Source organism: Rhinoderma darwinii, chromosome 5 (genome assembly GCF_050947455.1).
Source record: "Rhinoderma darwinii isolate aRhiDar2 chromosome 5, aRhiDar2.hap1, whole genome shotgun sequence".
Classification (NCBI taxonomy): domain Eukaryota; kingdom Metazoa; phylum Chordata; class Amphibia; order Anura; family Rhinodermatidae; genus Rhinoderma; species Rhinoderma darwinii.
In genome coordinates, this window is record NC_134691.1 from 101,769,622 (window position 1) to 102,057,979 (window position 288,358).

The window sequence follows — 288,358 nt, forward strand, 5'->3', positions numbered from 1 at the left end:
ATGTATACACAAAGAAATGGTAAAGCATGCATTAATATACAGTATTGAAAGTCATATCAATGGATTCAAAATACTTAATACAGGGATCATATTTCCTGGAGATCCACAAAGCCATCGCCGCTCTGTAAGGATATGGTCTCACATAGAGGCTGCTGGACGGCCGGGACCCTGTTGAGGTATGGCTGAGAACCACGCCGATATGCTATTTTGCAAGTAAGCTGCTATTTACATGCAAAATCGTGCTGATCTCTCCCTAGCGCCAGCAATATCCACACCTGCCTGAACTGTGACAGAATATCCTGACACTCTTTAAGCAATGAACATTTTTCAAAGTTATCAAAATAATGTTTATTTTGCAATATATATATTTTAGTTTCACATAAGATTCTATAATATCTATATATATATATATATATATATATATATATATATATATAATCTTCCATCACCAGTTCATCGCTAAACTTCCCACTGGTGTTTATGGTACCTCAGAAGTTCGCATCATATATTGCTTGGTTTTCTTTACAAAAAAGCAATCCAGTAGAATTGCTTAAACGAAGTGCTACAGGGTTGAAAAGGTGCAAGTTGCATGAAAAGTCAGAACACACGAATCTACATTTCATACGGCTGAAAAGACTCCTCTCATGGTAGTGCGCCGTGATCAATAGATATCTGGTAGGTTTGTGTAATTTCTGTCCCAGTACTGTCCACAGTAAAGCCAGTCCTGTCCATTGTTGTGTGGATTAGGGCCTTGATAAAACCACCTGCAAAATGAATTCATTTTATGTAAAAGACCAAATACATTTACATGTATAATCTGCATTTTAAGCACTGTATATATCATCATAGCACATAAGCTACGTCTCTATGCGTGTATTGACCATTAAGTAATTCACTCTTCAGTATCAGGAAAGAAGCAGAATACATATTGAACAGAAAATGACACACAAGCCTCAGTGATTAAATATATCACAGTTTTTTCAACATTTCCCTTACCGGTCATTATTTTTGTTAGACTTACATTGAAGCGGCTCTTTATGCAACAGTCACTTTAAAGAAGTTGTCAGGGTTGAACAGCTATATTCACTCCCAACATCCTTTCTACAATAGGCCGTAATCATGACCACAGATGTTGGTGTGAGCTTTGGTCTACCGCTTCCCTATAGTGATAATATATCGCTCGTCCCCATACATTGTGATCAAGTCGGCAGCGCGTCTCTTGGTTTCACAAGAAGATGTGCTGCCGACAACGATAATATTTTTCAAATGATACGATCAGCTGACGAACGAGCGTTTGCTCGTTCATCTGCTGATCGCTGCCCTGTTACACAAGGAAATTATTGGCAACGAGCGTTCTATGAACGAGCGTTTGCCCGATAATTGGCCCGTGTAAAAGGGCCTTAAGGATATTTTCACATCTGCGCCATGACTCCTATTTAAAACAAAAGCTATAACGCTCTGCTAGACAGAACATGCCTGACGACCCCCTTTGACTTAAAAAAGGGTCAGTTGGGGATTCCATTATGCAGCACTATTCTAGTTATCAAAAGTGACAGAAACCTCGACAGAACCCCTGATGGATGGAGCGAATACAAATCTGAATAGAGCCAAAGACTTTGTGGATGGCCGTATTTGATGTCAACACAAGTCTAAGTGAGTGGAGCAGGTGGGCACAGCTGGTGACATCACCCACCAGCACCTATACACTCACTCCATTCTGATGTGGTTGGCCAGAAAAGGGGCCCTGGGAAAATAAGGGTTAGGTGAGTATTATATTTAATTTTACGCCTTCCTCATGTCTTCCATCCTATGGGGACCTATCATGACTGTGCCTGCTTTCAGATTTTCAAATCATCAGAGATATATCCATGTTTCTTGTAAACACCTTCAAAGTTTAGTCTCAGTCTAATTCAAGGATATTGAAGTCTTGGCTCTGGAGTGACCAGTATATAGTTCTGAGAACACCAGCAGCTTTTTTTGCTGTGTGTATCTGAATTATTTTTTCCCAAGGACACTTCCAGGGGTATTATATTATATATTAAATGTGTTTGTACGCATCAGCATTCACAATGTCTTTCGATAAAACAAAAATCACCAAGTCCAGATCTGGTTATACACCCCCAAACTTGTACAGTTCCTCCTCCTTCCTTGACTGAGGTTTGCAGACTTGGTTCGGAGACTCATTGCTTGAGTGTAGTATATTCTGCCTTCTGTTACTTACGAATATATCTCACATTTAGACTCCCCATCTTGTCAGATGTCCAGCTTTGATATTTAGGTACACATTTTCTTTGCTGGTCTACCTGGTTTTGCATTGTACTTCGGCCTTTATATACGTAATTTTCTGACAAATATTTTTCTTGTCCCGCCCCCTTAAACTGAAAATGAATAACTGGTCTATTTTGACTGAAAAATAAGAATAGATTACACCGGACTAATAATAGAAACAAAATAGCCAGAGGAGGCATTGGTTAGATCTAAAGAGCTTAGACATGGGACTTTTATGATAAACCCTCTATCATGTTGGATAAAACTTTGCTTTAACCCAGTACTTGGTTTCCTGCGCATGTTCTTGACTGAATGGTCACCCTTTAATAAATAAACACGATTTCTTCTACCAACCTTGTTTTCCAGTCTTCATCTGACTTCGAGCGATTCTTTCGAGCAGCTCTTTGTTTTTCTTCTAGTCTCTTCTTTTCCTCGCTTGCCGTGTCTTACAAGATGAAAATAAACATTTAAAAAGTGACTCCATTCATTTACGCGTGCATCTTATTATTCATCTATTGCTGAGCAAGGTCTTCAAAAGATCCATACAACTTATATCAAACAAACCGCTTTGCATTTTTATGAGGACTTTTTCCAGGAAAATTAATGAGAGATGATCAGTGTCTGCCTCTTTTTCTACCATCACCGGATAGTAATAAGGTCTTATTAGGCAGCGCTCCGACATGGCAGGATTGCGGTGCGGCTCCAGCACCACAAATCTATGGCAATGTACATTACATGTGAATGGGGTTTTCAAAAGCAAATTCTTCACCATTTAAATATGGTAAAATCGACAGCACAATCTGTGGCAAGATCTGCATGAAAACATGCAGATTTTGCCGCGGAGTCACCGCATATATGCGGCACAATCCACGGCGGATTGCTTCCGCTACGTTTGGAAAAAGGCAAATGCATAACAAAAAGCAAAAAATTACGAAAATATTTTTCTAGCTGCTGCTTGGTATCTAATTTATATCCTTTGTAATAGGATACTGTATATAAGAAAAGGACTGATTAATCTGTAATCTTAAAACCTCTCTAATAGAAAAACGGTCCTGGTTGCCCATAGCAATCAATCATCGTGTAGCGATCATTTTTCCACAGCAGTTTAAGAAATGACAGATGCAATGTGGTTACAATGGGCAACATGGCCTGTTTTTCTTTTACACCATTTTGATAAAAATATATTTTCGGTTTGCCTCCGTTTGAAATCGGAGGTACATTAAGGCCACTACGGGGTGCCATATTACTGCTCTTTTCTACACGGCCATATTATTGCTCCGTGTTGCAGAGGCCTAAATCTGTATATATTTTGCACGTAGCATTATAATTCATGGTTCTATAGGAAAGCGCTTTCTGCTTTTCCTGGAACTTTCAGTGTTAAGAACTGACCGTGGGGAAAGCAGTTTGGTTATGTCTGCCTTTTAGGCCAATGAACTTAGCTTGTGTTAGAAAATGTACAATATTCTACCCAGGTACCATTGCTCGGCTACAACAATGACATTTTTAAATAGCATCTACTGATCGAAGACAGATCCAATATAATCAGTAAAAAGTTAAATTAAAATGAACATGTAATTGTGGATAAAGTGTAACTAAACATTTGACAAACTTCTGACATGTTAGAGACACGGCAGAAGTTTTGATCGGTGGGGGTCCGAGTAGGGAGACCCCCACCAATCGCTAAAACGAAGCGGCAGACGCGCTCGCGTGAGTGATCATAGGACATGTCAGATGTTTGTCAAATGTTTAGTTACCCTTTAAGGTTATTGTGACCAAGTTGTTACAGTAAATGTAAAATTACCAATATCTCCATTTTCCATTGCCCTGATATCAGGACGCAGTCTGCAATCTGTCTTAGGCATTATCTTTTCCATTCCTTTATCCAATTCATTTAAGGCCAGAGCAAAGTTGGTGAAGTTATACATCTATAACAAGTCAAGGCAGATATTTCAGTCAACAATAAGAATATAATAATGTATTTTGTCGAATGAGCATTGTGTTAATATAGGGAGGATATTTCTGTAACTAAATCGTAATTCAATATGTCTCATTCTGATGGTGATTTGCATCAATACACCTGACAGAGATCAGAAGGGGAAATGCGGCCATCAGAATCGGTCAGTGGTGCAGCCTAAGGCCTCTGGGCCTGTCATTTCAAACAATCATGTTTATAGTCTATATTCAGTCAAAGGAGCTGTGACAACGTACGGCAGTCATGACACCTCCTCTATTCTCTCCCATGACAAAATACAACAGTATTATACCCACTGCCCCCAAGAGAGACATCACACCGAATTATTGTGATTTCCCTGCTCTTCTCATTACCTGAATCACTCCTACTCATATTGGGAGGTATTTGGGTAATAAAAAAAATATTAGGATATTGCTTTTGGTATGAATGTTACTGTATCTTTTAAAAGAAAGTCTGCCAGGGTGATTGGATAAAGTATTACTATATATCAAAAGTTGTCTGAGAATAATAATAATATTTAAAAAAAAACAAAAAACGTGTTCCATGGGTTGTGCCTGGTATTGCAGCTCAGCCCCCTTAATGGGGCTAACGTGCAATACCAGATAGAACCCATGGACAGGAGTATCTCTATTCCTGTATTGAAACATTTCTTTACCTACATTTCTCATTCTGGACAACCCCATTAAAAAAGGATTTTTTTTTTAATTATTGTGATTTGTCAATTCAAGAATGGGTCATAAAGTTGTATTGTATATGTCTGAATATGGGTGAGATGAGGCCAACCTGTGCAGAATTGGATGGTCGAGGGGCTATTCGCCACAGCAGCGTACTCCCTGGAATAAGTTGTACACTCTCGGCATCTGGTAATGGCATATCATCAGGCTCCTCAGTACTTCCAGACTGTTAGAAATAGATCACAGTACACGTGCATTAATGTTAAAAGATAAGAATATACGGATGTGTCCATACTTAACTTTTGTTGAATTGCGTTAAGTTATAGAATTTGTCATGATACCAATTCATTACAATCTTGCGCCATCATTAAAAAAAAAAGTATACTTATTTTTTCTAACATGGGAGTCTAGTTGGCGAATTACATTTGTCGGAGGCATCCGTTGAAATGATACTTTTTTTTTTTACATGTTTGTTTAACATCTTGTGCCACACATCTCGGGATATGTTGGGTTTAGAGATAAGTTAAGAGGCATCTGTATTAGTGTGGCATGAATCTCATAACAGTCAATTGTATGGCCCGAATTGTATAGAATCATTTTGGCTTTTGAATCAAGTAGTCTGATAACTCAACTAAAAAGGAGTGTTACATGTGTGGATTGACATGCAAGTTAGAAGTACATATTATTTAAGGAGAATAATTTATACAAAACCCACTTATTTGCAGTTTATTGGAAGACAAATAACTTTTATTACTTAAATTGAACTGGTAATAAACTTGAGAATGGATTATATCCCAGAGCTGCATTTAGGACTCTACTGGTTGTTATTGGAAACAGGGTTGTCCAACAACAAGCTTTTTGACTAACAGTTTAGCTCCTATAATGCAGTAGGAAAGTTCATTTTTAGATAACATAACTATAAAGGCAGAGGTGGAATCCGGCCTGTTCGCCCCAGTTCTCCCGAACCAGTTAAAATTACAGCCGGTTTGGAGACCCTGGGAGATGTGGGACCCAGAACTGGTTCATTGTACTATACAGTATCCACATCCTGCGCACGCAGATACAATTGATTAGTGTAGTGCTGGCGAGGCATGTAACTATCAGTGTGGGACCATGAGAATTTTATCTTCGTATATAGGTGCGGACATGTTGGAAAAGTAAAGAGCCGAAGATATCTGCCAAACTCTACAGAAATGGGTAGTGGCCGGGAAAATTCGTCATGAGGTCGGGACCGGATTTAGAAGAGAAAAGAAACTACTAGAATCTGAGAAGAGGTCACCTGTGGGTCACCAAATGTAAATAGGTGTATTCTCCCTCTTACTCCATTGTAGAAGTACTGTAGTGGTGGTATGATCTGCAGCGAGACGATGGGTGTATCATTCTTTTTTGTGAAACAAACTTCTAGCATATCCTTACCATTGTTCAGGTCATACTGGGAGCTGTTGTTTTATGCTGTACACACTTATATGCAGGGCTAAACTGAATTTGTTAAAAAACAAAAAAAACTTTAAATCCACCCCTGTATATACAGTCCTGACCAAAACTGTTGAGCCGGACACAAATTTTGTTATTAACAAAGTTTGCTGCTTCAATGTTTTTAGATCTTTTAGTCAGATGTTTATATGGTATACTGAAGTACAATTATAAGCAATTCATACGTTTTTAAACTTTTGACAAATACATCAAGTTTATGAAAAGACTCAATAATTACAGTGTTGACCCTTCTGTTTCAAGACTTAATGAAATTCGCCCTGGAATACTGGATTATTAGCTTCTGGGACAAATCCTGACTGAGGTCAACCCATTCTTGCCTAATTAGCGCTTGTAGTTGATCACAATTTCTGTATTTTTGTTTGTCCATACGCTTTTTGGGGATTGACCACAGGTTCTCAGTGGGATTGAGATCTAGGGAGTTTCGTGGCCATGGACCTAAAATTTCAATGTTTTGTTCACCGAGCCACTTCGTTATCACTTTTGCCTTGTGATATGGTGCTTCATCATGCTGGAAAAGCATTGTTCATGACCAAATTGCTCCTGGATCATTGGGAGAAGTTGCTTTTGGTGGATGTTTAGATACCATTCTTTGTTCGCGGAAGTGTTCTTAGGCAAAATTGTCAGTGAGCCCACTCCCCTGAATGAAAAGCAACCCCACGCATGAATGGTCTCAGGATACTTTACTGTTGGCATGACACAGGACTCATGGTAGTGCTTACCTTTTCTTCTCCAGACAATCATTCTTCAGATGTCTCAATCAGTCTGAAGGGAGCTTCATCAGAGAAAATAACTTTACCCCAGTCCTCTGCAGTCCAATCCCTGTACTTCCTGCAGAATGTCAGTCTGTCCTTGATGTTTTTCTTGGCGAGAAGTGGCTTCTTTGCTGCCCTTCTTGACCCCAGGCCAGCATCCAAAAGCCTTCGCCTCAATGTGTGTGCAGATGTACTGACACTTGCCTGTTGCCATTCCTGAGCAAGATCTGCATTGGTGTTGAATCAATCCCGTAAGTGAATCCTTAGGAGATGGTCCTCGCACTTGCTGGACTTTTTTGGACGCCCGGAAGCATTCTTCACAGCCATTGAACCGCTCTTCTTGAAGTTCTTGATGATCCGATAAATGGTTGATTTAGGGGCAATCTTACAAGCAGCAATGTCCTTGCCTGTAAAGCCCTTTTGATGCAAAACAATGATGACTGCACGTGCTTCCTTGGAGGTAGCCATGGTTAACAGAAGAATACAATGATTTCAAGCACCATACCCCTTTTAAAGTAGCCTGCTCTTATAATTCAATCAGCATGAGAGTGTGATATCAGCTGCAGTGTCCTCGTTAACACTTTCGCCTGAGCTGATGAGAAGATCACAAATTATATTAGCAGGTCATTTTGTGGCAGCGCTGAAATACAGTGGAAATGGGGTTTTTGTGATTAAGTAAATTTTCATGGCAAGGAATGACTTTGCATTAACTCTAGATTGTCTAGATTGTTATGAAGAGTGATGAGATGAATTGCAAATTGGCATTATAAAAACTGAAGCAGCAAACGTTGTGAAAACAAAAATTTGTGTCAGTCTCAAAACTTTTGGCTTGGTGTAAAGACTACACGAACCATCATGTAAATCACCAGACATTGAGCCAGAAGAATGGGAGAAATCAGATCTGAAGCCAGCAGAAATGTGAATGCAGTTTTTGGCTAAAAAGAACGGTCTAACTCAGGATCAGTGCAAGACATGTTATGCAACGTATTTATAATGTTAATCAACTTTTTATGTAGAGTACATATATATATATATATATATACACACATACATACATACACACACACACACACTTCTCAAAGAATTAGAATATCAACAAAAAGTTAATTTATTTCAGTAATTCAATTCAAATAGAGTGAAACTCACATTATATAGATTCATTACACACAGAGTGATCTCTTTCCAGCATTTTTTTTTCTGTGAATGTTGATTATGGATAACAGTTAATGAAAACCCCAAATTTAAGTCTCTCACAAGATTGAATAAAATTTGAAGATGGTAGACGCATGGTGTCACACTCTAATTAGCTAATCAACACAAAGCACCTGCACAGGTTTCCTAAGCCTTCAAAAGGACTGGTCTGTTGCTCAGTGGTCCAAAGTCCTGTTTTCAGATGAAAGTAAATTTGGCATTACATTGGGAAATCAAGTTCCCAGAGTCTGGAGGAAGAATGGAGAGGCTCAATCAAAGTTGCTTGCGGTCCAGAATGAAGTTCAAATGTCAGTGATGGTTTGGGGGGCCATGTCATCTGCTGATATTGGTCCGCTGTGTTATATCAAGTCCAGAGTCAGCGGAGCGTCTACTGGGAAATTTTCGAGCACTCCATGCTTCTGCTGACCAGCTTTATGGAGATATGATTTCATTGTCCAGCAGGACTTGGCACCTGCCAACACTGCCAAAAGTACCAATACCTGGTGTAATAACCACAGTATCACTGTGCTTGATGGGCCAGCAAACACGCCCGACCTAAACCCCATAGAGAATCTATGGGGCATTGTCAAGAGGAAGATGAGCGACACCAGACCTAACAATGCAGACGAGCTGAAGGCCGCTATCAAAGCAACCTGGGCTTCCATAACACCTCAGTAGTGCCACAGGCTGATCGCCTCCATGCCACGCCACATTGATGCAGTAATTCATGCAAAAGGAGCCCCGACCAAGTATTGAGGGCATATATTGTACATACTTTATAGTAGACCAACATTTCAGTATTAAAAATAATTTTTTTAATTGGGCTTATTTAATATTCTAATTTTCTGAGAGACTAAATTTTGGGTTTTCATTAACTGTTCGCCATAATCATCAACATTAAAAGAAAAATATGCTTGAAATAGATCACTCTGTGTGTAATGAATCTATAATATATGAGTTTCACTTTTTGAATTGAATTACTGAAATAAATTAACTTTTTGATGATATTCTAATTCACATATATATCTTGCTAACCAATTTGTATTGCTCCAATGTATTTATTTAATTGATCCAAATTAAGCAACTTAACCTTTTAAATACCCTATTTTGTGTCTACAGCTTTTATGCAGACCTATGTGTCTCTGCAGGATCAGACAACACACAAGATTTTTTTGTAGTCGGTTACCATAGTCACACTCTTTTTCCACCAGCTCCTTACTTTTTGTTAACATATATTTAATAGATTATCACTATATAGGTGTCAGATAGAAGGGAGTATGACTGGAGGACCAGACTACACAGAGTTTGCTTCTCATCTATAAACATGGAGACACATAGCTCTGCAGAGGTGCTGTATGCACATAATCGTAGGACATTAGAAAAATGTTTGTAAAAAACACCAAGATTTGCTTAGTTGCTTATTTTACATACATTGGAGTATCAAAAGATTGGTTGCAAAAGGTGGACATGACTTTTAAAAGGTATTGTCTCATGGAGAGAGCCTTTGTCCATAGGCTTTAGCTCGGGACACTCCTCTATGAGCCAGAGTGGAGAGATGCTATGTAAGAGTGTCTCTCACAGACTTAAAAAGGCTATGTAAACCTTTAAAAAAAAAAAGAAAAAAAAGTTTTTACTATAAAATTGTATTTCGGTGTTTAGTACAACTTTGTAATATGTTTTTATTAAAAATGTTAAGATACAGCTTCTATGTATCCAGGATACATAGAAGCTATATCTTGCGCTGAAACCTGAATCCGTCAGGTCAGCGGGACTGACTACTTCAGTGACAGCGGGTCGTGCATGATCCACCGGTTATCGATCACATCTAAGTTCATAACTTAGTCTTGAAGCAGTCAGTCCTGCTTACCCAACGGATTCAGATTTCAGTGAAAGATACATGTATCAGCGTTGTATCTGAAAAAGTAAAAAAAAAATTTCATAAAAAAACCCAACAAAAAACGAATTACAAAGTTGCAATCAACCCTAAAATAGTAAATAGTCTGTACGCAAAAGAACACCTTAGTGGCGCCTTGGGAGTATTAGATATATCCTAGATATATCAGGGAGAAAGATATCAGGACAATACCAGGTATTGTTAGAATACTTGAACAGGTTCTTGATGGTATGGGGGGAAATAGAGGGAATAGGGAGAGGGTGTGGAAAGTCAAGAAAGGATATGGACAAGTAACCTCGGGCTGCTCTCTAGATTAAACTAGATGAGGCTAGAAGGGTTGAATGGGACGGAATACCTGAGGTGGAATTGGATGGTTGGCTATGTGACGGAAATAACTGTAAAATTTTACGTGTATGGGCGCTCGATTGTGTGCTATTATATGATTGATAATGATGTCGATAAATTTTGGCATATGTTCATTTGTTTTTCAATGTTCAATGTTGTATTGATTTGTTATGATGTAAAATTGGAAAAAGGCAAATAAAAAAGAAAGTTAAAAAAAATAAAAATAAATAGTAAAATAGTCTTAGCCCTTATTCACACGACACTGTTTCCCGGCCGGGTGACGGACGTTCATAAATCGGCCGTCACCCGGCTGCATTAGGAACAATAGACCCCTAATGGGGCAGTTCACACGACCGATTTTTTGACGGCCCGGGAAACCTGGCCGTCAAAAAATGGGACATGCCCTATTTTCGGCCGTTTACCCGGCCGCCCGGCTCCCATAGAAGTCTATGGGGCCGGGTAATACACGGCCATCACCGGAATGTGTCCCGAGTGATGGCCATGCATTCCGTCGCTCGCTCCCTCCTCACATAGCAGAGTGCATGTGAGGAGGAGGAGTTGATGCCATTCGGCTGGAGATACACTGTGTGGCAGGGCCGGGGTGTACAGCAGGTGGAAGGGAGCACTGCGCGGGCTCCCTTCCCCTGCTTGTTTTAAAAGCGCTCTGGCCCGGCGACACCTTCGATGGCGCCGCTAGCAGCTGCTGCGGCTGCTACTATTACTGTAGCGACACCACTATAGCAGAGCTATGTGCTAGCCCCACTATAGGTCCCTGTCCTGGACAGAGCGCTTGATGTCTCTGTCCATATCTGGGCAGTGACATCAGGGGAAACTCCTGAAGCGGAATCCCCGAACACATGGGGATTCTCCTTCAGGAGTTGCCCCGGATGTCACTGTCCAGATTTGCCCGGCCCAGAATGGATGCAAAACTAATGCACACCGGCCGGGAAAAATGGCCGATTTTATCGGCCGACACTCGGGCGGGACCCTGTCGTGTGAATAAGGCATTAGGGCCTGTTCACATCAACGTTACGGGGTTCCGTCGGGTGAACCACGCAATGGAAAGTGAAACCACGACTCCGCTATTGATTCCGTTGGAAAACCGGAAACCATTAGCGATGTTTCCATCACCATTGGTGACTGAAAAGGAAGCTGTGCTTTCACTTTCCATTGCGGATTTCACCCGACGGAAACCCGGAACGGAAAGCAAACGGTGATGTGAACAGGCCCTTAGTAAAATGAAAGAAAAAAAAAAAAAAATATATATATATATATATATATATATATATATATATATATATATATATATATATATATATATATATATATATAAAAAAAAAAAAAAAAAAAAGTCTTCAAAAGGTTTCCATAGCTAAAGGAGTTGTCCAGGAATAGAAAAATATGGCAGCTTGCTTCTAGAAACACTGCCGCACTTGTCCATGAATTGTGTCTTGTATTGCAGCTTGGAAAAAATGGGACATAAAGATCATCAAAACCACAAAAAAGGCCATACTCACTAGGTAGGTGGGTGGGTGCACTTAGTCCGCCACTCCCCTCAAGACTAGTGGGAGGGGCTATCACTATTTAATGCACACTCCTTCTGCAGCATTCTTTGACCCGTCTGCGTCCTGATGGGAACGGGTTTTCACCCACCCACCTACCTAGTGAGTATGGCCTTTTTTGTGGTTTTGTATTGCAGCTTGGCTCCAACAGGGCTGAGCTGCAATGCCACTGATTTTGGAAGAAGGCAGCCATATTTCCTAATCACAGACAAACCCTTTAAACCATCTATATATTACATGGACTGCCATTCATCTGAATGGAGGCCATGTAATACTACATTTACCCTGCAGGAGTCGCAAGGTTAATGTCTGGCCTGCCCCAGCTACCCCTGGCAAAAAAGGGGTGTTCTGTAAATAGGGCTGTTTATGAGCAGGGAATCCCTTTAAAGCATAATGTAGTGACAGACACGCTGATTTCAACGTCTGTCACTTATGTGCTAATGTGAACCCTTTTATGAGCCCACGCAGCGCCGTCAGAGAAGAGTCTCGTGTATTCATGAGCTGCCACTAGCTCCACCCACTCTCTGGTGAGTGACAGATGTCTCCCTAGTTACTGTTCATAGGAAGACATCTGTCAATCAGTGGAGGCAGCAGCAGACTAATGAATATGCCAGACTCCTCTCTGGGGCTCTGCCTGAGCTCCGAATATCTCAGAGTAGAATTTACATTCGCACATAAGCCACAGACCACTGAAATCAGCGTGTCTGCCACGGAGCACAGCATAGCGTGGATTACAGGTCCTCTTTTATCATTATCCTTTTATAGCATTTACCGGTTTGGAACTTTTCTTATCGTCTCCATTTTTCTTGTCATTCTTTTTAAAGGATTCAAACGAAGCAGGATCGGTACTGTACAGACACTCCGTCCACTTTCCATATAGAGTGGAAAGCTTCTTTTTGCTGCATATGAAATGAAATAAGAAACGCTTAATAGAAACACACAAATAAATTAAGCAGAATTGCCTGTCTAATAAGCCGAAGGAGAAATCCCTTTACTTCTTATGTTACTCAGCAACAATTTACCCTCTTACAGGATTCACACCGCAATATGTATTTAGACTTAATATCTATTGAGGACACCCATGGTTTGTTAGTTTAGAAAACTATCTTTCTGCAATAAATCTGAAACTTAATGGAACATGCTTAGAAACGTAGTCTATCAATACAAATATCAGGGTCACATCGCTGTACAAGTATATAACTTGCCAGATCCTAGAATTCATTCCGAAGGTCAAGCAATTAAAGTTGAACTGCATGGACAATTCTGTTCACATACATATAGTAACTTTCATGGGTTGGTAGTATAGATCAATATGTTGTCTTTGGTGATCTTCCTATGGCACGGACCATTTTATCAGATATTAGTTGTCTCAGTATTGGCCCACTGTATATTCTGTGTTGTATCAAATAATACATGTATAAAAACAACAACATATTTTCACATAAAGTAAACAATAGTAAAATGTGGGATCTCATGAAACACCAGCTCTGTAAACCTAGATTTCCCTGTGCTTGATCATAAAATCCTAATGCAATAAAATCTTGTAATTGTTGACATGAAAAACCTCCACTTACCTCTTGTCTTGAATGTATCCTTCCACTTTGTGTAATTCCTTTCCAAACAGACCACAAGGCTTGAAGTTTAAAATGCATTTATCACCAGTCCTATAAATGGATGTAAATTATTATCTGGTCTACACAAGTGTTGCCAAGTCCAGAAAAATGAAAATGTTGTCACACACTTACTTGTGATTAGTGATTTCCATATTGCCATACTGCTCAATCCATAGCTTGCCAACAATTATATTATGTACACAACAAGTAGGATTTGTCCACGTATACGCCTCATTGTGCCTAAGAAACAGAAACATGACTTACAGATATCCGCCTATTATCAAGTAATTTGTATTAACCCCTTCCCGCAAAATCAGATGGGAGCTGGCTGAGGACCTGAGCCAGCGCCATCACTGCCGGATTACGGCTGTATGTTACAGCTGGCACCCTGTGGTATCGGCCAGGAGCAGAGCTAGCATCCGATCCGGCCGATTAACCCATCACATGCTGCGTTCAATAGAGATCGCAGCATGTGAGGAGTTTTTAGCCACCGGAACCCCAGCAACGTGATCGCTGGGTTGCTGGTGGCTGCAAAGTCTATCGGAGGCCTAATACTTACCTCCCAGTCTGCCAGCAACGAAAGCCTCCTATGCTCCGCTCGGCGGCGGGGCCTAAAAGGCTTCTGGTACCATCGCAAGATGGCGCCGGCTCAGTATCCGGCTCAGAAGCTGAGCTGGCGTCATCAGCAGTGGGTGTCCGCTGTATGTTACAGCGGACACCCTGATGCATCGGCAGGACCCGGAGCTAGCTCCGATTCCTGTCATTAACCCATTCAATGCAGCGATCCAATGCGATCGCTGTATCTTAGCGGTATGTAGCAAATCGGCAGCCTGCCATGCGATGGCAAGGCTGGCGACTGCTACTATGGCAACAGGAGGCCTAACAATGGCTTCCTGTCTGCTATGATGGAAGCAGATTAGGCCCCGTCCAGAGGCGGAGCCTAATCTGCTTGCTGTCCGTGAACAACTGACAATTCTAATACATTGCACTACATAGGTAGTGCAATGTGTTAGATCAAACAAACAGTTGGAGCTTCAAGTCCCCTAGTGGGACTAAAGAATAGTGTGTAAAAAATAAAATAAAAAAAAGTGTAAGAAAAAGGAAAAATAAAAAGTTGTAAAAAATACAATAAAAGTTTCAAGTAATAACATAAAAACACAATCGCCCTTTTTCCCTTATCAAGTCATTTATTACTGAAAAAAATAAAAAAGCTATACATATTTGGTAACGCTGCAACCGTAATGACCTGAACTATAAAAATATTATGTTATTTATCCCGTTATTTATGCCGTAAAAAAAAACTAAAAAATACTGCCATAATTGCTGTTTTTTTGGTCACTTTTTCTTCCAAAAATTTTAAAAAAAGTGATCAAAAAGTCGCATGTACCCAAAAATAGTACCTATAAAGACTATAACTCATCTCGCAAAAAACAAGCCCTCATACAGCTCCGTCGACTTAAATATTAAAAAAGTTATGGTTCTCACAACTTGGCGACAGAAAAAATAAATTCTCTTTACAAAAGTAATTTTATTGGGCAAAAAGTTGTAAAACATAAAGTTCTATAAATTAGGCATCGCCGGAATCGGACTGACCCGCAGAATAAAGTTAACATGTAATTTATGATGCGTGGTGAACGCTATATAAAAAGAATTTAAAAAAACAGCAATTCTGGCATATTTTTTTGTCACCTGGCCTCCCAAAGAAAAAAAAAAGGATAACTAGTGATCAAAAAGTCACATGTACCCAAAAATTGTGCCAAAAAAAAAACTACAGCTTGTCTCACAAAAATACAGCCCTCATGTCAATACGTCTATGAAAAAAAAAAAAAATAAGTTAAGGCTCCAATAAGTCAGGAAAGAAAAAAAAATATGCCGTTGTGTAGGTCCGAGGGGAACATTTCTTCTGTTTCAAGTGGTGAATTATCAAGGCCCCTAAAATTAGGGAACCAGGAAGGGGAGAGCCCAAACATCTTCTGGAAGCGAGGGTGCCCGTATTATACCAGGACAAAACTTTCCCAGCAAAAATTCCCCAAACTGCAAAGGTACGGAGTGTGGACCAAAACGGGGATAAGGAAGGACATTTATCAGTGCGGCACCGGCCTGTGCAAAAAGGATTGTGTCACAGCGTAACACACATCTATGGATTATTTTATTCTTTTTTTTTTACCCCATTATTATACCTCCCGACTATGCCCCTGATGTACTCTGCCCAGCTTACATGTGCCCCCAAATTATAAACGGAAACACCAGCAATATTCAAACAAATCTACTAACAAGCAAAAGCCACGCTCCAAAAGACAAATGGCGCTACCTCCGCTCTGAGCCCTACTCTGTGCCCAAACAGCAGTTTATGACCACATATGGGGTATTGCCGTACTCGGGAGAAATTGCTTTACAAGTCTTTGGGTTCTTTTTTTCCTTTATTTGTTGAGAAAATCAAATATTTTGAGCTAAAGCTACGTCTTATTGAAGAAAAAGGATTGTTTTTTATTTTCACTGCCCAATTCTAATAAAATCTATGAAACACCCGTGGGGTCAAATTGCTCACTACACCCCTAGATTAATTCTTCAAGGGGCGTAGTTTCGTGAACGGAGTCAATTTTGGGTAGTTTCCACTGTACTGGTACCTTAGGGGCTTTGCAAAAGTGACATGGTGTCAAGAAACCAATACAGCAAAATCTGTGCTCCAAAAGCCAAATGGCGCTCCTTCCCTTCTGATCCTTGCCATGTGCCCAAACAGCAGTTTATGACCACAAATGGGGTATTGCCGTACTCGAGAGAAGTTGCTTTACAAATGTTAGGGTTCTTTTTTTTATTTATTTGTTGAGAAAATGAAAAATTTTGAGCTAAAGCTACGTCTTATTGGAAAAAAAAATTATTTTTTTTTTTTTTATCTTCACTGCACAATTCTAATAGAATCTATGAACCCCCTGTGGGGTCAAAATGCTCACTACACCCCTAGATTGATTCTTCAAGGGGTGTAGTTTCCTAAATGGAGTAACTTTTTGGGCGTCTTCACTGTTTTGGTCCCTCAGGGGCTTTGCAAATGCAACATGGCCTCCGAAAAGCAATCCTGCTAAATTTGAGCTCCAAAAGCCAAATGGCGCTCTTTCCTTTCTGAGCCCTGCCGTGTGTCCAAACACCCGTTTATGACCACATGTGGGGTATTGTTTTACTCGGGAGAAATTGCTTTACAAATGTGGTGCTTTTTCTCCTTTAGTCCTTGTGGAAAACAGAAAAAATTTGCTAAACCTACATTTTCTTTAAAAGAATGTCGATTTTAATTTTCACGGCCTACTTCCAATTATATCTGCAAAAAACCTGCGGGGTCAAAATGCTCACTAAAACCCTAGATAACTTCCTCAAGGGGTGTAGTTTCCAAAATGGGGTCACTTTTGGGGGATTTCCACTGTTTTGGCACCGCAAGAGCCTTTCAAACCTGACATGGTGCCTAAAATATTTTCTAATAAAAAAGGGGGCCCCAAAATCCTCTAGGTGCTCCTTTGCTCCTGAGGCCTGTGCTGCAGTCTATAAGCACACTAGGACAACATGTGGGATATTTCTAAAAGCTGCAGAATCTGGGCAATAGATATTGAGTTGCATTTCTCTAGTAAAACTTACTGTGTTACAATTTTTTTTTATTCAAAATCAATTTCTGAAAAAAAAAAAAAAGAAGTTTGAAAATTTCACCTCTACTTTGCTTTAATTCCTGTGAAACGTCTAAAGGGTTAAGAAACTTTCTAAATGCGGTTTTGAATATTTTGAGGGTTGAAGTTTTTAAAATGGGATGACTTATCGGGGGTTTCTAATATATAAGGCCCTAAAAGCCACTTCACAACTGAACTGGCCCCTGTACAAATAGCCTTTTGAAATTTTCTTGAAAACTTGAGAAATTGCTGCTAAAGTTCGAACGCTTGTAATATCCTAGAAAAATAAAAGGATGTTCAAAAACCGATGCCAATCTGAAGTAGACATATTTTGCTAAATTTTGGTGTTTTTCACAATTAAATACTGAATGTATCGAGCAAATTTTGCCAGTAACATAAAGTCCAATGTGTCACGAGAAAACAATCTCAGAATCGCTTGGATAGGTAAAAGCATTCTGAAGTGATTACCACATAAAGAAACATGTCAGATTTGAGGAATTAGGCTCTGTCCTGAAGGTCAAAAGTGGCCAAAGAGGGAAGGGGTTAAGTGCCCACAAGATCATCCTCATCAGTCATATAATATAAACCTCACCCCTTACAGAGGTTATCCCACGATTACATATAACATTTCTATGTTAGATTATGTAAAACATAAAACAGTATGTCCATTGGACTAATTTATTAAAAATGCTGTGTGTAGATATTGCGGTTACATACAGTTAGGTCCAGAATTATTTGGACAGTGACACAATCTTCATGATTTGGGCTCTGCTGCCACCACATTGGATTTGAAATGAAACAACTGAGATGCAAGTGAAGTGTAGACTTTCAGGTTTAATTCAATAGGTTGAACAAAAATATCCTGTGAAAAGTTTAGAAATTGCAGCCATTTTTCTACACAGCCTCAAAAGTAATTGGACAAATTAACATCATCATAAATAAAATGCTTTTTTTTAATACTTTGTAGAGAATCCTTTGCAGGCAATGACTGCCTGAAGTCTGGAACCTATGGACATCACCAAACGCTGGGTTTCCTCCTTTGTGATGCTTTGCCCGGCCTTTACTGCAGCGGTCTTCAGTTGTTGCTTGTTTGTGGGTCTTTCTGCCTTAAGTTTTGTCTTAAGCAAGTGAAATGCATGCTCGATCTGGTTGAGATCTGGTGATTGACTTGGCCATTGCAGAATATTCCACTTGAAAAAAAACTCCTGGGTTGCTTTCGCAGTATGTTTTGGCTCATTGTCCATCTGTACTGTGAAGCGACGTCCAAATCAACCTTTCTGTATTTGGTTGAATCTGAGCAGAAAGTATATCCCTGAACACTTCAGAATTCATCCGGCAGCTTCTGTCTTCAGTCACATCATCAATAAACACTAGCGACCCAGTGCCTTTGGCAGCCATGCATGCCCACGCCATCACACTGCCTCCACCATGTTTTACAGAGGATGTGGTGTGCTTTGGACCATGAGCCGTTCCAAGCCTTCTCCATACTTTCTTCCTCCTATCATTCTGGTACAGGTTGATCTTCGTTTGATCTGTCCATAGAATGCTGTTCCAGAAGTGGGCTGGCTTCTTTAGATGATGATGATTGGCAAAGTCTATTCTGGCCTTTCTATTTTTGAGGCTGATTAATGGTTTGCACCTTGTGGTGAACCTTCTGTATTTGCGCTCATGAAGTCTTCTCTTTATGGTAGACTTAGATACAGATACACCTACTTACGGAAGAGTGTTCTTCACTTGGGTAGAGGTTGTGAAGGGGTTTTTCTTCACCATGGAAAGGATTCTGTGATCATCCACCACTGTTGTCTTACGTGGACGTCCAGGCCTTTTGGAGTTCACAAGATCACCAGTGCGCTCTTTTTTTTGTACCAAACTGTTGATTTGGCCACTCCTAACATTTGTGCTATGTCTTTGATGGATTTCTTCATTTTTTTCAGCCCAACGATGGTCTGTTTCACTTGCATTGAGAGCTTATTTGATCTCATGTTGTGGGTTCACAGCAACCGCTTCCAAATGCAAATGCCACACCTGGAATCAACTCCAGACCTTTTACCTGCTTAATTGATGATGGATTAATGAGGGAATAGCCCATGCAGCCCATTAAATAGATTTTGAGATAATTGTCCAATTACCTTTGGTCCCTTGAAAAAGAGGCAGCTACATATTAAAGAGCTGTAATTTCTAAACCCTTCCTCAAATTAGGATGTGAATACCCTCAAATTAAAGCTGAGAGTCTGCACTTTATCCTGTTAGTGACCGCCAATACGCCTTTTCACGGCGGCCACGAATGGGCTTTATTCTGATGCATAAGCCTTTCCAAGGCGCTGCATCAGAATAAATAAACAGAGCAGGGAGCTATTAAATCTCCCTGCTCTCAGCTACCGGAGGTAGGTGGGGGCATCCCTGCTCGAACGTGTGAGATTGATATCAGTATCGATCTCACCCGTTTAACCCCTCAGATGCGGCGCTCAACAGCGAGCGCCGCATCAGAGTGGTTTTGGAGACAGGGAGGGAGCTCCCTCTCATCCTACTGACACCCAGCGATAAGATCGCCGACTGTCGGTGTCTCCGAAGGCAGTCGGGGCCTAATAAAGGCCCCCAGGTCTGCCTTTAGTGAATGCCTGCTAGGTCATGCCGGAGGCATGGCCTAGCAGATGCCTATCCGTTTTAAACGGACAGGCAGTAATATACTGCAATACAAAAGTATTGCAGTGTATTATAAAAGCGATCGGTGAATCGCATATTAAAGTCCCCTAGTGGGACTAGTAAAAAAGGAAAAAAAAAAGTTTAATAAAGTTGGTTTTAAAAAAAAATAAAATGGAAAACCCACTTTTTCCCATTACAAAATAATTTACTATAAAAAAAAAAAAAAACACAAAATAAAGTAAGAAAAGTTACACATATTTGGTATCGCCACATCGGTAACGACCCCGACTATAAAGCTATTTCATTATTTAACCCACACGGTGTACGCCGTAAATATAAAAAACAATGGAAAAATTGCTGTTTTCTGTGAATCCTGACTTTAAAAAAATGTGATAAAAAGTGAACAAAAAGTCGCATCTACTCCAAAATGGTACCAATAAAAACTACAAGTCTTCACGCAAAAAAAAAAAGCCCTCATACAACATCGACGGAACATTAAAAAAAGTTACGGCTCTTCAAATATGGAGACACAAAAACAAATAATTTTGAAAAGAAAGCGTTTTCACTGCGTAAAAGTAGTAAAACATACAAAATCTATACAAATTTGGTATCGTTGCAATTGTAACAACCCGCTGAATGAAGTTATTGTGTTAATTATAGCGGCGTAGATTTAGGATGCAAAAAAGAGTGGCGACATTTCTGGGGTTTTTTCTATCCCCCCCCCCCAAAAAGTTAATAATACTTAATCAATAAATAATATGTACCTCAAAATGGTGCTATTAAAAATACAACTTGTCCCACAAAAAACAAGACCTTATAGACCTATGTCGACGCAAAAATAAAAAAGTTATAGCTCTTGGAATGCGACGATGGAAAAAACGTAAAAAATACCTTGGTCATTAAGGTTTAAAATAGGCTGGTCATTAAGAGGTTAAGCCCATGTTGATTATATAACTGTATATTCAATATGTTTTGGTAAACCGCCAAAATGCCCAAACTTTTGTCTCTGTCCAAATAGTTCTGGACCTAACTGTACATGTTCTGCACCCCCTGGTGTTCTTTTGATCCCAGGGTGTCCAGTGCTGGTGGGAAGAAGCTGTTTCTAGCGCTCTGATTCTTATATATTCCAATAGCAGGAATCACTACGCCACCTGTATATAAAGGGGATCCAGGCGCCATAACTGAGAATGTGTGAGCACTGGACACATTAGGTGAACGTTCTGAGAGGGAATGAACACCAGGGGGCCCCCATAACAAGTATAACAGTAATATCTAGGCAGAAGCAATCTTTTTTTTTTTTTAAATAGTTCCAATTAAATTATTTCTATGTTTTGCCTGATGCCGGATCTAACAGAGAATGTAATATTTAATCATTGGACAACCACTATTTTGGCCTTCAGGATGCAGCCATCTTTTTTTTGTTTTTACGTCACCGCCTTCTAACAGCCACAGCTTTTTTATTTTACCATTAACGTAGCCATATGATGTATTTTTTTAGCTTTGTTTTTTATTTAAAAAAATTATGTTTTGGGGAGAGGGGCATAGTAGGGCATATGGATAGTGAGACAACCTCTTTAAAAAGACATACCCAATGAACTCAAGGTGGGTAAATGTCCATTTAACACAGTGAACTCCATTCAAAATCATCACTGTATTTTTGGGGTGATGTTGATGAACAGATTATTTTTCTATAGATTTGACTTTTATACTCACTTAGGAAGTTCCAGTGTAATTATTCCTTTAGGTTCTGCTTCAACACTCTTCCCCCAGAATTTTAGTTTTGGATATATTGATCCGTGAAATACAAAGTCTTTAGAAATGCCTTCTGCGTGGAAAGCGCTAACCGGTGGGTGGTGGCTGACCTGTTCAGAAATGAGTCTAAATCCAAGATCATCACTAAAATACAAAAATACAGACATTCTGTAGCCTATGCATGCAATATACACAAAAAGTTCCAAAACGTTAATTTCACGTTTAACATGTTCATCTGCCATTATTACAATATTTTCTATTCGACTTAAAATGGATTTGGATAAATTGGATATTTGTTGAACCAGATCTGAATCCCCTAAGCCATCAAAACATCTGGTTACACATTAAATGGGGTCATCAATAACGTAGTTTAGTTGCTCAAAATCACAGTAAGGCCTAGTGCACACGACCGTGGTGATTTTGCGGTCCACAAAAACACGGATTTGTTGTATTTGCGGTCCATTTGTCCGCCAAAAATTTTCTATAGTACATCCATATAGGGTTGCACAATGCATCGAAGCTTTGATACGGTTTCGATACCGTGCACCAAACGGTTCAATACCGTTAATGCATGTATTTCGCTACTAACCTGTGTGGGCGCACAGCTTAGTATAGTAACACATGAATCCGTGAGAGCGGGGCTGCGGTTGTGTCATACAGCCATTGCCCCGCTCCCAAGTCAAAGTATATACACAAGTGTGCGCGCGAGCTGTTAGAATGATGCGACCAATGTTGCAATAATAATTGCCGGCACTGAAGACAGAACATGGCGGGCGCAATACAAAACACCCCTATGTTCTGTCTTTGGTGCCTGCGCAGCTGCTCATTAGCGCAGCGCCGGCCGCATCACCTCATGCTGACTGCGCGCGCACACTTATTGTCAGGAGCGGGGCAATGGCTGTATTACACACCCGCTGCCCTGCTCTAATGGCGGAGATTAGAGAAACCTCTCCGCCGCTATTCCCTTGAATGCTGCGATCAAAGCTGACTGCAGCATTCAAGGGGTAAATGAGAAGGGGATATGCCCTTTGGATCTCATCACAGGGAATCCCTGTGACGCGATCGAGGGACATACCATATATGGACATACAGCCCAGGGTCCATTGATGGACCCCAGGGCTGTCTGACCATATTTCCTGTTGTTAGGGCATACTTAGGTGTGTCCTAACAACTGCCTGTGTACTATCAGTACACAGGCTCTTGTAGTGAAATATGGTATATGGATATATGCCAGTACATTAAAGTTTAAAAATAAAAAAAATTATGTAAAGTTAAATTTAAAAAAAACACACACATTTTTTACAATAAACATTAAAATAAGACTCAATACATACAATGCACGTATTCGGTGTCGTCGCTGCCGTAATAACAAATTTATAGCGCCATTTATGAGGTTTACGCGGTTATAAAATAAAAACTGCTTTCTTTCACTTAATGTGAGGCACAAGGTATTATCAATTTTGAACCTCCATGTGCCACACTTCAATTGTAATTAACCCCATCATGTACCTCACACATTAACCCAATGTTGTCCATTATGACTGAGGAACATGATGGGGTTAAAGACTATTAATGTGAGGCACATGCAGGTTCAAAATTCATCACACCACGTGCCTCACATCAGAAAACGTAACTTTTTTTAAAAATTATTGTTGGCAAAGTATCGTTTCGGTATGGAGTATACTACATGAAGTATTGATCTCGAAGTCAAAATTCTGGCATCGTGACAACCCTACATCAGTATTCACAAATCTGCAACAACAAAAAAAAAAATGGAAGGCTGGCATTGATGTCACCAGTTTGTCACAACCCCCTATGTAGGTCACCTGATCCACAAATACAGACAGTAAAATTACATGTCCTGAGTTTTTGCTGCCCGGGCCCACAGCCCCCAAACGGATCTGTGTGCATCACGGCCTTGTGAATGGGGCCATATAAATGAATAGGTCTGTGTGCTAAATTACAGATAGCGCACGGACAAAAAAAAACACACCGGATGGTGACCACTATTGGCTCCAGGTAATGGCAATAAGCCGGTACTTAGGACAGACACTAAACCGTTCATCATTACAATTGAGAGAATCTGAAAATTCGTGTTTTTTTCACAGGTGAATTTTCTATTACAACATAGTACTTCCAGCATTTAAGATAATGGAGGCTGAAATGTTAAAATCCAGATTTCAACAAACTATCTTATATGGTGAGAATAAAGCTCATAATAGGAAAACCACAGTTTCGCTGAACTCACATTAAAAGTAAAAATAAACAATCCAGTGGCGACAGGAAGAATGAGAAGGGTCCATGTATCATCAGCGCTATTCATGAGTGCGCAGCTAGTTATACTCTACTGATGTCATATTTAACAGACCGGATCCAGTCTACAGCTCCAGCTACTTACAGTTTCATTACAAGTTCTTGTTGCCTCCCTGATGTAATACACGGTCAGTGCAACAGTATATACACAAGAAATCCAGTATCAGTAATTCTATGGAGTGGATTCTGACATATTATTGTTTAATCAGTAGCCAAGTACAGTCAATGATCCATTCTCTTACCGAACTAATTCATATGTTTCTCCAAGAAGAGGGTTGAATGGTTTTCCCGTACGTTCCCACTGTGATGCAACTGCTGAGACAGCGAAGGCAGCAACACACTAAGAAAGGTGTAAAATCATGATAAATTGGGTTACTGATTTGCATTAAGGAAAGTAAAAACATGGATTATGGGTGATACATTTAACAGTTTGGTTTAAAGGGGTTTTCCCCACTATAGAAAGCGATGTCTGTGATGAGCATATCACCAGAATACGTCATTCCTTCTTAAAACAAGCCTAATTCTAACCGATCCTCAAAATGCTGCTGATCGGTGGGACACCTAAGGGTATGTGCACATACACTAATTACGTCCGTAATATACGGACGTATTTCGGCCGCAAGTTCCGGACCGAACACAGTGCAGGGAGCCGGGCTCCTAGCATCATAGTTATGTACGATGCTAGGAGTCCCTGCCTCTCCGTGGAACTACTGTCCCGTACTGAAAACATGATTACAGTACGGGACAGTTGTCCTGCAGCGAGGCAGGGACTCCTAGCATCGTACATAACTATGATGCTAGGAGCCCAGCTCCCTGCACTGTGTTCGGTCCGGGACTTCCGGCCGAAATACGTCCGTCCATTACGGACGTTAATGTGCTCGTGGGAACCCAGCCTAACAATCAAAGTGTTATGGCATGTCATAGCAATATGCCATAACAATACAACACAGGCATACCTCTTTAAAGAGGTTGTCCGGTTTATGAAAAGTAATGATATTTTTCACATAACTGAAAAGTTATAAGATTTTTCAAAAAACGTCCTGTATGAATTACTGAAAGTTTAAGATCTCCGCTTGTTGTTATTCAGTAGGAAGGACTCGATTGTAATACGCTCATGAGCCCTATAGCTGGGTTTACACTTTAGTAGATGGCTCCCACAAGACTAACATCCGAATTGGTCTGAGTTAGGGCCTGTTCACATCACCGTTGGCTTTCCGTTCCGGTGTTCCGTCGGAGGTTTACGTCGTGTGAACCCCGCAACGGAAAGTGAAAGTGAAACCTCAGCTTCCATTTCAGTCACCATTGATATTAATGGTGACGGAAACCTCGCTAATGGTTTCCGGCAAGTTTCCGGTTTTCTGACGGAATCAATAGCGCAGTCGACTCCGCTATTGATTCCGTCGGAAAACCGAAAACCTGCCGGAATTTATATCAATGGTGACTGAAACGGAAGCTGTGGTTTCACTTTCCGTTGCGGGGTTCACCCGATGGAAACCTCAGACAGAACCCCGGAACGGAAAGCAAACGGTGATGTGAACAGGCCCTTAGCGGTTTCTACAAATAGATATTTTGCTTTGATGCAATTTGCGTAGAAAAATAACTCTGCTATTCCCCCGAAATAGATTTTCTAATCCAATCACTGTTTGCCAGATAAAATTATGCAGACGACGATGGTTTCATGGGGAGGTTGTGTTTGTTTTTGTTTTTTTTAGCAGTTCCGATCATTTCCCAATCTAATGGATCCAATTATTTTGCCCATTTACAAATCTCTTCAGCGTGCCATATGAGGTCATCCCAGCCTGAAGCTTTATGGAAGAATGTCACGAGATGCTCTCAGCATTTATCATTCCAACAAGCAGGAGGGGATGATCTTCCACATTGGATAGCAGTACTATTCTAGTTCTATGACCATTTTCTACACAGGTTTAAAAAAAATGAATAAATATAGAGACAAAGATTATCCTGAAAAATCACCTGCATTCGTTCCATGGGGTCTGAACATTGATTTGCTTTATTAATGAGGTATGTGTGCTCCATATACTCGGACAGGCGTTGTAGAAAGCTCAGCGGTTCATTGAATATGACAGGCATTGTGATCTTGGATAATTCCTGTAATATGCAGAACAAACACAATTGCATTACTGTTAAAAGCATTATCGATTTATGAGGACTTCCATTTTACTTATGCACAAATAATATATATTTAGGTATAGTACTGAAGCGTCACACTTTTCTTCAAAGTCTGCCTTCAGAAACAACTGTATAAACTGCAGTTTTTTTACTATAACATAAAAGACATTTTCTTATGAACGCCAGAAGCACACAAGAATAAAAGTAAATATAACATTTATCCTGAGGTCATCACTGCCCGGACTCTCCCGCGGCCACCAGCAATGAGTTGTAAAGGGCATATGTTCTCTTATCGCCAATTCAGCTCTTCAAAGACATAGGATGTGAATAGCCAATAGAGAGGAGGTGCAGTGATGACATCATGATAAATGTAGATTTATGTTCTCCTTGAGTGCGCTGCCAGACTTCTATTACGTTTTAGTAAAATATTATTTCAAATAGATTAATGTAGTGTCCTAACACTTCTTTAAGGTCATCATTTTTAGTACTAGACATGAGTCGCTTATGTGAAAATTCATAAAGAACACACCTAATCGTAACAAAACAGAAAGTGACCTGTCCTCGTCACCATCACTTACCAGCAGGAAAAAGGAGTTCTATTACAGTAAAAATGTTATAATCCAGCATAAAAGGTGCTGAATTATCAGATATTCTGGGTTGTCGGAGTCAGAGAAACGTATATAAAACACTAACTTGTAAGGATAGAGAACTTTCGGGAAGAAGTTTAAAAACAAAAACGCTAAAATAATATGCTACAATACAATTCAGTTTTTTTTTTGTTTAGATGGATTTCCTATTTTGTTTTCTCTGCAGTCTTCGGAACTTCCATGTTTCTATTAGAGTTCTGTGCTGCATTCTGTAAATCAGTAGTGAGCCTATGGAAATACAGTAGAAAGGATGTTTAATGGGAACAGCCAGATCTCGAATGCTTCCTCTGTGTCAATTGCCATTTCGCCTACTATGCAACTTCACCCTTTAATGCTCTGGAGGTTATGGTATAGATATAATCACCGTGCAGATACCATCCAATTGTAGGTTAAAATGGTCTATATGCTTCTTTTCATCGAACGCACATAGCGCAGCCTCTGGAAAAACGAGACGCTGACAGATTGGATATAATACTAAGCACTTTTTGACTATGTATTTCACGTTTAATTGCGGCTTGTTCTTTATTCACAATAGTTATCTTAACAGTTACCAATTAGGGTATGTTCACACGTTAACCAAATACGGAGCTGTTTTTAGGGCTGTTTTTCAATGGAGTCAATGAAAAACAGCTCCAAAAACAGCTGAAGTAGTGACATGCACTTTTTTTTCGCGGCCGTTTTCTTACGTGGATGTTTTGAAGAACGGGCACATATAAAACGCCCCGTCAAATCAGAACGCCGTTTTTCCCTTTGAATTCAATGGGCAGATGTTTGGAGGCGTTCTGCTTCCGATTTTTCAGCTGTTTTTCTGGACGTTTATGGCCCGAAAAACGGCTTAAAACAGGTGGTGTGAACATACCCTTAGGCTGGATTCACACGAGCATGTTCGGTCCATAAAGGACGGAACGTATTTCGGCCGCATGTCCCAGACCGAACACAGTGCAGGGAACCAGGCTCCTAGCATCATCGTTATGTACGACGCTAGGAGTCCCTGCCTCTCCGTGGAACTACTGTCCCGTACTGAAAACATGATTACAGTATGGGACAGTTGTCCCGCAGCGAGGCAGGGACTCCTAGCATCGTACATAACTATGATGCTAGTAGCCCGGCCCCCTGCAGTGTGTTCGGTCCGGGACTTGCGGCCGAAATACGTTCCGTCCTTTACGGACCGAACATGCTCGTGTGAATCCAGCCTTAGACTGCAAGCTCCTGAAAACAGACAAACCCATCATTCTTCACTGTATTGGGCATCACAGAATATGTTGATGCATTACAGATACAAGAACTATAAAAGGTAATACTACTTACAAGAAAAAACAAAAGAACACAAAAGTGGGAAAACTAATAACGTTCTAACGCCAGACTTCTGGCGTAGAAATGTTGCAAATGTCCCAAAATTGCAACTTTTGTGCTGTTTCCTCCACTCTTGCCATTCTTTAATTCAAATGAATTTTATTAAAAAGTTTCACAGACAAAAGAAAACAAAAAGGAGCATCAAAATCAACCTGGTCTCATAATAGCAAAAACATTGGAGGACATTTACAAGCCAAGAAATACTCAGGATATTAGAAAGTATAAAAATGTGGCATAGGAAATTTCCATTACATTAAGTCCAATACATGGTGAATTATGAACAAACTAACGTGTCATGTCATTAGATGAAGCACGTTCATGACAGTGTACAATAAATACACAAGTACAGAGTATACAAACAGCAACACAGTAACAGAAACAGTAGAATTACTGTGAACAAGCCTAACAGGGCTTTAGTGAATAAGGTCTTGGGCAAAATGTGGAACTTGTCAAAGCTAACCAATATTTATTAAAAGACGTAAAATAGAGAAATTCCCGACTCTTGCCATTCTTTAATTAAAGTGGGCAGAGCTTAGTGGAAGGGGTCGAGGCCACCCTGGCCTGACGCATTTACTATAATTTACGCAAGAAACTAGTCTCAATTATATGGCTTCCATAGATTTTATTCAGTGTAGTACGGACAGCCTAAGATGCGTCAAATTTATTAACAGGCATCTTAATAAATTGGTTGTATCTTACTCTTTAGTTTTTTTGTTTTTTTTAAGAAGACTGGCGCAATCTCCCCAAAAATGTGGAAAACTACTAAGTATTAAGCATTTCTGTACAATAATATTCTATTGTATTTGTCATTCCAATGACTTTTGAAATGTCTCTGTGGAGATTAAGAAACAAAAAAGCCAGAAACACGTCTGTGCCTCATGGCGGAAGAGAAATGTGGATTTTAATGGCTTTAATTGAACAGATGGTAGAGTAGTATGTGCTTACCATTCCAATGCACTTTCTTAAAATACTCCAAATACTGAAATCATTTCTGGAAAACATTGGGGATGGCAATGTCGTTCTGCCAAAAGAAACAGTTTGTTCAGCCATGGGAAAGATTACAGTTCACAAGTATAAATCATCATTTTATTAACTATATAAGTAGCTCTGGACTATAATACAGTAGTATGTAGCTCATAATCAGTATTACATTGCACACTTAACAAACTTTGCATGAATCAATAGTATAGATGTATATAAGAAACTTTATAATACATGTTATTAGTGAAAAATGCCTTTCTTTCTCAACCTATCAGCCCCCCCCCCCCCCCAACTGTGCTCTCACAATAAACTTACAGCTTTTACCATCTCCAAGACGATTTATCAGCTCACTGAAGGATCAGGTTAGAGCTGCCCAAAGAAGTCAATGGAGAGGGGAGGGGAGGAGGGAGTAGAGAAAGGGCTCAGACAAGCGTGATTCTCGTACATGTACTGTGCGTTGAAACAACGCACAGCACACAAACACATTGATTTCAATGCGGCAATTCACGCATACAGTGTTTTTCACGCAACAAGTAATCATTGCGTGAAACTCACTGCATGTCCTATGTCAATGTTGAAGTCAATGGGTGCGTGAATACCAAGGACAACACACGGACGCACATCCGAGTTTCACGCATCAATTACATTTAAAGAAAAATGCTTGCAGGTACGTGAAAAACACATGCCACAGGCAAAGCACAGTGTGCAGTATATAGCTCAGTGGGTGGATCTTCATGAACACACATATGACCGCTTATTCTGAAAAGACACCTAATGGGACAGGTACACTTTATTATATGTATATCTTAAATTAATTCATTTCTAGATAAAAATCAATGTACAAAGTTATATTGTTCTTTACTATTAACAGATGATATGTAAATACACACGGTAGCTGCAGCAAAAGGGCAAGTGTGAAACTTACTACTGGCCACTTGACAATCTCCAGGCTGTACTGCTGACTGTTTTAGCTCTCTAAAGACAGGGATCCAGTGTATGGCAACACAAAGCTCTTGTCTCTTGGGACTTGTATATGAATGTAGAGGTTATGTCATTTGTAAGCACTGTATGTTTCTAGGCAATATATGTTTAAACGATCAACACATTTTCCCCCATTTTCATTTACATTTTCCAATTATGATTATAACTAGATCATTAGTTTGCTCCATTACGGTCACATTAAACACATAATTCCATAGTGCAGCGCACCTTCATAGTCCATCTAAAGGAGGGGTCTCAAACAAGCGGCACGCATGCGGCCCCTGAGGTTGTCACCTGCGACCCACGGGGCACCGAAGCTCCCTCGGTAGAGGAGAGAGCATGCCGAAGGAGGAGCGTGCTGGCGCTCCTTCATGAAGATCGTGCAACCCCCCTGTTGATGGCGCCTCACACACCCCTCTCACTGTAGTTAACTCCCTCTAAGATTGGAATCCACAGCTAGAGCGTCGGCAACGCTCTGGCTGGGGAATCCACTCCTAGAGGAAGTCCCAATGGAGCTTATTTATAGGGGGTGTGTGTGGGGCATATCTACGGGGGGGAGCACTGTGGCATTGTCTACGGGGGGCACTGTGGCATTGTCTACGGGGGGGGCTGCCCAATCTTGCCATTATTGTGTCTGCCAAACGCTGCCAACTGAGTAGCCAGACTGCATTTAGCGACACTAAAACTGGATTGTTAAATAAGCACGTGGAGTAAACTCGCAGATTTGCGGGAACTTTAAACATAGCGGTATTATTATAGTATTTCAAATAATGAATTGATCAACAATAATTTTGTACTGCATCAAATTAGAAAAGTATTGCGGCCCATCAACTTCACATTTTTTCTATGTGCGGCCCACTTACCCGGCCGAATTTGGGACCCATGGTCTAAAGTATACTAGTCTGTAGAGTATTTTTAACCCCTTAGTGACCAGCCCATTTTAGGCCTTAATGACCAAGCTATTTTATTCGTTTTTCTATAGTCGCATTCAAAGAGCTATAACGTTTTTATTTTTTCGTCTACATAGCTGTATGAGGACTTGTTTTTTGCGGGATTAGTTGTGCTTTTTAATGGCACCATTTTTGGGTACATATAATTTTTATATTAACTTTTATTAACCTTTTTGTGGGGGATTATAAAAAAAACTGAAATTCCGCCATTGTTCTATGCGTTTTTAAATTGACGCCGTTCACTGTGCGACGTAATTAACATGTGACCTTTATTCTATGGGTCGGTACGATTACGGCGATACCACATATGTAGAGGTTTTTTTTATGTTTTACGACTTTTGCACAATAAAAACACTTTTGAACTAAAATTATTTGTTTTTGCATCGTCGCTTTCCAAGAGCCGTAATTTTTTTATTTTTCCATCAATGTAGTGATTTTTTGGGCTTGTTTTCTGCGGAACAAGACGTAGTTTTGAATGGTACTGTTTTGGGGTACATGGGACTTATTGATTCATTTTTATTATGACTTTTTTGGGGGGCAATGGAAAAAAATTGCAATTTCGCCATAGTTTTTGGCGTTTTTTTTATGGTGTTCACTTTGCGGTTTAAATTACATATTAACTTTATTAATGGAGTCATTACGGTCGCGGCGATACCACATATGTGTACTTTTTTTTTTTTTTACACTTTTACTAAATAAAACCACTTTTTATGGAAAAAAATGGATTTATTTTTTTACTGTACTTTTTATTAATAATCTTTATTTCACTTTGATGACTTATTTTATTAGTCCCACTAGGGGACTTTACTGTGCGATGTTCCGATCGCTGCTATAATGCTCTGGTATACTTCGTATACCAGAGCATTATTGCCTGTCAGTGTAAATCTGACAGGCAATCTGTTAGGACGTGCCTCCGGCGCGTCCTAACAGGCATATGTCCAGGGCAGACCTCGGGGCTTTTATCAGTCCCCCGGCTGCCATGACACCCCATCGGAGACCCGCGATTGCATTCGCGGGCCGCCGATGGGTGACAGAGGGAGCGCACTCCCTCTGTAAACAAAGTTAAATGCCGCGGTCGCTATTGACGGCGGCATTTAACGGGTTAAACGGCCGCGATCTAAGTAAACTTCGATCGCGGGCGTTGGAGCAGGAGCTCAGCTGTCATCAGACAGCAGAGCCCCGGCTCCTGCCTGCACGGGAGACCCGTGCAGGACTTAGACTAGGCTGACGTGAAAAGGCGTCAGCCTAGCCTAAAGCCCAGTAGTGAATCACGTGAAAAGGCGTATTAGTGGTCACTAAGGGGTTAATCTTTCATTTGTACATTTGATTATAGGACGATTTATTGTTGCAGGCCACTGAGCGAATGCCACCAATTTTAATAGACAAGAATAGTTCTCTTTCATGCTACTCTGTTAATTCTGGTTTTAAAACAGTAGCTTTAATGGGATGCACTCCTTAGTTATTTTTTTTTCTGACTGCTGTTTTCCGCTGCAGTAAATACGACTGAAAATCCACGCGATTTGGAGCAAACATTTGAGCGGATTTCCCTGCAGTTTCTACAACAGTTACAGAATTTTTCTGCAGCTTATCCAACCCTTGTGAACAAACCCTAACTGTTAAAATGGTTTAGCTTTCAGCCAAAGCTAAAGAAACCATATAACAGCCAAAAGGTAGGAATAATAAATGTACACAATATTCCCAAAAAGGAAACTATAATAACTTGGTAGAGATGCATAAAGTTTCTTCACCGAACAGTTATAGACATGACCACACTACTAATTCCCGCGCATAGAGCGCTAAATTGTACACATCATATTACTCGGCCATTCTAGTCTAATGCCTCAAGCACAGGACATAGGTTGTATGCATTGACAATATAGATTACCACTGATAACCAGTATGTATATTCTTCTAAATAATTACATACATGACCATTAATTAGTAAAGGATTTCTTACTAATAATTTACCTTATATAGGAAAGAAAAGTTGTCAGGGGTAAAGACGCAGAGTCATGTTACCTTCAGATATGTGCGGACAACCAGCTTAGCATCAGGCTGCAATTTTGTAAAACTTCACAACATGATATACAGTGGAAATATTTTCCAAAATGAGTGCAAAGCGGACGCAGTTGCCTATAGCAACCATTAAGGTCGCGGATTTCGCTCTCCAAAGGGCATTTGAAAAATGAGGGTTGGAAGAGGAGTGGTTGTTCTGGACAACTGTGCCACTATTTCATTGCACAAGTTTCTGCTTTACAATGACCTTCAAGATTTTGTTCTTTGAAACATGCAGTAATACCAAACAAAAGATTCTGCGAATTAGACCTCAAAGCAGATATAAAAGGGTGGACATTAAAAAGCACCTATTGTACGGACCAGTGGCGTCACCGGGCGGATCCCCGGGCGACTGCCACATTTAATTGCATCTGCGTCCTCATTCACTGAGCTACAGGCCATGTTAGGCCTGCAACCTATAAGACGCTGAATCGCTCCGTACTACGCAAGTGTCCCGTCTCGGAATCTTATAGGCTGCAGGCCTAACATGGCTAAGGAGACTGTGTAGCTCTGTTCGTCGTGGGAACGGGGCAGGTGAGTACAAGTGTTTTTATTTCTTTGGGGGGCACTATCTACGAGGGGGCTGTGTGGCACTATCTACAAGTGACATGGCCTACAGGGGGCACTGTGCGGCAACTATCTACAAAGAGCACTATGTCTGACACTTATCTACAAGGGGAACTGTGCGGCACTCTCTATAAGGGGCATTGTGGCAGATAAGCCTCGTATTTCTGCCGCAGAACCACAGGTCAGAATGGCCTATGGCAAATCCGACCCATATGAATATAGCCTTACTGGTGGTGTTAAGCTTGGAACTTCACCTGACGGCAGACCCAGGTAAATGGCCTTTCACTAAAAATAGTTGAGTACCCCTGCTGTATACACTCATGACTATTCACATCTGGAGCCCCCATCACAGATTCCGTCACTTTTTTTTTTTTTTTTTTTAAATCAAACAAGTTTTTATTGAATAAACATCATACATTATACATCTCATGTAAATCAGAGAAGAACACATTTTCAGTTTTGTTACAGAATATCCAATACATTTAAAGTGAACCCCCGTCCCTTCCCCTCCAACTTAACTCTCCCCCCCCCCCCCCGCAGTACCTCCTTCTTTCCCTGGCTCTTCCAACCATTCTACTCAATGCATCATGCTGGCAAAGCAAAAATAAACCAACAAACAAAGGAAATATATTAAATCCCCTGGCCAAATGATCTTAAGAAGTCTCCTACTGCCCTGCCGTTCCATAGCTGTGTACCCATTTACCCCATTGTTTATCATATTTGTACATTGCCCCACGTTTCAAATATATCCGATGTTCCAAAGATACCATGTGATTAACATATCCAACCAGTTCAGACACCTCCGGGGGATCCGCTTGCAGCCAATATTTTGCTATAATTTTCCTTGCATGGTACAAAACCTTTTTAATAGACAGTAATTCAGTCCCATCTCCTCCCTCCTCCCCCATACAACCCAAGAGGAAGATCCTAGGGTCCAACGGGAAATCCCTCCCATATACCCTCGTTACCATACCTCTAACCTCCCTCCAGTATTCATTTAGCATTGGACAGCTCCAAAACATATGCTTTAAGTCCGCCCCGTCGAACGAACATCTGGGACACTCCTTCGTTGGTCTGAGCCTCATTTGCCATAACCTTAGGCGTCCTATACACCCTATGTAAGAGAAAAAGTTGCGACCTCCTGTGTGTTACACTAATGGAGAGTACTTTGGACGATTCAAGTATCTCCTCCCACTCGTCATCTGTTAAAATCCCCACGTCTTCTTCCCATTTACGTCTGATCTCCGCCAGCGGATCTCCAAGGAATTTGGAAAGAAACGTACCATATAGCACAGAGATAATCCCTTTTGTGTCCTTTGCCCCTAATACCTGTTCCACCACCCCCATAGTGGAGCAGCTCAAGTCCACCGATCTACTTTGGGCTTGTGCTGCATGACGTAATTAAAGGTATTGGTAGAACATCCGATGTGGGAATCCAAACTCCTCCTGCAATTCTGAGAACAGTTTGAGACTTCCTCCCTCATATAGCTGGTATAAATATCTGAGCCCTGTTTGTTCCCACTCCTGAAAACCGTCCAAGATATTGAATTCCCATAGGTATGGGTTGTCCCATATAGGCATGTAGTTGGAACACCCTGTAACGCCCAATAGTGTCTTATACTCCCACCATACCCTATGTATCAATAGCAAAGTCGGTTTCCCTCACGCCTCCCTCCGCAATTTATGAGACTCCGTGGCCTCCAGCATATCCGTGCGCTGACTCAAATAAAACAGCAGTTTCCCACTAGAGTCCCACTCTTCCAGCCTTTAAAGTGTTGCAGTTGACCCTCCAGATAATATATCCACGCATTTGGGATAGCTAAACCTCCCTGGTCCGTTGGCAATTGTAATTTTTCCAATTTGATCCTGGGGATCCCCCTTTTCCACACTAGGTCCTTAAACAGATTATGTATTCTTCTGAACCAGTACTTGGGCAACCACACTGGGGCATTATGCACAACATAAAGAACCTGAGGCATCATAATCATTTTAATCAGGTTTGCTCGACCTAACGCTGAAAGTGGCAGCCCAAGCCATATTTTGGTCTTATCTTTTAGTTTGTCCAATAATGGCTTCACATTTAGAGCGACAAAATCCTGCACCCTCGCCGAGACCTTAATCCCCAAATATTTAAACTCCGTGACACAAGGTACATTTATTCCCCCCACCTCCAATGGCGTATCTAGTGTCATAAGTGGCAACAGTGCCGACTTGTTCCAATTAATTTGCAGCGCCGAAAATCTACCAAACCTTTCCAATACAGTCATTATCACCGGCAGTGACCGGTCTACCTCTCCCAAGAACAACAAGATATCATCCGCATATAGTGCTATGTGCTCCTCCAAGTCCCCACAGCGAAACCCTTCTATACCCGGATGTTGCCTCACTACATTTGCCAGGGGTTCGATCGCCAGAACGAACAGTAACGGGGAAAGTGGGCAGCCCTGACGCGTCCCCCTCCCCAGCCCAAAAGAATCCGACATCATTCCATTGGCTCTGATTCTAGCTACCGGTTCCCTATACAGCAATTTTACCCATGTAATAAAATTCCTCCCAAAACCAAACCGCTCCAGAACAGCCCATAAGTACCCCCACTCCACACTATCAAACGCCTTAGCTGCGTCTAAAGACAGCACTGCCCTACACCGTGCGTCTCCAGCATCTGTCTGCAAGTTCAGGAATAATCTTCGTAGATTAACCGCTGTAGATCGTGATGGCATGAATCCCGACTGATCCGGGCCCACTACTGTAGTCACTACTCTTGTCAGCCTGTTAGCTAGGACCTTTGCCAAAATGTTAATGTCAGAGGGCAACAGGGATATTGATCGATACGAGTCAAGTTGTGTCCGGTCTTTCCCGTCTTTGGGAATAGCTACTATTGCGGCAGACGTCCCCTCGCAAAACTATCCTTGAACACCTCCAGTAACTCTGGCAGAAGCTCCCCCCATATGTTTTGTACAATTCGGTAGGTATGCCATCCATCCCTGGAGCCTTTTCATTCGCCATAGAACTCACCGCTTCCTGCAGTTCCTCCAAAGTAATTGACTCCTCCAGTAACTCCCTCTCCTCCTCCCCCAGAGTAACCCACGTCATACCTGCTAGATAGTCTGTCAGAAGATCCTCCGAGTAATCTACCCTGGAGCGATACAGCTCATTATAATATGATTTCAATACACCCAATATATCTCCTGTTTCCCCTACCAGTGCCCCTTCTGTATCCTGCAATTGGTGGATAAACGCCCCTTCCCGCGGAGGCCTAGCGATATTAGCCAACAATCTGCCCGTCATTTCTCCCTCCTCATAGTATTTTTGCTGCATAAACAATCTTTTATTAGCCGCTTGTTCCAGCTGATGTTCCCCAAGTAGTTTTTGGGCTACCTTCCACTGAGCCAGCGTTTCTGCCGTGTTATTGGCGATATGTCTTTCCTCGGTTAATGTCACCCTACCCGTCAGATGTTCACCCACTTGCCGCGATTTATTCTTTATGATCGTGATCTCCCTGATATAAACCCCCCTTATATTCGCCTTCATAGCATACCATAGGATATCCGTAGGAACCGTACCTTTATTAAACTCAAAATATTCCCGCAGGCTCGTAGTTATTTTCTCCTCCCCCACCAATTGTATCCAGAACGGATTCAGCCTCCAGTGCATTTTTAACCCCCCCACCTGCGGACTGGTTCGTACCTTCAGTAACATCGGGGAGTGATCAGACAGCGACCGTGGCAAATACTCCACCCCCTCCACACACCTAATCCCCAACCCGTTACTAAACATCAAATCTATTCGGGATAATGATCCATATGTAGATGACACACAAGAATATTGCGTAGTAGAGGGCCACTTCGCTCGCCATATATCCGTAAACCCAACCTCTGCCATATACTTCCCAAAACGCGTCAGATCAACATCTCCTACCCCCCCCCCCTTTTGGAAACTTATCGCGCACTTTGTCCATTATGTTGTTGAAGTCCCCCATTAGTATGATCGGAACCACAGGCCAACCAGCCAGCCGCTCCAACACCTCTCGTATTGGAACCACAGAGTACGGGGGAGGCACATACAGCACCACAATTATACATTCCTAGTTACATAATTTACAATGTACCCCTACATACCTGCCCTCCCCATCCCTAAAGGAAGCCAAACAGCAGATTCCGTCACTTTTAATAAAAATAGTGCAGCATACAGCAATTTATTTTTTTCCAGGAAAACGACAGATACCATGATAGAACCCGACAGGCCCTATTGTAAGTCAATGAGGACAGTGATGTGATATATCCGTCACAGCTTCAATTCCAGATTTTTCTGCTCTTCTGACAGAACAAAACAATGGAATTCAAAACTCATTATTCAAAAGTGCATTCCAGTAACAGTGATGTAGTTACAACCAAATAAAACTATATACATTACAGCCTCATTTATTTTTTGGGGGGTAAAAGAATATCATCAAGCCTTTTATTGCATTTAGTAAAATGCTAAAACGATTACAGACACCCAACAACTAAATATACATGGGCAATTCATAAAAAATATAAACAGGAGCTCAGGAACCAATCAAAAACAATCTCAAGAGATGAAGTAGTGAAGTGGCCATAATACTCTAAAAATAAAGAACACACTTTTCCACATAGACCGCTACTGCTTGTCTAATAGAGAACATATAGTGCTCTCACATTTAGGGTATGTTCACACGCTGAGCCAAAAACGTCTGAAAATACGGAGCTGTTTTCAAGGGAAAACAGCACCTGATTTTCAGACGTTTTTTGAGCAACTCACGTTTTTCGCGCCGTTTTTTCGGCCGCTTTTGGAGCTGTTTTCAATAGAGTCCATGAGAAAACGGCTCCAAAAACGTCCCAAGAAGTGTCCTGCACTTCTTTTGGCGAGGCTGTAATTTTACGCGTCGTCTTTTGACAGCTGTCAAACGACGACGCGTTAATTACAGGTCGTCTGCACAGTACGTCGGCAAACCCATTCAAATGAATGGGCAGATGTTTGCTGACGTATTGGAGCCGTATTTTCAGACGTAAAACAAGGCATAATACGCCTCGTTTACGTCTGAAAATAGGTCGTGTGAACCCAGCCTTACACTACCTATTACTAACTACAAGCCATAAAATTTCAGGTGATAATGTTGACCACCTCTCTTTTTCATGGAAATAAATGATAATTATGTAGATGACACACACCCCCTAAACATCACAGACTAGCAGCATAAACGTTTTATTACGCTGCGGTCATGTAATACTATATAGACTATTACATAAAAAAATATCTCCACCCAAAACTACTTCTGTAGCGGTCACCGGCTTTCAAGGTCCATTGACCACAGATCCAGAACATCGGATGGCTGAAGAGAACTCAAGGGAGGGGAGCTTAGTTATCAACATTTCTATGCCAGTTTTCTAGCATAGGAAGGGGGCACGGCCACAGAAGCCCGACAAAATTTATTATAATTTACGCCACAAAACCGGTGTAAATTGCAGTGGAAATCTACACAAACTCCTAGCTGTCGTATATGTCACGCTATGAGGCATAGCAGAGTAGACGCCCGTGCTGGGCCGCTACCTTGTCCCTCCAAGATTAGACTACCCCCCCTAACAACTACTTTCCCAACTAGGCTCAGAAAAACTCAAAATATCAGAGGAAATTTTTAACATTTCAGCTCTGGGGCCTGCAGAATTAGAAATGCAGCTCTGCCGTATAATACCAGTTGTAACACATTGAGATAAGCAATGTATTTACAAAATTATTTAGATTAACTATATGTAAATTGTTCGGTATTGGTTCAGAGTGCACTAGACTTATAGGAGGTGCACGAATAGGGTCCCAACCCAATCGTATGTAGAGAAGTATTCGGCACACAGACAAATGTGGTTCATAAATTCTTATTATATTGTATTCAAATGCCATGGGCGGAGTGCGTGCAACGTTTCGGTCCAAAAAGACCGTCAGGCACTAGAGGTGTACAAAATATTACACGTAAGTATATAGGCATCATTTCTGCACAATATGTGTATCATATCTCATAACACAAATGAAGTAGCAATTTATCGAGACAAGAGATTAAAAAATAAATAATAAAGTATAAAAATAAGACAAGAACAGAATTCATATGCAAAACACATACAGGGTTCATACTTTGTCAATACCTATGCATATATGGCATTACAATTGATGCAAAAAACGTAAACAATCAAAAGCATGAGCATGTGTATGCCAAACGGAAGACATCACATCCGGGGCACTATATCCAAGGCCAAAGGTGTAATTAAAGCTAGACTATCTCTCAGAGACCATGTTTAAATCATATAATGACTTGATGAACAAGAGTAATCCTCTACAGCTACCACGTGTATATTCAAGGAGATGCATCTGGGTAAACTTAGAATAACTAATAGTGTTATGTCGGTAATCAAAATATGCCAAGATTCTGTGACTGGAAACAACACTGTAGAGCACACAATGACACGTATATAATGCAAGATATCCAATGATCCTGTAGACGCTCCCTCTATCTGGTTCCCATACTCAGGAAAAATGAATATCGTAGCGTAGAAAATGATACAAACATAATGCAACACATAATGCAAAGCAGTTGCGTTGTTGGTATACTGACTGTATCCTTATATCATGGAGAGCATAGAATCTATACAGTAAAACATGTAAACTTATATGTGGTGCTCTGTATGGCTCGTAGAGACACTGCCCCATCCGTACTACTTAATGGGGTGCTGCATATGTGTCCTCAATATAAAACACTAGTTACCCCTATTTCATAATGACTGTCCTGGAGTGGGCAGCGTGCATGTTGTATCCAAGTTAGTATGTGATACATAGTGGCGGCAGGAGAGAGGCTGCAACGGGTGTAGGGATTTCAATAAAATTGGATATAGTGGATATAGGATGTGATGTCTTCCGTTTGGCATACACATGCTCGTGCTTTTGATTGTTTACGTTTTTTGCATCAAATGTAATGCCATATATGCATAGGTATTGACAAAGTATGAACCCTGTATGTGTTTTGCATATGAATTCTGTTCTTGTCTTATTTTTATACTTTATTTATTTTTTAATCTCTTGTCTCGATAAATTGCTACTTCATTTCGGTTATGAGATATGATACACATATTGTGAAGAAATGATGCCTAGATACTTACGTGTAATATTTTGTACACCTCTAGTGCCCGACGAAGGTCTTTTTGGACCGAAACGTTGCACGCACTCCGCCCATGGCATTTGAATACAATATAATAAAACTAAAGAATTTATGAACCACATTTGTCTGTGTGCCGAATACTTCTCTACCTACGATTGGGTTGGGACCCTATTCGTGCACCTCCTATAAAAGTCTAGTGCACTCTGAACCAATACCGACCAGTTTCCCATTCAGATTTGCACAGACGAGAAAATGACTACTTCCATCTTCTCCTACAATCAAGAATAGACGGAAGACATCCTATCCCGGGTTACAATCTCCAGGGACTTTCTACAAACACCACCGGCAGAGGTCCGCACTCGTGATCTAGAAAGAACCTCCAGACGCCTGATAAATCAGGAATTACATAGCGCGATGCTAGCTGAGTATGTAAGAGTACAACGAATACCGAGGGGCCTTAGAGTGCCCATAAGACCGACCATGTTTAATGAAGACCATGAAAACTGCACGCAGTTCGAACAGATATTGAACAAGTGTTCACTGGATCTGATGACTGACTATATCACACCTACAGAAGAGTGTTACAGAGTTGAAGAAACAAACCACGATGGCTGAGCAACAGATGAGGAGTACCATGTCTGTGGCGGATTACAATGCCTTTGATAAGCTGAAAACGACTCAATGCACACAGAATTGAGATAAAACAACAGAAGAGGAAGAAATTCCAGAGGGACCTGGATGACTATAACAATCAAAGGGTCTACAAATGGCACGAGGGATATACAGGTGGCAGACCAGCACGTAGAGGAGCGTACAACTCCTCAGGGTCTTCCTACTCGGGATCAGGAGGCGAAGGGAACGACTATCAACAAAGAAGACCATATGGGGGTCGTTTTTTAGGCCAGCGACGGGGCAGACACCCAAGAAGAGGACGAGGTGAGGCGGAAAAACAGCCAAGAAGACATCAACCAGGCGATGGAGACGAGATCGCAGGTATGACTCCAACATCACAGTCACTGGTAGTTAACATTTCTTCCAAGACTCTAAGTCCAGCACAGTTACTTCTCCTCCAAAAAGGCCTGTCCTTCTGCCCCTCGTACAGATACGATTTGTTCCAGCTCGATATGGCCCTCAATCGTTTCTTCAGATCCCTACGCCTCCGGGTCTACTTCTCCAATATGGGGACAACAATCAACTCCATTGAGAGTCCTTCTGTGACCTCCCGAGACTTTGGACTAAGAAACAAGAGTTTCTTCAACCCTCCAAAGAACTCACCGGCATTGGAGACATTCATTAATCTGGTCCACAGAGATGTGGACAGGTTTAACCATGACTTCAGATTGGGCCAATATAAATGCCAGGCCAATCTAAGTAATCTGGACAGACAAGCTTTGTCTTCCCTCACTGGGGATAAAGACTTGATTATTAAACCGGCAGATAAGGGGGGAGCAATAGTGGTTATGGATAGGTCCACTTACTTTAGGGAAATACACAGGCAATTGCGTGACACCTCGGTCTACTTACCTATAAACCAGGACCCCACCAATAGGATCGCAACAAAGATCCAAGATGTCCTTAGAAAACATATGACCCTAGCTACAATTGACCAGGACACGGTGTCCTACCTGACCAATAGATATCCAGTCACACCCGTGTTCTACACACTGCCCAAGATACATAAGGGCCTTGATAACCCTCCGGGCCGTCCTATAGTGGCCATCCACAGATTCAATTTTAACTCCACTGTCCAAATTCATGGAGAAATTACTCACCCCCTTAGTCAAAGATACGAGATCTTTCCTACTAGACACATCTAACTTTTTAGAAACCATCCGCACTCTAGATGAGCTACCTCAAAACGTGATTCTAGTGACCCTGGATGTATGTAGCCTCTACACTTCCATCAAACACGAAAAAGGGCTTGTAGCAGTAGAGGAAATACTCACCAAAGCAGGTAAAGATGGAAGAATTGTAGACCTTAGTCTTGATCTTCTTACTATTATTTTAACCGACAACTACTTCCTCTTTGAAGATACATATTATATCCAACAGAGGGGCACGGCGATGGGGTCCAATGTGGCACCACCATATGCCAACTGCTTCGTGGCCCATTTTGAGGAGAATTATGTCTATCCCACAACTACATACAAGGAACATGTATTGCTTTGGAACAGATATATCGATGATATATTTTTTGTGTGGAAAGGTACAAAGGAGTCACTTATAGAATTTGTGGAGTATCTTAACAGCATCTCGCCAGAACTTAAATTCACACTAAATCATCATGCATCTAGGATCAGTTTCCTGGACACCATGGTTATCAAGGATAATAGGGGCCACCTCAGCACAGATCTTTTCACAAAGGAAACAGATAGGAATGGGCTCCTACACTATGACAGCTGTCACCCAATAGCGACCAAAAAATCTCTGCCGAGATCCCAGTATAAAAGAGTAACGAGGATAGTGGATGACACCGAAAACAGAACCATAAGAACAACCAATATGACAAAAAAATTCAGGGAGAGAGGCTATCCTATTCGTACACTATTGGAGGCTGTAAAGGATCTGCCAGGCACAGCTTCGGGGTTAACTCCCATAATTAATCAGTCAGCACCTCAATCTACATCCCTGAGACGGACTCCAGCTTCCACCACTCAGGCTGGCAGGCTTAGGAGTGGGAGAGCCTATCGCAACCTGGCCAGACTCAGCTAGCTCCCGCCCTCGGTCTATTTAAGCCTGCTCTTCCTGTCCCTCGGTGCTTGCGATTCTTTTCGTGTGGTTTCCTGGCCCAGCTACAGCTCCTTCTATTTTGATCCTGCTCCATACAGACCCTGGCTTACTGACTACTCTTCTGCTCTTCGTTTGGTACCTCGCACACTCCTGGCTTGACTCGGCTCGTTCACCACTCTGGTTGCTCACGGTGTTGCCGTGGGCAACTGCCCCTTTCCCTTGCTTGTATTCCCTTGTATGTTTGTCGTGCACTTACTGAGCGCAGGGACCGCCGCCCAGTTGTACCCCGTCGCCTAGGGCGGGTCGTTGCAAGTAGGCAGGGACAGAGTGGCGGGTAGACTAGGGCTCACTTGTCCGTTTCCCTACCCCCCGTCATTACATAAGTGTGCGAGGTACCAAATGAAGAGCAGAAGAGTAGTCAGTAAGCCAGGGTCTGTATGGAGCAGGATCAAAATAGAAGGAGCTGTAGCTGGGCCAGGAAACCACACGAAAAGAATCACAAGCACCGAGGGACAGGAAGGGCAGGCTTAAATAGACCGAGGGCGGGAGCTAGCTGAGTCTGGCCAGGTTGCGATAGGCTCTCCCACTCCTAAGCCTGCCAGCCTGAGTGGTGGAAGCTGGAGTCAGTCTCAGGGATGTAGATTCAGGTGCTGACTGATAAATTATGGGAGTTAACCCCGAAGCTGTGCCTGGGAGATCCTTTACAGAGGCACAACAAAACACAGACAATATTAGGAGTAATACCAAACCTAAATGTATACCATTCGTACACACGTACCACCCTTGTGCATATAGGGTCCATCATATAATTAGAAAGCACTGGCCCCTCCTTAAAGAAGCATACCCTAAGATCACAGAATTCAAATCCCCTTTTCTCCCTTGCTCAAAAAGACTGCGTAACCTTAGGGACAAATTGGTCAAAGCGGATGTTGGCTCAGCCAGAAGACCCTCAAGGCAAACCTTCCTGAACACCCCCAAACAAGGGACTTGTCCATGCCGATCCTGCATGCAATGATCCAATGTGATTAAGGGTAACACGTTACAACACCCTCAGACTGGCGAACGTATACCGGTGAATGAGTATTTCACTTGTAATACTAATTATGTCATCTATATGATAAAATGCCCATGTGGATTAGCATATGTTGGCGAAACGACACAGCGCATACTGGAAAGAATCGGACAACATAAGAGCAACATACGCTGCAATAAAACCTTACTACCGATCCCAGCGCACTTCTTATCAAGATCACACAACATTTCGCAATTACAATTCCAGGTGATAGAGCATATACCAGCACCCAGGAGAGGCGGTGATAGAATTAGGACACTAAAACGTAGGGAGGCCTACTGGATCCATAGATTACAGATGCTGGAAACCCGAGGTTTAAATAGGGAATATGAAGTCAGCAGCTTCTTATAAAACAATTGAACGACAGCGCTCATCGACAGGATACATCCACGCCAACAGGGTTCTAGGTAAGGATACTTGTTTATTGAAATCCCTTCACCCCTTGCAGCCTCTCTCCTGCCGCCACTATGTATCACATACTAACTTGGATACAACATGCACGCTGCCCACTCCAGGACAGTCATTATGAAATAGGGGTAACTAGTGTTTATATTGAGGACACATATGCAGCACCGCATTAAGTAGTACGGATGGGGCAGTGTCTCTACGAGCCATACAGAGCACCACATATAAGTTTACATGTTTTACTGTATAGATTCTATGCTCTCCAAGATATAAGGATACGGTCAGTATACCAACAACGCAACTGCTTTGCATTATGTTTGTATCATTTTCTACGCTAAGATATTCATTTTTCCTGAGTATGGGAACCAGATAGAGGGAGCGTCTACAGGATCATTGGATATCTTGCATTATATACGTGTCATTGTGTGCTCTACAGTGTTGTTTCCAGTCACAGAATCTTGGCATATTTTGATTACCGACATAACACTATTAGTTATTCTAAGTTTACCCAGATGCATCTCCTTGAATATACACGTGGTAGCTGTAGAGGATTACTCTTGTTCATCAAGTCATTATACGATTTAAACATGGTCTCTGAGAGATAGTCTAGCTTTAATTACACCTTTGGCCTTGGATATAGTGCCCCGGATGTGATGTCTTCCGTTTGGCATACACATGCTCATGCTTTTGATTGTTTACGTTTTTTGCATCAAATGTAATGCCATATATGCATAGGTATTGACAAAGTATGAACCCTGTATGTGTTTTGCATATGAATTCTGTTCTTGTCTTATTTTTATACTTTATTATTTATTTTTTAATCTCGTCTCGATAAATTGCTACTTCATTTGTGTTATGAGATATGATACACATATTGTGCAGAAATGATGCCTAGATACTTACGTGTAATATTTTGTACACCTCTAGTGCCTGACGAAGGTCTTTTTTGACCGAAACGTTGCACGCACTCCGCCCATGGCATTTGAATACAATATAATAAAACTAAAGAATTTATGAACCACATTTGTGTGCCGAATACTTCTCTATATATGTAAATTGTGTTAAAATAAATGGATAAAAATCTTGATGTTTAACCCCTTCATGACAGCCGATTTTTCAAATCTGACATGTCACTTTATGTGGTAATAACTTCAGAATGCTTTTACCTATCCAAGAGATTCTGAGATTGTTTTGTTTTCTCGTGACATATTATACTTTGTTAGTGAAAAAAATGTGGACGATAAAGTCCATATTTATTTGTAAAAAAACACCAAGATTTAGAGAAAATGTTAAAAAATTAGCATTTTTCGAAATTTAAATGTATCTGCTTGTAAAACAGATAGGAATACCACACAAAATAGTTACTAGTTTACATTTCCCATATGTCTACTTTATGTTTGCATCGTTTTTTGAACATTCTTTTATTTTTCTAGGACGTTACAAGGCTTAGAACTTTAGCAGCAATTTCTCATATTTTCAAGAAAATTTCAAAAGGCTATTTTTTTCAGGGACCAGTTCAGATCTGAAGTGGCTTTGGGGGCCTTATATATTAGAAAATCCCCATAAATCACCCCATTTTGAAAACTGCACCCCTCAAAGTATTCAAAACAGCATTCAGAAAGTGAAAATTCATTTGTAATACATTTTTTTTCTGTACCACAGAAAGTATTACCCGAGAAATGCAACTCAATATTTATTGCCCAGGTTCTGCAGTTTTTAGAAATATCCCACATGTGGCCCTAGTGCCCTAATAGACTGAAATACCGGCCTCAGAAGCAAAGTAGCACCCAGTGGATTTTGGGCCCTCTTTTTTTTTTTAATATATTTTAGGCACCATGTCAGGTTTGAAGAGGTCTTGTGGTACCAAAACAGTGGAAACCTCTCAAAAGTGACCCCATTTTGGAAACTTCACCCCTCAAGGAATTTATCTAGGTGTGTAGTTTTGAAACTCACAGTTTTTTTGCTAAATTTATTTGAGTTAGTATGTGAAGATGAAAATCTACTTTTTTTCTGAAAAATTTTAGAAATGTTACATTTTTACAAGGAATAAAAGGAGAAAAAAAAAAACACCCCAACATTTGTAAAGCAATTTCTCGACTACACACCACATGTGGTCATAAATGTTCTCATTAGAAAGTAATTAACCCTTTCCAGACTGACCCATTTTTTTCTTTTTCTTTTTTCCCTCCCCGCTTTCCAAGAGCCATAGCTTTTTTATTTTTCCGTCAATTATTTTTTGTGGGACGAGCTGTCGTTTTTATTGGTACAATTTTTTGGTACATACAACTTTAGCACTTTTTATTAAATTTTTTGGTAGAGCCAAGGTGACCAAAAAACAGCGATTTTGCAGTTTTAAATTCTTTATTTTTCACGGCGTTCACCGTGCGAGTTAAATAATGGTATATTGTAATAGTTTGGACTTTTACAGACAAAGCGATACCAATTTTGTGTATTTTTATTTTTTTACATTAACTTTAGAGAAAAAATATGAAAAAGGGTTTTTATTTTGGACATATATATATTATTTTTTTCACTAATAAGTATTTACTTTGGTTTTTACACATTTTATTAGTCCCCCTAGGGGACTTGCACCAGCAAGCAGTAGATAGCTGGTACAATACACTGCAATACTAATGTATTGCAGTGTATTGTCATTTTTACAGGCTCCTGTAACAGCGCAATAGCTGTTCTTGTCCGTTAGTCCCGGGTGTCAGCTGTAATACACAGCTGACACCCGCAGCATATGGCAAGGGCTCAGCGCGTGAGCCCGCTCCATACATCATCCCCCGCACCATGACATGCTATTAAGTCGTGGTGCGCGAAGGGGTTAATGCGCAGCGGATGATGCAGATTGAAAATTTTAATTTTCCACTGATATGCCATTTTAGTGCACAATATGTTGTGCCCAGTTTGTGCCACTGAAGACAAAATACCTCATAAAATATTAACCGGGTTCTCCCGGGTATGGCGATGCCTATCGGTGGATGTAAACTGCTGTTTGGGCATTTGGAGCGTACATTTTGCTTGGTAGTAGTTCTGTTTCGCATTTTGCTGGTATTTCAGTTTATAATGTGGGAGCATATGTAATCTGTGTAGAGTACATAAGGGCATAATAAGAGGGTAAATAAATAATAATCCGCAGATATGTGGCCAGTGTCACAGTGATAAATGGTGCCCAATCTTATCCGCTTTTGGAACACTCTACACATTTTCCATCGCCATATTCTGAGAGCCAGAACTTCTTTATTTTTTCTCCAACGTTGCTGTGTGAGGGCTTATCTGTTGCGCGACAATCTGTAGTTTTCATTGGTACATGCAATTTTTTTTTTATCACTTTTTATTCAATTTTTGGCACCATCAATTCTGACAATGTTTTTTATCCTTTTTTTTTTTTATGCCGTTCAGCCTGGGCTATAAATGAACATTCTACTTTATTCTGCGGGTCGGTACGATTATGGCGATACCATATGTATATGGTTTTTTTATGTTTTGCAGCGTTTGCGCAGTAAAATTACTTATTTATAAAATAAATGATTTTTTGTGTCCCCATATTCTGAGAGCCATAACTTTATTTTTCAGTCAAAAAAAGCAATGTAAGGGCTTGTTTTTTGCGGGACGGGTTGTAGTTTTTATTGGTATTATTTTGGGGTACATCCGACTTTTTGATCACTTTTTATTGTATATTTTGGGAGGGGTGGTGACCAAAAAATAGTGATTCTACCGTTGTTTTTTTAATCATTTTGTTTGCGGTATTCACTGTGCGGGAAAAATAATATTATATTTTTATAGTTTGGGTCATTACGAATGCGGTGATACCAAACATGTGTACTATTTTTAACGGGTTAATTTTTTCCTATAATAAAAGACAAACAAAAAATGATATTTTTTCCTGTATGTAACTTATAACTTTTATTTTTACACTTTAAAACATTTTTATCATCTTTTTTTGCGGATCGCTGCTAGAACACATTAAGCTACCTACATAGTGTAATGCATTCCAACTGTCATTGTGACGTGACAATCACTCTAACAGGAAGCCCAGGAGGACCACATTCCGGCTGGTCCTCATAGGCTACCGTACATGGCAGCCCGAAGGCCATTGTCTGGCCTCCGGTTGCTGTGACAAGGATTGCCAGCCCCCACAAATGCATGTGGGGGCTGCCAATCTGCTCTAAACCTCTCAAATGCAGCGATCGCAATCGACCGCCGCATTTGAGGGGTTAATTGCCGAAATCAGCGGCGATGGGCCGCTGATCGGCAACACGGAGAGCAGGGCAGACACCCTGCATAGTTAACCCCCGCTGCGAAGTGGCGCAGCGGTTAACTGTTAAAGTTCGGGCGTAACTGCATGCCCAGGTGCGCGAAGTTACTGCTCACCTGCATTTACGCCAAGGTGCGGGAAGGGGTTAAAGAGGGCTGGACGGTAGGGGAACCCATCATTTGGATTAGAAAAATAGCGCAATAGAGCACAATAATTTGAAGAGAAAAGGTCTCATACAGTGCAGAATATATTTAGTATATTATAAAAGTCTGCAAGGAATAAACTTTAATATCGGTCAATAACAGCTTTCAAATAGCCATAACCAGCACGATGCCTGTCAATACTGCGTGTTTTAACAGCGTGCAGATATAGGAAGTATTTGGCATCCTTTACAAAGGTCATGACATATTCAGAGTATGCCTTGTGCTTCCTGTAATACTCTATACTCCTGCATTGATGATCCTCAGTAACAGAGTAAAGGCCCTATTACACCGGCCAATTTTGGCCTGTGTAACGAGCGCCGATCAAGGAGACCGCTCATTGATTGGCACTTGTTTGCTCCTTTCACACGAAGGATGGGGACGAGCGGTCGTTACTCCGATCGCTCTTCCCCATACATTACCATCATGTCGTTAGAACGTCTCCTGTTTACACAGGGAGATGTGCAGCCGACAAGGATAATATTTCAGTTTTTTAAAGACGATACGATCAGCAGATGAACGAGCGTTTGCGCGTTAATTTGCTGATCGCGGCCCTGTTTACACTGGGCATTTATCAGCAACGAGCGTTCTGTGAACACTTGTCTGCCCGATAATTGCCCAGTGTAAAAGGGCCTCAACAAAAGGGAATCTCAGCTGACAGTAAAAATAAGGTTTAGGGTTTTTTTCTGCAAGCAAAGTACATGAAACACTCCTATTTTAACTTGCTAAAATCAACACCAATTGTGACAAAAATTAGGGCCTGCTCACACCTGTGTTGGTGCTTCCATTGTTCTTTTCCGTCAGAGGTGCAGAATGACGAATACACTGGAAGCGCCGTTCCCATTACATGATGGACAACATTGGAGAACGACAGAACCCATCGACTTTATTGGTTTCGCAATGGTGTCTGTGGTTTTACCGGAAACAAAGCAGCATTCTGAGCAGCTGTTTCTTTTGGCCAGATCTGTGACAGAGGCCCCTAATGTGGCCTTCCAACGCAGATGTGAACAGGCCCTTACTATCAAAGTAAATGGTTTAAGAACGTCTTGTCAGGACGGGATTTTACTAAAGACACAGGAGGCCTATACCTATAGATGAACCTTTTAGGGATGCGTCCTGCCCCAAGATAGAGCATGGATAATTGTTTCATTTATAGGTTCCTATAGATGTGTCTACAAATATGCCACATGTAAACAAACACCCCCTCTACTCCACACAGTTATTCATTTTGATACTATATGGAGCCCGTGGGGAGTTGGAAGGGTTCCTCGAGACATTATGCAAAATTAACAAAGCACAGTTCCCATTCAGTCCCAAAGAGCTGATCTCATGGACTGAAACTGAATAGTGCTTGGTCAGTTCTCAAGGACCACAAAAAAAGCAGAACCCCTCTCAGGCTGCGTCTAATATAATACATAATAATGTGTTAATAGGTAAAGCGATTTTTTTTTTGGGTATATTAATTCAGTACTACTTAAAGGGAGTCTGTCACCAGAAATTGGCCTCTTAAAGCAGCAGCACAATAAGAAGGGGCATAACTAGGAAAGACTGGGCCCCATAGCAAACTTTTAACTGGGCTCCCCCGCCACACATAGCCCCCCTTTATAAATAGTGCCCCCTTATAGATACAGCCCCCTGTAGACAGGGCTATACAGCCCCACCTGTAGACCGTGTCACACCTCACTTGTAGATAGCGCCACAGCCCCCCTCCCTTGTATATAGTGGCACACAGCCCCCTCTCTTTTTTATAGTGCCACACAGCTCCCTTTGTATATAGTGCCACAGAGTGCCCCTCCCTTTTATATAGTGCCACCCTGCTTCCCCCTTGTATATAGTGCTACACAGCAATCCCCCCCCCATGTATATTGCCACACGGCCCCCCAAAAGAATTGTACTCCCCTTGCCCCGTTCACACGGTGGACGGAGCGCTGCGCATCCTCCGTACACTTGCTCAGGCCAGTGTGATGCAGTGACGTTATCATACAGGGAGTCTCCCCAGCGCCTTATAGGCTGCAGACCTAACGTGGCCTGCAGCCTATAGCGATAAGGACCTTCTCCAGTGCTAGTAATGCCACTGGGCATAAAGGGGCCCATGCCGCCCGGACCATAAATGATAGGGGCCGGGCGGTACGGGCCCTGTAGTGGCATCGCTACCGCTGTAGTAGCTATAACGGCTGCTAGCGGTGCCACAGAGCATGGGGGGGGGCAGTGTCGGCGAGCACGCAGGCCCCGTAGCGGCTGCTACTCCACTAACCATGAGATAGTGTCGCCTCACCTGAATATAACAGGGTTTTCCTTTTACAGATGCGTGGCTTTGTTGCAGAAATAGAAGTTTATTCTTTATATGCAAATTAGCTGTTTGGAGCAACGGGGGAATCACCGTTGCGCCAAACATGTCTAGAACGGGTCCCTTTCTAACCCCTGTTCTAAAAGAGGAGGGGACTGGGACAACCTGATTTTACGTAAAGAAGTACAATGGATCCATAGATTGGAATGTCTACAACCATTAGGTCTAAATGAGCAGACTAACTATACATGTTTTATCTAATATGCGATACCATTCCCCTGTAGGTGGTTTACTTATAGTGGGTTGCCTTCAGGGTGGGTGAGTCTTTATTTGCATCATGTACTATTTTGGAGATAGTCAATTTGGTCAGTCGACATATGAAGAGATTTTCTTGTCAGTTTTTCCAAATATGAGGGACTCAGTAATCTTGTCCACCTTACAAGTGTTTACTCTGGAGCTGCTTTTTGAGGTAGTCCACTTGCGGTGTTTAACTGTCCCGCAAGATATACTTATAATTCATTATCATATAGCGCTTACCTTCCTCGTGCTTGGCAGTCCGGGCGACTCGTCCTTGGCTTCTACTGCGCCTGCGCGTTCGGTTTGATGCGGCTGATGATGACCCCTGGCTGTCAGCTGACGGCGGGGGGTCACATGGGCAGGTGTCACGAATTGAGAGGGTGTTCTGATTGGTCAGTTCATGTGTTGCCGCCAACACGAGGGGCGGAGTTTAGGCGTTTATAGTAACCTAGCGCCTGTAATGAAGTATGCCGTTGACATCGATACGTGCATCTTCCCGTGACGTACAGCAGAATACCTGCTGTTGAATAATACTATCGCTGGTGATGAGGCCAGAGTTACCAAGATACGGACCCCTGAGGATGAGTATCTGAAACGCGTAGGGTCGTTATTGTTCATGGAATGTCTGCATTAGGGACAGTCATATTGTGTTACACCCAGCACTAGGAGATCCGATTTTTTCGGGCACTTGTGCTTTATTTTGGGATTGTACTACTGTTGTACCCTGGATATATGCTGATTCCAGACAAATATCGTTACAAACACTGAGGTATATGTATCATTAGGACTCAGTGTTCTTTGTTTAATTCTTTTTTATTTTCACGGTGGGGCTTATGTCACAGTGGTGTGTTACCCCTGTTTTTAATACAAGTTACTAATAAAAGGTATATTTTACTCAGTTTTCACCTCAGTGAACCTTATAATTTAATTTTTTCATATTGTGGGAGCACAATTAGATTTCTATCAAACTATACAGTGAATTTTCTAACCCCTGTTCTACCTTCTGCTACAGTCTCTGGGCTCTGGCCACTGACTGACAAGGTGGCCAGATTTTTTGTAAATATCGGAGCGTGTTTCTCTACATTGTTTTTGTGGCTTAAGAGTTCCAGAAACAGCATTGCTTGCTGTGCTACACTATTTCTGTAACTTCCATTCACTTCTATGGGAGTCATGGATACAGCATAGCAAAAATATTGGCTGTTTCATGAAAACTTGGCCACCTTGTCAGCAGACTGTAGGACTGGGCTTGGGGGACCCAGTTCTAAAGATGGGGGCAAGTTGCAGAGGTAGGACCAGCATCTATCCGACATTTATGGCATATCTTGTGGATATGCCATAAATGTCCGAGATAGGACTACCCCTTTAACTTCCTTATTTCCCGGTTTAAAAATCCATTCATGGAGAGGTAGATTCACAGAATTAATCCAGTCAGAAAGAGAGGGAGGAGTGAAAGCCATCCAAAAAGGGCAGTCAGTAGGAGATGGAAACGTCTCCGGATCTATTAAAAGACGACAAAACTTAGGGTGATCTGGGACAGTAAAATGCATCGCATCATGCAGTAATTTACGTATTTTCTCTGATTATCCCCCGGAGAACGGACAGAATTACCTCACCTGAAAAAGAGACAGATGGTTCTTTAAACTTTGGGCATATGTCTGGAAAGCAGGGTTTAAATCTATCAAGTCTAGTGGAAATCTAAGTCTAGTGGTAGGTCAGATAAGCACAATAAAAAAAAAAAGATATATACCTGGGACATCCTATTACTATAATTTGGAGACACTTGATTTGGAGAACCTGGTGAAAATAGTTTGTAGGATGCAACTTCGCATTAAGTTGTTGAAAGGATTAAAAACCTACCCCCAACTTAGATGTCGCCCATACGCTAGGCAAGTGTAGTAACTCAGGGAGAGATTATGCCATATAGGCGTAATGGAGTCAAACCCCGTATTATAAACATATCCTACTCTCAAACAAATTATACAGATCTAGTTTGTGGTTAGGTCAATGATATTTGAGGTCACCAGAGTCCACGTTTACCACAAAACAGTATTGTTGCTGGGCGACAATACAGGTCAGAGCATGGGTATATCAAGAGCTGCAAAGTTCTATTCTTTTTCAGATGTAAAGCACCATGTCACATAAGACAGTTTCCCCCAGCCTCACATGATCTATGGAGGTACTGGGTCTCTATATGCGGTCTCTTATTGCCCAAAAGAATAACACAATAATCCCCTGTATTTTCTTAACCCCTTAAGGACGCCTAGTTTGGGCCTTAAGGCTCAGAGCCCATTTTTCAAATCTGACATATTTCACTTTATGTGGTAATAACGTCGGAATGCTTAAACCTATCCAAGCGATTTTGAGATTGTTTTCTCGTGACACTTTGGGCTTCATGTTCGTGGTAAAATTTGGTCGATATATTCAGTCTTTATTTGTGAAAAATTGCAAAATTTAGAGAAAATTTACAAAAAATAGAATTTTTCAGAATTTAAATGCATCTGCTTGAAAAACAGACGGTTATACCACCCAACATAGTTACTAGTTCACATTTCCCATATGTCTACTTTAGATTGGCATCGTTTTTTGAACATTATTTTATTTTTCTTGGACGTTACAAGGCTTAGAACATAAACAGCAATTTCTCATATTCTTAAGAAAATTTCAAAAGCCTTTTTTTGAAGGTGCCAGTTCAGTTCTGAAGTGGATTTGAGGGGCCTATGTATTAGAAACCCTGATAAAACACCCCATTTTAAAAACTAGACCCCTCAAAGTATTCAAAACAGCATTTAGAAAGTTTTTTAACCCTTCAGGCATTTCACAGGAATTAAAGCAAAGTGGAAATGAAATTTGCAAATTTCATTTTTTCTGCTGAATTTCATCTTTATTAAAAAAAAATCTGTAACAGAGAAGGTTTTACCAGAGAAATACTACTAAATATGTATTGTCCAGATTCTGCAGTTTTTAGAAATGTCCCACATGTGGCCCTAGTGCGCTCGTGGACTAAAACACAAGCCCTAGAAGCAAAGAAGCACCCAGTACATTTTGAGTCCTCTTTTTTATTAGAATATATTTTAGGCAGCATGCCAGGTTTGAAGAGGTGTTGAGGTATCAAAACAATGGAAACCCACCAGAAGTGACCCCATTTTGGAAATTACACCCCTCAAGGAATTCATTTATGGTTTTTGTTATCATTTTGACCTCACAGTTTTTTCACAGCACCTATTTGAATTGGGCTGTGAAATGAAAAAATGATATTTTTTCCAAGAAGATGTCATTTTTGATCAAAATTTCTTATTTTCACAGGGAACAACATACCCCATTTTGTTGCCCAATTTGTCCTTAGTGCGGCAATACCCCATTTGTGGTGATAAACTGACGTTTGGGCCCATTGGAGGGCTCAGAAGGAAAGGAGCGCTATGTGTTTGTTGGAGTCCAGCTTTTGCTGGATTGGTTTTCGGGTGCCATGTCGCATTTGCAGAGCCCCAGAGGTATCAAAGCAATGGAAACCCACCAGAAGTGACCCCATTTTGGAAACTACACCCCTCAAGGAATTCATTTATGGTTTTTGTTATCATTTTGACCGCACAGTTTTTTCACAGCACCTATTTGAATTGGGCTGTGAAATGAAAAAAATTATATTTTTTCCAAGAAGATGTCATTTTTGATCAAAATTTCTTATTTTCACAAGGAACAACATACCCCATTTTGTTGTCCAATTTGTCCTTAGTGCGGCAATACCTCATTTGTGGTGATAAACTGCCGTTTGGGCCCGTGGGAGGGCTCAGAAGGAAAGGACCACCATTTGGCCTACTGGAGCTTTTCTGGTGCTAAGTCATGTATGCAGAAGCCCCTGAGGTACCAGTACAGTTGAAACCCCCGAGAAGTGACCCCATTTTAAAAACTACACCCCTTAAGACATTCATCTAGAGGTGTAGTGAGTATTTTGACCCCACAGGTACTGTGTAAAAGATAATGCGCAGCAGATGGTGCAGTGTGAGATTTGCAATTTTATATATATATATATATATATATATATGCCATTTCAGTGTCCAATATATTGTGCCCAGCATGCGCCACCGGAGATATACACCCCTTAAATTGTAATGTGGGTTCTCCTGGGTACGGCAATACCCTACATGTGGCTGTTATCAGCTGCCTGGGCATACGGCAGGGCTCAGAAGGGAAAGATGAGGGGGGTAAGCTGTGCGGAGTGCATCAGGGTAAATGAAAAATCAAGGGATGTATGATACATTTTAAAAAACAATCTTTTATACAGAGCCCTGGTTTTTCGGGACACGTGTCACATTCGTATATTGTGTTCTTCCTTATCCCCCTCTTATAGCAGACTCTGCACCTCTTTTGACTCTTTCCCTTTCCACCGGTTTGGGGAACTTCTCCTGGAAAGTGTTGCCCTGGTACGATGCGTGTGGCCCCGCTTCCAGAAGTACTGGGTGCCCCCCTCTTCCTGGTCCCTAAAGATTAGATCTTGAAATTCCAGGAAAGTTCCCCTCTGGCCTGCACATCGACATAGCACGTACGCATTGTACAATGCCATCTGTATGATGTGCCCGGCCAGCTTCTTATACCACACCGCATGGCGCTGTAGGGCTTCAGAACTTGATCTGACAAGTCCATCCCTCCCATGTACCTATTGTAGTCCAGGATGCAGTCTGGTTTGGGGGTGGCCTTTCCTTCATATATCTTAAACCACTCTCGCACAGCTTATACATCTTCACGCCATACCTTGCCCTCTTACCCGGCAGGTACTGGCGGAATTGAACCCTCCCTTTAAAATGTACCAGGGACTCATCAATAGAAATACACTTCTCGGGGGTGTATGCTTGGGAAAACCGGGCACTGGAACGGTCTAATAGGGGTCTCAGTTTATACAAACGGTCAAAACTGGGGCCATCTCGGGGTGGGCACGGCTCATTATCAGTATAATGTAAGAAGCGAAGTATTGCCTCATTTATTTATTTTTTTAGGTTCCAGTTCAGTTCTGAAGTTGCTTTGAGGGGCCCATATATTAGACACCCCCATCAAACACCCCATTTTAGAAACTAGACCCCTCAAAGTATTCACAACAGCATTTAGAAAGTTTATGAACCCTTTAGGTGTTTCACAGAAATTTAGAGCAAAGTAGAGGTGAAATTTACTTTTTTTTTTTTTGTCAGAAAATCCTCTTTATACTATTTTTTTTTATAACACAAAAGGATTTATCAGAGAAACGCAACTTAATACGTATTGCCCAGATTCTGCAGTTTTGAGAAATATCCCACATGTGGCCCTAGTGCGGTAATGGACTGAAGCACCGGCCTCCGAAGCAAAGGAGCACCTAGTGGATTTTGAGCCCTCTTTTTTATTAGGCACCATGTCCGGTTTGAAGAGTTCTTGTGGTGCCAAAACATTGGGAACCCCCCAAAAGTGACCCCAATTTGGAAACTAGACCCCTTGAGGAACCCATTGTAGTTTTCTTGGGGTGCATGCGGCTTTTTGATCAGTTTTTATTCTATTTTTAGGTGGCGTGGTGACTAAAAAACAGCAATTCTACTATTGTTTTTTTATTCTATTTTTTTTACAGCGTTCACCGTGCGCTATAAATGACATATTCACTTTATTCTGCGGGGCGATACGATTACGGCGATACCAGATGTTTATAGTTTTTTTTTATGTCTTATGGCGTTTGCACAATAAAATACGTTTTGTAAACAATCATTCACTTTTTGTGTTACCTTATTCTAAGAGCCAGAACGTTTTTATTTTTCAATCAATAAAGCCGTGCGAGGACTTATTTTTTGCGTAACGAACTGTAGTTTCGATCAGTACCATTTTTCGGTACATGCGACTTTTTGATCTCTTTTTATTCAATTTTTTGGGAGGTGAAGTGACCAAACAATTGTTATTGTGGTACGGTTTATTATTATTTTTTTTTACGGCGTTCACCGTGCGGGATAAATAACAAAATAATTTTGTAGTTCAGGCCGTTACGGATGCGGCGATACCAATTATGTATAGTTTGTTTGTTTATATATTTTTATTAATAATAAAAGACTGATAAGGGAAAAAGTGGGACTTTTACTTTTATTACTTTTAAAACTTTTATTTTCTTATTTTTACACAACTTTTTTTAACTTTTTTTTTACTTTATTACTTTGTCCCACTAGGGGACTTGAGGGCAGGAGGACCTGATCGCTATTCTAATACACTGCACTACATGCGTAGTTCAGTGTATTAGAACTGTCAGCTACTCACTGACAGCAAGCATAGTGGGTCCTGACGTTGTCAGGACCCACTAGGCTTCCGTCTATGGCATAACCGGACGCCATTGTTTGGTGTCCGGTTGCCATAGTCACCATCGCCGGCCGCTATCGTGTAGCAGGCCGGCGATGGCGGATTAACCCCTTAGAAGCCGCGATCGCTATTGAACGCGGCTTCTGAGGGGTTAATCGGCGGGGGAGCTCCGCGATCGGTCCCGGCACATTGAGCAGTGATAGTCTGCTGTCGGAAACAGCAGCTATCACAGCTCATGAACGCGCCCCGCGCGAACCGCGCCGTGTTTACTCCATGACATACCATTATGTCATGGAGCGCGAACGATACACTTACCATGACATAATAGTATGTCCTGGAGCGTTAAGGGGTTAAGAAAGCGGACCGGAAAACAGGTCAGAGATTGCAAATGTAGTGTTTTTATGTAACAAAACAATCTTCACCAGACTGACCCCCGCCGCAGGAGTGAAAAGAGCAACTTGGACCAATCTAGCGTCTTGGACCGGGCTAGGGTAAATCAGTAGAAATATATTGAACGGATAATAATCATGAACATCCCTCATGGTAGGTGATTTCAGTGGACACTCAAGGTTTGAGGGGCAGAAAATAAGGAGGTTGCATATAAGTCCAATGAAAGACTGAGATTTGGACCAGTTTATATACAGCCCAGAGTCAGTAATAAACTGAAGGACAAATGTCATGGAGTTGCCGGTGTGTGCCAAATACAATAATGTGTAATCCACGTACAGGCTGACTAGTTCAACTAGGGACTAAACCCAGCAATCTATAAGAACACCTAAGGAGCGACGCAGGGGGCTCAACAGCTATGAAACATAAGAGGAGAGAGGGAGCACCCCAGACAACTACGCCTTTCCAAAGGGAAGGTCTGGAAAAGGAATGTGTTCATCCTGACTGAGGCCTCTGGTTTATAATAAAAAAAGACATACAAAGTAAAAGCAAAACAGAATCTCCTTATAGTTTAGTGCCTTCCATTTCCACATAATCGACTAATTTTCTATATGTGCGAAAAAAGTTTTCATAGTTGTATCTTGGCTAACTCATCAGTTCATTTGGTTTCAAATAGCATGTACATGGTGAGGACACTGAAACAGAAGTGTTAAGACTGAGAACTCAGAGAAGTTTCAGACGTTTTTTTTTTAGCATTCTCCTCCGATATCCTCTTGCTTCTTTAAATTTAAAAAAGAACCTGTCACCAAGTTTCCCCTCTATGAAATAAACATAGTGGGGCCTACAGGATTACATCTTCACATTTTATACATTTTGACTATAATGGACATCCGAGTCCCAAAAGCTGTCCTGTTAATGTAAATTACTGTATGCTTGAAGCAGAAAGGAAGTTGTTTATGTCACGTGACTTGCTTAAAGAGGCTGTCACCAGATTTTGCAGCCCCTATCTGCTATTGCAGCAGATAGGCGCTGCAATGTAGATTACAGTAACGTTTTTATTTTTAAAAAACGAGCATTTTTGGCCAAGTTATGACCATTTTTGTAGTTATGCAAATGAGGCTTGCAAAAGTCCAAGTGGGTGTGTTTAAAAGTAAAAGTCCAACTGGGCGTGTATTATGTGCGTACATCGGGGCGTGTTTACTACTTTTACTAGCTGGGCGCCCTGACGAGAAGTATCATCCACTTCTCTTCAGAACGCCCAGCTTCTGGCAGTGCAGATCTGTGACGTCACTCACAGGTCCTGCATCGTGTCGGACACATCGGCACCAGAGGCTTCAGTTGATTCTGCAGCAGCATCGGCGTTAGCAGGTAAGTCGATGTAGCTACTTACCTGCAAACGCTGATGCTGCTGCAGAATCATCTGTAGCCTCTGGTGCCGATGTGTCCCCGCTCGTCTGACACGATGCAGGACCTGTGAGTGACGACACAGCGTGATCTCTCGAGAACACGCTGTGTCTGCACTGCCAGAAGCTGGGCGTTGTGAAGAGAAGTGGATGATACTTCTCATCAGAACGGCCAGCTAGTAAAAGTATTAAAAACGCCCCGATGTACGCACATAATACACGCCCACTTGGACTTTTACTTTTAAACACACCCACTTGGACTTTTGCAAGCCTCATTTGCATAACTACAAAAATGGTCATAACTTGGCCAAAAATGCTCGTTTTTTAAAAATAAAAACGTTACTGTAATCTACATTGCAGCGCCTATCTGCTGCAATAGCAGATAGGGGCTGCAAAATCTGGTGACAGAGCCTCTTTAAGAAAAAAGTAGATACCTTAAATAAAGCAAATTTATAAAATACGAAGAAGCTGAATTGCCTGCTTTGAAACTAAGCCAGATCACACTGTCTAAAATAGTACCACTCACCAGCAATCCCAACTCAATGTGTTAATCCCGACAATCAATGTGTCCAAGTTTTTTTAAGCTAAATTTATAGCAAACTTAAAAATAAAACACGTTTCAAGAATAAAGACAGGCTTTTTCACACTATACAATAACAGTATGTACTGCACACTAATGAATGGCATAACTAATGCACATAAAAGGCATAACTAATACATGATGTGGATTTGTTATGCCCTCCGTCTTCCATTATGGACAATAGTTAATATCCTAGAAGCTAGCAGTTCTGGTGTTTTCACATGGAAGAATAGCCCGGCATGCTGCACTATTCTTCAATGTTAAAATCACATAAGCTATTGGATGAACTGTACAGAATTGCCATTAATACAGGTAACTAACTGACCCATTTAAATAAAATTATAAACTCTTTAGTTAGAACTACCTTCAATTTCACTAAAACAAAGAGTGTAGTCATGTTAAAAGAAAAATATTCAAGGAAGCGTGTACTGCAAAAGATAATGCGACATGGAAATGAAACATTTGGCTATTGTAAATGGGGAACACAGATTTCCTTAGGTGAAAACAGAGACACAAATCCGACATCATACAAACTGGATTTACAGTATATTTGTATATAAAATATTATAGTCTAAGAAAAATTCCTGGTCCCTTTTCAGTTCTATAATCTTTACAGCATGTCTTTACGTAGGACACCAACGTTTTTTTTTTTAAAGTAGTTTTACGATTACTCGGACTATATAGATAGTCCCACTTGATTATTAGAACAAGGGGCCATAGTGCTTGGTAATGTGCTATGGAGATCAATGGTTCCTCACCGTGAATGAATGACTGAAATGAAAGCTTGAAAGTTTGACAAGTGTTCTGTCAAGGATTCAGTGCTAAAGCCATCTCATCACAGCCCCAATCGCTGTTGGAACTGGTGGAGACCCAAAGTCACAGTCCCACCACCAATGCCATATTTCACATTGCAATGACATGTGAGATAACGAAATCTATAATTCTTCTTTAAATCTTCTCTTCAATGTTTGCATCTTCCGTCCCATCTATTCAATGACATGAGCAGACATGTGACTGCCTCCTACACGGTCAGCAAACTTAACATTCCAGGGACGTGATATATTCCGATTTCCCTCTTCCACTTCAGAACTCGCAGTATAACAAACAAGCAGATGAATACACAAATGTGCTCAGATCCTGATCAAGTCTTCTTATTTGGAAGAAAACATACCCGAAACATATTGGTCTCATTACACAAGACTGCAGCTGTCTTTCTGCATATGCAGGTATTTAGGTCTGCCAGGTGCATTCTCCATCTGCTCACTACTCTACATCATGTCCGCTTATGCTGCGTGGCATAATATTTTTAACAATCAGCTTCCTACGGAAAAGTGTGTGCACCTTAGAAATTTCCATTTCACTGAAACTGGCTGACGCAGTAGTTGTTTCTTCTGAGTGGAGGATCAGAGGATTATACTGGGTTGAGGAGGAAAGATACATCCAAATGCTGCAAACTCATAGGGGTCCGATATTAAGTGGTAGATCAGCGGTGTGGCACGGAGGTACATCACTGCCACTTCACAAAAATCACACCAAAACCTGTGTCTTGCCACAATCTACGGCAGGGAATCCCAACAAACATCTTTGAAGTTGAAATAGGAGGAAGGGTTCCCCGGGAGTGGAAAAGTTGTTTAAGGATTCCTTCATGTTAATAAGGTAAGAAACGACTGATCTAAGGAGCAGTATGTGTTTTCAAAAAGAAGACATTCTGGAAACGTGACTAGAACTGCCTCTATGTAAAATAATAGAAAATCAGTGGAGGCCTAACACCACAAAAAAGTGAATTTATCTGTAATGACGGGGGTAGGGAAACGGACAAGTGAGCCCTAATCTACCCGCCACTCTGTCCCTGCCTACTTGCAACGACCCGCCCTAGGCGTCGGGGTACAACTGGGCAGCGGTCCCTACGCTCAGTAAGTGCACGAGACAAACTGACAAGGTAACACAAAGCAAAGGGAAAGGGGCAGTTGCCCACGGCAACACCGTGAGCAACAAGAGTGGTGAACGAGCCGATTCAAACCAGGAGTGCACGAGGTACCAAACGCAGAGCAGGAGAGTAGTCAGTAAGCCGGGGTCAGTATGGAGCAGGATCAAATAGTTAGAAGCTGTAGCTGGGCCAGGAAACCACACGAGAAGAATCACAAGCAAAGGAGGAACAGGAAAGGCAGGTATAAATAGACAGAGGGCGGGAGCTAGCTCCGTCTGGCCAGGCTGTGATAAGCTCTCCCACTCCTAAGCCTGCCATCCTGAGTGGTGGAAGATGGAGTCAGTCTCAGAGACATAGACTCAGGTGCAGACTGATTACCTATGGGCGTATACACAGAAGTTGTGCCTGGCAGATCCTTTACATTGTCACGACCAGATGGTTACCCTTTATTTTATGGTAAGCTTTAGATTTGGCATCTCATTCTCTTAGGGCCAGTTCACACTGAGTTTTTTTAAAACTTTTTTTTTTTTTTTCTAAAACGGGAAACCGCGTTTGAAAACACGCCAAAAAACGGTCGAAAACGCCTTCCAATTGACTTCAATGGGAGGTGGAGGCTGTTTTTTCCCGCGAGCAGAAAAACCGGCTCGTGGGAAAAAGAAGGGACATGCCCTATCTTCGGGCACTTATGCCTCTGAACTCACATTGACATCAATGGGAGGCAGAGAAAGCGTATTTCGCTGAGTTTTATGCCCACGGCGCTCAACGGCCGCAGGCGAAAAACGCAGCGAAATTTTCCTCCTGCAAAAAACTCAGTGTGAACCCAGCCTATGTTCACACGGAGTATTTTGCAGGAGGAATATCTGCCTCAAAATTCAGTTTGGAAGTTTGAGGCAGATTTTCCTCTCCCTACACGCCGATTTTCGCGCCGTTTTTCGCCCGCGGCCATTGAGCGCCGCGGGCATAAAACACCGCGAAATACGCTTTCTCTGCCTACCATTGAAGTCAATGGGAGGTCAGAGGCGTAATCAATGGGAGGCATTTTAGGGCCGTTTTTGCGACGCGGTTTCCGCGTCAAAAAACTCGGCAAAATACTCTGTGTGAACTTAGAAGTAAACACTAAGTAACTTTGTGTAAATTAATGAATAGTCTAAACACAACAAACCACAGATCATGTACTAAACTTTTCAATAACATGTTGAGATAGGGGTGCGAGGGGTGAATATATAAACATGCTAGTTATATTTACACGCCAACTTGTTGCAGAGTCCATCAAAGTCATTGGAGAAGTGCGGTGTACATGTCATCCTGGCAGATCAGAGAACATAGACAATGCTTCAAAGTATCGTCTTACAGATAATGGTACAAAAATGAATGGTAACAATAATTACACTATACAGAATGTGTACCACAGCATCCATGGATGCCAACATCCAGACAAAATATAGTTCGAGAAATCCTATGCAAAAAACAAATGTGGCTCTTGTCATCGTGATGCCATTAATACCATCTAGAATACAACCGAAAGATCAAATGACTGGAAACTAAAATGCAATTGGAGATACATTAATAAATAATGTTTAATTACAAGAGGAAAAGAACAATGAGAAACAAAGCTCACACTCCACCAGGCCCCAGCTTAATAGGATTTGTTATAGACAGGCATCTCTAATGTAAGTTAAAATACAAGACCAAAAAAAAATATCTGCCTCTATTATATGTATATAGTATTTCTTGCTAAAGAGCTTTCTACTGTTTTTCAAAAAATTAATATTTCAACGATACAATAAAAATCATTATCAGCGGCATAACTTGATGGTCCTGGGCCTCAATGCTGGGCCTGTTACAGGGCCCCCTATGTACCATTTATAACACGGATATCTACTTATGTGGAAGAGTGGCCTTTGGGCCACTCAGGCACCAGGTGCGGCTACCTCTGCACCCCCTATAGATACGCCTCTGATAATAACAAAAATAAATATATTTTCTTTTAACCCCTTCCCAACATTTGAAGGTATCCATACGCCAACATCGGGTAGGGGAAGTATGGAACGGGCTCACGGAGTGAACCCGCTCCACACGATGCCGATGTCGGCTGTATGTTACAGCCAACACTTCAGAGTAACGAGCGGGATCCCGCTCATTTAACTCGTTAAATGCTGCAGTGATTAGCGACCGCGGCATTTAAATTGTTAGAAAGAGGTGGTGGCGATGGTTGCTATGGCTGCCTGGAGGCCTAATGAAGGCCTCCAGGTCCGCCATCTTTGTGCTCCTATTAAGCGCTGCCTCCGGCAGGGCTTAATGAATGCCTGTCAGAATCACGATATACTGCAATACACCAGTATTGCAGTATATAGTGCAAGCGATCTAACGATCGCTGGTTGAACTAATGGGAAAAAAAAAAGTTACAACTAGTAAAAAAAGTGTTTTTTTTATGTCAAAAAAAAATATTAAAAAAGTTAAAAAAAAAAAACAAAAAACAACCTTTGCCCATTTTTCCCCTAGAGCATAGTAAAAAAATAAACAGAATTGGTATTGCCACGTCCGTAAAAGTCAAAAGTATTACAATATATCTCATTTAACCCGCACGGTAAACGCCGTAAAAAAAAATTATTGTCAACGCCAGAATCTCCATTTTTTTGGTCACCTCATCTCCCACATAAAATTAAATAAAAAGTGATCAAAATGTCGCATGTACCCAAAAATGGTATTATTAAAAACTACAGCTTATACCTGCAAAAAATAAGCCCTCATACCACTTAATCGACGGGAAAAAAAAAAAAAAAAAAAAAAAAAAGTTATAGCTCTCAGAATTTGGGGACACTAAATACATTTTATTTTGTACACTTCGGTTTTTACTTGTAAAAGTAGTAAAATATAGAAAAAACTATATATATTTAATATCACCATAATCGTATTGATCCACAGTATAAAGCTAACATGTTGTTTTAATTACACCGTGAATTCCGTAAAAACGAAGCGCAAAAAACAATGGAGGAATCGCTGTTTTTTTTAATTTTATACCCCACAAATAATTTTTTTCCCCGTTTCCTAGTACATTATATGGCACAATAAATGGTGCTACAAAAATATACAACTCGTCCCGCAAAAATCAAGCCCTCATAGTACTATAATCGACGGGGAAAAAAAAAAAAAAAAAGTTATGGCTTTTGGAAGGTAGGAAGGAAAAAACAAAAATGAAAATCTGAAAAAGGGCTGCAACGGGAAGGAGTTAAAGCAGATTATTCATGTAAGGAACACTAAACATAGAAATTTCACAAAATATTCCCCATTTATTCCTTCCATAATATCCTCCTCTTCTTAAAACCTATTTGGTTTCATATTGCAATTAAAACGGAGAAACATGTAAAGAATTCTTCGGTTTGTGTCCCAGGGGATGAGCCATCTCTCCACCTTCCTACTATCCTGTGCCTGGCTGGAAGACAACTGGCTGCAGCAGGAACACCCTCCACTGCCCTGTCTGCAGCAGGATACACAAATATTTAAACCACCCATGTCTAAGAACAACCCCTTCTTTTAAGAGTTCCTTCCTAATGTCCAATTACTTTAGAATAGTCCATTTAACAACTTCCTCTAAGTGCTGACTATTAGTGAATGTGATTGGTCAAACCCCTTTGGAACAGGCCAGCAAATGTGCAACAAAATCAACATGTGAAACATGCCTTTTCTATTGCCATGGGTGAAATCCAGACGAATCCACAGAAAAACAGAGTAAGCAGATCAGAAAAGCCATAAATTCTGCACAATTTTTTTTCAACAGCATGTGAATGAGGTTTTGTAAAATCAAACTTATTTGTTTTATACTGTACTTTCCTGCACTTTAAAATCACAGCAAAACCCACCACGTGATCCACCAGAGTAACGGATGGCATATCGGTAAGACAGGACATCACTATCTGATTGGCGTGGACTCGACTGCTGTGACCCTCCACAATTACTAGAATGAAGTGGCTACAGCTCCTTCTACTTCTTTCCTGCATCGCGCCACTCCTAGCCAGGTTCTGTACAAAGAATTGCAACACAGCCCCATTCAAGTGAATAAAGCGGCGTGAACTTTCCGGCACAGCACCAGGTTACCCATGACGCTGTGCACAAAAATGGTGCACTTTAAACCCCTTTGTTCTAGTGATTGTTGGGGCCCCATAAGTTGGCTTGTTGCCTTATGCCATCACTTTAAAGGGGTTGTTGTCTCAGCAAGATAACCCAATCCATATGCCCTATTAGGAAATATGAGCATCAGAGGGGATCCCCATCTCAGGACCCCCTCGATGTTAATGAACAGAGAGCCACTCTGGCAAACCTGGCACGACCACGCATTACGGGCATTCATTTGAATGGCTGGCATGTAATGCTACATTTCTCCTCCAGCACCTGCTGCAGGGTAAAACGTGTACTGGCCATGGTTTCTCCGGGTGATAACAGCTGATCGCCAGGGTGTAAAGAAGCCGGCTACTTTTTAATGAGACAACCCTTTAAAGGAACACAATTATTTTCTGATATTAAATTGTTTTACTACACTGTAATGTATACAAATTTATTATCTTTCTGTGCATATGCAATTTTTCTTGTCATTTTACGGTCAGGAGAGTGTTCATTTGGTCCAACAGACTGAAAAATAAATGACAAGCTAAGTTGTTTACAAGATGGTTCTTGTTTGAGAAAAAAAATTGCAGCCATACCCTCTATTCCTAGAGGGTCATTATGGTCTTGCTGAATAGTTTTTCATGAATGAACCCTTCATTTTTCTTCATTAGCAGTTTCGCGGTGTACTCCGAGAGCAGCTTTAAAGATCAACTATATTAACTCTTGCAGCTCACATTCCAGAGACAGCGTTCCAACATGTTATTGCAATATCTACTAGTGTTAGCCATGAAAATTATTTCTCAAAACTTTGTCAATGCAGGTTTTAGTCATTGGGAGTTCTTCATTTGACCCTCATTTCTACCCCCATCATTGCACGTCAGGCTTTGCACATTGGACAAACACCTTAAGAATCCATAAAAAGTAACTGAAAAAAAATATATATATATTACTCAGCCCCCAGGAGTACTCTACCTGTGCTTTTTGATGCCATTAGATGTGTCCTCTCCTCCTCCGAGCTTCTTGTCATCTGACATGTTGGCTTGATTCTCGAAGTTAAATTCCAAACTTTCTTCTGCTGAAGTATTTCCAACGGTCTCAAATCCGCTCAAGGAATGATCAGACTCTGAATCTAATAGAAGGAAGGTTGTGTTATTGAAATATACACTGCAAACTCTGGGCCTTGCGGCAACAACTGAAAACTTCTCACATTCGCTGAGCAATGAAACCCGAGGAGGTTACTTTGTTTTTTCCTGACAGGCTCTATCCAGTAACAGATGCATCTCACATCAGCTCTTTACATGTTATATAGGGAAACAAAGGAGCAGGCAACATCCCAATACTATACAGTGCTGTATTTCAGCATCGCTCAGTGGAATAGATATGGGTGACTGTATGCTGGGCTGGTTACTAAGCCATTTTAGATGAATGTATTTAGGCTGTCAGCAGACTAAAGTTTCCTTATTTACATATAGAAGTAAATAAAAGTATCAGTACACATCTCTTAACCTCTTAGTGACCAGCTTATTTTAGGTCTTAATGACCAGGCAATTTTTTTTTGTTTTTCCATCGTCGCATTCAAAGAGCTATAACTTTATTTTTTGGATTACGGTGATACCAAGTTTATACATGTTTTGTTCTTTTTTAGGTTTTACTACTTTTATACAGTAAAAACACTTTTTTTTTTATTTTATTTTTTTCTTAAAAAAGTATTTATTTTTGTGCCGCCATAATTATAAGAACCATGACATTTTTTTTTTTTTTTTTTCAGCCGATGTAGCTGTATGAGGGTTTATTTTTTGTGGGACGGTTTGTGGATTTTATTGATAACATTTTGGGGCAAATACGCTTTTTATCACTTTTTTCGAAGGCAGGATGAACAGAAAACAAAAATTCTGGCATTGTTTTTTATTTTATTTTTACAGGGTTCCCCATGCGGGTTAAATAAAGTAATGGTTTCATAGTTCAGGTAGTTACTGACACAGCAATACCAATTATGGTGTAGCTTTTAAAAATTTTGTTTTTTCATAATAAATCATTTTGTGAAGGGAAGTGGGTTTTTCATTTTTCATTTATTTATTATTAACTTAATGAAACTATTTTTTACTTCTTTTTTTTGTCCCACTAGGTGAATTTATTTGATCGCTTTTATAATACACTGAAATACTTCTGTATTGCAGCATAGCCTGCCGTGTAGAAAGCATTCTGTTAGGCACTGCCTTTAGATCCCACCCACTGTGGCTGGCATGGGACACCTGTGTCAGGCTTATGTTACAGCGACGCTTTTCACGGTGCTGTGGCATAAGTACCCTTATTGACCGCTGTGAAAAGGCGTAATCTGTCACCAGATTGTAAGTGCCCTATCTCCTACATAATCAGATCGTCAGTGTAATGTAGAGAACAGTGGTTTTTATTTTGAAAAATTATCATTTTTGAGCAAGTTATGAACAATTTTAGATTTATGCTAATTAGTTTCTTAACCCCTTAAGGACGCAGCCTAGTTTGGGCCTTAAGGCTCAGAGCCCATTTTTCAAATCTGACATATTTCACTTTATGTGGTAATAACGTCGGAATGCTTAAACCTATCTAAGCGATTCTGAGATTGTTTTCTCGTGACACATTGGGCTTCATGTTCGTGGTAAAATTTGCTCGATATATTCAGTCTTTATTTGTGAAAAATTGCAAAATTTAGAGAAAATTTACAAAAAATAGCATTTTTCAGAATTTAAATGCATCTGCTTGAAAAACAGACGGTTATACCACCCAAAATAGTTACTAGTTCACATTTCCCATATGTCTACTTTAGATTGGCATCGTTTTTTGAACATTATTTTATTTTTCTTGGACGTTACAAGACTTAGAACATAAACAGCAATTTCTCATATTCTTAAGAAAATTTCAAAAGCCTTTTTTTGAAGGTACCAGTTCAGTTCTGAAGTGGATTTGAGGGGCCTATGTATTAGAAACCCCCATAAAACACCCCATTTTAAAAACTAGACCCCTCAAAGGATTCAAAACAGCATATAGAAAGTTTTTTAACCCTTCAGGCATTGCACAGGAATTAAAGCAAAGTGGAAATGAAATTTGCAAATTTCATTTTTTCTGCTGAATTTCAATTTTATTAAATTTTTTTCTGTAACAGAGAAGGTTTTACCAGAGAAATACTACTAAATATGTATTGTCCAGATTCTGCAGTTTTTAGAAATGTCCCACATGTGGCTCTACTGCGCTCGTGGACTAAAACACAAGCCCTAGAAGCAAAGAAGCACCTAGTGCATTTTGAGGCCTCTTTTTTATTAGAATATATTTTAGGCAGCATGCCAGGTTTGAAGAGGTGTTGAGGTATCAAAACAATGGAAATCCACCAGAAGTGACCCCATTTTGGAAATTACACCCCTCAAGGAATTCATTTATGGTTTTTGTCATCATTTTGACCGCACAGTTTTTTCACAGCACCTATTTGAATTGGGCTGTGAAATGAAAAAAAATGATATTTTTTCCAATAAGATGTCATTTTTGATCAAAATTTCTTATTTTCACAGGGAACAACATACCCCATTTTGTTGCCCAATTTGTCCTTAGTGCGGCAATACCCCATTTGTGGTGATAAACTGCCGTTTGGGCCCATGGGAGGGCTCAGAAGGAAAGGACCACCATTTGGCCTACTGGAGCTTTTCTGGTGCTAAGTCATGTATGCAGAAGCCCCTGAGGTACCAGTAGAGTTGAAACCCCCGAGAAGTGACCCCATTTTAAAAACTACACCCCTTAAGACATTCATCTAGAGGTGTAGTGAGCATTTTGACCCCACAGGTACTGTGTAAAAGATAATGCGCAGCAGATGGTGCAGAGTGAGATTTGCAATTTTATATATATATATATATATATATATATGGCATGTCAGTGTCCGATATATTGTGCCCAGCATGCGCCACCGGAGATATACACCCCTTAAATTGTAATGTGGGTTCTCCTGGGTACGGCAATACCCTACATGTGGCTGTTATCAGCTGCCTGGGCACACGGCAGGGCTTAGAAGGGAAGGACCACCATTTGGCCTACTGGAGCTTTTCTGGTGCTAAGTCATGTATGCAGAAGCCCCTGAGGTACCAATACAGTTGAAACCCCCGAGAAGTGACCCCATTTTAAAAACTACACCCCTTAAGACATTCATCTAGAGGTGTAGTGAGCATTTTGACCCCACAGGTACTGTGTAAAAGATAATGCGCAGCAGATGGTGCAGTGTGAGATTTGCAATTTTATATATATATATGCCATTTCAGTGTCCAATATATTGTGCCCAGCATGCGCCACCGGAGATATACACCCCTTAAATTGTAATGTGGGATCTTCTGGGTTCGGCAATACCCTACATGTGGCTGTTATCAGCTGCCTGGGCACACGGCAGGGCTCAGAAGGGAAAGATGAGGGGGGTAAGCTGTGCGGAGTGCATCAGGGTAAATTAAAAATCAAGGGATGTATGATACATTTTAAAACAATCTTTTATACAGAGCCCTGGTTTTTCGGGACACGTGTCACATTGGTATATTGTGTTCTTCCTTATCCCCCTCTTATAGCAGACTCTGCACCTCTTTTGACTCTTTCCCTTTCCACCGGTTTGGGGAACTTCTCCTGGAAAGTGTTGCCCTGGTACGATGCGTGTGGCCTCGCTTCCAGAAGTACTGGGTGCCCCCCCTTCCTGGTCCCTAAAGATTAGATCTTGAAATTCCAGGAAAGTTCCCCTCTGGCCTGCACATCGACGTAGCACGCACGCATTGTACAAAGCCATCTGTATGATGTGCCCGGCCAGCTTCTTATACCACACCGCATGGCGCTGTAGGGCTTCAGGACTTGATTTGACAAGTCCATCCCTCCCATGTACCTATTGTAGTCCAGGATGCAGTCTGGTTTGGGGGTGGCCTTTCCTTCATATATCCTAAACCTGTAGGTATACCCGGATGCACTCTCGCACAGCTTATACATCTTCATGCCATACCTTGCCCTCTTACCCGGCAGGTACTGGCGGAATTGAACCCTCCCTTTAAAATGTACCAGGGACTCATCAATAGAAATACACTTCTCGGGTGTGTATGTTTGGGAAAACCGGGCACTGAAACGGTCTAATAGGGGTCTCCGTTTATACAAACGGTCAAAACTGGGGCCATCTCGGGGTGGGCACGGCTCATTATCAGTATAATGTAAGAAGCAAAGTATTGCCTCATTTATTTATTTTTTTAGGTTCCAGTTCAGTTCTGAAGTTGCTTTGAGGGGCACATATATTAGAAACCCCTATCAAACACCCCATTTTAGAAACTAGACCCCTCAAAGTATTCACAACAGCATTTAGAAAGTTTATGAACCCTTTAGGTGTTTCACAAAAATTTAGAGCAAAGTAGAGGTGAAATTTACTTTTTTTTTTGTCAGAAAATCCTCTTTATACCATTTTTTTTATAACACAAAAGGATTTATCAGTGAAACGCAACTTAATACGTATTGCCCAGATTCTGCAGTTTTGAGAAATATCCCACATGTGGCCCTAGTGTGGTAATGGACTGAAGCACCGGCCTCTGAAGCAAAGGAGCACCTAGTGGATTTTGAGGCCTCTTTTTTATTAGGCACCATGTCCGGTTTGAAGAGGTTTTGTGGTGCCAAAACATTGGAAACCCCCCAAAAGTGACCCCAATTTGGAAACTAGACCCCTTGAGGAATTCATTGTAGTTTTCTTGGGGTGCATGCGGCTTTTTGATCAGTTTTTATTCTATTTTTAGGTGGCGTGGTGACTAAAAAACAGCAATTCTACTATTGTTTTTTTATTCTATTTTTTTTACAGCGTTCACCGTGCGCTATAAATGACATATTCACTTTATTCTGCGGGGCGATACGATTACGGCGATACCAGATGTTTATAGTTTTTTTTTATGTCTTATGGCGTTTGCACAATAAAATACATTTTGTAAAAAATCATTCACTTTTTGTGTTACCTTATTCTAAGAGCCAGAACGTTTTTATTTTTCAATCAATAAAGCCGTGCGAGGACTTATTTTTTGCGTAACGAACTGTAGTTTCGATCAGTACCATTTTTCGGTACATGCGACTTTTTGATCTCTTTTTATTCAATTTTTTGGGAGGTGAAGTGACCAAACAATTGTGATTGTGGTTCGGTTTATTATTATTTTATTTTACGGCGTTCACCGTGCGGGATAAATAACAAAATAATTTTGTAGTTCAGGCCGTTACGGACGCGGCGATACCAATTATGTATAGTTTATTTGTTTATATATTTTTATTAATAATAAATGACTGATAAGGGAAAAAGGGGGATTTTTACTTTTAATACTTTTAAAACTTTTATTTTCTTATTTTTACACAATTTTTTTTAACTTTTTTTTTACTTTATTACTTTGTCCCACTAGGGGACATGAGGGCAGGAGGCCCTGATCGCTATTCTAATACACTGCACTACATGCGTAGTGCAGTGTATTAGAACTGTCAGCTACTCACTGACAGCAAGCATAGTGGGTCCTGACGTTGTCAGGACCCACTAGGCTTCCGTCTATGGCATAGCCGGACGCCATTGTTTGGTGTCCGGTTGCCATAGTGACCATCGCCGGCCGCTATCGTGTAGCAGGCCGGCGATGGCGGATTAACCCCTAAGAAGCCGCGATCGCTATTGAACGCGGCTTCTGAGGGGTTAATCGGCGGGGGAGCTCCGCGATCGGTCCCGGCACATTGAGCAGTGATAGTCTGCTGTCGGAAACAGCAGCTATCACAGCTCATGAATGCGCCCCGCGCGAACGGCGCCGTGTTTACTCCATGACATACTATTATGTCATGGAGCGCGAACGATGCACTTACCATGACATAATAGTATGTCCTGGAGCGTTAAGGGGTTAATGACCAACTGGGCGTGTTTTAACTTTTTACCAACTGGGCGTTGTACAGAGGAGTGTATGACGCTGACCAATCAGCGTCATACATTTCTCATCGTTCCAGCCCAGCTTCTTTCACCTTCACACACAGTGATATCTCGAGATCATTCACAGCGAGATCACGCTGTACTGTGGGTTAAGTCCCACAGAAACTTTACCGAAGTGTCGGGAGTGTGAATAGACATCGCTTCCTGGCTGGAGGCGATGTCTATTCCCTCTCAAGATACTTCGGTAAAGTTAATGTGTAAGTAAGTGACAGCACAGCGTGATCTCGCTGTGCAGTGAAACAAGCTGGGCATGAAAGAAGAGACGTGTATGACGCGGATTGGTCAGCGTCATACACTCCTCTGTACAACGCTCACGTGGTAAAAAGATGCCCAGTTGTCTATTAACAAATTAGTATAATTCTAAAATTGCTCATAACTTGCTTAAAAATGATCATTTTTCAAAATAAAAACCACTGCTGTTATCTACATTACAGTGCCAATCATATTATGTAGGAGATAAAGCATTTATAATCTGGTGACAGAGCCTCTTTAAGGGGTTAATCATTGTTAATCAGGTGTTTCATTCAGTTCCATTGCCACAATAAAATCCAGCACCTAAGCCATGCAGTCTGTCTTTACAAATATTCGTGAAAGAATTGGTCATTCTAAAGAACTCACTGAATTCCATCATGGTACTGTAATAGGATGCCACCGATGTAACAAGTCAGTTTGTGACATTTTCTCCCTCCTAGATATTCCACCATCAAGTGTGAGTGGTATTATAGCAAAGTGGAAGCGTTTAGGAACCACAGCAACACAGCCACGAAGTGTCAGACCACGTAAAGTTACAGATCGGGGTCCCCTAGTGATGAGGCGCATCGTGCATAAAAGCAGGCAACGCTCTGCAGACTCCAAACCTCCTCTGGGGTTATCATCCACACAAAAACTGTGCCCTGGGATCTTCATGACATGTGTTTTCATGGCTGAGCAGATGGATGCAGCCTTACAGCACCAAGCACAATGCCAAGCGTCAGAGGAAGTGGTGTAAGGCACGCCGCCACTGTATTCTGGAACAGTAGAAACGTGTTCGGTGGAGTGATGAATCACAGGTCTCTATCTGGCAGTCCGATAGACAAATCTGGGGATTTTTAAAAAGATGTCAAGGATGTTCAGGGTCATGACCTTCCTAAAAAAGTCCATCTCAGGTCATCTCTTATAAGGTGGGTAGGACCTCCAGCCCTAAAACTTAATGTAATACTTTTACTATTCAGGACGTAAGTATAAAACTCATTTGAGCTTATAACAGGCAAGGAGGATCTTATGGTCATCTAGTGCAGGAGATTTTTATTGTACATGCTGTATTTAATGGCATATTTCGTTTCAAAGGGGAGTAAAGACACATACTTTGTACAGCAATGAAGACATTTGTAGAATGTGGCAGGGCCCCTAAAAGTCTGGGTAAGCAATGGCTAAATGACAGTTATTTACTAATGGAAGGTCAGCCCTGTAAATTACAGTGAAAAGAACCCACAAAAAGTGTATTGGAAAAAAAAAAAAAAAGTTTACTAAGCAAATGCAACATGAAACATTCTTCAAAATATTGTAGAGCTGTAATTCAATCTAAACAAATTGGACCTTTCATACTGAAATTATTCTTATAGTATAAAAAACAGAAATCCTCCTATATACCAGAATTATAGAGGTGTATGTGTACATGATATAAAGCATCAATATAGGTCAATAGAGTATACTTTTACATGTCTGTAAACAATATTTATATAGACATCACATTCTGATGTTAGAACCCGAAGATTATTCAGAGATGAGCGGCACTTCGTCATAGATCGCTTTTGTAGAAAGTTAATTTTCCTGTATCAACTACTGAGGTTCTTCAGCAGCTGCAGCATGTATTATACAGCTCTGTGCACCAGCTGCTGCAAAACATCATAATACACACCTCAGCTGCTGTGGAACTTCTTTTTGAAAAGGATAATGGAGTTTTATGTCAATTAAGGGTGGACAGGAAGAGGTGTTCTTTAAAGAGGCTCTGTCACCACATTATAAGTGCCATATCTCCTACATAATGAGATCGGCGCTATAATGTAGGTGACAGCAGTGCTTTTTATTAAAAAAAACTATCTGTTTTCACCACTTTATTAGCGATTTTAGATTTTAGATTTATGCTGAGTTGCTTAACCCCTTCCCACGATTGGGCGTAACTGTACGTCCAAATTCCAAGTGATTTCCCGCACTCGGGCGTACAGTTACGCCCGGCAGATTAAGCGAGCACAGGAGCTGTGCGCGCTTTATCTTCAGCGACTGTCAGCTGTTATACACAGCTGACATGCCGCTGCAATGGCTGTTACCGCCGATCGCATCCATTTAACCCCTTCAATGCGGCTGTCAATGACGTCCGCCGCATTGAAGTGGTTTACAGAGGGAGGGAGCTCCCTCTGTACCCCCCCCGGGCCTCCCCGCGATGGATCACGGGTGGCGATTGTTGCTATGGCAACCAGGAAGCCGTTACTAGGCTTCCTGGTTGCCAAGGTACGGTAGCCTATTAGGTCCTGCACGAGGCAGGACCTAATCGGCTAACTGTCAAATGAAAAATGACAGTTACGATGCACTACACTACATAAGTAGTGCAGTGCATCGTATCGGGGATCAGAAGACCAGATCTTCAAGTCCCCAGGTCAGTGTAAAAGAAAAAGTGAAAAATGTAAAAAAAAATGTGAAAGAAAAATAAATAAATAAATAAATAAATAATAAAAACAACACTTGCCCTGTTTCCCTGATCAACTCCTTTATTATTAGAAAAAACATGAAAATATGAAAAAAAACTATACGTAATAGGTATCGCCGCGTTCAGGACGGCCTGATCTATAAAAATATCACATTATTTTTACCGCACGGTGAACACCGTAAAAATTTTTTATAAAAAACAATGACAGTATTTTTTTTTTTTGGTCATCTTGTCCCAAATTTTTTTTAATAAAACGTTTTTAATCAAAAAGTTGCAAGTAACGCAAAATGGTACCAATAGAAACTACAGTTCGCTACGCATAAATCAAGCCGTCCCGCAGCGATATCAACTAAAAAATAAAAAAGTTACGGCTCTCAGAAAATGGCGACACTAAAACATGATTTTTTTAGAACAGTATTTTTACTGTGGGAACGCAGTGAAACTTAAAAAAAACGATATAAATTTGGTGTCGCTGTAATCGTATCGCCCCGCAGAATAAAGTTAACATGTTGTTTATACTGCACGGTGAACACTGTAAAAAAAAAAAAAAAAAGAAACGTGCTGGAATGGCTGCTTCTTGGTTTCCTCATCTCCCAAAAAATGGAATAAATAGTGATAAAAAAATCTCATGTACCCCAAAATGGAACCAATAAAAATTACAGCTCGTTCCACAAAAAACACGCCCTCACGGAAAAATAACACGTTATGACTCTCAAAACGCAATGATGCAAAATGATTCTAAATGACGGCCCAGACTCATTTTTAGGTCCAGTAGAATTTCACTAAACACCTCACATCATCATTTGCTGGACCCCCCCAGGTGGACCCCATGGACGCAGCGGTGATGAGGAAACTTTAGGGCCTTGTGCGGCTTATAGGGCTGGTGAAGAAGTCAAAGATTACTACTGGAGCGCAGATATTTTGTATAATACCCAATAAACGAGGCCTGTGCATAAAGGATTGGTTCAAAGCGACCACACCAATCCATGGATTATTCATTCACCCCATTATTACATCATCCTATTATGACCTGATGCACTCCGCCCAGCTTATATATACCCTGATGTACCCGCACATATTACATATACCCTGATGTACTCCTCACATATTACATATACCCTGATGTACTCCTCACATATTACATATACCCTGATGTACTCCGCCCAGCTTACATATACCCTGATGTACTCCGCCCAGCTTACATATACCCTGATGTACTCCACAGTTTACATATATCCTGATGTACTCCTCACAGATTACATATACCCTGATGTACTCCTCACAGATTACATATACCCTGATGTACTCCTCACAGATTACATATACCCTGATGTACTCCTCACAGATTACATATACCCTGATGTTCTCGGCACAGATTACACATATCCTGATGTACTCCGCCCAGCTCACATATGCCCCCACATTATAAGATAAAATACCACTAAAACACCAGGCAAAAATCTGCGCTTCAAAAGCCAAATGGTGGTCCGACTGAGCCTGGCCGTGTACACAAACGGCAATTTATGACCACATATGGGGTATTACTGTATTGTGGAGAACCCGCTTAACAATTTATGGGATGTGTGTCTACGGTGGTACAAGCTGGGCACAACACATTGGGCACTGAAATGGCATATCTGTGGAAAACAGCAATTTTCAATCTGCAACATCTATTGTTTACTCATTTTTGCAAAACACTTGTGCGGTCAAAATGCTCACTACACCCCTAGATAAATTCTTTGAGGGATCTAGTTTCCAAAACGGGGTAATTTATCGGGGGTACCACTGTACTGGTACTATAGCTCAATGCAACATGGTGTCAAAAACGAATCTTGTAATATCTCCACTCCAAATACTAAATGGCGCTCCTTCCCTTTAGAGCCTTGCTGTGTGTCCAAATAGCAGTTTATGACCACGTGTGGGGTATTTCCGTACTCTGAAGAAGTTGCTTTACAAATGTTATGGTGCTTTTTCTCCTTTATTTGATGAGAAAATGAAAGATTTTGAACCAATGCTGCGTCTTATTGGAAAATAATGTAATTTTTCATTTTCACTGCCCATTTCTAATAAAATATATGAGACACCTGTGGGGTCAAAATGCTCACTACACCCCTAGATGAATTCCACAATGGGTGTAGTTTGCCAAATGGAGTCACTTTTTTTGCACTGTACTGGTACCTTAGGAGCTTTACAAATGCGACATGGTGCCGAGAAATCAAACCAGCAAAATCTGTACTCCAAAAGCTAAATGGCGTGCCTTCCCTTCTGAGTCCTGCTGCTTGCCCAAACAGCAGTTTATGACCACATGTTGGGTATTTCCGTACTCTGGAGAAGTTGCTTTACAAATGTTACGGTGCTTTTTCTACTTTATTTGTTGAAAAAAATAAAAAAATTTGAGGTAAAGCTACATCTTATTGGAAAATAATGTGATTTTTCATTTTCACTGCCCAATTCTAATGAAATCTATGAAACACCTGTGGGGTCAAAATGCTCACTACACCCCTAGATGAATTCCTCAATGGGTGTAGTTTGCCAAATGGAGTCACTTTTGGGTAGTTTCCACTGTACTGCTACCTAAGGGGCTTTGCAAAAGCGACATGGCGCAGAAAAACCAATCCAGCAAAATCTGCTCTCCAAAAGCCAAATGGCGCTCCTTCCCTTCTGAGCCGTGATGTGTATTCATACAGTACTTTATTACCACATATGGGGTATTTCCGTACTCTGGAGAAGTTGCTTTACAAATGTTAGTGATTTTTCTCCTTTATTTGATGAGAAAATGAAAATTTTTTACCTAAAGCTACATCTTAGTGGAAAAAAAATGCAATTTTTCATGTTTACTGCCCAATTCTAATGAAATCTATGAAACACCTGGGGGGTCAAAATGCTCACTACACCCCTAGTTGAATTCCTTTAGGGGTGTAGTTTCCCAAATGGAGTCACTTTTGGGGGTTTCCACTGTACTGGTACCTTAGGAGCTTTACAAATGCGACATGGTGCAAAGAAATCAAACCAGCAAAATCTGTACTCCAAAAGCTAAATGGCGTGCCTTCCCTTCTGAGTCCTGCTGCTTGCACAAACAGCAGTTTATGACCACATGTTTGGTATTTCCGTACTCTGGAGCAGTTGCTTTATAAATGTTGGGGTGCTTTTCATCATTTATTTGTTGAAAAAAAATTTTTTTGGAGGTAAAGCTACATCTTATTGGAAAATAAATGTAATTTTTAATTTTCACTGCCCAATTCTAATGAAACTTATGAAACACCTGTGGGGTCAAAATGCTCACTGCACCCCTAGATTAATTCCTCAAGGGGTGTAGTTTCCTAAATGGAGTGACTTTTGGGGGGTTTCCGCTGTACTGGTACCTTAGGAGCTTTACAAATGCGACATGGTGCAGAAAAACCAATCCAGCAAAATCAGCGCTCCAAAAGCTAAATGGCGTGCCTTCCCTTCCGAGTCCTGCCGCTTGCCCAAACAGCAGTTTATGACCATATGTTTGGTATATCTGTACTCTGGAGAAGTTGCCTTACAAATGTTGGGGTGGTTTTCCTCATTTATTTGTTGAAAAAAAATGAAACATTTTGCGTTAAAGCTACATCTTATTGGAAAATAATGTAATTTTTCATTTTCACTGCCCAATTCTAATGAAATCTATGAAACACCCCTAGATTAATTCCTCAAGCGGTGTAGTTTCCAAAATGGGGTATTTTTTGGGGTGTTTCCGTTATTTTTGCACCACAAGGGCTCTTCTAACCTGACATGGTGCCTGAAATATAATTTGAGAAAAGGAAGGCCCAAAAATCCTCTAGGTGCTCCTTTGTTCTGGGGCTTTTGTTTCAGGCCCGTAGCACACTAGGGCCACATGTGGGATATTTCTAAAAACTTCAGAATCAGGGCAATAAATATTCAGTTGTGATTCTCTGGTAAAAACCTTCAGTATTACAGGAAAAATTGATTAAAATGGAATTTCTGCAAAAAAAAAATGAAATTTGCAAATTTCCCTCCACTTTGTTTTAATTCCTGTGAAATGCATAAAGGGTTAAGAAACTTTCTAAATGCGGTTTTGAATACTTTAAGGGGTGCAGTTTTTAAAATGGGGTGATTTGTGGGGTTCCTAATATATAAGGCCCTCAAAGCCACTTCAGAACTGAACTAATCCCTAAAAAAATAGGCTTGAAATTTTCTTGAAAATTTGAGAAATTGCTGCTAAACTTATAAGCCTTGTAACGTCCTAGAAAAATAAAAGTATGTTCAAAAAATGATGCTAATCTAAAGTACACATATGGAAAATGTTAGCTAGTAACGATTTTGTGTGGTATAACTATCTGTCTTTCAAGCAGATACATTTGAATTTAGAAAATGCTAATTTTTTGCAAATTTTCTCTACATTTTGGTGTTTTTCACACAAAAATATTGAATATATCGACCAAATTTTTTCACTAACTTAAAGTACAATATGTCACGAGAAAACAATCTCAGAATCGCTTGGATAGGTAAAAGCATTCCCAAGTTACCACCACATATAGTAACACACGTCAAATTTAAAAAATGAGGCTGTGTCATTTGGTCCAAAAGTGGCTGGGTCCTGAAGGGGTTAATGCCCAAGTGGGCGTATTTTTACTTTAGACCAAGTGGGCGTTGTACAGAGAGGAGTGTATGACGCTGACCAATCAGCATCATGCACTCCTCTCCATTCATTTAGGCAGCGCATAGGGATTATTTTAGATCGCTATGTGCTGTCTTATACGAACACATTAACGATACTGAAGTGTTTCGACAGTGAATAGACATTCCACGGGATGTCTATTCACAATCTCTGCACTTCGTTACTCTGTCTGTGGTAGTTACAGCAGAGGAAGCATGATCTCGTGAGATTACGCTATAGATGACAGGTTACAACGAGATTACGCTTCCTCTGCTGTAACTACCACAGACAGAGTAACAAAGTGCAGAGATTGTGAATAGACATCCCGTAGAATGTCTATTCACTGTCTAAACACTTCAGTATCATTAATGTGTCAGTATAAGACAGCACATAAGGATCTAGCAGGATCCCTATGCGCTGAGTAAATGAATGGAGAGGAGTGCATGACGCTGATTGGTCAGCATCATACACTCCTCTGTACAACGCCCACTTGGTCTAAAGTAAAAATACGCCCACTTGGGCATTAAGCAACTCATTAGCATAAATCTAAAATCGCTAATAAAATGGTAAAAATAGATCATTTTTCTAAATAAAAAGCACTGCTGTCACCTAGATTATAGCACCCATCTCCTTATGTAGGAGATAGGGCACTTATAATGTGGTGACAGAGCCCCTTTAAGGAATAATATAATGAATAGCATAAATTCTGAAGACTACTAGAGGTTTCTTGATCTGTATAAAAGCATTCACCTAGCAGTCTCGTGCTTTTATATGGTCATAGAACACCTCTGTCACTTTGTGTATTCTTTGTGCCCAATACAAGCTTCTGGATAGCAGAAAATTATGTTCCGGAATTTTGCTCGAAAAGGTATGGACGTAACGTATTATCAGCAAAGCTCACAGCACAGCAAATAACAGGGAAACTTAAAACCTGATTTTCTAAGATAAACTGTTAAACATACAATCATGCTCAGTATTTCCAAAGAAATGTGAATTTGTAAAAGTAATTTTTCTATACTTGTGCATATAAAGGTTTATGGTTTCCTTTATAAAATGGTTTTGATAATGCTATTGACATTTTGATCCTTGTATAGCTTATCGGACACTAAAACGCGTTTTAAACATTTCCTGCTGCTAGAAAAGAATATAAAATCATATATAATTATAAATGCAACATGGCTTAATTATTATAGTCAAATAAAAAAGGGATTCCAAAGTATACCTGAGAAAGCATCATAGAATTCATCCTCGCTGAGAATACTGTGGTGCGGAGGTGTTCCTTTAACCAGAGACTGCTCTAGTTCGTGGTGTTCAGTAGCCAATGTCTGTAATGCCTCTGATAAGATCTTACTTTTCTCTTGCTCGTGTTCTAGTTTCAGATTTCTCGCCTATATTGGAGAAAGAACATTCCTGTGTTAATTCATTACCTGCAAGGTAAATGAAGGTGACAGATGAAGAAAAAGGAAAAAAAAAAAAAAAAAGGTAAAGAAGAAAAGCAATTGGGTACATAAAAAAATTCTGAATTAGAATAGTACTATCCTGCCGTACAACTGTCCAGGTTTATACTTTATGAAGAGGTGCAGTGGTTACTGTAAAAGAACACCTCTGGGAGAAATCTAAATTGGAATTAACATTTGTTTATGTGCAATCACGCTTATAGTTTTAGCATAAACTAGAGAAAAGGGAGTAACACCACCAACGAACAATAAAAAAGGAACATGTGGTACATGTAACACAAGCAGATTGTCACGGGTTTCGTTGTGGGTTTTCTTTGAAATCCGCAATATAAAAAAGTCAGCAGTGTGTGGACTCCGCCTAAGGGCCCTTTTCTACGGCCCAATTATCGGGCAAACGAGCGGTCGCAACGCTCGTTCCCGATCATTGCCTTATGTAAACAGGGCAACGACCAGCCGATGAACGAGCGAACGGTAAAACATTATCATGGTCTACACAAGGAGATGTGCTGCAAACAGGAAGACGTGCTGCCGACCTGATAATGCATGGGGATGAGAGATCGCAGTAACGAGCGCTCGTCCCCATACTAGCTCCTTGCAAAAGGAGCAAACAAGTGCCGATCAACCAGCTGACTCGTTGATTGGCATGCATTTACACAACCCACGTCGGGCCGTGTAAGAGGAGCCGAAGGCTACATCCAAGCGTATCGAAAGACATCTGCCGCAAATCCGCAGCCTTGTCTTACATGCAGGTTTTGCGGCATATTGTGTGGTGGATTGACCGTGGATTTCGCCCTATGCATTGCGGCTTTTCCGCACATGAATAAGAATATGCTGCAGAATATGAAAATCCGCAGCATGCTTTCATATTTGTGCAGATTTTTTTCCCACTACATGTAGATGGGTTTTTGAAAATTCCAATCCACTTGTAATGTAGTGTATTTGCTGCAGATTTTCAGTGTGCACACCGCAAATCCACATCTACGGATGTAGCCAAGTTTATCTAGACTAATAACTTGCTGCAGCGTGATATCACACAACAAAAGCCATTGAAAAAGCTCAAGTTAAAGTTTCTTGACACGGTGTATTTAATGTGTTAAAATTCAAGATAAAGATGGCTAGATCTGTACATGTGGAGCCAGCCTCAACGGTCAAAGGCCAACAAATATGATATCCAACCTCTATTGCCAGGCAGCTTACAGTTTGTATGTTCATTTTCCATCAGCTCTTTTTGGATTTTGAAAATGCATTAAAAATATGTGTGTGTGCACATCCATAGCAAGAGCTTTCTCAGTTGCTGAACTAGCAACCCTTGCCTAATAAAACACTGAGCAACCATGGTGCTGTGACGGTATATCAATAAACCTCAATAAAACCAATTTCAACTGGGAAAAAAAATTAATACGTTAAAGGAATTTATTGCAGTAATAAAAGTAAAATCGGTTGTCTAAGTAAAGTGATGATCGTCTTCTGTATATTTATGGAAATAGCAGGTTTTATACTGTGGAACTCCTGGAGATTGGCTGATTTCCTTTGATCAAACCGCTAGAAGCCCCCGAGAGAAGCTATTTTGGGGTAGTACTGTGTAAATGTTGGTTTTCCGTGCCGCACCCTCCATAGCAGAGAATTACTTGACACAGGTTTGGACCCTTTCCCAACTGCATCAATATTCCCCAAGAGTTCATAGGGATAGCGTGGTCTATAGTATAAAACCCCAAAGTAGAGTAATACTAGAATCTGTTCCAGTTACAAGCAGGAAAATGCGGAAATACAGTAACAAAAGACATGGTGAACGGGGCACTTACCATGTACATTATAATATAGAAGTAAACATTTTTTCCAGTCATCTGCTACTCTAATGAAATCTTAAATGAATTGCCCACCATAATCACGAAGTTCAGAGGGTTACAAGTTTAGACAATGACAAAGCTTGATTAAAAAAAAACATTAAAAAAACAACAAAGTCTTTTTTTTATACATTACCTATTTATTTCCCAAAGAAATTCAGGCTTTTCCGATTCCTTAAAATAAGGTATCAAAAAGAAGGACATGTAGCATTCATGCTCTATTATATACTATGTTGAAATTTGTTTTAGGAGAGGTAGCCTCCCCTGTAAGGGGCAGGAAGTCAATAGTTTTCCATAGACCTCTAGGGATGTATGCAAAGTATTTTGTCCATAGAGACCAGCTATATAGATGAGCAGTAGATAATCAATCAATCTGCCCCCTCAACCCCATACGCATAAGATCATTACTCGATCTTACCAAAATCACCAAGTTCACATGGTCGGATTATAGGGGGTAGGAAACCAGGGCAAGTGTTGTGGGGCCTTCACCACCCTACTTCAAAATAACATCAACATCTGAAGGTAATTAATCAAAACAGTTTACTAACAATATAAGGCTATTTTCACATCTGCGCCTGAGACATTCAGCGCTATTTTTCCTTTCAAATGATGGACACCCAATCGAAACCTGTTGGAGTTCCTTTTACCTCAATGGGACCCATCAGGCAACTGAGATAGACATCGTACGACGGATTCGGCAGATAGTTGTGGCTTCCATTTAATTTAACCCCTTAGCGCACCAGGACGCACCGGTACGTCCTGCATTGAAGTGCTTTAAGCCACAGGGACGTACCGGTGCGTCCTGGCTAAAAACTGTCACCCTGTCAAAGGACAAGGTGACAGAACTGTACCGTCAACTGTTTATGACAGTTGATCGGCACAGTAAGACGGCAGGGGACCATTCACAGCGGTCTCCTGCCGGCAATCGCTGTGATTGGTCAGTCAAAGCAGACTGACCAATCACAGCTCTATGACGTGTGTATGTGAGGACGCTGGCTCAGAAGCTGAGCCAGCGTTATCACCGCCGGGAATCAGCTGTCCGACGCCCCTCTGCAACGGCCAGGACCGGAGCTAGGCTCCGATCCGGCCGATTAACCCCTTCGATGCATCGATAAACGTGATCGATGCATCGAAGTGGCTTGTAGCCTGTCAGCAACCACGATGGTTGCCACGGGCACAGGTGTCAGCTGTTTGTCACAGCTGACATCGTGCCCTAACGGCCAGGACCGGAGAAAGGCTCAGATCCGGCCGATTAACCCCTTAGATGCAGCTATCGTTGCATCTAAGTGATTAGATCGTACCCTATGGTTGCTAATAACAACCATCAGCACCCGCGAGTGTTCCGATGGTTGCTATGGCAACCATAGCCTAACAATCGCTTCCTAGTACGGAAGCCTATTAGGCCCCGCCGGGAGGCGAAGCCTAATAGGCTTGCTGTCAGTGAATAGCTGACAGCTCTAATACACTGCACTATGTAGGTAGTGCAGTGTATTAGAATAGCGATCAGGACTTCATGCCTTCAAGTTCCCTAGTGGGACACAAAAAAAAAAGTTAAAACAAGTTAATAAAAATGTTGTAAAAAAGTAAAAAAAAATACGTTTCATGTTAATAAACACTATAACAGCTTTTTTTCCTAAAACAAAAAACATAAAAAAAGTACACATGTGGTATCCCCGCATCCGTAACGACCCAAACTATAAAAATATCACGCTATTTTACCCGTACGGTGAACACCGTAAAAAAATTAAATAAAAAACTATTCCAGAATCGCTGTTTGTTAGTCACTACCCCTTGCAAAACAGAATAAAAAAAAGGGATCTAAAAGTTGCATGTACCACAAAATTATACCATTAAAAACCGCAGCCCGTCCCGCAAAAAACAAGCCCTCCCGCAGCTTTTTTGACGGAAAAATAAAAAAGTTATGGCTCTCAGAATATGGTGACACCAAAAATAAATTATTTGAAACAAAAGTTATTTTATCGTGCAGACGCTGCAAAACATAAGAAAAACTATATACATCTGGTATCGCCGTAATCGTACCGACCCGCAGAATAACGTAAAATTGTCATTCATAGCGCATGGCGAACGCCGAAAAAAAGAAATAAAAAACATCAGAATTGTAGGTTTTTGGTCACCTTGCTTGCCAAAAAAATGAAATACTAAGTGATCCAAAAAAATCACATGTACCCCAAAATGGTACCAATGAAATCTACAGATTGTCCCGCAACAAATAAGCCCTCACCCAGCTCCGGTGGAGAAAAAATAAAGACGTTTTGGCTCTCAGAATATGGCGATGCAAAATGTGCAAAGTGTCCAAAAGCGGATAAGATCGGGCGCCATTTATCAGTGCGACACCAGCCATACATCTGTGGATAATTATTTACCCCATTATTATACTCTCTTATTATACCCCTGATGTTCTCCGCACAGCTTACATGTGCCCCCACATCATAACTGAAATACCAGCAAAACCCCAAACAAAACAACTAGCGAGCAAAATCCACGCTCCAAAAGCCAAATGGCGCGCCCTGCAGCGTGCCCAAGCAGCAGTGTACGTCCACATATATGGCATCGCCATACCCGGGAGAACCCGCTTAACAGTTTGAGGTATTTGTCTTCAGTGGTACGAACTGGGCACAAAATATTGTGCACTAAAATGGCACATACCTGTGGAAATTTTCACTTTGCACCATACACTGAGCATTCATTTCTAATAGAAAAAAAAAAACCTGTGTGGTCAAAATGCCTTGAGGGGTGCAGTTTCCAAAATGGGGGTCACTACTTGGGGGTTTGTTTTACTATTTGACCTCAGAGCCCTGCCGTTGTGGGCGAATGCTGCGAAAATCACCAAAATAGGTCTCACATGCGCCTTTCACTCCTAAGCCCTGTCATATGACCAGGCAAATAATAAATGCCTTGAGGGGTGTAGTTTACAAAATGGGGTCACTTCTCAGGGTTTTACACTCTACTCTGGTACCTAAGAACGCTCTGCAAATGCGACATGGCGCCCCTACACCAGTCCAGCAAAATCTGTGCTCTAAAAGCCACATGGCACTCCTTCCATTTTGAGCTCTGCCATGTGCCCAAACAGCAGTTTATTACCACATATGGGGTAATGCTGTGCTCAGAAGAGTTTACTTTACAAATATTGGGGTGTTTTTTCTCTGTTGTAAAAATGAAAAAATCTGAGCTAAAACGACATTTTATTAGAAAAAAATTTAGATTTTCAATTTCACGGCATAATTCCCATAAATTCAGCAAAAAACGTGTAGGGTCAAAATGCACACTATACCCCTAGAAAAATTCCTTGAGGGGTGTAGTTTCCAAAATGGGGTCACTTTTGGGGAGTTTCCACTGTTATGGTCCCTCCAGGGCTTTGCAAACACGACATGGCACCGAAAACCATTCCAGCAAAATCTGCGCTCCAAAATCCAAATGGCCCTCGTTCCCTTCTGAGCCCTGCCGTGGGTCCAAACAGCAGTTTATTACCACATATGGGGTATTGCCGTAATCGGGAGACATTGCTTTACAAATGTTGGGGTGCTTTTTCTCCTTTATTCCTTGTAAAAACGAAAACATCGCTGGGCGTTCTGAAGAGAAGTGGATGATACGTCTCATCAGAACGCCCAGCTAGTAAAAGAAGTAAACACGCCCAGATGTACGCACATAATACACGCCCAGTTGTACTTTTACTTTTCAACACGCCCAGTTGTACTTTTGCAAGCCTCATTTGCATAAATACGAAAATGGTCATAACTTGGCCAAAAATGCTCGTTTTTTAAAAATAAAAACGTTACTGTAATGTACATTGCAGCGCCGATCTGCTGCAATAGCAGATAGGGGTTGCAAAATCTGGTGACAGAGCCTCTTTAAATACGCTCGTGTAAATAAGGCCTAAGTTTGAGGGATAGAATAGCGTAGTCTACTGCTCCATTCCATGTGGTTTTGATTTTTTGCGGTATACCGGACAGACGGATGCCAAAAAGGACACTCTTTTGGCCTCTGTCTGACAATATGAGCCCTATAGACACGTTTAACAAATATGTTGGAGCCCTATAGACACGTTTAACAAATATGTTGGGAGCTGTCCCAACTTGCATGCTAAGGCCCCATGCACACGACCGTAAAAACGCCCGTAATTACGGGCCCATAGACTTCTATTACCACGGGTACCTTCCCGTTTGCGTACGGGAAGGTGCCCGGTTCGTTGAAAAATATAGAACATGTCCTATTTCAGGCCGTAATTACGGCACGGGCAAGCCCATACAAGTCTATGGGGCTCCTGTAAGTACGTGTGGCTACGTGTGTGCACCCGTAATTACGGGAGCGTTGCTAGGCGACATCAAGGGATTTACATTTTTGAATAAAGAGAGGCAGAGAAAATGGCGTCTGAGCGATCATTGGACAATTTCTAGCCCCCCTTTTTTTACGGGTCCGTAAATACGGGTGGAATACGGATGACAACGGACCCGTATTTACAGGCACGGGTTCGTAAATACGGGTTAAAAAACGTGTGAAATGGACCCGTATTTACGGGATCGCAAAAATATGGTCGTGTGCATGGGGTCTAAACAAACAAGATACGTGAAGTGAACAAGGACTGAGAGGGTGCTACACACACCAGTACCACCTTGGCCCAATTAGGCCCTTGGCCCTTCTGCATTGTAATTGACTGTAACAGGTCAGTGATATCATATACCAGTGTATGATTAGATTAAAATATACCACCATTATCAGGATGATGGTGAAGGGAAAACCTGGAGGCCCTCATGCAATGTTTTACTGCGTGGTCTCCATCAAAATGGTCTTGGAAAGACTTGAACGCTCCTGCTTGCCTGGCTATACCTGCAAGCTATCTGCAATGATAGCACACTGTAAAGTTGCTGATGTTCTTGTTTACAGCTCTTGCAGGCACTGTAAAGGCAGGGGCACAAGCTTCATTATTAACCCCTCCAGACATTTGACGTATACTCACGACATAGCCGGGTAGGGGGAAGTATAGAGCGGGCTCATGGGCTGATACAGCTTATACTTCATGGTAAAGGTCCTCTTACACGACCCGACGAGGGCCGTGTAAACGAGCGCCGATCAACGAGACAGCTCGTTGATAGGCTATCATTTCGCTCCTTTCACAAGGAGCGATTATCAGTTATGTATGGGTACAAGCGCTCGTTACTATGATCACTCGTCCCCATACATTTCGATCATGTCGGCAGCGCATCGTCCTGTTTACACAGGGAGATGTGCTGCCGACAACGATAATATTTTAGGCTGCGTAAATGATACAATCAGCCGATGAACAAGCGTTTGTTTACACAGGGCAACGATCGAGAACAAGCGTTTTGTGAACTCTTGTTTGCCCGATAATTGGCCGGTGTAGGAGGTCCCTAACGAGTGGGACGGTGCCCAAATGCGATCTTGCTCATTTAACCCTTTAGATGCCACGGTAAATAGCGACCGCGGCATTTAATGTGTTAGATAGAGGGGGTATGACCCCCTCTGACAACCCATCGGCAATGGTTGTTATGGCTGCCGATGGTTGTTATGGCAGAATGGGGGTCTAATGAAAGCCCCCAGGTCTGCCATCTTTGTGCTGTTCTTGAAGACTGTCAGAAAAACAATATATCTTGCAATACATTAATATTGCAGTATATAGTGCTAGTGATCGCTGGTTCAAGTCCCCTGAGGTCTGTTAAATACATTAATTTAATTTTTATGTACAACATATTAAAAGTTTAAAAAAAAAAAAAAAAAAACTCCCTTTCCCCCTAAAGCATTGTAGAAAAAAATAAACATAATTGGTAACGCTGTGTCCGTAAAAGTCTGAACTATTACAATATATGATTATTTAACATGCACGTGGAACGCCGTAATTGGTCACCGCATCTCCCACAAAAAATGGAATAAAAAAAAAAAAAAAGAAGTGATGAAAAACTTGCATGTATCCCAAAATGGTACCATTAAAAACTAAGGCTCGTCACCAAAAAATACCCTTACGACACTCAATACATGGAAAAATCAAAACGTTATGGCTCTCAGAATTTGGCAAAATTTTATTTTTTACAGTTACTTTTTTTCTTGTATATATATATATATATATATATAAAAACACACTATATAAAATTTGGTAATTGCCGTAATCATATTGACCCGCAAAATAAAGTTAACATGTAGTTTTAATTGCACGTTGAACATGTTAAAAACTAAGCGCAAGAAACAATGGAGAAAAATCGCTCTTTTATTCATTTTCCACCCCACAATGAATTTTACTACATTATATGGTACAATATATGGTGCCATGAAAAACTACAAAATCGTCCCACAAAAATTAAACCCTCGTAGGGCTGTATCGATGGAAATTATTTTTAAAAAGTTATGGCTTTAGGAAGGCGGGCAGGGAAAAAATTAAATCGGAAAAATGGCTGCGGTGGAAAGGGGTTAAATTGACTCATGAAGAAAACTCCTTACCATTTGCTCTATTAGGGGTCTCCTGTTCAGAACCTCCTCTACTAGCCAGAGGTGAGAGCTTATAACAAAGAGCATCTCTCACTATGGCAGAATTGGCCCAGCCATGTATTACATGTAAAATAATTCACTTGAATGGCCGGAATGTAATACTACGTTTCCCCTCTAGTGGCCGCTAAAGCGGAAATGTAGTTGCTCGGTAAAAGTTTTCCTGAGCAGCATTACATAATAATGGGACAGAAAATATTAGACCCGGTAATCACATTGCTGTGCAGACTCTCACAGGGGATAGTGTTAATCTTGCCAGCTGCATGAAATGCCTGGGGCTCCATTCAGCAATTACTAGTGCATACCTCAATAGTCCCACTCATGACCTCCACCCACCAGTAATGGAGGAGGTTCTACTTGACAACAAAAGTCTCAGTATACGAAGGCAAATAAACCACACAACAGTGTTGGTTAAACAGCTTAATACAAAAGCAAGTTTGTATCGATATTTATGGGACTAAACAAGTAGCGTTAAGAGAATTAAATATTTTCACCTCTAGTGGTGAACGCTACCGTGCAGTATTTAAGATGTTGATAATGACAAGATTCCCTTCAGTATTCCAGATGCCTTTACAGTAATCCACATTGTGTGCTGCACAAAAAGATCCAAAACAAGTGAAAAGGACATAAAAGCTCTAACCCAAAAATATCAGCGGCTGTTATTTTACCAGATGAAAAGAGTTCGTAACAGAATCAGAGCTCAATTCTTACACAATATTTCATTCAGTGTGATGGTGATCCCTAATCAAAATCCTGTACGTCTGAATTGACACGTTACATATGGCCTTAACTTTTAAATGTTACAGTAAAAAATTGTTCCTGTCATTTTCATGAAGAAAGAAAAACAAACACCCAAAATCATTTCTACCCACAATTCGTGAATAAACCGAATATAAAATGTAATGTTAAAATGTTTAAAGTTGCATATTTACATTACGATTACTATGTTAATTTTGACTACACGGCATACAATAAGTATATCCTTCAAACACAGTGTTCGTAATCTTAAAGGGGTTTTCCAGCCATTACTAATTGATGGCTTATCCTCAGGATAGGCCATCAATAGCTGATGGGTCAGGGTCCAACTCCCGGGACCCCCCCCCCAATCAGCTGTTTTAAAGGGGGTGCAGTGCTCGTACGAGCGCTGCTTCACCTTCATTTCTTCTTGCTCACTGTGAAAATTCGACCCCCGTTTAGTGGCGATTCCCAGGTATTGTAGCCTTTTCTCCCATTATCGGCTGGAAAGCCACTTTAAGCAATATATTTGATATGAGAAATAGCAGATCTAAATTTGTATTATATACATCTGAGCTAGTCGACTTGGTAGAGCAGAGTTTGTCACTTTAGGGTAAATTCACACTTGCGTTGTATAATCCGTTACCCTGATCCGTTTTTAGATCAGAATAAAGATAAAAAAACGAATCAGTTAAAAATCCCATTGAAATCAATAGGATTTTTAATTGCATCCGATTGTGTCTGTTACATTATGTTAGTCATACGTTGTTTTTTTTAACGGAGATAAAAGTGCAGAGTACAGGACTTTTACTCCGTTCAAAAAAAAAAAAAAAAAAGTTTCACAAATGGGTTATTGATCGTCATTGGCGTCAATGTAAAAAAAGGATTGTAATCCATTTGCATACGTTATTTTGATTTCAATGGGATTTTTAACGGATCCGTTTTTGTCCTTATACTGATCTAAAAACGGTTCAGAGTAGCGGATTATACAACGCAAATGTGAATTTAGCCTAACACATCCCATGATAAAGACATTACATTAGCGGCAAAAAAACAAAAAACGACCTAGTTATTTTAAGTATTGAGAACACTGCATGCAGGTAAAATGACACATTCAGCTCTGCTACATGCATACATACATACATACATACATACTGTAGACATTTCATTTGTGAAAACCCTCATCAGAATACATCACTAGTATAAAAGAAACTACTTTTCAGAATGTTTTTCTGTTGTGCTGTGGAAGCCCCTCCGTCCAAATTCACAGGTTTGTGCATCAGCGAGAAGACAGATCATCTCCCGGTATATCACACATCTTGGGAGAAGCTTCTGTTAACTCTTGCTCGCCCCAATTCCTTCACTTCCATGGATTCTGCCCTTTTGTGCATATTTTCATAATAATACTTTATGAATACATTCAATTGGTGGATCCTGATAAATCCTCAGCCCTGCAAGGTCAGAAGTGCATATTTGTCACGTGTGACTGCTTACAGTGGGCTAATCCATGGAGATCATCCCTAAAACCCTTTCCTCCGGTACACACAGGACTAGAATACACTTGCTGGGGAGTTATACCGTAAAGGACCTTATTATAAGATTCTACGCTCCAAGACAACCGCCAATCTATCTTCAGAGCAAAGATAAATAATATCACTATTCAAAGGTCATTCAAGGCTTTAGAATATATATATATATATATATATATATATATATATATATACACACACACACACATATATATATATATATATATATATATATGTGTGTGTGCCAAAACTATAAGAATATAATAGTTATAATATAATAGAGCGTCCACACTAGGATAACACTCAGCGACACAGTATGTGCATACTATACAACACAAGATATTATTATTGATGCACGCACCTTACCTTGGAGGTACTTTCCTCCTGGATTCCGCCTCCTGTACAGTATCCCCAGCAGAATCCTATGCACCGTTGTGTGTTGGCCAGTAATTTACATCCCTAATCCTCATCTCAGCAAAAAAGTCCCCAGCACAGAAGACAAGCAGCTGCGGGAGAAGGTAGCACAATGTCCTTTCCGGCCAGCAAATCTTTACATGCCAGCAAATCCGCTATTGGTCACACTGCACAACTTCTATTGGCTCCGTCCGTCCTCTGTAATTGGCCATTGTGTTTATTCCCTCAGTAAACTCCCAGGCTAACACTGCTGTACAGTCTGGTGTACTGGAGTATGCTTCCCTATGGGGATAGCCAATCCAAACATTTAACACTTTATAAACCATCGAGCTGCAATTTTAAAAAGCCTAAAACACTTAAGGTTTTTTTTTTTTTTAGCAAATATTTTAAACCAAAACATATACAGAGAGCCTTCTGCAGAATGACGAGTGCCACCGTAAACTATCCCACAATTAGATTTTCCACATGAGGAACCCCCCTAATAATATATAAGGGAACTGCTGTTACAAAGCCCCAATATAATACAAGTCAATGGGTTTTTCTATTGACATCTCTAATAAAAACAAAAAAAAGTAAAATAGAAAAAGAGAAATAGTAAAAGAGAAAATCTAATAATAATAAAAAAAAAACAAAAAAAAAACAAAACATAAAATCAGCATATTCTGAAGTTAAAGTGGATCAGGGTTGTAAGGGCAGCACATTAGAGCTACAGGTCCGAATCCGATCAGCCAAAACAGCACAAATAAAAAAAGAAGAATGTTGTGCTTTTTTGCTAAGGGCCGGTTCACATCAGCGTTCGCTTTCCATTGAGGGGTTCCGTCATGGGACCTCGCAACGGAAAGTCAAACGGAAACCACAGCTTCCGTTTGCATCATCATTGATATCAATGGTGACGGAAACACTGCTAATGGTTTCCATTTGTCACCGTTCCGGCAGGTTTCCGTTTTAATGACGGAATCAATAGCGCAGTCGACTAGGTCTAGGTTATCTACGTAATAAATGTATACAGTTTGTATTGCAAAATCTGGTGACAGATCCTCTTTGCAGCTGTGAGCTAAATCCATCATTAGCTGGCAGTTTGCAACAATGTATCAGTCAGGAGTGCAGGCTGTAGAGAGCACGGTCTAGACTGGATACATATTGTAACCACTTTTTAGCTGAAAGCAGGACTAGCCATGTACAGGTTTGCAGCCTGCAAACGTCAACCGTGTTTTCATTCATTTACAACAAGTATCTTGAAAATGGTGAGGAATTGAAACAAAAACGTGTACTAGAAAGTTGTAGAACTTCTTTATATAAGCGCAGAAAAGCAGGGGAAACGGTCACAAGGCCAAATCACCTAAGCTATGGACAGGTTAATTACGCCGTCCATGGGGGAGCAGGGGGCCCTAAAATGAAATCGCATGGGTAAGTGACGGGGGTATTTTCAGTTACCGGTTTTAGAACATATCAACTTAGTGTTTAAGAAATTAGAAAGCGGCCTAGCCATTCAGGCTTTATTTACATAAAACTGGAAAGCCTAGTCAACTACTACATAAGAGGGGAGTCACTGCAAGATGCCACAACTTTGTAGTACAATGTGGCTCCAGTAAGGACAGCCTGCTGTGAGCACTACGATTTGGACCAATTCAGCAACAGTAATTGTGCTATTTGGTCTGGCTGAAGTCGAAAACATAATACTCTATTATGTTGCTAAATAAGAGCTTGCTGCAAACCAGAAAAAGAACTGTGCGACGGATGACCGGTTTCCTGAGCTGCATCTCCCCATCAACTAGGGAGCACCTCACCAAAGAGTGCCCCACCTCACAGTTTGAGAAGCACGAATATAAATAAAATTACATTACAAAGTGCATTTCTGCAGCCTCATACCTGAAAAATCTGGTTTACTGTATTGTACCATCATTGTAACACCAAAAGAGAGACGTAAATTTGAAATAGGATTATTATAAAGCATACAGACCTGATCATGCCTGGTGAAGAGAAGGAGACAGTCCGTTAAAGCGCCGCAAGTTTCTTGGGATGCATCAGATACTTTTTTTATTTGTTGCTGGATAACTGGAACAATATCTGAAAAACACAATAAATAAGATGGAAAAAGCAAAAAGAAAATTTTATTACACAAAAATGAAATGTTCATCTAGGAAACTCACTGGTCCCTTCAAGTCAACGAGTGCATGTGGAAGCCCTAATATTTCATCTTTTGAATTATCTTTTGTAAAAGATGAACGGATTATTTGTATTTTTTTTTACTTTTCTTCTGTATGTATATTTATATAGTAGTACTAGATCACAGCCTTGATAGTCTGCAATACTATACATAACATTTAGGATTCCAGGTACATCCATGACGTACTATAGTATTTGCATTTTATGAAGCAGAGTAAATATCAGCATGCTTCTCAAACATCACTTATGGAATTTATTAACTCTAACGGGTTGGCAAGAAATGGATAAACTCACAAAGCCATGTTTTACTATACCACTCTGTTAAAACCGCTCCAAGAAGCCAAGTACTTTTGTAAGTTAATCAAATAAAAGGTTTATCTTTAGAGGATTAGGATAGATTTCTCTGCTTAAAGATTGAGGTCATCAATTCACAACCTAGTAAAGCTACTTTTCAGCCAAGCTGTACAGGGTTGCAATAGACGTTGTCAGGCTGCACAAAACCTACAATAATACGCGAATAGTGTTAGGGTCCTCTTAAACGAGCACCGATCCACAAGACAGCTCTTTGATCCGCGCTAGTTTGCTCTTTTCACAAGTTAGAACGCATAGGGATTAGCAATCGTTACTACGATCGCTCGTCCCCATACATTTCTATAATGTCGGCAGTACATCTCCCGGTTTACACAATATAAATAAAAATACTTTAGGCTGCATAAACTATGCAAATCAGCCAACAAACGAGTGGTTGTTCGTTCATTGGCTGATCGTTGCCCTGTTTACACAGGGCAATAATCAGGAATGGGTGTTCTGGAAACGCTGGTTTGCCCGATAACTGGCCAGTGTAAAAGGGCCTTAAATATAGGAAATTTCTAAAGTGGTCTGCAAACTGAAAAATTGCACATTTCAACATGTTAATGCTTTTGTTGGCAGTATTTTAAGAAATTCTTCCCAAAAGGTAACAAGAGACCAATATTTGGCCATGTTGTTTTCAGTCAATTGTTGAAGATAGTCATAAATGTATGTGTAAAGAATAACATGAAGAATTTCCAGGAAACACCTTTTCTAAAAGTCATTAGTTGAACCGCCTAATATTACACTAGATGCTGGCACACACACCACAACAACGCTTGCTCACCACTTTTCTATCCATTTGGAAAAAAAATTGGCGAGACCCCTTTGGACCAGTTGCCCCCTCATCTTAGGTAATATTGCAATGATTGTGAAGAGGGGGAGCAATGTATAGATTTGTAAAACCCATAAGAAGGGGAGATGCATCCAATCCAAGTAGGATCCCCTATCCTTCGTGGGCCTAATAGCAGCCAAAGTAACTGCCACTATGGTACTACTGGTATCTAATATGGTAAATCGTAAGGTGAAACTCAACACAGCCTCTCTAAAGAAGTGCCAGTGTTTACATGCTAGCGTATACAGTGTAATGGCTATGCTTTGTGAACCCTATACAGCAGGGGTCTCAAGCACGCGGCCGCATGCGGCCCCTGTGGCGGTCATCTGCGGCCCGCGAGACACAGAGCCGCTAGTATCGGCTCTGCTCCGAGACTCTGGAATTCCCTGACATCGCTGTCCACATATGAACAGCGATGTCTGGTGCTTCCCCAGAGCCGGAGTCCCGGGCAGAGCGCTAGTACAGGCTCCGCTCCGGGACTCTGTGGAATTCCCTGACATCGCTGCCCATATATGGACAGTGTGTCAGGGTCTTCCCCAGAGCGGAGTCCCGGGCAGAACGCTAGTATCGGCTCTGCTCCGGGACTCTGTGGAATTCAATGACATCGCTGTCCATGTTTGGACACACGATGTCTGGGGCTTCCCCAGAGCCGGAGTCCCGTGCAGAGCGCTAGTATAGGCTCTGCTCTGGGGAAGCCTCTGACATCGCTGTCCATACATCGACAATGATGTCAGGGGCTTCCCCAGAGCAGGAGTCCCAGTGATGTCAGGAGCACAGCTGGAGTCCCAGGAAGAGCCTACTAACGCTCTGCCCGGGACTCCAGCTCTGGGGTTGCCCCTGACATTTCTGTCCATATATGGACAGTGATGTCAGGAGCAGAGCTGGAATCCCAGGCTGCACTCACAACTCTACTATAATATCATGTACTTTACTCCAGTCACATCCAGAGCTGCACTCACAACTCTACTGTAACATCATGTACTATACTCCAGAGACATCCACAGCTACACTCACAACTCTACTGCAAGATCAGTAGATGCAGATGCAAATATCTTGTCTTATACTCCAAACAAATCCAGAGCTACAGTCACAACTCTACTATTATGTAATGTGCTATACTCCAGCCACATCCAGAGCTGCAGTCATAACTCTACTGTAACATGTCCTATACTCCAGTCACATCCAGTGCTGCAGTCCCAACTGTACTGTAACATCAGGTCCCATACTCCAAACAAATGCAGAGCTGCAGTAACAAATCTACTGTAGTTCGAATGCTAGAAGCGGCTCTGCTCTGGGACTCCAGCTCTGGGCAAGACCCTGACATCATTGTGGTAGCATCTGCGGAGGGTACTGTGGCCTTATCTAGGGGTGTGTTGCATTATCTACAGAGGGCACTGCGGCAGCATCCACCGAGGGCACTGCGGCAGCATCCACCGAGGGCACTGCGGCAGCATCCACCGAGGGCACTGCGGCAGCATCCACCGAGGGCACTGCGGCAGCATCCACCGAGGGCACTGCGGCAGCATCCACCGAGGGCACTGCGGCAGCATCCACCGAGGGCACTGCGGCAGCATCCACCGAGGGCACTGCGGCAGCATCCACCGAGGGCACTGCGGCAGCATCCACCGAGGGCACTGCGGCAGCATCCACCGAGGGCACTGCGGCAGCATCCACCGAGGGCACTGCGGCAGCATCCACCGAGGGCACTGCGGCAGCATCCACCGAGGGCACTGCGGCAGCATCCACCGAGGGCACTGCGGCAGCATCCACCGAGGGCACTGCGGCAGCATCCACCGAGGGCACTGCGGCAGCATCCACCGAGGGCACTGCGGCAGCATCCACCGAGGGCACTGCGGCAGCATCCACCGAGGGCACTGCGGCAGCATCTAAAAAGGGGCTGCCCAATCTTGACGTGTGTCTGCCAAACACTGCCAACTGAGCCGCCGGACTGCATTTAGCGACACTTAAACTGGAAAGCTGGATTGTTGAAATAAGCGCGTGGAGAAATCTCAAATTTTAAACCTAGCGCTATTATTATAGTAATGTAGTATTGTAGTATTATTATTATTATAATAATAATAGTGTTATTGTAGTTCAAATAACTGATTAATAATAATTTTGTATTGTATCCAATTTGAAAGTAATGCGGCCCGTCAACTTCCCATTTTTTCTATATGCGGCCCACTTACCCGGCCGAGTTTGAGACCCCTGCTATACAGTATGTAAGAAAATAAGCAGTACGTGACAAAATACAAGCGCACAGGTTCGTACAGATTAAGAACAGATAATGTAAAATCCAACTTAAAAGGGGAAATCCAGTCAAGAATTAAATTCAGTCTGTGACCTCCACCCATCTCTAAAAAAAATAAAAGGGCATTAGAAATTCCTGACACAAGATTCTAATCAGAGAATCATGGGTGTTGTGTCACTGAACACGGAGTGCCGCTGAATAGATTTCACTACTCCATAATGTAGGAAATCAGTGGACATCTAAACTCACTATCACTCCACTATTGTAATCTTCAAGCTTGGCTCAATGATGTGACAGTCTCCTTTGGGTGGATTTTGCAAAGAATCATGCATAGTACTTTGTAGTAGTAACATACACAAGATTTTCATTTGGGTTTTGGAAGTCACTTGTGGGAATATGTATTTGAATACATTGTTGTTTATAAAAGTTTATTGAGACACTAATGTGCCCTACTAATTATTCATAAAATGTCCATTTATATTCATTGCTGCACAAAGACTTTACCCTTACCTTCGGAGTCCTCCAAAGTCATCATAGCACTTAGAAATGTGGAGATTTCTTTATCCAGTCTCTGATGACTGAGCTGGGCATTCTGCAGATATAAGGCCATAGGAGAATTACTCAACTAATTTGAATTTACATTTAGCAGAACACGCTTGATAACAGATAAAAACACCATATATTAATTTGCAGAACAAGCACTCTATTTTAATGCTAATGAAATAATAAGTAAACAGCATCTGTGTCACATTAATATTCTCTTGATTTTAGTATTAATAAATACATGTCTACAATTAAAAAGGATTAAAACCATAAAGTACTGGTGTGTTATCATTGGCGGCAGTAAGCAAAGATATGGGGAGCGGTTTCATCGGCTGATCGGATCGCTTATGCAGCACAAAAGATTATCGTTGTTAGAGGCACATCTCCCTGTGTAAACGGAGATGTGCGGCCGACGTTGGAAATGTATGAGGACGAGTGATCGTAGTAACGATTGCTAGTCCCCATGCATTACTGGTCATAGTTCCTTGTGAAAGGAGAAAATGAGTGCCAATCAACAAGCTGTCTCTTTGATCGGCGCTCGTTTTTGCAGCCCAAATTGGCCGGTGTAAAATTACCCTTCGGACCTCTGCATACAACCGTGCTCGTCATCACGGTCCGCTATTACGGGCACAGCCAGCCACCTGCGTTTGCGGGCAGTGTTCCTATTCTAAAGTATGGAAGCACGTTCCGTAAAATAAATAAATAGTACATGTCCTATATTTTGCGGAGGCTTTCTACGGCTCGGACACCTTGACGTAAATAGACGGGAAGGGGTCCGTGGGCAAGAGAAGTGAACGGGTTCATAATTACGGACACGTTCTACGGTCTTGTGCAGGGGGCCTTACTTAGCATCTCTTTTCTATCGCAAATGGCGGGGGATCCTGAGCGGAAGACACCCTTCTGTGACAACCATATGTACTAGTAGGTTATATGATCAGGGGTTGTCTTCATAAAATGTTAAAAGTGTATTTAGCAGCTTGCATATGGAAGTATTTTTTCCTGTATATACACTACTCCATGAAATGTTTGCCCGGTTGCCACCCTAACCCTCATTTCAGGGATTTTTGTGTATTCGGTTAGGCACGACATGTTGCAAAGGAAAATATATCCAAGGAAAATACTGCTAAACCACAGAAGATTGAGGTTGCAGTTATCTTATACGATCTTGAGCCACTTCTCAAGGTGACACATTTCTCTAGTTTCATTGCATTAATGTTTTAGCACAAAGAGTAAATTTAGCTAACTGAAGAAAGGAGAAAGACTAAAACCTTTGGGTATGTTCACACGCTTAGCAAAAAAGTCTGATAATACGGAGCTGTTTTCAAAGGGAAAACAGCTCCTGATTTTCAGCCGTTTTTTAAGCAAACTCGCGTTTTTCACTGCGTTTTCTACGGCCGTTTTTGGAGCTATTTTTCTATAGAGTCAATGAAAAACGCCTCCAGAAGTGACATGCACTTTTTCGCGGGCGTTTTTTTACGCGGCCGTTTTGAAAAACGGCCGCGGAAAAAGACGCCCCGTTAGAGCAGAATGCAGGTTTTCCCATTGAAATCAAAGGGCAGATGTTTGGAGGCGTTCTGTTTCCGATTCTACTGCCGTTTTTCGACCGTTTACGGCTATTAAAACGTCCGAAAATAAGCTGTGTGAACATACCCTTAAAGAGGCTCGGTCACCAGATTATAAGTGCCCTATCTCCTACCTAATCTGATAGGCGCTGTAATATAGATAACAGCTGCGGTTTTTATTTTGAAAACCGATAATTTTTGAGCAAGTTATGAACAATTTTAGATTTATGCTAATTCGTTTGTTAATTCCCAACTGGGCGTGTTTTAACTTTTGACCAAGTGGGCATTGTAAAGAGAAGTGTATGACCCTGACCAATCAGCGTCATACACTTCTCTTCATTCCAGCCCAGCTTCTTTCACTGCACAACCTTATCTCGCAAGATCACGCTGTGCTGTCACGTACTCACACAGTAACTTTACCGAAGTGTCTTGAGAGTGAATAGACATCGCCTTCTGGCTGGAGGCGATGTCTATTCACTCTCAAGACACTTCGGTAAAGTTACTGTGGGAGTAAGAGACAGCACAGCGTGATCTTGCGAGATCATGCGGTGATGGAAGTACGGATGGAAATGAATGAAGAGAAGTGTATGACGATGATTGGTCAGTGTCATACAGTTGTCTTTACAACACCCACTTAGTCAAAAGTTAAAACACGCCCAGTTGGGCATTTAGAAACTAATTAGCATAAATCTAAAATGGTTCAGAACTTGCACAAAAACTATAGTTTCTCAAAATAAAAACCACTTATCTACATTACAGCGCCTATCAGATTCGGTAGGAGATAGGGCACTTATAATCTGGTGACAGAGCCTCTTTAAAAGACAATGACAAACAGGGTCTGGATGACTTCACATGCAAGACGCACCTTTATCTGTAAAACACAACAGAGACCAGGCTACCTGTGACTCCAGATGTTGTGTAGCAGACGTAGTTTTAGAACAACTGTATACTTGCAGCTTTTATAGGACACAGTAGATGGCATGCTTAAATACACCATAGTTAAAGAAAGCACTCAACGTCAAGTGTTGCTGCCATTAAGAAGACTTCAAGAGACTTGTTTTCAGATACATCGTAGAGGATTTCAACTATTTTTATGTAGCAGGGGTGAAATCCACGCTGAATCCACATGTAACATGTGGATTTTGTTGTGGATTCATTGCAGAAAATACGCCACGTGTAGGTACCCTAAAAGTGTAACGGTCATGCACTATACACAGGAACATTGACCCACATTTACCAAGACAAACTGGCCTAAGAGTTCACACGCTGCTGACTGTTTCGGTTCTCAAATCAAGTCTGCAATGAAATCCACGTCTTCTACATACAGATGATTTTGTTGTAGAGTTTACTCTATGAAATGCAAAGCGTCAAATTTGCAACAGAGCTTAGATGATGTAGATTAGACAATCCGCATGTCCTCAATTTTGAACTGACTTTTTTCACTACATGTGGACGTAGTTTTTTAAAATCACATCCACATGTATTGTACTGTAAATTGCTGAAGATTTTCGGTGCGGAATCCACAGCAATAGTTGGAGTGATCTGTGCCAAATTTATTAAAAGGCACAACCCTCTTAATAAATTTGGTGAATTTTAAAGCATCTGACAGTCAGAAAATAAAATATACCCTACTATAAGCATGCACAGATTTGTACCAAAATCTGCACCATTTTCACCTATTTTTCTTAATAATGCGGCCTACACCAAGCCTCCTTGAAGACCATGGACACTTTTGTCACATCCAAATGTGGCGAGCAGAGAGAAAAGTCGCACATGTTGTAATAATAAAAGTGGGCCAATGTGCCCAGTATACAGTTCTTTGAACCAAGTAACGCTGGTTTTCAGAGAGCAGATAACCGTAAAAAATAACTAATTTATTGGTGGGTATTCATGGTAAGAATAAATAAATAATAAGAATAATAATGCAACAAGTACAGTGCTAGATTCAGACAAACAATTGTATTCAGTGGAGTGGAAATATCTGGGGCTGTAAGGACAAGATGTGGGTTTATTGGGGATTTTTCAATTGGACACTGACGCATTACTCTTCCTCAAAAGTTAAAGGCGTTGTCTGTACTGCAGCTCGGCTGCCATTCTGGACTGGATCCTTTGGCTACCGGCATGGACATCTGGTGCCCGGAGGCAGCTGGAGCAGCTGATCGGTGTGGGGTTCGTCTGTCTGACCCCTACCCATCATATACTGGATGACCTATCCTGTGGATAGATCATAAGTTGTTCGTGCCCGGAAATCCCCTTCAAAAAGGAAAATGGACAAATCTGAACCCTTTTCTCTTTTGCAAGCGTCAACACAATGTTGTTGGCTTGTCACTATTACTATATCACAGTAGTCTGCAAAAGCAATTGAGAGACAATGTCTGCTACGTTTTCTCCTTTGGTGGCACCAATTCGTTTTCTGCTGTAAATTTTAGAATAAAAGATAAGCATGCACTGTGAACGAGTTATCATTTGAGCTTGTTTGATGTGAACTTATTTTAGATTCAAGATTCTCATCCGAGACTAGTTGCCACTTTACCCTCATGACAACTTTGCCTCCTTTTCTGGTTTCCACAAACTGGGATAAATTCTGTATTGTCCCTATTCCCTTAACCGTGCCATTAAAGTGGAGTTCCCAATTTGCATGTCTTGGTAAAAATATTTAAAAAGTACAAGTGAGTATACAGAATTGAATATTGACTGGTTACTTATAAAAAAAATAACGTAAGCACACCTTATATAGCAGGTCTCAGCATCCTTGGAAGAAGAGATGAATACGTTTCCTTGATAGCAAATTATACTACTGGGCAGCACAGTTTTTTCATTTAATATAATTGAAATACATGAAGCCCTAAAGTCCGGCCGACAGTGAACATGGTTGTGAATACTTTACTACACAAAAATATATAATCCATAAACAGCTTTATAGAAGAGTGATGCTTGAGCTGGTCGATTTACTTTACAATTCTGTGTAGAGACATACTTTTAAACTGGCATCACAATTCCAGAGAAACTGTAATTTAATCCGTATAAGGGGAGTCGATTGTCCCCAATTTCCCTTTCTAAAGGGGGTTTTACACAGGACGATTATCGGGCAGACGAGCGTTCATATAATGCTTGTTGCTGATAATTGCCCTGTGTAAAAAGGGCAGCGATCAGCAGATGAACGAGCATCTGCTGGTCGTATAGTTTTAAAAAAAGGGACATATCGTCGTCGGCAGAACATCTCCCTGTGTACACAGGGAGACGCGCTGCTGACACGATAATAATGGATGGAGACAAGCGATCGGAGGAACGACCACTCGTCCCAATCCATAGCTCCTTGTGACAGGAGCAAGCGAGCGCCGATCAACGATGTCTCATTGATCGGCGCTTGCTGCACCGGCCGAGTGTCGGCCGATGTAAAAGGCCCTTAATGCTACTTCCATCACAGACAATCCCTGGGTTAGACATAAACGGGTCAACTTTCTTATACCGCTCTCCTCAGGTTAGGTGTTTGACGTCTACCGCACGCTCCTATACAAGAGGTTTAGTAGCGCTTTGCAATCAGTTGGGAATGGGAGTTAATCTTGAAGACCCTGATCATGTTCTTCCCATACTATGGAAAGAGACTAAAGCAACAGTATATAAAAATGGTACATACTATACTACTGTAAGACTGTTTATGTTTTACCTTCATGTTCCAGATCTGTCCTGATGTAATAAGGCCCCGGTATAATTTTTTGTATGGTTTTGCCAGTGATATATGAGTTTTGGGCAGAGGTTCTGAAAAGTGTTTAATGACAAAGTGGGTTCTTCAGTACCCGGTTGCCAAAAACATCTGGTATTCTTGGACCCATAGTCAAGCCTCTAAGTTCATACAGGACTTACATGTTGATAGTTCTATTTTATACCCATAAAAGCATAGTAAAAAAGAAAAAAAAAAAAACAATGCCAAAGAGGCTCCTTCCCGGTCCATTTGGATAGTAATCTGTAAACTGAAAGCTTCACTGCCACGGACCATGATGGAGTATAAGCACAGGTGGATCTTCTGAGACTGGAGAAGTATATAAATCAGATGCAAGGGACTCCACTAAAAAGGTCATGACTTATGTGGATGTTACTTTGGCATGTCCGGTTTCAGCAGGCTAATGTTCCCTGCCACTCTGAAAAATTGTTAAGGAATGATTTGAGTAACATGACAGAGTTCTAGTTATTGACTTGGCCACCAACTTTCCCAGATCTTAATATGATCGGGCGTCTGTGGAAAGTGCTGAAAAACAAGTCAGAGCCATGGAGGCCCCATCTCACAACTTATAGGACTTATAAGAACCTACTGCGAACATCTTGGTGCCGGATACCACAGGACAACTTCAGAGGCCTTGTAGTGTCAATGACTCCATAGATCGGAGCAGTTCTGGTGGCACTAGGAGGACCTAAACATTATTATACAGCTGGTAATATTATGGATGAACGGTGTATATATACACATTTATTTATTGGAGAAAGACACAGGCACCAGCGCTTGGGAGAGAGAACCAATCCTAAAAACTCATGTAACTTCTTGAAAGATTAACGGTCGCTGTAATACAATATAAGTGTAGACGAACTGCTACTTATTATTAACACTTTGTTATGTCTGCAATTAAAGCAAGGCTGTGGGCTTGCATTTCATATCTGTAATGGTATATACTGTAAGTCATTCAGTGTTACTGTAATGCACATTAATATATATGGTATAGTATAGTATATATGGTATAATTAGATACAAATTAACTATTTATAAAATATAAAAAATATATAGTAGAAGACGACATTTATACACATACTCTATGCAACCAATAAAACATAAGCGTATTTTGTATGGTTCTTGTAGTGATAAGACAAATACATATAAACTTCCCTATTATGCCTCCAAACCCTCTTACTGCACAGCTCAATGCTTTCGATTCAGAGAGATAAATATCCATCTGTTATCATCAAAAAGCCATCATTGTGATTTGCAAACAATAAGATGCTTGTCAAGAATTTTTGTGCAGCCAAAACAATGTGGCCAGTAAGACCTCCGAGACAAGAATGTGTAACCAGAATAGAAGACGATATCACAGCTCCAGCTCGAGATATCTTTAATTGTTCGTGAGCAACAGCGACAGTTCTAATTTCGTAGAAGTTTTAAAGCACAGGTTCAGGGGGCTGTATAGTGGGTGCACCGAGCACCTGATAGTTCACAGGGTTACATGTATTTTAACTTTTTTTTTTTTTTTTTAAATAAAAACAGTATCATTGTCTTTAAAGGGGTTTTACTATCATTTATGACATATCCACAGGAGATGCCATAAATGTCAGATAGATGCGGTTCCCACCTCTGTGACCCGCACCGATCTCTAGGACGTGGCTACCAGAACCCCATTCACTCTGTGTTCAGGCTGAAGCGCGTGATTTCAAACCATGAAGGAAACAGCATAGCTCACAACTCCCATAGTAGTGAATGGCAGTTACGGAAACAGCATAGCATGCGAGCTGCGCTGTTTTCTCCTTCACGGTTTTAATGACGGAATCAATAGCGGAGTCGACTGTGATATTGATTCCGTCGGAAAAACGGAAACCTGCCGGAATCGTGACGAATGGAAACCATTAGCAATGTTTGTCACCATTGATATCCATGGCGACTGAAATGGAAGCTGTGGTTTCAGCTTCAGTTTCCGTTGCGGGGTTCACCCGACGGAAACCTCTGACGGAACCCCGGAACGTTAAGCCAACGCTGATGTGAACAGGCCCTAATAAAGTTCTTCCATTTTCCGATGTGAGGCACGTCGTGTGATTGCTACTAATGTGAGGCACATTCAAAATTCATTAACCCAATGTTGTCCATTATGACTGAGAAACATGATGGGGTTAATTACTATTAATGTGAGGCACATGTAGGTTAAATTCATCACACCTCGTGCCTTACTTTAATAAGTGAAAGAAGTTTTTATTTTATTTTGTATAGCATACACATCATAAATGACGCAAAAAAATTGTTGTGCTGGTTATTACGGTCGCGCCAATACCGAATAGGTGTATATTTTACGTATTGAGACTTATTTGAATGTTTATTGTAAAAAAAAATGCTTTGATCGCAGCATTCAGGGGAATAGCGGCAGAGATGAGAGGTTTCTCTCATCTCCGTTGTTAGAGCGGGGCTGCAGCTGCGTAACACATCCTCTGCCTCCTGACAACAAGTGCGCGTGCGGGTAGCCTGAGGTGATACGACCATCGCTGCACTAATGAGCGCAGGCACTGAAGACAGAACTTAGGGGTGTTTTGCAGTGCGCCCACCATGTTCTATCTTCAGTGTCTTCACATCATGCTGACGGCGCGCACTTGTCAGGACTCAGGAGCGTGGCGATGACTATCACACAGCCGCAGCCCCGCTCTCATACATTCATGTGTTATAATGCGAAGCTGTGCGGCCGCACAGCTTAGTATCAAAAATACATGAAATAACGGTATCGAACGGTTTGAGGGTGCACAGCATCGAAACAGTATCGAAGTTTCGATGCATCGTGCCTCCCTAGCTGGGACCCGCATCTATTTGACATTTAGGACCTATCCTGTGGATAGGTCATAAATCTCCCTGATAGGAAAACCACTTATTGACCAGCATATTTTAGACCTTAATGACCAAGCTATTTTTTACGTTTTTCCATGGTCTCATTCAAAGAGCTATAACTTTTTTATTTTTGCGTCAACATAGCTGTAAAAGGTCTTGTTTTTTTGCGGGAAAAGTTGTAATTTTTAATAGCACCATTTTGGGGTACATAGAATTTATTGATTAACTTTTATTAACTTTTTTTGGGGGGTGGAATAGAAAAAAAAACCCAGCAATTTCACCACACTTTTTTGCGCCCTAAATTTACACTGTTTACCGTGTAGTATAAATAACACAATAACTTTATTCAGTGGGCGGTTGCCAACAATACCAAATTTATATTGATTTTGTATGTTTTACTACTTTTACACAGTAAAAACATTATTTGTTTTGGTTTCTCCATATTTGAAGAGCCATAACTTTTAAAATTTTTTTTTTGCCGATGCAGTTGTACGAGGGCTTTTTTTTTGCGGGACGACGTAGTTTTTATTGGTACCATTTTAGAGTAGATGCGGCTTTTTGATCACTTTTTATCAATTTTTTTTTTTAAGGCAGGATTCACAGAAAACGATGTTAAATGATGTAATAACTTTATAGTTGGGGTTGTTACGGATGCGGCAATACCAAATGTTTAACTTTTTTACTTTAATTTGTTTTTTAATACTAAAGCAGTTTGTAAGGAGGAAAAGTGGGTTTTTAATTTTTTTTAAACTTTTTATTAAACTTTTTTTTTTAAACTTTTTTACTAGTCCCACTAGGGGACTTCACTATGCGTTCCTCCGATTACATTTATAATACACTGCAACACTTCTAGCAGGCATACACTACAGGCAGACCTGGGGGCATTTATTAGGCCCCCCGGCTGCCATAGAAGACACCAGCACTCTGCTCTCACACGCGAGGTGCCGGTGGGATGAGAGAGGGAGCTCCGTCCCGCTCTCCAAAACTACTCAGATGCGGCGCTCGCTACTGAGCACCTAATCTGAGGGGTTAAACGGGTGAGATCGATATGGATAGAGCAGGCCGTTCGAGCAGGGATGCCCCCAGCTACCGCTGGTAGCTGAGAGCAGGGATATTTAACGGCTCCCTGCTCTGTTTATTTATTCTGATGCAGCGCCGTAAAAAGGCTATTGCATCGGAATAAAGCCTGTTAGTGGCCGCCGTAAAAACACTATGGGGCGGTGACTAATGTGAGAAATGTACTTTTTCAGATACAGCTTCTATGTATCCTGGATACATAGAAGCTGTATTTGAAAAAGTAACTTTTTTTTATTTTTAAATAAAAACCAATTAAAATGTTGTATTAACGCCATGATACACTGTTGTATATAAAAAAAACTAACAAAAGTGTCCAAAGGCTTACATAGCCTGTAAAGCTTATTTGACACTATTTAAAAAGTATGCAAGTCAACGCAGATTTACATCCAGAAAATTCCATATATTAAGTCGCTTTTTATTTAAAGTGGTACCAACCTACAAGGTTTTACTTGAGTTTTCTTCTCCAACCTAAAGATTCCTGTGGCTCAGGTCCCAGCAAGTGAATGTCAAGAACTGCCCAGGGACCCGTACACCGCATACAGATATTTTCTAACCAGATACACGGGCAGGTCATGATGAAATGCTGCCTGTAAGAAGTCCTCCAAGGAAACCTCAGGTTGGTAAAGAACAGGTTAGAGAAGTGCTGTCCATCTTTGCTATGGACAAAGTTGGATTTTCAGCTTTTCCCCGGAACGTCACATAATTTTTTAAGACTGCTTAAAATCCATTACCCAGTAGAAAACGGTTCTCAAAATATAAAATCAGCCATTCTGTCTTATGTAGGTAACAAAAGTTTACAATCTCATTAACTAAACGGAATATATAATAAATCTGACTTTCTATTGAGCCCATACACCACTCATTGGTTTCCGTGCTCAGACCCCCACCAATCAAAACTTCTGACATGTCACTATGACATGTCAGAAGTTTGTTGAATGTTTAGTTACCCTTTATGGTGCAACAAGTTATTCTAGGTGCCACGCAAATTACCTCAAGTGAATCCTTTAAGTCTCCAACAAGTACCAAGTCTTCATCTTCATCATCACTTTGCTGATCTTGAGAACAGTAGTGAGTGCTGTAAGCTGAATGCTCCTCAATGGCTGCCAGCCAGTCCTGTAGGACAAGTATTGATGTAAAAATACATTAAAGGCATAATAAGGAAATCTAAGTAATTATGCGTGCATGAGGAGAGTAATTAGAAGAAACAAAATACAATTTGAGCAAAAATAGATTGAAATTTAGAGGTTTTTTTTTATTTTGTCACTACACTATCTAAACCATAACAGCAATAATGCATTATATTGCATAACAACCTTATATTGCATGTTAAAATCGGGCATATCACACAAGCCTTACCTTAACAAGTACACATCATGCCCTCTATTGGCAAAATCTGGTCAAATGCATAACAATTCGCATTGATTGAAAAGTGAACCCTAATGATACATACCTCCCTCGTATGCTTAAGGTTTTTGGGAAGAACTTTGAAATTGTGGATGCTGTCATCAAAGCATTTTACAGAGAAAGACACACTGTCTGATGACTTTACCTGCGGAGAACAGAATTTTATGAGTGTGCTTGGACAATTCATCAACCTTTTGTTATTACATCTACATACATCCATGCAATTTCAATGTTGAGGAGTGTAACACAAAGAAGACAAGCCGTAAGGTTATGCAAATCGAGGAGGTAGCAGGTGTCACAAAGATCTGCAAATGTTAAAATTTTCAAGCACCAAGCGCCAATCTGTGGCATGTGGGAGGGGTATACAAACCAGATTGAAAGCAACGTTTTTTTTAGCCATATCAAACCTCAAAAATCAGATCAAGTGACGTGAGAGGATTGTACGATGCCTCCTGTTCGTCGACGTGCCAGTTATTGCCACTTGTCCCAAAGCGAGACACAGAATCTTTGAACTGAGAGACTATGGTTTATCACTCTGGCAGATTGCTACGCTCCTAGGCTGAGATGTCAGCACTGTTCAACGTTGCATTCTCCGGAGGTTGGGAGAACAACAACAAACGTGAATGACAGGAAGTGGTGTGCGGAGGTGAACCTCTGCACGAACAGATTGTCTGATTGGAAGAATGGCGCGTAGTGATCCATTCTGTACTGCAAGTGAAATTGTACGTCATCATTTTCATATGTAGGTTGAAATACAGTCATTAACTGTAAGCTGTGTAGGAGGCTTAAGTCTGGGTGAGGAACAGCCAAAATGAGTTTGTGGAAGACCGTTTAATGTCACAGGTCCACCATGGTAGGACTAAGCACAGCAACAAGACAGAAGATAGTTATAATGCATCAGAAAGGTCTCTCCAAGACAAAGATTTCAAAGCAGACGGGGGTTTCAAGATGTGCGGTTTACGTTTTTTTTGTAGAAGCGCAAAGAAAAGGGCAACGTTGAAAACCATAGATGCAGTGGTCGGCCAAGGAAACAGTGCAGCAGATCAAAGACCACTCATGCTTACTACCTTTCGAAATCAAGAGTTGTCCAGCAAGTTCATCAGCTCAGAATTGGCAGAAACCTACTGGTCGGAGAAGTCTGGCCAGAAGTGGTCTTCATGGAAGAATTGCGGCCAAAAAGCCATACCTTCAATGTGAAAACAAGACCAAGCCACTCAACTTTGCATGAAAACATAGGAACTGGGGTACATAAAAATGGCAGCAGGTGCTCTGGACTGATGAGTCAAAATGTGAAATATTTGGCTGTAATAGAAGGCAGTTTGTTCGCCGGTGGGCTGGAAAGCGGTACAATAATGTGTCTGCAAGCAACAGTGAAGCATGTTGGAGGCCACTTGCAAGTTTTGGGCTGCATTTCAGCAAATGGAGTTGGGGATTTGGTCATGATTAATGGTATCCTCAATGCTGAGAAATACAGGCAGATACTTATCCATCATGCAGTACCATCAGGGAGGGGTCTGATTGGCCCCAAATTTATTCTGCAGCAGGACAACGAGCCCAAACATACAGCCAATGTCATTAAGAATGATCTTCAGCATAAAGAAGAATAAGGCTGGGTTCACACGACCTATTTTCAGACGTAAACGAGGCGTATTATGCCTCGATTTACGCCTGAAAATAGGGCTACAATACGTCGGCAAACATCTGCCCATTCATTTGAATGGGTTTGCCGACGTACTGTGCAGACAACATCAAACTTTCAGTTGCTGTTAATAGGCACAACTGTGTTTATTACTCAACAGAAAACCCCCTTGCAACAGTTGAATATACCTGGGGTTACAGTTTGGGCAGCCCTTTCATTTAAAATTGTAATTGGACCTATCTTCTACATTAGAACGGTTACCTCAGACCTGTACCTTAACATGCTCCAAGAAAATGTAATACAACAATTGCAGTTGGAGGATGAAAATGAAGATTTCCATCTTCAGCAAGATGGAGTCCTCCTCACTATGCTCTAGCGGTGCGTAATTTTCTTGACTAAAAATTACCCAAATGGGTGGACGAGGCCCGGTTGAATGGCCACCATGATCCCTAGACTTTATCCTAATGGGCTTTTTCTTTTGGGGAGTCAAAGAGAAGGTATATTCAAGAACCGGATTCAGTTCATAGAAGAAGCGTGCCAAGAAATGAATGCCAATAATAAACTTTGTGCCACAGAGAGTGTAAAAACTAGAATACAGCAATGTGTAAATAGCGAGGGCCGCCAATTTGAACATATAAGAGATTGTAATGGTTTTGTTCTTCTATAAAAAAAACTATTTCAACTGTTTACCTATTATTTAAACTGTATACCTTATCGATATGTATTTGGCATGGGTGCACCTGACGGAAAGGTCAGACGGAATCCATGAACGGAGCCCTGACGCAGATGTGAACGAAGCCTAACACACACATATAGCAATGCCAAATACATATTGATAATATATATGGATTTGTTACAAGCAACAACAAACAAAAAAAAAAACCACATCATCCACATTACAATTTCTCAGTTCCTACCGTAAAGATGGCTTGTGTTAGGTGTTTGCAGCCTTGCCGATATACATTGTTCAGTGCATCTGACCTAAAGAATATATTGATAAAGTAAATGGAATAGAATACCTTTATGCAAAAGAAGTGCAACATACAAAATTTAGAATGATTTTCTTGGTTTAACCCCCTTCTCTCTTTAGCCACTTTTGACCTTCCTGACAGAGCCTCATTTTTCAAATCTGACATGTTTCACTTTACGTGGTAATAACTTCAGAATGCTTTTACCGATCCAAGCGATTCTGAGACTTTCTCGTAACACATTGAACTTGTTACTGTTACAATTTGTTCGGTACATTTAGTATTTAAATTGTGAAAAACACCAAACATTAGTGAAAAATTGCAAAAACTAGCATTTTTCTAAATTTAAATGTATCTGCTTGTAAGACAGGCAGTTATACCACACGAAATTGTTGCTAATTAGCATCCCCCACATGTCTACTTTAGATTGGCATCGTTTTTTGAACATCCTTTTATTTTTCTATGACGTCACAAGGCTTAGAACTTTAGCAGCAATTTCTCACATTTTCAAGAAAATCTCAAAAGGCTATTGTTACAGGGGCCAGTTCAGTTCTGAAGTGACTTTTAGGGCCTTTTATATTAGAAACCGCCGATAAGTCACCCCATTTTAAAAACTGCACCCCTCAAAGTATTCAATACAGCATTTAGAAAGTTTCTTAACCCTTTAGACGTTTCACAGGAATTAAAGCAATGTAGAGGTGAAATTTATAAATTAAATTATTTTTTTGCAGAAATTAATTTCTAATCCATTTTTTTTGTAACAAAAAGTTTTACCAGAAAAGCGCAACGCAATATTTATTGCCCAGGTCCTGCTGTTTTAGTAAATATCCCACATGTGGCCCTAGTGTGCTTATGGACTAAATCACCAGCCTCAGAAGTAAAAGGAGCACCTAGGGGATTTTGGGCCACCTTTTTATTAATTATATTTTATGCACTGTCAGGTTTGAAGGGCTCTTGCGGTGCCAAAACAGTGTAAATCCCCCAAAAGTGACCCCATTTGGGAAACTATCTAGGGGTATAGGTAGTAGTTCAGAGCGCACAAGACCAAGGTAGGTGCACAAATAGGGTCCCAACCCAATCGTATAATAAAGAAGTATTCGGCGCACAAGTTATAAGTTTCTCGGCTGCCATATGCAGCGCCGTTAAAACGTAGTGCCAAACGACTGAATATACCAGCAACCAGAAGGACATAGTGCCTGATGAAGGTCTAAGTTACGACCGAAACGTTGCACGCACTAAGCCTCTGGCATCAATTTTTTATGAAATCAAAATTCAAGACTTTGAGAACCTTCTAACTTGTGTGCCAAATACTTCTTTATTATCTAGGGGTATAGTGAGCATTTTGACCCCACAGGTTTATTGCAGAAATTATTGGATGTAGGCTGTGAAAATGAAAATCTACGTTCTATCAAAGAAAATGTAGGTTTAGCTAATCTTGTCTCATTTCCACAAGGACTAAAGGAGAAAAAGAACTGCAACATTTGTAAAGCAATTTATCCTGAGTAAAACAATACTCCACATGTTGTCATAAATGGCTGTTAGGACACACAGCAGGGCTTAGAAGGGAAAGCGCACCATCTGGTGTTTGGAGCTCAAATTTAGAAGGAATGGTTTGCGGAGGCCATGTCGCATTTGCATAGCCTAAGGGGACAAAACAGTGGAAACCCCCCACAAGTGGCCCCATTTTGGAAACTACACCCCTTGAGGAATTCATCTAGTGGTGCAGTGAGCATTTTGACCCCACAGGTGTTTCACAGATTTTATTTGAATTGGGCAGTGAAAATTAAAAAAAAAATTTTTTTTTCCAAGATGTAGCTTTAGCTCCAAATTTTTCATTTTCCAAAAAATAAAAGGAGAAAACGCACCCAAATATTTGTAAAAGCAATTTCTCCCGAGTATGGAAATACCCCATATGTGGTCATAAACTGCTTTTTGGACATACGCCAGGTCTCAGAAGGGAAGCAGAGCCATTTCGCTTTTGGAGTGCAGATTTTACTGGATTGTTTTTTGGGCGCTATGTCGCATTTGCAAAGCCCCCGTGGGACCAAAACAATGGAAACCCTCCAGAAGTGACCCCATTTTGGAAACTACACCCCTCAAGGCATTCACCTAGGGGTGTAGTGAGCATGCTAACACCGCAGGTGTTTTGCAGAAATTAGTGTGCACTCGATGTTGCAGAGTGAAAATGTTTTTTTCCCCATAGATATGCCAATATGTGGTGCCCAGCTTGTGCCACCATAACAAGACCGCTTTCTAATTATTATGCTGTGTTTCCCGGTTTTAGAAACACCCTACATGTGGCCCTAATCTTTTGTCTTGACATTTGACAGGGCTCAGGATTGAAAGAGTACCATGTAAAATTGAGGCCTAATTTGGCGATTTACAAAGTATTGGTTCACAATTGCAGGGCTCTGATGTGAACTAATAAAAAGAAACCCCTGAGAAGTGACCCCATTTTGGAAACTACACCCCTCAATGCATTTATCAAGGGGCGTAGTGAGCATTTTCACCCCACAGGTTTTTTCCATTAATGATTGCACTGCGGATGGTGCAAAGTAAAAAATTAAAAAAAATTTCCCCAGATATGCTATTTCAGTGGCCAATAGGTCATGCCCAGCTTATGCCACTGGAGACACACCCCCCAAATATTGTTAAAAGGGTTCTCCCGGGTATGGCGATGCCATATATGTGGAAGTAAACTGCTGTTTGGGCACGCTGTAGGGCTCAGAAGGGAGGGAGCGCCATTTGGCTTTTGGAGCGCGGATTTTGCTTGGTAGTCATTTTGTTTGGAGTTTTACTGGTATTTCAGTTTATAATGTGGAGGTACATGTAAGCTGTGCTGAGTACATCAGGGGCATAGTCAGGTGGTATACGAAGGTAAAAACAAACAATAAAATAAATCAATAGATATTTGTTACAACGTGAAGCAATCCTTTATGCACAGGCCAGTGACGCACTGATAAATGGTGTCTTTTCTTATCCCCCTTTTGGTCCACACTCCGCACCTTTGCAGTTTGGGGAATTTTGCTCGGAAGTGTTGTCCTGGTATAATACGGGCACCCTCGCTTCCAGCAGACATGTTTGGGCCCTACCCTTCTTGGTTCCCTAATTTTAGGGCCTCGATAAATCACCTCTTGAAACAGAAGAAATGTACCCCTCTGGTCGGCACAACTGCATATTTTTATTTCCTGACTTATTGGAGACTTAACTAATTTATTTTTTTCATAGACATAGTGGTATGATGGCTGTTTTTTTTTTTGCGGGATGAGCTGTAGTTTTTATTGGTACCATTTTGGGGTACATGCGACTTTTTGATCACATTTTATCCTATTTTTTGTTAGGCAAGGTGACCAAAAAAACAGTAATTCTGGCATAGTTTATTTTATACAGCGTTCACCATGCGCTACAAATTACATGTCAACTTTATTCTGCCGGTCAGTACGATCCTTGCGATATCTAATTTATAGCACCTTTTTATGTTTTACAACTTTTTACATAATAAAATTACCTTTCTAAAAAGAATGTATTTTTTCTGTCGACGGAGCTGTTTTGGGTGCTTGTTTTTTGCGAGACGAACTATGGTTTTATAGATACCAGTTTTGGATACGTGCGACTTTTTGATCACTTTATTTCAATTTTTGTAGGGCAAAGTGACCAAAAAAAACTGAAATTCTGACATTGTTTTTTACGCCGTTCACCACGTGGAATAAATAAAATTATATTTTTATAGTTTAGGCCGTTACGGTCGCGGCGATACCAAATATGTATGGTTTATTATTATTTTTTCAATAATAAAGGACTTGATCAGGGAAAAAAGGCGATTGTGTTTTATTTTATTACTTGAAACTTTTATTATATATTTTTTCACTTTACACTTTTCTTTAATCCCACTTGGGGACTTGAAGGTCCAACGGTCAGATTTTTTTTCTAATACATTGCACTACCTATGTAGTGCAATGTATTAGATCTGTCAGCCATTCACTGACAACAAGCCCTTTAAGCTTCGCCTCCTGGCGGGACCTAATATGCTTCCGTAATGGCAGAGCAGGAGGCCATTGTTAGGTCTCCTATTACCATAGTAGAAGTCTGCAGCCCTGCGATTTGCACAAAGATGGGATCGCTGCATCTAAGGGGTTAATGGCAGGAATCGGAGCTAGCTCCGGTTCCTGCCATTACAGGTGGATGTCAGCTGTAGCATACAGCTGACATCCACCTCTGGTGAAGCCGGCTCATATCCTGAGCCAGCGCCATCTTGCCGGCGGCTACGGAAGCCTTTTATGCCTCGCCTTGGGCGGGGGCTGGAAGTTTTCCGTACTAGGCACACCGGGAGGCCACTATTAGGCCTCCGGTTGCCATTGCAGCCACCAACACCCCGGCGATTTCATTGCTGGGGTGCTGATGAGCTGCACACACCTTAAATGCAGCAATCACTTTTGACCGATGCATTTAAGGGGTTAATGGCGGGGACCGACGCTAACTTCGATCCCCTCCATTACAGCAGGGCGTCAGGTGTAAGATACAGCTGACATCCGGGAATGATGGCACCGACTCCGCTTCTGAGACGGTGCCATCCATTTGTTGTAAGTATACGACATTTTGCGGGAAGCACTGGCTTTCCATGAGATATACTTACGACAAGTGTCGGGAATGGGTTAAAGGGATTTTTTTTGGTCTTGCTGTTAGCAAGTTGGGCGAAGGTGTAAGTTTTGTTATCACTGACCGTACTGTGGACGATTACCTTACTCTACTAAAGATAGCCTTACATAGTATGCTGTCTCACCAAAGTGGGGAGCTATCTTGCCATAATCATACCACAAAATCTCATCCTCCGACCCCGCACAGATCTCCTTGTGCAAAATCAAGCTATTAAAAATGAATTCGAGCACCACGGCCCCTTGAAACAGCTGATCGGTGCAGGTGCCAAGATACGGACACCCACTGATGTAATATTTTTGGCCTATCCTAAAGATAGTCCAACAATTTTAAAGTTCCGGATAACCCCATTAACAAGTTATATACAAATTGGAATCTTTCACTCCAGGGTTGAATGAACTTAAATATTTTGTTCGTCAAATTTTTATTTTATACTTACTGTTTCTCATACCAAGACATAACACCATGCTCGAGTACCACCCAAAAGAGTTTCCACCCAAAGAAACGCGAGCTCTGAAAGGGAAATGTCATTAATAATCTAGGAGGCATAGCAATACATACTCATGGAGTTTCAGTAAGATATGAATCTCTGCTCCAACCTATTTCGCAGCGCTGTACAGAGATCATCAACACTCATAGCCTTTGACCCATTGGAGCTAATTAAATTGCCCTACTTCAAGCACATACATAAAATTTAGGGTCAAATTATGCGCTGTTCTAGAAATGACACAATATTATAATGTACATAGATTAAAACACAAGGTTGTAAGTGCGGTCTGTTAAAAATACATTTTATTTTAGCAGGTAGAAAGTAGACACACCTTGCATAGTGGACCTTCAAATCTCTGGAGATTTTTCACAATATACTGCAAGTGAAGGACAAATAATCAACAAATGTCGTACACATTTTATACTGTTAGATATGCCTTTCAATTAACTGTTCTTACCTTCACAGTCTTGCCTTGTAGTACTTGCTTTATTTCTATACGCTGGGCTAGGTCTATAGGCTTCTGGTCTGGAAAATTATATATAAATAACAATCAAAAACTTCAGCACTGGGACACACGCCTATCTCCAGAACGGCGGTCACCCGACCCTCCCTTCTATGATGTTCACGTTCCCAGATAGGGCATATGGAAAGGGGATGTCTTAGTGAGACGTGTCTTTAATCTTCCTCTGAAATGTCAGAGGACCAGTTGTTCTGGGAATTTATAGGGATCCAAGCTCACAGACCATCAGCGTGTTCAGGAATGAAGGAGTAACTGTTCTCATTATATTAAAGAAGTATTCGGCACACAAAATAAGGTTTTGTAAGTCTTCAGATTTATTTTGCAGTTGTATTTGATGCCAGAGGCTTAGCGCGTGCTATTTTTAGCGCCAAAAATAGCGGCGCGATCTTCTGTATGGCGGCTAACCAACAACCGGATACACCAACGACCAGCAGGACAAAGGGCCTGATGAAGGTGTTATGACCAAAACGTCACACGCACTAAGCCTCTGGCATCAAATACAACTGCAAAATAAATCTGAAGAATTACAAAATCTTATTTTGTGTGCCGAATACTTCTTTTATACGATTGGGTTGGGACCCTATTCGTGCACCTACCTTGGTCTAGTGCATTCTGAACCACTATCTACCTGTGCTCATTACAGTGGCAACATCGCTTTTGTACTGGTTGGAGCTTTCTGTAACTCACCCACAGACAAAGTAATTCAGAAGCTTTACCATACAACAGAGAAGACTCCTCATAATAGAGGCGCAACTGGGATCTCTCCACGTGCCAAAACTGTGCCACTGAAATCAATGATACTTACAAGAAAGCCTTCCGTGTTATATAAATCTACAACCGTTACAAAAGGTTAGCTCTTTAGGATATGTTTATAGGCGGTGGTGTTCTCAATGCATTTTTATTCATTTTTTTCCAAATCACTAACTCCCACCCCTTCCAGATAAAAAGGAACTACACAACTTGCAGAAAAATGCCATGTGTGAACATACCCTAAGGCCTCATGCACACGACCGTAGCCATGTGCACGGCCGTGATTTTCGTGTCGGCCGGCAGCGGAGTGTCACCCACGGGCTGCCCGCAAATCGCGGGCCGTGCACATGGCCACGTGCATTATTTTCTATGAGCTTGGACCGCAAAACACGGCTGTAATAAGACATGTCCGTTCTTTTTGCAGTCCAGACTTTACGGCAATGCACGGACCGTGGAAACCACGATCGTGTGCATGGGCCCATAGAAATGAACGGGACCTCAATTCACCCGTGGATTTTCGGTGGAATTGCGGCCGCAAAAGCACGTTTGTGTGCATGGGGCCTTAAAGGGGAATGTACTTGAGTTCTGTATTGAGAACTTAGGACCATGGATTCCGTGAAGGTTCTAGTTTGTGAATCCCCACAAAAAGGGATCGGATATATCAGAGGACAACCAAGGGTGAAATTCCTCTTTAGAGAACTAATAAAATCAACAGGAGATTCTAAAACACATAATATCGGAGTGCAAATGTCAATCACCAAGAAGCAGCATTCTAATATTTGGATCAGATTTACAAGACTTACTGTTTTTATTCTTGATATTTACATCTGCTCCACTTTTAAGAAGTCTGGAGGCGCACTGCTTCATCCCCCTATATGCAGCACAGTGCAGAGGTGTGTTACCCATCTGGTCAGTGCAGTTAACATCAGGCGGCTTAGCTCTGTTTAGCTAGTGAAAAATACAACATTTCAGAAATAAGAATTCACCAATTGGAATTTTTATATACGGGGACTACATACAAACTTAGAGTCCACAAGTCTTTTTATACCTTGGTTGTGTTGGAGGACGAAGGCCTCCTTTTAATTTCCAAATAAGCACATAGTGCATTTACTAAAGTACTTGTGCATGTTTTTCATTCCTCTTACAGCTAATGCTCGGTTCACATTTAGCTCTTTCCCGTCCAGTTTTAGTTGCTTTTTAATAGTCAGGATAGCATAGGATGCTGAATTATATTATATTGAAAAAAACAAAAACAAAACATAAACCTAGTGGAACCATTATAAGTCAATAAGGGGGGGAAAAAATGTATCATAATAAAACTTTCATAATTGTCATGGCTCCTATAAATACTGAATCCATGGGGCCAGTGTGAACTAAGCCAAAGCAATGCTATGTGGTTTGACTCGAAAGCTTACCAGTGCTGATAATTTTGCAAGACTTCCTTCTCTAGCGGCTCCCAGAAGTATCTCTTCCAGTTTTCTTTCCTGCGTTCGTCGTGCAGCTGATAACACAATGATTTACAAAGATCCGTAAAACATAATAGAACACACTAAATATGCTTTTTGAACAGAAATGACAACCTTCCACAAGGCCGCATTCACACCTAACATTGTGGTGCAGTTTTTGAATGCTGTACCGCATTTCCATAAAAAATTTAAGGCTACGGAAGCTATTTTCACACATCTTTTTTTTTTTTATATGGGTTAGGCTTATGCGCCGGGGAGGCTCCTGGCTCATACGTACATAAAATGCATCAATAGACTTTCATTGACCAAATAAATATTGGCATACATTTGGTTGGTATGTGTCATCATACCTTTTTATTTTATTTATTTCACTTTACTGAAAAACCTTAGTTGACAAACCTATTCGATACAAAGAGAACACCCTCAAAAAAGTTATACCACGCAACATATATATATACACATACATACACATATTTCTTATTTTATAATGGGAGTCTATGTGCTAAATATGAAGTTGTATACATGTGTGAACAGAGCCTAAGATTAAGAGTTTTTACATATAGTTTTCAATGCTTGGTTTTTCTCCATTGAAGTAAATAGTGAAAAAAGCTGTAGCAAATAGATAGGGCATGCTGCAGTCATCACAGTAAGCCATAACAAAAATGCTCGGTTTTAAAAATTTCCCATTCACTAAGGCCCCATTGATAAGACCTTGAAAAACATCAGTTTTCAGACCAATGATGTTCTATGGGTGTATTCACACGGACGTTTTTTTAACGGCTCGTGAATATTGGCCGTCAAAAAATAGGACATGTCCAATTTTTGGCCGTTTTTACGACCAGACGGCCCCCATAGAAGTCAATAGATCAGTTTTTTTTTGTTTCAATAGTTTTTTATTAGTTTTTGCAAGAAAACAGAACAACATTTTCGCATTTAAACTTTGCGATATCATTGGTACAATCAATCATCTCTACATAGAGAGCAAGAATTAAGGCAGTCGTGATTGGAGAGATGTCATTGTGTCATAACATAAAAAAAGAACAGAAAAAGAATAAACAGGCAAAGAAGAACATGTAAGCCACATATATCATCTTGGCAGATCTTAATACCCCATATTGGGGAAAGACAGTGACCTCGAGGCCAAATGCACAATCGTGTTATGCATTGTAGTACACACTAGTTGACCATGGATTCCATATTGCTGAGAATTTGTGGAACGAGGAGTTACCCAAGGAGATGATTTTTTCATATGCATATGTCGTATTGATAAGTGTAATCAGTTCTCCTAATAGCGGGGCAGCAATCTCCTTCCAATTGCGAGTCACCACCAGTTTGGCCATGACTAAGATTTTGCAAATCAAGCATCTTAGCGCTACAGGTATTGCATCCATTTCTAAAAACTGGGCCATCTGGGGGGATTGTGCAATATGACATTTGGAGACTATGGACACAAGATCAAAAACCTGAGACCAGTACGGAATGAGTGTAGGGCATGCCCACAGCGTATGATAAAGAGTGCCAATGTGGCCACAGCTTCTCCAGCATAAAGGTGATGACTCAGGGAACATTTTGTGTAGTCTATCAGGGGTGTAGTATCACCGTAGGGAGGTCTTTATAGCAGCTTCTACGTGTTGGATACAGGGTAATGCTTTGTAAATTAATTTAAATGCAGACACCCAGGCTTCTTCTGAAAAAGAGCAGTTCAATTCTCTTTCCCAGAGCCGCATGTGGTGTGTTTTGGAGAAGAGTGAGTGTGAATGTAGTAAGTTATACACAAATCTCAGGCCCTTGCTACGTTTAGAAAGATACCCAAACATTTTAAAAAGACATACAGCATCAAAATTGTTATAAGTCGCAACACAATCTCTAACCTGGAGATATTTAAAGAAATCTGAGACAGGAATAGAATATTGAGACACGAGATGTTCAAAGCTCACTAAGCAATTATCTTTAAACAAGTGAGATACATTAGTAATGCCTTTCAGGGACCATGCAGACAGTGGTAGGTTGGGAACAATCAGTGAAAAAATATCAATGGGAATGTACGACTTTAATAGTGGGATTTGTTCAGTAGATGTGCGGTGTAAGTAGGACCAACACTGTAGGGTCGCCTGAGTTAGTGGAGATATTGAACGAATCGACGGAATATCCCAGGTCAAAAACAAGGCGGTTTTTAAGCTTATCGGAGCTATGTATGATGATTCAATTTGAAGCCAATGGATATCTTGATTATCATGCCACCAATCCATAGTCTGTGCCACTAGGGTGGCAGTATAGTAGCCATGTATGTTTGGGACACTCAGTCCACCTATCTTTTTGTCACGGGACAAGATATGTCGGGAGGTTCTGGGTTTACATCCAGACCAAACAAAACGGGATAGTGTTTTTTGTGCCGTCACAAAGAACTTGGAGGGCAAGCTGATTGGGAGGGTGCGAAATAGGTATAATAATCTGGGTAAAAGAAGCATTTTGTACGCCGCTATGCGTCCTATCCATGACGTGTCGTGTTGGAGAAGTCTGTCAGATTCTGTATGTATGGATTGAAGTAGGGGTTCATAGTTGACTTTGTATAGGTCACGGAAGGAGGGAGAGATGGTAATGCCTAAGTATTGAATGCCATCTATTCTCCAGTCAAATGGGTATTTCGATTTCAGAAAATACAATGTGTCGGAATCTAAGTGTAGGGGTAGCATCTGGGATTTCTGGGTGTTTAGCTTATAATAGGAGAGTTTGCCAAAGGATTTAATAACATCCATAACCGCTTCAAGTGAACTAACAGGCTGAGAAAGGGACAAAATTATATCATCCGCATACAATGAGATGGTATGCACTCTGTTACTAATTTTTAAACCATGAATTAAGCTATGTTTTTTGATGTGCTGGGCCAGGGGTTCCATAGAGAGGATGAATATTATTGGTGACAGGGGACAGCCCTGACGGGTACCATTAGAGATATCAAAATCCCGAGAAAGGACACCATTGGTGTACACTCTGGCCGACGGAGCAGAATACAGAGCCTGAATAGCAGTCAGGATGTCACCATCCAACCCCATTGTCTGTAGGGTCGAAAAGGCGTATGTCCAATTAATACGGTCAAACGCCTTTTCTGCGTCCAGTGCTAGAAGCGTCGCCCGCTCTTTAGTTGATTCCAGATGGTGTAGTAGATTCAAGACCCGACGGGTGTTGTCGGATGCTTGTCTGCCTTTGATGAAACCGACTTGGTCACTGCTTATCAGGGTGGCTAACATAGGAGTGAGTCTATTGACTATCAACTTTGCGTAGAGTTTAAGATCGGCATTAAGCAATGAGATAGGCCGGAAGTTTTGAGGTGCGTCAGTAGCTTTCCCTGGTTTGGGTAGTGTGACAATTAGTGCCGCTTGGTTTTCCCTAGGGAATGAACCGCAGGCCATGGCTTGTTGGAAGAATCTACTCAAATATGGTACCAGTTGGGTAGCAAAGTTTTTATAATATAAGGTAGTGAGTCCGTCAGGACCAGGGGCTTTCCCTTGTGGAAGGGATTGTATGATTTTTAAAATTTCTGATTCGGTGATAGGGGCGTTTAGTGTCTGAAGTTGCGTTGGGGTGAGACTAGGTAGGGAGGCAGATTGGAGGAAATCTTGTATATCAGAGGGGATTGGCCGCTCGACAAAAGGATCATCTCTAATATTATACAAGGAGGAGTAATATTTACGGAACTGTTCAGCTATGTCCCTAGGATCTACAATTTTGGCTTGAGACTGAGGATTCCGGAGGTACGGAATTCTGGATTTCTGGTGCTGGAGTTTGAGGCGCGCTGCTAATAGTTTCCCTGCCTTATTATTTTGGGAATAGTATTTTGCTTTAGTTTTTCTAAGGGATTTTTCATACTCTGACAGCAGACACAATCTGAGACGTTGTCTTAGAAGTAGGAGCTGAGACGCTTGGGCGTCTGTGGGAGCAACTTTGTTTTTTGCGTCTAAGCATCAGATTTCCTCCGTCAGGCCCAAGACCTCCGCTACCTTTTGTTTTTTTAACCATATGGCCCAGTCTGATAAAGGTGCCTCTAATGTAGGCCTTGTGGGCGTTCCATAGGGCTGCAATTCCGATATCTGTTGTGTCATTAATTGCAAAGTATTCCGCCAGCTCGGTCCCCACGGTTTTTCTATGTGTGGGATGGGAGAGGAGAAAGGGGCTAGCCCTCCACAGGTATGTAGGCGGGACATTTTGTGCTTCCTTGAGAGTCAGGGTGAGAGGAGCGTGATCTGACCAACAGACGTCACCAATAGTCGTGGACTCAGCTAGGAAAATAGTTTCCTTGTCTACTAGGAACATGTCTAGTTTGGCATAACTATTGTGTACCTGAGAATGATGAGCGAAATCCCTCTCCGAGCTGTGTTGCATGCGCCAAATGTCGTGTACTTCTTCCTTCCAGAACAAATCACCTATGACGGCATGTGAATGGCGGGATTGCGAGGTGGAGTCCAACTCTGCGTCCATTACAGAATTGAAGTCCCCACACAAGATCAGTCTACCCTGTTTGTGTTTAGAAATTAGGCATGTCATCTTGTGTAAGAACTTCAATTGGTGACGATTAGGGGCGTATATTGTAACTATGGTATATTGGACATTGTTAATAGAGCACCACAAGATAATATATCGGCCATTGGGATCAGTTAATAGCTCAGACATTTGGAAAGCAACCGTGTTTTTCACAGCCAACAACACACCCCTAGTTTTGGTTGAGTGATGAGATTGAAAAACGTGGGGGAATGCAGGATGTTTCAGGCGAACGGCATCCTTTTCTAATAAATGCGTCTCTTGCACACAGAGGACGTCACAGGAGATTTTAAGGGCTTCTTTCCACATAGTAGAGCGTTTATATGGGTTGTTCAAGCCATTAACGTTAATGGAAGCAAATTTAAGCGCCATGACTATGTAAGGTGTGTTGTTGCTTGCGGACACATGAAAATAACCGTGTATCGAATTGGGTGAGCAGGAGTACATACCAATGCATTACAGATATCATCAAGGAAAAGGCATTATGGAAAAACATATAGCTACCTCGGCAGGTCTGCAGATATATGTGGCAAAACAGGACAAACCAAAACAAAAGAAAAATGTACATTAAAGGAAATGTGTCTGAACACCGGCTGTGTTCAGGACAATAATGGGGGAAAACAGTCATCTTGAAAACCGGTACAGTGGACGGCAGTGCATCCTAGTAAGCGAACCACCTCAACGCCGTGGACGATTGCGTGACCGGACCATGTGCCATTCCTCTGCAACAGGAGGAGGGGCAGCTTTCGCCGTATTCTCCATCAATATGACCCGAATATTCCACAGGAGAAGGAGAGAGAGATGCCATCTTGTACGGATCTGATGATGTGTAAGGAGTCGTTCTTGTGGATGAGCAGGCGCACAGGAAATCCCCATCTGTAGAGAATTTTATTATCTCTGAGTGCAGAGGTGATTGGCGCAAATTGCCTCCGTAGTTGCAACGTGGCCGCTGAAAGATCTGCGTAGACTGAGACCATCCGGTATTGTGCTGGGGACGCTTCTTTCTTCCTAGATGCAGACATGAACGAGTCCTAAATGTGGTAGAAATGAAAGCGGGCTAGCACGTCCCGTGGTACATTGTCGGACAGGTGTTTCAGCTTTGGAAGCCTATGTGCTCTATCAATGATGAGGTCCCTGGGGGAGCAATCGCAGTAGAGCTTTTATGAAATCCTGTATATAAAGGGTTAAATCTTTGGTAGCAACGTCCTCAGGAACCCCTCTGAATTTAACGTTGTTCCGACGTGATCTATCCTCCAAATCAGCTATCTTAGCTTGTAAATGAGAAAGATCTGTCTCAAGATCATAGTGGGCATCAATGAGCTCGTTATGGGATGTAGTGAGCACCCCCATTTTCGATTCCACATGCTGAACTCTGTCTTCTACTGCCTGAAGTGAGTCAGATATGGGTTTGAGCAGCTGGGCAAACCCAGAATGTAGGGATTGTTGTAGGGCCTGCAACATGCTTTTGAGCGTGTGCTCAGTGATAGGGTCGGTGGAGGAGGGTGCATTAGCAAGTGTGTCTCCCAGTATTGGAGTATTGGAGTCACAGTGATAGTATGCCCTACCTGGTCCTTGACGAGGAGAGGAGGAGATCGGGATGGAGCCCATGTTACAGGGCGTCTGGAGCTGCAAGGAGAGGAGGGCTGTGAGGAGATGCCCCGTGTATGTGCCAAGATGGCGGCTCCGGAGGTCCGGCCTGTGCAAGCTGTGTCGGGCTCTGCGGGCTTGTTGCTGCTCCCGTCGGTGGCAGAGCAGGGACTGAGCTGCTGCGTCGAGGAGGAGCAGAGGTGAGGGAGGATGGTGAGCCCGGGTCGGACGTCAGGGATCCTGCGCGCGGGCTCCCTCCAGCGCCATCTTGATTTGCTGGGCGGCTGTGAGGGAGGTAGAAGTCCGGGATTTTGGCCGGTTTGGCCGCCGATTTTTGCTTCCTGGGCATCCTGGATATAGTGGAATGTGGTCAGGGGCACAGGTAGATGCCAGCAGGGTGTTTGGCGGTGGTATGTCGCTGTGGGCCGCTGATGCAGTGAGGAGCCGAGCTCTCAAGCAGCCATTCACTCCGGCAGCCAAGCCACGCCCCCCAATAGATCAGTTTTTAACGCCTGTCAGTGCATGTAACAACCGTTAAAAACGTATCTGTGACATACGAAACTACTAGTTCCCTTGCTGGCCATCGGCAGCGAGATGACACATTACACCTGAAAAAGATGGCGCTGCATCGGTGTGTGTCTCTCGTCTTCACAGTTTCTGCGAAGGCGACGCGATGACTTCATCGCGCCGCCTTCGCAGATCCCGTGCAGACGAGAGACCACACTTGAAGAAGACAAGAGACGGTGCTGCATCAGTGAGTATGTAGGGCAGCCAAAAGTTAAATGTAGTGTATTGTTGCCCTCACTACAAGTGTAGTGTGGTGCTAGTACAGGGGGTATTGTACATTGTGGTCAACTAGTGAATTTTCCAGGACTGTCCCAAATTTACAGAGACAGTCCCTGAAAATTCCTACAGGGTGGGGGAGGTCTGCGTGGCATCCACTATGGGGAGGCCTGCGTGGCAGCATCTACAGGGGGGCTGCGTGGCAGCATCTACAGGGGGGCTGCGTGGCAGCATCTACAGGGGGGCAGTGCATATTGCAATCCACAAAAAGCTATAAACACTCCAGAAAATTTAGGGAATCAACAAAGGCCTTTATGCTGTGAAAGCCAGATAAAATAGTGTCTAGGTGAACATGCGACCTTCCTTTGGGTGTTTTCAGGGGGCTGGGACAAAAAAAAGCCTGACAAATGAAATTCAGTTTTTTGTTTTTTTTAACGATCATGAAAAAAGGATGCAAAAGGGATGTGAAACAGCCATTAAAAACGGCCAGACGGACTGGAAACGGATGAAAATTGAGAGACACCCTGATGCAAAATGGCCATGAAAAACTGACAGTTGATCAGTTTTTAATGGCCATTTTTTTTCACTGTCGTGTGAATGTAGCCCAACATGTATAGCATATTATTGCATAAAATGCAGTGGGGGAAAAATATAAAAAACACTAGGTGTGAACAAAGAATAAAAACTTCCAGACAAACGACAAAGTTAAAATAAATATGTAGGCAAGTCAAATAGCACTTCAGAACAAGATCATTACATTATTTGGGCTGCAGCCTCAATGATATCTGCGGATATTACTAGTAAGTACGTTTCAAAATACTTTGGACATCATGTGCCATCTCGTGGGAAACACTGCATTATACTCCAACATAAGAGCTGTGAAAAGCAGACCTAGCAGTGCTTAAAAGGGGTTTTCTGAGTTATATATATATAAATAAAAAATAAAATGTTTTATACATTTCCCCTTATACACACACACACATAATCAATAAAAAAAATTCCACTTATCCCATTTTTTCTTTGAATTTCACGCCATTTGTTTACATACACTACAGGTCCCGTTTGTTAATTTTCCCTGCATGCATTGCAGGCTGTAATGAGCGTGCATGTTGCTCCTCCCAACAGTTTGTGTGTTTTCCTTGCTCTCCCCCCCCCACTGATATCCTTCCCTGTACAGCGGTTTCTTTGAGAAGTTTCATCAACCATGGTGACAAAGTGTTATCCCCACAACATTTACACTATATCCGTTGTTTATTCTGTCCCTTTCAAGTTTTTAATCCTGTTCCTGTCTACCAGAACCCTCGTCCTCGCTTATTAGCCACCCCATTCCTTGTCTGCAAATAGCATCCTGACACCCACACTGTAATAAACTTCACCCCACGACTAAACTCAATGTTCTAAACTTCCTTGATCCTTTCCTTTCCAAGTTTTCCATCCTTCTTCTAGCTCATGTCTATCTCCACTCACGTCCCCTCTGCTATTGCAAACTATCTAGTACAGTGGTTCCCAAACAGGGTGGCGCGGCGAGAATCCTCCAGGGGTACCGCGACACTCCTCTGAAGCACTGCAATGGCCGTGCTTGCTCTCCTCCTCCTCCTCCTAGCGCAAAGTGGAGATTTATTATAGCCCCGTTGTAGATAGCACCCCCCCACCTCTGTAGATGGCACCCCCACTTCTGTAGACCGCATCCTCCACCCCTATAGATGGCATCCCAAACCCTTCCTGTACATAGCGCCGCTGTACCTACCTGAAGGAGCGGAATCCCCCTGTGGCCGGGGATTCCGCTCCTGGACAGAGCGCTTGGCGTCTCTGTCCATATAAGGACAGTGACATGAGGGGCAACTCCTGAAGCGGAATCCCCGTCCACAGCGTTGCCAGTGCGGTGGCCGGTGATTCAGGTCCAGGAGAAGCACCTGACGTCACTATCCATAAATGGACAGAGACATCAGGTGCTTCTCCTGGAGTGGAATCCCCGGCCCCAGGCGATTGCGCTTCTTCAGGGAGCTACAGTGGCGCTATGTACAGGAAGTGAGGGTCGGGGTGTGCATGCGCCGTCACAGATTGCTCGGAACACGCACAGGCATGTGCATAGTGAAAAACTAGATAGGCTGGGTGGGCACGAAAAACCAGGCCGCCCCAGACACGAGAGGTCAGTAGAGGAGGCTCAAAACGTCAGAGGTCATGTGATGAGCAGGAAGGAGCAGGCAGTGCAGAGAACAGAAGCAAGATTTCAATGGGAAGTATATTAACATATTATAAACATGTGCAATCTAGTAAAAAAATAAAATAAAAATCTCAGAGAACCCCTTTAAAGCAATTTTTGCTCCGATATAAAACACGAAGGCTAAATTCACACAGTGTTCAGCGATGCTATTCCACTGGATCGTTAGAAACGGTCCTGCCAAGAGCATGCAGAGATGCACGTAACTGTATACATCTGACAAAAATGTAAAAAAAAACAAACAAAAAAAACCGACACGGACTACTTTTCAAAACAGTTGGAGCTCCTGGATCCCATGGTATACTCGCAAACGCATTCCAAAAGGAATTGTGGCTTGAGACGGAATCGAATTGAGCAGCTTGCAGTGTACATGCAAGATGCCGTAGAAAAAAAACAAGTTTAAATTATTTTTTCAATTAAAACCGAATTGCAGAAATGTTTTATATCACATTATACATACAATGCACAAAAAAAAAAGAAGAATTTAAAAAAAACACACACACACTAAATGTAGACAGCAGTTGGCCCTCCTTCAGTGAGTGCCGAGGATGGCCCTGCAATTAGCATATGTATGGTCATTAAAAGGGTCACCCCATGAATAATTTTCATACCGAAAGCCCAGCTGTTTAAAAACAGTGTGCAGTGTCTCTATCATATAAATATACCTTTTCCATCTTTTTAGGTTTCTCTGTTTCCCCCCCCCCCCCTTGGTGCTGCTGCTAATCTATGCTGCTGGTGCCCTCCCCCCGCAGAATCAATCTCCTTCCCACTCTGGCAGCTGACAATATAGCCCCTTCTTACGTTCCCTGCAGATCGTTAACATGAGATCCAGAATACATAACATACAGTATATATTGTGCGACACTCACCGTATGCACTCCCTTAGAACCCAAATAAAATATAACGAATTAAAACAAAAGACGGAGTTGGCAGGTGCAGGGTTTATAGAACATGTCAAGATGCCGCGCTTTACAGGCCTAACAAGCTGAGGAGTCTTCTCCTAAGCTATACTGCCATGCTACTGCAGAGGCTTTGCTCCTTTCCTGTCAAGGAGGAAAGAAAGCGGTTTCTACTGGCTGTTCTGCAGTGAACAGAGGATCACAATGCAAAGACCTGACTGTGGGAAGAGTGACTGAGCATCAATGGCAGATCATAATAGGGGCGTTTTGGGAGGCTCCTGGGGGGCCCATGGCCGTCCAAAGTGCACTGTAGTTTTGTTACGTTTTTGTCGCGAATCGCCGCAAAAGCCACGACAGAACTGCATTGTCTATGTCCTGCAAGAGGACCTGCAGACCTAAAGGTCACATGGCCTTAGGTTTGCAGTTCGTTTAGAGACCTGCAGGTCACATGACCGCAGGTCCTAGAATAGCAGCAAGAAAGGAGAATGAGCTGCTATGCAAATATAAGGGATGGATTCGTTTAAGTGTTCTGTATTTAGGGGGGGGTCTGGTCTGGAGTCAGTATTTAGGGGTCTGGTCCAATGTCTGTATTTAGGGGGTTTTGTCAAGGGTCTGTATTTATTTAGGGTGCTTGTTCTGGCATCTGTATTTGTTTAGGGGGTCTGGTCCGGTGACTGCAGTTGTTTAGAAGGTCTGGGGTCTGTATGTATTCTAGGGTCCAAATTTATTAGTCTGAGTAAAAGGGGTTGTCCATGCACAGATCGTTGTTTCGTACGGATAACATATCCACGGGATAGGTCATCAGTATATGACCGGTGGGGGTCTGACACCTACACCGATCAGCTGCTCCGGCTGCCTCTGGGCACCGGATGTCTGTGCCGGAAGCAGGTGGCTCCTGTCACGGTATAGGTGTGCGGAAAAAATAAAGCAGCTCTGCTCATATTCAACTGAATAGAAGAAGAGTTGAAGTTTTGCAGCATGGCTGCTATACTGTGACCAGAGCCATCTTCTTCCAGCACTATGGGTCCTGAACACTGCACAATATACGGTGCCCGGACGTAGCCACAACAGCTGGTCAGTGCGGGGTCAGGGTGTCGGACGTGCACCGATCACATACTGGTAAACTATCCTGTGGGCAGGTCATCAGTATGAAAAACTAGTCTGTGCCAAGACAACTCCTTTAATGTATGGGCCTGAGCCCTGGTGTCTGAATTTTTGTGTTTCTATAGAGGCTGGAAATGGCTGCAGAAGCAAGTTGTAAAGATATTTCATCAGGAAACTCTGCAGTCATATGGAGAATTCGACATAGCGGTCTGGGTCAAATGAAGAAAAAAAAAAGTGTGACTCCCATCGGAGTAGACATCATTTTTGAGTCACTGGATTTAGAGAGGAGCGAGTCTGTTATAGGAAATCCTTGTATTCCACAAAATCTTTGTGTAGTCCAGGACTCAGACAAATGCGTGTTACCATTCTTATTGTCAAAAGGATGCGCCCCTACAGTGCGATACTGTCAGAGATGGTATTTGACAAGGGGAATTGTAACACCCATTTGTCAATGCTCGCACAGAAAGCTGCTCGCACTATAGGCACGGCAGAGCGGCGGTGGGAAAGGGGGGCCCCCCAAGTTTGTGGAACTGCCCAGGGCGTATGGTCTACTGAATCCACCACTGCTGAGCATGCGTGTCCACCATCATATGACTGCCATCTTGCCATCTCTCTCTTCTGCGAAACCACAGTACACATTTGTTACAGAATCTTCTCTCCCACTCGAAGATTAATAGGATTTACACAGCATTTAATGCAGTGTCTATTTTAAGATTGCCAGAGTGTAAAAATATGATGTTTTTTTTATTTTATTTTTTTTGGTGTTTAATTTATAAAAGCTGTAAAATGTAGTTCTCCCAATGTAAACCACAAGGTACTTTTATTCAGTGTGAATTTTAGCTAGAAGAGTGAGAACTGTAGTCCTGACCTATAAAGGGCAAGTTCACACTGGACAGATTAGCTGTGGATTTTCTACCCAGATTCCACATCAAATATTACACTACAGTGCAATGAAAATGAATGGGAGTTTTAAAAACAATACAGATATTGGGGTTTGCTGCAGATTTTCAAATATGCAGAATGCTCTATTCTATTGCAGAAAGATGCCAGATTTTACCATTGTCATTACAAAAAGTGAAATTCAGGGTTTCCGCGTCAAAAACTTATGCGGGTTTCAGCACAGATTTTTCTGCAGCAAATCTACCCTGTGTGAACAATACCACTTCCCCATTAAGCGAAATTCACACGAACGTGTGCGTTTTTTTGCGCTTTGCAGTTTTGTGTGTCATCAGTGTTTGGTGCGTGGCTGCGTGATTTTCGCGCATATGCCATCCTTATGACACGCGGTTTTGAGGTTTAGAAAAAGGAATGAAGGAGGTGGTTTTATTTTTCCCTTGATTTCTTGATCTACTGTTGCACGAATCACGCGCAGCACACGGAAGTGCGTCCGTGTGCTGCGCATGATTTTCACGCACCCATTGACTTCAATGGGTACGTGATGCGCAAAACACGTCAAGTATAGGACATGTCGTGAGTTTCACGCAGCGGACACACGCTGCGTGAAAAACACGGAATGTCTGAATGTCCCCATGGACTTACATAGGTCCGTGCGACGCGCGTGATTTTCACGTGCGTGTCACGAACGTGAACTACGATCGTGTAAATAAGGCCTTATAGTAACAAAGGAGGAACAAAAGCACTTGTAGGAGAAGTCTGAACAAGGATACCTGCCATATGGAAAAAAGAGAAAGGAGAGACCCTCTTATTGTTATTTTTTGGAATATCAGTTCTTGCCCAGGTGTATACCACCAATGTAAAACACGAAAAATTGGGTAAGGGAAAAGGGGGGGCAAGACTGTTATTATATTTATGTTGAGGTCGCCTTCAATTATTATTGTGGATACCGACAATTGGGTAGGGAAAGGAAATCCAATGCAATGTCCCCTTTAATTGCTATAGATAGTTACCTATATCTTTTATGTTTGGATATTGTTTATTGAGTAATTTTTATTGTACTCTTAATATTTATACAAGAATAGTTGTTGTAAATTTCTTTATATATTGTATTTTCAATTCCTAGTGATTCTAGACACCCTTCTGTGTAACAGGCTGTGTCTATATCACCAGGACTAGAGAGGGAGTACTCAATAGAATTGAAATGATATTTTTTATATTTATAATTTTTGTTTTTTTTATTTATTAGTTTTTGTTTTTATTATTGACAAAAAACCACATCAAATTGCTGAGGTCCACATCAGGTTGCCTGGCTTAAACTGTTCTGAGTGGATCATAAGATTGTATCAACAGGCTTGTGGAACCGAGATCAGTGCTCGGACCTGGAAGCAAAGCGATGTCTCACTAACTGTGCTGCTCAGGTTATACCCCGATAGTGAACCAGAGCTGCAGCACAGTGTTGTTTAAACTGGGTGTCAGCAGTGAATTCTCACTGCAACACTGTGCCGAGACTCTCCTCCTGACAGCAGGAGCAATGCCACGGATTGATAGTGGGCCAGAGCTGCAGCACAATACTGTTATAACCAAGCGTCAGCAGTGAGTTCTCACTGCGACACTATGCAGAGGCTCTCCTCCTGACAGCAGCAGAGACACGAGTACGTCCTGGGTTTCAGGTTACCAGCGTCTCGGTCTCCCAGGTTACCCCGATAGTGGGCCGGAGCTGCAGTATAATATTATGCAGAGGCTCTCCTCCTGACGGCAGCAGCAGAGACACGAGTGCTTCCTGGATTACAGGTTCCTTGCACTCGTATTGTTGCAGCTACAGCATTCAGCAAGTAAGTTGAATTGCTATTCTATTGCTCTCCCTCAAATAGCTTTCCCTATTTCTAGAGTCGGTATAATCCCGACGTACGTTTCGCTGACATAGAGTCAGCTTCTTCCGGGGGCGGGAGCCTATAGCACATGGCCCTTTTTATGGGCCAGACGTTGATTGACAGGAGATCAGACCAATCAGCGTACTCTTGGTAAAAGTTGTTGCACTACGTTTGTTTATCTCATAGCGAATGAATATACATGTTCAAAGTATCAAAGTACCCACAATAAAGTGAAGTCTTGTGATGTGACTTATAAGTAATTGATCGATTCTGTTATTGTATTTATATCATTTTCTAATAAAATGTCCTCTTGTAATAAGAGACAGGGAGAATTCTTTTTCTCCTTGGTTCTTTGGCAGGATGTTAGCGTCTTATTCTATTTTCAGTGAGATTTGGTAATAAATATATTTTTATGTTTGTCTGCTTATCTTATTTTGTTATATATTAGGAGAGAAATAATCCTTCATTAGTAATTGTTACTGTAAGAATGTTCAATCATTCCATATAAATTCCACAAAAAGGGGATATTACTGACATTAGGGAATATCAGGTACTACATCGATAGTATTTGGACCATGATATTTCATGATCAAAGGCTATAAATTCTTATGTTTATTAATGTTACGTTGCTTAGAGGAGCGAAAAAAGCAAATATTGCATGGTTGATTACCACTGCAAGTTAGTATTCAGTGGATCTTGAGTAATTTGCACTAAAAAATATATTATTTAAAGGGGGAAAGGAGGGATCTCCCAGATCTTCCGTAAGACGTGTTGTAACCTATTCGAATACGCCCACATTATTTAAAGGGTGCCTCTGTAGTCTTTTTTGAGGACCATATTTCTCAAAGGAAGCAACCAAAATTAAAAAAAAGACTCGTTGAGTCCATTGGGGCTCACTGAATTCATTTTATAGATCCACTTACTTTCCTCTTGTAGCAGGATGGAATCTATGTCCCTACCTCTTATGCCTATAGTGAGGTGACAGATAGCCCATCCTGAAAGGTCCTTCAGATTGAGGTTGTGGTATCGTTTAAAATGTCGGGCAACCGGAGGCGGTTGGAATAGTTTGTCTTGTCTCTTACTTTCTGCCTCCAGCTTATCATAATTCCTGATACTGCCTATATGTTCCCTTATTCTGATTTTAAGCTCCCTTTTGGTCTTACCTACGTAATACAGATTGCATGTACATTTAAGAGCATAAATTACCCCTTTTGTAGCGCATGTAATGTGTTCTTGGATTTTGAAAAATGCTCCATTACGGTTTGTAAAATTTTTCTTCTTATCAAGGATTTGACAGGCTACACACATCCCACATGGGTAAAAACCTGGGTATTTCTCCACTTTCTTCTTTAGACAGTCCCTAGTATAGTGACTCTTAACAATGTGTTGTTCTATTGTATTGTTTTTTTGTATCCTACGGAAATTATCGTACCCAGTTGTTTTTTGAGGTCCTCATCCAGTAGCAATACCTGCCAGTGCTGTTTCAATATGTCATTCATTTCCTTCCACTTATCATGCAGTGTAGTGATGAACCTGACTTTATCCTCATTCTCTGTTTTGTTCTTTACCACCAACAGTGCATCTCTGTCCGTTCGGAGGGCCACATTATCTGCTTGTTTGATCTGGCGACCTGTGTAATGTCTTTCTTTCAGTCGATGCTTGAGATCCTTGGCTCCGATCTTGAAATTCTCAAAGGTGGAGCAATTTCTCCGCAGTCTCAAAAATTCCCCCTTTGGAATTCCTCTAATAGTACGATTTAGGTGTGCACTCTGTGCATCTAGGAGGCTGTCTCCTTTCTGTATAAATTGGTAATGATATCACGGTTGTGATCAATGCCAATTGTAACATCCAGAAAGGTAACTTCCCTTCTGCTATAGTTTGAGGTCAATCTGAGATTTAGTTAATTGGTATTAAAAACCTCTATAAATCTTAGCAGATCGGATTCGGATCCCTTCCAGATGAAGATGATATCATCAATAGATCTACGCCATATTGATATCTTTTCGGCGTATTCTTGAAGGGTTTCCCCGAACCTGCCATATGGCACTAAGGTCCCACATTTTTATGTATTAAAATAAGGGACAATTGTGACTGCATTTATGTATAAATATTAATTGAGTGGAAGTCCTATTTAGTCCTAGACGCTCTTTGAAGCCCACCATCATTGTATTGATTACCAAAACTTAATATTACCTTCTAACATGGTTTTAATCTCTTTGTCTTGGGCCACATCAGCAGCTGTTTTGCCTTCTCCATTTATCACAGTGGTGTCTGAATTGGACTCCAGCAATAACATCACCAGCTCCTGAAATCAATTAAACCAACATAAATATAACCATTGCTAAAATGCATCTCACATCGTATGTAAAACAAAAACAAGAACAAACTCTTCAGTAAATGGCTAATTTTCACAGGAACAGCACTCCCAAGTTCCGTTTTAGGCTTAGTTTACATCTACGTTAGGGCTCCGTTCATGGGTTACGTCTGAGCTTTCCGTCAGGCGAACTCATAAACGGAAACCAAATTGAAACAAAACGTAATCTCATTTGAAATGACAGGTTACATCGTAATCTCGCGAGATTACGCTTGCCTTGCTGGAATCTCACAGAAAAGATTCAGAAGTGTCAGGATTCTGAATACACATCACGTCCAGGCTGGTAGTGATGTATATTCATTATCAGGACACTGCAGTAATGTTAGTGTATGTGGCTGCACATAGCGATATAACTATATCGCTAGTGCAGTGTAAATGAATGGAGAGAAGTGTATGATGCTGATTGGTCAGCGTCATACACTCCTCTGTACAACGCCCACTTGGTCTAAAGTAAAACACGCCCACTTGGGCATTAAGAAACTCATTAGCATAAAGCTAAAAATCGCTCATAAAGTGGTTTAAAATAGATAGTTTTTCTAAATAAAAAGCATTACTGTCACCTACATTACAGCGCCCATCTCCTTATGTAGGAGATAGGGCACTTATAATGTGGTGACAGAGCCTCTTTAAGTTGCCTCAACACAGCAGCCATCAATAATGCAATGTTTGAATGTAAAGAATAAATTCCCATTTGCCGACTTAGCAGTTTTAATAAAGCAGCCAGATGTGCAATGTCATGGTCTTACAGGAGCACAGCCTTAAGAAAACAAAATCCTTTAATCTGAAGTAAAGAAACAAAGCATGCTTTTCACCTTACGTCCTGTAAAGGCAGCTCGGTGTAACGGAGTGTCCCCCATGTCATTCTGAACATTGATGTCAGCTCCTCCCTGAAAACCATAGAAAAAAAAAAAAAGCGTCACAAGCTCTAGTGGACCTATTGTTTAGATTAAAGAAATACACAATTAAGTCTAAACTGTGTTTATGAACGTCATAATATATCATTATAAGGTTCAGAACCCCAAATCCCTCGCTTCCCCTTGACACAGCTATAAAGCGATAGGGGTAGTTATAACTGGACACCTCCTGTCTATATGCCCTATTAGATTTTATGACCGTTATAGGGATGGGTACCCTGCTGAAAACTTTTGTTTATTAGCCAGATCAGAGAGCCGCATCTTGGTGTTCTCGCTATGATTTCAGCAGCTGAACCAACAGTGAACAGCTATTCCTTGGGAAGGCTTGTTTTAGACATTGAGGGGTTGAATGAAACCTTGGTTCCGGCACCATGAAGTCACTATTTTGCCTGCAGCGGGTGACTTATGTAAAGACCTGGTCAAACCAAGCCCGCCAGAGAAGGAGCAATGTCCACTATGACCCTACTCAAATACTTAACTTTTATTATTATATATTTTAATTAAAAACAATAACATATATATAAGGCAAATCTTGAAGATAAACTGAATGATCAGCAGATTGAAGGGCTATGATGTGGAAATAGGTAACAGCGATTTCACAAGAAAAAAAAAATTCTACGTAGCGCAAGGTAATTTTATTTGTCACAGAATTGTAATAATACCACTCACAGTTGATTGTGGAATATCTAGGAGGGAAGAAATGTCACAAACTGACTTGTTGTAACAATGGCATCCTATTACAGTACCACGCTGGAATTCAGTGAGCTCTTTAGAACAACCAATTCCTTCACATATGTTTGTTAAGGCAGACTGCATGGCGAGGTGCTGGATTTGATACACCTGCAGCAATGGGACCGAACACAACACTTGAATTCAACGATTAAAAGGTGTGTCCCAATATTTTTGTCCATAGGGGTAAAACAACGTTCTATCATTTTTCCATTCCTTCCCTTTTTCCCATCCCTTGGTTGAACTTAATGGACGTATGTCTTTTTTCAGCTGTACTTACTATGTAACTATATAGTGCGATAGATGACAATTGTAGACAGAATACTAAACTATTGTTAAGGCTCAGAAAGTGATCACAGAACAGGAATAAAGTTACAGAATAGCCATCGAAGAACAAAAATCACCTGAGAAGGTTACGGGGTACATTTAAACTGTTAAGTACATCCTATAAATTCAGACATACCAGTTGCGCTGGTTAATATTTAATATAAAACAGCCCTAACGTGCTTCTTGACTCAAATACAGGCTTCAGACTTGAGGTAGAGCTTTGTGGATTTTGGAGCCTCCTTTTTGTTAGGTTGTTTTTCAGGCACCATTATAGTTTTGAAGGGGCTTTTGGGGTGCCAAAACCTAAAACGTACCATAAATAAGGGGGAATTTATTAAGACTGGCGGTTTATACGCCAGTATCAATATAAAAGAAAGGTGGAGTAAAATGCGCCCAAACAACGAGGATCATCACATGCCATTTGCGTGCCAGAAAGTAGAATCAATAGCAATCCCACTGAGCTAGTGGTAGATTTTTCGCAATCAAAACAAAAGATCATTGGAAGTTAATCGAATTATTGGAATTTAAATTAAGAACGCATTGTGGGACTCAAACTTTCTCCTCCCTAGTGCTCAAGAAATGCTCTGTGGAATGGATTCTGCAATGGTGGGGTATGGCGGCTGTAGATGGCCTCCACATCAAAGTGGTCAAGCAGATCATCATCAATGGTAAATACCCCCTAACCTTTTCAGGATATTCATGGTATCTTTCACATATGAAGAATAGACTCAATTCTAGTTGCGCAGATTTTGACAACATATGTGGAGATATTTTAGCAAAGATCGTCATTTCTTGACACAAATCGATTGCCCTCGAATCGTAAAAAATAAATGAAAATGGTTTACCTTAGGAAGACAATAAAATGTAGCAATCGGAGGTAAACCTGGGACACAAAAAGGCAAATTTACTCTAACCTCCTCAATTGCGCCCATATACTAAAAAAAAAAACACGACGTAAGGTACATACAGGAAGCGATTTACTACTTTATAAAGGGTTTTCCAGTCTTTAGCCCCTTGCTGCCGTAGCCAGTTTGACCTTCCTGACAGAGCCTAATTTTTCAAATCTAGCAGATGTGACTACATATAGTTATGACTTTGTAATACTTTTACTTATCTAAGCAATTCTGAGAATCTTTTCTCGTGACACATTGTACTTCGTTAGTGGTAAAAATTTGGTCTATACATTAAGTGCTTTTAATAAAACCAAAATGTATAGAAAATGTTCACTTTTTTTTTTTGCAGTTCTCTAAATTTATCTGCTTATAGGATAGTCATACTACACAAAATAGTTACTAATCAACATTTACCATAGGTCTACGTTATGTTGGCATCATTTAAACGTCCTATTATTTTTTTTTTTATAAGGCTTATAACTTTAGAAGCAATTTGTTTACAAGAAAACTTCCCAAACAGAATTTTTTAGGGACCAATTCAGTTCTGAAGTGGCTTTGAGCGGCCTATAGATTATAAATCCATATAAAACTACTCCATTATAAAGATTTCAACCCCCAAAGTATTCAAAATATCATATATGGAGTTTGTTAACCCTGTAGGCATTTAACAGGATTGAACACACAGGTAAAAATGAAAATATTTCATTTTAATCCCCTTTTTTTTGGCCCTAGTGTGCTTCTTGACTCAAACACAGGCTTTTGGGGCCTCCTTTCTGTTAGTTTGTTTTCCAGTTACCATTATAGATTTGCAGAGGCTTTGGGGTGCCAAAACTTAAGAAACACCCCCAAAACCAACGCATTTTGGAAAATACACCATTAAGGATTCATCTAGGGGTATAGTAAGCACAGGTGTTTCATAGATTTTCTTAGAATTGGGTAATTTAATGTAATCACAATCACAATTATCACAATCTCTGGCACGGCTTAACAGGAGCCTGTAAAAATCGACAATATACTGCAATACATTAGTGTTGCAGTGTATTGCACCAGCGATCTAACGATCGCTGGTTCAAGTCCCCTAATTAAAAGTGTAGAAATAAAAAAAAAAGTTAAATAAAACTTTTAGTAGTGTAAAAAACAAAAACAAATTAAAGTTCATAAAAAGCCCCTTTTCTAATTTTTCGTCTGAAATAATGTAAAAAAAATAAAAATACAAAATTGATATTGCTGCATCCGTAAAAGTCAGAACTATTATACTATAGCATTACTTAAAGCGCACAGTGAGTGCCGTAAAAACAAAAATATATATATATATGAAAACATCAGAAACGCTGTTTTTTTTTGGTCACTTTATATTTAATTTTTTGTGAGATATGAAGTGATCATAGGCTCACGTAGCCCAAAATGGTACCAATAGAAACTACAGCTCGCCCTGCAAAAAATAAGCATACCGCTGTATCGATGGAAAAATAAAAAAAACCATTACGGATCTCAGAATGTGGCAACAAAACACTAATTTTATTTTTTAACAATCAGTTTCTTCCTTGTAAAAGTAGTAAAAAACATTTAAAAAAATATATATATATAAAAAAAGCCCTCATATGGCAATATTGACAGAAAAAAAAAAAAAAAAAAGTTATGGCTTTTGGAAGGTGGGGAGGAGAAACTGAAAACGAAAATCCCAAAAAATGGCTGGGTCCTGAAGGGAGTAAGCACATGACAGGCCTCACGGTATTTGGAGCGCATATTTTGCTGGAGTAGTTTTCTGATGCCATGTTACATTTGCAAAGCCCCTGAAGTACCAGTACAGCTGAGAACCCCACAGAAGTGACCGCATTTTAGATACTAGACAACTCAAAAAGTTCATTTAGGAGTACAGGGAGAATTTTGATTTAACAGGTGATTTGTAGAACTTAAATTGGGCCATAAAAATGGAAAAAGATGTTTTAGCTGAAAATATTTCATATTGATCTTTTGTTTTTAAATTTTTGGGGAGGCAAGGTGACCAAAAAAATGTAAAATTCTAGAATTGTTTTTTATTTTTTTTTCTACGGCGTTCACTGCGCAGGATAAGTAATGTAGACAGAGGGAGGGAGCTCCCTCTGTCACCCCATCGGCACCCCCGCAAAGAAATCGCGGATCGCCGTCGGGTTTCCATGGCAGCCAGGGGCCTAACAAAGACCCCCAGGTCTGTCTTCAGCAAATGCCTGTTAGATTGCCTGTCAGCTTTAGGGGGGATTTACATGAGCGTGTGCGTTTTTGCGCGCGCAAAAAACGCTGCGTTTTGCGTGCGCAAAAGTCACTTAACAGCTCCGTTTGGCATCACATAGGATGCGCGGCTGCGTGATTTTCGCGAAGCCGCCATCATTATGACACTCCGTTTGGATGTTTGTAAACAGAAAAGCACGTGGTGGTTTTCTGTTTTCAATCATACTTTTGACTGCTGGTGCGCAAATCACGCGCGTCCCACGGAAGTGCTTCCGTGTGGTGCGCGTGATTTTCACGCACCCATTGACTTCAATGGGTGCGTGATGCGCGAAAAACGCAGAAATATAGGACATGTCGTGGGTTTTACACAACGGACTCACGCTGCGCAGAAATCACGGACTGTACAAAGTATACCAAAGCATTATATATGCGATCAGCAGATCGCATAGTGAAGTCCACTGATGGGACGAAAAAAAAAAAATGTAAAGCAGTTAAATAAAGTTTGTGAAAAAAAAATACAATTATTTACAGTCAAAAAAGTGGTTTTATTTAGTAAAAGTGCCATAACAAATAACACATACACATATATAGTATCCCCCGATCGTAACAACTTGAACAATAAAATTAACAGATTAATTAAGCCGCTGGATGAACGGCATCCAAAAAAAACGCAAAAAAACTACGGCAAAATTCTCTCTTTTCTCCCATTCCCCCCATATAAAAATATATAAAACTTAATCTAGAAGTCCTATGTACCCCAAAATAGATACTAATGAAAACGACACATTGGCCCGCAAAAATCAAGCCCACATACGGCAACATTGACGGAAAATTAAAAAAGTTACGGCTCTTGGAATGCGGCGATGCAAAACAAGTAATTTTTTTCTAAAGGGTTTTTATTTTGCAAACGTAGGAAAACATATAAAACCTCTACATATTTGGTATCCCCGTAATCGTGCCGACCCATAGAATAAAGTTAACATGTTATTACGCTGCATAGTAAACGGCGTAAATTTATAACGTGAAAATTAATGCTGAAATAGCTGCTTATTTTCATTTCTCTCCTAAAATAAAGTTAATAAAAGTTAATCAATATGTTATAAGCATCTAAAAATGGTACAATTACAAAATACAACTCGTCCCGCAAAAAACAAGCCCTTATACGGCTATGTCTACGGAATAAAAAAAAAGTTACGACTCTTGGAATGCGACCGTGAAAAAATAAAAAATAATCCTTGGTCATTAACGTGCAAAATGGCCTGGTCATTAAGGGGTTAAACACAAATATAACCTGAATTATAAAATATATAAAAAAAAATCATTTATACCCATACACATTTCCTTAAAGAAACCTGGAACATTGTGAAAATGCCAAGCAGCATTTGACACTCACGCGCGCCTCCATGCAATTTTGCATCAAAACTTAACATTTCCTAAAAATAATAAAATAATGTGCAATATATCCATGTTTAGCCGCAGCGAGTGTTTAAAGTCATGACATATACGTCTTTGGCAGTGACAATGTTAAAAGGCTGTTGAGTTGGGGCGTGGCTTGAACGTTGAACCGGTTAGATGCACAGTCTGAGAGCGCTGATAATCGATAGAGACATTTGCACCAGAGAAAGACCCAAATCACTCCAGATATCTCCTCTTTCCTCTCTTCACACCCCCTGATCTCATTAAGGGGTGTATTGCAATAAAGAATGGACTAAAACAGAACCAGCTAGTACGGCCTACACATTTGGGAGAAGTCGCAGCCTCTGACTACATGTGAAGTCTAGCCTCCTCACGAAGCCAGTCCTTTTCCTAGGCGAAACACGAAAGTTCTTGTGCCAACCCACAATACTGCCTGCTACTGGGTCACCGTGTCTCAGGGTATGTCTATATACGCCCTGCCCTAACGTGGCGTTTATTTGCATACATTCTCCTGTACTTAGCTTGCATTCATTTTTGGTATCTATACACTCTGAACTGCTATCCATCTTTCTTGTATGTTACATTTTCATATTTATATGTGGGCTTTACATAGATGAAGTAGTTTAGCGGTACTTGTGGGTGGTTGTACTGTATACCACTTGGTATGTTTCCATTTGCCTTTACTGTATCTCTATCCTCCCATGGTCCTACTTTTTAACAATGTCATATATATATATATATATATATATATATATATATATATGTTTGATCCCTGTATAATAAAGATGTAATATTTTTGCTATTTTTGGGCTTTTGTGCGCTTTCTTTTGTGGTGTATAGGCGGTCTACATGTGCAGTGGGAGACAGGATTGACCTACTGCTAAGTCAGAGCAGTGACCGGATCCTCTTCTATGTGCCAGGCCCCTCTCAGGTTGCCTGCGGAATCCTTGAGCCACCAGACGGCTCCACAGCAATAATGAGCCGACCCATCGGAACGCGACTCCAAGCAAGGTCAGCCCAGACATCTTATCTCCCATTCCACTGCATCCTACATTCCCAAAGGTCCTCAACTTCCAGTTCCCAGAGAACTCCGGGTCCAGCCCTACACAACAGTAAGCGCTTACGTGAATGCCCTCCCGCTGCGCCTTAATCTGCAGCTGAAACCATAGTCTACATTTTTGGCCGGAGGAGAGGTGTGGCTTGCGGTTAGCGACTAAAGACGTGCTCCTTAGGGCCCCGCTGCAAGCTGCCTCCTTGCGGTCTCCCTCCCTGATCATACTCACCTTGCAACTATCCATATGGGAAATATCACAGCAGCAGACTATGCCAGCCACCACCCCTGAATCTAGTTCTAGCTGACTAGAACACTTTTTTGGGTCCCCCACACAGGATACGTGGTCTACATCTAATATGGTGCTAAGAGCCCCATATCTCCTTCACTGGTCCCCAGCCCAGCTCTCACTCTAGCTTCTTGTCAATGGTCGGAAAGCCAGGAGTCAAGTAGATGAGGAGGAATGGGCACTACAATCTTTAGGCAAATACATTCAGTCTATTCCTACCAAAAAGACTTTGAACTTTATGTGACCAGGCTAGAAGACACTTCTAAACAAGAACTGCAATCTCTTTAACGTGATATACAAGACAAGGTGGTAGGGTGGCCAAAACTGAACGGAATCAGAACGCTCTGACTTAATGGGCCACCGATTATCATGCTGCTATACAATATCTGCTAGCCAAAGAGGAGGAGAAGGCAACCCTTGTGTATGGTTAAGGGTACTCATTTCATTGATAGTCTGCTACGATGACAAATGCCACTACATTCAAACGCCTGGGTAATCTCCGCAACTTTCAATCTTAAAATGATAGCCCTCCCAGACTAGCCAATAGCTCCTGTTCTCCTTAACCCTCCGAAATTTGACCACTTGCAAGAAGTCACGAAAAGATGGTAAAGATCAACCCTCTCTCAGGGCTCATTATAAAACACAAAAGCATTGATGCTGCATTTGCTGCACATGGACTAACCCACCCTTTCAATTGCAAACTCACCATATAATATACTTGGGTGTTCTAACACCCTCAGACTATCTCAGCTCTTCCAATAGCTGACAGTTCGGCTGAAAGCTGGTCCTGCTTGTCTCGGATACACAGGACCCAGGTAATAACGATCACATCTAAATTCTGAACTTGGATGTGATCGTTATTAGCTGGATCCTGTGCGTCAGAGACACAGGACCAGCTTTCAGTCAAGCGGTCTGTCTCATACGGGGCTAAGTCGACGAAAAAGATAAAAATAAAAAAAAAGTTATGGCTTTTGTTAGGCGGTGAGGAATATACGAAAATGAAAAAAAACCTCAAAATTGGCCTGGTCATTAAGAGGCTAAAAAAACAAACAAAAAAAAAAACAAAAACCACACACGTCTTTCAAAAAGGTGCACATAGCATTTAAGCAGGTCATAGTTTCTTGATTATATTTTGTTTTAGAACTTTATCTAAAAAGGTGAGTATAAGATTTCTCCATAAAACTTGACAAAGCATGAGCAATAATATGAATTTAGGAAAAATTTGGACTAACCTTTAATAAATCTTCTACCACTTCCCGGTGTCCAAAATAACATGCAAGATGAAGAGGTGTCCATCCCAAATTAGACTTGCTTTTACCTAGAAACAACATATTTCCTTAGACTACAATGAGTAGGATTATTGTGTATGATTACCATACCTAAGCATTATAAAAGGTTTCACATCCTGGAAGTGTTTTTTTTATCACAGACAGAAAGCCAAATGTCATTGGTCTACAAAGTACTAGAATCCACAAACAGCAAGCGTAAGGCTGGATTCACATGGAACGGAAACGCTGTGGATTATTCGCAGCGTGTCTGCGGCATTTCCACAGTGTTTCTGGAGCAAAATCATTGCTGAGTATTTCACCCATTCTACATTGAAAAGGCTGACATCTGCAGTAAACATAGAAAACAGAACGAGCATGTTAAGAATGTGAAAATACACAGCATGCTCCGATTTCCATCCAGAAAATGTTCTGGGGCATGGATTTCTTCAAATCTCATTCACATGCGTAGGGCAGTAATCCACTGCGTGTGAATTCAGCCTAAGACTTCCCCCTACATAAGGAATAAGAACTCCACAAAGCCTTAACTTTGAAAATCTGGAATTGTTAACAGGGTTTTCTGTGACTTTAAAATGTAAGAAGAAACATTGCATAAAACATTGAGTAACTTTGTAAATACATTAATTATCTTGTGCAGGTCCCGAGTTACAGTTTGTATTCTAGTGCAGAGCTGCAGGTGATGAACAGCTTAGAGAATTATAGGAGCTCAGCTAAGGCCAGAAGTTATTCCTAAATAAGATTATTGTACAGTGCCTGGTGTAAAGACATCATGATATGGCACCAGCAAGTAATGTTGTGAATATCAGCTCTGGAGGCAGCAGACTTGTGAATGCAGCTCTGGACAATGTACAGGGGTTGCAAATTTTGCGAAACTTTTAAGTAGATTGTTTAATATGTAAAAAAAAAGAAAAAATTATCAAACTGCGGCCTAAAATGCAGTTTTTTTTGGCCCTGAGCCATCAGGACACAAACATCCTCTGTGCTCTCTACCCTGCGCTGAGCTTGGATATCAGCGCAGGTCGTGGAAGCTACATGTGAGCATCCTCAAGAGGAGGAGCCGCAAGGAGCGACGCACAGTGTGGGAGAAGGGACCGATAAGTGCGAATGGTACACTGTGTGGCAGGCACTAATGGGGGCACTGTAGTGGGGGAGGGGGACTGTGTGGCTGGCACGGTTATGGGGCACTGCATAGTTGCCGCTAATAGGAGACTGTAAAAAAAGGGAGGATTCCTCCAGCTCACCTTCTCATAGGTATAGTGGTTAGCGCACGGGTCCACGTGTCGGCACACGTACTAGCATAGACAAAGAAGATAAAGGATTGAATCCAGCGCTGGAAATTGTTGCTTCTGGTAAAAACAGGAAACTTCTTCCAAGTTTTATTTTCATAAGTTTAAAAGCAGTGAAAAATAGTGAAAGCGGGTTCAGTCCAGAGTACAGAGGATCGTTAGAAAGAGAATAGGCTGTAGCCTACGCGTTTCAGACGTCTGCTGCGTCCTTAGTCATGGCTTACATGAACCCGCTTTCACTATTTTTCACTGCTTTTAAACTTATGAAAATAAAACTTGGAAGAAGTTTCCTGTTTTTACCAGAAGCACCAATTTCCAGCGCTGGATTCAATCCTTTTTCTTCTTTGTCAATAGGAGACTGTGTGGCTGTAGGAGTTCTATTTTAAGCAACTTAAAAAGGAGTAATCCAACCTATCCACAAGGCATACATACACACCATTTTACATTGTAGGTCCCCTAAAGTAACATGACTGTACTCTTTAAATATACACTACCAATAGAAGAGCCTGAGTCTAGAAGACTTTTTAGAAATAAAATATAAAAGTCTTTATTAGATAAACTCTAAAAAAAAAAAAATCTAGACAGATGGAAAAGGAGTACCAACATAGGGAAATCACATCATTGGTAGGTATAAAGTACATTATAATCTTCATGACAGCAAAGGTATGGTACAAGAAGTGCACAATGCAAGTACATTTGGTAGTTAATATACCATAAAAATGAAATAGAATAAATAATATGCAAATGTATTTGTAAAAGGTAGGACTAAAGAGCAAAAGATCCAGGCTCCGTCCTCAGGTAAAACGAAGACTGATGTTTGGGATCACAAAAGGGCAATTAGCCCCCAGACAAAAGCAGAAGCCGAAACGCGCGTCGGGGCAGGACGCCAACTTAGAGATCCAGCATGACAGGTTAGACGTTTGCTCTCATATATTGGATTTATTTTGCACTCAGCACTTTATTCTGTGGGTCTGTTATATAGCGCTGAATTACTGTGTTTGAGAGATATTATGGGCCTGTGATAGATACTGTAGGACTATTAGTGGTCTTGTTACAATACTTCATTTTTATGGTATATTAACCAACAAATGTACTTGCATTGCGCACTTTTTGTACCATACCTTTGCCGTCATGCAGATTATAATGTACTTATACCTACCAATGATGTGATTTCCCTATGTTGGTACTCCTTTTCCATCTGTCTAGATTAATTTTTGTATACATTGAATGTGATTTGTTTTTAGAATTGATCTAATAAAAACGTTATATTTTATTTATAAAAAAGACTTACGACTCCGGGTCCTCTATTGGTAGTTTTTAAAAAGGAGTAATACAGGCATCCATGGGAACCCCATATATCAGGAGAACTGGGTCCCCTGACTGGCGCTTCAGGGAGAAGATTATTTGGATGCGTCGCCACGCATGCATGCTGCTCTCTGTTGTGTACAGCCGGTGTGAAACGCTCAGCTGTCTCAGTGTACTTCCGAAAGGAATATATATAAATGTTTGTATGTGTGCCTGTGGGTATAGTTATCAGAGTGTGTTATTTGTGGCGTTACTAGAAGAAATAGGGTTGAATCCAGCACGGACAGTTGTTTAAAATGGAAAACTATTTCCAAGTTTAATGGGCCAATGTTTGGCGGATTAAAAATCAGGAATGGAGAACACGGTGTGACGTCCTGATATAGTGGGGAAAAGTTTGTGGTAGTGGTAGATAAAGAGCCTACGCGTTTCAGACGCTCCAAGCGTCCTTAGCCATGACTAAGGACGCTTGGAGCGTCTGAAACGCGTAGGCTCTTTATCTACCACTACCACAAACTTTTCCCCACTATATCAGGACGTCACACCGTGTTCTCCATTCCTGATTTTTAATCCGCCAAACATTGGCCCATTAAACTTGGAAATAGTTTTCCATTTTAAACAACTGTCCGTGCTGGATTCAACCCTATTTCTTCTAGTCTCGTCTAATGTGTGCCGACACAAGGATCCGTGCATGAACTTCCCTAGAACGACATCTGCATATCAAGGTGAGCTGGAGGTGCTTCTCTTATCTACTTATTTGTGGCGTTACATAGGACTGCAGGTAACATTCACTACATTATGTGCACTGTGTATATATGTGCTTGTGTGGGTATATATGGGTCCGTATGTGAATGTGTGTTTTTGCTTGTATATATGGGCCTTTTATGTATTTGTATATGTTCCTGTCTGCCTATATATTTACCTTTTTATGTATATTTTCCAAAATGTGTGTGTATATATGTATATTTGCCTGTTTTGTTTAAGTATGTGCCTCTATGTATGTACAGCATATATATGTTCCAGTATGTGCGTGCCTATATGTGTGGTTAATTTTTGGTTTGTGGAGGGCAGAAATAGAGTCCCGCACAGGGCACCATCCAACCGAAGGCCGGCCGTGTGTGTGTGTGTGTGTGTGTGTGTGTGTGTGTGTGTGTGTGATAGATATATATATATATATATAAAAATACGCACTCGAAGATATACACATACAAACACAGAGACATATATATATATATATACACACACACACACACACACACACACACACACACACACACACACACTTCTTTCAGGGCAGGCTGTGCGTGGAGCTTCCTCTTCCCTGCCTCAAAGTTACTATAGTAAATGGGGCTTATGCAATAAACTACACGGCCCCTGTTTGTACAGTAACAGTATACTTGCCCTCCTCATTCCTGAGAACAGTGATGCTCTGGACGTCTTTCAACGTCATGACGCATTGTGAGACGCGCCCGGAGCCAAAGAGGAGGGCCCACATGTGATACTGTCTGCTGGACCCTGTACCTAAGACTACCACGCAGAGCCGCTTTGTTTCCGATTGGCTTTTCTTAGAAAGCCAAGCAATGGGTGTACGAGCTCAAAAGAAAGTTTATGAGCCCATACACCAATTGCTCGATTAGGAACGAAGCAGCTCAGAGCTCAGACGAGCATTTCTGCTGCTTTGTTTTAGCGAATAGTCGGTCAAAACTTCTGACATGTCACTATGACACATCAGAGGTTTTTTGAAAGTGGAGTTGTCCTTTAAGCATAACTATGTCGCAGAGGCGTAGTTGGAGGTTTAGAACAGGGGGACGGGACGGGGGGGGGGGGGGGGGGGACACATATCTGGATGGGCCCCAAACCAGCAGCCCCCCAACACATGTTTACAAATAGAGGTGCATTCTAAATTATAGTGGTCATCATTCTGGATGAGCAAGAGTGCTGTATATGCTGCTAGATTTCCCATTCTTACTAAAGTTTAATCTTTTCTTTGACATAGAATTTTACATTAGGTACATAAGTGTTGCAGACCCCTCTGATGAAAGTAAATGAAAGAGTATATAACCCCCATCATCCCTGTATATACCAGCCATCATCCCTGTATATACCAGCCAGGCTAGTATATACACATGTAAGATGGGGGTTATTAACAGGGATGATGGCTGGTATATACAGGGATAATGGGGGTTATATACAGGGATGATAGCGGAACTACCCATCATCCTTGTATATACCATGGATGATGGGGATTATATACAGGGATGATGGGGATTATATACAGGGATGATGGTTAGTCCAGCCATCATCCCTGCATTAACACCCATCATCCCTGTATCCATCCACTTACTGGGGGGGGGGGGGGGTGGGGGTGCTAAGCCACTGCTATGTCGGCATTCTAGTTAGGAGGCAACACTCTAGAAATTAGGTTTTAATCCTCACACTCTGAATGTGAAGTGTCCGGCTTCCTGCTGTAACCCCCCCCCCCCCTCCCCTCTGCTGTTTCTCAACCTCATATGCTGCGCAATCCAAGAGCGTCACTCAAGAGCAGAGGTGTGGGGTTACAATGGGAAGCTGGACACTTCACATTCAGCACGTGAGGATCAAAAAAAAAACAAAAAACAAAAAAACGTAATTTCCAGAGTGTTGCTTTCAGACAGAATACCAACATAGGTACGCTTAAACTTGTTTCCCAAAAGTCCTGACAGACCCCCTTTAAAGAGGACCGGTCAGCTCTCCTGATAGGTCTGTTTTAGTGAATAGTTGTATTACCCAATTCTGAAGCATCTTTTATTAGAACTCTGCGTTATTCCTACCAGATATGAACTGGTGTTACCATTCCGCTTGTCAAAGGGGGTGTCCCTACATATTCTAAGACTGTGAGCAGTGATTGGACAGTATTAGACTGTGAAGGACACACCCCCAACACCCAGTTGTCAATTTATTCACACCTTCCTAGGAGCAGTAACAGAAGAACAGTAGAACGCAGAGTTCTAAGAAAAGATGCTGCAGAATTGTTATTTCATGAAGATTACTAGTATTTACTAAGACAGACATGTCGGGAGTGGTGACAGGTCCTACAAGCTCCTCAACTCCGTCTAGCGGTAGCCGCAGGCAACTAGAATGCCATCAGTTAATTATACGTCTATGTAGAGGATTTTGAACGGTGTATACAAAAAATAGAAAAAACAAAGATTAAGCCATTATAATGGTAAGGTCAGATTTGGAAAAAAAAAAACATTGTTGAGATTTCCCCACCAATCTGCGGCAAATCTGCATCAAAATACACATCTACAGCGTCAGATTGGGCATGCTGCACATTTGAAAATCCAAAGCATGCCCTGATTTTCATGCAAATTTGGAGCACTACATGTGGACATTCACTTTAATATTCTAGTCGGGTGTTACTTAGGCTGGGGTCACAAGCCACAACCAGAAACCCCAGCCTCACTAACAGCAGTTTATTGGGAAGGTGTTTGCAACCAATGAAGCCTCTATTACAACTCCATGTGGCCTTTTGTTAAAAGTAGTGTATTGTAGTAAATAACGGAATATAATATTACCAGATTATTTTTTTTCCGGGTAGATTGCCCTAAAAAAGCTTTTTAAAAACACATCTTAAACTACTGTACTTCATTAACCTTTGCAATCTAGATTAATTGTCATTTGTCCTTTTTTGAAGCCTTCTAGAAGCGTTCGGACTTCATCCAGGTTTCCATTTCGGGCATCATGAAGAAGTTGCTCTTCAGCTTCACCGTTCATGTCTGAGTGGAAAAATGTACAAGTTAGAGGATGTAACAGACTAATAAAAAGAAAGCCCTTTATTGTCCAAATTAAAAAGTCCTTCTGATTACATTTGTAATTAAACTTATAATGAAACTAAACTATATAACTAGACAAGTCATAGTGACATGTCAGAAGTTTTGATCAGTGGGGTCTGAGCACTGAGACCCTAACCAATCACTAAAACGAAGCTGCAGAAGCGCTCAACTGAGCCCTGTGCCACTTAGTTTCTGATCGGCTTTCCTCAGATAGCCGAGCAAGCGATGTCCGGACTTTTCTATTTAGCAAATACACCGCTCACTCAGCTCTCCGAGGAATGCCGAGAAGAGTTGATCAGAAACAAAATCAGCAAATCGCTCACCTGAGCACTTCTGCAACTTGGTTTTAGCAATCGGTGGGGGTCTCCGTGCTCGAACCTCCAATGATCAAAACTTCTGACTGTTTTAGAAAAGTTCAGCTAAACTTCATGTTACATTTCTTTCTGTCCCACTAGGGGACTTTAACTCCTTAAAGGGGGTTTCCCAATAATCAATGTTTATCACCTATCCACAGGATGTTATAAATATTTGATGGTGAGGGTCTAATCGTTGGGACCTCCACCGATCCCAAGAATGTATTTACCTGGCAGTACCGCTCCATTCATATGGGGCCCAAAAGGGACAGCAAGGTAAGCCCGTTTTTGGGATCAGTGGGGGTCCCAGCGGTCGGACCTCCACCAATCAAATACTGATCAACTATCCTGTGGACTTTAAGGCACCTTGACGTGAACGTATGTCATGGATTGTATTATCTAAAGACTCCATGACATACGTTTATATCAGGATGATCGCATGGGCACAGGAGCTGTAGCCAGTGTAAGGGTCCTTTTACAGTGGCATATTCCCTGCTTGGTAAATTAGCGCTGATCGACAATACAGCATGTCAATCGGCGCATGTTTGCTCCATTTAAACGGATTAATTATCAGAATATATGTGGACAACCGATCGTTAATACGGTCAAAAAAATAGGTAAAGCAAACCCCTATTTTCATTTACCCTTTAATGAAGTATTACTCAGTTCCAGGCCGTTTAACCATTTAGATGCCATGGTCAATAGTGACTGGGGCATCTAAGCCGTAAGAAAAGGGGGCCCCTCCTTCACCCTGCCTACGGAGTGATCCTGGGGTGCTGATGATAGTCATGGCAGCTTAGGGGCCTAATGAAGGCCCTAAGCTCTGCCATCTTTATGTTCCGCCCTGCGGAAGCAAGACTTAACCCTTTCAGGACCAGACTAATTTTAGTTTTTCCGCATATGTTTTTTCCTCCCTGCCTTCAAAAAGTAATAACTTTTTATTTTTTCGTTGACACAGCCGTATGAGGGCTTAATATTTCTGAGACAAATTAGAGAGGGAAGAAAAAAAAAAAAAGCAGTTCCACTGTTTTCTTATGGGTTTCGTTTTTACGGTGAAATGACACGTTACCTTTATTCTGCGGGTCAGTACGATCACAGGGATACCAAATTTATAGTTTCTGTTTTAACACCTTTTATTAAAAAAAATGATGTTTCACAGAAAAAAAAATAATTCCCCCCCATCTCCACATTGCGACCCCAGTAACTTTTTTTTTACTTGCATGTATAAAGCTGCGTCTTTTTTTTATGGGCAAAGATGTAGTTTTCATTAACCCCTTCCCGTCGTAAACAACTTTCAGATTTTAATTTTGTTTTTTTCCTCCCCACCTTCCCAAAAGCCATAACTTTTTTACTTTTCCGTCGATACAGTCCTATGAGGGCTTGATTTTTTCGAGATGAGTTGTAGTTTTTCGTAGCGCCATTTATTGTGCTATATAATGCACTAGGAAACAAATTATTTGTGGGGTAGAAAGTGAAAAAAACAGCGATTTCTCCATTGTTTTTTGCGCTTCGTTTTTATGGAATTCACTGTGCAGTTAAAACAACATGTTAACTTTATTCTGTGGGTCAATACGATTATAGTGATACCAAATATATATAGTTTTTTCTATATTTTACTTCTTTTACAAGTAAAAACCGAAGTGTAAAAAATAAAATTTATTTTGTGCCGCCAATTTCCGAGAGCCATAACTTATTAGGGCTTATTTTTTGCGGGATAAGTTGTAGTTTTTAATGATAACATTTTGGTGTACATGCAACATTTTGATCACTTTTTATTCAATTTTTTGTGGGAGAGGAGTTGATAAAAAAAATAGCGATTCTGGCGTTTACAATTTTTTACGACGTTCACTGTGTGGGTTAAATAATGATATAGTTATGTTTATTTATTTTTTTACTATGCTCTAGGGGGAAAATGGGAAAAGGGTTGTTTTTTTTACTTTTCATTTTTAATTTTGTTTTTTACATAAAAAACAAGAACTTTATTTTACAAATTGTGACATTTTTTTTATTAGTCTCCCAAGGGGACTTCAACCAGCGATCCAGAGGCAGGGCTTAATAGGAGCAAAAAGATGGCGGACCTGGGGGCCTTCATTAGACTCCCAGGCAGCCATGGCCCCCCCCCCCCCCGCGATTGCATTGCAGGGGGCTAAATGAGCTGCTAGAGGGGGGGGGGTTGCCCCCCTCTTTCTGACAATTTAAATGCCGCGGTCGCTATTGGGGGAAGGGGGATCCTATAGCAGGGCTAGGAGGGTTTAGAAGGCTCCAAGCTGCTATAGGAATAGACTGGCTCCCGCGATCTCACTGCGTGGGAGCCGGTGACCGGCAGCAAACCAAAAGTGAACGCAAAAAAAACCCCAGATGCCTGTGGTCACATCGGACACCGGCATCTGAGGGGTTAAATGCTTGTGATCAGAGATGTTTACGATCGCATGCATTACCGCTGTGTCCCTGCTGTGTAACACAGCAAAGACCCGGCGGCAGGGGTGGGATCCAGCCAGTTCGCCCCCCGGTTCCCCCGAACCGGTTGTTAAAATGACAGCCGGTTCACAGAACCAGGTGAAGCCGGAACCGGTTCGGTCCCCTGTACTCAATTGTATCCACATCCTTAGCACGCGGATACAATTTAGTTGACTAGCGCTGCCCTGGCGTGGTACATGATGCCTCGCATTCGGCGCTTTAGTGATGATGCAGTCCGCACGATGGCGTCATCGTTCCGATGGAGGAGGACGGACGTCGTTGGAGGATGGCGCGGCAACGGGACAAGTAAGAAAATTTCGTTTTTTTTCCCCTTCTACTGTGGGCACTACATAGGGGACTATACAGGGAACTATATAGGGGGAAATACTAAAAAGAATGAAGAAAAAGAATGAACATTATTACTAATGGGAAGAAAATATAAAAAAAGGGCACAATGAATTTTTTATGCTTGGTAGACCTGGCATGAACATTATTTCCTCATTAACTACAAAGAGATTAACACAAATTCCATATAAACAGACGCCTTAGGATATTCCGGTGCTTGATAAACCCGGAATGAACAGGATATATGTGTAGTTTATAAGGGAATGTGTTCATTCCAGTTCTATCAAGCACAGGAAAATAATTATGCATCTGTTTCTATGGAATATTTGTTCATTCCCTTATAAACTAAAAACTTATATCCTGTTCATTCCAGGTCTATCAAGCACAGTAAACCGTTTTACACATCTGTTTCTATGGAATTTGTTTTTATTTTCTCATTAACTACAAAGAAAATCTGTTCATTCCATGTTTTCGAAACATATAAAAACCTTTTTTTATATTTTCGCCAATTACTAATAGTGTTCATTCTTTTTAGTATGTCCTCTATCTAGAGGGAACGCCACATGGGGCCCTATCTACAGGGGGCACTACACAGGGAACGCTACAGGGGGGCACTATACAGGGAATGCTGCAGTGAATGCCACAGGGGGCACCATCTACAGGGAACGCTACTACCTACAGAGGGATCTATGAGGGGCTCTATCTACAGGGGGCACTGTGTGTGGTGCATCACTTTACAGTGTTTAACACAATTTTATTCAGGGGCACAGTGTATGTTACTATTAGATTCAGGGACACAGTGTGTGTCACTATTATATTCAGGGACACAGTGTATGATACTATTATATTTGGGGGCATAGAGTGTGGTACCATAAGAATTTGCTTTTCGTTTATAGGTGCAGAAACGTTGAAAAAGTGGGCTTCCGAAGACATCTGAGCAGCAAAATTTACCCATTTCCGCAGAAATGGGTCATGGCCAGGAGGCATCATAGAGTTCTGGAGCAGATGGAAAAGTAAAGAGAACGACTACAATCTGAGAAGTCGTCAACGGTGAGTCACTAAATATAAATGTTTATTCTCCCTGTGACTGCTCAGTACTGTAGTCACTGTATGATCTGCAGCGAGATGATGTGTGTATCGTTCTTTTTTGTGAAACAGCAACTCCCAGCATATCCTTACCATCGTTCTGGCTATACTGGGAGCTGTCTGGTGCTGTATATTTGTACGGAGCTTGGTTCCGGTGCTGTATATTTGTACTGAGCTTGGTTCCTGTGCTGTATATTTGTACTGAGCTTGGTTCCTGTGCTGTATATTTGTACTGAGCTTGGTTCCGGTGCTGTATATTTGTACTGAGCTTTGTTCCGGTGCTGTATATTTGTACTGAGCTTGGTTCCGGTACTGTATATTTGTACTGAGCTTTGTTCCGGTGCTGTATATTTGTACTGAGCTTGGTTCCGGTGCTGTATATTTGTACTGAGCTTTGTTCCGGTGCTGTATATTTGTACTGAGCTTGATTCTGGTGCTGTATATTTGTACTGAGCTTGGTTCCGGTGCTGTATATTTGTACTGAGCTTGGTTCCGGTGCTGTATATTTGTACTGAGCTTGCTCCTGGCGCCGTATCTGTGCATTAGCCGGGAGAATTGTCGTGGCTAACTGCGCACGCCGCACTGTCCTCCACCCTTCTCAAGTGCACAGCCTAACTAAATGGGCTGAGCACGCTTAGGATATTGAATGTGCGCAAATAGGCCTATACGTAATGGATGAGCTTAATATAACGTGTGGTAGGTCTGTACGCTTATGTAATTATATAAATAGTGCGGCAATCCACACAAACATTCTGGACAGGGAATTTCTTTATTTAGAGTCCACTTTAATGTAGGGGGTATTTGGAATATCATATTTGTTTTATTTTATTATTAGAATAATTTTCAATGGCGCGATACACCGCAAAACATCCCCCCCGCATGTCTTCGTCCGAAAAACAGGGAACATGTTAAAAATTTGAATCCCACCCCTGCCCGGCGGTAATGTCGTCCACTCGGCTTCTGAGCGGGCGCCATTTTTAAAAACCCTTACCCGATGTAAATCGTGTTGGAGCGTCGGGAAAGGGTTAATAGAAGCTTGTAAAAATTACATAAATAAGTAGTGCAGCGTATAGTACCAGTAATCAAATAAATTGCTTGTTCAGTCCCCTAGTTAAATATAGTTTTAATTAATGACCCGATAAAATTATTAAAAGTAAAAAAACACACACACACACACACACACACACACACACACACACACGGTTAAAAAAAAAATTGTTATAAAACTGGTAAAAGTCTAAACTATATAGGACCCCGGTCCGCCTACACCGTATTTTCCCCGACAGTATCCCCCCCATTGTTGGAGGTGCGGATTGGATAATGGTACCCTTCTCCACACCTTCTGGTCCTGTCCGCTACTCGCAGAATTCTGGGGTTAAGCGGGTGATCTGCGAGGTAACAGATACCAGTCTTGACATGGATGCGGCCTTCTTTCTCCTTCATCACTGCGACATTCCAGCAAATAGGTACAAACGCTCCTTGCTTCACTTTTTAGTGATGGCCGCTCGACACTGCATTCCGTTGCGATGGAAGAGTTTCTCCCCTCCCACTTTGTCCCTCTGGGTTTCAAGGGTTAACGACCTCATGCATATGTAGGACCTGACCTCTTGCATTCATGACTCCCACGCTAGGTTCTGCCTCACGTGGTCTCCTTGGATTGGTTTCCAGGACTCTGACTCCTACAAAGACATTCTTCGAGGGATGGACACTGGTCAGTAGCCCGTGGTGGGCTCTCTGGAGATGCAGGGATCTGCTCGGTGGGAAGTGATGTCCTTCCCCCTCCCTCCTTCCTTCATTTTTCTCTTTCTTTTACTGCTCTGTATATCCTTTCCTTCCACATATAGGGGAGTGTTTAGCATTCAATTTGGATCTGAACGATAATGTCCTACCAAAGGTTAGGTTTACAATGCGCTGTTCAATGTCATCCATTTTCATCTCTGTATATTTGTTTCTTCTTCCCTTATGTACTTGCTGAATTTTTTTTATTATGTGAAAATGTGGCCGTTGGCCACGAAAATAAATTCAAAAAAAAAAAAAGTCTAAACTATTATAATATAACTTTCTTTAACCTCCACAGTAAAACAAAAAATAAATATATAACACCTGAATTTGGTCACCTTACCTTCCAAATAAAATGGAACAAAAAGTGATTTTTTTTTTTGCATTTACCCCGAATTTGCACCAAAGGAAGCTACAGCTCGCCCTGTAAAAACCGACCTCACAAAGCTCTAGTGCCAGAAAAATAAAAAAAATGTTATGGGTCTCAGAACACGGTGACACAAAACAAATTTTTGCTCGGCTGTTTCCATAACCGCCATAGAACAGAATGGGGGCAGCCACGTAAATGTGCGAATTCTCCGAATGGATGCAGCGGGCTCTCTGGAGAGCTCACTTTGGGATTTGTGGAGGTCTAAACTCACAGACCCCCACTCATGTCACAAGATGATTTTAAGAGACATCTGTAAATGGAGAAGCCTGACCCATATCATTTTCACCTCATTACAAAGGCATTAGTCATATTAGAAATCAGATGTACTGGTTCCTCTGTAGAGAAAACCTGCAAGTGCTCTGGAGTCAGTAGTGATTTCCCATGCTAATCTGAAATTCTTAAAGTGACACTCCACAAGATTATGCTGTGAATAGCTCCTGTAAATTAACAATATAATCACCACACAACTCCTGCCCATACGTCCTATTAGGGTATATGGACGGGCTCTGGCAGACTTGAGCCCCCCATGCATTATATTCGTTTAAATTGCCACAATGTAATACTACATTTTTGACTACACGACCACTACAGAGGAAAGGTATGGCTAACCGCTACTTTCCCTAGCAAAATCATTTCACCGGATGGATATTCACTTTAAAGAGTCTCGGTCACCAGTTTATAACTGCCCTATCTTCTACCTAATCTAATAGGCGCTTTAATGTAGAGAACAGGTTTTTTTTGTTTTTTTTAAACGTTTAATTTTTGACCAAGTTATGATCATTTTTAGCTTTATGCTAATTTGTTCTAAATGCTCAACTGGGCATTTTATTTTACTTTTGATTAAGTGTGCGTTGTAAAGTAAAGTGTATGACGCTGACCAATTTTTAAAAACCCTCACCCGATGGAAAAGTCAACAGACATCGCCTCCAGCCGTGCCAGGACGTTTATTCGAATCTTCAGCGGCTGGAGGCGATGTCTGTTCAGTCTTCCATGGCTCCAGTGAAGGACCTGCAGGAGGAAGTCACGTCACAGCATAATCTGTAGTGTATAAGATTGGTCAGCGTCATACACTTTACAACGCCCACTTAGTAATAAGTAAAAAAAAAAACGTCCAGTTGGGCATTTGGAACAAATTAGCATAAAACTAAAAATGATCATAACTAAAAAAACAACCTGTTATCTACATTAAAGCGCCTATTAGATTAGGTAGAAGAAAGGGCAGTTATAAACTGGTGACAGAGACTCTTTAACCGCTTGACAACACTGTACATCATGGTGCGGGGGAAGAAGTATGGCGCAGCCTCACGGACTGAGCCTGCTCCATACTCTGGGATTCCTCTAACTAATGGCTAGGATCAAAGTTAACTACTTAGATAATGCAGTCGATAGTCACTGCAGCATCTAAGCTGATAGAAAGAAGGGGGGGGGGCAAGCCCCCTCCAACAGCCTATCACGCGATCAGGGGGTGCCGATAGTCGACATGGCAGTTTAATGAAGGCCCCCAGGTCTGCCATCTTTCTGCCCCAATTAAAGGGATGAGCAGGCTGGGGGCTGGTTTTTATACTGATGACGTATCCACAGGATAGGTCATCAGTATATGATTGGTGGGGGTTCGACACCCCAACCCCGCACCGATCAGCTGGTCCGGCTGCCTCCGAAAGTAGATGGCTCTGACACTGTATAGCGGCCGTGCTGGGTTACTGCAGCACAGTTGCTTTACAGTCATCGGAGCCTTCTGCTTATGACACCGATCCTGCAAAGATTTTGGCGCCTCGAGGTCCGTGTCAGACCTCCACTGATCATATACTGATGACCGATCCTGTGGATAGATCATCAGTATAAAAAACAGCCCCCTAGACTAGACATCCCCTTTAAGCCCTCCCAGAGGCGGAGCTAATAGGAGCCGGTAAAAATCGCAATATACTGCAATACATTAGTATTGCATGGATTTCAAGTCCCCTAGGAAAGCTTGAAAATAAAAAAGGTAAATAGTTCAAGAAAGTTTTTATTATATTACAAAAAAACAACACCGTTTCCCATTATTCCTGTAAAGTGATATAAAAGATACGAACATAATTGGTATCGCCTCCATCTCCATAAAAGTCCAAACTATTACTAGATTACTTAACCCGCAGGGTGAATGCCGCAAAAAACAAACAAACACAGAGTTGCTGTTTTTTGGTCACGTTAGCTCGAAATAAAAAGTTGTATGTACCCAAAAAAAAATGACACCAATAAAAGCTACAGCAAAAAACAAGCCCTGACCTCGCTCAAACGATGGGGAAAAAAAACCCAAAAAAAACGTTATGGCTCTCAGAATACGGTAAAAAAAAAAAAAATGCTATATCAATTTGGTATCGATGTAATTGCGTTGACCCGCAGAATAAAGTTAACATTTCGTTTTCGCCGCACACTGAAAGCAGCAAAAACCAAACCCAAAAAACAACGGGAGGAATCCGTTTTTTTCTATAGTTCCACCTCACAAAATAACTTCTTAAAGTTTCCCAGTACATTATATAGTACTTTAAATGGTGCTACAACTCACCCTGCAAAAAATAAGTCTTTACATTGATCCATTGACAGAAAAATAAAAAAAAGATATGGCTCTTGGAAGGAGGAGGGAAAAAACGAGAAACTGCCTGGTTCATAAGGGGTTAAACAACCCCCCCTTAGTAAAAAAAATATGGAGTGTGCCACAATGACCCACGTGACCAGCCACTAGTGCAAGAAAAGAGCGGATCAGTCGCCCATAGCAACTAATCAGATCTTAGCTCTTATTTTTCCAGAGAAAGCTACTAAATAAAAAGGGATGTGATTGGTTTGTGAGGCGCATGGACTAGATAGACTGTGCCAGGCTCTCATTGTTAGCGCTGTGTATTTCTATCAATGTGCAGCGACAGTGAACCAGTACTCGTGGGTGTTTGTGTCCGGGCTGTCATGTGACACAAGGCTGGTGACAGGACAGCCACACTTGTTACATAGTCACACCACCTGCTGCACTGCCCCTGCTGGCGGGCACAGGGAGGAGGAGTTTACACTTACCAGATATAACGCTCATCATGTACTAGTTCTATATTCTCCCCCAGCACGGAGACTGCCGGCTAATGATGAAGACAGGGAGGAGAGTGAAGCTCCTCCTCCTCCTCACACATGGCTCGTATTGTACACATACTTCCTGTTTATCTCCTCCCTAGTGGAAGCTGAGGGCAGGCTCCGCCCCCGTGTGCTGTCCTGAGTTACTGGCGGGGATGGAGGCGTTTAGTGGGCGGTCTATAGGGAGCATCAGCCTGGTTTGTACATAGAGGCTGCTCCCTCAGTGACTTCTATGGTCATGTCATAGTGTGATAAGATATAGCAGTGTGGAGTTCACATGAAAATGGCAAAAATGAGTGAAACAATCTATAAAATGACTTGTGCCAAACACGTGGTGCGGTGATTCACATTGCCGTATCCCTATCCTCATTTGCTGTAAGGCTGCTCACACTAGAATCTATGGTGCGCCTGAAAAAAATACTGTACAATCACAGTGCCCAAATGCAGTGACAGTCACAGTGCCCCCAATACAGTGACAGCCACAGTGCCCCCAATACAGTACACCCACAGTGCCCCCAATACAGTACAGCCACATTGCCCCCAAAGTAAAGTTTATTTCCACTTGAATGAATAACTATATAACGCATATAATAGCACGTGACTGTGCAGCTCTAGACATAGTCGTGTCCCAGGATATTTCCTTTAGTATCTTTCCTCACAAATATGAGAAACGTTCCTTCTATGCAATGTGTACAGCCGCCTGCACTACCGCTGGGAATAGAACGGCTGTGGACACGAGTTCATCCAAGGCTGATGACATGATTCTCACTGGAACTTGGTAACAAGCGCCACCTTGTGGTGAAGTTACAGCACTGCTGCAGCACTTTTACAGGAAACACATGCAAGCTCCATGGCTGACACGGAAGAAGAAAACTTACAAAGCCAAGTGAGTGTGAAGCGCGGCTGGCAGAGGGATGTGTGGCGGAGGGATGTGTGGCTGGCAGAGGGATGTATGGCTGGCAGAGGGATGTGTGGCTGGCAGAGGGATGTGTGGCTGGCAGAGGGATGTGTGGCAGGCACAGGGATGTGTGGCAGGCACAGGGATGTGTGGCAGAGGGATGTGTGGCAGGCACAGGGATGTGTGGCAGAGGGATGTGTGGCAGGCAGAGGGATGTGTGGCAGGCAGAGGGATGTGTGGCACAGGCATGTGTGGCAGATAGTTATGTCTTGTACACAGTATCAGTACAGTGACAACAGGTTCCTTCCTGCCACATATGATCATTTGCTGCGATATGTAGGTAGCCCAGACTTTCTATATTCCTTCTTCAGTCAGGTTGTTTGAATGAGAAATGTATTTTACACATTGTAATCTTTACTATTGTCTGAGTAAAGTCGCGGTGATCATTACTGTGGCATACCGCTAAACTTTCAAAGAAAGAACGATGCGCAACCTAGACGGCAAAGCATGCCGCTGAAGTTTTAACCCTGCCCAATCACTGCCCGTGCACATCCAGTCCTGCCCAGTCTAGTGTCACAGTGTGGACGCAATCATGGGCCAAAATATATTTGACTGAAATTTGTAATGGGTATTTCAACCGATACCCGCCCTCCAGTGATTTATCCAGTTTCAATTCATGTTTTATTGATATATATCGGAGAGGAGGAATAACACACAGACGCTGCTGCTATGCTCAAAATACTCCTCTGAGGTTTATCCCAAACTCAATTACAATACTATCGTTCAAAAGGGGCGTAGGCTTGGGGTTAACCAATCAGAGGCAATGTGACAATATTTAAAATTCAGCCAATTACAGACATACGATACGTTCCAAATGCGTTATTAGAATTCTTCACACATCAGGGTTTGCAGGTGCCTTATCTCTCTTGGCAAGCATACAATAAATCGTTCTTTTAAGATGGGGGAGACGTACTCACATGCATATGTTCTCCCTCTCCTATCTCACCCTCTCCCATGTTCCTTCTTTCCAAGCCTCATATGGGAACCAAGGTCAAAGATAACTTACAAACCTGTTTTAAAGGAGCAATGACTTTCTTCACTACAAAACAACATGGAGACTCCAGACAAGATGGCCGCTGCACAAAATGCATTTATTTAAATCCCACCTTTTGTTTATTTGAGGACAATTTGTATCCAAGCCAGGTATTTAAAGAAGGGCTTATCCCCCCCTTGTGGACTTACTTAACCCATATTCATTTCACTTATACTTGATCAAAGGATCCGGGCTGGTGGGTAATTATTTGAGCCTTTGCTAAGAAAAGCATTGCAAGAGTTTTGTCAGGCCTCAAAAAACAACAACCTGCAGGACACTCTGGAGCAACCCATTATCCATCCCCCAATACCCTCAAACCAGTTAGAGGGGTCCAGGCATGTCAACCACTCTGGCCACTATTGCTCTATATCATACTTGACCTGCATAATGCCAAAAAGGTCTATATAATGGCAACATGCTGGGCCAACTACTTGGCACATGCCCCCTCGGGCAGCATTCAAAACATCTCACAGTATTGTATATGAATTATCTAACAAATGCAGAAGTTACATTCAAAACATCAAACATAATCTCTAAGGCTGGGTTCACACAGAGTTTTTTTGGAATTTTGAGGCAGATTTTGATCTGCCTGCACGCGGTTTGCCCCGATTTTTCGTTCACACCCATTGAGTGCTACGGGCAAAAACGCCGCAAAATACGCTTTCTCTGCCTCCCATTGATGTCAATGGGAGGTCAGAGGCGTAAACGCCCGAAGATAGGGCATGACGCTTCTTTTTACCGCGAGCGTTTTTTACAGCTCGCGGTAAAAAAAAGCTTTCGCCTCCCATTGAAATCAATGGGAACCATTTTCGGACGTTTTTTGGCGCGTCAAAAAACTCAGTGTGAACAGGGCCTAACATTGTAAAACTTTTCCGCTAATTTCTCTGTATTATATGCCTCCTTTACTGTTAAACCTACTAATGTTGGCAATAATCCAAACTTCTCGTCCACGGCACATGTAATGGTCATAAGAATTATGTTGCACTGTCACTGTCCTAATGGGACCTTTACCCCTGCAGATACAACAGGTCGTGGGCAGCATTTTATGTCACATAACATAACCTCCGGGCTCTCTTTGCTGCCATGTACTTCTTACTTATGAGTGACAACAACCAGTGACCTTCACCTCATAACTCCACATAAAACACCTCAGGTTGTAATTTTCAGCACCTTGGCATATTTACATACATTATAATTATAAACCTCAGACAATAGGGCTTCAACTAATAATATAATGCTATCACCCCTCAGGTTTGGGTCCCCTCATTTTATTGACAAGTCCTGTACATCATCATCCTGTTCTTCTTCTTTTGTCTTCTGCTTTTCACTGACTGTCGCCAACACAATTGTGGAGTCAGATTGTACGGTGGTGTCCAGTGGGGGATTTATTATTACCCACCTCTGGTCACCTACTTATTAAAACACTTGGATGCTGCTGACGGGTTCACTTTGGTCTTTGGCCTTTACTTTGACCATTGTTGATGTCATCAGGACTTGGTTTGGTCTTTTTCATCTGTCAGTCATCGTCCCTTGTTAGGGTATGTTCACACGGCAGTGTCCGTAACGGCTGAAATTACGGGGCTGTTTTCAGGAGAAAACAGCTCCGTAATGGCATGTTGAGGCGCTTTTTCGCTGCGTCCATTACGGACGTAATTGGAGCTGCTTTTCCATCGAGTCAATGGAGAACGGCTCCCAGTTACGCCTCAAGAAGTGACAGGCACTTCTTTGACGCGGGCGTCTTTTTTACGCGCTGCCTTTTGACAGCGGCGCGAAAAAAAATAACCGTGTGCACAGAACATCGTAAGACCCATTCTAATGAATGGGCAGATGTTTGCCAGCGCTAACGAGCCGCATTTTCGGACGTAATTCGGGGGTTAAAACGCCCGAATTACGTCCGTAGATAGGCCGTGTGAACATATCCTTAGTATACGTCACCGGGCTGTACACAGCACCTTATACTGTGAGCCTGGGGTGCGTTCCCTCGTAGGCGGATTAGTGGAGTTTTATTGTTACTACCACAAACCCTCCGCATGTGTCCTCTTTCCCAGCAAGTTACTTGTCTGCGCGGCTGCTTAGAATTGTGACACTGCCGTCAGTTCATGACAAGCGTGTTGTATTGGCTCAGGGTACACCTGCCGCATCTCAGTGATGGAGTTCATCATGTTAAAAGTCTCTTAGTTCATGTTTACTGGCACTTGCTGGGGACCCAACCCTTATCAATTGTTAACCCCTTAATACATTATAGAAACTGGGGAGGAAACCTCCAGCTCACCTTACACACTCCAGTGTGGTGTGGATTGTGGGTTGCGCTCGGATCCTCGTGTCGGTACAACGGCAGGCTAGCAAGCAAAGAAGAAGGTAGGATCCAGCGCTGGGTGCAATTAAAATGGATTCTTTGTTCCAAGTTTAATGGAATGAAATTAAAAGGAAGTCCAGTTGCATAGGGTCCTGGGTGTGTGAAAAAGTGGTGGTGCGTGTCCTCGGGGCCTACGCGTTTCGGACGTCTGCTGCGTCCTTAAACTTGGCTGTAACTACAGCCAAGTTTAAGGACGCAGCAGACGTCCGAAACGCGTAGGCCCCGAGGACACGCACCACCACTTTTTCACACACCCAGGACCCTATGCAACTGGACTTCCTTTTAATTTCATTCCATTAAACTTGGAACAGAGAATCCATTTTAATTGCACCCAGCGCTGGATCCTACCTTCTTCTTTGCTTGCCCTTAATACATTATCACGTAACTGTACGTGATAAGAGTTAAGGGGATATATGGAGCGCGCAGTGAACGCCGTAATAAATAAAGAATTTTAAACGCCAATATCGCTGTTTTTTGGTCACCTTAGCTCTAAAAAAATGTAATAAACAGTGATCAAGAAGTTGTATGTACCATAAAATGGTACCAATAAAAGCTATAGCTCTTCCCGCCAAAAATAATCCCTCACATAGACCAAAAAATAAAGTTATACCTCTCAGAATGTAATGATAGAAAACAAATTTATTTTTTTACAAATAGTCTTTTCTTTGTAAAAGTAGTAAGATATAAAAAAAACTATATACATTTGGTATCACCGTAATCGTATTGAGACGCAGAATAAAATTCAGTTGTCAATTTTACCGCACTGTGAAAGACGTAAAAACAAAACCCCAAAAACAATGGAAGAATCACAGTTTTTTCCAATTTCAGCCCGCAAATAATTTTATTTCAGTTCCCCAGTAGATTATATGGTACTTTGACCCCTTCCCGACATTTGCCGTATGGATACGTCATGGAAAGCTAGTGCTTCCCGCATTTTGCCGTACCCATACGCCAAATGGTGGACATCGGCTCAGAAGCTCGGTGGAGTCGGTGCCACCTTCGCCGGATGTCAGCTGTATCTTACAGCTGACATCCGGCTGTAATGGCGGCGATCGCTGCATTTAAGCTTTTTGCAGCTAGTCGGAACCCCAGTAATGAAATTGCTGGTGCTCCGGTGGCTGCACTGGCAACCGGACGCCTAATACTGGCCTCCCGGTATGCCTAGCATGGAAAACTTCCAGCCCCCGCCTGGCAGCGGGGCCTGAAAGGCTTCCGTAGCCGACGGCAAGATGGCGCCGGCTCAGGAGCTGAGCCGGCGTCATCAGCGGTGGATGTCAGCTGTATGTTACAGCTGACATCCACCTGTAATGTCAGGAACCGGAGCTAACTCCGATCCCTGCCATTAACCCCTTCGATGTAGCGATCGCTGCATCTTAGAGGTTGCTAACAGATCGCCAGCCCTGCCATGCAATTAGGGCTGCCGATGCTGCTATGGCAACAGGAGACCTAACAATGGCCTCCTGCTCTGCCATTACGAAAGCCGATTAGGCCCTAATCGGCTTGCTGTCAGTGAATGACTGACAGATCTAATACTTGCACTACATAGGTAGTGCAATGTATTAGAAAAAAAAAAAACAGACAGTTGGACCTTCAAGTCCCCTAGTGGGACTTGAAAAAAAGTGTAAAAAATTAATTTTTAAAACATATAATGAAAGTTTCAAGTAATAAAATAAAACACAATCGCCCTGTTCCCTTATCAAGTCCTTTTATTATTGAAAAAAATAAATAAACCATCCATATTTTGTATCGCCGAGTCCGTAACCGCCTAAAATATAAAAATATTATGTTATTTATTCCACGCGGTGAACGGCGTAAAAAAACAAAACGTAAAAAACGTTACCAGAATTTCTGTTTTTTGGTCACTTTGCGAAATAAATATTGGAATAAAAAGTGATGAAAGAGCCATACGTATCCAAAAATGGTACCTACAGTATATAAAATATAGCTCGTCTTGCAAGAAACAAGCCCTCATACAGCTCCGACGACTAAAAAATTAAAACGTTATGGTTCTCACAATTTGGCGACAGAAAAAATACATTCTTTTTACAAAACTAATTTTATTGTGCAGAATAAAGTTAACATGTAGCTTATAACGCATGGTGAACGCTGTATAAAAAAAACGAAAAAGCTTTGCCAGAATTGCAGTTTTTTTGGTCCCTTGCCTCCCAAGAAATAGGATGAAAAGCCGCATGTACCCCAAAATGGTACCAATAATAACTACAGCTCATCCCGCAAAAAAAAAAATAGCCCTCATACCACTATGTCTATGAAAAAATAAAATTAGTTAGATGCAGGAAAATATGCAGAAAAATATGCAGTTGTGCAGATCAGAGGGGAACATTTCTAATGTTTCAAGAGGCGAATTATCAAGGCCCTAAAATTAGGGAACCCGGAAGGGTAGGGCCCAAACATATCTGCTGGAAGCGACGGTGCCCGTATTATACTAGGACAACACTTCCCAGCGAAATTCCCCAAACTGCAAAGATGCCGAGTGTGGACCAAAAGGGGCATAAGAAAGGACGCCATATATCAGTGCAACACCGGCCTGCGCAGAAAGGATTATGTCACAACCTAACACACATCTATGGATTATTTTATTGTTTACCCCATTATTATACCACCTGACTATGCCCCTGATGTACTCTGCCCGGCTTACATGTACCCCCACATTATAAATGGATACAACAGCAATATTCAAACAAATTACTACCAATCTACTACCAAGCAAATCCAAAAGCCAAATGGTGCTCCATCCCCTCTTAACCCTACAGCGTGCCCAAACAGCAGTTTACGTCCACATATATGGCACAGCCATACTCGGGAGAACCCTTTGAACAATTTTTTGGATGTGTGTCTCCAGTGGCATAAGCTGGGCACGACATATTTGCCACTGAAATAGCATATCTAGGGAAAAATTTCAATTTTTTCTTTGCACCATCCGCAGCGCAATCATTTATGGAAAAGACTCGTGGGGTGAAAATGCCTTGAGGGGTGTAGTTTCCAAAATAGGGATCAATTCTCAGGGATTTCTTTTATTATTTCACATTAGAGCTCTGCAATTGTGAACCAATACTTTGTAAATCGCCAAATTAGGCCTCAATTTTACATGGTACTCTTTCACTCCTGAGCCCTATCAAATGTCCAGGCAAAAGATTAGGGCCACATGTAGGGGGTTTCTAAAACCGGGAAACACAGCATAATAATTAGAGAGCTGTCTTGTTATGGTGGCACAAGCTGGGCACCACATATTGGCATATCTATGGAAAAAATCCCATTTTCACTCTGCAACATCGAGTGCGCACTAATTTCTTCAAAACACCTGCGGGGTTAACTAGCTCACTACACCCCTAGGTGAATACTTTGAGGGGTGTAGTTTCCAAAATGTGGTCACTTCTGGGGGGGTTTCCACTGCTTTGGTCCCACAGGGGCTTTGCAAATCTGACATGGCCTCTGCAAACCATTCCTGCTGAATTTGAGCACCAAAAGCCAAATAGCGCTCTTTCCCTTCTAAGCCCTGCCGTGTGTCCAAACAGCCGTTTATGACCACATTTGGGGTATTGTTTTACTCGGGAGAAATTGCTTTAAAAATTTTGCAATGTTTTTTTTCCTTTATTCTTTGTGGAAATGAGAAAAATTAGCTAAACCTACATTTTCTTTCAGAAAACGTACATTTTAATTTTTACGGCCTACTTCCATTTATTTTTGCAATGAACCTGTGGAGTGAAAATGCTCACTATACCCCTAGATAATTTCCTTGAGGTGTGTAGTTTCCCAAATGGGGTCACTTTTGGGGGATTTCCACTTGGTACCGCAAGAGCCCTCCAAACCTGACATGGTGCCTAAAATATATTCAACTAAAAAGAAGGCCCCAAAATCTTCTAGGTGCTCTTTTGCTTCTGAGGCCTGTGCTTCAGTCCAGTAGCACACTAGGGCCACGTGGTATATTTCCTAAATCTGCAGAACCTGGGCAATAAATATTGAGTTGCGTTTCTCTGGTAAAACCTTCTGTTACAAAAAAATTTATCAAAATTAATTTCTACAAAAATAAATGAAATTTCACCTCTACTTTGCTTTAATTCCTGTGAAACGTCTAAAGGGTTAAGAAACTTTCTAAATGCTGTTTTGAATACTTTGAAGGGTAAAGTTTTTTAAATGGGGTGACTTATTGGGGGTTTCTAATATATAAGGCCCTCAAAGCCACTTCACAACTGAACTGGCCCCTGTAAAAATCGCCTTTTGAAATTTTCATGACAATGTGAAATGTTAAATACTTTTGTGTCAAAAAAGACAAAAGTATAATAGGTATGATACCTTTATTGGCTAACCATAAAAGTTCTATATGCGGCTTTCAGAGCGCAGAGGCTCCTTCTTCAGGCAGTTTACAAATGAATGACTTAGAAAAAAGCACAACATTTAGATGTTACACAAAGACAATTAGTACATGAAGTGATATATCATTAAGATAAGCCGGGGCAATAAAACTGAGGTTATAGGGGTGATGACTTAGGAGTTAAGGCATCTGGAGTCAGTCTGATGGGGGACGTGACGTGTGTCCATGTAGTGGCTCATAAATCCTGGTGTTAGATTGAGGCCTTGTGTCAATGAATGGAATTTTATCATCATCTTGAATTCCCAAATTTTTCTTTCTCTGTTGTTTTTAAAATGACCCTTCAGAATGAGTACCTTTAAATCTGCCAAACTGTGATCAGGTCCAGAGAAATGTTTTCCCACGGGTGTATCCACCTCCTGTTTTATTGTATGTCTGTGAAGATTCATCCTGGTTTGTAGTTTTTGTATTGTTTCTCCAATGTAGATTCCTTTATTGATGCACCTTGTACACAGGATCATGTACACTACATTGGAGGATGTACAGGAGAACGTGCCAGTGATTTTATAGTCCTGCTGTGTGTTTGGTATCTGGATGGTGTTTGATGACCAGATGTTGGTACAGGTCTTACATTTTCTACTGTTGCAAGGAAAAGTGTCAGTCTCTGATGGTGATGAGAGGGCACTTCTGACCAGGAGATTCCTTAGGTTTGGTGGTTGTTTGTAGGCAAGGAGTGGTAAATCTGGGAATATTTCCTTCAGTTTATTGTCTTTGTTAAATATAGGTTGGAGATCAGCAGCAATTTTCCTCAAGATGTTCATTTGGGGGTTGTATATGACCACTAGGGGAACCCTGCTGTTGTCTTCCTTCTTTTTGTACTCCAGAAGATTGCTCCTTGGAATTCTTGTTGCTCTGTAGATCTGATCATCTATAATCCTTGGATGGTATCCCTGTTGTAAGAATGTATTCCTCAGTGATTGCAGGTGTTGTTTTGTGTCTTCACAGTCTGAACAGATCCGTATGTATCGCAGAGCCTGGCTGTAGATGATGGATTTCTTTATTTGTCTCGGATGGAAGCTGTTCCATCTCAGATATGCTGGACGGCCTGTAGGTTTATGGTAGATTGTTGTTTGTATGGTATTGTCTCTCATGTATATGGTCATGTCCAGAAAATGTATTTGAGATGTAGAGTAGTTGAGAGTGAGTTTGATGGTAGGATGGAACTTGTTGAAGTTTTTATGGAAAGAAAGTAGTTCATGTTCAGAGCCTGTCCAGATTATCAGCAGGTCATCAATGTACCGGAAATATGCTAAAGTTCTAAGCCTTGTAATGTCCTAGAAAAATAAAAGGATGTTCAAAAAGCGATGAAAACATAAAGGAGACATATGGGAGATGTTAATTAGCAACAATTTTGTGTGGTATAACTGCCTGTCTTACAAGCAGATACATTTAAATTTAGAAAAATGCTAATTTTGTGGTTTTTCTCTTTTATCCCTTGTGAATATTAAAAAATTCAACATTTTAGTGGACAAAAATGTTGATATTAATTTTCACGGCATAATTCCACTAAGTTCTACAAAAAACCTGTGAGGTCAAAATGCTAACTATAGCCCTAGAAATATTCCTTAGGGGTGTAGTTTCAAAAATTGGGTCACCTTTTGAGGGGTTTCCACTATTTTGGTCCCTCCGCGGTACCACATCAATAAAAAGTTACTATATTAACTGGGTACTTACTTTCCTGCTTCCGGAGCGCAGCGGAGGTCCTGACGTCACAGCACTGTGCGCAGCGCATGACGTCACTATGCTATGCGCCGCGCACAACATCCCTGGATAGAGTCAGGACATCCGCTGTGGCTGAAGAGGAGGGTAAAATTAATATCCCTGTCTGCTGAAGTTGATTGGCGGGGTCCGACTCCCGGGACCCCGCCAATCAGCTGTTTTGAAGGGGCCGCAGAGCTCGTACGAGAGCTGCTTCCCATAAGCATCTTACCATAACCAGATGGTAAGCTTAGATACAGGGCCAATATGTGAAACTGTCTGTTGGACCCTGTATCTAAGCCTACCACATGGTAGGCTTAGATACAAGGCTCCAGCAGACACTAATCTTATACTGTATAAGATTACTGTCTGCTGGACCCTGTATCTAAGCCTACCTTGTGGTAGGCTTAGATACAGGGTCCAAGAGACCGTATCACACGTGGGCCCTGTATCTAAGCCTAACACATGTGTTACTAATCGGTTTTGTTGTGTTTGTGGTTTTTTACAGGTTCGGTCGTTGGACTACGTCGGATTCGAGGACTACTACGATGACGGCTTTTTTTATTAGCAATAAAATGGTTAATGAGGGTTGTGTGTTTTTTTATTTTTTATTTCAATAAAATATTTTTTATATGTCTTTGTGGTTTTTTTTTAACTATATTACTACCGCCTTAGTAATGGCCGCTGGGTCAATGACAGCGTCCATTACTAAGGCTGGGCTTAGTGTTAGCCGGTGCAGAGGCTAATACTAACCCCCATTATTACCCTGGTACCCACCGCCACCAGGGGTGCTGGGAAGAGCCAGGTACGATCCAGTACCCGACCATCTGTAGTGATGGTCGGGTAATTGGGCGACCGCAGTCTGGTATTATCAGGCTGGGAAAGGAGAGAAACAGCGCCCCCCCCCCCCCTGGTAATGCTAGCTTGCTGCTGCTTTATTGTATCTGGCTGGTTATAAAAAATTGGGGGGACCCCACGTCATTTAAAAAAAATAATAATAATTGGACAGCACGATGTGCGGTCCCCCCCAATTTTCATAACCAGCCAGATAAAACACAGCAGCAGCCTAGCATTACCAGGATGGGGAGGGCCACTGTTTTTGGCCTTCCCCACCCTCATAATCCCAGCTTGCGGCCACCCCGGTGCCCGAACATCACTACAGATGGTCGGGTACTGGTTCGTACCCGGCACTTCCCAGTACCCCTGGTGGTGGTGGGTACTGGGGTAATAATGGCGGCTAGTGTTAGCCTCTGCACCGGATAACATTAAGCCCCGCCTTAGTAATCGAGGTTGTCAATCAGTCAGCGGCCATTACTAAGGCGGTAATAATTAAGTTAAAAAAAATACAAGGACATAGAAAAAATATTTTATTGAAATAAAAAAAAACACAACCCCCATTAACCATTTTATTGAGAATAAGAAAACGCTGTCATTGAAGTAGTCCTCGAACCCGACGTAGTCCAACAACCGAACCTGTAAAAAAACACGAGAAAATAATTAGTAACACATAAAAAAGCAAAACAATTATTATACTTACCTTTCCTGGTCCACTGCTGGAGCCGCAATGTCAGCGATCTGGGCCCTATATCTAATCCTATAAAGTGTGATACTGTCTGCTGAGCCACTGTATCTAATCGTATCATGTGTGATACTGTCAGTTGAGCTATGTATCTAATCCTATCATGTGTGATACTGTCTGCTGAGCTGTGTATCTAATCCTATCCATAGTTTATAGGGTCGTAGTGCTATAGATATGCTGTCTCCTATACACACAAATACGCATATATATATATATATATATATACACACACACATTTTTTTGGTGGGGACACATATGTATTGGGGCTATTTCCCCTGACGTTTTAAGTCCTTAGTGACGCCCCTGGCTGCTAGTGCTGCATTGTTGGGTCACTTAGGAGACCTAGCGATGCATCTGAAAGCTGCGGGCCATCGGCCATGAGAAGTTTGCAGGGGGAGCCCAATAAGAACTTATGCATCGGGGCCCATGAGCCTTTAGCTACGCCCCTGCTCCGGGGCGTTGCAAACGCGACATGGCACCGAAAACCATTCCAGCAAAATCTGCTCCAAAATCCAAAAGGCGCTTCTTCCCTTCTGAGCACTGCTGTGGGTCCAAACATCAGTTTATGACCACATGTGGGGTATTACCGTATTCTGGAGAAATTGCTTTACAAATGTTGGGTTGCTTTTTCTCCCTTATTCCTTGTAAAAATGAAAAAATGTCTGTTTTAGCAGAAAAAAAGTAGATTTTCATCTTCACAAACTAATTCCACTAAATTCTGCGAAAAAACTGTTGGGTCAAAATGCTAACTATACCCCTAGAAAAATGCCTTGAGGGGTGTCGTTTCCAAAATGGGGTCACTTTTGGGGGGTTTCGATTGTTTAGGCACCACAAGACCTCTTCAAACCTGAAATGGTGCCTAAAATATATTCCTAAAAAAAGGAGGCCCCAAAATCCACTAAGTGCTCCTTTGCTTCTGAGGCTGGTGCTTCATCTGTGAGTGACGTCACCTCGGCCTCCTGTGAAGATTTGCTGGAGGGGGATGGTCTCTTGCACAATACCTCACATTGGGTGGTGACTACAGCACAGCATACCCAGTGCCATATTTACCGTTCTGGAAGGATCTGGAACCATCTACACAGAAAAACCTAAAAAATCTGGGTTACTCTTTTAGGCCTCATGCACACAGATGTGCCTATTATCACGGCCAGCGATTGCGTGCACAGACGGCTGCCGACGGCCGCAGCCTGCATTTTCGCGCCGTTCTCCCATACAAAGTATGGGAGCACGGCTTGTAAAATACAAAAAGTAGGACATGCTCCATAATTCCCGGCACAATCCCGGACACCTATCCGTAGCGATATGGAAAGGTATCCGCGGCCAATAGAACTGAATGGGTCCGTAATTGCGGACAGTATTACGGTCCGCAATTACGGAGATTTTTTACGGTCCTGTGCATGGGGCCTTACACATTTAATCTGGATTACTCATTGGGGTCTCATACACATTTTGTAGACCTCCTAGATCCAAATTCATTAATTCAAAACAAAATTGTACCTGATCAGTCTCATCGCTACTACCCCTTTTTGGACTCTACGGAAGTAATGTAGCAGGTTTCAAAACTACATATTCGATCCTAGTAAGGTTGGACACTTTATCTGGGGGCACTAGTTTGGCCCCCTGTTAAGGCCTGTTCACATCAGCGTTCCCCTTCCGTTGAGGGGTTCCGTCTGAGGTTTCAGTAGACTGTTCTATTTATTCCGTTAAAACAACGGAACCCGTTCACAACGGTGACAAACGAAAACCATTAGCAAAGTTTCCGTCACCATTGAGATCAATGGCGATGCAAACGGAAGCTAAGGTTTCCGTTTGCCTTTCCGTTGAGGGGTTAACCCGATGGAAACCTCCGACTGAACCGTTTTTGGAGCCGTTTTTCATTGACCATAGAAAAACAACAGTAAAAAACGCCACGAAAAACACGAGTTGCTAAAAAAATGGCTGAAAATCAGGAGTTGTAATATAGCACTTGCCTGCATGTGTAAAAACAAAAATAACTATTGTAATTCTTTATCCAATAAAACAGAAAATAATATATCTGCTAATATTAGTTACTGCAAACCAATAAACTATATGTGGCAGTAGGAAACAGTAGGGGTACATATATTTTCAAGACCCCGTGTCGCACATTATCTGTATTTTAATTAATTTGAACAAACTTCAAAACATTACAACATTATATCATAACACATGTATATGTAACGTAACTTATCTTTTATGCAAATTCAGCTGCTGTAATAATTTACTCCCTCTATATTTAAAGAGAACCTTTCACCTGCCCATACATGTGCAGCTGAGTGCAGCATGTTATGTGCAGGGCTGCAAAAACCCTGGGGCACTTTAAAAAAAAAAAATTCTACCCCCCTCCGTTATTTAGACATCGGTGCCGTTATATTTGGCGCCCGATATTTAAATAACCCCCTGAACTGTCAATTGGGTGTGTAATGGCAAGGGGGCGTGTAACATCGCTGTGACACTGTCCAATCGGCTATGGGCAGTGTCACAGCAAGAGCTGGAGAGAGGAGAGCGCATGCCCACGCTCTCCATCTCTTGCTGTGAAACTGTTCGTAGCTGATTGGACAGTGTCACCGCGATGTTACACGCCCCCTTGCCATTACACTTCCCATTGACAGTTCATAGGGTTATTTAAACATCGGCCGCCAAATATAACGGCATCGATGTCTAAATAACGTCACTCAGCTGCACATGTATTGGCAGGTGAAAGGTTCTCTTTAAGGACAACAGCGCATGTCATGATGCGGGGTGTGGACCCACTGGGCCGTACCGCGTAGCCGACCGGAAGCTGGCCAAACAGGTAAAGTACAGAGTCAATAGTTCAGAGAGGATACCTGAGGCAACGTAGACAGTAGAAAGGCAGGCACACTTGGGACCTGGCAGCGGGTAGACGTCAGCTGTGGTGTAGCGAAACAAGCGTGGAACGTAGTCCAATCTGGCAACAACTCAGCACAGCACTAGAACAGGGTAGCACGGAAACAGGATACAGGAACAGGGTACACTGGGAAACTGGAAGACACTAGGAGACCATTTAGCACGACAAACTTTGGGTAACAAACAACGCTCTGGCAAAGAGCAAGAGGGCAGAGCCCCTCTTATAGCCCAGAGCATCCTGGGCTAGATTGCAGACTTCCTGCAATATACGCGCACTAGCCCTTTAAGAGCGGGCGCGCGCGCCCTCTGGAGACAGTCTCGTAATCCGGAAGTGAGTGCTGGCACCAAACGGGAGGGCGACACTGCACACAAGTCACGAGTCCATGGACACGGCCGTCGAGGGGAAAGTCAGAACGACGGGCCGTGGCCATAGACGTTACAGTATCCCCCCCTCTTCTTGGGACAAGAGCGGGAGAGAAACCTCATGAGGACAGGGGCATCGATGTTCTCCTCTGGCTCCCAAGACCTCTCTTCTGGGCCGAACCCCTTCCAATCCACTAAATAAAATGTCCTTCCTCCCACCTTCTTGGTTGCCAGAATCTCCCTTACTTCAAAAGTCCCAGATGAGCCGCCAGGGACCACTGCGGAACTAGGAGTCCTGGAGTAGCGGTTCAGGACCACAGGCTTCAGCAAGGAAACATGGAAGGAATTAGAGATCTTGAGGGTAGGAGGCAGCTTGTAAGATACCGGGTTGATCTGTAGCAGGATTTCGAAGGGTCCGAGGAACCTATGAGCAAGCTTGCACGACGGCACCCTCAGACAGATATTCCTTGAAGACAACCAGACTTTAGTCCCTGGAAGAAACTGCGGAGGATCCCGTCTTCTTGTATCTACCTTTCTCTTCCTTTCGGGCCACCGCCAGCAGGATAGAAGATCGGGTTTGTTGCCATATCAAGGCATGTGGACCAACTAGGCCGCTCCGCCGTAGCGGGGAGGCAGTTGAGCAGGTCACAATCTACACGAAAGTCAATAGCAGATAGCAACGCTTGGGTACCTGAACTAGTCCAGACGGTGGCTGTGGCTTCAGCACGGATGGAGGGCGGTGCGGCAGGTAGCGCCAGACGTGGAGGGCAGTATCCGATGTGCCAGAAGACACTGGACGTTGCAGAAGACACTGGACGTGGCAGAAGACACTGGACGTGGCAGAAGACACTGGACGTGGCAAACGACACAACGTGGCAGAAGACAGCAGGTGCAGTAGACACGACTCCAACACCGGTAGGCACAAGAACAATACGGGATACAGGAACGGGTAACAGGGCACGGGTAACAACTAGGACAGGGAAACACTAAGGGACCATTTGCAAGACAGACTGGGATAGACTAACTACGCTCAGGCAAGGATCAGAAGGCCTGGGGCCTTCTTATAGACCAGGAAATCATGGCAGTTGATGATGATGATGATGATGACGATTTCCTTTGTGAGCGCACTGGCCCTTTAAGGCCGTGCACGAGCGTGCGCGTGCACCCTACGGGACACAGCAGAACGGTGCGGAAGTGAGTGCTGGCATCTCCTTGGAAGGAGATGGGGAACAGCGCTCACGGATCCATGGCTGCGGGCGTCGGGAGGTGAGTAAACCTGGGACATAGTAGAGACCGGAAGAGGTATACAAGGATGTTGGCCGTAGACGATGAAGAACGGGCTGGAGGTGGTGGACTCACTAGTGTGATTATTATAAGAGAACTCTGCCCACGGAAGCATCTGCACCCAGTCATCATGTTATCTGGAAACAAAGTGACGCCGATAGTTCTCCATAATCTGGTTAACCCTCTCGACTTGCCCATTGGACTGTGGATGATAGGCCGAAGAGAAGTCCAACTTTACACCGAGGAGACCGCAGAGTGCTCTCCAAAACTTCGAGGTGAACTGGACCCCTTGGTCCGAGACAATATGCAGAGGCAAGCTGTGCAGATGAAAGATGTGTTGTATGAAGAGGTCAGCCAGTCGAGCAGCAGAAGGAGGAAGGTCTGTGACAAAGTCCATTGCGACATGTTGCCAGGGAGCAACGGTCACAGGCAGCGGTTGGAGCAGACCAGAAGGTCTGGAGTGGGCGACTTTATGTGCTGCGCACACCGTGCATGAGGAGACAAAGTCCATAACGTCTTTGGGTAGTGTGGGCCACAAGAACTGACGGGTGATTAGTCTTGGGTCTTACGAGCACCCGCGTGACCAGCCAGCTTAGAACAGTGACCCCAGCAAAGAATTCTTCCTCTGTCTGCCAGACGCACAAAAGTTCTTCCCGGAGGAATGTCTTTAACTTGCACGGGATTCACAGAGAAGATGCAGGACGGATCAATAATGTTCTGTGGGGATTCCACAGTGTCTTCAGTTTCGAAAGACCTAGACAAGGCGTCCGCCCTCACATTCTTGTCAGCAGGTCGGTAATGGAGTTCGAACCAGAACCGAGCAAAGAACAACGACCACCTGGCTTGGCAAGGATTCAACCGCTGGGCCGTCTGTAGGTAGGTCAAGTTCTTGTGATCCGTGAAGACCAGGATAGGATGAACAGCGCCCTCTAGAAGATGTCTCCATTCCTGCAGAGTCAGTTTGATGGCCAGTAACTCCTGATTCCCAATCGAGTAGTTGCGCTCTGCGGAGGAAAACAGCTTGGAATAGTAGCCACATTCCACAGCCTTGCCTTTCAAACCTCTCTGGAACAGGAGTGCACCAGCACCGACAGAGGAAGCGTCCACCTCTAATGAAAACTGTAGGGATATATCAGGGTGGTGAAGAATAGAGGCTGATGTGAAGGCTTTCTTTAAGGATTCAAATGCGGCTTCTGCCTCCGGAGTCCACATTTTGGCTTTCATACCCTTTTTAGTGAGGGTGGAGATAGGAGCAGTCAAAGATGAGAAGTTGGGGATGAACAGACGGTAGAAGTTGGCGAATCCCAGAAAGCATTGTATGGCCCTTAAGCCTTGGGGGCGTGGCCACTCCAGGACAGCCTTTACCTTCTGGGGGTCCATCTTGAGGCCCTGATCAGAGATGATATAGCCCAGGAAGGATAGAGACTTCTTCTCAAACACACACTTCTCCAGCTTGGCATAAAGGCGATTCTCCCTTAGGCAAAGCAACACCTGGCGGACATGACTTTGATGAGTTACTGGATCTGGGCAAAAAATCAAAATGTCATCGATATACACCACAACACAAACATAAAGGAGATAACAAAAAATGTAATTGACAAATTCTTGAAACACAGCGGGGGCATTACACAGGCCGAAGGGCATAACTTTATATTCGTAGTGACCATCACGCGTATTAAAAGCAGTCTTGCACTCGTCACCTCGATGAATCCGAATCAAATTGTAGGCCCCCCGCAGGTCCAGTTTAGAAAAAAAATTTGCCCCCTGTATGCGATCAAACAGTTCAGAGATCAAAGGCAGAGGATACCTGTTCTTCACCGTAATCGGATTCAGACCTCGGTAGTCAATGCAAGGTCGTAGCGATCCATCTTTCTTCTTGACAAAGAAGAACCCCGCTCTGGCCGGGGATGAGGATTTACAGATGAAGCCCCTCTCTAGATTCTCGTCAATGTAGGCCGACATAGACTGGGTCTCTGGCAAGGAGAGAGGGTACACTCTACCGCGAGGAGGGTACGACTCAGGAACCAGGTCGATCGGACAATCATATGCCCGGTGTGGCGGCAAGGTCTCAGCCTCCTTTTTATTGAAGACATCGGAGAACATGGCGAAACAAGAAGGCAAGCCTGCTAGTGACTGAGGCGGAGAAGGCTGTGGTGACTGGACATGGCCCAGACAGCGGTCTTGACACTTCGGACCCCACTGGAGAACCTCTCCAGTGTTCCAATCCAGGACTGGGGCGTGCAGACCGAGCCAAGGCAACCCAGCAGCATGGGATTGACAGCCTTGGACAGAACAAACAGGGTGATGAGCTCAGCATGAAGAACTCCTACTTGAAGTCTCAACGGCTTGGTTACAGACACAACTGGGTCAGGCAATGGCAGTCCATCCACCGAGGCAACGATCAATGGCCTTACTAGCAGGACAGTAGGCAACTGAAGAAGGTCCACCAGGTCCTGGCAGATGAAATTGGCAGCAGAGCCAGAGTCCAGGTAGGCAGAAACCGGATGGGACCTCTCGCCAGCAATGATGGTTACGGGAATGAATAGTTTGAAAGAGAGTTCGCGATTAGATGCAGTGATGCCCAGGGTTGTCTCTCCAACCAAACCTAGGCGCTGTTTTTTTTTTGGCTTCTGCGGGCACAGACGCACGACATGGCTAGCGAGGCCGCAATATAAGCAGAGTCCAGAGGTGCGCATGCGCTGTTTCTTCTGAACTGACAATTTTAGCCGGTCCACTTGCATCGGAACCTCGGGCAAAGCAATAGACGCCGGCAAGAGGGGTTGCTGGAAGTTGGGCGCCAGTCTAGGAAGCCTTCTTTCCTGACGAACTTCATGAGAGCTCTCCCTCAGCCTTATGTCTACCCGAGTGGCGAGCAGAATCAAGTCATCCAAGGCAGGTGGCAGATCACGGGCGGCCAGTTCGTCCGTAATCTCGGACGACAGACCATGCCAATAGGATGCCACCAAGGCCTCATTGTTCCAGGATAGCTCTCCTGCCAGGGTCCGGAACTGGATGGTATATTCGCCCACAGAGGTGTCCTCTTGGCGAAGGTTGAAGATGTCTGTGGTTTCCAACGAGAAGAGAAGCAACTAGTGTCCCTATCTGCTGTGCCATAGCGTCCACTGCCACAAGGAGTTGATCTTGTCTAGCTCGGAGATACAGCAGGTTCCACCTGCATAGCTTGGGAGAGTGCCAGGCCTTTGAATTGACCAGCGGAGTCAATGGCCAGAGCGTACTATCACGATGTGGGGTGTGGATCCACTGGGCCGTACAGCGTAGCGGACCGGCAGCTGGACAAACAGGTAAAGTACAGAGTCAATAGTTCAGAGAGGATACCCGAGGCAACGTAGACAGTAGAAAGGCAGGCACACTTGGGACCAGGCAGCGGGTAGACGTCAGCTGTGGTGTAGCGAAACAGGCGTGGAACGTAGTCCAATCTGGCAACAACTCAGCACGGCACTAGAACAGGGTAGAACGGAAACAGGATACAGGAACAGGGTACACTAGGAAACCGGAAGACACTAGGAGACCATTTAGCATGACAAACTTTGGGTAACAAACAATGCTCTGGCAAAGAGCAAGAGGGCAGAGCCCCTCTTATAGCCCAGAGCATCCTGGGCTAGATTGCAGACTTCCTGCAATATGCGCGCACTGGCCCTTTAAGAGCGTGCACGCGCGGGGGCGCGCGCCCTCCGGAGACAGTCTCGTAATCCAGAAGTGAGTGCCGGCGCCTCACGGGAGGACGACGCTGCACACAAGTCAGCAGTCCATGGCCACGGCCAGGGGCGTAACTAGGAAAGACTGGGCCCCATAGCAAACTTTTGACTGGGCCCCCCCTCCCCTGGGTGTCGCACACCCCCCCCTGTAGATAACGCTATACAGCCCCCTCTCTGTAGATAGCGCCATACATCTCCCTGTAGAGAACGCCATACAGCCCCCCTGTAGATAACGCCATACAGCCCCCCTGCAGAGAACGCCATACAGCCCCCCCCTGTAGAGAACGCCATACAGCTCCCCCCTGTAGGGAACGCCATACAGCCACCCCCCCTGTAGGGAACGTCATACAGCCACCCTCCCCCTGTAGGGAACGCCATACAACGTTCCCCCCCTGTGGGGAACGCCATACAGCGTCCCCCCTCCCAAAAAAATGCGACCTACAGTGTGTCCTACAAAATACATGTATCCCCTCTCCACAGGATAGGGGATAAATGAGTGATCGCTGGCAGCGATAGGGAGAACGGAGGACTGAAGGTCCCCTGAACTTCTCCATGACAAACATCTGACTTCCGGCGTCTGCGCAGCTCAATAAAAATGAAAGGAGCGCTGGTCACGCATGCGCACAAGCACGACCGGCGCTCCATTCATTTCTACGGAGCTGCCGACACAGACCCCGGAAGTCCGAGGTTTGTGATGGAGAACTTCAGGGGACTTTCAGTCCCCCGTTCTCCCTATCAATGCCAGCGATCACACATGTATCCCCTGTCCTGTGGAGAGGGGATACATGTCTTTTGCTCTATTTTGCGCCTTCAGGACCAGACACCGTTTAGCCATTTTTAGCATGTGTTCGTTAAATGGCTATAACTTTTTTATTTGTTGGGCTAACGACGTGATTTTTGCGACGTTTTTTCCGTAGACAATGCAGGTTTATTTTTTTATCGTTTTTATACGCACCTTTTTTGCTATTTTAGAATTTTTATTCATAAAGTTTGAAAATAATAGTAAAAAAATAAGCTTTTTTACATTTCAGCAATTTTTTTTTTTGGGTAATAACATAGTTTTACCCAAAATAGACCTTTTATTTGTGATCGTCATTGTCTACCATAAATTTTTATATATTACATGTATTAGGGTAATTGGGTCAGCGCTAGCGTTACAACAATGATTGGCGGGGGGGGGACGTTTTTTTGGGGGGTGGGTATTTTATGTGTATTTATTATTTACATTTTTTTTTGCACTTTATTATTTTTTTATTACTATGGTCTGTCCCCAAAAGGTCAAAGAAGACCTTTGGGGAACTTTATATATATTTTTTCTTTCTTTTACACCATGTTTTTCCACTGTAACTGGAGCTGCACAGCAGCCCCAGTTACAGGGGAAATCAGCCCTCTCATAGTGACGATTGTCACTAATAGGGCTAGTAAGACCTAGTAAGACCCAGCAGCAGCTTGCCACTAACGGCACCCAGCGATCATGTGACCAGTCACATGATCACCGGGAGGAATAGAGACAGCGCCGCTGCTGCTGTCTCTATTCCTGTACACAGCGCGCATTCAGCGCTGTGTACAAGTGATCAGAGAAGACAGAAGCAGCGAAAGCTGCTTCTATCCTCTCCTCAGGGTCCCCGGCAGTCACTGACTGCCGGGGACTCGACATTCAGCTGCCCGATCGCGCGGGCAGCAAGTTAAAACCCGAGCCGTAGAAAGTCTATGGCTCGGGTTTTAAGGACCCTGACCGCTGGCCGTAAAAATACAGCCAGCTGTCGGGAACCAGTTAATGGCAGAGCGGGGAGATCCCTCCCTGCTCTGCCGTAGTGTTCAGTGGCGACCCGCTGTAGCAGCCATAGCGGCTGCTAGCGGAGCCTCCGGCCATGTTGGGGGCCCGTGCCGGCGGGCGACACGGGCCCCCTCATGCCACGGGCCCCGTAGCAGCCGCTACTGCTGCTACGGCGGTAGTTACGCCACTGGCCACGGCCGTCGAGGGGTAAGTCAGAACGACGGGCCGTGGCCATCGACGTTACGGCGCAGAGATAAGATACACTCCTTCACACTGTAACCAGCCAGGCAGCCTTCTCCTGTCTCCTCACACACATAAACCCCCTTTTCTTCAGACCCACGCTTTTCTGGAATGACTCCAATTTAACCGCATACAGGAGACGCTAAAAATTTTCTTCACAGTACTGCTGTTAAGGCCTTATTCACACGAACGTGTTATATGTCTGTGATACGCGCGTGATTTTCACGCGCGTCGCACGGAACTATGTTAGTGAATGGGGCCGTTCAGACTGTCAGTGAATTTCACGCAGCGTTTATGCGCTGCGTAAAACTCACGACATGTCCTATACTTGCCCGTGTTTTCGCGCAGTACGCACCAATGGGTGCGTGCAAATCGCGCACGGCACACGGAAGCACTTCCGGGTGCCGTGCGTGATGCGCGCTACAGTAGTAAAATAAATGAATAAAAACAGAAAAACACCTCGTGCTTTTCTGTTTGTAAACATAAAAACAGAGTGTCATAATGATGCCGGCTGCACAAAAATCATGCAGCCACGCACCATATGCTGATGCCACACTGAACGTTTGCGCGCGCAAAACTGACAATGCAATATTGTGGTCACTTATCTCATCAGTCCATGCTCAATATATAAGCTTATATCGGTCTGCCTTTCAGACTTCACACTGCACACGTTACATCACACAGCCCCCCTCCCCATCACAATCTACATTAGTCATCGTCATCATCAATTCCTTACACACAGCATTCCGGATTCATATACCCTGTCTCTGTCTATTCTCAAACAACAATTTATTAACATCCACACAGTCTACATTTTTGAACAATCAACTCATTTGATCACATATATCTCATCCTCCCCACTCAGCCGTTTACTCTGTGGGTTGTAGTCTGGGGATTTGCTACGTATGTTGGTGATGATTTCTTTAAGTGCCTTGGGTGTGAGCCAATACCAATGTCCTTCACATTAATTTGTGTAGTTAGTTATACTACTACGACACTCTATATGCCGGATTATCAAATGCGTGCTAGAAATCAGTCTGTACTGATTCCTACCGTATGCCAGTCTGACAATGCATACAACTGGTGGTTTTTAAGGACATCACACAATATGTCAAGCTAGCATTGTGTGCTAGAAACGTATACTCAATACAACATCCAAAGTTTTCCCTATCGCACTGGGTAATGGTACATACACATTTATCACACATCTCACATGCACTTTCATATATATTCATTTGATTACTACAATCCTGACAAAGAACCTGATTATTACACGACCCCTTTTTAGCCCCTTTCTTACCCTGTTTGTCACAATTTCTTTGGCTGTATGCCACTGGGCTCCCGCTCTGCCCTCTGAGATCCTGGCGGTACTACTGGTACTATCTACAGGATATCACCGACGAATATCCAACTCCTCTGTCCCAGACTCTGCTATACTCACATTCTGTCTATCTGGACAGTTGTGTCACTGACGAACACTTATAGTGCCACTCTACCTTTCTGTCACCGACGGACAGTTTGTGCCACCGACGGACATTTGTAGTACAACTACTGTAGTAGTCAGTAGTCTGTGACTCTCGCCAAGTCGGGCGTTCTCTCAGAATAAGCAGGCAACAGGATAACTGTTAGGGATCTGCCAGGTACTACGTCTAGGTATACTCCTGGGATTAATCAATCCACACCTGAGGCCAGACCTGTTCGACTGACACCATCTCCCACCAACAAGGGTGGCAGGCTCAGGAGTGGGAGAGCCTATCGCGGCCTGGTCTGTCGGAGTTAGCTCCGCCCCCTGTCCTTTATTACCTGCCCTGTTCTCTTCCTCAGTGCTTGTAATTCTTTTGGATTCCTGGCCCCACTGCTGCTTGCTCCAGCCTGCTTCTGCCGTGCTTCTGCCTTGCTGCGGTTCTGCTTGACCTGCTTTGCTTTGCCCCTGGCTTGCTTCTGTCTCCGTGCCCGCTTGGGTGTACTCACTTCGTCCTGGTCCTGACTGTTCGTTCGCCGCTCCGTTTCCTCGTGGCGTTCCGTGGCTACTGCCCCTTCCCTTGCGTGTTCCCTGTTTGTTTTCCCGTGCACTTAGACAGCGTAGGGACCGCCGCCCAGTTGTACCTCGTCGCCTAGGGCGGGTCGTTGCAAGTAGGCAGGGACAGGGCGGTGGGTAGATTAGGGCTCACTTTCCCTTCACCTCCTTCCTGCCATTACATAATTACAAGCCCTTACCTAGTCTACCATTTCTCCTACGCTGACGCTATCATGGACCCCCTTGAGACCCTGACCCAGCAGATGCAGGGCCTCTCCCTACAGGTCCAGGCCCTGGCCCAAAGGGTCAATCAGGGTGACGCTGCTTTAGTAGTACCCCTCACCTCACCTCTAGAACCCGACCTCAAGTTACCTGACCGGTTCTCAGGGGACCGTAAGACGTTTCTCTCCTTCCGGGAGAGTTGCAGACTGTATTTCCGCCTAAAGCCCCACTCCTCAGGTTCCGAGAACCAGCGGGTTGGTATCATCATATCCCGACTCCAGGAAGGGCCCCAAGAGTGGGCCTTCTCCTTGGCTCCTGACGCCCCTGAACTTTCCTCTGTTGATCGTTTTTTCTCTGCCCTCGGACTCATTTACGACGAGACTGACAGGACTGCTTTAGCCGAGAGTCAGCTGGTGACCTTACGTCAGGGTAGGAGACCGGTTGAGGAATACTGTTCTGATTTTAGGAAGTGGTGCGTAGCTTCTCAGTGGAACGATCCGGCCCTAAGGTGCCAGTTTAGGTTAGGATTATCTGACGCCCTGAAGGATCTGCTGGTTAGCTACCCCTCGTCTGACTCCCTTGACCAGGTTATGGCCCTAGCAGTACGACTTGACCGACGTCTCAGGGAACGTCAGCTAGAACGCTTCAATGTGCTCCCCTCTGACTTTTCTGCGATCCCCCCCGAGGTCCCGTCTCCTCGCCCCTCCACGGAGGACTCGGAGGTACCTATGCAACTCGGGGCCTCCATGTCCCCTCGACAACGTAGGGAGTTTCGCAGAATGAATGGTCTCTGCTTCTACTGTGGGGACGACAAGCATCTACTGAACACCTGTCCCAGGCGCAAGAATAAGAAGCCGGAAAACTTCCGCGCCTAAGTGATCATCGGGGAGGTCACTTGGGCGCACAGGTATTTCCCGTTAATGTGAAACGCAATAAAATTTTGCTTCCCTTTCAGGTCTCGTTTGCTGGCCGGTCTGCCACGGGCAGTGCTTTCGTGGATTCTGGCTCATCTGCTAATATCATGTCTGTGGAATTTGCTATGTCTCTAAAGATGCCTTGTATTGATTTACCTTATCCTATCCCTGTAGTAGGAATCGACTCAACTCCCCTTGCTAATGGTTATTTTACTCAGCATACTCCTGTTTTTGAACTCCTGGTTGGCTCCATGCATTTGTAGCAGTGCTCTGTACTGGTGATGCAGGGATTATCGTCTGATCTGGTTTTAGGCCTTCCCTGGTTGCAGTTGCATAATCCCACGTTTGATTGGAATACTGGGGATCTCACCAAATGGGGTAATGAATGTCTTATGTCATGTCTTTCTGTTAACTCTATTTCTCCCCGGGAGGAGGTAAACACGCTTCCTGAGTTTGTTCAGGACTTCGCCGATGTGTTTTCTAAGGAGGCCTCCGAGGTGTTGCCCCCCCATAGAGATTACGATTGCGCTATCGATTTGGTGCCTGGTGCCAAGCTTCCTAAGGGTAGGATATTTAATCTTTCATGTCCTGAACGTGAAGCTATGAGGGTGTATATCCAAGAATGCCTGGCCAAGGGTTTCATTCGCCCCTCGACTTCTCCTGTAGGTGCTGGCTTCTTCTTCGTGGGGAAGAAGGATGGTGGTCTTAGGCCGTGCATTGATTATCGTAACCTGAATAAGGTCACCGTAAGGAACCAGTACCCACTTCCTTTGATTCCGGATCTTTTTAATCAGGTTCAGGGAGCCCAATGGTTTTCTAAGTTCGATCTACGGGGGGCATATAACCTTATCCGCATCAAAGAGGGGGATGAGTGGAAAACTGCGTTCAACACACCCGAGGGTCATTTCGAATACCTGGTCATGCCCTTTGGGTTGTGTAATGCCCCTGCTGTCTTCCAGAATTTTATTAATGAAATCCTGAGAGAGTACCTGGGTAATTTTCTTGTTGTGTACCTTGATGACATACTGGTGTTTTCCAAGGACTGGTCCTCCCACGTGGAGCATGTCAGGAAGGTGCTCCAGGTCCTTCGGGAGAATAATCTGTTTGCTAAGACTGAAAAATGTGTCTTTGGGGTACAGGAGATACCATTTTTAGGGCAAATCCTCACTCCTCATGAATTCCGTATGGACCCTGCCAAGGTTCAGGCTGTGGCGGAATGGGTCCAACCTGCCTCCCTTAAGGCGTTACAGTGTTTTTTAGGGTTCGCCAACTATTACAGGAGATGTATTGCCAACTTCTCGGTCGTCGCTAAGCCTCTTACGGACCTTACCCGCAAGGGTGCTGATGTCCTCCATTGGCCCCTTGAGGCCGTCCAGGCCTTTGAGACCCTCAAGAAGTGCTTTATCTCGGCCCCCGTGCTGATTCAGCCCAACCAAGAGGAGCCATTTATTGTGGAGGTTGACGCATCCGAGGTGGGAGTGGGGGCCGTCTTGTCCCAGGGTACCAGCTCCCTCACCCATCTCCGCCCCTGTGCTTACTTCTCTAGGAAGTTTTCGCCCACGGAGAGTAACTATGATATTGGCAACCGCGAACTTCTAGCCATTAAATGGGCTTTTGAGGAGTGGCGGCACTTCCTGGAGGGGGCCAGACACCAGGTAACGGTCCTTACGGATCACAAGAATCTGTTTTTCCTAGAATCGGCCCGGAGGCTTAATCCTAGACAAGCTCGGTGGGCACTATTCTTTACCAGATTTAATTTCTTGGTTACCTATAGGGCTGGGTCCAAGAATATTAAGGCTGATGCTCTGTCACGTAGTTTCATGGCCAATCCTCCTTCCGAGAAGGATCCTGCTTGTATTTTACCCCCTGGTATAATCGTCTCTGCCACGGATTCTGATTTAGCTTCTGATATCGCGGCTGATCAGGGTGCAGCTCCCGGGAACGTCCCTGGGGACAAACTGTTTGTTCCCCTGCAATACCGGCTGAGGGTACTCAGGGAAAACCATGACTCCGCTCTATCTGGTCATCCTGGCATCTTGGGCACCAAACACCTCATTACCAGAAACTATTGGTGGCCTGGGTTGCCTAAAGACGTTAGGGCTTACGTCGCCGCTTGTGAGGTTTGCGCTAGGTCCAAAACCCCTAGGTCCCGACCTGCGGGCCTACTACGTTCCTTGCCCATTCCCCAGAGACCTTGGACCCATATCTCCATGGATTTTATCACCGATTTGCCTCCATCTCAGGGCAAGTCGGTGGTGTGGGTGGTAGTCGACCGCTTCAGCAAGATGTGCCACTTTGTGCCCCTTAAGAAGCTACCTAACGCCAAGACGTTAGCTTCTTTGTTTGTGAAACACGTCCTGCGTCTCCATGGGGCCCCAGTCAATATCGTTTCTGACAGAGGGGTACAATTTGTTTCCTTATTTTGGAGAGCTTTTTGTAAAAAGTTGGAGATTGATCTGACCTTTTCCTCCGCCTTCCATCCCGAAACTAATGGCCAAACGGAAAGGACTAACCAATCTCTGAAACAATATTTAAGGTGTTTCATCTCTGACTGTCAATTCGATTGGGTCTCATTCCTTCCCCTTGCTGAATTTTCCCTGAATAACCGGGTCAGTAACTCGTCAGGGGTCTCCCCGTTTTTCTGTAATTTCGGGTTTAACCCAAGGTTCTCCTCCGTCTCCCCTGGTTGTTCCAATAATCCTGAGGTAGAGGATGTTCATCGGGAACTGTGCACTGTCTGGGCCCAGGTTCAGAAGAACCTAGAGGCGTCCCAGAGCGCACAAAAGATTCAGGCGGATAGTAGACGTTCTGCTAACCCCCGGTTTGTCGTCGGGGATTTGGTCTGGTTGTCGTCCAGGAACTTGCGCCTTAAGGTCCCGTCCAGGAAGTTTGCTCCCCGATTTATTGGACCTTATAAGATCATTGAAGTCCTCAACCCTGTATCCTTCCGTCTGGAGCTCCCCCCATCCTTTCGCATACATGACGTCTTCCATGCCTCCCTCCTTAAACGCTGCTCCCCGTCCTGGTCCCCCTCGAGGATACCTCCTGTTCCCGTTCTCACCCCTGAGGGGGTGGAATTCAAGGTGGCCAAGATTATGGACAGTAGGATGGTCCAGGGCTCCCTCCAGTACCTGGTCCATTGGAGAGGATACGGGCCGGAGGAGAGGACTTGGGTACCTGCCCGTGATGTTCACGCTGGGGTATTGATCAGGAGGTTCCACCTTCTCTTCCCCACTAAACCGGGTCCTCTTAGTAAGGGTCCGGTGGCCCCTCATAAAAGGGGGAGTACTGTTAGGGATCTGCCAGGTACTACGTCTAGGTATACTCCTGGTATTAATCAATCCACACCTGAGGCCAGACCTGTTTGACTGACACCATCTCCCACCAACCAGGGTGGCAGGCTCAGGAGTGGGAGAGCCTATCGCGGCCTGGTCTGTCGGAGTTAGCTCCGCCCCCTGTTCTTTATTACCTGCCCTGTTCTCTTCCTCAGTGCTTGTAATTCTTTTGGATTCCTGGCCCCACTGCTGCTTTCTCCAGGCTGCTTCTGCCGTGCTTCTGCCTTGCTGCGGTTCTGCTTGACCTGCTTTGCTTTGCCCCTGGCTTGCTTCTGTCTCCGTGCCCGCTTGGGTGTACTCACTTCGTCCTGGTCCTGACTGTTCGTTCGCCGCTCCGTTTCCTCGTGGCGTTCCGTGGCTACTGCCCCTTCCCTTGCGTGTTCCCTGTTTGTTTTCCCGTGCACTTAGACAGCGTAGGGACCGCCGCCCAGTTGTACCTCGTCGCCTAGGGCGGGTCGTTGCAAGTAGGCAGGGACAGGGCGGTGGGTAGATTAGGGCTCACTTTCCCTTCACCTCCTTCCTGCCATTACAATAACTTTACCCTTTGATCCTTAACAGTTTCAATGCTCAATTTCCTGCAAAAATTCTCACATACCATGAACCTCAAGATTCACATATCTGCAACAAAAACTTTAGATAACGTACGTATCTACAATCATTCATCACACAAAAGGCTTTCAACATATCTCATACCTCTGGATTAATTACTGCGTTCAGGAGATGTGTCTTCATGAGAGCTAATTCCAGCCTCTTACGTGCCGGCCGGTTTCCATGTGACAGCTTATCAGACGAGCAATCTCCCAGGTTTCGGCACCCAACTGTTGACATAATCATGAGCCAAAATATATTAGACTGAAATTTGTAATGGGTATGTCAACCGATACCCGAACTACAGTGATTTATCCCAATTCAAATCATGTTTTATCGATATATCGGAGAGAAGGAATAACACACAGACGCTGCTGGTCTGATCAAAATACTCCTCTGAGGTTTATCGCCAAACTCAATTACAATAATATCATTCAAAAGGAGTGTAGGCTTGAGGTTAACCTATCATTGGCAATATGACAATATTTCAAATTCAGCCAATTACAGAGATACGATACATTCCAAATGCATTATTATAATTCTTATTCTTCACACATCAGGGTTTGCAGGTGACCTATCTTTCTTGGCAAGCATACAAAAGATCGTTCTTTTAAGTTGGGGGAGACATACTTTCATGCATATGGGAACCAAGTCCAAAGATAACTTACAAACTTGTCTTAAAGGAGCAATGACTTTCTTCTTCACTACAAAAGAAACAAGATGGATGTTATGATGGGGTAGGGAGACAGACAGGTGAGCCCTAATCTACCCGCCGCTTAGTCCCTGCCTACTTGCAACGGCCCATCCTAGGCGTCGGCGTACAACTGGGCGACGGTCCCTATGCTCAATAAGTGCACGACAGACAAACAGACAAGGGTACACAGAAGCTAAGGGAAATGGGGCAGTTGACCACGGCAACACCGTGAGCAACAAGAGTAGTGAACGAGCCGAGTCAAACCAGGAGTGTACGAGGTACCAATCGCAGAGCAGGAGCCTAGTCCGTAAAGCCAGGGTCAAAATGAAGCAAGGTCAATAATAATAGCAGGAGCAGCAGAGCCAGGAAACAGGAAAGAACCTCAGGCAAAGGAGGAGCAGGAAATGCAGGTATAAATAGACAGAGGGCGGGAGCTAGCTCCGTCTGGCCAGGCTGTGATAGGCTCTCCCACTCCTCAGCCTCCCAGCCTGACTGGTAGAAGATCGTGTCACTCTCTCAGACTTAGGAGCAGACTGATTACCCACGGGCGTCGACACAGAAGCTGTGTCTGGCAGATTCTTTACAGTACCCCCCCTTTTAAGAGGGGCCACTGGACCCTTTCTAAGTGGACCTGGCTTATTGGGGAAGCGAAGATGGAACTTCCTGAGCAATAACCCAGCGTGAACATCCCGGGCGGGTACCCAAGTCCTCTCCTCAGGCCCGTATCCTCTCCAATGGACCAGGTACTGGAGAGAGCCTTGGACCATCCTGCTGTCCACAATCTTGGCCACCTCGAATTCTACCCCTTCAGGGGTGAGAACAGGGACCGGAGGTTTCCTCGAGGGAGCCAAGGACGGGGAGCAGCGTTTAAGGAGGGAGGCATGAAACACGTGAGCCCTAATGTACCCGCCACTCAGTCCCTGCCTACTTGCAACGGCCCGTCCTAGGCGACGGCGTACAACTGGGCGACGGTCCCTACGCTCAATAAGTGCACGACAGACAAACAGACAAGGGTACACAGAAGCTAAGGGAAATGGGGCAGTTGACCACGGCAACACCGTGAGCAACAAGAGTAGTGAACGAGCCGAGTCAAACCAGGAGTGTACGAGGTACCAATCGCAGAGCAGGAGCGTAGTCCGTAAAGCCAGGGTCAAAATGAAGCAAGGTCAATAATAATAGCAGGAGCAGCAGAGCCAGGAAACAGGAAAGAACCTCAGGCAAAGGAGGAGCAGGAAATGCAGGTATAAATAGACAGAGGGCGGGAGCTAGCTCCATCTGGCCAGGCTGTGATAGGCTCTCCCACTCCTCAGCCTCCCAGCCTGACTGGTAGAAGATCGTGTCACTCTCTCAGACTTAGGAGCAGACTGATTACCCACGGGCGTCGACACAGAAGCTGTGTCTGGCAGATCCTTTACAGTACCCCCCCTTTTAAGAGGGGCCACTGGACCCTTTCTAAGTGGACCTGGCTTATTGGGGAAGCGAAGATGGAACTTCCTGAGCAATAACCCAGCGTGAACATCCCGGGCGGGTACCCAAGTCCTCTCCTCAGGCCCGTATCCTCTCCAATGGACCAGGTACTGGAGAGAGCCTTGGACCATCCTGCTGTCCACAATCTTGGCCACCTCGAATTCTACCCCTTCAGGGGTGAGAACAGGGACCGGAGGTTTCCTCGAGGGAGCCAAGGACGGGGAGCAGCGTTTAAGGAGGGAGGCATGAAACACGTTAGCCCTAATCTACCCGCCACTCAGTCCCTGCCTACTTGCAACGGCCCGTCCTAGGCGACGGCGTACAACTGGGCGACGGTCCCTACGCTCAATAAGTGCACGACAGACAAACAGACAAGGGTACACAGAAGCTAAGGGAAATGGGGCAGTTGACCACGGCAACACCGTGAGCAACAAGAGTAGTGAACGAGCCGAGTCAAACCAGGAGTGTACGAGGTACCAATCGCAGAGCAGGAGCGTAGTCCGTAAAGCCAGGGTCAAAATGAAGCAAGGTCAATAATAATAGCAGGAGCAGCAGAGCCAGGAAACAGGAAAGAACCTCAGGCAAAGGAGGAGCAGGAAATGCAGGTATAAATAGACAGAGGGCGGGAGCTAGCTCCGTCTGGCCAGGCTGTGATAGGCTCTCCCACTCCTCAGCCTCCCAGCCTGACTGGTAGAAGATCGTGTCACTCTCTCAGACTTAGGAGCAGACTGATTACCCACGGGCGTCGACACAGAATCTGTGTCTGGCAGATCCTTTACAGTACCCCCCCTTTTAAGAGGGGCCACTGGACCCTTTCTAAGTGGACCTGGCTTATTGGGGAAGCGAAGATGGAACTTCCTGAGCAATAACCCAGCGTGAACATCCCGGGCGGGTACCCAAGTCCTCTCCTCAGGCCCGTATCCTCTCCAATGGACCAGGTACTGGAGAGAGCCTTGGACCATCCTGCTGTCCACAATCTTGGCCACCTCGAATTCTACCCCTTCAGGGGTGAGAACAGGGACCGGAGGTTTCCTCGAGGGAGCCAAGGACGGGGAGCAGCGTTTAAGGAGGGAGGCATGAAACACGTGAGCCCTAATGTACCCGCCACTCAGTCCCTGCCTACTTGCAACGGCCCGTCCTAGGCGACGGCGTACAACTGGGCGACGGTCCCTACGCTCAATAAGTGCACGACAGACAAACAGACAAGTGTACACAGAAGCTAAGGGAAATGGGGCAGTTGACCACAGCAACACCGTGAGCAACGAGTAGTGAACGAGCCGAGTCAAACCAGGAGTGTACGAGGTACCAATCGCAGAGCAGGAGCATAGTCAGTAAAGCCAGGGTCAAAATGAAACAAGGTCAATTGACTGATTACCCACGGGCATCGACACAGAAGCTGTGTCTGGCAGATCCTTTACAATGGAGACTCCAGACAAAATGGCCGCTGCACATAATGGATTAATTTAAACATTATTTTAATCACTTTCACACACAGCGCAGGAAAAAAGTGAAGGGGATGCAGAGCAGCAAACAGTCCGGAATTTGCCGAAACTGTCCAGAACTTAAAGAGACAGTCCTTAAATTACTGTCCCAGGACATGTCCCGGCAACTGCCACATTTAATTGGATCTGCGTACTCAGGAGGCAAATACAATTTAGTATTATGGCAGAACGGGAAACTTTCTGCTCCGCCATTCACTCCTCCTGAAGCAGAATCTCTGACCAGAGCATCAACAATGTTCTAGCTGGGGTTCCCGGCGCTCCAGGAGGAGCCCCTGACTTTACTGTACATATATGGAGAGTGACGTCATCAGGGGTTCCCAATATGTGCGGAATCCGCTCATAGTGGTAGCCTCTGGCTTCACTGTCCATACAAGGGGCTCCTCCTGGAGCAAACAAAAGGTATCATCCAACACTTGATGAAGAAATCTCAGGAATTTATTGTATAAACATTAAGAATCCACCCTGCACATAAAGACAAAGGACCAGTACTTAATGAGGCGTTTGAAGCACACGGATGTGCATCCGTGTGCCGTGTGTGATTTTAACGCACCCATTGACTTCAATGGGCGATAGGTGCGTGAAAAATGCAACAATATAGGACATGCAGTGAGTTTTACGCAACGGACACGCTGCGTGAAAACTCCTGCATGTGTGAACGGTCCCATTGAAATCAATGAGTCCATGTGCTTCACGTGATTTTCCTTATTCACACGAACGTGTGCGTTTTGCGCGCGTAAAAAATGCAGCGTTTTCTTGAATTGCAGTTCCGTTTGACATCCGTGTACGGTGCGCATCTGCGTTTTTTACGCGCATATGTCATTCGTATGTCACTTGTTTTTTACGTCAGCAAAAAAAAAACTGAAGGTGTTTTTATTTTCCTCATCATTTCTTTATGAACTGTTGCGTGAATCACGGACAGCACAAGGATGTGCGTCCGTGTGCTGTCTGTGATTTTCACGCACCCATTGACTTCAATGGGTGCATAATGCGCAAAAAACTCACAAGTATAGGACATACAGTGTGTTTCACGCAGCGGACATACTCTGTGTGAAAAACACTGAATGTCTGAATGGCCCCATTGAATTGCATAGGTGGGTGTGACGTCCGTTGTTTTAACGTGCGTAACACAGACGTGAAATAAGCTCGTGTGAATAAGGCCTAAGTGTTATCATGCCTGATGAAGAGACCTCTGTAGTCTGGAAAGCTTGCTATTTGTCATCATCTTTTTGATTAGCCATTATAAAGTATCAACTACTACACTGTACAAAAAAATGTTTTTTAATGTTTTTTAAAATGTACCAGATTGCAATTGCAAATTACTTGATGTGTGCCAAATTTATGATGTTTTTTTTTTTCCGCACACTTTATGGCTGCACCATTCTGATCCATTTTGCTGCGTTGTGCATCATCTTTACCAACTTGTACAATCACGCATCTTCTTTTACTACTGATACAACTTCCAGACTGCATACATTGTGCAGTACTGCTTAGGCTTCGTTCACATCTGCGGCGGGGTTCCGTATGTGGGTTTCGTCAGACCTTCCCGTCAGGGGAACCCACAAATGGAAACCATAGCTTTCCTTTAGCATTACCATTGATTTTATTGGTAATGCTTCCATTGCTAATGGTTTCTGTTTGTCTCCGCTCCACAAGGTTTCTGTTTTTTTGGCAGAATCAATAGCGGAGTCGACCCTGACGCAGATGTAAATTAAGCCTTAGCTTTAAATTTTACTTAACCCCTTCCCGCACCTTGGCGTAAATGCACGTCCAGGTGAGCAGTAACTTCGCGCACCTTGGCGTGCAGTTACGTCCGCGCTTTAACAGTTAACCGCCGCGCGGCGCTACACCGCAGCGGCCGTTAACTGTGCAGGGTGTCAGCCCTGCTCTCCCTGTTGCCGATCAGCGGCCTGTCGCCGCTGAAATCGGCAATTAACCCCTTCGATGCGGTGGTCGATTGCGATCACCACATCGAAGAGGTTTACAGCGGATCGGCAGCCCCCCACATGTATTTGCGGGGGCTGGCGATCCTTCTCACGGCAACCAGAGGCCAGACAATGACCTCCGGGTTGCCATGTACGGAAGCCTCGGAGGAACAGCCTCCGGCCGGTCCTCCGATGCTTCCTGTCAGTGTGACGGTTACGTCACAATGACAGTTAGAACACATTACACTACGTGTGTAGTGTAATGTGTTCCAGCAGCGATCAAAGCTGCAAGTCTAAGTGTCTCCTAGTGGGACAAGTAAAAAAAGTAAAAAAAAGATAATAAAAATGTTTTTAAAAGTGTCAAAATAAAAGTTAGAAGTGACATAAACAAAGAATACTTTTTTTCCTATAATAAGCCTTTTATTATAGGAAAAAAATGAACACGTTAAAAAAAGTACACATATTTGGTATCACCGCGTTCGTAACGACCCCAACTATAAAACTGTAATATTATTTTTCCCGCACGGTGAACACCGCGAAATAAATAAACGAACAACAGTACCCAAATCACAATTTTTTGGTTACCAACCTTCCCAAAATATACAATAAAAATTGATCAAAAAGTCACATGTACGCCAAAATTGTACCGATATAAACTACATCCCGTCCAGCAAAAAACAAGCCCTTACACCGCTTTTTTGACTGAAAAATAAAAAAGTTATCGCTCTCAGAATATGGTGACACACAAAATTATTTATTTTATAAATAAGTGATTTTATTGCACAAACGCTGCAAAACATAAAAAACCTATATACATATAGTATCGCCGTAATCGTATCAACCCGCAGAATAAAGTAAAATGGTCATTTATAGCCCAGGGTGAAGGCCATAAAAAAACCGAATAAAAAACATTGTCAGAATTGATGGTCACCTTGCTTGCCAAAAAATGGAATAAAACGTGATTCAAAAAATTCTGGTACCCCAAAGTGGTGCCAATGAAAACCTACAGATTGTCCCGCAAAGAATAAACTCTCACACAGCTCCGGTGGAGAAAAAATAAAAAAAGTTCTGGCTCCCAGAATATGGCGATGCAAAATGTGCAGTGTCCAAAAGCGGATAAGATCGTGCGCCATTTATCAGTGCGACACTGGCCACATATCTGCGGATTATTATTTATTTACTGCATTATTATACCCTCTTATTATACCCTGATGTACCCCGCACAGATTACATATGCCCCCACATTATAAACTGAAACACCAGTAAAACCCGAAACAGAACAACTACCAAGCTACATCTGCGCCCCAAAAGCCAAATGGCGTCCCTCCCTTCTGAGGCCTGCAGCGTGCCTAAACACCAATTTACGTCCACAGATATGGCATCGCCATACCCGGGCGAACCGGTTAATATTTTATGAGGTATTTGTCTTCAGTGGCACAAACTGGGCATAACATGTAGTGCACTAAAATGGCATATGAGTGGAAAATTTTAATTTTCACTCCGCACCATGCGCTGCGCATTAACCCCTTCGCGCACCACGACATAGCATGTCGTAGTGTGGGGGGGGGTGATGTATGGAGCGACTCACGTGAAAAATAAAGAATTTAAAACTGCAAAATTGCTGTTTGTTTGGTCACCTTGGCTCTACCTAAAAATGTAATAAAAAGTGCTCAAAAAGTTGTAGGTACCAAAAAATGGTACCGATAAAAACAACCGCTCGTCCCTCAATAAATAAGCCCTCTTACCGCTCTACAGACTGAAAAATAAAAAAGTTGTGGCTCTTGGAACGCAGGGAGGAAAAAACTAAAAAGGAAAATAAAAAAAATGGATCAGTCCAGAAAGGGTTAATTACTTTCTAATGAAAAACCATTTATGACCACACGTGGGGTATTGCCGTACTCGGGAGAAATTGCTTTACAAATGTTGGGCGGCTTTTTCCCCCTTTATCCTTTGTGAAATTGAAAAAATGCAACATTTTAGTGGAAGAAATGTTGATATTCATTTTCACGGCCTAATTCTAATAAATCCTGCAAAAGACTTGTGGGGTCTAAATGCCCACTATATCACTAAATAGATTCTTTAAGTGGTGTAATTTCCACTTTTGGGGGGTTTCCACTGTTTTGGCCTCTCAGGGGCTTTGCAAATGCGACATGGCACCCAAAAACCATTTCAGCTAAATTTGAGCTCCAAAAGCCAAATAGCGCTCCTTCCCTTCTAAGCCTTGCTGTGGGTCCAAACAGCAGTTTATTACCACATATGGCATATTTCCGTAATCGGGAGAAATTGTTTTACAAATGTTGGGGTGCTTTTTCTCCTTTATTCCTTGTAAAAATTAAAAATGGCTAACTTTTTTCAGAAAAAAAGTTGATTTTTACCTTTACAGAATAATTCCAATGAATTCAGCAAAACAACCGTGGGGTCAAAATGCTAACTTTACCCCTAGAAAAATTCCTTGATAAGTGTAGTTTCCAAAATGGGGTCACTTTCCGGGGGTTTCCAGTATTTTGTTCCCTCCAGTGCATTTCAAACGCGACACGGCACTGAAAACTATTCCAGCAAAATCAGAATTTCAAAATCCAAATGGTGCTCCTTCCCTTCTGAGTCCTGCTGTGGGTCCAAACAGCAGTTTATTACCACATATGGGGTATTGCTATAATCAGGAGAAATTGCTTTACATATGTGGGGGTGTTTTTTCTCTTTTATTCCTTGAAAAAATTTAAAATTTCTATGTTGCTTCAGAAAAAAAGTAGATTTTCATCTTCACAAACTAATTCAAATAAATTTTTCAAAAAATCTGTGGGTTCAAAATGCTAACTATACCCCTAGATAAATTCCCTGAGGGGTGTAGTTTCCAAAATTAGGTCACTTTTGGGGGTCTTTATTGTTTTGGCCCCACAAGACCTCTTCAAACCTGACATGGTACCTAAAATATATGCTAAAAAAAAGGAGGCCCCAAAATCCACTAGGTGCTCCCTTGCTTCTGAGGCCTGTATTTCAGTAAATTAGCGTACTAGGGCCACATGTGGGGTATTTATAAAAACTGCAGAATCTGGGCAATAAACAATAAGTTACATTTCTCGGGTAAAACTTTCTTTGGTATAGAAAAAAATGTATTACAAATGAATTTTGTAAAAAAAAAAATGAAATTTGTAACTTTCACATCTACTTTGCTTTAATTCCTGTGAAACGCCTAAAGAGTTAATACACTTTCTGAATGCTGTTTTGAATACTTTGAGGGGTGCAGTTTTCAAAATGGGGTGATTTATGGGGACTTTCTAATATATAAGGCCCTCAAAGCCACTTCAGAACTGAACTGGTCCTTGTAAAAATCGCCTTTTGAAATTTTCTTGAAAATATGAGAAATCACTGCTAAAGTTCTAAGTCTTGTAACGTCCTAGAAAAATAAAAGAATGTTCAAAAAACGATGCCAAACTAAAGTAGACATATGGGATACGTGAACTAGTAACTATTTTGTGTGGTATTACTATCTGTTTTACAAGCAGATACATTTAAATTTAGAAAAATGCAAATTTTTGCAAAGTTTCTCCAAATCTTGGTGTTTTTTACAAATAAATATTGAATTTATCAACCAAATTTTTTCACTAACATAAAGTACAACATGTCACGAGAAAACAATCTCAGAATCGCTTGGATAGGTAAAAGCATTCCGGAGTTATTACCACATAAAGTGACACATGTCAGATTTGAAAAATTAAGGGGTTAAAAGTACAATTTCATTTGTCAGTAGATTGGTTGAATGACTGTTATCAATTAATTGTATATATATATTTGTATATTTTTTTTCTAGATTGATGAAATTGAAGCTCTGTCTTCTATCTATGGGGATGACTGGTGTGTAATAGATGAAGCTGCAAGAATATTTTGTATAAAAATTTCCAACTCTTTGGATCATCCAGAGTGGACACTTTGTTTACAGGTAGTCAGGTTTTGTTGTTATTCTGCTTCAATAGAATCTGTCACCAGGTATCAAATGTGGTATACATGGTCTTAGGATGAATGCACGCTTTGCAGAATTTGGTGCCAGAAGTCTGCATTAAAACTCAGGTAAACACAGGTATATCTGCAGGTAAAATCCGCACCTAATAGTGCGTTTTTTCAAATGCGTTTTTAGGTGTGGTTTTTACATTTTGATGCAGAAGTATTTGCGGTTTTATGCTACAGATTTTGGTGCGTTTTTTCTTAACTAGTTAGATACAATTGACATGCTGCGGATTTTAAATTACGCCCCCGCAGGTAAATTTTCTTGCAGAATAAATCCACAACGTGTATATGAGGTTGCTTGAAGTCTCATTTATTTTGCTGGTACTGTATTACGCTGCGAATTTGCGGCATGAAAATATGCGCGGCAAATCTGCACGTAATACGCATCGTGTTGCATTTGGCCTTACAGATGTGATGTATGGTAATCTTCTGTTATACCCCTCTTAGGCTCAGTTCACATCTCGTTTTGTGCACAGGATTGTAGTATACATTGAAAAAGTTACAAAACGTATGCATTTGCAAAATACGCTTACTTTTTTTGTGGCATACTTGTTTATACGTTTGTGTCCGTTCTTCTAAGAACATCTATATTTTTTGTTCTTGAGCCAAATCAGTAAAGATTGCACTATCGATTCTGTCAAAACGACGCAACCCTGTCACAACGCTGACAGACGGACACCGTTAGCTGGGTTTCCGTCACCATTGAGTTCAATGGTGAGGGAAATGGAAGCTGAGGTTTCCGTTTGCCTTTCCACTAAGGGGTTAACCCGACGGAAACCTCAGACGGAACCCCTCAGCGGAAACGAATGCTGATGTGAACACACCCTATGTGAAAATATATATAAAAGAAGTAGGGAGTGGATGCAGTGTTTTCTGGTGTCTGTAATGAGGGGTTAAACCGGGGGAGGCACTGTATTGTCTCATAATCTGGGTAATTTCCCATATATGGTGACAAAAACCATATACGTTTTACGTATCAAATGTAGGGTTTAAGGTTACATATGTCACCCATACGTTGACTTAAGTACAAATAAAAACTTATACGTGTGGCATACATTTTTGGAAAAGTACTGAAAAGCGTAGTGGACTACGCTTTTCAGTACTTTGAAAAAAAAAAAGGATGGGACGTAAGCACACAAAATGTATTAACAATTACACTATTAGGGCGTCCGTCATGTCCATAGAAATCAATGTACAAGTTGTGGTACACGTTTTGACACTGTTTTTTCATGTCAAAATGTGCACGTCAGACGTGCAGTAAAAATGAGATGTGAACTGAGCCTTAAATGTGATATCATGTTTTTGTGCTAGGTAATACTACCTCCAGAATATCCTGCTGCAGCACCTCCCCTCTATCAACTAAAGTAAGTTTTGCTACGTTATAATTACCTCTTGCTTAGAATTTTTCATATGCAAATTTGATGTATTGTCGGACAGGTTTGTACAATTGCAGTGAACAAATGCAATAAAAATGTCTCATACACAAATCTCTCAACCATTCTGTTTTACGCAAGACTGTTTGATGTTTCACATTTTTATTGAAACCACTGTCCAGAGACTTGCTGGAGGAGAAAATATTTTAACCTTTTTGCTGCCAGGTTTTTCAGGACAATTTTCACACTTAAAGAGGCTCTGTCACCAGATTTTGCAGCCCCTATCTGCTATTGCAGCAGATCGGCGCTGCAATGTAGATTACAGTAACATTTTTATTTTTAAAAAACGAGCATTTTTGGCCAAGTTATGACCATTTTCGTATTTATGCAAATGAGGCTTGCAAAAGTACAACTGGGCGTGTTGAAAAGTAAAAGTACAACTGGGCGTGTATTATGTGTGTACATCGGGGCGTGTTTACTACTTTTACTAGCGGGGCGTTGTGTATAGAAGTATCATCCACTTCTCTTCAGAACGCCCAGCTTCTGGCAGTGCAGACACAGCTGTGTTCTCCAGAGATCACGCTGTGACGTCACTTCCCCAGGTCCTGCATCGTGTCGGCACCAGAGGCTACAGATGATTCTGCAGCTGCATCAGCGTTTGCAGGTAAGTCGATGTAGCTACTTACCTGCAAATGCTGATGCTGCTGCAGAATCAACTGTAGCCTCTGGTGCCGACACGATGCAGGACCTGTGAGTGACGTCACAGATCTGCACTGCCAGAAGCTGGGCGTTCTGAAGAGAAGTGGATGATACTTCTCATCAGAACGGCCAGCTAGTAAAAGTAGTAAACACGCCCCGATGTACGCACATAATACACGCCCAGTTGTACTTTTACTTTTCAACACGCCCAGTTGTACTTTTGCAAGCCTCATTTGCATAAATACGAAAATGGTCATAACTTGGCCAAAAATGCTCGTTTTTTAAAAATAAAAACGTTACTGTAATCTACATTGCAGCGCCGATCTGCTGCAATAGCAGATAGGGGCTGCAAAATCTGGTGACAGAGCCTCTTTAATCGTAATCATATTAAGCCACTATAAGTCTACGTTTTCTGAAAGTAGATCATTGACACTCATGAGTGACTTCATGCAACTTTGTATCAAACCGTAATATTTTGATTATGAAGATTATGAATATTTGTGGCTAAAAGTCTGACCAAAACTGAGGCTTAGATGCTCCTAAGGCTGGGTTCACACGACCTATTTTCAGGCGTAAACGAAGCATATTATGCCTCGATTTACGCCTGAAAAGACGGCTCCAATACGTCGGCAAACATCTGCCCATTCATTTCAATGGGTTTGCCGATGTATTGTGCCGACGACCTGTCATTTTACGCGTCGTTGTCAAACGACGACGCGTAAAATAACAGCCTCGTCAAAGAAGTGCAGGACACTTCTTGAGACGTAATTTGAGCCGTTTTTCATTGATTCCAATGAAGAACAGCTCCAAATTCCGGCCGTAATTGACGCCTCGCAAAACGTGAGTACGAGCAATTACGTCTGAAATTACGGAGCTGTTTTCTCCTGAAAACAGCTCCGTAATTTCAGACGTAAATGCAGTTATCATGTGCACATACCCTAAAAATAAAAGTTGAAGATGTGCAAACTTCACACAGGCCCCTCATGCCTATGTCAGCATACACGTCTCATTACAAAATCATCAGAACTGAACAGGCCAATATTTTTTGTGATCCAGATGCCAATAAACATTTCAGTCATGGAGTTGACAAATGGTCTGATTAGGCGCAGGGGGTGATTTAATCAGCCACTGCACAACTTCTCATGCCGTTAGTACATAAAAAGACCTCATAGGTGTGACAATGAGAGAGAACATATCCCCTCTGATTGATAATGGCTGGGGTTAATAACATGAACTTAATTTCATATATCACACACTTAGGGTATGTTAACACGGTTAACAAAATACGGCTGAAAATATGGAGCTGTTTTCAAGGGAAAACAGCTCCTGATTTTCAGGCGTTTTTTAGTTAACTAGCGGTTTTCGTGGCCGTTTTTGGAGCTGTTTTTCTATTGAGTCAATGAAAAATGAGGCGTAAAATAACGCCCCGACCAAACAGAACGCCATATTTCCCATGGAAATCAATGGGCAGATGTTTGTAAGCAATCTGCTTCCGAGTTTTCAGACATTTTTCGGGACGTTTACTGCCCGAAAAACGGCTGAAAATAGGTACTGTGAACATACACTTCTGGTCACTGGAAGGCTCTACAGGGGAAGATGAAAGTTTGAGTGTGATCTTTCTACCTGCTGTTACTCCCCTACACGGACACGCAGCCAAAGAAGTAAAATTTTTAATCCTTCTCCCCGATCATAAGCAAGTTCTGCACCACCAATATTGCAGCATTGTTCCTGGTATAATTTTAAAGCTAAAATTCTAAGCCACCATAGGTGGGACCTGGACCTATCAGGCATTTATGGCTTAAGCTGTCAAGTGCTATAAACACTTAAGATAGGAATAACCATTTCAGGGGAACCTGCCAGCAAGATCATTCTTCCCCAACTGCAGTCAGCATGACTTAGTGAAAGGTCTGACGGTTATATTGAACAATTTGTATTTTAGAGCAAACATAGTTATAACACTGGGTCATGACTCGCTAAGTTTGACAGGTCTCTCTCTTTTAACAAATGGTAAGACCACGTCCCAGTGTTAAAGCTATGGTGTCTCTAAAACGTGGCCGAACTTTAGAGCTAAACCTAGGTCATTATGATCGTAGGACCCACGGTTAGGGCAGCATGATATTGCTGACAGGTTCAATTGGTTTTCCCTTGAGTTTATGCCATATTAATGTAGGGAAAATTACATGTTTACATTACTTTATGTATTACGGATGTTCCCCCCCACAGTGCTCCATGGCTTCGGGGTGAAGATCGTTTGACAATATCAAATAATCTGGAGGAAATTTACCTGTGAGTATTGCTAATTTTACATTTGAGGTTCCCTTCCTAAAGCAAAGTTAATAGGTTGGCATCCATGTGACTCTTGTGATGCTGGATTGTTGGACTTTTCAGGCATGTATAGACAGGAGTGTGGAGCAATTCTGGATAAAAATCCAGCATTCTGCTGTTCTGTTTTACGATGGTACAATTACGCAGGTTTGAGACTTTTACTTTTGTCATTGTTGGACCAGCATATTTCCAGGTCAACATGACTTCATAGCGTCCCTGGTAAGCTACTATGCACGCCTCTGCATTCACTGAACCACATTGCGCATGTTCAATAATAATATCAAATGCAACACTGTTTGCAACTAAGCTATCTATTGCTTTCAGCAAGGGATATTGTATATAGAAAGAAAGCATTCTAAGATTAAATATGAAAATAAAAATGATGGTAATGAATAAATTATATTAATTCAATGCTACGAGTAACATGAAACCAGGGTTGCCAACTTCCTTTATGTTTTTTTTCCTGGACAACTCGGCCAAAAAAGACAGACAAAAATTTGATGGACAAATTAGAAAACAGAAGCTGAATGATAGATTTATTTGAAGATTTTTATGATGCATAAGTAATATATGTCAATAAGTCAAATGCTAACATGAACACATTAGAAAACAAAAACTGCACGATAGATTTATTTGTAGATTCTTAAGATGTATAAGTAATATATGTCAATAGGTCAAATACTAATATGAACACATTAACACTTTCTCTGAAGTGTAAAATACTATATGTGCAAACGGTGCAGTTGTACTGGGCCCAGTAGGTAAGGGGCCCACTGCCAATGTAAATGCAGATAGCAGCTTACAATTGTCTTTTCGACTGCATGTAAGGCCTAAGCTAATGATTTTCATAGCTCACAATTACTGGTGGATTGTGAGAAAACATAAGGGGATACTCTATAATGAGCTGTTAGGGACAAAGGGGCACATACACTGTTCTTGAATGGGCTCCTCTGCTTTCTGTGTCACCCTTGACTTTACCAACTAAGTAATTTGTATTAAAGGGGTGGTCCCATCTTATAAAGTGATGGCATATCGCTAAAACATGCCATTACTTTATGATCGGTGAGGTTTGACCTCTAGGACCCCCATCAATCCTTAAAATTAAGGGACTGCAACCCTGTGTAGTGATAAATTAAAAGGGGACGCAGCGTGTAATAAGTGCTGCTGCCCCTTGATTCTAAGAATCGGTGGGTGTCACAGAGGTCAGAAGCCCACCGATCATAAAATGATGATCTACCCTAGAAATATGCCATAGCTAGAATATGGGAATAATCCTCTAAAGGTTTTGTCTGAATTCTAAAAAATATAACGTACATGTACGTGGCAGCTGTCATGGGGAAGTATGGAATCTCACTGAGCTCGATCCATACTTAGTGGGTGACGGCTGTATAATACAGCCGACACCTCACTGCAATGGACGGAATCAAAGATCACTTTGATTCCGCTCGTTTAACCCCTTAGATGCCACTGTCAGTCGCGACCGTGGATTCTAAAGCATTAGAATACGGGGATGGCCCCCCAATATGCCATCGTCTCCCCCTACATAGTTACATATGGAGTTGAGGTTATCCACAAAGTGAAAATGTTTTCTTAGAGGCTGCAAATGAAATAAATAAAACAACAAAGCAATACATACCTATCCTTGCCCCCGGCGATCCTGCGCTGTCGCTCTGATGGAAGTCCCAGTGCTTGTTTACATGCACATAGCATGTGACCTCTGCATCCAATCAGAGGGCTCAGTGGCCATATGTTGTATTTTGGCATTATTCCAGAAATACGATTGGCTTCAGCGGTTACATGCATGTAAACAAGCACCTGGACTTCCGCTGGAGCGACAGCGATGGATCGCTGGGCCAAGGATAGGTAAATATTGCTGTTTTGTTTTATTTATCTCATTTGCAGCCTAGGAATACATTTTCACTTCCCGGATAACCCCTTTAAATGACATTACAGAACATTTATATAATCACATATTCTTTTTATCCCCCATAGTTTTGACGGGCCATGTATTAATGGTCTGATATTTACAGAAATACGTTACAATAAGTAACAAATTCCGTTAATCTGGCAATTGTTTCAAGAATGTTACTGCTAAATATGTAGAATTTTACAATACTAGAAGCTAAAGAATAAGCAGAGATAACAATTAGGAAAATTCTCATCTTAGACGATAACAGTTATGGCAGCATATTTTGTGTTAACATTTTATTTGGGGCTTCTTCCTGAGGTTTCTCTACCCCTACAAGTGAGTTTTATATACTTTGTAAAACCATCTGATAATCCTGCAGTTTTCAGTTCCCATTGACGGCAGATTAAAGACATTTTACTGTATTAAAAGTTTATTGGTGTTTATGTGTAATCATAAATTCTTTGTAGAGCATTGAAAAAGTTACAGCATATGGGTTTTTTTGGTTTTGTTTTTTGACAATTGTAGGCAAAATCTTGGTGAGAACATCCTTTACCAATGGGTGGAAAAGATTCGAGAGTTTCTGGAGGAGAAATCTAAAACATCAGTTCCAGGTTGTTAACAAAGATAACAATTTTTTATGTCATCTGAAACGAAATATTCACTGTATGCCTAAAGTGGACTGGTTAACTCTCCTAGCAAATACTTGTTTGCCCCATAAAATAACAATTCAGGAACATGTTTCCTTAGAACTTTTCATTGTACTGTTTCTCTTTTATTCCTCCTGGAAATGCATGAATAGATTGACAACTGGATGTTACCATTCCCCTTGTCAATAGGGTGTGTCCCTACACTGTATAATTAGTACTCAGTGTCAGAGGGTGTAAGGACACGCCTAATTCAAAAGGGGATTGGTAACACCCAGTTGTAAATGTATTCATATACAGTAAATTTACATAAATCTATTTCTTTTATATTTAGTTAGTTACAATGGGAAACACTTCTGGTATGCCTTGTATTCCAGGAAAAAGTGTAGACCGTCTGGACCAAATAAAAATTATTTACAAAAATTGCGTAATACAGTAGATTTTAATAGAGTTTAATAAGAAATGTTCTTGATGTCCTTGCAGCTCCAAGTTCAAAAGCCACAACAGAAGAAACTGAGGCTGATGATGATATTGCTTCCAGCTCTGAATTGTTAAATGACTTGTTAATGTGTTCTGTTCTTGATGAATCGTTTTACACTTTGGAAGGTAATAATTATATTGTTGGCAAATGTAAAAGAACAGGAGATGCCATGAAAAGAAATTTGGGGCTGGTGAGGCAGACATGTACACATTGTAGATGTTTGGCATAAGATAAAATGTCTATCTTAACCTGAGCTACTAAGTGTGCGGTTAAACTATTGATAAATATACACTACCTGAACAAAGTAGCTGGTATACAGATGTGTCCTCCCTTAACTTTTCTCTTAGATCGACATATCCCGAGATTAGTAGCGCAAGATGACAAGCTCCCATGTTTAAAAAAAATCGACACCTCTGACAGATGTCATCCATTGCCCATAGGTTTCCAGGTTAAAAAACATAGGTTCCGAGGTTAAAAAACATCTTGCTCTATGCTTGAGGCATCCGTCTCGCCCCTAGTCTCACCGCACGGTATATGTTTTTTTTATTGGTTGGAGTGAAAATGTATCGAATCTGCATACTGAGAAGTTGGAGTCCTTAAAGGTGTTGTCCACTACCAGACAGCTGATGACCTATCCACGAATACGTAATCAGTATATGATTTGTGCGGGTCCGACACACAGACCCTGCAACGATCAGCTGTTCCGGCTGCCTGCGGGCACCGGAAGTTATTGCACAGTATGCAATGTACGGAAGCTGGCAACAGTTGGCTCCGTACACTGCATAGCGGCCGTGCTGCAGAACTGAAGCTCTGCTCCTATTCACTTGAATAGGAGCAGAGCTGCAGTACTGCAGCTCGGCTGCTATTCCGTGTCCGAAGCCATCTGTTTCCGACATGGACACCCAGAGGCAGCCGGAGCAGCTGAACGGTCCGGGTGTCAGACCCGCACCGATCATATAGGTGGATAGGTCATCAGTTGTCCAGTAGTGGACAACCCCTTTAACAAATGGGTAAGGGTGGACACATCTGTACCTAGTGAATGGCACATATGCGTGTTTTCCTCTTGCACTCAGGACTGACTAGGGAAGAGATGTATACACAGTTGGATTGGTGAGATAAGGAATGGAGGAGATATAGAATGTGGACATAGTTTAGCCATAGGACAAATGTAGGCAGCAGAGTAAGCTGCTGTTGGGAGTCTTTGCCTAACATTTATAAATATTGCAGAACTTTACTTCTGAAAAGGTTAAGGCCCTGTTCACACAGAGTTTTTTGGCGCGGAAACCGCTCCGCAAAACTCGTCAAGAAACGCCCGAAAATGCCTCCCATTGATTTCAATAAGAGTTGGACGAGTTTTTTTACCGTGAGTAAAAAAAACGCGTCGCGGTAAAAAGAAGCGACATGACCCATCTTGAGTGTGGTTGTGTTCAGATGGCACTGGTTTCTTTTGGGTGCTCGAGGTAGGGTCCCAACCCAGGTATAGGTTAAGAATTTGTAGTCGGCACACCTTGCTTGTGTTACAAAAATTTTGTAACACAAGCAAGGTGTGCCGACTACAAATTCTTAACCTATGACCCATCTTGAGGCGGTTTCCGCCTCAAAAATCCCATTTCAATCAGTCAGAAAGGGTAAAAAAACACCTTGACGAGTGTTTTGACGAGTTTTTGTCAAACCACTGTGCAAAAAACCTTTGGAGCAGTTTTTGCAGGAGGAATTTTCCTCCTGCAAAAAACTCAGTGTGAACACAGCCTAAGTCTGGGGAACGAGTAATTGTTTACTTTTATTTTATGTCATTGTTTTTAGGTGTTGGTAAAGAAGTTCCCTTAATAATTCATGGAGAACCATTAAGTGATAGGAGGAGTACATTTCAGGCACATTTAGCTCCTCTGAACAGTCCAGGTCAGGTTAGTATGGTCAAAATTAAGCCCAATACCTTCTAAAGCCTATTAAAGTGTACCTCCAGAACATAATCATTGGATCACCAAAAGCATGGTTTTTGTCCGATTCCCCAATGTGGTGGTGCTGATACCATTTCTTGCTTGTCCACTTTGCCGTGTAAACATACCCTAAGAGCCTAAGTAGGATAATTCATGTCCATCCAAAAGTCATGTCATCATGACACATTGAAGCCATGTAATAGAATTGAATTTATTCTCTAGTTGGCATGACCAGGCAAGACTACCTGGCATGGTCTTCCCCAACATTGTTGCCTGGAACGCCTATAAAGACTGTGCTTTTTGCCTTCCTTTGTGATAAATAGCATAGACATCAAAATCACTATATCATCAATGTACGCACAGAATTTATTTAAATTGTTTACGCACTGCCTAATGTCTTTAGACATTGAACTGGTCCGCATATGACTCTACAGAGACGTTTGAGAGCTGTCAGAGACATTCCACACCCCATAGAGAAGGCAGAGACAGGTTATTACCACCTCTGGTCTCCTGAACGCTGAATTCATGGCGCTCAATGCATATACATTTTAGGTAGCGCCAGTGCTGCTTACTGATCCAGTCCAGAAAATCAAGTAACATATCTAGTTATCAGCAGGTGCCAGGGAGCTGCAGTTCCTGCTGAATCTTAGCAGAGCAAGATCAGCTCTATAATGTGGAAATGGAGGCATCATTTCCCTCTTGAACTGGCGCTATATGTCAGCCCAACTTACAGGCAAAAACAGCAATGCACAAAATTAATGTCAAGTTAAAATGTCCACCAAAGGTCTCTGATGGCATTATTTGTTATGCCTAGTGCAGGGCCTGAGTGGCCTGTACATAATGCAGAGATTCCAAGAACAACAGAGAGAGTCCCAGTGGCATTCATTGTCCCCTCTGGCCCTGCACTCGGCATAGCACAGCATACAGTTTAATTTTTTGCCTGTACTGTTGCTTTAAAGAGGTGTTCCTTCTATACACATCTGTGGTATATTTACAGGATATCCCATAAATCCCTAATAGGTGGATGACCAACCTTTAGGACTCCCATTTATTGCAAAAACAAGAATCCCCTACACTCTGTACTGCATGGTTACGCAGCTGATAGGATGCTAGTAGAGATTGAATGAAGAGGTGGTCTTGCATGTTTGTGGCCCTTTGTATTTAAGTCTATTGGAGTTGCAAAAACAGTCTAGTTTGTCTCACCAGGGGAAAGGAGGACCCCTTATCCCATAGGGGACACACGCCGATCAGACATGACTGTCTATGGTGGGAAAAATCTCTTTAAACACTGTATAGATGTCTTTAACCCCTTGCTAACATTTGACGTAGGGCTGCGTCTTGACCAGGAAGGGAGAATATGAAGCGGATGTCGGCTGTATGTTTCCTCTCTGCAGCAGCCAGGATTGGAGAGAACTCTGATCCCGGACGTTTAATCACTTAGATGCTGCAGTTAATAGCAAAGAAAAATCGAAGCCGATAGAAAGAGGGGGGCTGGCAGTTGTCATGGCAGTCTGCGGCCTAATGGAGGCCCTCAGGTCTGCCATCTTTGTCTTCCTATTAAGACCTGCCTAATAGGAGCCGGTAAAAATTACAATATACTGCAATACATAAGTTCAAGTCCCCTAGGAGAACTAATAAAAAAAAGTAAAAAACAGTTAAATATATATTCTATATACATATATAACCTTTTCCCATTCCCCCAAAAGTAATGTAAAAAAAATAAATAAACATTATTGGTATCGCCGTGTCCTTAAAATCTATTACAATATAACATTATTTAACCCGCATGGTGAACTCCGGAAAAAATACAAAAAAACAGAATTGCTGTTTTTTGGTTCACGAAAAATAGAATAAAAAAAATTATCAAAAAGGCGCATGTACCAATAAAAACTACAGCTCAAGCCGCAAAAAAAAAAAAAAGCCGTCATACCGCTCAATCAAGGGGGAAAAAAAGTTATGGGTCTCAGAGTATGATGACACAAAACAAATTACAAACTGTGAACTATTATTTTTTTCTTTGTAAAAGTAGTAAAACAAAGAAATATATAAATTTGGTATCACAGTTATCGTATTGACCCGCAGAATAATGTTAACATCTTGTTTTCACCGCATGGTGAACGCTGTAAAAACAAAACCTAAAAGACAATGGAATCGCTGTTTTTTCCGCAATTCCACCCCACAAAGATTTTTTTTTCAGTATCCCAGTACATGATATGGTACAAATGGTGCCTTGAAAAACTACAACTCGTCCCATTATGGCTTTTGGAAAGTGGGGAGGAAAAAACTAAAAATGGCTGTGACCGCCAGGGTTTAATTCTGGAAATAACTTTATGGATCGAGATCACAGATTTCACCAGTGTTTTCTCGTGAGTCTGTGACGTGTTAAAAGATCATTTTGACCTGAATTCCCATTTGAGAAGCTGTGGTAACACTATGTCTGTCTGCCTGTCTCTCTACGTATATCTCAATCATTATTAAGCTTCTTAACATTGTATTGTAATATTTCAGGTAAAAGAAGTACTGAACAAATTGTATGAGAACAAGAAAATTGCTAGTGCAACTCATAACATTTATGCATATAGGTAGGTTGTTTTTCATGCAGTAAGGCTGGTATATGCAAACCATTAAAGCGGATATCCAGAGGTAATCTTAAGAATATTTTGGTAAATCAGGACCTATAGGTGATGCTTACCTGCTATTTATTATCCTTAGTGCTGGAAGTTTGGCTGCTTTTTAGCTCAGCTCTTTTAGAGCGAAGCTGTGATCTGCGACTACAGCTTAAAAAGGATCTGTCACTAGTTTTATTAATGCCCTATCTCCTAACTAATCTAATAGGAGTAATGATGCTGATAACTACAGTGTAATTTTTTTTTCAAAAACTTTTATTATTTGCAAAGTTATGAGTATTTTTCTAAATATGCTAATTTGACTATTCCCTGCCCAGCAACACAACATGATCATATATATACAGCTTCCATTCCCGACTGTGTTTTCAACTGGTGATACCTCCGGTTGTTTCACAGCGAGAACTGCGATCGCATTGTTCTAGGTGGTCCACAGCCGGAGATATGGCTATTTGAAGTGATCCCCCTTCCCTCCAGCCTCAGTCTCTCACACTGTGTGTGAAGCCGCTTCAGAGGCTGTGAGGCAGCTCCACCTCAGGAGAATTGCTTTTGTTGATGCCCACTTGTCTAGTATAGCCTCATTTGCATATTTAGAAAAAAGCTCATAACTTTTAAAATAATAAATGTTTTGGGACACAATTTTCACTATCAGTGTGACAGCGCCTATTACATTATCTAGTTCATTGGGCATTACTAAACTAGTGACAGATCCTCTTTAACTTCAGCGCTTACAGGGAGTTTGAGGCAGATGAGAATCCACCTTCAGTCCCAAATTATTGGCAAATTATATGCGATATGACCCGCCAATCTTTAAAAACTAAATGATTATCCAAAGATAACAAACACACCTCATCTTAGCTGCAAGTCTCTCCACAATGGGGACCCCTGAGGAAACCAACGCAACTGTCTGTGGAAATATCAGCAGGACCTATGTAATTGAATAGAGATAGGCCTATAGCAGGGGTAGTAAGGGTGAGACTTGCGGTCTCACGCTTTTCAGGGCGTTTGCTCTGCCAATAGGGTAAAATTCTTTAGGGCTGCTTGAGGGATTGTTCTAGGGTACATTTGGACATTGTAATGCAGCACTATAGTTCCTCATTGAGGATAACACAATCATCAACGCTGCACTTGGAGTATGAGTATTGAACCTGCACAGAGAAGGTTGGAAAAAAGTAAATGAATACCCTTCCCCTTGATATTTGGCCTTGTGTTATATTGTGTATAACGCTGTTATAGCCCAGAACTGGTTATTCTTATCAGCTTGCGGAGAGTAGACTATTTGGTGAAAATTCTGAAATCATGAATATCCAAGTTAAGGGTCAATGCACACAATGCCTATTTGCGTGCGGCAAAACTGCAGCGTAATACATTACCAGCATAGTCAATGGTATTCCAGGAAATCTCATGTACATGCTGTGGTATTTATCTGCATGTACATTGACCTGCAGTGCGGATTTTAAAATCTGCAAAATGTCAATTTATTTTGCGCTTCCGCTTCAGAATTGTATTTGCCTAGTGCTGAGGAAACTTGCACCAAAATCCGCAGCATGAAAACGCACCGAAAAACGCAACAAAACCTAAAAACCACACCAAAAAACGCTCGATTGCATGCGTTTTTTATTTTTGAATTTCCTTCATATTGCTGGTTTTGGCGTGTATTTTTTGCAGCAAAATACGCAACGTGTGCATGTAGCCTTAGTGTTCCCTTAATCCCTTAGTGACCACCAATACGCCTTTTAACGGCGGTCACTAAGGGGCCTTAGGCTAGGCCATCGCCTTTTCACAGCGACCCAGTCTAAGCCCTGCACGGTTGTTCCGTGTAGGCTGGAACCGGGGCTCAGCTGTCAGATGACAGCCGGGCTCCTGCTCCAACAACCGAGATCGAAGTTTACACCCTCTCTCACCTATCGGCGGCCCGCAAATGCAATCGCGTGCCTCCGATGGAGTGCCATGGCAGCCGGGGGCCTGATAACAGCCCCTGGGTCTGCCCTGGGCATATGCCTATTAGGACGTGCCGGAGCCACGTCCTAATAGATTGCCTGTCAGATTTACACTGACCGGCAATAATGCTTTGGTATACTAAGTATACTAAAGCATTATAGCAGCGATCTAAAGATTGCATAGTAAAGTCCCCTAGTGGGACTAAAAAAATAAGTAAGTAATGTGAAATAAAAATTATGAATAAAAATGATAGTAAAAAAATAAATCCATTGTTTTTTCCATAAAAAGTGGTTTTATTTAATAAAAGTGTAAAAAATAACTAAAAGTACACATATATGGTATCGCCGCGACCGTAAGGCCCCAAACAATAAAGTTAATATGTCATTTAAACCGCAAGGTGAACACCGTAAAAAAAACAAACCCAACAAACAATGGCAAAATTAATATTTTTTTCCATTGCCCCCCAAAAAAGTCATAATAAAAGTTAATCAATAAGTCCAATGTACCCCAAAACAGTACCAATCAAAACGACGTCTTGTCCCGCAAAAAACAAGCCCAAAAAATCACTACATTGATTGAAAAATAAAAAAATTACTGCCCTTGGAAAGCGACGATGCAAAAACAAATAATTTTAGCTCAAAAGTGTTTTTATTGTGCAAAAGTCGTAAAACATAAAAAAAAGCCTCTACATATGTGGTATCATTGTAATCGTACCGACCCATAGAATAAAGGTAACGTGTAATTTACGCCACACAGCGAACAACGTCAATTTAAAACGCATAGAGCAATGGTGGAATTTCAGTTTTTTTTTTCTATGGCCCCCAAAAAAAAGTTAATAAAAGTTCATCAAAAAATGATATGTACCCGAAAAAGTTGCCATTAAAAAGTTCAACTATTTCCGCAAAAAACAAGCCCTCATACAGCTATGTAGACGGAAAAATAAAAAAGTTATAGCTCTTTGAATGCGACTATAGAAAAACGAAAAAAATTCCTTGGTCATTAGGGCCTAAAATAGGCTGGTCACTAAGGGGTTAAGGACCAGCCTATTTTGGGTCTTTCAGGACCAAGTGTTTTGTTTTGTTTTTGTTTTTTCATTTTTCATCAACACATTCCAAGAGCTATAACTTTTTTTTATTTTTACATTACATTAGGTGCCTTTTTTTTTTTTCCTTTTTTTTTAACCTGTGGGAATTTGCACTTTTGTAATTGGTTTTCGTGCCGGGTGCGATTTTGATGATTGTGTGGCTAAATACAATCATCATGTAGCACAAGCCAGAAAAACGGCTTGTTTAAAAATGAAAACAGAGATTGCATGTGTGGAATGAGGAAAACACTGATATTTACTGTCCACTTGATTGTGTCTGTAAATAGTTAAATTATTATATCCCTAACAGGATAAATTCTAAAAAGACAGATACATTTATACAAGACTGTGAGGATGATGGGGAAACAGCAGCCGGTAAAAGACTTCTTCATCTTCTGCAGGTATTTATAATTGGACAGCTCTATGTGCAAAGTCATCTGGTAAAATGAACAGAACTATTTCGTTTATATGCATTCGTAATATTTAAAATGGAAAAGAACTTATGTAAGAATATTGTAACCATTAGGCTCTACAGTATTCACACTGCGTTTGAGTATTCCATCGGATGTATATTTCGGAAGCATTTCTCTCTTCTGGCATTCGTTAAATCAATGGCGTCCAGGCTGGTAGTGATGTATGTTCATTATCAGGACACTGCAGTCATGTTAGGGCTTGTGTATGAAGCTGCACATAGTGATATAACTATATCGCTAGTGCAGTGTAAATGAATGGAGAGGAGTGCATGACGCTGATTGGTCAGCGTCATACACTCCTCTGTACAACGCCCACTTGGTCTAACGTAAAAACACGCCCACTTGGGCATTAAGAAACTCATTAGCATAAAGCTAAAAATCGCTCATAAAGTGGTTTCAAATAGATTGTTTTTCAAAATAAAAAGCATTACTGTCACCTACATTACAGCGCCGATCTCCTTATGTAGGAGACAGGGCACTTATAATGTGGTGACAGAGCCTCTTTAAGACCTTTTTATGAGCACAACCTACTGATTAACTTAATTGTAACACTGGTACAAAACCCCTATATGCCATGAATTAAAATAGTTGCTACGTAACTAAATATCCCTGCTACATATATAGTCTAGTGTGCTCTTTTCCAGATTTTTCAACAGCATTTATTATCTTGTATTTCTAGATTTTAGATGCCAGAGATGTAATGGTGGTTGTATCACGATGGTATGGAGGTATCCTTCTTGGGCCCGATCGCTTCAAGCATATTAATAACTGTGCACGAAACATACTGGTTGAACATCACTTCACAAATGCTGTTGTAAGTGTTAAGTTTAGGAAGTGTTTCTTGGGAAAATATATCATTGATTTCTAAATTTTGAAGGGGTTTTCTAGGGATAAGAAAAACAAGATTTTTGTACTCACCGTAAAATTTTATTTCTCGTTGCATTCATTTGGGGATACAGCAGCATATGTATATATGCTCTTGCTACTAGGAGAGAGAAACTAGGTAGAAAAAATTCTTGGCTCCGCCCAGGCAGCCTTCCCGCAGACACTGGCTAATTCTGTTTGTACAAAAGCAGTAGGGAAAAAGAACACAAACATGTCCACAGGCCCCGGAGAAAACGAAACAACAAAAAAATAAGGGATCTGTGTCCCTCAATGGATCCAATGAGAAATAGATTTTACGGCGAGTACAAAAATCTTGTTTTCTCGTTAATCATTGGGGGACACCACACCATGCGACATCCTAAATCAGTCCTGGACGGTGGGAAAAGCAAATTAAAAGTACAGCCATGCGACCCGCCTACAGCTGCCTGCAGCACTCTGCGACCCAGACTGGCATCAGCAGAGGCCAAAGAATTAATTTGGTAAAACTTAGTGAAAGTGTGCACAGAAGTCCACGTAGCAGCCTTGCAGACCTGAGCAACTGAAGTGTAATGCCTGACAGCCCAGGAGGCACCCACAGCCCTTGTAGAATTGGCAGTAACCCGAAGGGGAGGAATTTTACCCTTGGTCCAATAGGTTTTCATAATCACAGACCGGATCCAACACACATTAGTGGCCTTGGATCCTGACAAACCCTTGCAGGGCCCTTTAGGAATTACAAAAAAGGAATCAAAGCACCGACAGCCAGCTAGATTCGTACTTCTCTTACCTATTCAAGGCAATGTAAAGTACGCTCCCTTGGTTGAGATGATGGTTCCCATTCCACACCACAAATTTTTTCCCAGTTTCCTAGTACATTATATTTTACAATAAATAGTTCTATGAAAAACTTTGGGGGTTTCGATTTTACAGCGTTCACCGTGCGGAAGAAACTTCATGTTAACTTTTATTCTGCGAGTCAATACCATTACGCGATACCAAATTTATATAGGTTTTTTTATGTTTCACTATTTTTACAAGGAAAAAACTAGGGGTTTTCTAGCCAGTAAAAATGTATGGCCTATTCTCAGGATAGGCCATCAATAGCTGATGGGTCAAGGTCCGACTCTAGTGACCCCCACCGATCAGCTGTTTTGAAGGGAGTGCAGTGCTCGTACGAGCACTGCTTCCTCTTCATTTCTACTTGCAGGTATTGCAGCCTTTTCTCCAATTCACATCAATGGGAGAAGAAGGCTGCGATACCTGTGAATGGCCGCTAAATGTGTGTCGAAGATTCACATTGAGCAAGTAGAAATGAAGGGGAAGCAGCGCACGTATGAACGCTGCACCCCTTTCAAAACAGCTGATCGGCGGGGGTCCTGGGAGTCCCGACCCATCAGTTATTGATGGCCTATCCTGAAGATAGGCCTTCAGTTTTTACCAGATGGAAAACCCCTTTAAAAATAAAATTTGTTTTGTGTTGCCATAACATTTTTATTTTTCTGTCAATTAAGCGGTATGAGTTCTTATTTTATGCAGCACAAGCTGTAGTTTCTATTGGTACCATTTTAGGGTACATGCGGCTTTTTGATCACATTCCATTTTTTGTGGGAGATGAGGTGACCAAAAAACAAAGATTCTGGCGTCGACCGTGTGGTTTAAACAATGTTATATTTTTACAGATCAGACATTTACGAACGTGGCGATAACGGTTACGATGACTTTTAAAAATGTTTACATTACTCTGCGATAAAAATGTTGTTTTTTTTGAACTTTTAATATTATATATATACCGTATATGTCGGCGTATAAGACGACTGGGCGTATAAGACGACCCCCAACTTTTACCCTTAAAATATAGAATTTAAGATATACTCACCATTTCGTGCAGGAGCGCTTCACTATGGCCATCGGCGGCAGGACCCAGGACTCTCTGTCTCTTTGAACTCGTGCATGCGCAGATAGGCTGCTTCATCGCGCGAGATCTGAGAGGCAGGGAATGAGAGGAAAGGGCGGGCCCTTTTTACAGCGTACACATCATAAATGATGCAAAAACATTGTTGTCCGCGCCATTACTGAATGTGTGTATTTTATGTATTGAGACTTATTTTAATGTTTATTGTAAAAAAGGTGAAGGTGTATTTTTTTTACAATTTAACAATACTTTGTTTTTACTTTATTTTTAAACTTTAATGTACTGACATATATCAGATATGTGCCAGTACATTAACCTGTGGACGGATAATACACAGGCAGTTGTTAGGACATACTTGGGTATATCCTAACAACAAGAGATATGGTCAGACAGCCCTGGGGTCCGTCAATAGACCCTGGGCTGTCTGCCCATATATGGTATGGCCCTCGGTCGCGTCACAGGAATTCCCTGTGACGCGATCCAGGGGCATCCCCCCTTCTCACTTTCCCCTGAATGCTGCAGTCAGCTGTGATCGCAGCATTCAGGGGAATAACGGCGGAGATGAGCGGTTTCTCTGATCTCCGCCGTTATAGAGCGGGGCTGCGGCTGTGTAATACAGCCATTGCCCCGCTCCTGACAGGAAGTGCGTGAGCGGTCAGCATGAGGTGATGCGGCCGGCGCTGCACTAATGAGCGGCAGTTCAGGCACTGAAGACAGAACATGGGGCTGTTTTGTAGCGCGCCCGCCATGTTCTGTCTCCAGTGCCGCCGCTCATTAGTGCAGCGCTGGCCGCATTGCATCATCCTGACCCCGCGAACTTATGACTCAGGAGCGGGGCTGTGGCTGAATTACACAGCCGCAGCCGCGCTCCCATACATTCATGTGTATTATACTGAGCTGTGCGGCTGCAATGTGCATCCCTAATGTAGACAATATCCGGCATATAAGACGACCCCACACTTTTGACATTTTTTTAAGGGTGTAAAAAGTCGTCTTGTACGCCGATATATACGGGTATGTATTATGAAAAAAACATTATTTAACTGTTTTTATTTATTTTTACTAGTACCCCTTAGGGACTTAAACCACAGACGTTGAATCGCTTACACAAAATACTGCAATACTAATGTATGGCAGATATTGTAAATCTGATAGGCACCTAGTAATCGATGCCTCTGTCAAGGCTTAATAGATGTATAAAGATGGCAGCCCTTAGGGCCTTCATTAGGCCTCTAGGCTGCCAGGAAAACCATCGGCACCCCGCAATTGCGTTGGGGGGAGGGCAATGTCACGACAGAGGGTTGTCGTCCCCTCATTCTAATAGCTTAGATGCCGTGGTCATTATTGACTGTGGCATCTAAGCCGTTAAACGAGCGGGTCCCGCTTATTACACCAAAGTGTCGGCTGTAGGACACGCTAGTTCTATGGAGCGGGTTCAGTCCGTGAGCCTGCTTCATACTCCCCCACCCGACCTCTGCCATATATATTCGGCGGATGTGGGGAAGGGGTTAAGGTGCTCTTCACTCTCATATGTGCATTGTTTGTGTGTGTGTTTGTATGTATTTTTGCATGTCTTTAATGGATGAGCTTACACATCTATTAATTGATGCTGTATGCATTCTTTTATATCGACTGAAACATTATATAAAGATTTATAACAATAAATACCATATGGTTGTTTTGTTGCTTTTCATCGTTTTATTTTTTTTCCCACATTTGATGTAATATATTGTATTTATTGCCCTTGAAAATGTAACATAATGTTCAAGGGTAAAGGGCTGTTCATATCTGCATCGGAGGCTCCATTAGGGGCCTCCGTCTCAGTTCCAGCAAGAATTGCTGAAAAAGTTACGGACAGACCGAGGGAAAGCTGAGAGAACCTATTAAAGTCAATAGGTTCCGTTAGCTGCCGGCTGTGTCCATGTTGCACAACGGAATGCCTTGACGCAGATGTGAATAAGACCTTACTGTTGTTTTTATAGATAATTAATTCACACTATTATGTTTATTATTATAGGAAGAGTCTGGTAAACATGGTGGAAAGAACAAAAATCATACTAAAGAAAATAAGAAAAAACTAGAAGATTAATATATGATAAGCAATAATGAACTCCATTGGCTTACACGTCTCTAATTTTCAACATTTAAATTATTACTTGATGAAGATACCTTCCTTTTCTTTGCTAAGAATATAAACTTTGATATTTAAGTCAGTCATTAAAGAATATGAAGTTTAAGGCTATGTACAACAAGCATGAGAAAAAATGGTTACTTGATTTAGTTGGATTACTGTAATACCAGTACCCTACATGTCTCTTCCACAACCTTTTATGCTCTATTCCATGATTTCCAAAACTTTGGGTCAGGGGTCGCTAGCCACTGACTGATGTCCCGGTTTCAACAGTATTTGCTTCCTCAGGATGCAGATACAAATGAAATCATTGCTGGAGCAAGGAGTTGACGGCTCCTTGCTCCAGAATTCACTTTGCTGTGAGCACTGAGCCGTGAGCAGCTCGGAGCAGACAGGCGCGATGTAGTGATGTCATCACCCCTGTCTGTGCTGAGCCACACACTGCACAGACCGGAGGAGCAGAAGGATCTTCTCCATTCGTCATGGGAACGGGCATAAGGGAGTATGTCATTTATTTTTTTTATTAGGCACTATTTGGACTGCGCGGGGGCAGCTGTGTGGCATTATGCTGTAAGGTGACGCTTATGGGGATATTATACTGTGGGCAGGACGGCTATAGGAGCATTATACTGTGTGAGGGCATTATCCTGTGGGGGCAACTATAGGGTCAATATACTATGTGGGGGCACTAACTGGTCATTAGACTGTGTGGGGGCAGCTATGGGAGTGTTAAACGGTGTGGAGGCAGCTATAGGGGCAATATCCTGTCATGGCAGCTAAGGGGCATTTTACAGTGTGGGGGGCATTAAAGAAGCACTACACTTTACAAAGGCCCACAGGTGTGCCATCTTAGTAAACCAGAGGCAGGGCATACTGAAAGGCATTATACATTGCAATATAGAAGTATTTCAGTGTATTATATAAGCAATAAAATAATTGCACAGTCCATGTAGTCTCCAGTGGGACTGAAAAAAAAGGAAAAAATATACATAAAAATAAACACATGATTGGTATTGCCACGTGCATAATGGCCCGAACTATAAAATTGGCACATAGTTTACCTGTATGGTGAACACCGTAACAAAATAAGAAGGCTAGAATTTCCCTTTTTATCCAGGGTAAAAGAGATCAAATGAATGAACGCCAAAATATTAGCAATGAAAACTACTACTCATCTTGCGAAAAACAAGCTCTCACACAGCTTCATCTAGGAAAAATAACATAATTATGGCTCTTAGAATATGGCGACACAAAAACAAATGATTTTGTTGTGCAAAAGTAATAAAACATAAAAAATATATATAAATCTGGTATCTCCGTAATCGTACTGATCCGTAGAAAGGTAACATGTCATTTAAGTTTCACTAGAAGACTAATAGAATAAAAACTGGCGCAACCATAAGGCATTACCTACATATAATAAAAATAAATGATGTAGAGATGAACTGCTCACCTGGTGATGTCGTGCTAGGAGCACGACACCCCTGAAGATGTAGACTTTGAAGTTGGTGGTCGAAAATGTCGAGAAAACTGCAAGCCGCGGGTTGTGCCGGGAACCATACTTTGGACCGGTTGTAAATCGAATCGTGGAATAGTGAGAATCAAAACCAATGATGATAATGAAACTCAAAAAAATCCAACCCTAGAATTAGCGCTGATTTCTAGGAGCATGGTGGGCTGTTAATCCTTAGTGTAGCAAAAGGAAGCAGACATGGTATAAAATAACAAAGTCTTTAATATAATACAGGCGACGCGTTTCGGAGCCGATCCTGCTTCTTCCTCAGGCAGTATTAAAACACAAATGACTAGTAGAAGACAGTTCATATATTTATACTTGTAAAAACCAGGAAAAACGGCACGTTAATTGCAAAGGTCAGGGGGCACCTGTAACAAAACATTAATTTATTCATTGGTATGAAAGCTAAATGAGGTATTGAAAAGCTAAGATGGTGCTAGAATGTTGTGTTGCCAAATGCACTATTAGTGTCATTATTTGAAGATTTTATATGGTTTTGAATAGCTCGATGATTATAGATGACAGCGGGAGCCGATCTCTGCAGAGCCGACGGGTGAACATGCTGGATGGCAAAGCCGTGCAGTGGCACACAAACACGAAGGAGCGATCCAAGGTAAGAGATAAGGAAGGGGAAGTGAGAAGGACAAAAAAAGGGGGGATTGGGGTGGGTAATGTTAAATCTAAATAGCAACTGACTCCTAGTAGCTGGAGTGACTAGTTGATGCGCTGGAACTGTGCATTCATTGGTTGTAAGCAAAGGAGCGTCCATGGCAACTGTTACAAAAAGATTTAAAAATAGAATTTAAATCTTCAATACATAAAGATTCTCAATGTATCTAAAGAGTATATTTTAAAAACATTATTTTAAAATCATTCTAAAAGAAATTGGCATCAATCTCTAGTATATGTTATTTTGAAATACATAGGAAACTATAAAAAATACAAAAAATATATATATGTGTGTGTGTGTGTATATATATATATATATATATATATATATATATATATATATATATGTATATATATGTATACATATATATGCATGTATATACATAATGATTTAGGGCAGATGTCATAAGCGTGAGGGTTTTACAAATAACAATAGTGTTTGGAATAATATTTGAATTAATATTCCAAAAAAACGTATTGAAATAATGATAATGCTGCCAATAGTAAAAGCAGTAATGGCAACAATATTAAGTAAACAACATGGTGATAAAAATATACAAATAAAAATAAGGGAATATATACGTATATATCACAGTACGTCCAGAATCCCACTTTAGAGGATAATAGCGTTCCTTTAGTTAACAGAGAATACACATCAACAAAATTTATATAACACCTTTGGTGTATCAATGTATATAAATGTATATAATATACATAGTATCTTATTTTTCAAAATAATTGTTAATTGGTGATAAGTAGGTAGTAATTAGTAGTGAATCTGCCGTTATGTGCTCTTGGTAGTTGACAACATGATGAAAATATTATATTGAAATAGAAATATAGTCTTAAAAAAAAATAAATATATATATATATATATATCAAAAAACATTTAAAATATTCATGACATTTAGAGTATTGTTTCAGAGATAGCATTTAAACCGGTGGGAATTAGAGTATTCAACCTGTATATCCAATATACCTCTCGTCGGCATAGAGTTTCAAACCTATTAGGTTGCGAGGTGTCTATATAATCGATGGGTACTATTTGGTAGCATTTAAAATCACACCCATGTGCTAAAGTGCAATGTTTGGGAATACTAGGATTCCACATTTTTTTCATTCAATTTCAACGATGCTGATTTAGGCGACAATTTTAAAGTCAGTCTGTGTTTAAGTGTAAATTTTTCGCCCATGTTGTTACTAAGGAAAGACTTGCACTTATGTTGGATGCTACGGCAACAAAGGCAACGTGTTTTCTCACACCGGTAACTTCCCATAGTGGGAGTGGGGAGTTTTTTTAAACTCTTGAGGGTTTGAGATCTATGATGGGTACAAATAGGTTTATTTTGAAGGAGAAGTTTTAAAAAAAGGTTCACAGGTTAGTACATACCAATGTTTGGTCAGAATCTCCCTAATTTTCCATTTTTTTTTATTATATGTAGTGATGAAGTTGAGTTTATTTGGGTTAGAGTCACCTATTTTTAATGATTTTTTTAGATGGTATTAGGCAGTCTAAGTGCTTTATTTTTTTTGTTCTCTGATATGCATCTGTGAGAAGGTGATTTGGGTATCCGTTTTGTTTAAATCTTTCTTGTAAGATGGTGGCTTGTTGTTTAACAACAGCTCACCGCAGCTCACCGCTGTACCATCAAAACAGCTGATTGGCGGCTGTGAGGAAGCGACACATATCCTTCACAGCGGCTTATCAGCTGTTTTGAAGGATCAGCGGCGAGCACCGCTGCTCAGTCGAACGCCCCACACACACTAATCCCTCCAAACATGCAGGTAATGTGTGTGTGAGCGGCGGGGTTTGTGTGTGTGTGTGTGTGTGTGTGTGTGGAGGTCTGTGTATGGTGCTGTTGCATGTTTGGAGGGATTGTGTGTGGCAGGGGTTCTCGACAGAGCAGCGGTGCTCACCCCTGTTCCTTCAAAATAGCTGATTGGTGGCTATAAAGGATCAGTCGCTAATCAGCTGTTTTGAAGGATCAGCGGCGAGCACCGCTGCTCCGTCGAGCGCCCACACACGCACAAACCCCCACAGACATGCAGGTAAGTGGGAAGCTTAATCAAGCGTTTGACGTGTTTCTCGGCGCATAAAATGCGTCAAAAACCGAGTCAAGTACACGCCGTGTGAACCTGTCAACTGAAAGGTCATTCACCACAAAGTCCTACCTCTTGACTTTCATCATTCTTAGCCTTTTGGTGTGTACTGTAGCTTCTACCAAAAACACTCCCAAAATAGGAGCTTGACAAAGCTTAGCAATTTGAAGACACCTTTTCCTGGCTTGTAGCCAAAAATAGGGAGGTCGGTGAGTCTCCCTCCCACATTTACAGCAGCTGTAGGTCAGGCTGCTTCGCCTGATTCACCTTGGAAGTGCTCCCTCTGGTGGCCAACAAAGGAAAACATGTCAAATTATTATTTAATTTTTAATACTTTCCACCGTGTGGAAGCAAAAAAACTTTAAAAATATATAAAAAAGAAGTAACTTAATTTTTTTTTAAAATGAACTTGGCGACACATTCACTTTAAAGGCAATGTTTTGTTTTTTTTTCAACAATAAATTTTTATTGAATTTCCAACATCATAAAGTACATTATGTCATACACAGAACACAGAGTCCGATCAGTATGATATTTAATAAAATGTACAACCATTCAAGTGATAAATACCAAACATATTCTTTCTTATCAAAAGGTAAAGAAGGGAAGGGAGAGAAGGAAGAGAAAAAATTAGGCTGACATAGGTAATTGGTCTCTTCAGTCCACAAAACGACGTAACCATGGGTTCCATACATTAGAAAAGATAACATATCTGTGATTTCTTAGATAGAATAGGCGTTCATAAATACAATAGTTAGACACTCTTCCTATCACTTCAACACAAGAAGGAGACGTGGAGGACTTCCAAGCCTTGGCAATCAGAAGCTTAGTTGTAAGGAGCATGTGGCCCACCAGACTAAAATCATTTGGAAGGACTTCTATTCCCAATGATAAGAGAGCCAAAGCCGGATCTTTTATGATAGTAGTTCCCAGTAAGGATAGAAGGTGAAACACATCCTCCCACAACTTTGAGATAAGAGGGCAATTCCAAAAAATATGATACCGACATGAGAGACTCCTTAGTTTGGAAAAAATGGATGCGCGCTATGACATCCCGAGGAATTTCCGGCGGGAGCGATTTCGGCTTAGGAAGCCTATGGGCTCTATCAATTGTAAGATCCAATTGCTGAGAATATGGTAAAACGGTCTTAATAAGTTGTTGGAGATAGGCAGTTAAAGCAGCTGGTTGAACTGATTCAGGGATGCCCCTGAATTTCACGTTATTTCTCATATTGCGATCCTCTATGTCAGCAAGCATTGATGTAAGATTTGCAATTTCCCCTTCTAGGGTATGATGTGCATCCACCATATCATTATGAGCCGTTGTGAGTTCCCCAATCTTGGTCTCAATATGGTCAACTCTATGACCTAAGTCATCTACAGTGGCTGCCAATTTAGAAGAAAAGCGCGCCAAATCCTTCTGGAAGGAGCCCCTCAGGGCCATCATCATGGACTTAATAAAATGCTCTGAAGCCACCCGATCAGTGTAAGGAATTACCTCAATAGGATCCTGATTTGAAACTGAATCAGAACCATCCCCCTCCTGGGATAGCACCTCCAAATCTAGTGCCAGGTTTTTGCCTCCTTGGGCTGGCCGGAGGAGATGCACTTGGCATTAGGTCTGTGTCAGACGCCATTACTTCAGGGCGGGAGGCCCCGCTCAGGGGAAGAGCAGACGGCAAACTCGGTGACACCATTGGTTAAGTACACAGCAGTTCACTGCTCAGAAGATCCGACTCACCCACTCCAGCCGATGGATCTGCAGCTCCATCCCCTCTCGGAGAGGAAGCAGGAGATGTGCCCTCTGAAGACGACGATCCGGCACCATGTTTGTTGCCTCTTGAGGTGAAGAAGTCGGTGAGGCGTTTTGGACCTGTTGCAAGAGCTTTCTTGCGTTTCATGCTGTGAGGTCCTAGGAATGTGTTAGTCGCTAAGAGGTCAGAGGACGGAGCTCACAAAGATGTGACTGCTCCGCTCGGCATCCAGACAATGCCCCCTGACGGGTTCAGTGTCAGCGGGTCACATCTAAGTTAAGTGTGATAGGTTACAGGTGGACCCACTTTCACTGAACCTGTCAGTCCCACGGACCTGGCAGGAACAGGATTTAGCGAAAGATGCAGCTGCTCTATATAGAGAATACAGAGCAGCTATATCTCAAAATGTAAAAATAATTTTTCATAAAAAGTATTTATAAAGATGCACTAATCACAATAACTGACCCTTTTTATTTAAAAAAAATTGTCTTTCAAAGGTTTACATAGCCTTTAACTTCACTCTATATCCTTTAAAGGGGTTATGTGGGGACCGAAAAGTATTAGCAGTGTACTCACTGCAGTATGTGAGTAAACTCGCTAATATACATTTCTGTCCCCCGAATGCGCTGATTATGAGATTTTAATAGATTTTTATAGCGCTGGCGGGAGACCGGAAGTCCAGTTCCACAGTCTTCCTTCATGATAACACGACTCTTTGTCATGTGACCGGCCACGCTGCTCAATAGACAGAAAAACATAAAAGTTATGGATTTTAGAATATGGCAACACAAAATAAATTGTATTTTTATATATTAGTTTTTTCCTTGTAGAAGTAGTAAAACATAAAAAAAATATATAAATTTGTTATTGCTGTAATCGTATTGGCCCGCAGAATAAAGTTAACACATCACTTTTAGTGCACGGTGAACGCCGTAAAAACAAAACCCAAAAACCTATGGAAGAATTCTGAATCCACAAAAAAAAAATTCCCAGTATTTTTGTATGGTACAGTAAATGGTGCCGTGAGAAACTACAACTCTTCCTGAAAAAAAAAAAGCCCTCATACGGCTATATTGATGGAAAAAATAAAAAAGTTATGACTTTTGGAATGTGGGGAGGAAAAAAATGAAAAACCAAAATATGATTGAAGAGGGAAGGGGTTAATAAAGCTTGTTCAGGATTCTTAGTGAGATTGACTCCAGTGACCAAAAGTACAAGGTGGTATATGCGGATTTAAAGTGTGGTACTCTAAGGACTCACGGGGGTATACCCAGAAATTTTACTTGGGGGGTCCTGAGCTGACTGCTGCTGCCAGTCTCTCTCTGGTGGCCAGCACCGGCAGCCAAAGTCTATCCTCTTCCTCTTCTTTTTATATTTTGTGAATCTTTTTTATTAGATGTACAAAATAGATACAGTAAAAGAAGAATAAATCCAGATTTAAATAAAGAGACAAATAGTATAATACATCGCCTACCAAGAGTAGACCTAATTATTAAAAACAAAGACAACCTTTTATTTTAAACCCTCCTCCCCCCCTACCATCCCTTCCCAGCACACCACACCACACCACACATTACTAATCCCTCACTATGAAAATAAAAACCTGATACATAGCTCCCAACCAGAGGGACGGTATGTACCTCTATGCCCCGTGCTCTATCCTCCCCAACGCAAGCCACGGCCCCTCTGAGTCATTGACTATACTTAGACTTAGCTGCCAGCGCCCAGCATGAGAACGTTATGGTTGGCGCAGCTCCGCATTTATTCTTCTAGATGAATGCTCCACCTTCTCCATCCTGCAGTCCTGACTTCAGGCAGCGTGGTGCAGACGCAGGAAAAGAGGCCAGGCAAACGGTAGTGTCTCAGACACCAGGCACTGTGTAATAGTAGCTAGATGAATAAATCAATGCTCTTCATGTACACTCAAAATCCCCTCTTCTCCCATGCCATACAATTCTGGAGGTACAATTGAATGGTAGTGTTCTTTATTTTTTTGTCTCTTCTACTTGCTGAATGTTATTGTTGTAATGGTCCTTCCCGTTTATGTATAAATAAACTTTTGGTGACATAGTACTAAGATTGCAGTTTACTCAGCCAAATTGTATTCTTGTAATATACTGTAGCCCCTTCTTTAAAGGGAATGTGTTGCAAATTGAATTTTTTTTTCATTAAGTTACCTATTTTTATAATTTTTTTGTGTATTTTTCATTTCTTCCACAGGAATATTAAAAATTCAATTAATACACTGTAGCCCCCTTCTTTAATACTGCAAACCTGCTCTGAGTATGTGTAGGGTACCATGAAGGAAATAAGTATTTGATCCCTTGCTGATTTTGTAAGTTTGCCCACTGTCAAAGTCATGAACAGTCTAGAATTTTTAGGCTAGGTTAATTTTACCAGTGAGAGATAGATTATATAAAAAAAAAACACAGAAAATCCCATTGTCAAAATTATATATATTTATTTGCATTGTGCACAGAGAAATAAGTATTTGATCCCTTACCAACCATTAAGAGTTCAGCCTCCTCCAGACCAGTTACACGCTCCAAATCAACTTGGTGCCTGCATTAAAGACAGCTGTCTTACATGGTCACCTGTATAAAAGACTCCTGTCCACAGACTCAATTAATCAGTCTGACTCTAACCTCTACAACATGGGCAAGACCAAAGAGCTTTCTAAGGATGTCAGGGACAAGATCATAGACCTGCACAAGGCTGGAATGGGCTACAAAACCATAAGTAAGACGCTGGGTGAGAAGGAGACAACTGTTGGTGCAATAGTAAGAAAATGGAAGACATACAAAATGACTGTCAATCGACATCGATCTGGGGCTCCATGCAAAATCTCACCTCGTGGGGTATCCTTGATCCTGAGGAAGATGAGAGCTCAGCCGAAAACTTCACGGGGGGAACTTGTTAATGATCTTAAAGAGGCTCTGTCACCAGATTTTGCAACCCCTATCTGCTATTGCAGCAGATAGGCGCTGCAATGTAGATTACAGTAACATTTTTATTTTTAAAAAACGAGCATTTTTGGCCAAGTTATGACCATTTTCGTATTTATGCAAATGAGGCTTGCAAAAGTACAACTGGGCATGTTGAAAAGTAAAAGTACAACTGGGCGTGTATTATGTGTGTACATCGGGGGGTGTTTACTACTTTTACTAGCTGGGCGTTGTGATGAGAAGTATTATCCACTTCTCTTCACAACGCCCAGCTTCTGGCAGTGCAGATCTGTGACATCACTCACAGGTCCTGCATCGTGTCGGCACCAGAGGCTACAGTTGATTCTGCAGCAGCATCAGCGTTTGCAGGTAAGTAGCTACATCGACTTACCTGCAAACGCCGATGCTGCTGCAGAATCATCTGTAGCCTCTGGTGCCGATGTGTCCTCGCTTGTCTGACACGATGCAGGACCTGTGAGTGACGACACAGCGTGATCTCTGGAGAACACGGCTGTGTCTGCACTGCCAGAAGCTGGACGTTGTGAAGAGAAGTGGATGATACTTCTATACACAACGCCCAGCTAGTAAAAGTAGTAAACACGCCCCGATGTAACACACATAATACACGCCCAGTTGTACTTTTACTTTTCAACACGCCCAGTTGTACTTTTGCAAGCCTCATTTGCATAAATACGAAAATGGTCATAACTTGGCCAAAAATGCTCGTTTTTAAAAAATAAAAACGTTACTGTAATCTACATTGCAGCGCCGATCTGCTGCAATAGCAGATAGGGGTTGCAAAATCTGGTGACAGAGCCTCTTTAAGGCAGCTGGGACCACAGTCACCAAGAAAACCATTGGTAACACATTACGCCGTAATGGATTCAAATCCATCAGTTCCCGCAAGGTCCCCCTGCTCAAGAAGGCACATGTACAGGCCCGTCTGAAGTTTGCAAATGATTCTGAGAGTGATTGGGAGGAGGTGCTGTGGTCAGATGAGACTAAAATTGAGCTCTTTGGCATTAACTCAACTCGCCGTGTTTGGAGGAAGAGAAATGCTGCCTATGACCCAAAGAACACCGTCCCCACTGTCAAGCATGGAGGTGGAAACATTATGTTTTGGGGGTGTTTCTCTGCTAAGGGCACAGGACTACTTCACCGCATCAATGGGAGAATGGATGGAGCCATGTACCGTCAAATCCTGAGTGACAACCTCCTTCCCTCCACCAGGACATTAAAAATGGCTCGTGGCTGGGTCTTCCAGCACGACAATGACCCGAAACATACAGCCAAGGCAACAAAGGAGTGGCTCAAAAAGAAGCACATTAAGGTCATGGAGTGGCCTAGCCAGTCTCCAGACCTTAATCCCATCGAAAACTTATGGAGGAAGCTGAAGATCCGAGTTGCCAAGCGACAGCCTCGAAATCTTAATGATTTACAGATGATCTGCAAGGAGGAGTGGGCCAAAATTCCATCTAACATGTGTGCAAACCTCATCATCAACTACAGAAAACGTCTGACTGCTGTGCTTGCCAACAAGGGTTTTGCCACCAAGTATTAAGTCTTGTTTGCCAAAGGGATCAAATACTTATTTCTCTGTGCACAATGCAAATAAATATATATAATTTTGACTATGTGATTTTCTGTTTTTGTTTTTTTTAATCTAATCTATCTCTCACTAGTAAAATTAACCTAGCCTAAAAATTCTAGACTGTTCATGTCTTTGACAGTGGGCAAACTTTCAAAATCAGCAAGGGATCAAATACTTATTTCCTTCACTGTATGTTCACACAGGCAAATAGAAGATGCAGACAAATTCAAGGCTGTTTACGTGGAAAAACAGCCTCTAAATTCAGTGTTTTTCAATTTGAGGCTTATTTTGGGGCATTTTTCGAGGGTTTTTAAAGAGTGTTTTTTAGGCATTTTTTAACGTGTTTTTTTTAAATAATACATCCCACTGGAGATTGTTCTATTATTCTATTGCTAGAAAAACTCCTCCCAACCTCCTCCAGGCACCATTTTGTACATTGTATTTAGTAGTGAGGCGCTGGGTCATAGCTAAGGGCTTATGGGCCATGGTGCAAAAGTTCTTCTTGGGCCCCCAACCTCTCTTCACGACCGACAGCCACAACTCGCATCTGAAAGCTGCACCACTGGATTTTTTATGTGACCCATATATGCAGCACAAGCAGCCAGGGGCATTTCTAGGGGTATTAAAAGATCAGGGGTGTAAGTCCCAAGACATAAGTTTCGCCCCCTCAAAAAATAAATATATATTTTGAAGACCGCATATCTTTAAGACTAAGACACCTATAGCGCCGCCACTTGATAGGATTAGATATAACAACTCAGCAGACAGCATCACACATAATAGGATTAGATACATTGACTGAGCAGACAGCATCACACAATAGGATTAGATACAGCGGCTCAGCAGACAGTATCACACAGCGTTATCTCGCATCATGCGGATGCGCTGTTGACCCGATATACCATTGGTCCAGCTCTTACCACCTGATACAGTAGGCGTCTCATTTAAGATCAGATACGAACATCTTTTCACTACCCTTTGAAAAATCTAATCACGCGAAAGGCGCGCCGGGGCTCTTCCTGGGCACATTGATTACTATGGCACTCTGAGAAGTGTGTTTTATTTTGAAAGACAGCATGCGGGTTGTTGTAGTCTCTGCCACTGTGCAGGGCTTAGTATAAATCTTGGGTCATATGTATTCTACTTGTGGCTCTGTGGACACTTACTTGGAGTAGATATTACTTCCTGTTCTCCCTTTGTTATGGATATATACTGAGACAGTTACTCTGTTCAGTTACTTCATCTGTCATTAGGATTCTCCGGTATCTTTATGTGTTTTTCCAATTAGATTATGACTGTTTCCTTCTTGTCCCATAAATGACTAGTCATACCCATTAGATCAATGACATCATTTATTTCATTTTCTCATTCACTATGTATTTATATATACGTCTGATAATCACGCTGTACTGATGTCCTGGTACTTTTCATGGCCCTTATACAGTTGATTGTGTTTGGTTCTCCTGTGTATGTTTTAACTTATTTGACCTAATGTATTTAATAAAAATTTAGATTTTCTATCTTTCTACCATGTATAGTATATGACTCCCTTCTGTTTCTTTGGTATGCACATGATAGGATTAGATACAGCGGCTCAGCAGACAGTATCACACATGATAGAATTAGGGTATGTTCGCACGTAGTCAACATAAACGTCTGAAAATCCAGAGCTGTTTTCAAGGGAAAACAGACCCTGCTTTTCAGACGTTTTTTTACCAACTCGCATTTTTCGCGGCGTTTTTCGCGCCGTTTTCGCAGCGTTTTTTACGGCCGTTTTTGGAGCTGTTTTCATTGGAGTCTATGAGAAAACAGCTCCAAAAACGTCCAAAGAAGTGTCCTGCACTTCTTTTGACGAGGCTGTATTTTTACGCGTCGTCGTTTGACAGCTGGCAAACGACGACGCGTAAATAACAGGTCGTCTGCACAGTACGTCGGCAAACCCATTCAAATAAATGGGCAGATGTTTGCCAACGTATTGTAGCCCTATTTTCAGACGTAAAACGAGGCAAAATACGCCTCGTATACGTCTGAAATTTGGCCGTGTGAACATACCCTTAGATACAGCGACTCCGCAGACAGTATTATGCATAATATGATTAGATACAGCAGCTTAGCAGATAGTTTAAAAATATGAAAAGAGGGGGGAGGAATCCTCCAGCTCACCTGACACTGTGGGTTTGTGTCACGAATAGCGCCCGGATCCTCGTGTCGGCACACGGTCTGAAGCAAGGAAGAAGAGAGGTGTGTGGATCCAGCGCTGTGTGAGGTTTAAAACGGAAGCGAGTTCCAAGTTTAATGGTCCTTGTTAAAAAGTTAGTCCAGTAGTATAGAGTCCAGGTGTGGAAATAAGTGGGGAGTGGTGTCCTCAGAGCCTACGCGTTTCGGACGCTTCTGCGTCCTTAGTCTTGGCTGTAGTGTCTGTTTGAATAGAGCGCGCTGTCAGGTTTATATCCTGGTTCCTGCTGTGCAGCTGATTCGTGATTGCGTTCCACGGTTTGTTGGTCATTTGGACCGCAAGCCGGAAATGGGAGTGTTCTCGGCCAGACGTAATATTATTTTCATCTTACTTTCTTAAATATGTTTGTAGATACTGTGTTTTATTTTGTAAATGTATTTCTAACTTAATAAGATTTTATGTTTTAGTTGGCATTACTGTATAGAGTGCAGTATCGATGGCAGGAGGATCAGAGCGTCACGTCCCTCCCCGCGGCCGAGTAGCACGGGATTTCCACAGTCCGTAGCAAAAATTGGTGAAGTTGGTAAGTATTATATAAATATATGCAAATGCTGTTGAGATGCCCTAATGAATTGGTTTGGAATATTGTATAAGTCGTAGTGTCTATAGTTGACTTGTAGGATAATATATCTCTACTAACTGTTGCTTTGTACTGTGGGTTGGAAATAATTGTGTATTTGTATTGGAGGCTGGCTTGTAGAGGATGTATAACCAGTATTCCCTAATGTAAGGGAAATTACACAAAGGCGCTCAGTGTATACTAGTGAGGATATGGAATCGGAGATGAGGAAAGTGCGGGTAGGACAATAACTTATGCAAATTTATGCAAATTAAAAAGTTAGTTACCAATAACTTACCCATTCTCCAAGAAGATGACAGTATACGTTCCATCCTGGCTGGAGGTTGTCGAATTGTGGCAAGAAAGGCACCCTCTCTAGGTAGTGTTCTATCCCCGTCACTCTTCATATCAAACGAAAACATCAAAACAACATGGTTAGAAACCAAGGGTTTCTACAAGTGCGGGCAGCACCCCTGCAAGACTTGTTCCTACGCCCATCCAACCAAAACGTTTAGTAATTCCATACAAACAGATACTTTCAGCATCCAAAATTACATCAATTGCAACAGCGAATCAGTTATCTACATTATTGAGTGCACCGAATGTCAACTAAAATACGTTGGTTGTACCAACAGGAAATTAAAAACAAGAATTTTGGAACATCTTAGCTACGTGAGAAATACTAATATTATTAATATCTCTAACGCGTCAAAACATTTCATTGTACATCATAACCGAAACACAAAAAATCTACGTTGCTATGCTATCGAAAAAATACATCCTCCCAAAAGGGGAGGCGACTTGAAGCATAAAACTCATCTTAGGGAGGCATACTGGATTTACAGACTGAAAACCAGACATCCAGACGGCCTCAACCTAAGAAAAGACCTAATGTTTCAATACCAATAATCGATTCAATCTATTAGCAACACTCTATTCACACGAGCCTTTTCATTTATGACCTAAAATCAAAATTAATGCATATAGAATGAGCCAACATTTTGTCTCTCCAAGACCCCCTTCTCCCATACCAGAAGTCCGTACATGCATAACATATGCTAATTGTCATGTACACCACTTTTTACATCACTTAGCCCACCTTTCGTTATTTTCCATGCTTTTAATATCAATATTTTGTTCCAGTTGTTGTCCTACCCGCACTTTCCTCATCCCCGATTCCATATCCTCACTAGTATACACTGAGCGCCTTTGTGTCATTTCCCTTACATTAGGGAATACTGGTTATACATCCTCTACAAGCCAGCCTCCAATACAAATACACAATTATTTCCAACCCACAGTACAAAGCAACAGTTAGTAGAGATATATTATCCTACAAGTCAACTATAGACACTACGACTTATACAATATTCCAAACCAATTCATTAGGGCATCTCAACAGCATTTGCATATATTTATATAATACTTACCAACTTCACCAATTTTTGCTACGGACTGTGGAAATCCCGTGCTACTCGGCCGCGGGGAGGGACGTGACGCTCTGATCCTCCTGCCATCGATACTGCACTCTATACAGTAATGCCAACTAAAACATAAAATCTTATTAAGTTAGAAATACATTTACAAAATAAAACACAGTATCTACAAACATATTTAAGAAAGTAAGATGAAAATAATATTACGTCTGGCCGAGAACACTCCCATTTCCGGCTTGCGGTCCAAATGACCAACAAACCGTGGAACGCAATCACGAATCAGCTGCACAGCAGGAACCAGGATATAAACCTGACAGCGCGCTCTATTCAAACAGACACTACAGCCAAGACTAAGGACGCAGAAGCGTGCGAAACGCGTAGGCTCTGAGGACACCACTCCCCACTTATTTCCACACCTGGACTCTATACTACTAGACTAACTTTTTAACAAGGACCATTAAACTTGGAACTCGCTTCCGTTTTAAACCTCACACAGCACTGGATCCACACACCTCTCTTCTTCCTTAGTTTAAAAATATGATAGGATTAAATCCAGCGGCTCAGCAGACTGTATTACACATGATAGGATTAGATACAGGGTCCAGCAGACATTATTACACATGATAGGTTTAGAGACAGCACCCAGCAGACCGTTTCACATATGATAAGATTAGATACCGGACCCAGCTGACAGTTTGACACATGATAAGATTAGATACAGGACGCAGAACCAGCTGCACAATGAGAGGGGCAACCTTGGCCAACTATATCAAGAACTGAGACGGTCAGTATATGTAATTTGTGAAAACTGCCATAGCAAAATGAGGCAGGTTTACTAATTCTGTATTAACCCCTTAATGACCGGGCCATTTTGCACGTTAATGACCAAGGATTATTTTTTGTTTTTTCACGGTCGCATTCCAAGAGTCTTAACTTTTTTTTAATTCCGTCGACATAGCCGTATAAGGGCTTGTTTTTTGCGGGACGAGTTATATTTTGTAATTGTACCATTTTTAGATGCTTATAACATATTGATTAACTTTTATTAACTTTATTTTAGGAGAGAATTGAAAATAAGCAGCTATTCCAGCATTAATTTTCACGTTATAAATTTACGCCGTTTACTATGCAGCGTAAATAACATGTTAACTTTATTCTATGGGTCGGCACGATTACGGGGATACCAAATATGTAAAGGTTTTATATGTTTTCCTACGTTTGCACAAAAAAAACCCTTTTAGAAAAAAATTACTTGTTTTTGCATCGCCGCATTCCAACAGCCGTAACGTTTTTATTTTTCCATCGATGTGGTCGTATGTGGGCTTGATTTTTGCGGGACAATGTGTAGTTTTCATTAGTACTATTTTGGGGTACATAGGACTTATAGATTAACTTAAATTTTATTTTTTATGGGGGGAATGGGAGAAAAGAGAGAATTTTGCCGTTGTTTTTTGCGTTTTCTTTGGACGCCGTTCATCCGGCGGTTTAATTAATGTGTTCATTTTATTGGTCAAGTTGTTACGATCGTGGGGATACCATATATGTGTATGTATTATTTGTTTTGACAGTTTTACTAAATAAAACCACTTTTTGGGCCAAAAAAGTAGTTTTATTTGACTTTGACTGTAATTTATTTAATTTTTTTTCACAAACTTTATTTAACTGATTGTCATTTTTTTTTTTAAGTCCCATCAGGACACTTCACTATGCGATCTGTTGATCTCATATATAATGCTTTGGTATACTTAGTATACCGAAGCATTATTGCCTGTCAGTGTAAAACTGAAAGGCAACCTATTAGGTCATGCCTCCGGCATCGCCTAACAGGCAGATGCTGAAGACAGACCTGGGGGTCTTTGTTAGACCCCCGGCTGTCATGGAAACCCGACGGCGACCTGCGATTTGTTTGCGGGGGCGCCGATCGGGTGACAGAGGGAGCTCCCTCCCTCTGTCAAACACATTAAATGCCGCTGTCACTATTGACAGCGGCATTTAATGGGTTAAACTGCCGGAATCGGAGCGCGCTTAGATTCCGGCAGTTGCAGCAGGAGCCAGGCTGTGTATAACAGCCGTGCTCCTGCCGCTAATCGCGTGGGTACAGTGACAGTACCCGCACAATCACAGGACGGATATATCCGTCCTCCTGCGCGAACTAGCAGCTGCTGAGGACGGATATATCCGTCCTTCGGCGTTAAGGAGTTAAAGAGGCTCTGTCACCACATTATAAGTGCCCTATCTCCTACCAGTGGCGTAGCTATAGGGGTCGCAGCGGTCGCAACTGCGACCGGGCCCCCAGCTAGGGGGGGGCCCGCAGGTCCCCCTCACCACAGTAGTGCTACAATGATTACTCTGCATTGCTGGGTCCCTGCTGGGGTACAAAAGAGACCCAGCAATGTATTTTAAAGCATTGGTGGCAGCTCGGCGGTGAAATAGTCATTGCACGGAGGGGGAAGACTCTTGCCCGCCCACTGTGCTGTCCAGCCAATCAGCTCGCTTCTAGCTCTTTCCCTCTTCCTCGTGGCCTGTGCAGAGGGAAAGGAATGGCTACAGCAAGAAGATGGTGAGATCGTGTGCTGCTCCTCCCAGGAATCCTGACTCCTGCTGCTCTCTGACCCCACACCCGATGTATGTAAGTAGCTGCTAGTAATGCAGCTATTAACCCCTTCATTGTGTGTAAGTCTGTCATGCTGAGCAGTCACACTTCAGGGCTGACTGTTTAGCATAACAGACAAAGTATATCTATCCATTCATCTCATATCTATCTATCTATCTATCTATCTATCTATCTATCTATCTATCTATCTATCTATCTATCTATCTATCTATCTATCTATCTATCTATCTATCTATCTTTCTATCTATCTATCTTCTATCATCTATCTATCCTCTGGCGTAGCTATAGGGGTCGCAGCGGTCGCAATTGCGACCGAGCCCCGAAGCCAGGGGGGCCCACAGCCCCCCACACCACGTCAATAAAAAGTTACTATAGTAACTCGGGCCGCAGGCCCCTGTTACTATAGTAACAGACTGTACTTACCTTCCTGGTCCGGATCACAGCGGAGGTCCTGACGTCAAGCGCTGTGCGCAGCGCATGACGTCACAGCGCTCTGCGCCGCGCACAGCATCGAGACGACAGAACTACCGCCGCGGCTGTAGAGGAAGGTAAGATTTGTAGCCCTGACTGGCGGGGTCCGACTCCCGGGACCCGCCAATCAGCTGTTTTGAAGGGGCCGCAGCACTCGTACGAGAGCTGCTACCCTTCATTCCGGTCATTTCATTCCGGTCACACTGTGAATCGGTGTCGGCGATCCACAGTGTGAGCGAGTAGTGAAATGAAGGGGAAGCAGCTCTCGTACGAGCGCTGCGGCCCCTTCAAAACAGCTGATTGGCGGGTCCCGGGAGACGGACCCCGACACTTCAGCTATTGATGGCCTACCCTAAGGATAGGCCATCAATGTTTAGGGACTGGACAACCTCTTTAAGCCTACGATGTAGCAGGCTTAGAGGGCCCATTAGACAGGATCACAGATTGTGTGATCCTGTCTGCTGGGCCCTGTATCTAAGCCAATCACATGGTAGGCTTAGATACATGGCCCATGCGTGATCCTGTCTGCTGGGCCCTGTATATAAGCCTACCACACTGCAGGTTTAGATACAGGGCCCCAGCACACAGTAATCTTATACTGTATAAGATTACTGTCTGCTGGATCCTGTATCTAAGCCTACCTTGTGATAGGCTCAGATACAAGGTCCCACAGACAGTATCACACATGGGCCCTGTATCTAAGCCTAACACATGTGCTACTAATCTTTTTTTTGTGTGTTTTCTTACAGGTTCGGTCGTTGGACTACGTCGGATTCCAGGACTACTTCGATGACGGCTTTTTTTTTTTTATTATCAATAAAATGGTTAATGAGGTCTGTGTGGGTTTTTTTTTTATTTCAATAAAATATTTTTTCTATGTCTTTGTGTTTTTTTAAACTATATTACTACCGCCTTAGTAATGGCCGCCGGCTGATTGACAGCGTCTATTGCTAAGGCGGGGCTTAGTGTTAGCCGGTGCAGAGGCAAACACTAACCCTCTTTATTACCCCGGTACCCACCGCCACCAGGGGTGCTGGGAAGAGCCGGGTACCATCCAGTACCTGACCATCTGTAGTGATGGTCGGGCACCGGGGTGGCCGCAGGCTGGTATTATCAGGAGGGGAAAGGCCAAAAACAGTGGCCCTTCCCACCCTGGTAATGCTAGGCTGCTGCTGCTTTGTTGTATCTGGCTGGTTATGAAAAATGGGGGGGACCCCACGTCATTTAAAAAAAATAGAATAAAAAATAATTGGAAAGAACGATGTGGGGTCCCCCCCAATTTTCATAACCAGCCAGATACAACACAGCAGCAGCAGGCAGCATTACCAGGGTGGTAGGTGCCACTGTTTTTGGCCTTCCCCAGCCTAATACTACCAGCCTGCGGCCGCCCCGGTGCCTGACCGTCACTACAGATGGACAGGTACTGGTTCGTACCCGGCTCTTCCCAGTACCCCTGGTGGCGGTGGGTACCGGGGTAATAATGAGGGTTAGTGTTTGCCTCTGCACCGGCTAACATTAAGCCCCGCCTTAGTAATGGAGGTTGTCAATCAGCCAGCGGCCATTACTAAGGCGGTGATAATAAAGTTTAAAAAGATACAAGCACATAGAAAAAATATTTTATTGAAATAAAAAAACAACCCCCATTAACCATTTTATTGAGAATAAAAAAACGCCGTCATTGAAGTCCTCGTATACGAAGTCCAACAACCAAACCTGTAAAAAAACACAAACACACAAAAATAATCAGTAACACATAAAGAAGCAAAATTATTATTCTTACCTTTCCTGGGTCCAGCGCTGGAGCCGCAATGTCTGCGAGCTGGGCCCTATATCTAATCCTATCATGTGTGATACTGTCTGCTGGGCCACTGTATCTAATCCTATCATGTGTGATACTGCCTTCTGAGCCACTGTATCTAATCCAATCATGTGTGATACTGTCTGCTGAGCCACTGTATCTAATCCTATCATGTGTGATACTGTCTGCTCAGCCACTGTATCTAATCCTATAATGTGTGATACTGTCTGCTGAGCCACTGTATCTAATCCAATCATGTTTGATACTGTCTGCTGAGCCACTGTATCTAATCCTATCATGTGTGATACTGTCTGCTGAGCCACTGTATCTAATCCTATCATGTGTGATACTGTCTGCTGAGCCACTGTATCTAATCCTATCATGTGTGATACTGTCTACTGAGTCATTGTATCTAATCCTATAATGTGTGATACTGTCTGCTCAGCCACTGTATCTAATCCTATCATGTGTGATACTGTCTGCTCAGTCACTGTATCTAATCCTATCATGTGTGATACTGTCTGCTGAGCCAATGTATCTAATCCTATCCATAGTTTATAGGGTTGTAGTGCTATAGATAGGTTATCTCCTATACACACATACAATTTTTTTGGGGGGACACATATGTATTGGGGCTATTTCCCCTGACATTTTAAGTCCTTAGTGACGCCCCCGGCTGCTAGTGCTGCATTGTTGGGTCACTTAGGAGAACTTTTGCATCGGGGCCCATGAGCCTTTAGCTACGCCCCTGTCTCCTACATAATGTAATCGGTGCTGTAATGTAGATAACATCAGTGGTTTTTATTTTGAAAAACGATCATTTTTGACCAAGTTATGAACAATTTTAGATTTATGCTAATTAGTTTCTTAATAGACAACTGGGTGTTTTTTTTAACTTTTTACCAACTGGGCGTGGTAAAGAGAAGTGTAGTAGTGAATGGCAGTTACAGAAGTAGCGTAGCAAGCTACGCTGTTTCCGTAACTACTATTCAGTTCTATGGGAGTTACGGAAACAGCGTAGCTCAGCGAATTACACTGTTTCCGTTACTCGACCATGTGTGCTGTTTTCGTAGCTACCATGTTCCGGAAACAGCTTGCGGTGTTACGCTGTTAACGTAACTCCCATTCACTTTTATGGGAGTTATGGAAACAGAGTACCTCAGCGAGCACTCGGCTGTTTCCGTAACTCCCGACCACCTAACCAGGAAGTGGCCAGGAGACAGCGTAGCCGAGTAAGATAGAACGGGGTTTAGGGGGCCCCGTTCTAGAGATAGGTGCGGGTCCCAGAGGTGGGACCCGCATCTAACATTTATGGGAAGACCCCTATTAATGCCGCGGTCGTTATTGACTGCTGTATTTAACTAGTTAAATGGCCAGGAACAGCGCCATCGCTGTTCCTGGCCGTTAGAGCAGCGTGTCAGCTGTAGAACACAGCTGACACCTGCAGTGTATGGAGCGGGCTCAGCGCGTGAGCCGCTCCAAACATCAACCCCTGCTCCATGACGTGCCGGCACATCATGGGTCAGGAAGGGGTTAAGTAAGAAGCGGTCAGGGGGCCCGGTGCTGCCAGGTTCCTTGACTGACAACTATAAGATGCAGGGACTTTTAAGCAAGATTTATTCTTGCTAAAAACTGCGTCTTATAGTCCGAAAAATATGGTACATGCTGCAATTCAAAAAGGGGGTATAAACCACATTACAGAGTGGCCCTAGTTATAGAGGTGTAGAAGTGGCAGTTGAACAAAAGCCCTACTGTCCTAGGAGGCTCTCTCCTACAGATAAAAACACCAGTAATATAAGAACATAGTAGGTGAAGGCCTACAGATTTTGCATTCAGACCTAGAAATTTTAATACCTATGTATCATATACAAAATTATACATTTTCTTTTTTAGCATATTATGTGCATATGCTGATTTTGTTTTGTATGATCTGAAAAAAAAAATTATATAAACACATTAGTAGACATAAAATTTGACAAAGTTACACTTTTCTTACCTGGTAGATCCGTCCCTCTACATCAATTTCCATCCTCAGGTACAATTTGGGTGCCAATTGGATGCTCCTCCAGGTTCTGTGCATGTAGAAATGAGCCTGCAGGATTTGGCTCCAAACTGATAAAATGGCTGCTTTGTGAACACCCATTTAGGGCGTTTTCTAAAAAAAAACAAATAAGCTCCAAAAATCTCAGTATGTCTTCTGAGCGAATTTTTACGCCTCCAATAAGAAAATTCTGCTTAAAAAAATAAATACTTTAACCCCTTAATACCAAAGGTATTTTAAACCTCAATGACAAAGCAATTTTGTCGCATTCAAAGAGCTATAACTTTTTTATTTTTCCATCAACATAGCTGTATAAGGTCTTGGTTTTTGCGGGACAATCTATATTTTTTTGGGGTATATATAGTTTTATTGATTGACATTTTTTTGGGGGGTAATGGAAATAAATACCAGAATTTTCGCTATTCTTTTTTGCATCTTAAATTTATTCAGTTTACTATGTGATATAAATAACATAACTTTATTCAGCAGGTTATTACGATTGCGGCGATACCAAATTTATATAGTTTTTTTATGTTTTACTACTTTTACACAGTAAAAATACATTTTTTTTTTTAATTATTTGTTTTTGTGTCAGCATATTTTAAGATCCATAACTTTTTGATTTTTCTGCTGACATAGCTGTATGAGGACTTTTCGTTTTTATTAGTACCGTTTTGGAGTACATGCGACTGTTTGATAACTTTTTATCAAATTTTTTTGAAGGCAGTATGAACAGTAAACATCAATTCTGGCATAGTTTTTTATTTTATTTTTTACAGCGTTCACTATGCAGGTTAAATTATGTAATCGTTTTATAGTTGGGGTCGTTACGCACGCGGATATATCAAATATGTATAACTTTTTTCCTTTTTTTCATAATAAAGCATTTTGTAAAAAGAAAAAGTGGGTTTTAAATTTATTTTTTACTTGGGATTTTTATTTATTCATTATAAACTTTATTGAACATGTTTTTACCTTGTTATTTAGTCCCACTAGGGGACTCTAGTATGCGATAATTTGATCGCTTTTATAATACACTGCAATACTTCTGTATTGCAGTGTATCACTGTCTGTCAGTGTAAAACTAAAGTCACTGTTAGGCCTCCAACTGCCATAAAAATCATCGGCACCCCACGATCGCATCACGGGGTGCCGATGGAGTGAGAGAGGGAGACCCCTCCCTCTAAAACCACTCAGATGCAGTGGTCGCTATTGACAGCTGCATCTGAGGGGTTAAACGGGCTCACATGACCGGAGACCACTGTTATTGGTTTCCAATCGTTGCCCTGAAGCCCGAGGCTGTTAGCAACAGCCTAGGCTTCAGGAGCAGAGAGCCCGACTTGGCGTTTACAAATTTTCATGTGCCGCCGTGAAAAGGCGGCGCTTCAGAAGAACTACCCTAAACGGCCGAAGTAAAAACACTTTACAGCAGTTGTTAAGGGGTTAAGAAGTAACATGACACTTCTTTTTACAATGTTTTTTTTACACAGCGTATTTGAATTCAACTGCATTAAAAATAAGCCCGACTTGGCGTTTACAACTTCTGAAGTGCCGCCGTGAAAAGGCGCCGCTTCAGAAGAACTACCCTAAACGGCCGACGTAAAAACACAGTCGCTAAGGGGTTAAGAAGTAACATGACACTTCTTTTTACAAGGTTTTTGTTTACACAGCGTATCTAAATTCAAATCTGTTAAAAATAAGACTGAACTACGCAGTGTATTTCCCATTGAATTAAATGGTAAGCTGTTTCTAGGCGTATTGCAAGTGTATTTTGACACGTATTTACGAGCGTTTTACATTCTTTTACTTTCTAACTGAACTTATTGTGGATTATTTATAGTGACGGGAACCTCTTATATGAGTAATGGAGATTTATATTTTATTTAAAAATGTCAAACATGTTTACAGGCAGGGTCGGACTGGCCCGCCAGAGTACCAGAGGATCCTCCGGTGGGCCCAGACTCTGACCCAATAATGGATCCCAAAAGGTCTAGTAGAAGACAACCCTATTTGGAGCTGACTTGAGAGTCAAGCACTTGCCACTAGGGTCTATTTCTTATGGCTGATTCACAAATAACCTTTTAGACCTTATTGACGATGTCCTATGTAAACAATAATAATAAAAAGTGTATGTGTACCTATTCTGTAGAGTTGGTGGATGGGCTCTTCCAATTATTCCCTCTGGTGGGCCCAATGGAACCCAGTCCGACGCTGTTTACAGGTGTTATTCACATGGTCTGCCATTGTTGATGAATCATTAAAGGTAACCTGCCACTAGGTTTAGAGCCACTAAACCACCAGGATGTGGTAATACAGTTTAGTGTTCCAAAAATGCACTGGTCAAAACTGGACGTTTCTTCAATAGGTAGTTCAAACCCTTACAAATTAGCGAGATGAGGTAGTCCCAGAGACAAGTTCAGTAGCGTCAGACGCATGCGGAGTTGAAGCTGAGGACAGTGCACTATGAATGCTTAGTGAAGTGAGATGTATTGTCTTCAGCCTCATCTGTACACATGAGCCCAAAGCCGCAGGACTCATCTTCCGGACTCATCTTGGTAAATTGTAAGTTCTTTAACTAACTATTGCCGCAACATCCGGTCTGCCGTGGGCGTGTTCAGAACACTCGGGGTATGTGTGCACTGGCAGATTAGATGCAGATATTATGCAACCAATTTCATTGTGGAAAATCCATAACACGTAATACAGTAGCAGCAAAATGGATGAGATTTGAGCAAATCTAATCTAACCACTGCTGAGAAAACATGTATAAATTGACCTGCGGTGCTGCTTTAAGCACATTAGGAAAAAATCCTGTTACACTACAGTCAGGCCCATATGTGTGTGTGACTATAACTTAAGTCAGAAAGAGGGCCAATTCTAGCTTTTATGCTGCCAAAAAATGCTCAAAACGAGCGCCGCGGGTTTATTCTGCCTCCCATTGATTTAAATGGGAGGATGAAACCGCGTCGGAAGCAGCGCCAAAAAATGCCCAGCATTGATTTCAATGGAATGTCATAGGCAGAGACACTAAGACGGAGCATTCTTCTTTTTTTTTGCCCCATCCTTCCTTCCTAGACCTGACAGATATTTAATACTTCACTCTACCGGTTGTTCTTCACTTCCAGTCGTCCAAGCACAATATGTCATGATGCTGCTCGGCATCAGGACTAAGTGGCAGCACCTGGAGGTGAGGAGGAACCGGGAGTAAAGAGGGGAAGTGTTTTCTGTTAAAGTGGTAACATTTATCGCTGTACTCTGCACACTACATGTCTAATTTTGCTGGACATGTGAAACATTTCCTTGTCCAACAAAATAAGACATTGGACACACACACCTTCTTTATTACCACAGAGGACAGCCAATAACACCAAAAGCAAGCTCAGTGTAGCGCCCATGGCCGTGGGCCGTCGGGTTCACTCACCTCCCGACGCCCGCAGCCATGGATCTGTGAGCGCTGACCTCCGTCTCCCTCCTAGGAGATGCCAGCGCTCACTTCCGCTCCGTCCGGCCGGGTCCCGTAGGGTGCGCGCGCACGCTCGCGCCCGCTCTTAAAGGGCCAGCGCGCGCACACATGAAAACAATTATCATTAACCCACGTGATTCCCTGCCCTATAAGAATGCCCCAGCCCTTCTGATCCTTGCCTGAGCGTTGTTAGTCTTTCCCTGTCTGTCTCGCAAATGGTCCCTTAAGTGTCTCCCGTTCCAGCTGTTACCCGTGCCCTGTTACCGTTCCTGTATTCCGCATTGTTCCTGTGCCTACCCGTGTTCAAGTGCCATCTGCCACGTCAAGTGCAGTCTGCCACGTCAAGTGCCGTCTGCCACGTCAAGTGCCATCTGCCACGTCAAGTGCTATCTGCTCATCGGATACTGCCCGCCACGTCTGGCGCCACTTTCCGCACCTGCCTCCATCCGTGCTGAAGCCACAGTCACCGTCCGGACTATTTCAGGTACCTAAGCATTACTGTCTATCTTACTTTCACATAGACTGTGACCTGGTCAGCTGCCTCCCCGCTACGGCGGAGCGGCCTAGTGGGTCCACAAACCCAGTGATCGTGACAGTACGCTCAGGCCATGGAACCCGCTGGCCAGCCCAAGACCCCAGTACAGAAGATTCAGACAGAGATGCATGACCTACACACTCGTCAGGATCAACTCCTTGAGGCGGTGAATTCTATTCTGGTCCGCCTGGATCTACTCACTGTTCCACCCCCGGTTCTTCCTCCAGAAGCTGTTGCCGTGCCACTGCCTGTTGCTCCCCCTGTTTGTTCCGGATCCTCAGTTCCTCTGCCTCTCCCTCCTTGCTATGACGGTGACCCCAGAGCATGCAGAGGATTTCTCAATCAATGCACGGTGCATTTTAGGCTACGGCCTCATCTCTTCCCCTCCGAGGAGGCTAAAGTAGCGTTCATCATCTCCCTCCTCGCTGGCAAGGCCCTCGCATGGGTAAACCCAATCTTGGAGCAACAAGGACCTGTATCCGCGGACCTTGCCTTGTTCCTGCAGTCCTTTCGTGCCGTGTTCGAGGAGCCGGGTCGAACATCCTCTGCCGCAGCCACTCTGTTGACCCTCAAGCAAGAAGGCTCCACAGTAGGGGAGTATGCGATCTCCTTCCATACCCTAGCAGCCGAGCTGGCATGGAACAATGAGGCACTGGTGGCGACCTTCTGGCAGGGACTGTCCTCTCACATCAAGGACGAACTGGCAGCCCGCGACCTTCCTTCTACCTTGGATGCCCTCATCCTGTTAGCCACCCGGGTTGATATGAGAATCCGGGAGCGCTCTCAAGAGGTTCGTCAGGAGAGCCGGGCCCACAGACCAGCACCCCCTGCCCAGAGACCACAATTGTCCACTCCTAGTGCGCTACCTGAGGAACCCATGCAGGTAGACAGAGTCCGGTTATCTGAACAGGAGAAGCAGCGCAGACGCTCCTCTGGACTTTGCATGTATTGCGGCCTCAAGGGTCATTACGTGCGTCAATGCCCACAGAAACCGGGAAACTCCAGTACCTAGGGTTGGTTGGAGAGGCAACTCTAGGTGGAACGTCTCCAAACGTTAAAACCTCTTCCAAATTATCGATACCTGGGCCATCGTCAGCGGACAGGCATCACATCCTTCCTCCGCCTATCTTGACTCTGGAGCGGCTGCTAATTTTATCCACCAAGATCTAGTGGATCGGTTTCAACTACCCACAGTCCGTCTGGAGAGACCCCTGGCAGTTGCCTCGGTGAATGGTCCACCGCTGCCTGATCCAATCATGCTCATCACTGAGCTGGTGACATTACGGGTCGGAGCTCTTCACTCAGAACAGATCTCCTTCCTGGTACTACCCAAGGCTATCAATCCTATCCTGTTGGGTCTGCCATGGCTCCGTCTACACGCCCCGACACTCGACTGGAGTTCTGGAGAAGTTCTTCAATGGGGTTCCAGATGCCATAGCCATTGCCTGTCACAAGTCCGCCCTGTTGTGCCTCCTCTGCCTCAGTCACTCTCCGATCTACCTTCTCAGTATGCCAGTTTTGCGGATGTCTTCTGCAAACGAGAGGCTGAGACGTTGCCTCCACATCGGAGTTATGACTGTCCCATTGAACTGGTTCCCAATGCTTCTCTTCCCCGTGTACGAGTATATCCTCTCTCCTTGCCAGAGACTTTATCGATGTCAGCCTATATCAAGGAGAACTTGGAGAGGGGTTTTATTCGAAAATCTTCCTCCCCGGCCGGGGCAGGATTCTTCTTCGTTAAAAAGAAAGATGGATCTCTCCGACCCTGCATTGACTACCGTGGTCTCAATCAGATCACGGTCAAAAACAAATACCCGTTGCCACTCATTTCCGAGCTGTTTGATCGCATACGAGGAGCCAAAAATTTTTCAAAGCTAGATCTGCGGGGGGCCTATAATCTAATCCGGATTCGCCGGGGTGACGAATGGAAGACGGCATTTAACACCCGCGATGGGCACTACGAATACCGAGTGATGCCCTTCGGACTGTGTAACGCTCCCACAGTATTTCAGGAGTTCGTTAATGACATCTTCCGAGATCTCCTCTATAAATGTGTTGTAGTTTATCTCGATGATATTCTAATCTCCTCCGCAGATCTGATGACCCATCGGAGGCACGTTCGTCAAGTTCTTCTGCGACTAAGAGAGAATCGCTTGTATGCCAAGCTAGAGAAATGCACATTTGAAAAGAGGTCTCTGCCCTTCCTGGGCTATGTCATCTCGGATCAAGGCCTTAAGATGGACCCTGAGAAGTTAAAGTCTGTCCTGGAATGGCCACGTCCTCAAGGCCTAAGGGCCATACAGCGGTTCCTGGGTTTCGCCAATTTCTACCGGCAGTTTATTCCGAACTTTTCTTCTCTGACGGCCCCCATCTCTACCCTTACCAAGAAGGGTGTGAACGCCAAGGTGTGGACTCCGGAGGCAGAGTCCGGATTCATTAGCCTCAAGAAAACCTTCACTTCGGCTTCGATCCTCCATCACCCTGACATATCTCGGCAGTTCTCACTGGAAGTGGACGCTTCCTCTGTTGGTGCAGGCGCACTTCTGTTCCAGAGGAGCTCCAAAGGAAAGGCAGTAGTGTGTGGCTACTACTCAAGACTGTTTTCCTCTGCTGAGCGCAATTATTCCATTGGAGATTGGGAGCTACTGGCTATCAAATTGGCCCTGGAGGAGTGGAGACATCTTCTGGAGGGCGCTGCTCACCCCATCCTGATCTTCACCGACCACAAGAATCTCACTTACCTTCAGTCCTCTCAAAGACTGAATCTTCGTCAAGCCAGGTGGTCACTGTTCTTCACCCGTTTCCAATTTCTGCTCAACTACCGTCCCGCGGACAAGAACGTGAGGGCCGATGCCCTGTCCAGGTCATTCGAAACAGAAGACACGGTGGAGTCCCTTCAGACGATCATAGACCCAGGATGTTGTCACCGCCAATCCTCTGCAGCTTAGAAATATCCCTCCAGGGAGAACTTTTGTTCGGTTGGCTGACAGAAAAAGGATTCTCCGCTGGGGACACAGTTCTAAACTGGCTGGGCACGCTGGTGTCCGTAAAACCCAAGACCTGGTCGCTCGTCACTTCTGGTGGCCCACGCTACCTAAAGATGTTCTGGACTTTGTCTCTGCTTGCACGGTGTGTGCCTCTAACAAGGTGGCTCACAGCAAGCCTGCTGGCCTGCTTCAACCCCTGCCTGTACCCAGTGCCCCCTGGCAGCACATCGCTATGGACTTCGTCACGGACCTTCCTCTCTCAGCAGGATGCAACACCATCTGGGTGGTGGTGGACCGGTTCTCTAAGATGGCACATTTTATCCCGCTAACCGGCCTACCCTCTGCTCCTCGACTGGCAAGCTTCTTCATTCAGCACATCTTCCGCTTGCATGGCTTGCCTCTTCACATTGTGTCCGACCGGGGGGTTCAGTTTACCTCCAAGTTCTGGAGAGCCCTCTGTAAACTCCTGGATGTGAGTTTGGACTTTTCCTCTGCCTATCACCCCCAGTCCAATGGGCAAGTTAAGAGGATCAACCAGATCATGGAAAATTACTTCCGCCACTTCATCTCTTCACAGCACGATAACTGGGTACAGCTTCTACCATGGGCGGAATTTTCATATAATAACCACACAAGTGAGTCCACCACCTCCACTCCGTTTCACATCGTGTACAGTCAACATCCCAGAGTTCCTCTTCCAGTGTCGACTTCATCTCAGGTACCCGCTGCTGACTCTGCATATGGGGACTTCCTGCAAATCTGGCAACAGACCCGGTCCTCTATTTTGCAGGCGGTAGATCGCATGAAGCGTAAGGCCGATACCAAAAGAAGAGAGCCGCCTCAGTATCTTCCTGGGACTAAAGTCTGGCTTTCCTCTCGAAACATTCGCTTGAGGGTGCCTTCATACAAGTTTGCTCCCAGGTTCCTTGGTCCCTTCGAGATCCTGCAACAAATTAACCCTGTTTCCTATAAGCTGCGGCTGCCCCCTACCCTCAGAATCCCTAACTCCTTCCATGTGTCCCTCCTGAAACCAGTGGTCCTGAACCGCTACAGCAAGACCTCTAGTTCCACAGTTGCTTCCAGCGGTCCTTCTGATGTATTCGAGGTAAAGGAGATCCTGGACCGCAAGAGGGTAGGAGGAAGGACTTTCTATCTGGTGGACTGGAGAGGGTTTGGTCCTGAGGAGAGGTCCTGGGAGCCAGAAGAGAACCTCAGTGCTCCTGCTCTTATTAAAAAGTTCCTCTCTCACTCTGGCCCCAAGAAGAGGGGGTGTAAGAGGGGGGATACTGTATCGCCCATGGCCGCGGGCCGTCGGGTTCAATCACCTCCCGACGCCCGCAGCCATGGATCTGTGAGCGCTGACCTCCGTCTCCCTCCTAGGAGATGCCAGCGCTCACTTCCGCTCCGTCCGGCCGAGTCCCGTAGGGTGCGCGCGCACGCTCGCGCCCGCTCTTAAAGTGCCAGCGCGCGCACACATGAAAACAATTGGCATTAACCCACGTGATTCCCTGCCCTATAAGAATGCCCCAGCCCTTCTGATCCTTGCCTGAGTGTTGTTAGTCTTTCCCTGTCTGTCTCGCAAATGGTCCCTTAAGTGTCTCCCGTTCCAGCTGTTACCCGTGCCCTGTTATCGTTCCTGTATTCCGCATTGTTCCTGTGCCTACCCGTGTTCAAGTGCCATCTGCCACGTCAAGTGCCATCTGCCACGTCAAGTGCTATCTGCTCATCGGATACTGCCCGCCACGTCTGGCGCCACTTTCCGCACCTGCCTCCATCCGTGCTGAAGCCACAGTCACCGTCCGGACTATTTCAGGTACCTAAGCATTACTGTCTATCTTACTTTCACATAGACTGTGACCTGGTCAGCTGCCTCCCCGCTACGGCGGAGCGGCCTAGTGGGTCCACAAACCCAGTGATCGTGACACTCAGTACATATATCAGCACTGGTGCCAAGCTCAGTACATAAACACAGCACCAGACCAAGCTCAGTACATAAATACAGCACCAGAAACAAGTTCAGTACATATATACAGCACCAGAACCTAGCTCAGTACTTACTGTAAATACAACACCAGAATCAAGCTGAGTACATAAGTACATCACCAGAACAAAGCTCAGTACAAAAATGCAGCACCAGAAGAGAGCTCAGTACATATATACAGCACCAGAAGCAAGCACAAAACATATTATGTATACAGCACCAGAACTTAGCTCAGTACATAAATATAGCCCTGGAACCAAGCTCTGTAAATAAATACGGCACCAGAACAAAGTTCACTACATATATACAGCACCAAAACATAGCTCAGTACATACTGTAAATACATGACCAGAATCAAGCTGAGTACATAAATACAGCACCGGAACAAAGCTCAGTACAAAAATGCAACACCAGAACAGAGCTCAATACATATATACAGCACCAGTACTAAGCCCAGTGCATGTATACAGCACCAGTACTAAGCCCAGTACATATATACAGCACCAGAACAAAGCTCAGTACATTAATACAGCACCAGAACAAAGCTCAGCACAAATACATTACCAGAACCAAGCTCAGTACATATATACAGCACCAGAACAAAGGTCAGTGTACCATCCATGGCAACGAACCATCTGGTTTACTCACCCGCCCCCCCGGCGGCCAAAGCCATGGATCTGTGAGCGCTGGCTCGCATCTCCTTCCCAGGAGACGCCACCGTTCACTTTAGCTCCGGTCCGCTTAGTCCCGTAGGGAATCATCATCATCAACTTCCCATAATTCCCTGGACTATAAAAAGGGCCCTGTCCTTCTGATCCTTGCCTGAGCGTTGTTAGTTTATCCCATGTCAGTCTTGCAAATGGTCCCTTATTGTTATCCCGTTCCTGTTGTTACCCATGCCCTGTTACCTGTATCCCATGCTGTGTTCTTGTTGCTGAGCCTGTTAGTGTTGGAGTCGTGTTCCACTGCATCTGCTGTCGTCTGCAACGTCCAGTGTCTCCTGCCATGTCCAGTGTCATCTGCCACGTCTAGTGTCATCTTCCACGTCCAGTGTGATCTGCCATGTCTGGCGCAACCTGCTGTCATCCGCCACGTCTGGTGTAACCTGCTGCACACACCTTCATCCGTGCCAAAGCCTCTACCACTGTCTGGACTATTCAGGTACCCTAGTGTGGGATTTTGTATTGCTGGGGTGCTCTGTTGTTTAGCCAGCTGCCTCCCCGCTATGGTGGTGCGGCCCAGGGGTCCACATATCCACAGGCCGTGACAGTACGCTCAGGACCCAAGAAGAGGGAGCAAAAGGGATACTGTAGAGTCCATGGCCGCGGACCGTCGGGTTTACTTACCCTGCACCAGAGATATCTCTCCGTGGGCGAGTATGCCATACAGTTTCGTACCAAGGCTGCTGAATTAACTTGCAACAACGAGGCTTTGTTGGCCACATTCTAACAGGGACTGTCTTCTGGGATTAAAGACGAGCTGGCCACTCGCGATCTGCCGCCTACCGTGGACGATCTCATCCTACAAGCCACCCGGGTTGACATGAGGATCCGGGAGCGTTCCAAAGTGGTTCTAGGCTGGATTCTACTTTCCAGCAATCCCTACTATCCTAATTCGTCCTACCAGAGGATCCTATGCAGATGGACTGAGTCAAATTGTCTACCCAGGAGAGACCACGCAGACGGACTTCTGGACTTTGTATTGCGGCCTCGAAGGCCAAATTGTGCGTTTGTGTCCCCAGAGGCCAGAGAGACCCCGGTGCCTAGGATTGGTTGGAGAGACAACCCTAGGTGGAACGGTACCAAATAAAGAATTTAGTTCCAAGTGACAATTCCGGTGACCATAGTATCTGGCGATAAGACGCATCGGGTTTCTGCCTATCTGGACTCCGGGTCCGCGGCAAACTTCATCCAAAAGGAGCTAGTGGATCATCCCCAGTTGCCCACAGTTCCCCTGGAGACATCTTAGGCTGTTGCCTCGATGAATGGACTGCCTCTGCCCGATCCGATCGTTTCTAAGTCCAAGCCGCTGAAGCTCCAAGTTGGAGCCCTTCATTCCGAACTAATTTCATTTCTTGTTTTGCCCAAAGCCATCAATCCTGTTCTGCTGGGCCTGCCTTGGCTTCGTCTGCATGCCCCAGTCCTGGACTGGAGTTCTGGAGAGGTTCTCCAATGGGGCTCCAAGTACCTCGGTCGCTGTCTGTTGCAGATCCATCCTGTCCAGCCTCCTCTGCCACAGTCATTGGCAGCTCTGCTCCCCCCATTTCGGTTAGTTTGCGGATGTCTTCAGCAAGAGGGAGGCTGAGACGCTGCCTCCACATCGGACTTATGACTGCTCCATTGAACTGGTTCCAAATGCCTCTCTCCTCTGTGGACGGGTATATCTTCTCTCCTTGCCTGAGACGCTTTCCATGTCGGTCTATATCAAGGAGAATTTGGAGAGGGGTTTCATGCGAAAGTCTTCCTCCCCGGCGGCCTGGTTTTTCTTAGTTAAAAAGAAAGACGGATCTCTTCGACCCTGCATTGACAACCATGGTCTCAAGCAGATCACGGTCAAGAACAAATACCTGTTGCCACTTATATCCGAACTGTTTGACCGTATATGAGGAGCCAGGATGTTTTCAAAATTAGACTTGCGTGGGGCTTATAATTTGATCCGAATCCATCAAGGGGATGAGTGGAAGACGGCGTTCAACACCCGAGACGGGCACTACGAATACCTGGTGATGCCCTTTAGGACTGTGTAACACTTCTGCGGTCTTCCAGGAATTCGTCAATGACATCTTTCGAGATCTTTTCTATGTCTGTGTTGTAGTCTATCTCGTTGATATTTTGATTTTATCCCCAGATCCGACGACACATCAGAGGCATGTCCGTCAGGTTCTGCTGTGATTAAGGGAGAATCGTTTATATGCCAAGCTGGAGAAGTGCGTCTTTGAAAATAATTCTCTGCCCTTCCTGGGCTACATCATCTCGGATCAAGGTTTCAAGATGGTTCCGGAGAAAGTAAAATCCGTCCTCGAATGGCCACGTCCTCAAGGCCTGAGGTCCATACAGCGTTTTTTGGGATTCGCCAATTTCTACCAGCAGTTTATCCCAAAATTCTCATCACTGATGGCTGCCATCTCTACCCTGACCAATGTAACGTCTATGGCCGGGGGTCGTCGTTCAGACTTACCCCTTGACGGCCCCGGCCATGGACATCTCTCTTCACGGCGTCAGCTCCCTCCAGGGAGACGCCGGCACTCACTTCCGGGTCCTCGGACTGATTGCAAATGGTCTCCCAGGTCTGGCTGTCTTCCAGGAATATCCGGCTGAGGGTGCCATCTTGCAAGTTTTCTCCCTGGATTCTTGGACCCTTCGAGATTCTACTACAGATCAATCCTGGGTCGTACAAGCTTCGACTGCCTCCTACCCTCAAGATCCCTAACTCCTTCCACGTCTCCTTGCTAAAACCCGTAGTCCTGAACCGCTACTCCAGGACTCCTAGTTCCGCAGGGGCTCCTGGCGGTTCAGCCGAAACTTTCTAAGTGAGGGAGATCATGGCCACCAGGAAAGTAGGAGGAAGGACGTTTTATTTGGTAGATTGGAGGGGATTTGGTCCAGAGGAGAGGTCTTGGGAGCCAGAGGAGAACATCGATGCTCCTGTCCTCGTGAAGAAATTTCTTTCCCACTCTGGCCCCAAGAGGAGGGGGCATAAGAGGGGGGATACTGTAACGTCTATGGCCGGGGGTCGTCGTTCAGACCATGGCCATGGACATCTCTTTTCACGGCGTCAGCTCCATCCAGGGAGACGCCGGCACTCACTTCCGGATCTTCGGACTGATTCCCGCAGGGCGCTCACCTTAAAGGGCCAGTATGATTCCAGCTGACACCCATCAATTATTAGCCCAAATGGCTGCTGGACTATAAAAAGGGGCTCTGCCCACTAGTTCCTTGCCTGAGCGTTGTTGTATACCTAAGTTTGTCTTGCAAGTGGTCTCCCAGTGTTTTCCAGTTCCCAGTGTTACCTGTTCCTGCTGTCTGTACCTGTATCCCGTGCTATCGTATCTACAGTGAAAGTCAAGTCGAGTCTTCCGCTGCATCCACGGTGTTATCTACTGAGAAAATCAAGTCGTGCCTTCCGCTACACCCATGGTGCCACCTGCTGTGAAAGTCAAGTCCTGCTTCTGCTACTGTCTACATTGCCTCAGGTACCCGTCCCAGTGGGTCCACACCCCGCGCCGTGACAACCAAGAATGGAGTGAACGCCAAGGTGAAAGCCAAGGCAGAATCCGCATTTATTAGCCTCCCAAAAGCCTTTACTTCAGCCTCGATCCTCCATCATCCTGACATGTATCGGCAGTTTTTATTGGAGGTGGCCACTTCTTCTGTTGGTGCAGGTGCACTTCTGTTCCAGAGGAACTCCAAAGGAAAGGCAGTAGTATGTGGCTATTACTCAAGACATTTTTCTTCTGCAGAGCGCAACTACTCTATTGGGGATCGGGAGCTACTGGCCATCAAATTGGCTCTGGAGGAGTGGAGACATCTGCTAGAGGGCGCAGCTCACCCCATCCTGATCTACACCGACCACAAGAACCTCACCTATCGCCAGTCCACTCAACGACTAAATCCCCATCAAGGCAGGTGGTCGCTGTTCTTCACCCATTTCCAATTTGTGCTCTACTACCGTCCCGCTGACAAGAATGTGAGGGCCGATGTCATGTCCAGGTCATTTGGGACGGATGACATGGTGGAGTCCCTTCAAAGTAGTATCATAGACCCGTCCTGTATTTAAATACAGCACCAGAATCAAGCTCATTACAGATATACAACACCAGAACTAAGCTAAGTACATATATACAGCACCAGAACAAAGCTCAGTACATATATACAGCGCCAGAACAAACACAGCTCAATGTAGTGTAACCCCTGCCATATAGGTTTTTATAGCGTAAAACTATAGCTCCCAGCATGGCCCGAACAATGGTAAGGATATGCTGGGAGATGCTTTTTCACAAAAAAAAAATCATATCATAATCAAACCACCCATCATCTCGCTGCAGATCATACAGTGACTACATTACTGATTAGAGGCAGAATAAACATTTACATTAAGTCACTTACCGTTGACGTTTCAGATTCTAGTTATTTTTTTCTTTTATTTTCAATCCAGTCCAGACCTCTATGATGAATGCTCCCGGCCACAGCCCATTTCTGCAGTTTGCCGCTCAGAATTCTTCAGCGTCTCACTTTTAAAACATTTCTGCACCTATAAATGAAGATAATAATAGCACCATACACTGCGACCCTGATTAGAATCATACCATACACTGTGTCCCACACACACACACACACATACACACACACACACACACACCGTGCCCCCTGTAGATAGTGCCCCCGCAGCCCCCTGTAGATAGTGCCCCACATACAGCCCCCTTTAGATAGTGACCACATATGGACTTCAGAGCGGCATGGCAATACTGCTAGCCACCGTGCTGCCCTACATATAGCTCCCCCTATAAACATTGCTCCACATATAGCCTACCTCTGTAAATAGTGCCTCACATATAGCTCCCCCTGTATATAGTGTTCCACATATAGCCCACCTCTGTAGACAGTGCCCTACATATAGCCCCCCTGTAGATAGTGCCCCACAGGTAACCCACCCCTGTATATAGTATTTTTCATATAGCACACTCCTGTAGATAGTGCCCTACAAACAGCTCCACCTATAGATAATGCTCCACATTGTAATGTCCGTGGCTGCGGGCTGTAAGCTCCAACCTCCCCGACAGCCGCAGCCACGAGTCGGCAAGCACTGGCCCCAGCCTCCCCCTCAGGAGACGCCAGCATTTGCATCCACTCACCTCAGCCGGATCCCGTAGGGTGCGCGCGCACGCTCGTGCCCGCTCTTAAATGGTCAGCGCTCGCACCGGACTTCGTTGATGAACTTTGACCCGTGAGTACCCTGGACTATAAGAGGTGTCCAGCCCCCTAGTGCTGAGCGTTGTTGTGTTCCCTAGTTTGTCTATGGCCTCCTAGTGTGTTACCTGTTCCAGTCCCTGTACCTGTTCCTGTTCCTAGCATTTCATACATTCCCTGAGCTGTGCCAAAGTCGTGCCGTGCTGCATCCACATCTGACCTGCTTCACCTCGCCTGACGTCTACCTGCTGCCTAGTTCCAGCCGAGCCTGCCCTGCTGCTGTCTGAGCTGCAACAGGTACCTATAGAACTATAGACTCTCACCTGCTCCATGTTGGCCAAGGCGGTACGCCCCAGTGGGTCCACCGACCCTTCGTGACACACATACAGTCCACCCCTGTAGATATTGCCTCACATATAGCTCCCATGTGTATACAGTTTTATTAGAAAAAAAGTACTTTACATACTCACATGATCCAGTTCTCGCGCCGTACGGTGGCAATGCAGACTTGCTCACTTTTGAGCAGGTCTAGGGCTGAATGACGCAAGCGTTACGATGACCTAATCGGGCCGCTAGCATCGTTGAAAGGTGCTGATTGGCGGGGCAATTTTACCCTGCCAATAAGCGTCATTGTAAGGCGCTTAATGCATGTAATTGTATCTGTGTGCTATAGACGCATGTACAATTAGTGCAAGAGGGGGTGGCGGCGGCTGGTTTCAGTGGCACCACCGCCCCCTCAGAGAAGCAACAGTCCGCCGCCTGAGGCGAGAATCTCATCTCGCCTCATGGACTGTGTGGCCCTGCTTCAGGGTGTAAACTGGCAGCATAATGCAACTGTTTTTATAATGGCAGTGGCAACCTGATCACAGCATAGCTGCTGCTGCTATATACTCATTACCACAACCCTCTCCCTGTTCACACACCCCCTGTAGCCAATCAAAAGCCAGGCAGGTGCCTCTAGAGAGTTCAGCGCCACCTATCCTCTGGTGTAAGCGGGGTGGGAGCTGCGCGTGTGAGATAGAGTGTCACTATCTAGGGGTATGTGGACCCACTAGCCGCTCCACTGTAGCGGAGTGGCAGCTGGCCAAATCACAGTCTATACAAAGTCTATGCAAAGTCCTTTAGCACACGGGTACCTGAAAGACTCCAAACAGTAGTTGAGGCTATGGCTATGGCTTGACGTGGCAGGTGGTGCCAAAAGTGGCGGATGATACTAGGAGTAGCAGATGACACCAGACATGGTGTATGACAGCAGACGTGGCAGGTGACACCAGACATGGTGTATCACAGCAGGCATGGGAGATGACACAACACGACTCCAACACTAGATAAGGCTCAGGTACAAACACAGCACGGGATACAGAATACAGGTAGCAGGGCACGGGAACAGGATACAACTAAGGGACCAATTGCAGTACGAACATGGGTGGAAAACTACAATAGCGGAGCCCTTTTTATAGTCTAGGGTGATCTGGGGATGGGTTAGAAAACTTTAGTAAGTGCACACGCTGGCCCTTTAAGACTGGGGACGAGCGCGCACCCTAATACTCAGTCCAGACATGAAGGCTGCGCGAGCTGCCGTCTTCAGTGAGGGAGACGCTGGCAGACGTCCAAGAGGCTGCGGTCGCGGCCGTCTGACGATGCGGAGCAGTGGCGGTCCGTGGCCACAATCGTTACATAGATTAATCATGGGGACCATACAGCGCATCCCCACATCTCAGTAAACATAAAGGAGCTGTCAGATCTCCTGATCAGGAAATACCGCAGCAAAGTGCATTGCAGAGAAATGTTGCAAACCATTTATCTAGTGTGAAGGATGGTTTATTTGCTTATATTCTCTGTATGAAATTACATTGTGAATTATCAAGCAGGATGCCGAATTACTAAGATATGTATTATGTGAAAGTGATTATAATAATGTTTAAATGATTTAATTTCGTGCAGCAGCCATCTTGTCTGGAGTTCCCATCTTGGTTCTTTTGTAGTGAATAGGAAAGTCATTGTTCCTGTAAAGGATTTGCCAGACACAGGTTCTGTGTCGACGCCCGTGGGCAATCAGTCTGCACCTGCTCCTATGTCTGTGAGACTGACTCCATCTTCCACCACTCAGGATGGCAGGCTTAGGAGTGGGAGAGCCTATCACAGCCTGGCCAGACGGAGCTAGTTCCCGCCCACTGTCTATTTATACCTGCCTTTCCTGTTCCTCCTTTGCCTGTGACTCTTCTATGCTTGTTTCCTGGATTGCTGCTGCTGCTTGTACTACGGATCCTCTGCTTGTTATTGACCTTGGCTTTCTGACCACTCTCCTGCTCAGCGTTTTGTACCTCGCTCTCTCCTGGTTTGACTCGGCTCGTTCACCACTCTTGTTGCTCACGGTGTCTCCGTGGGCAGCTGCCCCGTTTCCCTGCTTCTGTGTACCCCTGTCTGTTTTGTCTGTCTTGCACTTACTGAGCATAGGGACCGTCGCCCAGTTGTACCCCGTCGCTTAGGACGGGTCGTTGCAAGTAGATAGGGACTGAGTGGCGGGTAGATTAGGGCTCACCTGTCTGTCTCCCTACCCTGTCATTACAGTTCCTTTAACACAAGTAATGTTGATTTCGTATGTTTTATCTTTGACCTTGGTTCCCATACGAAGCTTGTAGAGAAGGAACAGGGAGTGAGAAGGGAGGGTGGCAAGTATGTGTGAGGAAAGGTCACATTCTGCCCAAGAGAGATAAGGCCACCTGCAAACCTAATGTGTGAAGAATTATAATGATTTATCTGGGATGTATCTTATTGTATGCTTTTTACGGAATAACAAATATTGTCACACTTCTGAATTTCAGTGTTATAGTTTGAGCTTGGAAATAAACTTTCAGAGGAGTATTTTGAGCATATCAGCAGCGTCTGTGTGTTTTCTTCTCCTCTCTCGATATATATCGGTGAAATATCCTAATTAGGATACTGAATAATGGGGCCTGGCCTGAGAGTCTGTTTGGACTCGTATAAATTTCAGTCTAATATATTTTGAGCCATTGATTTCCACGACCGTAATGGTGCCGAAACCCTGGGAGATTGCACGTCTTATAAGCTGTCACTGGAGAGGTCTGGCTTTGCATCTGTGAATTACAAAAAAAACGCGGCAGGTAAGGAGCTTATTCTTACACCATTCACACATGTATTGCGTAAGCCTTGGAATCTAGCTGTCATGACGTCACATATTCTGGACGGGGCCCCCTTATTCAGCAGTGGGTTGAAAGATGGATCCAAAAAGGTATGTTGAAGCTTTTTGTGTGATGAAGGATTGCAGGTGTGTACGTGATCTTAAACTGTTGATATGAAAGACATGAGAGAATTTTTGCCAGCAATTACATTGTTAACCAGAGAAAAAAATTGTGAGAAGTGTAAGACCTCCGCCTTTGGAATGCAGTGACGTAGCGCATGGCGGAGAGAAGTCGTAACTCACATGTGAAATAATTGAAATAAAAATATTGTAGTCGCGTGGCTTAGCGGCATATGTGAGCGGACGCAGGAACCGGAGCTCCCGCTGCCGATATCCTGGTACATATCCTGTGGCTGAATTATCCTAACGGAGACATACCTGTGCGGAGAGGGGAGAAGGAGGAGAATCTGTGGACACGACTCTGGAGCTGTTGGAGGCTGTAATGACCAGTTCCAGAAAGTCTAAGGCGGCAGAGGAAGGTGAGCTGCGCTTACAAGATGGCGCCGACACGTGCATGATGGCAGAGAGCAGGGACTTGAGAGGGGCGGCGGCATCCCGGCTGGAGCGTTTTGCCAGAAAGATGCCCATGAAGGCAGCTGCTGATGGAGAGATGTCAGACGGAGGGAAAAAGCAGACAGGCCACTCAGGGTCTAGGTATGAACCGCTGAGGGCACAGATGGAGTCAGAGGAGGAAGAGAATGGAGAAGATGCTGCAGGCAGCTCAGGAGGAGGGCTGGATCGAGGCTCGCATAGCTCGCATAGGGACCCACGCTGGCGGATGTTTTTTCGGCGGTGAGCCTGTGTAATTCCACGCTAGCTAAACTTACCTGCCAGGTGGGCGGAATTAAGGAGGATATCTCCATCATACGTCACGATTTACAGAAAGTTTCGGAACGAACAACAGCGGTGGAAGGCAGGGTCAGCGAATTGGAAGACAGAATGCTGCCCATGAGGAGGGATGTAAATGCGGTAGCTGTGGATGTTAATTACCTGTTATCTAAAGCTGATGATCTGGAAAATCGCCTACGTCGAAACAATGTGAGGATGGTGGGGATTCCTGAAAAAGTAGAAGGGTCCAACCCGGATTCATTTTTTGAAAAATGGCTATTGGAGGTGTTTGGTAAGGAGTCGCTGACCCCACTGTTTGCGGTGCAATGAGCCCATAGAGTACCAACTCGCCCTGGCCCACCTGGACGGCCGCCAAGGCCTGTGTTGGTAAAGTTGCTTCATTATAAAGACAGAGATTTAATTCTTCGGCAAGCCCGGGAAAAGCAAGATATACGGGTGAATGGTGTGAAAGTGTCATTTTACCCAGATTTTTCTGCAGAGGTTCAGAAAAGAAGGATGCAATTTATGGATATTAAACGACGACATGCTGTACCCGGCGAAGCTTCGGGTTGCGGCGCTGGGATCCGTACAATTTTTTGAGAACTCAAAAGATGCGCTGAGATGGCTGGATAGTCACGAAGATCGCCTTCGTCCGGATCGAGGGGAAGATGCGGCGTGATCATCAGGTGGAGGGCTGAAAGGGGGACTCTGATTTTTATGAAAAAAACAGAAGGATGAGCTGCGCAGAGGAATAAGGCACTGTTTTCTGCATTTATTTGTTGTTCTAATGTGGGTCTGCAGTTTATATGTCTATAATGGTGAGAGGAGGAGACAGAGATGTCAGTTTAATTGAAGCATCAGGTATTTGAGTCACAGAAATGCTATATGTCTATTGTGGTAAGGTGGCGGGAGGTTTGTGGTTCTTAAGTTTATATTGCGGGAAGAGATGTATTTCTGCAATGTGAATGGGAAGCTGAATAGTCACATTGGTGGAGGTTTCTTCGCCAGCCCGGGCCCTCTTTGGAGGGTAAGTTTATGTAAAGTTGGGTGGGTTAGGGAAGTGGGTGGAGGGGGGAAAATGTTTTGGAGGGAAAGGGAGTTTGAAATGCAGTATGCTCTGATTAACACTGGATTCAACGGTAATTGCCACTGTCAGTTAAAAGAAATGGCTAGATGGGGGGTAGGGTAAATCTTTTGTCATGGAATGTGAGAGGTATGGGGGAGGCAACAAAACGGCGAGCTATATTCGATTTCCTGAAAGGACAGTCTGCTGGAGTGATGGGACTACAGGAAACGCATCTTACCGCTGATACTGTGCAACAGGCACATAGGGCTTGGATTAGGCACAGCTTCCACTCCTTTCACTCCACATACTCGAGGGGGGTTAGTCTCCTGGTTCATAGGGATGTACCTTTTTGCTGTTTGGCTTCCTTTAGAGATGGAGAGGGCAGATATGTAGGGGTACATTGTAAACTGTTTAACTGGGAATGTATAATTGTGGTACTATATGTACCTCCCCCATACTCTGTGGTTCCAATAAGAGAAGTGTTGGAGAGGTTGGCTAGTTGGCCTATGGTTCCGACTATACTAATGGGAGATTTCAACAACGTAATGGATAAAAGGTGCGATAAATTTCCAAAAGGGGGGGGGGGGGTAGGAGAGGCTGCTCTGACGCGGTTTGGGAAATACATGACGGAGGTTGGATATACAGATATTTGGCGGGCAAAATGGCCCTCTACTACGCAATATTCTTGTGTGTCATCTACCTATGGGTCATTATCCAGAATAGATCTGATGTTTAGTAACGGGTTAGGGATTGAGGGGGTGGAAGGGGTGGAATATCTACCAAGGTCATTGTCTGATCACTCCCCGATGATACTGAAGGTTCGAACCAGCCCACAGATGGGGGGGCTAAGACTGCACTGGAGGCTAAATCCGTTCTGGATACACCTAGTGGGGGAGGAGATAATAAATACGAGCCTGCAGGAGTACTTTGAGTTTAATAAAGGTACGGTTCCTATAGATATCCTATGGGACGCTATGAAAGCAAATATAAGGGGGGTGTATATTCGGGAGATCACGATCATAAAGAATAAATCAAGACAGGTGGGAGAACATCTGAGGGAAAGGGTGACGTTAACTGAGGAGAATCATATTGCTAATAGTACAGTAGAAACTTTGGCCCAGTGGAAGGTCGCCCAAAAACTACTAAAGGAACATCAGCTGGAACAAGCAGCTAATAAAAGGTTGTTTTTGCAACAAAAATACTATGAGGAGGGAGAAATGACGGGTAGATTGTTGGCAAATATGGCTAGGCCTCAGCGGGAGGGTGCGTTCATCCACCAATTGCAGGATAAAGACGGGACACTGGTGGGAGAAACAGGGGATATACTGGGAGTGTTGAAGTCCTTTTATACTGAGCTGTATCGCACGAGGGTAGATTATCCAGAAGATCTTCTGACAGACTATTTGGCGGAAATGACGTAGGTTACTCTGGGGGAGGAGGAGAGAGAGTGGCTTGAGGAGCCAATTACTTTGGAGGAACTGCAGGAAGCGGTGAGTTCTATGGCAAATGAAAAGGCTCCAGGGATGGATGGAATACCCACTGAGCTGTACAAAACATATGGGGGGGAGCTTCTGCCAGAGTTGTTGGAGGTGTTCCAAGATTGTTTTACCAGGGGGCGATTACCGCAGACTATGTACGAAGCAGCAATAGTGGTCATTCCCAAGGAGGGGAAAGATCGAACAAAGCCAGATTCCTATAGACCAATATCCCTGCTGCCCGCTGATGTTAAAATTCTGGCAAAGGCTCTGGCTAACAGGGTGACAAGAGTGGTAACTAAAGTAGTGGGCCCGGATCAGTCGGGATTCATGCCATCAAGATCTACAGCGATTAATATACGGAGATTATTCTTGAATTTGCAGACAGATGCTGCAGATACGCAGTGTAGAGCAGTGCTGTCCTTAGACGCTGCCAAGGCATTTGACAGCGTGGAATGGGGGTATCTGTGGGCTGTTTTGGAGCGGTTTGGTTTTGGGAGAAATTTTATAACATGGGTAAAATTGTTGTATAAGGAACCGGTGGCTAGAATCAGAGCCAATGGAAGGATGTCAGACTCTTTTAGATTAGGGAGGGGGACGCGTCAGGGATGTCCACTTTCCCCGTTACTATTCGCTATAGCGATCGAACCTCTGGCAAACATAGTAAGGCAACATCCGGGTATAGAAGGGTTTCGATGTGGGGACCTGGAGGAACGCATTGCACTATATGCGGATGATATTTTGCTATTCCTGGGAGAGATAGATCGATCACTGCCTATGATAATGACCGTATTGGAACGGTTTGGTAAATTTTCAGGGTTGCAAATTAATTGGAGCAAGTCGGCATTATTGCCACTCAAGTCATTAGAGGGGCCACTGCAGGGGGCGGGAATTGATATACCTTGTGTTAAGGAATTTAAATATCTGGGGATTAAGGTCTCGGCGAGGGTGCAGGATTTTGTCGCACTGAATGTAAAACCATTACTGGACAAACTAAAAGAAAAGACTAGAATATGGCTAGGACTACCACTTTCAGCGCTAGGAAGAGCAAACCTGATTAAAATGATTCTGATGCCTCAGGTTCTTTATGTTGTGCATAATGCCCCAGTGTGGTTGCCTAAGTACTGGTTCAGGAGAATACATAATCTGTTTAGGGACTTGGTGTGGAAAAGGGGGATCCCCAGGATTAAATTGGAAAAACTACAATTACCAACAGACCAGGGAGGACTGGCTATTCCAAATGCGTAGATATATTATCTAGCAGCCCAAGTGCAACACTTTAAAGGTTGGAAGAATAGGGAAGAGTGGGACTCTAGTGGGAAACTGGTGTATTATTTGAGTCAATGCACGGATATACTAGAGGCCATGGAGTCTCATAAGTTGCGGAGGGAGGCGAAAGGGAAACCAACCTTGCTATTGATACATAGGATCTGGTGGGAATGCAAGAAAATATTGGGCGTTACAGGGTGCTCCAACTATATGCCTCTATGGGACAATCCATACCTATGGGAATTTAGTATCTTGGCTGGCTTCCAGGAATGGGAACAAGCAGGGGTCAGATATGTATACCAGTTGTATGAGGGAGGAAGTCTCAAATTGTTCTCACAATTGCAGGAGGAGTTTGGGCTCCCACATCGGATGTTCTATCAGTATCTCCAGTTGCGTCACGCAGCACAGGCCCAGGGTAGGTCGGTGGACTTGAGCTGCTCCACTATGGGAGCGATGGAACAGGTATTGGGGGCAAAGGACACTAAGGGGATTATCTCTGTGATATATAGTACATTACTTTCCAAATTCCTTGGAGATCCGATGGGGGAGATCAGACGCAAATGGGAAGAAGATGTGGGGACTATAACAGATGAAGAGTGGGAGGAGATACTCGAATCGCCCAAAATGCTGTCCATTAATGTAGCACATAGGCGGTCACAACTTTTTCTCCTGCATAGGGTGTATAGGACACCTAAGGTGTTATGGCAAATGCGGCTTAGGCCAACGAAGGAGTGTCCCAGGTGTTCGTTTGATGGGGCAGACATAAAGCATATGTTCTGGGACTGTCCGATGCTGAATGACTACTGGAAGGAGGTTGGAGGCATGGTAGCGAGAGTATATGGGAGGGATTTCCCGTTGGAACCTAAGATCTTTATGTTGGGTTGTATGGGGGAGGAGGGAGGAAATGGGGCTGAATTACTGGCTATTAAAAAAGTTTTATACCATGCTAGGAAGCTGATAGCAAAATATTGGCTGAACGCGGATCCCCCGGAGGTGTCTGAACTGGTAGGATATGTTAATCACACGGTGTCGTTAGAACATCGGATATATCTGAAACGTGGGGCAATGCACAAATATGATAAACAATGGGGAAAGTGGATACATAACTATGGTACGGCAGGGAGGTAGGAGGCAGATTGAGGGGACATGATCAGGAGATCGCTTATGAATATATTAGTATGATGCGGGAGAGAAAATGTACGAGCCAGGGAAAGAAGGAGATACTGCGGGGGGGGGGGGGGGGGGAGTTCGGTTGCAGGGAAGGGGGAGTTATGTTAAATGTAACTGAATATTCTGTACAAAACTGAAAATGTATTGATTGTTGGAATTGACTAGATATACATGAGATTTATAATGTATGTTGTACTATCAATAAAAACTGGTTTGATTTAAAAAAAAAAAAATATTGTAGTCTGGACAGTAAGAAAAAAAACTTGTGCTTGCTGCTCTGTTGTAGTGTCATTTGTTATTTAGTTGTGTAAAATTGTTGAGGATTAATAGTTGTTCTGTTAGACGTTTGTCTGGGATTATAGTTGGGAGGTATTGACTGTTTGTAGGTGAGAGAAAAGTTGGATACTTGTGAGTAATATCCTGTAGTACCACAGGGGCTTAAAAAGTCCTGATAATGGAGAATCCAGTGCAACAGGGAAATCTTTGAATACTGTATTAGAAAATCATTTATATGTTAAGGGTCCTTAAACCAGTTGTATGCATTGCCAGACTGGCATAAGGTGGGAATCAGTACAGACTGATTTCTAGCACATGTGATAATCCGGCATATACACTTTGATGTAAAATAACATCCAAGTAATTAAGTCTGTAGTAGAATAACATCAGACCGCTGGATTGAATACCGTTGTAATATAACATCCTGTATTCAATGAATGACCCTGACATTTACCCAAGGTGCCACCTGTGTCGTAGTAGTAATTACAGTGAAGGACACTGGTATTGGCTCAGACCCAGAGCCCCTAAAGAAATCATCACCAACATACATAACAGGCCCCTAAACTACAACCCACAGAGTGAACGGCTGAGTGGGGAGGATAACATATATGTTACCAAATATAATTTGCATGTGAAACCATTGCAAAGTGCTAGAGGAAAGAGTTTGGAATATATGATACATCACGGGCTGTATGAACCGAAAGACACACACCGGCAGCAAGTGTTCTGCATAAATGAATATGACCAACTCCTGCTTGAATCAATGGAGGTTCATGAATGCCCATTGTGCTGAAGAATTTGCTCTTGTAATTGTTGATTGACAGCATTTTGTCTGTTCTTGATGTTCAATACAGTGAGGGATCAGAGGAAAGGGGATCCTACCGCTAGAATGTCTGGAGGAACGACTTTTGATATCGTATTGGTAAGACAGTCTAAGAGATAGACTGGTCTGAGATATCTGTCGGCAAACGTGGCCAGTTTGCCTGGAGGTGGGGGATCTACCGGAAATCCCCCTACTGCTCTCCGACCATGGGGTCAGGAGGAAGTGAGACAAAAATTCTTTGGGGCATGGGTCCCGGCCATCATTATAGTAGAATGAGCAAAAGGAGCTGGGGCTTTCATTGTAAAGTATGTGGAGGCAAAATAACACACTGTAAAACAAAATTGTTGAAGAAGCTGGCAGCTGTAAGATGGATTTTTGCATGTGATAAATATAATGGTTTGTGGAAAGTTGAGAAGTAGGTGATTACAGGTGGTTACAAGTAAGATGATGTGAGAAAGAACAATTTAAATACAGGTGTAAATTTTCAATGGAAGAGTGAAGAAAACGGAGCAGCCGGGTACATTGCAGTGACTAATGTGGGTCAGAACGGGGGCAGTGTAATGTGAACGGGTGCGATGTGACATATGTGTGATGTGTGATGTGTGTAATGTAACATGTCTGAAGTTTGAAACTAGTGGCCACAATATAGCAGACCTATATTGTATGTTCTTATCTTTAACAGCAGTAATGTCTAAAATTTTTAGTGTTTTGTGTATGGGGTTAAAATCAGTTCCATTTCTTAATGGAATGTTTCTTATCTTTGCGCACGCGCTGTCGTCTGTAACTACACCAAGCGAGAAAAATATTACAGACCGCTGGATCTGTCAGTAAAAGGATAAATGTTACGCTGCATATTTATGTGTTATGATGTGATAAGATTTAATGTTGGAATGTTTTGATGTTAATTAAAATGAATTAAAATACAGATATTGTGAGACACGGGTCTTGAAAATGTATGTGCCCCCACTGTTCCCTATTCTTGTATACAGTTTATTGGTTTGCAGTAATTAATATTACCAGATATATTATTTTCTGTGTTATTGAATAACTAATTACAATTGTTTTGTTTTTGTTTTCACACATGAGGCACGTGCTATGGTGCTGCCTAAATGTGAGATGTTTTACAGGTAAATGGTTGCAGATAAAATGTATTTTTGTCAGGAGAAAGTCATTTTTGTTCCAGGCTGTTGTGTATTACAGGGGGTTAAACTAGTGCCCCTCAGAGTGCCCAACTTTATTATGTTGAGATATGTAGTTTTGGACTCTGCTACATTACTTTCGCAGAGTCCAAATAGGAGGGAATGGTGGAGGGACTGATCAGTTAGTTTTGTTTTGTGTTTTATTTTTTTTGGAATTAATGAATTTGGTTCTAGGAGGTCTACAAAATGTGTATGAGACCCCAATGAGTAATCCAGATTAAATGTGTATGACAGTAACCTACATTTTGAGGTATTTCTGTATAGATGGTTCCAGATCCTTCCAGAACGGTGAATATGGCACTGGGTATGCTGTGCTGTAGGCTCCACCCAATATGAGGTATTGTGTAAAAGACCATCCCCCTCCAGCAAATTTACACAGGAGGCGAGGTGACGTCACCCACAGATGAGTCTTTACAGATTTAGATGGGGGAGAAGGCAAAACCCAAAAAAAATTTGTCTGAACATTGTTTATTTTATGCCAGATTTCAGTAACATAATTTGTTTGTTTTTGTATTAATCAGGTATTTACAGGACCTGATGGGGTGGGATATACAAGTGTTCTGGATTATCAGATGAATGTGGAAAAATAAAACTCCACCCTTTTGAAATGTTCTATCTATATGTGACATGGGTTTCCAATATAAATTTGTAATGTAGAGATACTTCATCATATACAGTATGTACAAGACAGGATACGAGGCACCAGGTAAATCATCCAGAAACCACTATCACCTTCTTGTTCATCTCAAGGAGCGGAGCTGGAGGTGCTCGCTGAGGCTTGTAACCTGGCAGAAGGTAAGACGGCCGACATTTACACTGACTCTAAGTACGCTTTTGGCATCGCCCACAATTATGGGCCCATTGGTAGTAGGAATTTTATTGGATCATCGGGTAAGCCAATTGAGAGAGCAAGAGACGGTAGAACTGACAACAAGAGTATGTGCAGCCAGGTGTCAGTAAATTGGCTTGTCCCTGGATACAATAATGCCACCACTAGGTTTGTAGCAGCCGGCATGATGTGCGCACGGCATGAAATAGGCAAAACAGCAAAGGTACCTGTGAAAAGTGCAGCCCGGCCAGATTACCCGTCCCAGCGACTGCAGAACATACAACTACCCGAGGTAGAAGTGTATGACAATGTGCTGTTGTGCGTAGACCTGTTCTCAGGGTGGTCTGAAGAACGGCCGGTATCTTCCCCACTGCAGACGTTGTGTGTAGTGACAGGGGAACAGTGTTATCCCAAGTATTGAACTGATGTTTGTACAATGATAAGATGTCAGCAGTTCTCCAGATGTTGTCCCAAAGTTAGTTTATTTGATAACGATATTCAAGAAGTGTTGTGGGAATATTAAATACTGAGGTTAAGTTTTATGTAAAGTTCTGGATCAGCCTTAGCATAGGACTATTGGAGCATGTGTCAGATAAAAATTACAGAAGTGGAATATTCCCATTTGAAAACATTTCTATTTATTTGTTTTTTGTTGTTGTTATTGTGAAAGGAAAATTCTGTGCAGTGTTTGTGTGTGTGTGTGTATATATATATATATATATATATATATATATATATGTGTATATATATATATATATAAATATAAAGACGAAAAATTAGTTTGTATGTATCACTTCTAGTTATTGCTCAATGTGAACGTTTGATGTAAAGATGTTATTTGTTAATGGTGGTTTTTTTCAAATTAATTATTTGATTAAGATCAATTAATGCTTATACAATGAAAAAGTTTGTTCTCCACAGGAAGAGTCCAACTGGGAGCGGAAGGCGTGAGAACCAGATTCTAACAGAATGTGGATGGATAAAGGAAGGTGAACCGGTACCACCCAAGGCACTCTTGATGGCACTTGTATTGATGGTGTATGACCTCACATATGCCCCAAGACTGCAAGAATCGATTTGGTGAGATCTAATTGGTATGTCCCAGGCTTTACAGCTTTTTGATTTGCCTACAGAACAGTCCTGGCAGACCGGTGCCAACATTATCATGCCCGCCTCCCACAAAGAGAACCGACCTTGAGAGGCCTTCCCATGCAATACAAATTAGAGTAAGAGAAATTGGTTTGCGACATTTGTCAGATAAACATGTGGAATCTGTGTATATTTCTGTGGGTAGAAGATGTTCCAGGCAATCAGCTAAGATCAAGGTACAAATCCTGCTGGAAAGTGTGACACCAAGTGCAAATGAAATGTACCCAGTAATCACACATCTTCTAGGTGCCATGTCCATTGGAACAGAGAAGTTTTTCTTATATAAAGGTGTTTGTTTGATTTAGTTTAAGGACCTGACATTGCTATTGTATGTACTTAGAACAACTTTTATATTACGTAGATGTTATCATCAGATTATTATTTATTTTAACAATTGACAAGGGTTGGGGGTCCCTGGCAAGTGCCAGTAAACATGAACTAAAAGACTTTTAATACGATGATCTCCATCACTGAGATGCGGCAGGCGCAGCCAGAGCCAGTACAACGCGTTTGTCATGAACTGACGGCAGTGTCACAATTCCAAGCAGCCGCCCAGACAAGTAACTTACCGGAGGAAGAGGACAGATGCGGAGGGTTTGTGGTAGTCACAATAAAACTCCACTAATCCGTCTACGTGGGAACTCACCGCAGGCTCACAGCATGAGGTGCTATGTACAGCCCGGTGACGTATACTAAAAGAGACGGTGTCTGACAGATGAGAAGGACCAAACCAAGTCCTGATGACATCAGCAAAGTTCAAAGTAAAGACCAAAGACCTGAGTGAATCCGTCAGCAGTAGCAGAGGACAGAAGAAGAGGACGATGATGTACAGGACTTGTCAATACACTAGTGGCACCCCATACCCAAACTGGACATTGGTGATGGCATCATATTAGTTGTGGCCCTATTGATATATTGTTTGAGTTTTATAATCATAATATATAATTTCTGTAATTTAATATGAGAAAAAGGGGGGTTTGTGAAGGATGGTTAATTTGCTTATATTCTCTGTATGAAATTACATTATGAATTATCAAGCAGGATGCCGAATTACTAAGATATGTATTATGTAAAAGTGATTATAATAATGTTTAAATGATTTAGTTTCGTGCAGCAGCCATCTTGTCTGGAGTTCCCATCTTGGTTCTTTTGTAGTGAATAGGAAAGTCATTGTTCCTCTAACACAAGTAATGTTGATTTCGTATGTTTTATCTTTGACCTTGGTTCCCATACGAAGCTTGTAGAGAAGGAACAGGGAGTGAGAAGGGAGGGTGGCAAGTATGCGTCAGGAAAGGTCTCCCCCATCTCCACGGGAACATTCTGCCCAAGAGAGATAAGACCACCTGCAAACCTAATGTGTGAAGAATTATAATGATGTATCTGGGATGTATCTTATTGTATGCTTTTTACGGAATAACAAATATTGCCACATTGTCTCTGATTGGTTACCCTCAAGCCTACACCCCTTCTGAATTTCAGTGTTATAGTTTGAGCTTGGAAATAAACTTTCAGAGGAGTATTTTGAGCATATCAGCAGCATCTGTGTGTTTTCTTCTCCTCTCTCGATATATATCGGTGAAATATCCTAATTAGGATACTGAATAATGGGGCCTGGCCTGAGAGTCTGTTTGGACTCGTATAAATTTCAGTCTAATATATTTTGAGCCATTGATTTCCACGACACTAGTGACCGTATAAGCGGACACTGCACCATAGAGGGACTGAAGTTAGATAGTGTTAAACCAGTCTCCTAAAACTCACACACTATCAGGACATATTAGATGGATATATGTGACACCCTGTAAGACTTCACTTGTGTGGGTGACACTCTCACTAAGAAATCGAAAGCAGGTCTATGGATCAACACAAAATGTAGTGGCTGCATTATGCTAATGATGCATACGGTCTAGACTCCTATTATACTCCTAGAGCTCACAAAAAGCAGCCAAAACTGACATTCTCATTAAATCCTGCCGGACTAACGGAATTCATCCCGTGGATCCATCTTATTTCTACCTAAGGAATCCTTTTATCTCAGTTACCCCCCTACAATGTTTGGGAACAAACTGAATTCTCATAAATTTGATAGAAACAGGATTACACCAATGAACCGTATGGACCTGCCGTGAGATTGGCGTATCTCTCTAATTTTTTATATAATTAAAGTGATCCCGCGTCTATATTCACGCTTGGTTTTAGCAACATAGTCCTTCAGTCACTGACATCTAGCCAAGTATAAACCCCGCTAGATTTGCAGTTAATGAAATCTCTGATTTCAAACTGTTCTCCCGTAGCTGAGCTGGTAAATGTGCGTGAGAGCAATAACTGGTTACAGGCAAGGCATGTTCCACATCTAATTGTCTCCATTGGCTTTCTGGACAGCCAATTATCCTGTGACTGTCGTGGGGCATAATGGCTGTTGACTAGGCAATCCGTTAGGCTCCTCTACGAAAGGTAATTTGGGGTCTTGGGCCTAGGATATTACCCAAGTCCTGATCATGCAACAGAATCCTCCAATATCTTTCCAGGATCTTTCTAATTTCTCCATGAGCCTCATCAAAGACATCAATTACCCTGAATTTTCTCTCTTCTTGTTCTGTTTTTAGTTTTGGGCTAATAATGAATTACTTTCCTTGTCAACAGCCATTTCAAATGCCTCCCACAAACTACGATCTTGATATCCACAAGTTTTAAAATGACTATGGGGATCCTTAGCCTGTTTCTTAAAGGTTGAGGTTTTAAAATAGTTCCTCCTGAGGTGGAGGTTTTTTCCCCCGAGGTATACCCTTTTTAAGGGCATATGGATGTCAGCTCTCCCATCTTAGGAGGCTATTAGTTGCGGTACTTTTCCGTAACACCTCTGTTTTTATATATTCATTAGGATCACATTCAATGAGAACTTCCAGAAAGGCCAGTGCACGTACATCGGGTTCCGTCGTAAATTTCAGATCTAATTCATTGTAGTTAATTTGCATTACAAAGTCCAGGAATGAATCCCTGATGCCATTCCACAGCACAAAAATGTTGTCTATGAACCTCAGCCAGAGGCAGATATGTTCCTGCCACAGGCTGAGGCCCTCAGAGAAGACGACATTGGCCTCCCACCAACCCAGGAGAAAATTTGCGTATGTAGGAGCACAAGGGCTCCTCATCGTGGTGCTCCTGAGCTGGTGGTAGTATCGGCCATCAAACACAAAGAAATTCCTTGTCTAATTGAACTCCAGTTGTTCTAGTACAAATTTGTTATGTGGCTGTAGATGAATCTCTCTAGTATCCAGATAGTATTTTACTGCTCCCAATTCAAGGGGATAGTGGATGGAGCTATAGAGAACCTCTACATCTATAGAGCCCAACAAGTGTCCTCCATCTGTATCCCCTCTAGTTTTAATAATAGGTCTGAAGTATCCCTGATGTACAAGGGTAATGCGTCGACAAAGGGGCGTAGTATGACATCTATATATGTTCCAATGTTCAGGTTTATACTCCCTATTCCCGATACAATTGGTCTTCCCTTTAGGGATACTATCCCCTTTTGGATTTCGGGAAGTGAGTAGAACATGGCCAGAACTGGAAATTTTGGGAACAAGAAGTCATACTCTTATTTATTGTTTAGTTCTGAGGACAGGGCTCCTAGAAGGAGTTCATCAAGTTCTTTCATGTAAGCACTGGGCGGGCTCATATCCAATTTGCTATAAAATGTAATATCTGACAATAATTCCATAGGGATTTGTACTTTGAAGAGTCCAGGAGCACCCCCCCCCCCCTTCATCTGAGGATTTAATTGTGAAGGACCTGTCTTTTTTTGTATGATTTTAAATAAACCCTATAAAGGTTACTTTTTAGATTAAGGGTCACGTCCTGCCACTATTGTATATTATTTAGCCCAGCAGGGCAATGAGTTAAGTGAACACTACTACAATCACTTAATAAGTACTAATAGGTTTGGCTATGGACCCTATAACATTCTGGCATTCTTTCCTACTAGGCCCAGCTGTACTACTAGCTCTTTCTTCTAGGCCTGGGGCAGTTTCTCTTCTGCTGGACAAAAAACTAGAAATGTAGCAGATTGAGCATTTTTTTCAGCAGCTGTGGATTAGGCTGACACATGTGACATGCCGTGGTAGAAAAAAATATAAATTTTACTGGCCAGTATTGCACAGAGAATATTTCTCACCAGGGCCACTTCTACCATGAGGTGGCCTGCTGCATCCCTGCTAGTCCCTCCTGCACTTCAATTTATCCTTGTTGGTAAACTGAAGAGCTGAAGACATCTGAGCGGCAAACTCTGCAGAGACAAGTCATGGTGTGAAGAAGTCAACAGGGATGTCTGGACTAGATGGAGAAGAAAAGGAAAGAAAACTATTTCAATATGAGACGACGTCACATGTGGGTCCCTGGATGTAAATGTTTATTCTGCCTTTGACTGTGTCTGATCAGTACTATAATCTCTGTATGACCTGCAGCAAAATAATGGGTGGTACAATTTTTTATTGTGAAACAACAGCTTCCAGCACATCCTTTCCATTGTTCAAGTCAAACTGGGAGCTGTAGTTTCACAACATACAAATCTATATCTAACCTGACTTTACAAATGATCTCTGTACTGAGCTGTATTTGTACTGGTAGGTGTGGTATATAAGTATTGAACTTGGTTGTAGTGCTGTATTTATGTACTGAGCCTGGTTCTGGTGATGTATTTATGTTATGAGCTTGTTCTGGTGATGTATATATGTACTGAGCCTGATTCTGTATATATGTGCTGAGCTTTGCTCTGGTGAAGTATATATGTACTGAGCTTAGTTCTGGCGCTGTATTTATTTACTGATATTTGTTCTGGTGCTGTATTTTATGTACTGAGCTTCATTCTGGTGCTGTACATATGTACTGGGCTTAGTACTGGTGCTGTATATATGTACTGAGCTATCTTCTGTTGCTGTATTTATGTACAGAGCTTGGTTCTGGTGCTGTATTAATGTACTGAGCTTAGTACTGGTGCTGTATACAGAATATGTGTTCTGCTTTGTTCTGGTGCTGTATTTATGTACTGAGCTTGTTTCTGGTGCTGTTATGTATTGACCTTGGTTCTGGTGCTGAATCTATGTACTGAGCTTGGTTTTGGTGCTGTATTTATGTACTGAGCTTGATACCAGTACCAGTATTTATTCCCTGCAGAAGTTGTGTTAAAGAGGCTCTGTCACCAGATTATCAAATCTCTATCTCCTATTGAATGTGATGGGCGCTGCAATGTAGATAACAGCAAAGTTTTTAGTTTTTTTTTAAACGATCATTTTTGCCCAAGTTATGAGCAATTTTATATTTATGCAAATGAGCTTTACAATGGACAACTGGGCGTGTTTTCTCATTTTACCAACTGGGCGTGTATTGTGTTTTTACCAACTGGGCGTTGTGAATAGAAGTGTATGACGCTGACAAATCAGCATCATACACTTCTCATCGTTCCCACCCAGCTTCTTTCACAGCAGACACAGCGTGACGTCACCCACAGGTCCTTCAACCTTGTCGTCGGACAAAGAAGATACATCGGCTCCAGGCGTCCAAAAGGTTAATATGCTCGTCTCTAGGGAGTTTGCTATTCTTACCTGCACATGGTGATGCTGCTGCAAATTCAACTGTACTCTCTGATGCTTGGAGCGGATGTGTCTTCTCCCTTCCGACACCAAGGTTGAAGGACCTGTGGGTGACGTCACGCTGTGTCTGCAGTGAAAAAAGCTGGCTGGGAATGATGATGTCACCCACAGGTCCTTCAACCTTGGCGTCGGAAGAGAGAAGACACATCAGCACCAGGCGTCAGAGAGTACAGTGCAGGGTATGTGCAGGTAAGCATAGCAAACTCCCTAGAGACGAGCATATTAACCTTTTGGACGCCTGGAGCCGATGTATCTTCTTTGTCCGACGCCAAGGTTGAAGGACCTGTGGGTGACGTCACGCTGTGTCTGCTGTGAAAGAAGCTGGGTGGGAACGATGAGAAGTGTATGATGCTGGTTTGTCAGCGTCATACACTTCTATTCACAACGCCCAGTTGGTAAAAACACAATACACGCCCAGTTGGTAAAAACACAATACACGCCCAGTTGGTAAAACGAGAAATCACGCCCAGTTGTCCATTGAAAAGCTCATTTGCATAAATATAAAATTGCTCATAACTTGGGCAAAATTTATAGTTTAAGAAAAAACAAAAAAAACTTTGCTGTTATCTACATTGCAGCGCCCATCACATTCAATAGGAGATAGGGATTTGATAATCTGGTGACAGAGCCTCTTTAACTTTTCTCTTAGAAAATCAACAGAAAATGTTCTGCCATTTAACAAGGGTATCACTTTTGAATGAAACTATAAATTTCAGGCCTGGTATTCAGTGGGTTAATAATAATATCCTTGATGACTAGTGGTTTAATAATTTTTGTCCCACTTGTCTAGTGTGTTAATAATGCCTCTGGTGTCTATAGGATTAGTGAATAATAGCCCTCTCGTCTCTGGATAAAAAAACAACTGGTGGGTTAGTATTAAAATCCCATGGGTGATATCTCGGAAAAGCCTTGTCTACTGTATCCTGGGATTTACCGATCCTTCTTGAAGGCATTAAAGGAAAAAGAAGTTAATGTTAAGAAGTAATTATAAAACACACACAAAGGACACTGTAAAAATCATTGCTGCTGCTATAATTATAATAATGAAGGGAGTTTGAGAGTAGTACACACAAGGGAAATATCTGGTCATTTTCTGCAATAATGCTATAGAATGTTAGCACGCTATAAATATTTTATATTATAGTGTTGTTTTTTATTGTTTTTTAATTTACATACTTTAAATACATTGTAAGCAAAATTATAAATGACAGAAGATATAGATATTTGTTTTATTAAAATTGGCAATCATAATACATATTCTGAATCTAATGACATTAATATTATGCAGGGCCACATCAGGAGTCTCCACCCACAATTATAACATTATATAAATGAAAAGCCTCATCATCGTCTTTTATTGATCTGCAGAATAGTGATACAATGTAGCTATGGCCGGCTTTTAATGCAATTACATTCCAGTATTGCTGAAAACATCCACAACTGTATCGAGCATCAGGAGAAACACTGGCTATTCACAATCATACAGCGAGCATGATCATTTATTTTAGAATGGAGGTTGTCATGTCTAATTTTGCGAATAATAATAATAGTGCAAATGGTTCTTCTCAGGAGGATACTGATTATGTTTCTTCTAAAGGCGCACTGATTTTCTTATACATCTTCATACCTCTGATTACTTCAGTCACAGTTCTTGGTAACACTCTTGTCATTTTAGCATTTATTATTGACAAAAGACTTAGAAACCAGAGTAACTTTTTCCTTCTCAATCTGGCAATTTGTGACTTTTTCATTGGTAAGTCTTTAAAAAAAAAATGTTTAACGTTAGTATTACTGAGAGAAATACTTGTCATAGCAGTGAGGAGCTGTTTATAGGCAAAGGAAGTCTTAATCATTATCATATTGTTGTTCGGTTATGCCGCAATATTATTATAACAGATTTTTCCCTGACATGTTTTTTTCCTCATTGAAGTCAATGGTGAAAAGCCATGAAAGCAACATCAAAGGTCAAGCTTTGGTATACCATAGAACAGTGGTGTGTAACCGGCGGCCCACCGGATGTTTTGAACTACAAGTACTAGAACGTCCTGATAGCTGATGGCTGTTAGGCCATGCTGAGAGTCGTAGTTTCACAACAGCTGGAGGGCCACAGGTTGCACACCCCTGGCCTAGGACCTGCTTGGCTATTTTCTGCACTATGTAGCAATGGCCAGTTCACAAGACAGCTGCAATTTGTGAAATTTTTCTTGTTTGCATGTTTTTTTTATATTACTCTGTTATAAAAACTGTGGGCTACCATTCGGTTCCTGAGCACTAATCTTAGCAAATATTTCTACAGCAGGTCACAGTTTCTCACAAGAGCACAGCCACGTAGTCTGCTATATGCATTTATACATATCACTTTGGGTCTTTATAGTTGCCTATAAATGGTAACAAAAAGTTTCTGCCCTACATGACCAGGAGGCAGAACTTTCGATTATTAGACTTCACATGTCGCGGATTTTCGGTGCAGATACCACAATGAAAATCTGCTATTATTACTGTACAATACATGTGGATGGGATTTTAAAAACTTGAATGACATGTATAAAAAAAAAATCAGTGCAGTTTCTAGGGCATGTCAATTCTGTTGCAATTTTTTTTCTGTAAATTTACCCTTTGCAATGCATAGGGTAAAAAAAAAAAAATGCTGCAAAATATGCGTATTTGCCACGGACGTGCAGTGAAGTCCGTTGTAGAAAAAATCCTGGTTTGCGTAAAGTTGGACAGATTTACTAATGAAAATGCATCAGAATTCTGGCACACATGCCGTTCACCACGTTTATAAGGTGTTTTGCGACAAGGGCCGGCCGTAGGATAGATGGTGCCCCGTGCAAAATTATCTTTCGGTGCCCCATCCCATCATAAAAAAAATGCCCCATAAAAAAGTATAATGCCCCCCACAGTATAATGCCCCTTTATTGCCCCCCATACAGTATAATAATAATAATAATATTTAATCATATAATATATTATAACCCCTTCAAGGACACAGTATTTTGTCCTCAAATTGTGCCCACACAGTATTATGCCCCCTGTAGTATCCCTACACTGTATAATGTCCACTTAGTGGCCCCCACACAGTATAATGCTCCCCTCCCCTGGCTGGCAGACACAGCCCCCACCCTTGTAGAAAGTGCCCATGTAGATAGTGTCATAATCCCCCACCACCTCCTTGTAGATCATGCCATACAGCCCCACCTCCCCCTTGTAGACAGTGCCCCCAAACAAAACTAAAATTGTACTCACCTAGGCCACGTTCCCATGACGAACTGAGCTGCTCCACACAGCCCCCTGTAGATAGTGCCACACAGCACCCTGTAGGTAGTGCCACACAGCCCCCTTGTAGGTAGTGCCACACAGCCCTTGTAGGTAGGGCCACACAGCCCCCTTGTAGGTAGTGCCACACAGCCCTTTGTAGGTAGTGCCACACAGCACCCTGTAGGTAGTGCCACACAGCCCCCTGTATGTAGTGCTACACAGCCCCCTGTAGGTAGTGCCATACAGCCCCCTTTAGATAGTGCCACACAGCCACCTGTAGTTAGTGTCACACAGCCCCCTTGTAGGTAGTGCCACGCAGACCCCTTGTAGGTAGTGCCCCACAGCCCCCTGTAGATAGTGCCACAGAGCCACCTGTAGATAGTGCAACACAGCCCCCTGTAGGTAGTGCTACACAGCCTCCTGTAGGTAGTGCTACACAGCCCCCTGTAGGTAGTGCCATACAGCCCCCTTGTAGGTAGTGCCATACAGCCCTTGTAGGTAGGGCCACACAGCCCCCTGTAGGTAGTGTCACACAGCCCCCTTGTAGGTAGTGCCACACAGCCCTCTTGTAGGTAGTGCCACACAGCCCCCTTGTAGGTAGTGCCACATAGCCCCTTGTAGGTAGTGCCACACAGCACCCTGTAGGTAGTGCCACACAGCTCCCTGTAGGTAGTGCCACACAGCCCCATGTAGTTAGTGCCACACAGCCCCCTGTAGGTAATGCCACTCTGCCCCCTTGTAGATAGTGCCACACAGCCCTTGTAGGTAGTGCCACACAGCCCCTTGTAGGTAGTGCCAGACAGCCCCCTGTAGGTAGTGCCACACAGCCCCCTTGTAGGTAGTGCCACATAGCCCCCTTGTAGGTAGTGCCCATGTAGACAGTGTCATAATCCCCCACCACCTCCTTGTAGATCATGCCATGCAGCCCCCACCTCCCCCTTGTAGACAGTGCCCCCAAACAAAACTAAAATTGTGCTCACCTAGGCCACGTTCCCATGATGAACTGAGCTGCTCCACAACGGGACCCTTGCGTAGGCCGGCTTGATCTTGTAGCCTAGTACAGAGTTTTCCAACCTTTTCGGACTCAAGGCACCACTGGAAAAATACAATTTCCTCAGGGCACACTTACCAATTTTTTTTTGAGAAAGACAGAAAACGGCTAAAAACAAGCACTACACTCGTAGAGTATTTTCACACAGCGTTTTTTGTAAGGCAAAAAAACCTGCCTCAAAATTCCTTCAGGAATTTGCCGATTTTGAATTGACAGCGTTGTTTGACCTTTTTTTTTTTTTGCGTTTTTTTTATGTAGTTGAAGCAAATGAAAAAGACGCAGGCAAAAAATCACCAAACGAGCACCACAGGTATTTTCTGCCTCCTATTAATTTCAATTGGAGCTAAGAGGTAGAAACCACTTGAAGAACATTAGCCCCCCACTCACAGTAAAATGACCATCAGCCCACCACTCACAGTAAAATGACCATCAGCCCCCCACTCACAGTAAAATGACCATCAGCCCACCACTCACAGATTCCCCCTGTAGATAGTGCCACATAGCCCCCTTGTAGGTAGTGCCACAGCCCCCTGTAGATAGTGCCACACAGTCCCCTTGTAGGTAGTGCCACACAGCCCCCTTGTAGGTAGTGCCACGTCGCGCCTTGTACGTAGTGCCACACAGCCCCCTTGTAGGTAGTGCCACACAGCCCCCTGTAGATAGTGCCACACAGCCCCCTGTAGATAGTGCCATACAGCCCGGTTGTAGGTAGTGCCACACAGCCCTCTGTAGATAGTGCCACACAGCCACCTGTGGATAGTGCCACACAGCCCCCTTGTAGGTAGTGCCATACAGCCCCCTTGTAGGTAGTGCCACACAGCCCTTGTTGGTAGGGCCACACAGCCCCCTTGTAGGTAGTGCCACACAGCCCTTTGTAGGTAGTGCCACACAGCACAGAGGGGTGGACTCTGGCTGTATTCATCCTGTTCAATCACCATGGGTATGCGAGATTTCATTTATTCTTCCAGCAATTTTCATGTATTTTGGGTTGCATATTTTCCGATCCTTGATATTTCATCATGTTTTTCGGTACTTGTGCTTCTATATCTGTTGCCTTATTATGATTAAACCATCTGAATACATCTACATAGTCTGTAACACTCTATATCTATTGATGTTTATTACTGTATTATCTTGTGTACAGACTATTACCTTATAGGTATTTACATATATCATTTAAAGGACGCATATGCACTTTATTTATCTGCTTCTCACATAGCCGCATGGTCTGATTTCATTTACCAGCCAATGATCCTTGTTTTTACTGTGGTTTTTTTGATTCTTTTTATTTTGTGCTACTATCGTTAAATAAAGTTTTTGTACATTTATTATTTCCTTGCTTCCCAGTGTCAATCCTTCTCTTTTGGTTTTCTACTTGCATTTTCTGATGCTGTTAGGGTTTCATGCCCTGAAATCAACCCAGTGGTCCACACATATTTCCATGTGCGACTTACCCTGGACCTCTGGGGACACAGATTTCTGTTGCTTTCTCTTTTTTGAATCGGTTCTACAGCCCCCTTGTAGGTAGTGCCATACAGCCCCCTTGTCGCTGTGTGGCACTACCTACAGGGTGCTGTGTGGCACTACCTACAAGGGGCTGTGTGGCACTACCTACAAGGGGGCTGTGTGGCATATATGGACATAGACATCAAGCGCTCCGTCCAGGAGTGGAATCCCCGGCCACACTGGGATTCCACTCCTTCAGGGAGCTACAGTGGCGCTAGTAGATAGCAGAGCAGGAAGATACCTCCCTTCTCGGCTATAGTGGTGTTGCTACCGCTGTAACAGACGTGGCGGCTGCTAGTGGTGCCAGTTTGGGGGGCCCTTCCCGACGGGCGGCCTCATGCCCGGTGTCGCCGCTAGCAGCCGCTATGGCTGCTACAGTGGTAGGGACGCAACTGAATGAAGAAGCGCCCAGGTGGAAAGGCGTCCGCTGAGTCGGCGGGCCCGGGCGCTTCAGAAACAAGTAGGGGAATGGAGCCAGCACCCCCTTCCACCTGCTTCCTTTAGTGATGCGTCCTGTGCAATGGCACAGGTCGCACACCCCTACGGCTGGCCCTGTTTGCAACTCATGGGGTATGGCTTAGCGGTAAAGGGGTTATGGCTGAGTGAAAAAGGGTCCTGGGCTTAGGCATGACTAATTGTGTCAAAATATTGGTTAGTAACCTATTCAAGAGGTGGTATAAAGTTAGACCGAAGTGTCTAAAGATGCACCAAATTTATCATCCTGCATGACCAAGTGGAATGAATTTGGCGCATCTGGTCCAATTCTAAGCTGTCCAAATTTAAGACGGTATTAGGAATGTGTGTGTGTGTGTGTGTGTGTGTGTGTGTGTACACGTGTGTTGTGTGTGCGTAAAGACATACAACACTGTATTGCTGTTTTCTTCTTTTTTTTTTTGTTGTTGCTATTATTACCATTGAAATACAAGACCTCTGAAGGACATATTTATAGAATTCTTTCAATTAATAATTTTTACAGTAGCATGTAACTTGTTCATTGTACAGCTAGAAATTATGACTTGATATGCTAGGCTTGAGACCATAGTAAATCTACACACATAGCAATTTATGAATTAATATTAATATGGAAATGTAGTAAAAACACATTCCTTTTAATTTCATAAACCATTTGGAAGCTATTGTAGCTGCATTAATGATACATGATTTATCTTGTACCGCTGTTATAATAGGAGTAAATCTGATCTTGTTTATTATTATTTTTAAGGTGCATTCTGTATTCCAGTGAGCGCTTCATACATTATGACCAGAAAGTGGATGCTTGGAGATGTTTTCTGTAAAGTCTGGTTGGTAGCAGATAACCTTATGTGCACGGCTTCAGTGTTCAATATCGTTCTCATCAGTTATGACCGATTCCTATCCATCACTTCGGCTGTATGTGCTATACATTTCAGTTGTATCATATTTTAATATTTCCTTCATCTTTTTATGTGTTTCATAACCTTGAAATTCTTTTTCTCCTGAAATGTCACAAAAAATTACCAAAGATCATTGGGTCCATGCTTTAGGGTTCACCACAGATAAAAGAAGGAATCGGTTGAGTAATATGCCCAATTCCCTTTTGTGACTGCTGGAGAACTTTATGTCCCATAATCTTTTCCAAACTCGTATTATGTCAATGGACTTCTGGTGTTTTCTTTACAAGTTTGAATATGATATATCAGATGATGGAAACCCCTTCAACCAGCAACCTGAATATTTATATTGAAGATCTCCTTCTACAGTATATAAACCAACTATAGTTCTCCACCAGTTTATTCAATCGGCACAGTAGCACGTACAGATGTAGCCAAGTTTACTTTGATCACTTGCTGCACCGTGATATCACACAACAAAAGCCATTGAAAAGTCATTGAAAAAGTCAAGTTACATTTTCTTGCCACTGTGTATTTAATGCGTTAAGGCCTTATTCACACGAATGTGTGCGTTTTGCGTGCGCAAAATACGCTGCGTTTTTTGCGCGTTGCAGTTCCGTGTGTCATAAGTGTTTGCTGCATGGCTGCGTGATTTTCACGCATATGCCATCCTTATGACACGCGGTTTTGATGTTTAGAAAAAGAAATGAAGGAAGTGCTTTTATTTTTTCCTTCATTTCTTTATTTACTATTGCGCGAATCACGTGCGACACACGGAAGTGCGTCCATGTGCTGCGCGTGATTTTCACGCACACATTGACTTCAATGGGTGCGTAATGCACGAAAAACGCCCAAGTATAGGACATGTCGTGAGTTTTACGCAGCGCACATATGCTGCATGAAAATCACAGAATGTCTTAACGGCCCCATTGACTAACATAGGTCCGTGCGACGCTCGTGATTTTTACGCGCGTATCACGGACGTTAAACATGTTCGTGTGAATAAGGCCTAAGAGTCAAGATAAAGATGGCTACATGTGTAATTAACATTACTGTACCCTCCTTATAACACCATCATCTACAGTAAATAACATTGGTTAGGTCTTGGTTTTGAATCTCACTATGGAAAAATCTGCATGGATTTTTGTTTTAAGTTCTCCCTATGTTCTCATTAGAATTCATGTCCTTTTGGGGATTTTTTTTTTTATTTTCCAACTAGGTTTGGTCAAATCTCTAAGCAGTAAACAAAGGCAAATACCTCAACATAATAAATATGGGTAATTTCTAAAAAGTGAAGGACATAAATGTGTTGGATGGGATCTACACCAAGTTATTTAATTTTTTTTCTCCAGAAGCAGTGCCACTCTTATCTATGGGCTGTGCCTTGAATGGGGCTAAATTTCAATACTAGAATATTGTAGAATGTGTTCATTTATTTTAATGATTGTATAGTTGGACGTGCTAGTTTTCCATTTGTGTTATACAAGTTACATTAAACCAGTCCAGATACATCGTATGTACAGATAATAAATACCATTTAAATATTTGTATCATTGACTCAAGTCAAGGAGATTTTTTGCTCTAAAAAGATAGTATTTTGTTCCCACTGGTTGTACATCTTTACACAATATCTACACATTGTCTGAAAATGTTTTAAATTTTTTAAAAGTATAAAGTAGTGTGAAAACTGATGCCGATCTCCTTCTCCTTCTTGTTGTTTAGGTGGCGTATCGCTCACAGCAGAGGAACCATAGTCAGACTGCTGTTAAGATGGCTGCTGTTTGGGTACTATCCTTCCTTTTATACAGTCCAGCTATTATTTTATGGGAATATGTTAATGGTGATCCTCTCGTTCCTGAAGGCATGTGTCTAGCTGGGTATTATTATAACTGGCCATTTCTTTTTGGAGTATCAACCTTTGATTTCTTTCTTCCATTAATAAGCATTACATTCTTCAATCTTAGTATTTACTGGAATATTAGAATGAGGAGCAGATCAAGAAATCAAGTGTCTACACCTTCAATTACTCATTCAGCAGATCAGAGTGGGATGCGTCCAGGGCTAGCTGTTATATTTAGAGCCGTGGAAATAAAAGAATCAAGGAGATGTGTACAGAGTATTGCCATCTCCTCCACAGAAAGCAGTGTCCAAGCTACGAAGCTCTCCAGGGATAAGAAAGTTGCTCAGTCTCTCACAGTTCTCGTCTGTGTATTTGGGATTTGTTGGGCGCCATACACACTTCTCCAAATCATACGTGCAGCTTGTCATGATAGCTGTTTGGAATCTTACGGGAGCCAAGTTACAAGCTGGATGTTATGGTTTAATTCATCAGTGAATCCTATGATCTATCCTTTGTGCCATAAAAGCTTTAGAGATGCTTTAGTAAAAATGTTCCGGAAATGTCTCTGAATTAAGATTAAAACATCATTTTATTCTTTGAGCACGAGCCATAAGTAAACTTCTTTATATTGACTTAAAGACTAAGTTCAGTGACAAAACAACAGGAGACTTATGTAACGGATACACCGTGCCATGTGACGTGATTGCAGCCAATTTCCTATGTTGTGCCCCCATCTGCTCCAGATGCCCTCTTCTCTGCATCTGATGATCAAATGACATCACTTCCTGTCTCAGTGACCACTGAGTCTAGTCCCCGAACAGACATAACTGGAGTGGTCACGGGCAATAATACACATATGTGGACTGTGAGAGAAGAGTTATGAAAAATGACTTTTAATTTTGGGCTAAGTTATAACATACGTCAACTAGGGAATTGAATGCAGATAAATAGAAAAACAAAGGGGTAATAGGCATATACAAGGTTTTATTAGATTGGTTAAAGGGATTTTTTGTGGTGGAATCAGGCTTTCATTCGCATTGCAGATTTCTGTATCTGCTTTGTTTAAGTGAAAGATACTGTACATAGATTTGTTCTTTGACAAGGGCAAGGACAAATTTCATATTTTTGACTGGTTTACCATTAATTTATATATTTTGACATAACCTTTTCGCTGGCAGGGATTTTGGGACAATTTTCACACTTTTGACATACACAAATAAAGCCTGAATTATAAAATAAAACATATTATACCCCATACACATATATTCTCTGATTGTATACACCTGTAATATACATGAAAAAGCGACCACTTACAAAAAAGAACGTATGCACACCCACAATAGTACAAATAGGAAACACACAAAAGCTTTATTATAATACACAAAAAATATATATACATACATTCCAAACCACAAAATTACTAAAACACAAGTAATACTAGAAAAACCCTTAAATTAGGGCCACAGGCAATAATGTGACCCTCCTGTGATGATACCCTTAAATAAGGGGGTAGGTCCTACCCCCCAACTTAAGGGTATCATCACAGGAAGGTCACAATATTGCCTGTGGCACTCATTTGAGGTTTTTCTTGTGTTTTAATAATCTTGTGTTTCTGGATATATGTATGTATATTTTTTGTGTATTATAATAAAGCTATTGTGCGTTTCCTCTATGTACTATTGTTGGCATGAATACTTTCTCTTTTTGTAAGTGGACACTTTTTCTTGTATATTACATTGTCTTGCTGACGTTTGTATAGCACCCCATTTATTATAGTAGTCTTGCCCGCTTTTCTTTCATGGTTCATTGAATGTAGAAACCTGGCACATGCCACCCAGCAATTTATACTCATGGGCGCCTTCATGCAATTTTGCATCAAAGCATAATGCTTTGTAAAAAAAATAAAATATGAAAAAAATTTATATTTATGGCTACAAGTTTGACTTAAAGAAGCACTCCACTTTATTTTTTTTATTGCACCCTAAATTTGTGCAGTGGTTTCAGTGGGGTGCTTAGTGCAAAAATACTTACCTATCCCCGAATCTTGTATTTTTCGGATCCAGCCCCGCTCACGTGATCTTCCCTCCGACTTGTCTGGAGTCGCTGTGCTTTTGAATAAAACTGAACTCAGGCTCTCAATGCATTCCTATGGGAGCCAGAACAAGGCTCCATGGGAATGCATTGAGAGCCTTACTACCAGTTTTCTGAAAAGTAGCAA

The 288,358-nt window shown here is 42.6% G+C and overlaps 2 protein-coding genes across 6 annotated transcripts; one reads left to right on the top strand and one right to left on the bottom strand.

Moving 5' to 3' along the window:
• Positions 1-491: 491 nt before the first annotated feature.
• On the bottom strand, positions 492-162,366 carry OSBPL1A (oxysterol binding protein like 1A). Of its 4 annotated transcripts, XM_075828344.1 has the most exons (28): positions 162,192-162,366; positions 152,520-152,642; positions 146,243-146,328; positions 137,996-138,070; positions 137,003-137,114; positions 120,861-120,946; positions 120,249-120,393; positions 118,633-118,700; positions 118,507-118,551; positions 118,125-118,198; positions 112,982-113,045; positions 110,472-110,570; positions 110,012-110,134; positions 99,782-99,863; positions 95,632-95,738; positions 82,402-82,567; positions 67,857-68,013; positions 29,196-29,271; positions 26,095-26,229; positions 24,363-24,460; positions 21,769-21,951; positions 13,898-14,005; positions 13,727-13,816; positions 12,925-13,051; positions 5,024-5,140; positions 4,070-4,193; positions 2,623-2,713; positions 492-764 (listed from the first exon to the last, which is right to left on the bottom strand). In XM_075828344.1, exons 1-28 carry the CDS (start codon positions 162,208-162,210, stop codon positions 662-664), a joined length of 2,883 nt encoding a protein of 960 aa, XP_075684459.1. In that variant the 5' UTR covers positions 162,211-162,366; the 3' UTR covers positions 492-661. The 4 variants fall into 4 exon arrangements, with proteins under 4 accessions (XP_075684459.1, XP_075684463.1, XP_075684462.1 ...); XM_075828348.1 differs by lacking the exons at positions 95,632-95,738; positions 99,782-99,863; positions 110,012-110,134; ... (10 more) ...; positions 152,520-152,642; positions 162,192-162,366 and adding an exon at positions 93,624-93,708; XM_075828347.1 differs by lacking the exons at positions 95,632-95,738; positions 99,782-99,863; positions 110,012-110,134; ... (10 more) ...; positions 152,520-152,642; positions 162,192-162,366 and adding an exon at positions 93,619-93,708.
• A 401-nt stretch (positions 162,367-162,767) lies between these two features.
• Positions 162,768-222,400, top strand: IMPACT (impact RWD domain protein). 2 transcript variants are annotated; one of them, XM_075828349.1, is made up of 11 exons: positions 162,768-163,128; positions 200,989-201,117; positions 202,494-202,546; positions 205,478-205,540; positions 208,014-208,099; positions 208,616-208,738; positions 210,417-210,517; positions 213,059-213,132; positions 216,510-216,600; positions 217,352-217,486; positions 221,466-222,400. In XM_075828349.1, exons 1-11 carry the CDS (start codon positions 163,093-163,095, stop codon positions 221,535-221,537), a joined length of 963 nt encoding a protein of 320 aa, XP_075684464.1. In that variant the 5' UTR covers positions 162,768-163,092; the 3' UTR covers positions 221,538-222,400. The 2 variants fall into 2 exon arrangements, with proteins under 2 accessions (XP_075684464.1, XP_075684465.1); XM_075828350.1 differs by lacking the exon at positions 200,989-201,117 and having other exon boundaries at positions 162,769-163,128.
• The last annotated feature ends 65,958 nt before the right edge of the window (positions 222,401-288,358 follow it).

What these genes read in the sequence shown, in the direction of transcription:
- OSBPL1A (XM_075828344.1), bottom strand. An exon ending in TAACACAAGCCATCTTTACG is followed by an intron (nt 110,571 to 112,981) that starts GTAGGAACTGAG and finishes TGTTCTCCGCAG; the next exon opens with GTAAAGTCATCAGACAGTGT. An exon ending in ATAAGAAAAGTTCCAAACCG is followed by an intron (nt 5,141 to 12,924) that starts GTAAATGCTATA and finishes TATTTCTAACAG; the next exon opens with TCTGGAAGTACTGAGGAGCC.
- IMPACT (XM_075828349.1), top strand. Translation starts at nt 163,093, where the DNA reads ATGGCTGACACGGAAGAAGAAAACTTACAAAGCCAA. An exon ending in AAGAAAACTTACAAAGCCAA is followed by an intron (nt 163,129 to 200,988) that starts GTGAGTGTGAAG and finishes TTTTTTTTCTAG; the next exon opens with ATTGATGAAATTGAAGCTCT. An exon ending in GACTTCTTCATCTTCTGCAG is followed by an intron (nt 216,601 to 217,351) that starts GTATTTATAATT and finishes TTGTATTTCTAG; the next exon opens with ATTTTAGATGCCAGAGATGT.